The sequence below is a fragment of the Zeugodacus cucurbitae genome, chromosome 5 (assembly GCF_028554725.1).
Source record: "Zeugodacus cucurbitae isolate PBARC_wt_2022May chromosome 5, idZeuCucr1.2, whole genome shotgun sequence".
In the NCBI taxonomy this organism is placed as follows: Eukaryota; Metazoa; Arthropoda; class Insecta; order Diptera; family Tephritidae; genus Zeugodacus; species Zeugodacus cucurbitae.
Window position 1 is genome coordinate 72,089,163 of NC_071670.1, and position 288,358 is coordinate 72,377,520.

The following is a 288,358-nucleotide window of genomic DNA, read 5'->3' on the forward strand; positions in this document are numbered from 1 at the left end:
CGTTTTAAAGCTAAATAGATAGGTTTACTATAGGCATAGACTACAACTAATACTCATACTCATGTACTGATTTCCAAGCCGTTCGCTTGGTTTGCTGTGATGAATCTGTCAACAAAAAAAAAAGACAGAGCATTTGGAGAGGCAACAACTTGACAAGATACTGCACTGAGGCAAGACAAGACCAGACAAGAGGCAACTCTTTGAAGTACAAACGTAAGCGGCTTAAGAAGTTCACTAACCCTATACAATGGCAATATAATATATTATAAATTTATATATATGTACTGAAGGTATGTGTGCGTGGAAGGAAAATTTGTGAGTTTGTGGCACCAACGCAATAATAACAACTTTCTTAAAGAAAAGTATGCATAACTTATTTTTAAGTGTTTTTCTTGTTGAATTGTTGCCGGCGTCTTGACAAATGCGGACATGCCGTAACGCATGCAAAGCAGATTGTCGCACATATGACATTATAACTTTTATGAATAGGACCACAAATTCCACCCGCTAAGAACTTGATTGCTATTTGCTGCAACTCTAAATTTTAACTATGTGAAAGAGATCTTTAACCATGTCATGAAATCATTATAACAGCTCACGGTCTAATTTTCTTATTATGAGTCCTTTTCTTATTTAGTATTGTGCACGAACTCTGACAAGGCACCGTATCAACTTTTTCTCAAGGCAATCGTACGGTGTTGCCACACTTGAGTTTATGTTTGCTTAACCATATTAGTGTTCATAATTTAGCAACTTTTATTATCCGCATTAAAACCATGAGCATACGTGGGACCGCAGAAGGCGAACATACTTATGTATATACATTGTGGAGAGCAAACACAACTATAATCCTATTGTTAGACATATTTGGAGGTAGGAAAGTGAGACACTTCTACATATTCATGTACATATACGGGTATACATACTGGTTGGTTGCAAATATATGTTTGCCTACCACTGCTCTCCTCTTTTTCTCTTTTGTGCACTGACAATGAAATGGTCCATCCAAGCCCCAACAGCACCAAGCTAACAGCGGTGAGAGTGATGATCGCAGCTTGGTTTCCTCAAACTCTTTCTGCTCACAATCAAATTAATTTTACTGTTAAATTCAATTTGCACAATCACAATGTGAATGGGAATGGTTTACAAAATTTGCAGAACTTTAGCTTAATTGATGTTACTTATATCCGGTATACGTAAGTAGTTTCAAAATGTCTTCAAATTGCCTCAAACTAAGATGGCACGGCAGTTGGCTTTCACTATTTCAATTATTTGTTGTTAATTTTTCTATCTATATTGGACTAAAACGGTCTGTTTTTTTCAATTGCTCGCCTTTCGCAGGCAGTTCTTCACACTCTATTCCTGTCTTTTTACTACTTTTTCTAGTGTTTTGACTCCTCACCACTTTGGTTCCGCACTCTTAATTTGGCATTTACCTCGCTTAACGGTGTTTGTGGTTTTCCTGCATTTTAACATTTTAATTTAATTTCTATTTACATGTTTTCTTGTTCATTATAACTAGCCAGCATAAAAGTCAATTGACAAATTTAAATTGGATCATAAAAGAAAATCATTAGCTTCTTAAACTCTGGAATTATTTTTTAATTTAAATGCTAAATTCGTGTAGGCATTTTATCAAAATGCAAGCTTATATTGTGGTGAGCTTTTTACATCATGAGGTGAATTAAAAGATGTTTCTAATTTTCAGCTAGTAGAAATTGCAAGCTGAACTAGACAGATGGCACGAGTATCCCTTCTAATACAAGAAAATAGTAAAGCACTGGTTTATATTTTATTAAATTAATATATTGAAACTGTTATTGGCACGCAAGGGAAAAGGTTAAAGAAAAAAGTGTAAACAGTTGAGCTCTTAACTACCTTATATGCTGGCGTGAAAGTTGAAAAAGGTATTGGTTTCCGGCGTTAAAGGTGAAGCACTGCTCTCCTCTGGATTTGCTATTGTTTCAATACTCTCATTAGTGACGGCTTCATTCTCCGGTTATGCTACCGTTGCGGCTGGGACACCGATGGCGCTCCATTGTAACTATAAAAACAAAAAAGAGGAAATAATTCACCGAAATTGCAGGATTATTTTCAAATACAACACAAATAACAGCGAAGTGCACCAATTATTGCGGCAGAGACAATGCGAATTGTGGCACTAAGATCCCAAGTGCGACAATAGGTAACAACAAAAGCTCCAGTAAACGTGTCGCGTATAAAGCGAACAATGCAAATGCCACGCGAGTGAATGAATGAATGCAATGCCACAAAAAGGTGGCAAACTGCGAACTGTAAACAGTTACGCGTGCCACAAAAGCATTAGCATAAAAGTGAGAAAAAAGAAAAATACAATAACTGTATTGTCAACGGTTGCAAGAATGCTACATTAGCTGAGCAGCGTTAACCCCGAGTGCACACTGACTTATCTGCTTTCGTGTTGAACACAGTCTTCCTGTTGCAATTTCCGCGTTATTTCTGTTGTTATTGCTGGATAATCTTAAGAAAATTAACTTTTCGTGTGGCACACCTTTTTCGGATGAAATCTTAATATATAGATAACAAATCAAGTACTGATTCAATGGACTTCGTATCCAAGCCAAAAAAAAAAACCTTCAGAAAAATAAATGTGAATTACTTACAAATAGGCACAAAGGCACTTACAATATAAATATTTAATGTACATAAATATGAACATTTTCCTATTACTATTACTCGATTCAGATTCTTATAGGAATACACATACAAATTAATGAACAAACATACACAAACATCGAACTTCACATGTGTCACAGCTCCCATTTGAAAATGTCAAGGACGTAAGGAAATGTTTGTTGTATTCAATAAATAATATCAGAACAAATACTGAGCAGTGGAGGGAGGTCGAACAAGCATTCTCCAAAGTGGATGGGGTGTGGCGATGCTCAACGCAGCAGGAGCTGACATCGAATTCGAGATTGGATGGGAGTCTGGGTGCCTTGGGCATCGCTTCGATGCGTCCTTATGCGTTTGGATGAACTTTTGCTGTTGTTATTGTTCAGAGGTACGCATTTTCTGCCACTTCAGTTATTTTCTTCTTCTTTATTTTTTTGCAGTGAGAACATGAACATGAGCGAAATTGTAGTTCAAAAATGTGAGAGTAAAATTCTTCCACAGAATAAAGACTTTTCATTTCAAATACTGGTTCAGGTTGTTCAAATACGTAGGCCTAGTCATCCGAAGTCATTCAGATGATTATTATGCAATATTTTAGATTGTGTCCGTACTTCATTAATTATGGTCTAATTGAACTTGAATATGCAACAAAAGATGCTCCAAGAACATTAATAATATATTTAAATGCTGACTGTGGCTCATACAGTTGTCTACATCCAAATGTTTTGTAAGACAAAGCTATCAATCATTGGTTTACCCCTATCACCTTTATTTTCCAAAAATAATATTTCTTAGAAGAGTTAAATTTGTAAAAAAAAATGAAGTAAAATTATGGCAATTATACTCGTGACAATTTTCATGTGAACATAAAGCGTTCATATGTTGGCTTTTGAATAAACGCATAAGTGTCGCGCCTTAATTACCCACTCTTTGGGGGAACCACAAAAAAACACACAAACAATAATCATATTATAATAGCTTATGCAAACACAAATTATTCACATGTCCTAAAATACAGCAAAAACCGAAGAATATATAATTATCGTGCCAAGAAAAAGGTCAGATTTAAATTTGTCGTTACATTAAGTGTTCCAAAGAAGGAAAAGTGTCGCAAATGAAAAAGGTTCGTCAAGCATGTCTGAATGTAGTGAGGGTTTTATCCTAAATAAATATTTTAATAAATGAATAGAATTTGTTTTCAGCAAATGAGTAAGAAGTTGATTCGAAAGTAAGGTATAAAAAGTGACAATGGAAAAACCATTATGGCAAATGTGTCATTAAACCACTTCATATTTGGATTTTAACAATTATAAAAATATTTACACATTTTTTTAAATTTATATAAATATTCTCACTTCAGCTGTGATATTTAACAAATTCCGGCCCAACCCACTATACTCTAAACACTCCAGGTCTTGTTTTAATTGCGTGTCCCTACTTCTCCTACAGACACACCTAAATGGCAGTTGCCGCCATGTGTGCCTTTAATTATTGCTTCTTCGCACTTTTGCACTTTCCGGAATGTTTTTCCGCCCTCCTAGCCACGAGAAATTTATGAGCGTGTGGGAAATAAGGAGTGAGACACGGGGAAATAATTTAAAAACTTTACAAGGGCGTTTAATGAGTATGTGTATGTATGGCAATGGTGTAGTCAGTGAGGAGTTGTGAATATTGTTGCTGTTCTTATTCATGATTTTATTCCATTATATACACACCTGAATATACATACATATAAAGAGAATAATTTATTTTTATTGTTTGCACTTAACTCTGTTGAAAAGCTTTATATTAAATTTTGTGCAGAGTAACTGGATTAATTAAAATAACTTACCCTTTTTAATAATAAAAAATATATTTTCAAATTTATTTGAGGCTTTTGGTTGTTTGTTATTTAAAAGAGATTTGCTTGAGTCCCTTTACACATATACGAGTATGTAGAGTTTGTTATTCACTATGCTCGATGGGTGACCAGTCTCCCAATAGTTGGTAATTATCAACATATTATAGGCTCAATTGAGCATGCCACATTGAATGCAAATGAAATGGAATTAAATCTTTTATGAAAACATAATTCTACTCAAACAGACACCCCCACAAATGGAAATAGTTTATTGACTGCTAAATAACTGTTAATACCACATGAGGCAAGTAATTGCCATTATTATTGTTTCATTCCATTCCATTAACATTTACTATAATATTCTGATTTGTTTGCTTGTTTGGGAGCACAATGGCCCCGAAGTTATAATATCTTTCATATATCGAGCTGTGATTTCGCTTTCTTTATTTTCATAAGAAGATATCCTGAGCTTTTCTCTAACATGAATTATGCCGATGTCAAATTAGAAATTCTCAGAACGTTTTGTGGCCATTCCCTTGTTAAGCATTTGGGAATTTGTATTCGGTCAAGTGGAATAAAACAACAACAAAAGTACATTAGCATACAAATATGGCCAAACAAATATCCATAATGAGTCACATCAAATATTAACGTAATTTGATCGGTCAGTGGTTTACGATATCCCTGAGTTTTTATGCAAAATAAATAGTTTCAGTCAAATGAGATGAGTAACTTCGTGTTCCAGAGCAAATTAGCCTTACACTAAGTATTAAGACGGGGCAATTTAAAATTGAAATGACAATTAAAGTGCGTCTTGAAGGAAGCTATTGACAAAATAATGGTACGCCCATGGAAGGTGAGACAATAAGTGCGTTCAGTCAAAAGCCAGTCGGATTGTGGTTGAGCACACAAATGGAAATGAAAACCCAAGAAGACGAAGAATCAGAAGCGGAATAGAAAACATTCAAAAGGTACATTGCTCCGCTTTCACGGCCAAAAGCCGATTGTTATAAGAAGCCACAGGCGAGAGAATGAACAGGAAAATAATTTCACTGAAGTGAATCTTTGCGCTCGCACGTGCCAAGAAAACGCGCACAAATAAGGCGAGAAACAGATTTAAATACGCAATGTAACTTTCGGGCTTCACCGAAATGCAATCGCAGCCAATGTAAATATTTGAAATGAGCAAAAGCGCAAAAACTAAAAGTAAACACTATCTCAGAGAGGACCAAAAATAATAATCATTAAGCAGGAATATTAAAGTGTCGGGATGTTTCTCGCTCTCAGGAATATGAAATATGAAATCTAAGCACATTTACATTTTTAATAAGCGTTAAATCATTTAGAACTAATGGCTGTTGGAGCGTACTTTTTCCCATGATGCACATTCCGGATCTTTTTTCTATCTATCACAGCGGATATTGCTGATTATGACGCTGATTAGATGACGGAAACCGTGAGCAGAAGCGTCTGAGCGTTTAATTAATATTTATGTGCCCCCGCGGTTTTGATTTTTTTCTCTAGAACACGTCAGATTACTAACGGAACTGACACACATGGACATGCACGTTGGATACACTGAACACTGAGCGGTAAGCTAGAGCCCTGAATACGAATCTCACTTATGCTACATTGACATTATTTCGCCTTGTCGCTTATATGCACTTAGCCACTACTAACTATTCGCTATTTTTCTAGTATTTTATTAACATCGCCCTTCTCGTATGTCCCCATTTTTGCTCGTTGCCGCCGACTCGTAGCGAACCGTAATGGTCCGGCCCACGTTATAAACTGAACTGAATCGCCGCTGCGACTGAGGTAGAAAGCCAAGTGGAAGCGGGGTAGAGAGGCGTGACGGAAGGCGCAGATGCGGAGGCTGTGTGTGGAAGCGGCGCTGCCGGTACGAGCTAGTGTGCGTGTTGGTGCTGCCATTACTGCATCCTTGAGCACAACACTGATTGTCCACGTGGTCCCTCTGGCCGCTAGCAGCGACGCCGCTGACTTAACATTTACCGGGGCTGCTGATTTAGGTGTTCTCTTTTTGCTGTTAAATTCGTTACTGTTAAGACTTAGCAGAGGCTTTTACAGAGAATCCACCGCGTTGGACACATTGTTGCTTAAAAACACGATACATTTTGTGAGCGGCTTCGTAAAAGTACAGAATTAAAATGGAATAATACATTGCGGGAGAGAGAATAATGTGAATTATTAGGTTCTTCTGTGGTAACGCTACTAGATAAGTGTACTAAAATATGGTGTTCATACTCTAATATCTCCTTTTCTCTTCCTGAATAATTTTAGCTCAGACACGTGGGTAATCGATGGCGCCGGTTACGGGCTTTCTCGCGAACTCATCAAGTGTAAACAATCAAACAGAAAACTGGCTGGTTCAGTACACAATTACGTGGTTTTAGCAAAGCAGAGAGCAGTGAGCGAGTTTGCTTTGAGTTCGTACAATACAATACGATACATATTGGGGTAGCTGAAATCATCTACTTCTTTTCGAAATATATGTAGTACAGGAGAGTAACCAGGTAACAGTGAATCTATCTTCTATCTATCTATCTTATATATACATTTTAGAGGAAAATTTCAAATGTTCGAAAACATATGTATTTATAAAATACGTTGCATATTTTGTTTGAAAAAATATCGCTGGGTAAAAAACACCGAGAGGAAAGGGCGATGCCTAAAGTGGATCACAAAATAGAGAATTGCTCGTAATGATAATAAATAATTTCTCGTTCTCCATAAACGATATATTGGTATAGGCCTCAATTGTACTATTTTCCTCATACTCGAAATATTATTTTATTAAATATTCAAATTATACCTGTCAACTACAGAACAGAAAACATCGCTATTTTCACATAAATATGAGTACTTAAATAAATATCTAAAGCTCATCTCATTGTTTAACAAAAACTTGTCACAAAAGAGAAATAAATGAAATAAACAAATGAAAATTCTAGAAATGTCCTCTTGGAATAATAAATATAATACAACAATCCACAAGGGAAAATGTGCTAGGAATTTCACTTCCATGTTTGCAGAGAATGCTCAAAACTCAAAACAACATCCTCCTGCAAATGTAAACTTACAAATGAATGAATGTATGTGCTTTGTAAAATTTTCAAGACACATTTTCAAATTTCCTTCCTCTCTTGCGTGCCTTGATTCAGTGAATTTCAGTTACGATTGTTTTTATTTCAAATAAAGCGAAATGCAAGGCTTAGTTACCGCATAAATATAAAGTTCATATGTATGTACTCAGTGACCTTGGCTGAAGGAAAAAATTGTGTTGGCACAATGTTTCACTCCGTTGCTTTTATTTTAATTAACTTTGCTCGCAGAAGTTTTAATTAGTAGACTCTGCACTGTAAAATTTTGTAACGTTGCTTAATTGAATAAGAGAGGTTTCAGTGTTTCATATTCCTTATAAATTACATTTCAATTTCTTGATAACGACAATTAAATATTACATATTTCTCTACGATTTTCATTCCACTCCCAATTCGCTTCACTTTTTCTTCCACCCCACAAAATTTTATTAAATAATTTCACAAAAGCCAAGAGTAGTTAAGAAGCGATGATAATTTATCTTCCATTAATTTTAAAATCATCATATTTGATTGGCATAATTAAATACACGTTGGCACTTATGAAGAATAGGAAGTCGAGGATTCTCAAAAGTTTACAAAAGCAAACACCTCAACTGGGAGGAACAAGGGAACAAGGTCGAGAGGAAGAGTATGAGAGAAAATGTCAAGTGAAAATGTTAGTCTTCAAATGCTAAAATATTAAAAGCGCTGAACTTTGGCGGAAAATTTCCGCGAATCTAATGAAGTGCGACGTCTATTTAAGCCATTCTCTGGCCTTCGAAAGGCTTGTTAATTCAGAATGAACTAATCACTTGCAACATGAAATGTGTCTTAATGTGTCAGGGACTAACTTTTGAGTAACTTAGTGGTGAACAGTTTTGACAGATTTTAATGCAATTACTCACCTGGAATCTTTTATACAAAATACTAGCAGACCGCTGCGGCTTCGCACAGGTTTAAACAAACATTTCAAAAATTATAAGTTTGTATAATACATACTTATATACATATGTATGTACTTTCCCGTTTCTTGCGTGGGTTCATTTTAAACAAGTAAGGAAGGGCTAAGTTCGGGTGTAACCGAACATTTTATACTCTCGCAATTTATTTATTTATTATTTATTTATATTATATAATACACAATTTGACCCACATATTCGTCATATATATGGTATAAAGTCCATTGAAAGTTGGAAACCATAATATTAGGTTAGAAGCACCGAGGTCCTCGTGTTCGATATATGGGGCGTTAAAAACCTATGGTCCGATTTCGGCGATTTTTAGAATGGGGCTGCCACACTATTAACATAGTATTTATGCAAAGTTCTGCACCGATATCTTCACTAGGCTTACTTTATATATTGTAAAGTAAACGATTCAGATTGTTTTCAAAGTTCTGGTATATAGGAAGTAGGCGTGGTTGTAAAGTGATTTGGCCAATTTTCACAACATATCATTGGAATGTAAGGAAACTATTACAAACAAAGTTTCATTGAAATCGGTCGAGTAGTTCCTGAGATATGGTTTTTGACCCATAAGTAGGCGACGCCACACCCATTTTCCATTTTGTAAAAAAATCTGAGTGCTGCTTTCATCTACCATTTCTTATGTGAAATTTAGTGTTTCTGGCGTTTTTCGCTAGTGAGTTAACCCACTTTTAGTAATTTTCAACCTAACTTTTGTATGGGAGGTGGGCGTGGTTATGATCCGATTTCTTTCATTTTTGGAATGTATTAGGAAGTGGCTAAAAAAAAGACTGCAGAAAGTTTGGTTTATATAGCTCTATAGGTTTGCGAGATATGTACAAAAAACTTAGTAGGGGGCGGGGCCATGCCCACTTCCCCAAAAAAATTACATCCATTCATAGTGCGATCCTTCATACCAAATTTTATTTCCATAGATTTATTTATGGCTTAGTTATGGCACTTTATGTGTTTTCGGTTTTCGCCATTTTGTGGGCGTGGCAGTGGTCCGATTTTGCTCATTTTCGAAAGCAACCTTCCAATGGTGCCAAGAAATAAGTGTGCCAAGTTTAATTAAGATATCTTAATTTTAACTCAAGTTACAGCTTGCACAGACGGACGGACGGACGGACGGACAGACAGACATTCGGATTTGAAATCCACTCTTCACCCTGATCACTTTGGTATATAACGGGTGATTTTTTTGAGGTTAGGATTTTCATGCATTAGTATTTGACAGATCACGTGGGATTTCAGACATGGTGTCAAAGAGAAAGATGCTCAGTATGCTTTGACATTTCATCATGAATAGACTTACTAACGAGCAACGCTTGCAAATCATTGAATTTTATTACCAAAATCAGTGTTCGGTTCGAAATGTGTTTCGCGCTTTACGTCCGATTTATGGTCTACATAATCGACCAAGTGAGCAAACAATTAATGCGATTGTGACCAAGTTTCGCACTCAGTTTACTTTACATGCCACACAGCTCGCGATTCTATGGCCATTTTGAGGGAAAACTTCGGAGAACAATTCATCTCAAGAAATGGACCCGTAAGTTGGCCACCAAGATCATGCGATTTAACGCCTTTAGACTATTTTTTGTGGGGCTACGTCAAGTCTAAAGTCTACAGAAATAAGCCAGCAACTATTCCAGCTTTGGAAGACAACATTTCCGAAGAAATTCGGGCTATTCCGGCCGAAATGCTCGAAAAAGTTGCCCAAAATTGGACTTTCCGAATGGACCACCTAAGACGCAGCCGCGGTCAACATTTAAATGAAATTATCTTCAAAAAGTAAATGTCATGAACCAATCTAACGTTTCAAATAAAGAACCGATGAGATTTTGCAAATTTTATGCGTTTTTTTTTTAAAAAAAGTTATCAAGCTCTTAAAAAATCACCCTTTATAACCCTATATCTAACTCGTTTAGTTTTGGGTGTTACAAACAACCGTTGTGTGAACAAAAATATAATATTCTCTTTAGCAACATTTATTGCGAGAGTATAAAAAGGAAATGAGGAAAATTCGAATATGAAATTATATTTTATTTGTAATGAAACTTGATTACGACCTCCAGTCTTTGGTGTCCGATGTCTTTCTCTCTGATTATGAAGGCGTGGGGAACGCTCAGAGTTCGACGCCCTAGTGCGAGCTTGTCTATGTCTAATATTTTATTCTTCAAGACGCTGCACAAATATAGGGAATACGAAGCTGCTAAAATGCGAAAGTTCGCTAGGGGTTTTAATTGCAATGGAAAACCTTCAAATATATGGAAATAATGTAGTAACATCATACATGTTAAAACCCACATATAATCAAACCAATTTACTCGATGTGTTCTCGATGTGTTCTCAATGTCATCGAAACTTATCTTACCTCCTTCGACAGGCCTGTTTATTCAAATGGGAAATTAATGTGAAGTCAACGATGTCGAACCAAATTTGCCAAAATGAGCATTTGCCACTAAGAAGATGATTAAATTTGCAAATATTTACCAACACATTCGAACTTTAGGGAGCTCGGTGGGTCATTATAAACCACAGAAATCCATTAAGGTTATATCACTTGCCACCGATAGACATGAGGACCACAGAGTCCCTCGCAGTATGCAAATTATTATCTATTCATGAATGTCTATTCATGAAACTCTCGTACTCCTTGGCTCGCTGACCAAAGCAGATGAACGGAAATTGTTGGAAATTCAAATTTCCCGTATTATGATTATTGTTGACTTTACGGTTTTCCATTTTTTATTTGTCGTCTGGATGATTCCTAATGAAATTAAGTTCTTTACTGTTGGAGAGTTTAGAGCCAGATGTAAGGCTTTTAAAGTTGAGAATTGTTTAGTCCCGTTTACTCAATTGTGAGCAGTGGTTTAAAGATAATATCGAGCAAAAAACAAATTATATTTCTTTACCTTCTTTAATTTCGTTTTTTTACGATAAGATATGTAATATATCTTCTGTCACATGAGCACTTAGAGCACCGTGTGGCAACTCATTGGTGGGAGCTATTAACCATCTTTCCTTATCTCACAACCTAATGTTATTGTTGTGGTTTTCTTCAATTTAATTTTAGATATTCATCGTAATTGCTCGGCATTTACTGACCGTCAGAGCAAGTGATGGCTGTCTTCATGTACTAATCAGCTGTTTTACGATGCGAAGGTGAAGCAAAAACAAGTCAACCCAATTTGAACATTTTTATGGTGAAACTGTGAAAGTGTTTATGGTGCACGGTGAGGTGTTGGCTAATGCGAGAAAATGCAATTAATTTTTTAATGAATTTAAATCGAGTGGAATTAAGTGTATTTTTGAATTAAGGTAGATAAATATCTTAACAAGAGCACAAATTAAAATAGAAGATAATTGGCAGACCAACGCAATGAAAATGAAGTAGATAATTAAAAAGCGGCGAGGAATAAATGAATTAAAAACTCCATAAGCAATCAAGTCGGAAGTAAATTTTTCTGAGTTTATTAAGTGACTGAAAATAACCAAAAACTGTTGTCCTAATACAAAAACAAAAGCGTTATTTATTCCATCTCTCCTTTTTGCGGTAGTAACATTTACACTTTTAATTAAACTCTGGCTAGCATGAACAAGTGTTTAATAGAAATTCAAGAGAGCAAGAACAACTTCAAATAAATGTAAATAACACCAACAACAGTAAACACCGTGTCAGGTTAATGTCTACAAACAGCAGCTCGCAGATGGCGACGTGAGGGGTTGTGTCGGCATGTAGAAACTGAATGAGATGGATAGTGAGCTTCTAATGGCGCGTTGTACAACTGAGTAACAGACAGGCAATCAGCCGACAAATTGTTAAATTTAATTTCATTTACCTGAAGAATGTGTGAATCGTTTTGTGCTTTAATACCTGGACCAGAGAAAATAGGAGCAGATCTACTTATTGAATATAAGACAAAACCATTTTGGAGAATTCAAGAAATGTGAATGAAGTGTGAGGTAAAATGTCTTTGCGTGGCAGAACTACAAACAACACCGCACAATATTTTCAAATAAGTGTGAATATTCCCCTATTAACCCAGTTTGTTACTTGGGTGCCGCAGTTTTCTTTAATTATTCATCTGTTCGTATCCTTCTTCTGTTGCCCTACGTTTTCACTTGAGCGTTTATTAGAAGTTTTGAGTTTGCCTTCATGTAAACTTTCGTTGCTTTTATTTTTGGCACATCATATTGCTTTCTCTGTTACCTTCCATGCTTGGTGAAGTCAGGAAGTATGAAGATGGGTTCAATAACACACATTACATGCAAAACTAAGCGCCCCAACTACATATATTGCTGCTAGAGTTATCAGTTTTACCACTTTCAACTATATTTTAGAAGCGTGGGTACCATCGGCTCATCCAGCGTATTTTGCAGCTGGCTAAACTAATAATACTTCAAAATTTCCATAGAAATTGGCGCGTCCTCTGATTCGCAACAACGCATATGGTGGCAAAAGCTACTCACACTGTTGTTGTAAATACATACCAACATAAAATGTGGCACTGCCTAATCGGAATTTCCAGCAGAGGTAACTTTAGCAAGCTTAGCGCTGCTGTTGATGTGGGTTAAGGCGAAACTGATGCATGCAGAAAATATATGTATAGGTGGCAACCTCCATCCGCTCAGAAATAATTAAACTTTCAGAAAATGTGCATTTGAGCCTCTCTATATATGTATGACTGAATGAATGCATTGTCGTCTCGGAGGGAAGTTGGTGGCACAGTGCGCACTAAAATGGAAATGTGTGAAGTGGAAATATTTGCATTTGTTTTAATTGAATGCACAGAAGTGTGTATGAATCAACACGAAACTTGCTGAAATTTGAACGTTCATATTGTATATTGTTTTGTCCTCTCCTATCGTTAAATTTAAGTTGATTAAAATAAATGTGAATTTTACTAAAGATTATCTCTCATTCGCTAAACGCTTTAAAATACGTGAAAATGAATTAAGTAAATGAATTAAGACTAAAAGATTTCTCTGAATTGGAAAAATCGTTTCTTTGCTATTGGAAAATTAGTTTGTTATGACTAAGAACTATTTTCTGACTATTTCTACCAAAAGCACCAGATATTTTTAAATAATACTGAACTTCCCAATATCGACTTCACCATAAACATCAGCAGCAGAATTGGAACCATCATCACCATCAACTTCAGTGCCTCACGTCTGCTGAGTGGCACTTTTGTGCGCCGTAAAATCAAAGTCTCGATTATTTTTCCATTTGATTGCCCCCAAATGTCTAACATATTGACTATCAAATTGAATCTTGAACGCCTCTTTATTCTAACTGGGTATGGGTATGGGTATGTTTGTATTTGGCCAAGGTGGTGTCTGAGCATCACGACAATGTTTTCTCAAGCCTTTGCCTTGTCATTTTAAAACTGAATATAGAAAAAATATGTAGGTGTTGAGAAAAATGTAAGAAAAAGAAAAAGGTGTAGACGATAGTATAGAATACACAGTAATAGATAGTAGGCGTTTGAAAGGAAGAAGCAAAATAAATGCTGAGAGGTTGACTGGAACAATTTCATAATTGTGCTACAAGTAGAGATGAGAGTCAATGGATGGGAAGATATCGTATATAAGAAAGTTAAATATAGATGACAGCAGAAAAATAAAAAAAATTCTTTACTAAAATAATAAATAGCCTTTTATTGGAAAATGTAAATTAGTAAAACAGAGTTTGGGAGTAAACAAAAGTGTAAAGTATGTAGCACTCAATTGATACTAACCACTTGTTGGAGGCTTATTGGAGTTTCTGCAGGCTTTCGTATTTATCTTTTTCATATTTGTTGTGAAATTTGCATAAATATTGCTTAGCCAGCTTTTAGGCACCAAGGACCCACAAAACATTCTGGCAGTAAATTAAAAAGGTTTTGCGACAAGATGATTTTATGAGAAGATTATGGTGAAGTGATTATTTGGCACATTCCTTGCTTGTTCCTTGTTAAATCATTGTTAACTGTTTTCCTGCTTCCGGCGGAACTCATGTGCACATAATATTCAAATAAAATAATATTAGAATCTTGAGAGATAACTATACGTGTATATTCCAAGCGCAACCCCAACTTATCAAATATACAAATATTTTAATGAAAGAGCTAACATCCATATAAGACTTTTAACCTAACTGTTACATTTTACAAATTAAATATTTCTGTTTGATCCAATGTAGAAATCGTGTGGGTTATGGCCATTAAGGAACGATGGCTGACGCAGTTTGCCTTTGAATTCTTGTAGACAAATTGTCTTAATAATATTTTTGTTATCCTTTTTGGTGCATTCAACAGAATTATATGAATGTGTATGAGAAAGAAATGACGCACATGTGTGGGAGACCTGTGTATGCAAATAGCGGTAGGCACTCCATTCGCAACTTAAGTGAATAATGGCAAAACAAGTGTACTTGAGAGAAATCCACTTACGGCACTGCAGCTGTCGTTGGAGTTTATGTAGATCACGTGGCGTATACACAACATAAATAGCAAAAACTCTCCACTACGTGCGCGCATGCTTAACTTGCGTGCGCCGAAGAACACCAACCAATAAGCAACAAGATAAGCACGAAAATGCCAAATTCAAAAATACGTGTTGTGACAAAAATTTCAAACAATATTGTAAGAATTATATGAGCCAGCTATTTGTATGCACTATTCCATAGCAAAAAAAAACAGTATACTCTAAATGGCTAGCATGCCAATGAATTAACCTGTCACAGCATGTATAGGTCTCCCTTTATAATTTAGGTATTAACTGGATCCCATGCCGAGCATAGCAACTGTAAAGTCAATAAACTAGATTAATTACTTATTTGATAAGCTGCAACGCACAAGTTCGCATACATAGTTTCGATTACGTTTAATTGGCGGGCGCGAATTGAAATATTTTGCCACGGACATTTGAGAATTTAGGCGGATGGTGTATTTACCCGGGCAGCATTTGTGTGCATACGATAAAAATTATCAGAGTTAATTAAGCAAATTGCATTGCTCACTCCCTCATAAATTGCTTTTCTGTTGAGCTAATATATATTTCCCTCGTATGTGTCTATGCTTCATGCCCCATTGTGGCAAGTTAATTCGAAAGGAAATTTCTGAATTGAATTAGCTTTCATCATTATAAAACATGGTTACTACTTATGTGATTCGCGGACATTTTTGAACAAAATTTCACTCATATATTGCTCATACGCCCGTCCACTTAATAAATAATATTATAAGCAAATTTTAATATCTAGAAATGTTTGCGTTCATGTTTACGCAATATTTTTTTATAAATATGTAATATTACATAAATGTAGGAAATCGTTACATAAGGAAAATATTTATGGTTTGGGGAATGTTTATTTATAACTAGACAGCGCCTGTAATTGATATGTTTTTTCTGGGTTAAGGCGAATGCGGTGAATTAATTATATTTGTCTTTGGTCATGCATGCATAGCAACTGTGTATGAGGATTTGAATATAAGGAAAAAATAATTCAACAGAAAGCATGCCAATTTATTAGGTCACAGCAAAATGGGAGCTTTTGCTAAAGTCAATATTTAATTAATTTCTTTGAATATTTATGGAAAACTAACTAATAACTTAAACAGTGTTATTGCGCCTTTTGGACATGATAGTGATGAGACAAAAACTAAATCCCGTCATGATTTTTCACAAAGGAATGCATTACTTCTTCATCAAAAAAAATCGAAGTCACGTACTCACGACAAGAAATATTCCACATTCTCCAAAATTGTTGGGAACTACTTTCATAAACCATCACCAGTTCAGCGCAGCGTTTCTTTGATTGTCACCGAATCACAAACAAACACAAATTCCATTAAAAGTGACACTTTCGCTTTTCAATTTTTTCGTTGACTTGCCGCAATGCAACTGACAGTCTGACATGTTGCTTGCACATAGACCCGTATATAATGGATTTTTGCTTTCAGCAGTGTTAACAGTGTGTAAAGGACATTCCAAGGTCTCCCTAAGTTTCAAAGTTCAAAAGGATTGAAATTCCAACTCTTGCTGGCTGCGCATTTACGAGTATTAGTGTGTAATTACTATCTCGAAATTGCGAAAATATAAATGGAAGTTAGGAAAGACCGTCGCGTAAAATATCAGCAGTGAGACAACAAAGTTTGTCGCGAAGTATTTGGCATTGCGAAATTTTGCTCAGAGGTTATCTGAAATACTTTACTGAACTTCTGTATGCTTTACATTCTGTATAAGCGGTAAAGGAAGTGGAAGTTTACACAATTATAGTATAGTATAGTTAGTATTTGCTCTTAAATTTTGTAAAAAATTATATTTTTTTTGTTTTTGGAAACAACTTTTATCGTGTATCGTGACTCACCCCTGTGTTCAAGGTCAGAGCCTCTTTGCAAAATAATTACTGTTACTTTCAACGCTCTAGATGTGTTATTCCCCGCTTTCCACAACACTTATTGCGGATTTTTTTGCATTACAATTACAGAATTTATTGAATTTTTAAAGAAAATATTTGTGTTATATTCAAAAATTGCAAAAGGCTATATGTAGAACATATTTTCTTATAAAAAGGGTTGAATGCACCCCATGAGGTAAGAATCAAAGGATGAGTCATTTTTGCAGTTGCAACTTCGCTACATCGAATAGCATAAAATATCTAACATGGAGTTTAGACAAATGCAATATCATAAATACATTGAGTTAAACTATCATCTGTTATTGCATGTTCGGCTTATGCTTGTTTCTGGTACAGTCCAGAGATTTCCAGGAAAACAACTTAGAATAAGCACACCTTGCCTAGTTGATGTTTACACTTCCATAACACTCAAAGCACAGTCCTTGGCCCACTATCCACATCAAGAAGAGAGTAAATTCAACGATGGCGCTCAGATATTTTCTCGCTTTCAAAGTTGTATTGCCAATTTTGTTCTTTGAAATATTTGAAAAGTTGTTCTTCTCTCTTAAATTTGCGGGAAATACCTTAGCAGCAATGAACATAACTTGAAACTTTAACAATTTCTCCATATTTAAGCACCTCGTGTGTAGTTAAACAGGGCGTATGAGTAACATTTTTTTCTTGTAACAAAGACTCCTGGTGATCGGAGGCCGATACACTGAGTCAAACTTATACTTACATATAGATCAGTAAAGGCTTTTAATCTTCAAAGCTGTTGCAGGTTACACGCCACTGGTTTATGTTTGAAGTGAAGTTGTGGAAAATACTTCATAATTTTCATAAACTTACTTGTTGCTCATCGTATTTCGCCAGTCCACTGTGTCAGTCTATGCATATGCATGTCTATGCTTCCTCTACACTCCTGGCTTCTGCTAGAATGCAATTTTATTGAAAATATAATTTGATTTATGCAGCCATAAAGCTGTTTTATCCCCATGCAAACAAGTGACAAATTGAAAAAAATGAGTTTGCACCTTAAACTCAAGTGGAAATTTGAAATGGTTTGCAAACACAATATGTTGCGTATACGCAGTGACATACCATTTCGCCATTTGCAAGTGGTGGCTGGCTAGGAAACTAATTTTAAGGCACAATAACAGCTATGAGTGATTGCCAATGACTGGATAATGAACTTTCGACCGATTATCATTGGTTTAGCCACTCCATCAATGCAACAAGCAATTGAGCAACACGCAAGTTCACCATACAACAATTCAGAACAATGCCTACCAAGCGCCAACGGTAAATTGTGACAGGAGGTTGTCATTGATCGAGAAGCTTCTCAAAATCAATTGTATTTAGATACAATGCATATGTCAAGAGCAGACTTTAGTGAAGTAAGATTGGTGTTTGCTACGAAATGTAAAGCTCCTTTCACTGTTAGGCGTAGGTAGGGGCAAGGTTTGATTTAAACATAAATCTTTTGACTTTATTTCATTAATGAGAACAGAATAATTTCGATAAAAAATTGTAAAATTATTAAAAACATTGCAGTTTATACTCAAACAATGCTATACATTTGCGAAATTATAACATAAATAGCGCCCAGACAAAAATGTCTTCCATTTTATGACGTGAAAATTAGGCAAATTACGGAAAAACAAAAAAGCATCACCCCTAATTATGCCTCATAAACGCCTTAAAAGCTCTTTGAATTAAAACAGAAAAGTAAATCAAAAATTATATTTGCTGCACCCACAAAGTGTCTTTTTTATTCAGTGGATGCTGCAATGCCGTCGGTATCGTTGCACATGTTTGTTTGTGTAAACATAAACAGTTTCTCATTGCACATATGCTTCTTGCCAACGGCGGGGCCGAAATTATTCAGATATGATGCAACACAAATAGCTCTCGGCTCCTAACGGTGCTTACAGTGCTGATTATACTAAAAACGATATACACCACCTTTAGACGCCCAAAAGAGGATAGATAAAGCCGGCAGAGCTCAGCTGATTCATGTATTCTAAAAGCTTTCTATGACATTGCATGCGACAGAAGGACGAGCTGTGGAAAAAATGCCACAGCATAAATTATGTAAAAGACTCGACTACATTCACCAGCTCCTTTCATATCAACAGATTCATATTTCAACCATGCAATATGTGTGCAGTGTGTTTCGGCTGAAACTGACCGTGGCTAGACACACATGTTGCTATCAACATATGATAAGAGATTCTTACATACATTACCATGACCACAAGGATAAAAAGGTTATAAAGAACGATGTCAACCCCCTCCAGCATATTGGCAGTTTTAAAATGCATTTTTTTCTTTCAAAATCCTTTGCAACGTCATAAAGTCTAAAACACAAGTCAGACTTTTCATTTTAATTCCATCGCGTGTCTGCTTGTGAATATTTGTGAAAGCATATTACTGAGCTGGTTGAAAAAGTTAGTTACATCGATACTATTCGCTTACTGATCTTATCGACCAAACCCATTTTTGGGGATGTCAGTATTTACAGCTCAGAGTGCACCGAATTAAAGTTAAAACTCAAACTTCTGCGAAATGTACTGGCAATTTTGAAATTATTTAGCAAATTTTGTTTAGGTAAGCAAATGAAATTTAAATTTCTATGGAATTTACTTATTGGCTCAAAGCAAACCACACTTTGCAAATGAAGTACAAAAAATATAAATGCATAAATTTAAATATCAATAAAAACCATTTAATACTTACCACAGACAAATATAAAGTAATAAATTATTTGAAAAGTCACATTTAATGCCGAGTGTAAGAGTCTTCAATTGTCTGATTTTCATTTCATTTACTTCTTAATTTATTTATGTATTCAGTTCAATTGGTTTCTGCGTAGGCTGAAAGACCAGATTACTTTCCACGGTTTCTCTTTGACATTTATTAATTTTCTTATTCTCTTGTCCTTATCTTCTTCCCTTCACTCCCTCTTTGTGTGCTCAATAGGTGGTAAAGAAACCGTCACTCAGTCAGTCAGTTACTCTTAATCCGGTCTGAGTACGCTTATCAAAGCTTTTGCATAAATAGGTATTTGCTGAAGACTCCCGATTGGTGGATCTGTCAGTATTTCGCGAATTGTTCGCAATTCGTCCCGTGAATTATTTGCTTTGTGGAGTCTGATGCATTGTTACACTTCATCAGAGCCTCTGCATTGAGCACCTAAGACTTTGCTTGAAATTAAAAAGAAAATACCTTCACTTTATATTCGGTAGCTTACTTGGAGTAACGAGTCGAAAACCGTCTCTGTGAAACACCAATAATGTTAAGTGTTCTTGAAAATCTGAAAAATAATGGTTTTAAGAGTTATATAAATATTAATAGTTCTGTTGATTTTATATATCAGAGTTCATGGACTCGTATTAAAAAAACACTGTTCATTCTGTTATTATGACTAAGTTCTGACCAACACATAAATATATTTGTGTTTATAACTGTATATTCAAATATTAAAAAAAAAAACTATTTTACATCGCAGAATTTTCCAGAGTTCAACTAGCCTGCTGACTTATTCACAACATTCTGAGTGTACACTCTGGCGTTATGAATCCAGCTACAGCTGAGCTCAAGCACTCTCCTATATATCAGCATGTGACCTGACAGAGGAATACACACAGTAATCTATAAAGTCCCCACATATTCACAAAAACTCTGAACGTTCAGCTTGCCACATCCAAAAAAACACAAATCAAAGTCAGAAGTAGCAAATGAATCGAGAACGTCAAAATGGTGAAAACACAGCATATAAATTTGTTTTAGTTAGGGTTTGCATGTTTTTTTTCTTTTTCGCCGCAAAAACAAATATTCACATAGCAAATATATGTATGAGACATGGGCAATAAGTCTAAACTGTAAGCTTGTGCTATAAGTTGACAGAGGAGATTTCACAGAAACGTTTACTTAAGTTCGAATTTTACTTCATGTTAAAGAAATTTAAAATTTATTATTATTATTGTAATAATTTAAACAAGTGGAACAAACGAAAATTGAGATCAGAAATATCATTCCAAAATTTTAAATTCCCCAGTCTCCATTTCGAATATTCGTAATGTTGTTGCAATAAAATGTAATGGAACTCCCCACCAGAGGAATATATTTCATTTACCTCCACGAAACTAACGAAAAATTAAGGGCAGCCATCATTATATACATATATTATCCATTATTAAACCCAAGTATAAACCCAAGGGAAAGAGCGTGCATCAGCTGGAATTTGCTACGTTATGGGAGAATGATGTTTATAGTTTGCCCAGCGATTTGTGAGGAATTATGTTTGGGCTGCTTTATGCGGATTCAACGGCTTAGCGGTTTGTGCCCCACACATGTCTTCTCGGCTGAAAACCACAAATCCATCAACGCTGGTCGTGTTTCGGTGGCATGCATCAAATCTGATGTGGCAAACGTGAAATCACAGGCGAATTGTTGCAAGCAGAGAAGCGGGGCATCATTATCAGACATCAATGTTAGATTTCATTGCAATTATGATGGCTTTTATAGTTGTTGGAATCAATGATACTGTTCAAAACAGCAGCAATATGAATTCGTAAATATATTTGTATTTGAGTTTTGTATGTGCCAAATAATTACGATGATGCATCCGCATTCCGTAGCTAAAGCAAAATTTATGATTTGCAAAATAATAACGTAAAACATTACCATAGAAGTGTTGGTCACATTTACCAAAAGTACTTAAGGGCATTCCATTATTTCAATCAATGAATATTTAGATTTTTTGATTATTACCTTTGACCCCAAATGAGTTCCATTTGATTTTGACATTTGCATTCATGGTCCAACGAATTTAATGGAATTTGAGCTCCTGCTGGTAGCTTTAGAAAATTTTGATGACCCGCGTGTATTTAAGCGGTGAGCATCGTACGTGTATGTGTGTGTCCCAGTTAAATACAAAGCTTCGCTTATGTGTCATATTTATGTTGCGGAAGCCACCACATTTTGAGGCTTATTTTTCAACTTTACCAATATTTTTAACAATTTTCGCTTGCTTTTGATACGCAGAGATCAAAAGGAAAATTTCATTTGCCAAATTGCTTTTATACTTTCATAATCCATCGGAAATTTTGTTGTTGTCATATTTACACAATAAGTCGATTTGCCGTGAACATGTTATAAAAATAATACCAAACTTAAAAAAATACATAAGTATACAATACAAAATAAATTTTAATACCTTTTAGCAATTCTCTTGAAATTCGACACTATAATTATTAGTTGAACGATTTATGCCATTGAACGCCTCATCAACAACTTTGTACTAAAACTTGCTCGGCAAATCACCAACCATTAAAACATTTTCAAATTACTATCAATCACTTAACGGTAAGTTTTGGTAAATACCGGGTCTCTTCCATCTCTCTTCCTATCATTCTATCTATCTCTATCACACTTTTATATCATGTTCTCATCTTACAAGCATCCACAGCTTACGAACCTTGACATCCAGAAGTTATTTTCCTGCAAAAATCATTCTCAACCAGAATGAATCGAAAGTCGAAAGTACTTAACCTTCGGTTAGTGATCACAAAAAAACAAAGTTTAGAGTAGGTCAAGTTCAGTACAAAGTCAACTGTCGGTGCGACAAACGCAAAATTCCATTTCAAATGTGTGAGCGTATATTCCATATGCGTTTGTGTGCTTTTGTTAGGACAGCAAACAGGTAATTTGGTACGTGTTTATTGCTTGAATATTTGTAGACTCTGAGACTAACTTTGAAATTAATAGGCAAAGTTTCAAAGGGCTCATTGATGATTGTGTACATATGTACATGATTGTAGTTACTTCCGAGAAAAACGTTCCCAGGAGAAGCGAATAAAATCCTAATATAGTGTATAGCCCACAGAACGCGTGTGTCTCGTGTAGTGATCATATGTGGTGCAAATCCCTTTTATTTGTTAATAAAACTAAAATTTGTTCTGAATTTTAGAGCTTATTACTTTTGGCACTATTTTGTTTTCTTTCTTCTCTGTAACAAAGTGCGAAGTGCCTTAGCGAATTGACGCTGCCACATGCGCAACATGTTGCCAAAGTCGCGGTGATGCTCGTTTACATGGTACCTGCTGCGATTGTTATCTCTTAACATCGCTTGCGTGAGGTTGGTGCCACCATAAATTTCCGTTGTAAATTTTTCATCTGTCATATTTTGTATTTTGGAGAAAAAGTTGGCGAAAATGAAAACTGAAACATTTTAAGACTTCACATTTTGCACTCAGTTTCTGTGTTGACTTGCTTGACACTTTTTACAAGTTTATTCTCTCCATATATGTATATATATATATATATATATATATATATAGTACATACTTATGTATGAGTGTATAGCTCCAATGATTTGTATTTTACAAGTTTTCCAATCTGGTCTTGTTTCTATTTGTTTGAGTTTTTCTACTTAGTCTTCAGTAGACGATGCACTGCCTTTTTGGAGACGAAACCAAAGAAACTTTTCTCATTATTATTTGACAAAGTGGTGAGGATCTAAGCAGACGAGCTTTAGGAAATTTTACTTCACAATTGGAAATCCACATACATATATACATTACGTGCAACGTAAAATTTTACGTAATTAAAAACAATTAGTTATGTGTGTTCAATAATCAACTTACTGTTAGTCAAAAAGGTAAGTACCTAGAAGCAGTGCTTTTAAAGAAGTATAAATTCAATCGTAGGAACAGAGATTATTATATTCCGTGATTTAAACCTAAATCTTACAAAAGTTATCCCCGACTTAGTCATAATGTTACAAATCACTACGAGATCAGTGATAGAAAATCAGAGAGCAGTGAATGGGGTTTTTTCCGGATTCTTTTGCTATGTGACTCATTAAAATCACTTTCTTTCGGTGGCTCATGGTGATAAGCGTTGTTGTTGCTCTGCTATCGTTGACTTTGATAAGAGTGATGGCATTTTATGGCGTTCCCATTTGCTAACGTTGATTTGAGCTCACGGCAATGGTCCTTTCCTTTTCATAGTTTCTTTGCCAACACCTTCATTCTTCATTTTCCACTATTTGATTCACCTTGCGCTAAGCTTTCTTATTTGTATTTCACTTCAGACCTTTAAATTGAATTTAGAGTTACTAATTTTATGACAACTACGTTTGCTAGTACTCTCTCGTCTTCACGCAAGGTAACAAATTTAGGTAAAATGAGTTGTCACTTCACGCCTTGACAATAAATAATGCCTCAGGCAAGCTGAGCGCCACCTTATAAACGGGAAACACAAAGGTGTGAATGGATGGAATTTTTCTTACAAAAGATGAAGCAATTGCTGTTGTTCTGATACAAGATGCACTAAGGTTAAGAAGAGTACAAAGTATGTAGCTCAGGAATGTATAAACTAATTCCAAGGTTGCAATCTGTGCAGTTTCTTTCTTTCACTTACAGGGCCTATGTCGCCACATGAGACCCGCGGTGTTGCTCCAGTAGTTGATTGCGAAAGCCTCTCTGCGCATCTCCGTGCGTGCATGAGAGTGAAAAACTTTGCCTCGCATGCATATTATTATTTACAAGTGCCATCTTAGTACCCATGAGTACAAAAGGATCAACAATACACGCGCGAGTTGTGGTGCTTCAGTGTGGTTGGGAAATTTGCAGGCAATATTTAATCTCGAGTAGGTGTAAAAGCGCTTGAATATGCAATTTATTTCGCGCTACACAAGTGATGCTGCCGTTAACCTCCCACTTATTCACTCCTGAGTCCTCTGTGTGCCAACACATTATTCACTTGTGTAGGTGCAGCCCACTTTCGATGTGTGTTGTTTGGATGTGTGCTCCATCCCCGTTGCACAAAACCTGTTTCCAGTAGCTTAAACGCGTAATTGCATTGTGTAAATTGTTAGATATCCTGAACATTTTTCGGTCATTATCTCCCCTGTAAACATCTATAAAGGAATTTCGAAAACAATTCTTATATGGAGTTCTACGAATTGATTTGTAGGCCCTCTCACTACATAATTCCGTGGTGTTCTAGTCCTCAAAACTTTATTTATATGCACATGAAAGGACTTATTTTCTGCCTTATATAAAACATTTCTGTATGAGTAACTAATCAATTACACGCTATGTGACATTGTCATCATTTAATGCTGTCCGTTTGCCAAATATGACTCACAGAAAACATAATGTCTATTCCAAACTTTGCCAAACCGCATTTCTAATTTCCTTAGCAAATGCACAAGGTCACAGCGATGGTTTTTCCTAAATGCTAAAGAATATCCTTCGAAGCAAATTATTTCATTTGGACTAAAAAGTACACGTTTTGAATCTCATAGATCAGCAGGCGGAAACCAAATCGCTTGGTCACACTCGCAGCAGGGGCGTGCGCTCGAGCCAAATATTACACTTGCGTGCCCGACAAATGCAATTCCCACACACAGAAACAAATTGATTCAATTCTCCATACAGAAGGCACTTCATGTTAAAACAAGAACAAGAGTTACGTACATATTGAGGTTTTGTACGCACGCACACAACGGCTACGCGGTGAAATTGTGCCGCCCACAGTTTAATTTCCTTTTTTTGGCTCCGAAAGTTCCCACGCTTCAATCGCTTTTATTTTGGGCGAGCAACGAACATCCAAAATTAAATGTTTATGCCAAATTGTAGCACTTTGACGTTGGCGGCAACACACCTTCTAGTTCAATCCACACATTCTACGCGTTGGCTGAAATGAGCCAAACCTGTATTAACCTTTCGAGAAGCAATTGACAACCAATACAGAAAAGGGAGGAAATAACTGGGGTTACAGCGACAAAAGAGCAGAAGTGTTGAGTTTGTAAATACATCGCTGTGGTGGGTATATTAAAAAGTTATTCAAATTAATTAAGCTCAATTACATTGACTAAAGTGCTCGAAGCGCGTAAGCCGAGTCTGCTGATCCATTATTGTGGTGGTTGTTATTCTGATTTCCAATACAAGCGATGTAATTAATCTGGTGTTAATTAAGTGAATTGATTATTGAAAGTTTATTATGCTCTTAATAGCTGCACAATCGAATAGTTATATAAAAAACTAGCCGACGGCTCCGGCTTCGCACGGGTTTAAACAAGCATTTCAAATGTTATAAATTTTTACACACGCTCCCATACATTTAAAAAAGTAAAATGAAGAAAAATCGAGAATGAAATTATATTTTATTTGTAATGAGCTAAATCTTGATTGCTATGTTCGGTGTCCGATGAAGATAGCGGAATAAAACTTTACACCAATATCAACAATGGTTACAGGAAACGGAAGTCTCATAACGAGAAACGGCGGATATGATACAATCCCAAGTCTTCCAAGAACAGGAAACATTTATGTTAAGCCCTGAAGCTGATGCTGGTTCCGTCACTAAGCACTTTCTGGAGAAGGGACGTTTACTGTACATTTTCCACTTCCGTCACCCGTTTCCGGTAAAATATTTCCGGTTACTTCCTTTTCGGGTCCGACACATTATTCCCGTATCTGGTTCCAGTTGGCTCATTCCTTTTCCGGATGCCCCACTTCCAGTTCCAGTGACCAATATTCAGCCACCCCATTTCCGGTTCCGGCAATATCGTTATCCATATTATCTTCCGGATGCCCCATTTCAGGTTCCGAAAACCCATGTGCGGTTACCCAATTTCCGGTTCCGTCGTTCATATCCCGTTTCCCCATATCCGGTTCCGGTAACATCATCTCCGGTTGCCCCTTGAGTTCAAACACCCCACCTCGATCACGTGATGACATTTCAAGAACACGTGATATTTTTGTTTACAGGTCAATGACCCCGCCAGATCACGTGATGTCAGATAAAGGTCACGTGATATTTTTATTTACAGGTCAATGTCCCTCCCAGATCACGTGATGTCAATTCAAGGTCACGTGATATTTTTGTTTACATTTTTGTGTGAGGTCAGTGACCAGACCCTGATCACGTGATGTCATTCCAAGCCCAAGCATTCCAAGGTCACGTGATATTTTTGTTTACAGGTCAATGACCCCACCCAGATCAAGTGATGTCAATTCAAGATCACGTGGTATTTTTGTTAACATTTGCAGCAAGCAGCATTTGATCATGTGGGGTCAATTCAAGGTCACGTGATATATTTGTTTAGAGGTCAATGACTTTAGCATGATCACGTGATGCCATATCAAGGTCATGTGATATTATTGTTTACAGGTCAAATACCCCACCCAGATCACGTGATGTCAATTCAAGATCACGTGATATTTATGTTAACATTTTTGAGTGAGCTCAATGACCACACCCTGATCACGTGATGTCAATTCAAGGTCACGTGATATTTTTGTTTACATTTTTGTGTGAGGTCAATGACCCCGCCAGATCACGTCAATTCAAGGTCACATGATATTTTTGGTTACATTTTTGTGTGAGGTCAATGACCACACCCTAATCACGTGATGTCAATTCAAGGTCACGTGATATTTTTGTTAACATTTTTGAGTGAGGTCAATGACCAGACCCTGATCACGTGATGTCATTTCAAGGTCACGTGATATTTTTGTTTACACGATAATGCTATCACGTGATGTCATTTCAAGGTCACGTGATATTTTTGTTTACACGATAATGCTATCACGTGATGTCATTTCAAGGTCACGTAATATTTTTGTTTACACGATAATGCTATCACGTGATGTCATTTCAAGGTCACGTGATATTTTTGTGTACAGGTCAATGACCCTAGCCTGATCACGTGATGTCATTTCAATGTCCCGTGATATTTTTGTTTATAGGTCATTGACACTAGAGTGATCACGTGATGCCATTTCAAAGTCACGTGATATTATTGTTTACAGGTCAATGACCCTAGCGTGATCACGATGATCCCACCCAGATCACATGATATCAATTCAAGGTCACGTGATATTTTTGTTTACATTTTTGTGTGAGGTCAATGATCCCACCCTGATCACGTGATGTCATATCAAGATCAGGTGATATTTTTGTTTATATTTTTGAGTGAGTTCAATGGTCCCACCCTGATCACGTGAGGTCATTTCAAGGTCACGTGATATGACATAGTTTACAGGCTATTGACCCCGCCCAGATCACTTGTTGTCAATTCATTTGCCCCACATTTAATGAGAGCATTAACACAACTCCACCATGTCGCTACAAAACATTGTACACAAGTACCAGAGTCACATTTTATATTGTATTTTAAAGCCTGTGATTGCTTTATATGGAAGAGGCGGGAAGTGTTTACAACTGAATGGAAAAGACAAAACAATAAGCGCAATTAATGCCTATGTTGGTTTAAAGCTGTCAACGAAGTATTAAAAAAATTGCATTCCACTCACACGCACTGCAATATTGTACAGATTTTACATTCATGAAACTGCAATGTGCTTACGTGCGTAAACTCAGCCGTCTGACACGCTTATTGTGAATATGTTATTTGTTGGTATTTATTTAAATGCCAGTAATAAATTAAAAAAAAAAAATAATTCAAATCAAATAAATTCTTCCAAAATGGACCAATTCTGACACTCATAGTTCTATTTGTTGCTGATCAATAATTTTAGGATTTTTTTTATAAAATTCGACATTTTTTCAATTTACATATTTCCTTTGAAATTTTTCCAGTTTTATTTTTAATGCAAATTTCCTTGTTCGTAATAAGCGCTTTTCGTTAAAACGAATATTCGTTATTTCGGAAAACTACTGTAGTTATAATACATATCCAAAAATTATATTCTCGCCTGTTTAACATATTCTCCACGAAATGGTGGGTTTTATAAAGAGCTGTAATTTGTTGTTTGCGAGTGTATGTATGTTTATTGTCGTTCAAGCTAATTTCATTTCGATTATTTCCCTTCTCCTATAGAAAGGAAATAATACCAAACTTGATGATGAGCAAGTCAACTAAACCAAAGAAAATGTGTGTTTGCACAGAAGGGCATAAAGTGAGTGCAGTGGGCAATGAAATAAAATAAAAAGTTGAAAAGAGAATAATAAAAAGTGAAAATTGTAGAAACCGACTTTAATCGCTATGACCCTTGGAAGCGCTTCAAGCGTTAAATAAAATAAGCTTTTGATTGGAATAATTGTCCCTCCCAGAGGGTGTGTTGCTAAAGCGCTGGAGGGAGCTCTGTTTGCACCACAAACAACTTATATTATCTGCGGTCAGATAGAGAAATAATGCAAAATGATTTTGTGTGTTTGTGTTTATTTTTTTACATTTGTTGTTAAAAACAATTTTGTGCAACAGCAACCCAACACTTTTCCCTAAAGTGCCGACGGTATAACTTCGATAAACAGTTATAAATAGTGCGGTGTGGCCTTCTTTGTTGCGCTAAAATGCAATTTCCTCAGCACGTATGTTGCCAGAAGTAACCAAAGAACATTTGGCGCAGCCGCCAAATTATAAACAGAATGCAAAATGGAAAAATTGCTTGAGCGTACATATTGAAAAATAGTACAAGTGCAGAAATGGAGAAGAAGGCGCTTACGGACCAGTCAGTTTTGTTACTTCTATGCACTAATTTTGATTTCAAGGAATGAATACTATTTTTGGACGAGAAATAAGGGTCCTTATTCTCCGGTTACCTTTGTCTTTTAAATTGCAAGTGACTAAGGACTAAGTGAGTGAGTGAGCTCTTAATAAGAGTTAAATATGAAAAACAAATATTATATTACACTACTTTTACAAACACATACTCTTTTCTACGCGAATGGGCAATCTATGAAAAACCTATATGCTCCTAATAATAGGAACGGCGAAATGAGGTTTCCAATTTGCGCAAAAATCAATTTTGGCAAAGCAAACAAAACATGGTTAAACAAATATCAAGCGCCCAAGAACAATAGTCGAAAAGACAAATTACAGGAAGGCCATACTGCCAGATGAGTGATGGAAGGCATTTCATCATGAGTTGTGGCAAAGGACTGCCAACGATGGTGGGCTGTAAGGCATAGGAAATTTTAAAATTTCACAAAGGAGTGACCCAGTGTGCCCAATTGATACTTTCCCAACACAAAACGAACATTATGACTTCGAAAATCCTCAATATACTAATGTTCTAGCATTTGGTGGACTTTGCTCAAACACATTTGTATGACTTTGAACAAGTTGGTGCTGTTTTATTGACACATGTTCCCAATTTCGTTTTGCTTATAATGGGGGAAATCTGATAAGAAATGGAATATTAAAATTGATGTGTTGTTTTAAAAATACTGATGTAAATGTCATGTGGGTAAAAATAATAATGTCACTCATACGCTCCGTCATACTGACGTCCCTAAACCACACTGACGAACGTATGTAAGCAATTTTGCTGAATTTATATTTTGGAATTAAGTCAGGATAGTCGTTTCACGCTAAGTGCTTTCTTGAGAGCGAGGTTGCCTGAAATCCAAAAAATCCGATTATCCTCAATGTTCGCTCAAAGCCGCTTAGGCGTCAACAGCTTAGCAAACAAAGCAATAAAAATTGTTTTAAAGGTTCTTTTTTGCTTTTTCGAAAAGTTGTTCAATATTTGCTTGTGTGTTCATTCGAGCTCTAAACCGGCGAAACTTCCCAACAGAGTTGGGAGCCTTTCAGTCAACTATAATCAGACAGTTTGTCTTAAATACACATCCATTACACTAAGTGCACATTCGTAATCCGATGAAACCATTTATGACAATCCTCCACCAAATTGACGCTTTTATTGTGATGAGTTGTTCAGGTGCCACCTCGTGTTGCAAATTAATTAAGCTTAATGTTTATGGGAATCGCTACATCTCCTCATAGATTAACATCCATACTATATGTGGAATAACATATACCTATATGAATACATTTAGTGTTATGGGCCTTTCACCTCTCGCAATGAGCAAATTGATATGAACAGGCGATTAACGCAAATAGAAGCGTTTTACTTAATTAATTAATTAATGCGAAGTGAATGATGAAAGTCCGCAATTTTTGTATAAAATGGTTTGCGAGTTTGGTTAGGGTTTCCAAACACTTCTAGACACTTATATTTGGCTTTTTACAGATATTTCCTATAGTTATCGAGTTGCTTTAAAATTTGGCCTAACACAGAGTTATTCATAGTACTATTTAGATTAATATACTTGATATTTTTACTATATAAAAACCGGGTTATGAGCATACTTTAATGAGTAATTAACTAAAAAGGGCTTCAATTAATGATTTTCAAAATTACATTACAATTATTTGCTAAACACGCAATTATCTTTTTCTGATAAGCTGCACTAATTTTAATTATTTCACCACAATTCAATTAAATCACATGCCGCTCTAAAATTTGTGTAACATTTTCAATTGGCTTTTTGCCAGAGAATTCCTCGCACTTTCCCTTAGATTTTAAATTAATTGTTTTTCTTCTTTCGAGCTATATTTTTTGTGTGCTTGCATTTATTTGAAATCAAATCAAATTTTCAACCGAACAACAAAAAATATGAGAGGAAAGTAAACAATTGTAAAGAAATATTTCAATTGAAGTGGCTGAAGAGCCATTGTAAATATTTGTGGGAGCGGTTTGACCAGCGAGTTTTTATTGTAAAACTGTTAAAATAAATACTCTCGCGTACTGAAATGAATGGCAAAAAGCAAAAAAAAGTTTTAACTTCATTAAATAGTTGAAATAAGTTTGACCGCAAAACGGCATTAAATTGAGAACATGTGTATTACCTTTTTTAAAAAATTAAATTGTGAAGGACACAAGCCAGTCACATTCTACACACTATGTCAATATACAGGTTTGAGTATATACAAATATTTGCTGGAAGCTGCAACAAACTCAACTACTTTTCTGTGAGCATTGATTCAGTGGCTTATGCTTCGGGGAGCTCCAGCTGTTATTTAAGCCATTCTATGGAACTAAATTTTAAATATGTTTCTTGTAACTTTTTTATATATTTAACACTTGCTGAGTTTTTTATTTAATTATTATATAAAGTTGTTTGAACTGTAGAGCTTATTTGTTTGTTATGGAGCATAGAAGTCTAGTGGAAGTTTGTTGGCAGACATTTAAAATTATTTAATTTTTACTGAATTGGTTAATTGGCCAATAATCTCTTATAATATGAGCAATATACAAGCACTAATTAGCTTCTAACTGAGTTCCTTACATATTAATGTGACGAACAAGCTTCGCGAATACCCGTATATCGTTGAAATGAATCAGAATTAAATCAGCAAAATACAAAAATAACTAATATAGAACAAATATAAGAAAATATCGGATTAAAAGTAAATGAAACGTGTAATGGGAATTTTTAAGAAGCATCTCCATTCCACTCCCTTCTCGGCAGAACAGAGAGTTCACAGTTATGCGGAAAATCATAAATGCCTTGGATGCATAAGTGCAGCATTTTTTGGAGTATGTAAACTGGATGTTGTTATTGTCTTAACTTGCCGAATAACTGAATAAACTGAAGAAAAATGGGCTGTCCAAAGAGTCACTGCAGTTGATGTTATGTGGGCAATGCAGAAGGATATGAGCATAATTCACAATTTTCAAGCGCGATACAAGTGTGTGTGTGCGATAGCCAGGTCTGTGAGAAAATTGAAATGCAAATATGCCAACAATGGAGATGTGTGCAGGGGGATGGAGGCCTCATGCAAACGCACAAGTGGCTGGGTAACAATTTAGATTGCCTTTCACAAAACACTTGAGCTGCCTTGACGAATATCTGTCGCATTTGCAATTCAATTTACCAAAAGAATGAGCTGAGAGCAAACTGTGAAGCAAAACTAAGTAGTTTAAGAGGGAAAAATAAAATAGTGCGATAAACACAAAATTAATTTACAGCAGCTAGTAGATATCATTTCGAACGAGAACTCAAGGTTTCAAGAAAGTTTTAAAACTATAAACTCACACGTCTGAAAGTGTGTATTTAAAATACGCGAAAAGTTGCGAAAGAAATCCTAAAATAAAATGAAATAAATTAGAAATGACCAAGGATGATAACAATAGATGTAATATTTCCAAATGACTGACAAGACACTTTTGAAGAAATTTACATAAATTGTTTAATCAAAAGAAAACAGGAGATGGGACAACTCGTCCTTTTGTATATGAATATGGAAATAAACTAAAAAGGGATAACATATTTTTTTACATGTTAGTTCTTTTATGCTGTCCTGGCAGAATTTGTCAAAATGCTTTTATTTTATAGACGCTATAAGTGTACACGCAAATGGGCACACACCAGTCAGAGGTTTGACCAATGAAGACAATGCTGTCTAAAGTTGAATACCAAATCCAAAACTATTGCTCCCTTTCACTGAAAGTACTCAGAGCTTTGAACAAAGCAGCGAAAAGGACTAATATCACGCAGACAAAAAGTTTTGGCATTTCAATATGTGTCTTTATGTATAATATGTATACTCAAATGAATGAATGAAGAACTCTTCATTCATAAAATATTTTTCCACCAACAGATGAGTGCACAAACACCAGCCAGTTCTGCCCTTTACGCAATTCGGAAAATGAGTGCTCAAGTAATCACAGACGAACGTTTAGTTGAGCATTCGTGCGTGTGAATATGTGTTGGTAGCATTTTGTTTACGTAAGCATGTTGCATGCAATACAATTTGTTGCAGATGACAGTTGTTGACATATTATGTGTCAAAATCAAAACAATTATGCCACATAAAGCATTGCAGTTATTACAGTTATCATGTTGCATGATTGTTATGCCTGATTTATTTGCCCATTTTTTGTAACTAAAGCCACACTTATAGATGGATATTTGCATATTAATGAAGGTCTATTCAATGCTGATATGGTAAATTTCTCTGCGACAATTATACATTATTGTTGTGTGAGTATTTGGAAGAGATTTTGATGGCTGATTTGCAGATATTGCTTCTTAATTGTTTGCATAAGCAAATAATTTCCATAATGCTGATATAATAATTGCTCTTGATATTTGTATAATGTGTGAGCAGCATTTTATCCAATCAATACTTTATTGGTCAGAGAGAAGAGTGGGAAAGTCCGTGGTCTGAACCAATATCGGCTTTCGCTAATTCTCATGCCACCACTAACCAACTTTAGCCCTACTGCATATTTATGTAAAGTCTCAAGCGAATGTCTTGCTGTACACAAGTATATCAGTATTTATATAACATCATGATGTATTAACTAGGCGTGAATATTGATTTATTCATGCATCCAAGCGTGTCACGTGCCGCTCCCCAACTGGACAGTGAACTGTAAAAATTCCAAGGAGATTCCATCATATTTTAATTCAATTCATTTCCAAGAATCTTCATCAATTCCCCTACTATTGGTTATATATTTATTTCTTTTTTGCTTAAATATAACGCATAAGCGACTTATACCGATATTTTCTTCCTTCCTTTAACCGCTTTGGCCACTGACGCTTTATCAGCCTGCCAATTATTTTCGCCATGTTTACACTGCAGTAAACTGGATTTTTGCGTAACAAACTGGCATATTTGCGCAATTCAAATTGTCAAGTGATTCTTTATGTGCGTTTGAAGATAAATCTGTGTGCGTGACAGTTGCAGTTGTCTCGTTCTGAGATCAACACAGATGCTCCGTTTATATGAACAAGCAATGGCATTTTAATGTTCGCATGCAGACACGAATGATGTTGGAAATAATCATCTGTTTTATGTGTTTGCAACTTGTATTATGAATGTATTAAGTGTGCACTTACTGTACTTCGCACTCTATCTTTTCAGCAGAAGAGAGAATATAACAGCACAATGAGCGGTAATGAGAGCCGAAACATCGATAATCTATTCGACACATATTGAAATGAATCGGGTTTTTGGTATTAAAACCGAAAGAATGGAATAACTGCAGCAAATATCTATGTCGCAAATATTATGGGTACATAACGATAGTGATCAAAACAAAGACACTTACACATACGAAAAACAAATTTATTTTTAGTTTCTTGTTTGTGCAAGCAGCTAAAAATCCGAGCGAGGAAACAGATTACAGTAACTGGTATTAATTCATGGATATCCCTGCATATGTGTAGTATGTGAGCGTTCATCAACACATTTGAAGATCCCACATAATTTTTCAACACTCTTTACAATTCTTATTTGCAGGAATATTAATTTTGTAATATAAAATGAAAATGTGCTGACGGCAAAAGTGCATCGAAGTGGCAATCAACGGAAGTACCTCATTAAACGCAACCATGTGTGAAGCATTCCACTCTAAAATTGTCACTTATTACATGATATGAAAAGAATTTTTCAAACGGAAAACATATGAGTTTCTTCCGTTTCCTTTTACCACCAGCGCTTTCCATAATTAACTAACACGAAAAGTAAGTGTAATTTTCCTCGTGAAATGTTGCATTTTATATAATTTATACACGTTTTGTATAATGAACGACACATTTACACCCCCGGCAACGCAAAATGTTACTCATACGCCATGTCGAACCCCACGTTCATACTTGCCCATATTTGGAGTACATAAAAACATTCTCGTCATGCTGTGTTCGAAAATAAAATATAAATGCTATAACGATTTTTAATTTCTGAATGACGATGGAAATTTCTTTGAGGACTTGTAGTAAACCAATAATACATAGCCCCTTCTATTATGTCTCTCGCATCATGGTAAAACCTGTGAATATTCTATTACTTCATTTTATTAATACATAGACCTTTCCTGAGTTATCGACACCCACCTAAGCCGCCATTCGAACACACTTAATAAAGTCACAGCCACTGGATTAACGAAAGCAAACTATGACACAGAGTTCATTAAATTTACCGCCGATAAATTTACAGCTTTAAGCGATGAATTTAACAAAGAAAGGAATGTCTGTGTGACAATGCAAAGCAAATATTTTTCTGTTTGAAATAATAGACGCCGAGGTGAAATGCGAAGTCAAAATGGACAGAATAAAAGGCGATGCAAAGTGAAACGACAAATTAATTGTTCTCTGCTATTGTACAGCAGCAACACAAGATAATTGGAAAAATGGGAGTAGTGGCAGTTAAGATTGGCGCGCTTTGGTGATTACCGAGAGAAAATAAGTTTTGATGTGTAAGCTGAACCAAGAAGTTTGAACGACGCCGAATTCATTGGAAAGAGAAAACCGATAAAAGAGCTATATACTTTAACGCAACTGCCGTGGAAGCACAGTGAAAAGTATACTGGCGTAAAGATCTATGTAATTAGCTCAGATACCTTCTATAGATTTACTTTAGTTCCTAAATTAGCTAAGGAAATACATAGATATATGGTGAATGGCCCTACTATAAGTAATAAGAGTTCAAGAAAAGGCAAGAGGGAAATAAGTAATATCAGAGAATCAGAGAACAATGGCAGTAATGGCAAGGTCTATCTAAGTATGTATATATTGAACAGATATCGTGCTTTTCTTGAATAAAATGATAAATATTGTAAGAGTTTGTATGTGTAAAATGATCTCGGCTAGCACTTAAGCAACAGCTTGTACTATCGTTATCAGTTGGTTCGCCTGTCGGCAGGGTGCGTGTTAGTTAGCGGCTTTCTGCTAAGCAAACCGGGTGCGAGGGAAATTGTATCCATACCATTGCCGGTTGTTGTGATGAATTGGCTGCACTTGGTTGGTTCGTTGAAGCCTCAAAGTGTCGTTGCCTTCTAATTATGCTCGCACCAACGCCACGTCAGCTACTCAACTCAAGTGGTAATTACATGATTTGCATCAGGGTAGGTAGGTGGGTAGGTATGTATTTGAGTCCATGTGTAGACTACTATTCACTGAGGAGCAATGAAAACGCGTGAATGAATGAAAATACTCAGAGGAAGATAAACGATCCAATTGAAGTACAATAATAGGTGCAGCAGTATAGTTTGGCTAGTGAAAGCATATTCGTTCATCATCCGAAGTCGCTTTTATTAGTATTCTTGCAACTATCTTTAAAAATACGCTAATAAGAATTATTCAGTACTAGTAAACAGTACAACGGTATTCAGTAATTTTATTTCTCTGCTCTTTATCATGCACATCGGAGTCAAACATAAGAGCTTCAAGCTTTATAGAAGTGTTTGCACATTCTTCCGTGCTGGCATAGCAATGATTTAGCGTCGGTAAAGTGGGTGATGGCAGCGACGTCGCATTAAAATTTGCCTTGCACTTGAACTTGTCACCTCCACGCATAGAGATGAAAACTCGCAGACAGACTCACAGAATCACATTTCACTGAGCGAATCGGCAGCTGACTCACCCAGATATAAACGAATGCACTTGCCGCTGGAAGCTTCTCACTGTTTGTTTGTGTGGGTGGAAAATGCATTTTAACCACTTGAAATAGCAGTAAATTGCAGGCATAAATCGCGTGTTAAGTGACACTTTCCTTTCACGCTTTTCGCTTCACATTGCGATGCCACTGCAGCTTATTGCGGCGACACGTCAGTCCGTCTGCTTACTTACCTATCTCTGTCTGGGTGTGTGTTTGTTTGTATGCTATGGCAGTGCCAATTTACTGCAGTGCTGCGTGCTTAAATGGCGTCTGTGCGAATCACCAACTCGGGCTCGAGTAGAAGTCATCATTACCGGCAGAAGTTAACAGCTCATTCTCAAACCAGAACATTTTCGCTGTAGGTACTTCAGAGGTCTCAGCAGCCACAAACAGATCTTTAGACGAAGAATGAGACCACTCGCGCTCACAAGCACAGGTAAATAAAAGTTCACAAAAAGCGAAGACATATTTTTCATAAATTAAATTTTCACGCTTTTATCTCTCCGACTTTTGTGCCATTCGTTTTTGAATGTGAAGTACTTAGAAAATGTTGAAAAGAACTAAGATTATTCCTCTAGCTTTGGACGTGTTAAGTATTTGATTTGAGTGCTTCGCGCATTTATTATTTCTGGTCTGTCTTTCCTAACCGCTATAAATCAGTTACGCTACTTCCACCTTAGCATACCCACCGTGGCAAAAAAGTGACTGCGAAACTATAAAACGGAAAGTCACCAATAAATGTGGAAACAGAGGAAACACTAAGAAAACAGTGATGAATGAAAAATAACGGCGGCATTTAAAAAGTGAAGCGCAATCTGTGCGACTGTGTACACTTGCCGACTTCTTTAAATGTTTCACTGAGGTAAGACGCAGTTTGAGCAATAGCGCCAGGCAATGTGTTGAATTAATTTCGCAAGTTTTATGCGAGCTTATCTTTTCGTCTCAGTCACTGCGGTTTTGTTACGGAATTCCGCCAGAAATTGTATTTCTTACAGCACTTTAGCAAAAGGCTACGCGAGTTATCCTGGCGAAAAGTACCAAGTTTATGCTGTTGCTGTTACTGTAATATTATTATAGCGATATTTTGCTTTCATGTTAATAGATTATTTATTGCTTTTGTTCTATATTTATCTATTTTATATTCCTTTTCTGCTCTTTCTCACATTCTCTAACCACTTCAACTTCAGCTGAAAAAGTACTTTTGAATGTGCTTATGTATACTCTTGCTATATGCCGTTCTTTCAAAATCGAAATTTTTCGCCCCAAACACGATGCTATTGGCTAGCTTTGTTAATAAGGTAAGCCCGATAACGGTACCAGTGAAATGGAAAATCACCAACAACAAATTATTTAAAACAAATATTTTATTGTTCGCCTGTTCGCTACTTTTGAGTACTCAAAGAAATACAGTTAAACTTCCTTAGCTCGAATCACACTATTCTCAAATATACAAAAAATTTGATTTAGATAGACTTCGAGCTAAAAAAGTCTTCGTTAAAACATACATTTTTTTAAAAAGCTGTAAAATCTATACTTATACACAGTTTTATTTATTTACTTCGCATAGAGGTTTATGTACATTAGAAATTTTACTTCTATTGCCAATTCAAGAGTTCGGGTTATGGAGAATTTCGAGTTTGAGTTATGGAAATTCAACTGTAGTATATATCGCTTGTACGGAGGTTAACTGGAATATGGTATCACTTTGGCAAAGAGGAAGGATTCGTGTGAAAAAGAAAAAGAACAAGTAAGGAAGGGCAAAGTTCGGGTGTAACCGAACATTTTGAATGAAGGCCTATTTTCACAATATATCATTGGAATGTAAGGAAACTATTACAAACCAAGTTTCATTAAAATCGGTCAAGTAGTTCCTTAGATATGGTTTTTGACCCATAAGTGGGCGACGCCACGCGCATTTTCCATTTTGTAAAAAAATCTGAGTGCATCTGCCATTTCTTATGTAAAATTTAGTGTTTCTGACGTTTTTCGTTAGTGCGTTAACGCACTCACAGTATTTTCAACTTAACCTTTGTATGGGAGGTGGGCGTGGTTATTATCCGATTTTTTTCATTTTTGGACTGTATTGGGAAGTGGCAAAAAACGACTGCAGAAAGTTTGGTTTATATAGCTCTATTGGCTTGCGAGATATGTACAAAAAACTTAGTAGGGGGCGGGGCCACGCCCACTTCCCCAAAAAAGTTACATCCAAATATGCCCCTTCATAGTGAGATCCTTTATACCAAATTTTATTTCCATAGCTTTATTTATGGCTTAGTTATGGCACTTTTTGTGTTTTCGGTTTTCGCCATTTTGTGGGCGTGGCAGTGGTCCGATTTTGCATTTTTTTCATTTTCGAAAGCAACCTTCCTATGGTGCCAAGAAATAAGTGTGCCAAGTTTCATCAAGATATCTTAATTTTTACTCAAGTTACAGCTTGCACAGACGGACATTCGGATTTGAACTCCACTCTTCACCCTGATCACTTTGGTATATATAACCCTATATCTAACTCGTTTAGTTTTGGGTGTTACAAATAACCGTTATGTGAACAAAACTATTATACTCTCTTTAGCAACATTTGTTGCGAGAGTATAAAAAAAGTTGAACTTCCCTAACACGAATCACCCTAATCTCAAATACACAAAAAAATCGATTTTGATAGACCTCGAGATAAATAAGTTTTCATTAAAACATATACTGTAAAATATATACTTACACAGATTGGTTTTTTTTTTTTACTCTTTTAAAATTCTGCTTCAATGCTAAAATTTTAAATTTTGTTTTATGAGCCGGTCGAAAAGTACGATTTATGGAAGGAAATTTATATGAAATTTGACTTCTATTGCCAATTCGAAGGTTCGAATTATGGAGGCTTCGAGTAATAGAAGTTGGAGTTATGGAAATTCAACTGTAGTATATATCGCTTGTACGAAGGTTAACTGGAATATGGTATCATTTTGGCATAGAGGAAGGAGTTTTGTGAAAGAGGAGAAGAGAAATATAAACAAACTACTGTCATAGGTCGTAAACTTTGACCGATTGATATTCACAATTCCATCTACAAAACGAGTCGTTACTAAACTTAATTTAAAGATTTGCAGTTTGTATATAATGTTGGGTGGAATTTAGCCCTTCTTTACTTGTTATACTAGAAAATTGGATTTTGATCGCTTTGCTAAAAAATCGTCAGCACATTATTTTTGGCGAAGTAGTTAAAAATTCCACTGACGAGACGAGAGAAGAGGGGTGCTAATTTCGAAGAAAAAATGTGTCATTAAACTTTAACGTTAAATAAAATTATAATGAAAAGAGTTTTAAGAGATTAGCAAGAACTCTTCAAGTTTAAATTGTAAAGATAAAAGGATTTAAAGTAATTATCTTATGTCTTACACGGAAATTGCTGGAGGGAATTACTTACCATTACAATTGTTCATTTGTTTCAAGTGCAACAGTATGTGAAGTAGGAGGAGTAGTTGTGGGATTTTCCTACCGACTCATTTTTATTTTCCTTTTCGTCCGTAAACAATAGCGGTAAAACTTCATATTGTCGAGCTCAGCAGTTTGTCCTGCATTGTTTGCTCATTAACTTTTTTGTGGTGCATTCTGCATAGTTCGGTGAACTTTTGTTTTACGCTCCCATTGTAAGTTGATGTTGTTGTTTTTGTGGTAAACTTAAACCTGGCTTACATTAATTTTTCACACAGACTTCACTAATTCATGCGCCTGTTACTGTATATGCCTATCGGAACATATTTAAATGTGTGTATATGCTCATTTACTCCTAGAGTAACAACTTTTAATATTTGTCAGCGGCTTTCAAGTGCAATATTTCATTGTTAAGCTGAATCAAGCATGAAGCGGAATGCCACAGGCGGCAAGTGTCGAAAGGCGCTAGGTACAAGGGAACACTTTTGTGCACTTTTAAGTGCATCTTGAATACTTCTTAGGCTATACAGGGGATCTGTGTTCAAGTAGCGAAATTGCTGTAATTTTCAATTTCAAGAGCTACTTCACATATACTCTTGGCAATTGAGCTCTTCGAATACAATGAAATATTAAAAAATTAAATAAAAATGTTAAAGAGGAATACACACCTGCTGGCATGCAGACGCCAGCATAAATATTGTTTTCAAAAAATTTAATGGTATATTACCCCAACCATCATCAGTGTGAGTAACTCATGGTTTCTGTGAAGCAGAAGTGGGTTTCCTTGTTATTCGAGCACATTTAATGACGTACCTTATTTCTGGGACATCTTCTGTACCAACTAACAAAACAGACGGAAAAAGCTTATTCTCTGTATGTTGGTGAACCTGCATGTTTGGGCCTTTAAATGCATTTCCCTCGAGATTGGTCTGCATAATCCTTCCACGTTCCTTCCTGTTCCACTTCGTTTATTTGTAAATTTCCTGCTTCGTCGTTGAGTTTGTGACTTTGTTTGTGGTGCCTAAGAAGCTCTTGTTCTACTCATTTGTTTGTTATTACTGTTGTGTCATCTTTTATTATTTTTACCGCAGTACTCCAGTTGTTGTTACGCGTTGTTTCTTTTATTTTAGAGCATTTGTTTTAATATTCTCGTTTCAGAACAATATTTTTATATAAATTCTGATATTTGCTTTGCTTTCGGTTTTAATTTTTTTTGGTTTATTTTTGTGATTTATTGTTTGAAGTGATAGTGATGCCATTCGCATGGGAGATCCTTCAGAAGAAGGATTAATGAACAGAAAGAAGAAAAATTCAATTAATACTTTTTAATTGGAATATAATTTTGTGTGTACAAATAATTTAATGATTACTTCTTAAATTTATCTGTTCACCCGAGTTTACCGAGGAATTAAACATGATATGCATAACACAGCCGGTTTCCGAACTCGAACACAAAATACCCGCAAGTATCCAGTCTTCCTGTTTAATCGTTTACCTTTGTACGTAACTGCAGCTTGCCACTGCAAACTGTTCTCATCTGCAATTCAAATATGTAAAACAGAATAAGGCAGGCAAGCCCGTAAAATTACGAAATCACTCGACCTACACCCACACTGCCTTCAGGGTTTGTGGTGTTTTGGATATCACTAGAAGAGCCTTTGATTGTTCATTCAAATTGGCGAAAGAGGATACAATTCCATATCCCATGTGTGAGATATTTTGGTTCGAACTAAACATGCCACCTTGCCAAATGCCACGTGCAATATGCAGCAAAGTGATTGCGCAATGGAGCTATTGAGTTTTGAGGTAGACCCTTCGGCTGGGTCTACATACACATTTTATGCACATCTGAGTATTAGCAGAGTATGTGAGTGCAGAATGAATGCGTGATTGATGAGTGGGCTCGCTTTTAGAATGTTTTTGCAGATGCAAATCGTTGTGGGCTTTGATACGCACTGTATTTGATAGGCATAAGTGATGAATGAACAGATGACGAGAAAATAGAAACTTGGCAAGCCTGTGACGGTTAACAATTTGCTTACAAATATAAGAACGTTGTCAAATTGGAGGAAGAAAATCATAGATAGTTGAACCGAGTCTTAATAAATCAAGAATAACAAGTTGTTAGAAATACCAGATTTATATGCATCCATCCGATACAGAATTGGTTTTCCAGTCACACACATCATCGCATACATATATCGGTAAGTACAAATATGCTTCCTTTTCTAAATTTGAAACTTATCTTCGGTAATATTTTAAAGCCACTAGTTAATTGGCGGTGGATAGAAGGGTTGTTTTCTCTTTGCTGCAGTGTGGTCTGCTCTCCTTATGTAAGAAAAGTAAGTAAGTGGTTGAGTGATAAAATTGCCAACTAGTCAGCTGTCACTGGTCGTGTTTGCTTTTATTAACAACAAAAACGAGGCGTGTGCAATTGCAACGACCAAAGAAAACAAAAAGGGTGGTAAAAGACGGAAAAAAAACCTCACTCTTTAAGGGCATCGAACTACCAGCAGTGCAGTCTGCAGCGGCGGGGAAAATTGTTAGCCAACAGTAACAGCTTCTTCAAACGCGACATCGGCAGCTGGCGGCTGGCAGTTGGCAGCCCATAGGTCGAGTGGCGTAAAAAGTCAGACGCGGTGACTGTGACGCTGAGGGTAGTGTGGGCGAAGTGATGGGATTAAAATGTAGCAGTTGGCCAACAGATGTGGCTGGAACTTTTTTATCTGTTGGAATGCGGTGTGGAGTTCCTCATGAATATCTAGTGTCTTTATTTGTAGTTTATGTCTGTGCTCCTCTGTTTGGCTGGCGTGCCAAAAGAGGTCAACGACATGAGCCTGCAGCCTGTCTGCCTCCTTTGGACAAGTAACGGCCGACGACTGCAGGCAGCACTGCACGGTTTTCAACTGAAACTACAGACTGCATTGCTACTTCATTCCACATGTCTTCGAGGTTTTAGTTTGGTTTCACTTGTAAGCTTTCCATGTTTTGTCTAGGCAAAACTGACACATTCATATCAATATTTTGGAATTTTTTCATTGAAAATGTAATTTAATAAATTGCAGTCGGTTTTCTGTCATCAAACAAATATTATGCACCGCAGCTTTGAAATATTACGAAATCCATTGCGAGCTATACAATGTGATGCCATCTTCTTCTAGGTTTCTGATGAAAATAAACAGCACTTAAGCAACAAATAGTTTCAAAAAGTTATATACAAGCCCCCAGAGTAAATGGTTACATAAAACACTCTCTTTAATGCAAATATAGTTTCTTCGCTAGTTTCAGTTCACAAGCAAATTCCTTCAATATTAACTCAACCAAAGTTTCGTGTGCTGGTCGAAGTATGTTACTCATACGCCGTGGGCACCGCAATATGCAGCAAGGCAAATAGGTGTTTCCAAGTGTGCACATACGCTTGAGGTGCTGACTTTTGGATGAACTTAGCATGCATTACACTCATCTGCGGTTGGGTTTGGTAACATTTACATATGGCAAGCAGATTACTGTGACCGCAAAGGCAATAAGAGCGTTATTGAAAATTCTTGCTGGCTACAGTGCAGTGTGCAGTGGCATACTTCTGCACATTAAAAGTTGTGTAATACATTACAATTATATTGGATTAGTTTTTTAATTTACGATAGTGAATATTTTCGTATAAAAAACGTTTAAGCGGCATCATCATTATAAAGAGAGGACGAGAAACTCAACATAATTTATCTCTTCTAAGAGGAAATCTGATATAACTTTATAATTCCGCCAATAAGACTTTTATCACAGTTTTAACTTAAAGAGATCTGCTGGGTTTTGATTTATTTAAAATCTTTCTTTTTGCTTTGGCTTATTAAAGCTGCTTCAAGCAGGTCACAACACAGATAGAAAAACCTTGTCATCAACCCTAACAAGGAAGCAAAACAGTTGTACTGCACCAGACAGAACAAAAGGCTTGTCGTGAAAGCACAAGTGGTCAAGTGTCTTAAGAAGTTCATTACCCCTAGTCAATGTACATACATATATAATGTAAATATATTTATGTGAGCGAAGCAATGGGAAACACACAGGATTCTCATTTGTGGTGATGGGGATGCTGCAACATTGTTTAGTATACAACAGTAAGATCAAAATCTCCACATAAAAGTCTACTTAACTCGTTCCTTTTTTGCTTGTCTGACGTGTTGACTAAAGCGGCAACCATTTTTCACTAAATTGAAATGCGAATTAGTTGAAGACCCCAGCGCCTGCATTTGGTAGTTTCATATCTTAAATTCCACATGTGCTTTCTAAAAGTGTACGAAATAGAAGCCCCAAATGCCTAAATCAAGAACCCCTATATTATATAAGACACATACATTTATGGGAACTTTTTTTAAAGCACGATCTGACTGCATTTATGTGCCCATGTCAACGCTTCCATGTAAATGCCACTTTTATTTCTGCTTGCGGTTAAGCTTTTTTATCACTCGCCTGCGTTGCACCTTCTGCATTTTAACTGAAACTTACGTGAGCGTGCGCCCTTGTGCGCTTTCGTATATTATGTGGCGCCCAAATGGTTCCGTTACTTGTTGACAGGAGTTGGCGTCACCTCAGTTTTGCTTCGAGGTGATCGTACGACGTTGGCGCACTTGAGTTTAACTGTTTGTCTGCTTAACAATATAAGGGTCTATAACTTAACAAATTTTACTATCCGTTACACGCCGTAAAATCAAGAGCATATGTGGGACAACAGCTACAGCGACACTTTTGGTAATTTAAACAAAAGACAAACATACATATATTTATATTAGTATAGGTATGGGCTAAGAAAGCGTTTCAACCCATTTGTGTATGTATAAGTATGAAGAAGCGCTTAAATGCTTACGTTTGGAAAATAATGGGAGTTGTGAATCGTGTGTGTCGTAAATTGAATTAAAATTTTCTTTGCATTATGTATTACATTTAAAGCCTTCAATTTGCTTTCAGACTAAACAAATACAGAGATATTCTGTTTCAGAAAGAATAATCTATATAAAAATACATAAAAAAATATTTAAAATCCGTGCAATTCACTCTTAATCATGTGGATGCTGCAGCTGTTCAGTTTTCTCATTCAATACAATACCGTTAAGTACATATGAGTAGGCATATAACCCACGTGGCAAAATTTGCAGTGATGATTTGTATATAGAAGAGAGTGCTTGAGCCATGCAGCTAATAAAATCGGTATTCACTGACGCTCATTCTGTAAATTTTGCAATCAATATTAAATGAACAGCAAATAAAATCACAGACTGCAATATTAGATGTAAATATGAATATTAAATATGGAATATGTGTGATAAATTATTGCGGTAAAATACAAAATTTTTCATAAACATAAGCCTTCGGAGTCGTAAATTATTATTTGCTCTAAAAGTGATTGCTATGCTATACTTTAGTAGATGTTGATGTATCTTTAAAGTAGATGATCCTCAACCAAAGTAGTGGTGCAGACTACCATTCACAAATTGTTCTACATAATCGCATTAATAATATCTGGCAACGCTGTCGCCTCACTTATGGTTTCCCACCGACTTTTGTGTTTTTCTCTGTTTTTCGCTTTGTCGCGTTTATTATCCGCCGTCATTTTGGGCCTTGGGCTATTGGTCGTGGAGCAGAGTATTAAGGCTGTACTGCAGACAAATTTGGTCGCTTGCAAATTTAATGAAGAGAAGTTGCCTTGCCGCAGTTCCGGCACGCAGTAATTTGTGCGTCGGTGCCTTTGAAAGGGCGCCCTGCGGACGCAGTGCGATGCTTTAAAAGTGCACAAACAGTGTGCCCAGCGCCGCCATGCACAGTTAGCAGTTGCGGAGCTATTATGAAATTTAAGGGATTAAGCGAGTTTTGAGATTTGAGTCGCGCAGTTTGAAACAATGAAGTGCTGGGGTGGCTTAAATGCAGCTAAAATACGACAGCGCAATTAAAAGCTCATTTTTCATGGTCGAAGCTGAATAAGGCGTGTCTGAATAGTTGAACAGTATCTGTGGTGAATTAATGTTCAGCATATAATTTGTCTGTGAAATAATTAAGTTCACATTCGAAAACTAATTTCCTTCTCTTTGGCATTCCACACGGGAATTGTCAACTTTCGCCAGTTTTCAACGAAGTCAGATTTAATTGCTTCCTTTGCTTTACAATTCGTTCCAATTTATTATGTGACATTCCACGTCGCCGTTGCTTTGATTTGGCGTTGATGCAAAACTCATTCAAAGAGCATGGTCATTCGCATGCTCCGTATCAATATTTGCATAAACTTGAGAATATATGAGTAGCGAAAAATAACAAAGCTCCCGGCACTCACTTGGCTTGGCGCCAATGCACAAATGATATAAAGCGTCTGGCTGTTGCTGCATCCGTCACCGCCGCCATGAGAGCTGACTCCGCGGTAGCTCGCAAATACATTCTTGGTGCCTTGTTATTTCACTTTTCCGGCGTTTGCTTTCAACTTCAAAACTTCAATATTTACAATTCGCTATCAAAAGCGAAGCCACCCCCGGGGTGAAGAGTATTCGGAATAAAATTGAAAATTCAATGGCTTCTCCAATAGCTCCGTATACAATGCTGGCGAGCCATAGATAATTGGTAATTGGAATCGGCAAATACTGTCGCCTGCACCATCACGTTCTCTATCATCAAGGTGGACACTAACATTCTAAGCGGGATTTACACCAAGGCTATAGAGCTTACAAACCTTACACACTTCCATATAAAACATGCATACATCATCGTACATCGTACATACCCAGCATCCAGCAACATTCAAGGGGACTGTATTGAAATAATTATCGAAATTTAACACCAAATATCTAAGTACATTTCTGTCGTAAAATAGATTTTTATAAAGTACAATCAACCTTATGAATATTTTTTTAAATTCTAAAATTTGTGAAAGCCGCTTGATTTAGACCGTGTCTTACCATTTGTTAGCAGTTCTCCTCGCGGAATTAACTATTTACGCAATTTTTTTTAGTTTATTTTTAATACTCTTTACTTAACGCATTTCCCTCTGATGCTAATCTCATAATTCCTTTCCGAATAATAAATGTTATGAAATACTATAAATCTGTCCTCACTTAATTTTATTTTCTTTTAACACTGTAATAAAGCCAATCGCCATCTTACATTTGAATCATATTTTCCTTCTCATTTGATTTATTTGTTTAATAGCCTTGCATATTTCCAAACACTTGTGCTTATCCACTTTAGTGACTCTCAAGTTATTTGAATAACTGGTTGGTTTTCTTTCTCACTTATCGCAAAGCTCTTATGTCTCTCTGAAAAATAAAACAAAAAAATCGAAAAGAAAATAATAGAAACTATATATTCTATTATGGTAACTAACTGTACATGGCAAGCCAATTGATTAGTAGACCAAGCCGCTTCCTTCAACCGGAAATGATTTATCATCTTTAGTTTGACACTTGAGTATGCGAATATGCGATAAAATTTTCAGTCGTTATTTAAACCCCTGTCGAGCGAGGGAGACGAGAAGGTGTGGCGGTAAACAACCCGACCTATTAAAGTAAATTTTGTTTACATTTGGTAGAATAAATGACTAAGCATAAAGGAGTTGTTTGACAAAAAAATATGTAAACAAGAGATGCTTCTGTTTAGAATGAGATAAGAAATAATGACACTTGAGTGGTTGCAGTTACTTTAAACATTTTTGAATTAACAGTTGTGACAAAAAGTTGACTTCGTAAGTGTAAAAAGTATTCCAGAAATATGAAGACAGCAATGAAACGGAAAGAGTAAGGAATAGTCAATCTACTTGTTTCACAAAAATCCATTTTTCGCGAGATGTCCATTCAGAGCAAAAAAATGAAATTGTTAAAATATGTGTCCGTTATAAGTCCTCAATTTTACGCAATTGAGCCTTTTGGCCTCATGTAATCTGGGAGTGCATCGCATGCTATTAAGAACGTATTTGTCATTTGTGGAAATTTTTTGCATTTTGAATGAGCAACACTGACAGCAAAAAGCATCAAAGTGCACATTTTGTGCAATGCAAATGAGAGTAAAAACCAAAGAGCATCAAGCAAAAACGGTAAACAGCAGAATTGCGAAAGTCAGAAGCAGTGCGGCGAATGTTGCAAGTATGAGTAATGCATGTCAAATGTGATTGCGGTGATTTATGCGTGCATGAAGCCACATTAAGGATTGCCGCTGTCTAAACTACAGCATTCCCCCTTCTGCTCAGTCAAATCCAGCTAGTCTCACTCACACACAGTGGGGTTCACTTTCAGGAAAGGGGTGACTGACAGTAATACGGATATTTGTTGCAATGTTGAAGTTGTTGCATGTTCCAGCGTTAGTTGCCAATTTTTACTGTTGATGTTTATGCTAAGTTCAAGTCCCAACGAATGTGTATAAGCCATGTGATTTATTGTCACTGCGTCTGAATTGATAGTTGTTGCTTCGCTTTTGCTGCAGCATATGAGTCATAGTAATCCTAAACTACAGTTATGCATAGAATCATAAGTGAACTTTGACCTGTATTCTGTTTAGAAAAAGTTTAAATGACTTGAAAGTGAATGAGGTTTTTACTTTCTATAAGCAAATGAGAATCTGGATGTCATTACTAAGTTATAAACGCCATTACTCAGAAATAAATAATAATAATAAATCTCTATTAAATTCCAAACGAGCAGCTTTAAAATTGCCTGCATTACTGAGACAGAAATCAATAAATCCATTAAAATGTGGCAACAACACAAGTACAACAACGAAAGCAACTTATCTAGTTTCAACAACAACAAACACTTGATGCCCCATTGATCTCAGGAACAACACAATTACACAGGTATAAATAAACAAGCCCTCGCCTCCGCTCAGTACCTCGCACGATGCCCTCTTGGCTCATCTTTACCTCATCGTTTGCTGTATTGTATTTATATTTAGTTGGCTTTGAGGCAACAAGTCAACACACAACCGTTTGCTGGCGATGGATGTGATAAAAACTAAAGCAATAACAGCAACAATAACAACATTAATTGCAAAAGTCCATGTAAAGGGCGAAAGGCAAAGGGAAGTTGCATAGAAAAAGTCAATCCCTTGGCTTTCAAAGTGCTGGTTTAGCAATAGCAACAACAACAACAAATTCAAAGGTATATACATACATATATAGATATATCAGTATATCTTTTGTTGCTGGAAGCAATTGTTCTGCTGCAACGCCGTGTGCACGTTGCACACATGTGAGAGTGTTTGCATAGGTGGCATGTGGCAGGCGCGAGTGTCAGCAAAGCTGGCTCGTTTGTTGCAACTATTTATGTGTGTACATGTGTGGGTGTATTTGCAATAACAATAGAGCATGCAGATGGATGTGCCGTTGTGTGGATGCTGAGACACGTTGTGTGGCACGTGTGCTTATCGCTGGTCTCTGCACTTTTTCCATTCAATGTATATGTATGTGTGTGTGTGAAAAAATCAATTCAGACTTTGTTTTTGTATTCTCCTGTATTTGCCACTAGAAAAGTCGTTTGCTTTTCACAAAAAATTTTAATTGAATTAAAACGTTGTTGCTGCACCTTTCATTTTCACTTTCGCCGGCTGCAAGCAAAAACTTTTCAATTTAATGTTTGACAAAAAGTTACCAGAAAAAGCATTGGTGTACATGCCGAGATTAGCAGATTAAAAGGCGATTATTTCAACTAACGAAGCTCTTTCGCAACATTCAAACAAAGGACTGGTGGGATCCGTATTCCTTTAACAAGTTTTTAGCTTTGGAGAGCTTGAGGTGATTAAACTATGTGTTGTCATTTAATTGGATATGGGGTGATGTTAGTTAATTTTGTAACTTAATGGAATTTGAGTTTCACTTCTGAATTCAATAGTTTGATATAGGTATTTTTGGGTATTTGTGCGGCAAAAAGGTTCAAATTTTATGCTGAATATCTTTTTTTATAGAAGTTATCTACGAATAATATATCTAATAGTACATGCTTCAAATAGAATTCGGGCGAACCACTTGAAAAGAAAATTGGGACATGAACTTAAGGCATTGTACATTTGCAGCAAATACCATTGTTTATATATTTGCGTTATTGTTTGCTCCGCCGTCTGTTGCACTGCCGTTATGACAGTGACACAAATTCAGTTCCCTCTTAATATTGAAGATAACAAGAAAATGGCGCCGAAATAGGAGAATTATTTTTGGATTTTGTTGAAACAGCGGCGACAGCTGCACCGGCAGTGACAATCAATATGCAACACAAAGGGCAGTGAAGTGCACCAATTGTTGCAACACAAACAATGCGAAGTAGATGGCACCAGCGATGTAAATGCGACAATAACCAGCAACAGTAAAACAATAAAATCATCTGCAAGAGTGCCAAGAACAACGCGAACAATGCAAATGTCTCCGAAGCGAGTACACGAAAATGCATGTATCAACATAAAGGAGAGGATAGTGGAGAGCCGTATGTTTTAAGCGGCTTGTGTTGTTTAAGCTGACTCTCTACGTTTGATTATTTCTTGTGGTTGCTGGATATTTCCTTAAACTGCTGTTGGCAACTGTTGTGCAATGACCTAAAATTATATAAAAATTTTGCTTTGGATTTATCAAGCACATTGACACATCAGAGAGTGATTTACAACTATTATGGAATGTGGACACAAATCATTATTTACGAATTTCCTAATATTTCACTCTGAAATGTTTCCATACAACTGAAATCATTTCTTTAAGTGCTAAGTGTCACATTCAGATACGGTAAGCCTGAGCTATCCATCACAGTGTTACTCTTGTCAAATTTGCTTTCCAGAAATAGTATTTCCCCAAAATGTCTTACTGCTAAAGAAAAAGGTACCATTGAGGTGATTTCAGTTGACAACTTACATCCGTTAAAGAGAATTAAATATATTTGTAGCGATTGATATATACACCTGTTTGCATTGTACACATCTCATCAAGCCTTAATTGCTTACACGTTGAGTGAAATTCAAAAAAATTTTCTGTTATTTAAAAAACTCCGTTACATTAAAACTGGGATGAAACAAAGGAGTCAAAGTAGCCGGAAATAATTCACACACCTAAAAAAAACACAAAAATCAAAAGTTATAAATAGAACTGAAGCGGAGTATTTGTTGTCTCCAAAGATTTGATGTTGTTGTGTGGGCTTAGCAGAATGTCGCACATGAAAAAGGTCGACTAGGCAAAAATGTCAATGCTTCAGATTGTTTTATCCTAAATAAATATTTTAACAGACGTTGGTATAACATTCTGACCTCTTTCAAGGATATAACGCAGTGCGTAGATGGATCGAAGGTAGGTTGAATGCCCTGAGGATAACAATATTTCTACAAATATTAGCATTAAGTATGCGTCGTGCTAAACTAGTTTTTAAAAGGTAATTTAAATATAACATACAGAAATAGATATATAGTACAGGGAGAGAGATTATTATTATTATTATTTATTCGTTACTGAAATCTAAGTGACGAGTCATTTTACCAATTTATGAATACAATTTAAAATACAGTTATATTTTTTTTTAATTTTTACGAATAACTGTTTACTTAATTTGTTCCATATTCCGATGCTGCTCTTTGTTGTACTTTTATGTGTAAATATGTTCTCAGCTGCTCTGGTGAGCTTGACTGTCACTTGCTGATAATTATCAGCATATTACAGGCTCAATTAAGCATGCCACATTAAATGAAAATATAATGGAATAAAATCACAACAGAGCACAGATGCACACATATAAATATGAATAAATATGAACAGTTTAATGATTCGCATTATTTTAATTATGAATACACCACATTGCGGTAAATAACAGTTGTTCCGCTTCATATGGAGCTTCGGGCACAAGCAATGTGCAAATAACTGAGACAAATAAATCGTTGATATTCCGATGTTTCACTTGTTATTAAAGGGGAAGGGATAAATTAAAAGCAGTGCGGTATTCACCGAATCATAATAATTTTCCAATTTGTTCATGTTTCTCTAGGATATCTTTTGCTGTAAAAGAAATAAATTCAAAGCTTCGATTAAATTAAATTGCCTGCAAAAATCAACAAACCATCGCGCTCAAATCTCAACTGAATTGACGCTGTGGCCGAGGTAAAATCTTGTGGTAGCCGAAGAGAAAGCTGAGTCCGCAGAGGCAGCTGCGTGTACTGCAGAGGAGGCTGTGTGTGAAAGCAGCGCTGCTGTTCGCGTTTGCATTGGTATTGGTGTCTTCGTCCACGTGGTCCCTCTCACTGACAGTGACGCTGCTGCCACAAAGTTAGCCGGCGCTGTTGACTTCGGCGCTCTCTGTTTACGCTTTGTGATGCTGTTAAATTCGCTGCAATAGCTAACAGAAACGTTTACAGAGAGTCTGCGATGTTACTTAGTAGAACCTGTCGTTGCCTGCTATTGCGCGGGCAAGCCTTCGCCAGGGAAGTAGTTTCCGCTTCGTGAACTTGAATGGGCGTGCATATGACAAGACTATGTTTATATGATAAACAATGAGAGTGGGAAGCAAGCGTATTCTCTTTTAAGAAAGCGGTGCTAACCTTACATGGAAGTTTTACTAAAATTGAATTTGCTATTTTTAGCTCAGTCACGCAGAGTTCCTCAAGCACCACTTACTCGCCTTTTTGCCAACTCGTCAACTGTAAATAAACAAACCGAGAACCGGCAGTTAAATGTGAAATCACGTGTTCTTAGAAAAGCAGAGAGTACGCAATGGTTGTGAGAGAGTTCTATTTCTCTTTGAGCGTATATAGCATATTGAAGGCCTTCATAGCATATTGAAGGCCTGTTCACCTCAATCGCTTTCACAGGCATTATTTTTGGTACGAGTATTTGCCAATGTTTTCAAATTTCTTTTAATATCAATAGCTCTTTGGCTTACTTGTGTCCAAATGGAAGCTGGAGAAGCCATATAACTGAAGTAGAACACTTAACTTGTTAACATTTCATATGTGATGGCAATGAATTTCATTTCCAACGATGGTGTTGAGTTGTAAACATGCAAATAAAGCATCATAAAGAACTGTAAGAAAATATACAAACGACAGCACAAATTGTTTGCAAATGTGATAAACTGAATGAATTGCATTGTTATTGTATTGGTGTTGAAGAAATTCACTTTATCTCAGTTGTGTGTTATCCAAATAAAAACTTTAAGAATTGAAAAAGAAAACAAAATGTTTGAAATAGTACAATTATAAAGAGAAAAATAGAAGAGACACAAAACGCACAAAACTCATGAAGAAAGGTAACTGAACCAGCATAAGTGAGATGAGTCTGCGTGTCCAATGAATAATGAATGAAAATGTCGGCGAATTCACAGATTTTCATTTTGCGCCTCAGCTGCTACTGCTCATTCCAAGTAGCTCAACGCTGGAACGTGACTCGCCTACAAATGTCGTGAATAGACTCATTCAGAATAGACCAATTCATTTCTATACAAAATGTGCTACTTCGTTGTGTTTGCGACACGTTTTGCATGTCCATATAAATCATCAACCGTGATCCGTTGCAAATTTAATTTATAGGTGCAACATGTGGTGGAGCATACAGGTACTCGTAAAAGAATGCACCATCTCATAGACCTTCACGTAAGATTGTATCCCTCTCTTTGCTGGAAGTCGTTCACGGGTGTTTTTTTATGCTTGCAATGGCGGCATGTTTTTCTTGCTTCCCATAAATGTATCGGAAATTCACCGTTATAGCGACAATAAATAGTAATTTGCATTACAAGCAGGCTAAACGAGGACTTTGCGGATTTGCTCAGAGTTTTTCATAAGCGGAAATGAGGAGCTTAAAGTAGTAGCAAATGGAAGGTAAAAAAACTTTGTCTGCATTTGGTACCTCATTTAACATTCGAGTTTGAATTTGTGTGTCTTATAATCCGTGCTATTCCCTTTCTTATGTGAATCTACAAAAACACCGAATTGAGTTCATTTTAAACAAGTTCATTGCATACTCAAATTAATACCGCTATACTTTCGTATTATTTTAGGTTGAATGGTTGTGTGCCTTTACAATATACCACAAATTGAATTGAAGTTCCAGAGAGTTAAATCATCAAATCTTTAAAATTAATTGCTTTAATTATGAATATCTGATCCCAAGCGTATCCGAGACAAAAAACCCCAAACAAACATTTGCTACAACAGCTCTGCATGATGGTGCTATTATTCATTACAATTATCCACATCATTTACACACATACAAATGTAAGTGGGTATTACCTATGAGTGTATGCCAAATCGATTAAATGTCACAGCAAATGTGAACCTCCATCAAAACCAGACCTCAACACACAGCCAGCATCTGCTTGCGGATGATACGCACATCATTCAAATGACAAATTAGTGTGACCAAAGTCAACGAAGACAGGCGTACTGAGCAACAACGGACACTTGACCTCCAAGGAGGTGATCAATTTGCAAATATTTACCAACACTTTCACACTCTGAGGCGCTCGTTCAACCATAATAAACAACAGAAATCAATTATGTTAATAGACAGACAGATAGAAGAAGAGTCACTGGGAAGTTCAGCAGACATGCTTTGAATTTGGAACGAAATTGGGAACGAAATTTTGAGTAATGAATACCATTATAGAGAAGGCACTAATGGTAAAATAATTTACACAAAAGGTGGAAACAAAAGAAATGAATGAGGCTAAGGGTCCGTTCAAAGAGCTAAGCAAATATAAAAAAGTCTATGTCACAATCGCTCTGAGGTACGAATAACAGCTTGTTGTGCAATTTAAGTTCACTTAGCTTTCTCATAGCATGTTGTTTTTGACTTTAGATACTCCAACTAATCGGTATCATCTACGGTAAATGAAAGCGTACGAGCAAGTGCAATTTAATTTTCTAATGAATGCAAATTGAGTTGCTTTATTTTTCTTCAAGTTAATTAATTTAATCGTGTTTCTGAACAACTGCTCTAACACAAAATAAAATAATAGCGATAGAATAATTAAGCATACGGTTAAGAAGCAAGTAACTGCAATTTTATTTTGGAATGAAACTTAATTTAAATGTACTTTAAGCTAGCAGCGCTGGAGAAGTATCTTAGTTAAATATAAGTATTCTATTGTTTTTCACTTTGTAAAAATCGTTTGTGATATTGACTAATCACCATTGATTAAAGGCTATAAAAACTTCCGAGACCGTAAAATTAGTGTGAATTAGTGCAGAAGTCTCAAATGTGCCTCAATTTAAATACATTTCTTCCCACTTTACTAGCGGATTTTACAATTTTAATTAAACTTTGGCTGACGTGAACAAGTAATAGGAATTAGCGAGGCGATGAGAAAATGCTGAAAATGTTAAATAAATGTAAATGACTGCAACAACAATATACAGTAAGTTTGTTTTAACTTGTAGACTAGCAGTCGACAGCTGACAGGCTGAGTCGTGAGGACTCGATGGGCGGAACGCGAAAGAATTGATGAGACGGGCGGTGAGCTGCAAATAGCGCATCAACGAAACAAATGCCAGACGGGTAGATATTCTGCGAATAATTAAACGTGCGAGTTGCCTGAACAAAAAGTTTTCTTGCATTTTCATGAGCCTGTTGCTGGATTTTGAAGTTATTAGAAGAAATTCTATTAAACTAAATAATGATGAACGTTCGCTTTAACGGCTTAGGTAAAGAGTAGGGAGCATAGCTTAAATAGAGAATTAAAAATAGAACTGCCTTAAAGGTAGAGAAGAATTAACCATCTCAGAATTTCCTCTTTCTGCCTTAAAATGCCGGCGTTCGTGTGTAGCAGTAGTCATTGCCTCCATTTACAGTCATCAGTTGACGGAACGTTCACGGCGGAAAAGAACTGGGATCAACAGTACAAAGAGCAGATATACACAGTTCCCCTACGATTCCGAGTGCACTTTCCTTCAATAACACCTTCTTGCTATCTTATGTACAACCACACACCTGCCACTTCTGCTAACCCGCCTTCAGCATCCTTTCGTCGCCGGTTCAAGACTTGCCTTCAGCTTTTACTTGAAGTGACGGGTGTTGAAATCTTGCTTTCAAGAGAATTTTTGTTTAATTTGGTGCTGGCACTTCAAATTGTCTATTTTCTGGCTGATATCGTGCTTGTTTGCTTCTCATGATGGTGGTAGTTGAAAAGTCAGCAGGCAACAACAAAACACATTATATGTGCAACTTACATAAAATAAAATTAAATGCGAAAATTACGATATTTTTTTCTTTCGGTCTTACGGTCAGCGGTGAAACTCTAAGAAAGTCTCAAACTATTAATCAAAAGAAAAAATTTTATTTGAAAATTTAATTACCATCGAAAAAATAATTATTTTTAGAAAAGCGTGGAAATTTACTATAAATATCGAACATTAGGTGTTCACAGTCTACTCCAATAGACGCACAAAATCAAAGTAAACTAAAACCAATTTATCGGGATCTTTCGCCTTTATGGTACTGTCGTGCATGGAATACACCTGGGTTATCATCACACCATCTGCTATGGCATACACACATATATTTCAAAGAAGGTTTTTACCTTTCGGTGGCAGTACATCCAGGCTCCTTCTCAGCTTCGTTAGAAGGGAGTGCAGATTACAAATCGCTCAATGAATAATATCTCAATATTTCCATAACAACGGGGTGTACTCTGATTGCCAACAAGAAAGGAAAGGCAAAGGTTTGCGCGGTTGGCGCTGTTGTTGTAGAACCAATGAGTGTGTGCTAAGTGCCAAGAATATTAGTTGCATCAGCACTTGTAGAGGCAGGACTGGCAAGATAGCTTGAGCAACTGCGGAAACCTTCAGCCTCTCAGACACAATTAAACGCCTAAGCAAGTAGTAAAGTGGCTGCAAGAACTTTAAGTTTAGATGTGCATAAACTTTGCGTCCACAGAGCCAGGTATGAGGTGCAGTCCGCCCTTAAATGGAAACATGGAAGGACAAATATTTGCAATCGCTTTAATTGAAAGCACTGAAGTGTGGATAAGTCAATATGAAACTTGCTGATATCTCAGGTTTATTCATATGTGTTCGTCCTTCTGCAGATATACTCGAACCTATAAATGTGTTTGTGAAGTCGTGATGTAGAACGGGATTGATTTTGCCGATACTGTTATAACCGTTGCCATCCATACGTGTAATCCCAGTATGTATGTATATATCGCAAGGTATGAGTATATACTTATATAGATAGCCTAGAAATCCATAACAACTCCACAAACTAGTTGTAAATTTTCTCTCCAAATGGTAGAGTTCTTGGTAATGATTTTAATATTTTTATAAGATTGGGAGATATCTAATCTGAAATATAGTCTTCAACTATGTATTATCATATTTTAGTATTCTTCTGCATCAGCATCAACATCAACAGCGCCATCAGCAGCACAATAGCATCCCTCACCCTCATCATTTTCAGTGCCTCATGTCTGCTGAATGGCGCTAATGGCGTAAAATCAAAGTTTCGATTATTTTTCCATTCGATTGCCCCCAAATGTCTAACAAATTCGCTTTTAAATTGAATTTTATTGCGCCGCATTCTATGCTGACTATGTGAAGCTATACTATAGGTGGATATATTGTGTATAAGGCCAATGATACCTGTTTACATGGGACTTTGCTTTCTTCATCACAATCCGGAGTTCAATATCTTAATGAAAGTGAAAGTGTAGCAAAGGAGACGGGAAAAATACATGCATTGGGTTCTCTGAATGTTTCTTGCCAGAACTATTTTTCGTTTTTGAGTATGTTGGCCCGGAAGGTCATTTCTTTTTTATAACATAAGAATATTTTAAAATTGTATACTCTTAATATTTTAGCAGAAATTGTCACTTTAGTTAGTTTAAAAAATAAAACTAAGTCCATGCCTTCATATTTCCAAAGTAAATTTCATAGCACGTGGGCATCATCATGATATTCTATTGCAATCCTCTAAACAACCAGTAAAATTTTACTGTAATTCTCTCTGCTCTCCTTCCCCTCACACTCTGCGCTCGAGCTCCGTTCCACTTCACAGTTGTCAAACTTAAATTATGCAGAGTTATTGTAGAAAAGACACTTGTGAGATACTAATGGTGTTTACACTGCTCATTATAATGCCATGAATGACTTCGATAATATGTTTAAGGACACTCGACTTCACCAGAAGACAGCGAATATGCCAATAACAAATAGCAACTGACACATGTGTCACTTCGCACTTCGCTTCACACCCTATCAATGCCACAGTTGCAGCAGCAGCAGCTGTTGCTTTGGTCAAGTGCAATGAAAGGAAGAAAGCCAGATGGAAGACCGCGGAACGTCTCTCTGAAGGAATGACTGCTGTCGCAAAGAGTAAACTGCAGCAAAATGAATAACGAATATCACATTTATACTCATATACTCGCATCAGTGAATAAAGAAGGAAGGAAAAAATAAATAGCAAAACATTCGCTAGATAACTCGATCGCCTATGAAGAGAATAATGTCGGCAAAGACAGTCAGAAACTCATTATTATTAACCCAAACGATTACCCTCCTCCCGCCCAACCGACGCGTGGGGCGCAGTCCGCATACGAGCGGAATTTGCCGAGTCTAGAAAGGCAAGAGATTTTTAAGCGTCCGGTTCTCAAACTGCTCAGCTACAGAAAGAAACATTTCAACAGCTGAGATTTAAAAATATATAAAAACAAAAAGTAAAAAATTTCTGAATATTATTTATTAAGAGAAGACAAAATAGTTTTTTTGATGCTAAATATTGAGTCAGATGGATCAAATGTGCTGGAATGCGAATTAAAATCATGACATATTCGGCAGAATGGTTCATTTAACTCAAAATTTGTTCTAGAAGATTTTAGAAATAATGGTCTAAACTGCCTGGATGAACGCAATGGGACATTAAACTTAATATCAGACAAAAGGAATGAACTACAAACTAAGCCATTCAATAGTTTTACTAGGAAAATTATACCTAGCATTTCTCTGCGACTAGTGAGTGTGGGAAGACTTATAAGTTTTAAACGACTAGTATACGGGGGAAGATTCAATCTTGAATCCCAATGTAAGTGGCCTAAAGCAAAAAGTAAAAATTGTTTTTGAACGGACTCAAGCTTATCAGAATGGGATTGATAGCTAGGATTCCATACCACAGAACCATACTCCAATATAGGCCTTACCAATGTTATAAAAAGAATTTTAGTAATATACGGATCACTAAATTCTTTAGACCAACGTTTAACAAAGCTAAGAGCACCTTTAGCTTTTAAGACAATTGAATTTACATGAGAATTAAAATTTAGTTTAGGGTCCATATTAACTCCTAAATCAACAAAGCTGAAAACTTGCTCTAAACTGAAGTTATTTATTACATAGGGGGAAAGATCAACAGTTCTACGGGAAAAGCACATCGTTTTACATTTTTTAAGATTCAGTGGCATATCATTTTTGTGACACCAAGTAACTAAATTATTTAAATCCGATTGCAACTCAGTCCTTTCTTTATGAGAAGTATATGATTTAAAAAGTTTTACATCATCCGCATATAATAAAATTTCTGAAAACTTAATTACTGAAGGTATATCATTGATGAACAACAAGAACAGAATCGGGCCGAGATGACTACCCTGTGGAACCCCTGAAGTGACACTAATTGAATCGGATAACGTATTATTAAATAAAACTTGTTGTTTTCTGTTAGTAAGATATGAGGATACCCATTCAAGAAGTCTTGGTTGAAAACCAAGAAGATTCAGTTTTTGCAAAAGAATTGAGTGGTTTACTCTATCGAATGCTTTACTAAAGTCTGTATATATAACATCAGTATTCTTATTATCCCTAAAACCCATTGACACATGGTTTACAAATTCAAGCAAGTTAGTTACTGTAGATTTCCCTTTACAAAATCCATGCTGAGAGAATGAAATTAAAGGAGAGATTAAGAAAGTTATTTGGTCAGTGACAATAGCTTCAAAAAGTTTGGGTATAGCTGACATTTTAGCTATCCCCCTATAGTTCTCAACAGATGATCTAACTCCACTTTTATGCAAAGGTAATATAAAAGAGTTTTTCCACATTGACGGAAAAATACCTTGTTTAAGAGATAGGTTAAAAAGCTTAGTTAAGGGCAGATAGATATATTTTGCGCAATTTTTAAGAAAGCTTGAGGGAATCATATCAGGGCCATATTTAAACGAATTTTTTAACGTAACTAAATAATTTAAGACATCTGTTTCAGAAATAATTGGTGTATTAATTACAGTACTCGGACATAACACTTGATGATATGGCACATTCATAGGGTAGTTTGAACAAAAAATGGATTTGAAGAATTCTGCAAACATATTAGAAATAATATAATTGTCACATGACATTGTTGATTTATATTTCATCGCGGACGGAAAATTTGAAATCCTGCGTTTGGAGTTAACGAAACCATAAAACAATTTCGGATTACGAATAATATTATTTTTTACTTTGATTATGTAGTTTTTATAACATTTTTTGTTAAGTACCTCAAACTGACGACGCAATATAGAATATTTTAAATAGTCAACAAGAGCTCCAGTTCTTTTATAAAGTTTAAAAGCACGAGCTTTTTTATTTTTTAATTTACATAGCTCATTCGAATACCACAAATTTGAACTTTTTCTTTTGATAATAAAACATTTCGGAACAAATCTTTCAAAAATATTATAAATTGTTTCATTAAAATGTGATACATTTAATTCAATATTGCCACTATAATCAGGCCAAGTCAAATTAGAAAGTTCACAATTAATCTTTTTGAAGTTAGCTTTCGCAAAGTTGAACCGAGAACAAAGGTCCTGTTTGTTGCATACAAGTAATTCGTCTAAGTATTTGAGTACTTTACATTACAGTTTTCATGCTTCACTCTCATTAAGTCAAATATTTGCTGGGAAGGGGCGATATGAGTTCTAAAGTAGTTCTATGCGCCTCAACTGCAATAAAAAAGTAAATCGAATAATCAGTCAGTGCTTTCACTAGTACTTTTTACTTCATTATTCCTTCTTCTGAAAAAAGAGAAAAGGTAGGGAATTGGATTCTTGCGTATTTCTCTATCTCCACACCCTTTCTAACGAACTAAAATTCGGGAGGTTTTTTAAGTTGGTAAGTAGGCTGAAAATTCTGTAGAATCATCATTGGGTTATTGTGCAAGGTAACAAGTTGTTATGCCTCTTTAAAAAATATGCAAATTGCTTTGCACACCTGCCTAAGCAAAGGGATAAACTTATTCACACTCATATGTATATATGTATGCATACATAGATGAAAACATATCTACATGCAATGTAGCCAACGACATGGAGTAATCCTCAATTGATACCATCTAGTTGTCGAAAGCTTTTTGAAACTTTCACATTTTAAACCCTTTATTGTCAAATTTGCATGAATATTGCTTAAAGCTTGCGATAACACTTTAGGTGTGTCTTGGTTGAAGATTGCTTTCGAAGAGGATTTTATAAGTGGATTAAGGTTAAGTGGGTATTGGACACTTTCATTTCATTTTATTGCTTGTTGATTGCTTTTCCATCTTGAGGCTTCTTTGCACAATACTATACAATATTAACATATAATAGAGGGGGGAGGCGAGTTCACACTAGAGCTTGAAAAGCAATTGCAGGGATGGAAAAATAGGCATTTTGTTATGTATCATATTAAAAAGCGTTCGGTAAACTATTATAATCAATGCAAAATGAAAAGTTTCATTGTTCCAATGGAATGAATTATTTCAATTTACAATTAGAAACTTTATTAATAAATTTTCATTATGGTTCACTTCGCTGTTGCTTTCATTTGATTTATGTTAATATGAAAACCGTTTGTAAACTTTCGCATAACGGTTTGATTAGCGCACAGATTAGCATGCTCTCGTATATAATTATCAAGAATAGAGGCACATACTTGCCTCGCAAATGCATCAGATGATACTGAGAGAATGAAGTTTCAGTTTTGCATTCTAGAATTTCATTCGAATAAATTTATCTTACGCCGCTCACTGCTCTTCGAAGTTACTGCAGATATTGTTGAAAGCAATTGCGCATTGCCAACAACTTCAAGGTCAGTCATGCAAATTAAATGATACAAAATAAACAGCAATGCCAGCGTAGTAAAACAAGGAAAAGGTGGTAAAATCTGACCATTTGAAGCAGAAGTATGTTTCCAGGTTAAGCGCAGGAGGGGTCAGCGAATAATTAATTGTAGAGAGCAATGAAAACCGAAGAAACTTGTATAACGTCAGCGAAATAAGAAAACAATTTCCGTTTCCGTTCGCAATCGAAGGCCATTTCCTTTGGAGGAAACCATTTGAAATATGAAATGTTGGCGGAAATACTGAACTCGGGTGTCTATCGCCATAAATTTCGTTAAATCGCTTTCAATATTTGTGGATATGCGATAAATATACGCTTAGTCAACAAATATCTGCAGTCAGTCATTGTGAGCTTGCAAGAAGAATTATTTCTTTTTTGTTGTTTTGTTTATTTTTCTTCCCCATTCCTTTCCATATTAAGATATTAATAAGTAGTAGTCATACTTAAGAGAGTATGTCGAGGTCTTCTCAAATTCCAATGAGAATTTTTGCTTTAAAATACGACATTTCCTTGGACCATTCCTCTTTTACATTTTAAGCACACTTTTTCTTCAACTAGTACCTACCAAAAAACCAATAAACTTGACAAATTGCAACATCCTCTTAGTCATTTACATTACTTCAATTGAATTTCATTTTATTGGACCCTCAAGACAACCCGCAGGCATCCGAATATGTATATTTGAATCTGCTGCTGACATTGACGCCCAGTAAAACATTTTATGGCATTCGCATCCTCTCGCCTCTGCCGGCATCTTTGTCACTTTCACTGCTGCAATTCACTTTATACTTTCCACTCTGTTTCTCCTGCAGTCGGCACTTAAACGCAACATTTCGGATACCCACTCACTCACAGAAGAGACTCCGAAATTGAATTTAATGCTACATTCATCATATTTTCATGACAACTGAGCTTCTGGTGGCAACAGTACATTTTCCCCAAATCATCGCTGGAGTGTCGCTTTGGGATCTCGGTGAGAGTGTCTTCATCTGAATTTGTATGTGAGTGGCGCAGCTTTGCACCAGCAGGGCTCTTATGACTACAGGCAAAGTGCACGCGCACTTTTCATGAAGAATGTGATGTGACACTGGAGTAAATTTTTCTGGCGTCACGTTGTCGTAATGAAGCTTTTTGCTAAACTTGTTCTTGTTCGAGTAAATCGGAAAGCGACTGAGTTACAGAAGTGGCACTTAATCATTACTTCATAAGCAGTATTTGCGACAATTAAATACTAAATAAATGCTAATCAAAACATATTATCGAATTAACAAAGTCGTTTTTTATAACTTTGCCTCCAATTACACATATTCCTTTGGTTAGAACTAATCACATTATGATACTTACCTATATTTATGACTTAAGTAAGAAGTATTATGTGGAACTGGAATACCAAATAAGTATTGTTGGTGGAGTTGTTGCTCAAATTCAGTATCTTACAGTTAGACGGCCGAAAAAAAGTGAATTTTCCAGAATTTTTTCTGAGAAAACTTTTTAATTTATTGATCCAAAAATTTATACACATATTATGGTATCTTTTAACTGTATTTTAAGACTTAGTACTAGTAAAAATATTTATTTGAAAAAGAGCTACAGCTGATCTCCAGGAGCTCCTCTCAAAAAAGACGTTTTGCGGTGACCATTATATCTCGGAACTGGATCATCCGAAATTGAAAAACCAAACAGATTTCGTTAAAATAATGTTAAATCTAGTAATTAATCGAAGGAATAAGCAAAATAAAATTTTTTGACAAAATGGCGGTTTCTCAAAAAAAAAATCGATTCTTCACCGAAATTTCGGCCTTAAATTGTTTATAAAAAAAAAAATATGTATCGGAGAAAAAAAATCTTCGGTTAATTACTAAAAAATCAAGTAATGTTGGTCACCGACTTTGAAAATTCCATTTTGAGAAAAACGCGTTTAAAGTTTGGACCTTGTACTTCCAAGCACTCCGAAACGGCTTTTAAAATTTTTCATTTGCTTGTAACTTTGAAAATATTCACCGGAACGATATGAAATTTTCTGTGTGTATTCTTAAATATATGTACATTAAGAAAATGAAATAAAAAAAAAAACGATTTTTTGAAAATTCTAACTGTATATAACCCCTTAAGCAAAGAAGCCGTTTGTAAGCCAAATAAAACCATAAACTCATAAGCCATATTGCTTATACAATTAGATTTTGCGTGTGGATTTGAGTGAAAAAAGTATTCGATATTTGGAGCTGTAAGCCAAAGCTTTTCATGCGCTAAGGAGCTTTATGAGGCTTTTTTGGGCTTTGAGATATAAATGATCAATCCATGAGAAAATTTCATCAATGTGGAGAGATATTATATATTTTTATATATATATGTATATTGCTTGACAAAATAACGGCAGTCTCAGACTACTTGAGTGTTATAATATTCTCCTTAAACTCAGCCGCTTGCTGAAATTACATTAGGATGTATTTTAATAAATATATTCTCCCTTACATGCCACTTCAATTATAAAACCGTGTATATATGCACATGCATGTATGCAAGTCCCCAGACATTCTACTTACAAATTAAGTGACTAATGGCAAAATGTATGCCCTTCAGAAAAAGTCAATTATGTATGCCGCTGCAGCTGTTGTTGAAGTATATTAGGTTGCCGTGGCATATGTGCAACACACATTGCATAAGCCAACAGCAGACGTACCTTGTATGTCCCAAAAGCCGCCAACTCAAATGCTAGTCACACTCATGTGAGAAGGTGGAACATCTACATAAATTCGAAAATTGAAAATACAAAAGCAAATTGGAATTTGCATGCAACAATCGACGTGAAATAATTCTTGCAACAATGCGCCCAAACTTAAAATTTTTTCACGTTTCCAATTCCACACAATTTACTGTTTCGTTATGTTAGATGCGGAAGAGGCTTACGCAATCTTACATGTTATGTCATAGAGGTTATGTAGAATGTAGACCACAACTTGTTGAAACGATTTGTGACTCATTATTGCCTTAAAAATAGTATTAAATTCGAATTTCCAAAAATAGCTGAATTTAAAGCGAAGAAATAGTGATATTAAAATCATTTCAAACTCCATTTTTTTTATTATTTGACAACCATCGGACACATTTCGAGCTTAGTTCCTACACTCATGTCAAAATTATCCCTATAATTATTCAGTAATTGCAAATTTTTAATTCATCCAGATCTTAATTTCACATTTCTTAACCATTTCCTCAAATTGGAATCTCAGCACTTCACCACTCACAACATGACACTTTGGGTTTCCTCCTCCACTGCTTTAACCAGAGCACTCAGCGCTTTCCAAACGCTTTGCGACATTAATTGCCAATCACAGCCGCAACGAGACTCCAACAAATCACTGCTGGGGGAAAGGGAAGTATGCTGTTGACAGAGACTGTTAGTTGCACCACATCGAATGCACTTGACACTTGTTGCACTAATGTTATAGCTGACATCGTAAAATCTTGAAATGCTGCTTCAACACAAGCTCGCTAATGGCGAGAGATAACTTTTACTTTGACACTTTGGCTTTTCACAATTCACTGCTGCCGCAATGCACCTGACAGCCTCGCATTATGCCTCCACACACACCGCTCTGCACTAACCGCATTTCACTTACAGAAGTGTCAAAAGTGTTGAGCAGATATTCCAAGGTCTCTCGAATTATCAAAGTCGCTCGGTGTGTTTGTAAGAGTTAAATGACTAACTGAGAGTTGGAAAAATATAATAAAAACGAGTGTGAACGAAAGGTCGTCGCATAAAATGTCCGCAGTGAGACAGCAAACTTTGTCATCGAAGTACTTGGCATTGCGAAGTTTCGCTGAGATAACCTTTGGCATCATTTGCTGAACTTCTGTGTAATCTCTGCATTGTGGCAAAGTGCTTCCTCATTTATTATAGGCAGCAAGCAGCATTTAATGGTACAGCAAGGGCTTTTGCTACATTTGAAAGTAATTCAGATTTATCTTAAAGGTGATAGCTCCAAATAAGACAATATTAAATACACTTAGACTTAGATGTTTTAGATTTGTCACGCGTTTTAGTGTTTTTGCAAGCGAATTGTTTCCTAGTTCTTCAATTCATATAGAACATATAAGCTTCTGAGTGTCGCAAATATGTGCAGACATGCACGCTAAAAAGGGCATTAATGATGATGTCCTCCATAAAACCCAGCCATTAATGCGCTCATTATAAGCGATCATTAGCGATATAAATCCAATGTAAAGAAAACGACTGCTTCGGTTGGTGTTTATGATGGTGATTATGGTGGACCAACAGTTAAGGGCAAAGCCACCGCACCGCAATTAAAATTCGTATCACCAGCTTTGGAATGGAGCAAATAATGAATGAGCATTCTAACACGGAGTTCGAAGCTCATTAAGCTCGCAACTTGCGACCGTTGGCTGAGCAATCCACTGGAGATGGTGCATCTTTAATTTATTTGTCATCGCAAATCAAGAGATTATTTTTATTGCAATATGTACATTAAGTGTCTTTAAAGATCACGCGGAAGGTGTTATCATGGTGAGGTTCAATATCCTTTTGCTGTACAATTATAAGCGAGAATTTTTAAAATAGTGAAAGAAAGAAAAATTAAAAAAAAAATAAATTTAGTAGATTTTTTTCTCAACACACAGTATCTACTTGATGCCATCGAAATAAACCATCCACATTTCAACTCATATTTTTCCTGCTTTAGATTGTGCGCTTATTTCTCTCCTTGGATGGCGTAAACTACAAGTGTCGTAATTAAATGCTCTTTGCATTTCCCAACTGCAGCCTAACGAAGTGTACAACAACCACTCCACCGCTGCACTCGCCGCTATAAATACTCGAATTTAAACATCACTTAAGGGAACAAAAACCTCACACTAACTTGTTTTTGTTGTAGTAGTTTTTAGCGCCGCGAAATTCCAGACAATTGTCGGCAATAATACGGTCGCTTATTTACACAGTTTACCAGCGAAAAAAGGAAGAGCTGAAAATCCAACGAAAAGCGTTCATTTTGAAAAGTTTGCAGCAACTTATTGTGAAAGCAAACTGAAATCGGAGTAGTGTGAGGAGATAAAGTGCGCGGTAATGCAGTTTTTATAGAGTATTTGAACAGCAACTCGCCACAGTTACAAACACACCAGTACTTTCGTTCGTATTAAAGGCAGCCGGGAAAGGATATCCACCAGCATCCACACTTATCCACAGTCTTCCCAAATCGGGCGACCCCTGCAGACTCTGTTCTATATTTTTCACTTGCGCTCTATTATTGTGCTTCGTTCGGTCCGTTAGCCACGCTGACTTGATATACATTTACATTTTCCACAAAACATTCATCTTTTGGAAAAGAAAAATATTTTCATCCGTTTTATTTTCCTTTCACGGCAATTCTAGTCACTTCAATACAAGCACAGATTCCCCGTTTGTCACCTGAAAATTTTTTTTTGGTCTACTACGTTGACTACTGTTCCTCGATGATAAAAATGTTCTTTTTCCAACTTTCATTGTTAGATTTTATATGTTTTCCATTTTCATTTCTCCGCTTCAGTGACGGCATTCATGTAATTGCTAAAGTTTCTACTTGAATTTGTTTCAGCGCTGCTCTTTTTCTGGTTTGGTGCTAATGTCCTCTCAAAATTGCTACGGTCAGCTACGGAATGTTAATATTTTCATTAAAATGGACTTTAGAACTGTTGATTATTTATTATTTCCAACTCTCCCTAAAGCAAAAGGGGAAAATGTGAAGAAGATTCAGATTCGAAGGAGGCAGGACCTCATACAGGACAGAATTTATAATAGTAATCACAATTTCATAGGTCTCATTTTTGGTTTTGAGAAAATTGCACAAAATTTCACCATTTCCTTCAGGATTCAATGGAGTTAATGTGCGGCACAACTGGGCGTATGAGTAACATTTTCGTTTATTAGAAATCGACTGAAAATTCGTTTCGCAAACGACTAACTCTGGTCAGAGTATCGTTTAGAGCATTTTCTGCATACTAAATTGGAAACTTTGCCAACCAATATTGTCACCGTTTTAATACTACCGTTTACTCCAATGAAAAGTGTGCGTTTCAACTGCGATTCTCAAATGCATTCATTCATCTGTGCAGCACCGGCGCCCACAAGTGCACTGATAGACAGAAGTGTAATCACAGCTCGATTTCTGTTTGTTCATCATTCTCGCCATATTGTTCGTGTAATGGTGCAATCAACCGAATTCACTTTGATACCTTGCGGATCACTCCAACTACCTCACCGAGACTGCACCGTTCCACAGTCGACATGACCGCTGTCCTCAGTCATACTTCATTGACTCTTCGGCATCGGCGGCCATTCAATTGAATCGAGTTTGAAATTGTTGCAATCTGCGATTCCATAGCAAGGTATTTCATAAGTCATTCGTCCATCAGCGGCGCAAGCGAAGGCAAAGGCAAATAAAACGAAATGAAATTTTCAACAATGTGCAATTTAACAGCGAAGCAGGAAGAATTCCAGTCAACTGTTTGGACAGGCTGACTTATGCAAAATGTGAAATGAAAACTATAATCGAGAATGCAGAATGATTGCATGAATTGGCCGAAATGTCCGGCTCATGTGCCAAGCGTAGACGCTATTAGTGGAGAGAGGAGCGAGTGTGGAAGTTGTGGAATGGTTCAGTGTACTCATGAATGGTAGAATTTCAGTTATAACTTATTTGAAACCGTTGATGCTCTCATGGATGATGTAAAAAGCCATTCTGCAATATCTTTAAGTTAAAGTAAGGAAGGTAACTACCATGGAAAGAGGCAATCTTGACATCGATAGCTTTTAAGAGGTACTCAAAAAAAAAAATGTGCCTGGATAATATTTGAGCGAGTATTTAGAAGCAAACTAAGACTAAGTGTGTACTGGCTATTAAATATTAGTTAGGTCATTGCACACAATAATGGCAAATATATGCAAATCATAACACTCGCCAGGGCAATTCGCGACACAAAACAGCAATTACTGACTTCGGGCACGTTGTGGTCCAGCAGTTTTTTTGTCCCCTGTTTGCATCCCATCTGTCAAGAGGTGTCTCTTTTCTTGCTTAATACCAGCAGCGCATTCGGTCTATATGCATGGCATTATTTCGCCTGCTGGTCTGTGGAGTGCGTCGATGTAAAAATGCTGAGGAATAAATTTTTAATAATTTTAATGATTTTTCTGTGGATAATATATGCGTTCTGAAATTACTCTTACTGCAGTTGATGTTTTGTTGTTTGTATCAGCAACTATCTCTCTGCATTCGCTTGAAGAGCAAAGTATTTCAATAAAAAGTCAGTTGTGATTTATGGAGTCATAAAGAAAAAGACTCCATTTCCATGCAAATAAGTGGCAAACCTGAAAATAAACGAGTTTGTGCTTTAAACTCAAATGTAAAATACCAATATATGCAGTGGCACACGAAATTCCAGAGCACATCAAGAGGAATACATTTAAAGCTTAAAAGGTCAATGCTACGAATGTCGGTGTCGCTGCAACTTTAAAGCTTATCTCGTATAGCCATGACCTAACATAGAATAATCCAACTTTAAATTAATGATCTTTAACTTCAATCTGCGCAAATTGGGCAAATTAGAAGCAACAAAGCACCTTTTATGCCGGGAGAGTGTTTTAAAGGCTTTATGAGTTTAAGTAAAGGCTTAAAAACAAAGGAGTTGCCACCTGCTTTAATTCATCCTAATGTATATGCAGCCCCTATTGAATAGAGAAGAGCACACATAGGAGTAACGTTGCACACCTGCGTGTAAAGACGGAGGTAAGCCTCGCACATAAGCAGTCTAACAAATTGTGCTGCCGAAACTATTCAGACAGGCTGCACCAAGCACAAAACAGCCGTCAGTTCATAATGGTGTTTACATTGCTGATTATAATGCGATGAGTGGCGGCGATAACACGTTTAGACACACAAAAGAGGCAAAGGCAGCGCTGGCATGTGGCAGCTTCACAAAGAAGTTAACGCCAGCACGCTCTATGAAAGCAAACACGAAAAAGCAGAGAGCGCGCGAGTTCCACAGAAACGAGAAAAACGCCAAAGCATAAATTATGCAAAGGACTCGAGCTTTTTCACAGACTTTTTTCCCCACCCACACTTACCTAAAAAAATCGACCACTGTGGAGCACTCAGTTTCAGTCTGATTCAACACATACGTTGCAGAGGCAGAGATTATGAGAGTCAACCTGCACACCGAAAAGGAACTAAAAGTATCGTGCCCATTTGCATATAAGTACATATATTAATTACAAATTGCACTTATGATTAGTTAGTGGCAAAGCGTTTACCATCTGCAGCGGATTGGCGGTATTAAGAGTCAGGGTTCTAAAAAACGAATGCTTAATTTTATTTTACGGACCATCAGAAAACTGATTTGAATCCATATGTCTAAGTTGTTGTTGATATTCAAGAAATAGGGGTGTGGAGAAATGAAATATCTGGAAAATATGTTCAAAGCGTTTCATGAAAATTTTCGCGTTCTAATACTTGAAACTACTTAAATAAATTAATATTTCAAACAGGGAATCAGTTTTCGGTCATATCAGTCTTGAGATTTCGAGCGTGTAGTTAGATTACTAAATGATAATTATCGGTAAAATCTATTCAGGATACACCAAATAGTCAGCTGTCCGGTGCCACACCAAAATTTACATACCTGTCGGTAATTGAATCAAAAAAGTGTTGATCGAATTTAAAAATTTGCATAAATTATTATATAATTGTTCAAAGTACTAAAATTTATGACTAAATACCAGGTAATTCACTACTAATCCAATAATCATCTGCTCGAACTCAAAATAAAGTTTGTAGTAGGTAAGCTCAAACTATTGAGAAGTGTAGCAATAATTTATGCAATAAATTCTACAACAATTTCTTTTAATTATACACAAGTTACTTCAGCAAAGTGCCCACAGGTAAATGCACTGCCAGTACCTACAGAAGAGTATGTCTAGTATATTTAGCCTTTATTCATCCACTTCAAGTGTTGCTGCATCATATACGCTCGTAAATAATCGGTGTGCACTCAACTTTCTAAGTAAAATTTGCATTTGTTCAAATTGGAATAACGATGAATTATTGGCTCGGGAATAGTTGTCGAACAAATGTAAATGTGAGTTCAGCAAATTGCCGCAAGCGCGCACATAATAACAATTGGTTGTAGTAGAGCGTATAGTCATAGTTTAGACTACTCAAACTAAGTAGAAATGGCAACAAGAAATTTATTAGGCAGATGGAATGGGTTTGCCCAGCAGTTACATCTCCAGGTTTATCAGGTTGCTCATACGCCATGGTACACCATTTCAAATGCACGAGCAACCCATAACGAATGTGATACACTTATTTAGCTAAGAACAAAATGTAATTGTAACAACAATTGATTCATACTCATACTCTACAATCATTACATAACATTTTATACATTTTACTTAGATAATATCTAACCAACTTTAATGTCAAACCATTGTACATATGACTTTACCATTCAAGCCAGAAAAGACAATTCATGTACTTCACAGTTGTTAACCACATAGAGCTTCAACGGGGGGAGCAATTTCAACTTGAAAAACACTTTGGCCTCCTCACTTTGTTCACATAATAGCACTTAGAGCCATTTGCACGCCGGCTCATGCTCTCAACATGTGTGTCTAACCGCGTAAGCAGCCATAATTTTGCTAATTTTACTACGACAACAACAACAATATACACACGAGTACGACACTGCCAGCGGCTGTAGTGTCAACATTCAAACACGCTTACAAGTGCTTTAGTCTGTATACGAGTATAAGTAGCAAAAGCCACAACCACAAAGATGGTTTCTATAGGGTAAGGGGAAGGGGAGAAAAATGTAAGACAAAGTAAAAGCCTCGCAGAAGCAGTAGTATAACACACAGCAGTATATTCGCCATTGTGAACACGCTTGTGTCTCACAGTTGGTTAGTTATACGAGTATAAGTAATAACTGTAATTGCATTTAGTGCTGCCAGCCCATCCCAGCATTGAATGTGAAAGGTTTGCTGTTCCCTGAAAAAAAATTATCTTACACGAGTATTCATTCCAATTTCAGCTACATGTGTTCGTGGTTCATGAAAAGACTTATAAATGTAGAGGTTTCAATCAAACTCGTTTGAATTATTCGCAGCTTCAAAAATGGGAATTCTTTTTTATAACACTGCAACTAAAGCCATTCGCCTATGTTTAACTACGTAACCGCAGGCAGGTGTTGATATATAGTCGCCTCACAGCTACCCTCAACATTCATGCGTTCATCCATCAACTTACAACGCGAACCACTTGCAGCTTGCCACATCTAAACAAGACACAAATCAAAGTCAAATGTTGCAAATGAAGCGACAACGTGGAATGTTGAAAAACCTCGTAGCTGCCTTTGTGTTTGCTTACTGTTTTGATTTGTGTAGAGCACACACGTTTCACGGCCATACTTTGTAGTCCATCATTCTCACAACTTCACCGCAGAGCAAATACGCAGACGCACATTCCACACTGGCTACTTGAACAATAATTGAGATATCATGATGAAACTCTAAGGAGATTAGAGGTATATAGTATATGGTGGACTATGCAACTAACCAAAAAGACTGCCAGCTGCTCTGCATTCAAATATTCATTTGAGAAATACAATCAAAAGGATTAGAAGGCGAGGGGCGACATGCCGCAGCGCAGCTGCAAATGATGTGACATTTGATGCGGAAATGATATTTATAGCTTTCGTAACGATTTGCATGTCAAATTTGATTTGTTGTGGTTTATGCAGGTTCGCCGCTTAGCGGTTTGTCCCCCTCGCTCACGTTCTATGCCGAAAATAACGAATCCATCAATGCTGGTTTTCATTTTGCCGACATTCATCAAATCTGTCGCGGTCAAAGTGATCTCACAGGCGGATTACGGCAGGGAGGACATCATTACATGCTATCAACGGTGGCATTCGCTTCATTTATGCTGGCCTTCAGTTGTTTATTGTGGCATATGTAGTTGTTGTAATCAATAAAGCGTTACACAATTGGTTCAAAATCAAATTAAAATGTTAAGTTATGTAAGTTTGTGTAGCTCATATATGGGCAGTTTTTAAGGCTGATTGCTTTCAAGGATGCAACGAAGTATTCTTTCGAACACGTGAAATGCATGATTTTGCAAAACAACCCAAAAACACTCATCACTCTATTATTCACAATGCCTAAAAGCACACTAAGGCTTGTCTTTTTTTCCAATAAATAGTTTGAATTTTTTGTTGTTTCGGCTTTTCCAGTATGCGAGCTCGCCTTGTACTCTCGATGAAATTTGCATGCATGGGACTATTTAATGGAATTTGTGCATTTGCTGACCAGTGCATTTAGCAGTAAGCGGTGGCTGCGATGATGGTATAAACCTTCAGCGAATTGGAGCGTCAGCATTTGCAGAAAAATTGTGATATTTTGTATTTTGATTGCGTTTTTATTCTGATGTTTTGCCCTCATACTTTTCTGCAATTTCTAAGGCGAATCATTTTTGAGCCATCTATAAAATTATAGAGCCTATGAATAAGAATGTATTATTATTTTGGTAAATAAACTGAAGCAGGAGAATAAAATGAAGAATGTATTTGAAAATCATTTCAAAATCTATCAAGATTTCAATTAAGGTCAAAGCATTGGGGCTAATTTAAGAGCGAAGACCGTTGTAGAACTGTAATAAAAACAAAATTAGAAAATTGAACTCGCTCGAAAATAATATATAATATAATAAATATATATTGTGCCGACTATTTACACTCATTGTGTCAATTTATTTAAGGGGGGTGTTATGGACCCTATAAAAGCTCACACAAAATGGTGAGAATATTTAAGTCGAATCACTAAAACTGTATTGTGGCTGTTCAGATTTCTGAACATACGCTATACGCATAGAGATATCATATTACGAATATTTATGCGCATTATCGCTAAACATAGAAATGAATTTATCAATTGCCCATTTCTATCAACACTAGAAATGCATGTTCGGGTATATTGAATAGAGATTGTAGTACAATACAAATAACTACAATACTACAATAAACAAACAAACTACTACAATAAACATATTACACTGGATCACAAATGATCCTAAACTAACGAACAGATAGGAGATTTGTTATGTTATGCTGTCACCGTTGGGAACACTTAAGATTAAGTTATGTGTACATAATGCAGTTATGTACAGTAGATTAGGAATAAGATATGTACATGTATAACACAACTATGTGTGTATATTAGGGTTAGGGACTAGACCAAGGTAAAGTTGTAGTTAAAGTAAGACTAGGGGTAGACCAATATGGCTACTAACGCATGTTTAGATTAATATATGAGGGCTGGGGTAATTTCTGAATCGTTTTAAACCATTTTCGCACTAAGGTCCGATGGCACATTTGTAATATCAACCTCCACAGGGTGCCAAGCAACATATATACCAAGTTTCATTAAGATAAATTAGACACAGGTCTTAGTTAGTTACTTCCTTTAAATTTCAAACATTAAATTGACATAATTTAGTGAATAAGTAAAAATCAATCAGTATTGTTACCCAACTACGAATGCACCGTCAAAAGATGATAAAACCAGACGTACTAATACATATCAGCAACTTTCATATTGACTTATACACGCTTCAGTGCATTCAATTAAAACAAATGCAAATATTTCCACTTCACACATTTCCATTTTAGTGCGTATTTCACATAGCCCTCATCTACCACTAAGTCCACACCCGCTTCCCCACATAAACATATGCAGTGATTCTCGCAGCCTGATTTCCACTTGCCTAGCAGTTTGATTGAGTTGAGGCCGTTAGCAGTTGCTGCAGCAGCTTAAACCACTCGCTATGATTTTCCCTGCCTGACAACAATAACACATCTGTGAGTGAGAAATTTAGTGTTGCTATTCGCGCCAGTAGAAATGCTGATTAGGCAGAGCCACTAATACCCTTCTTCACATTTCACAACAACAAGAGCATCAGCCAAAGTATACACCGACAGTTATGGAAATACTGTGGTCCTCCTAAGTTAGTCGGCTCCAAAATACAGTGGCTTCAAATGAACATGAGAGACGGTGCACCGCTGTGGAGCTGTAGGTGTCAATTCTTTAGTCATATAGGTGTATCGTATACCTGGGGCTTATTCTTGATAGGAAGCTCTCATGGAAGCCGAACATTGAGGAGAGGGTAAGAAAGGCTTCGGTAGCTCTTTACTGCTGTAGAGGGGCTATTGGAAAAAGGTGGGGCCTCTCACCGAAGGTGGTTTTATGGTTGTATGAGACCATTATTAAACCTATAATGCTCTATGGCGTTGTCGTCTGGTGGAGGGCACTCGAGAAAGTCAAACTAGCTAAGCTGCTGGAGCGTGTCCAAAGAGCGGCTCTCATTGGAATCAGCGGAGCGCTAAGAACAACACCAACTATGGCTTTGAATGCTATCTTACACGTCGCACCTGTGGATATCGCCGGTAGATGCACTGCGGCAAAGGCTGTCAGACTCAGAGACGCGGGGTACATGACCGGTCCCAAGCAGGGCATTCTGAAATTCTCCGTCGGTTCGATTACATCCCTGACTACTTGGACCACTGCACCGCGAAACCGTCCCCGAGTGGTTTCTTCTCTGCACATGTACCTACGAGGGATATGTGGGAAGGAAGAAGTCAATGGAGGAGAAGTGCAGTCAGCTTTTTCACGGATGGATCGAGGCTAAGGGGAAAGGTGGGTGGGGGAGTTTTCTGCAGAAAGTTCTCTACCAATACCAGCTTTAGGCTACCTGACCACTGTAGTGTCTTCCAAGCATAGGTCGCTGCGATTAAAGTGGCAGTGGACGCACTGCTCCGTATGGTAACCTCTTTTAGAGAGGTATGTATTCACTCCGACAGTAGGGCGGTAATACTGGCATTGGATTCGATGACAGTACGCTCTGTGCTAGTTAAGGAGTGTCTTAAATCCTTATCAATAGCTTCTAGCTATTTTGTGATCCGACTAGTGTGGGTACCGGGACACCGCGGGATCGTTGGTAACTGTATAGCGGACAAGCTTGCAAGGGAGGGTACCCTAGCTACATTGACGTCGGAATGGGAGCGTATTGGTAGTCTATGGTCCACCAAACATGGAAAGCAGATAACATTCAAAAATCTCGGAAAGTGCAAACAGTTACATGACAGCAGAACAAAGTACACAATACGATATGATAACAACAAAGTTTCGATTGAAAGCAAGAATTCAACACCCATCACTTCAAGTAATAGCTGAAATCCTGTTGAAAATAAAGAGCGGAAGGATGTTAGGAACCGAAAAGGTGGGGATGTATGATTTACAATCTGGGTTAGTAGAAAGATGTGTGCGTTGAAATTTAAAGAGGGTAATCTTAGCCTCTAGTACATATATTTTTGCTGCATGCTTGATGAATACAAGTGAAGGTATCACCATGGAAACCAACAATTTCCAAAATTTCCGAAAATCTTTATGTCACTTGTCGCTGGCCACACCAATTGCTCTGATGAGCAGCCGCTTCATATGCTTATGTACTCCTATCGACCAGGTGTGATTCGAGCATAGCTTAGTGGCCGACTATGTACAGTCTTGAAATAAAATTATTTTTATGGGAAATACTCATGAATATGTGTGTCTTGTGCCATGTTGAGCATATAAATTAAGTATGCAATGGTACGCGTCGCTATTGGTATTTTCAGAATGATTATGTTCACAACATTTATATTCGAGTCACATGCTGATGGTGTAATGCGTAGAATGTCTTGTGCTAAAAAGAACATTGTGACCGGAGCGGTAACAGCTGGGACGCCAAATGGAGAGCTGCGTTATTCATTAGTCATTACGGATATAAGTTATGCTAGTTCAACTACCTTACCGTTTTGAATTTGTGTAGTTTTCCTCTATTTTGTGTTGCTTACGTACATATCTTCATAATACATTGCAATTTCTTGAATGCTTTGCTTTGATGCACTTTCTACATTTACACACTAACTGAATTCACATTTGGTCCTTTGTGTTATATCTTAGATTTCATCCGTTCAGATTACCGAAAAACGATATCAAAAATATTGATTTTAAAATTTTTGTAGAATTGTTGGTGTAATCTAGACGATTAAATATAATACCCAACTCCTTTGCCCGTTCTCTTTCAATAAAGTAACAAACTTTTAGAAAAACGGAGATATTTACTTCCTCTTTCCTAATTTAAATTCTTTTGAGTCTTGCATTGCATCTAAAATCCTTAAGAATTCGTTTTCGTTGCTTTCTATTTTTCCTTTCTACATCATTATTCACATTAAAAACATTCTTATAACTTTTTTGTGTATGTCACTTACTTCTGTTCCCTGTCGCCAGTCAAATCGTCTAAACTTTTTACCAATGCACACTTACTTGTTGCAAGACTGCACTTTGTGTGTAAGTAACTAAATGCACATGTGTTCCATGGAGACTTAAGTACTTCTGTTTCTGTCTTCTTGCTTTTACTTGGTGATATGTTTCACGCTTCTTTGGACATTAGGTCGGGCGAGGTTTGCGAATCTAATTTTTCTCTTTTAATTTTTCTCTTTTAAGTATGATATACCAGCACTGTCACACTCCGTATTTTTCAATTTTAAAATTCTCTGGTTTTTTATGTATTGGCATCATTTATAAAACGGTACTTTCTTTTTCGCTGTGGTAAAGTTAGTGAATGCACGTGCTTGCAATTACCGAAAAGATAAAAATAAGAAAATTTTCAGTGTTTTAATAAAATATTTAGTGGAAAAGTTCAGGTACGTTCACTATTATGTTTAATTTCTATAAGATAATTCGAAAAATGTTCACTAATACAATATATAGTGAAGTTTAGGTTTGTACCATTTCTGTAACATTGAGTAATAAGGTAATAAGCAAGCGATGGCACGTTCGTCTATTTTATCACTTTTTAGACCTTGCAGTGTCTAATGCTTGGCTCTTATACAAAAGAGCTCATAAAGAAAAAAAATTAGAGGGCAGTCAGTTGTCATCTGCTGATTTTCGTTTAGAAGTTGCCACGGTGTTGTGCAAATTGGGTACAAAGTCCCCTATGAAACGAAATTCAATTCCTCTTCGTTTCAAGATACAATCTAAAAAGCATAAGGGCCTAGCCCAACATGTTCCAACTATGGCAGTTTGGCAAGATCAAGTTGGACACTGGCCGGTATGGGCAGAAAAACGAATTCGTTGCAAGCATCCAGGATGTGTTGGAGTATCACAAACGGTATGTGAAAAATGTGTTGTGACTTTATGCTACAACAAGCAAAACAACTGCTTCAAAGAATTTCACACTTCTTAAAAACATGTAAATATTCACAAAATACAAATATTATTATTGAGCTTAGAGACGTTGTTACATAACGTGACATATCTGTCACATACCCTTTTTTGTTGTTTTTCACCCAAACAAAAAAAAATTGTTTAAACTATAAAACACGTATTTCATTTCTATCCGAAATCTATTAGAAACGATACAGTTTTTCCGTTTTTACTTAGTTGAGTTATAAAGGGTTAATCACTAACATACAAATATTTGTTTCCATATTCATTGGAATCCATGAAAAAACTCTTAAACATGCCTTTTCGAACACAGCTCACTGTATTGTAGTTACTAAGGACCCTAGTTGTCAACAACAGCTTCAGCACCACCATTAGAGAATGCCCCATCTTCGTGTTTTCTTGACCATTCGCTGCGATAAGCAAAACAGATGTGCAATGTTAACAGCAAAGTACCACCAGCACAAGCACTATGCATACAGAACTAAAGCATTATGTGTTTCGTGTATGCCTACCCACGGTGCCGGAACATGCTAGAGCGTATCTCACTTCCAAAACTGTCGTTCTCTATTGTTGACCAGAAGTGGCCAAGTGCCACTTATCAACACTTGATGGCCTTTTCCATGTTCACTCTCAGCCACAACTCAATGCCGCCTTGCTGCTGTAAAAGTGTTGCCTTCCATCAACTCATCCTCCAGCGGCTTTCACTTTTTAATACAATTTTGCTTTAAAAAGCAATTAATAAAATATTGAGCGATATTACGAAAATTAAGAGAAAGCGAAATTAATGAAAATGTTGCCACTCTAGATATCATACCAGAAAATCTTCATCTAAAACGTATTTCAAAACATTGTTTCAGAAACCTTTCTCTAATACCAGTATTTGACGATAATATAGCCCCAATAAAATCAATTTACTTAATTGTTTTTGTAATTTCCCTAATTCGCCCAAACATTCACGAAAATTGAGGTTCAATAACAACTTTGTTTACTGAGCCGTTAATTTTATCACTCAGAAGCGAAATTTAACTACATTAACGGCACTTGCACACACTCACACGCCGAAATGTTAACTAAGGCTGCCTGTATTGAAGGGCATATCCTTCGCGGCATAGTGGGGCACAACGTAATTCCAAGCGACGCAAATCCGAATAAAATTTAGCTAATGCAATTTTTCTGTATTTTCTAGCTTAGCCGCTGTGCAGATGAATGGCACTGGCATAAGAGGAATGATTAAAGTTCGCGATAATTAAATAAGTTTGATGCATTAATGGCAGAGTTGGTTAACTTTACGCCAGCTAGCTTAAGCTATATATCAATTGAGGCATTAATTTGCCTCTGAATATTTTCCAAATAGTTTAAAGTTCTCAATTTATGTCAGTACACTTTTTACTTTTTATCAATATATTTCATATTTGATTACTCGGAGATGAGTTAATGGTTGTACAAACATAAGCATAACTGCAGCCAAGGACAAACTATTTGCCAAGTCAAAAATATCGGTTAAATGAAGTAACGGTATTATATTGACTTTGTGTGAGTCAATATTTAATTTATTGTGCGTTATTCGTTTGCTTTTCCGAACACTTTTATGGATATTTGTTTTAAAAATGTTCGCTCCCATTTTATTGCACCAATAAAATCACTTGTAAACCAGATGAAGCGCGCACAATGTTGCAATATCACCTCTGGTACGCGTCAACTTATGTTGCATGTCTATATGTGTACTACTTGGGTCATGTACACATGGAAGTACTTGCTTACGAGTGTGCACAAGTGGTAGCAAATATTAATATGTGTGGCAATAAAGAAATCGAATATATTTACATAAAAACAAGAGAAAACGTTAACTTCGGCTGTACCGAAGCTGGTATACCCTTCACAGGTGCATTTGTTTTAGTAACTATGTGTTTAAGCAAATCTAAAGACGAAAGAAAAAATAAGTAAAAAAAGAAAACATTTTACTAATTCTTTTTAGCCGGGTTGTTTGCTAGAAACATTAAGGTTATATAGTTAACCGATCTGAATAATTCGGAGATTATATTATTACCTTAAGCAGTAATCCATGTCAAATTTCGTGAAGATACCACATCAAATGCGAAAATTTTCAATACAAGCCATTGATTATGATCGTTCGGCTTGTATGGCAGCTATATGCTATAGTGAACCGATCTGAACAATTTTTTCGGAGATTAAATTATTTCTATGAACAATAACTCACACCAACTTTCGTGAAGATATGTAGTAAAATGCGGAAGTTTTCCATACAAGCCCTTGATTCCGATCGTTCAGTTTGTATGGCAGCTATATGATATAGTGGTCCGATATCGGCAGTTCCGACAAAGCTTCTTGAAGCTTCTTGAAGAGAAAATAACATCTGCAAAATTTCAAAACGATATCTTAAAAACTGAAGGACTAGTTCGTATATATACAGACGGACAGACAGACAGATGGACATGGCTAAATCGACTCAACTCAACATACTGATCATTTATATATATACTTTATAGTTTCTCCGACGCTTCCTTCTGGGTGTTACAAACATCGTGATAAACTTAATATACCCTGTCTGTTCAGGGTATAAAAATACTGAATTTATGACGAATCATTTGTTGACGACTCTGACTAATTTCACTTACATATATGCGTAATTCATTTATACAGGATCACGTGAATTTTTGAAGCGACATATGGTTTCACAAAATTTATTCAATTTGGATAATAAATTTTATCAAGGCATATGACTTTGGTCTCAGTATTTACCAACAGTTCCCCTCGTCCTACTTTCCAGAATAATTTTTCGTAAACATTTTCTTTAGTCATTCGAGCTGAATTGGCAATGGATCTGAAACACTCCAGCTCTGAAAGTGCAGTACCCGCTGGATGAAGCCGGGGAAGAGGACTACCTCCACTCTGATGGAAGGATCAAATGGAAAGTGACCTGGCTTCACTTGGTGTTTCAAGTGGCGCCAAAAAGCAAAAAGGAGAAACGAGTGGCGCGCTCTGGTGGATTCGGCTATAATCGCTTAAAGGGGTTCCTACGCCAAATATATATATATGGAATTTATAAATAGAACGAAAAGTTCTGTAGCATTCTTGTTCTCCCAACTAGAGTGAGTCTCTTCTAGAGTGGTTTCGTAACCGAAAGAAAATATAGCATACGTCACTAAATTACGCTTGAAGAGTAGACAGGAGCTTATTCATGGACAACGAATGAAGTTTAAACAATTACCTCAGCAATACACACGGAAGGTCGGTAATCATATGGGCTTTCCACTAACTATGGCTTTACTAATTTATATTAATCGAAAAATTTCAAAGTTAGTATTAATAAATAAGCAAAACTAGCGTTTATTTATGGAAAGACTATTGACTTATTTTAGCCTTCACAAGCATTCCAAAGTGACTCAACAAACTCAATAAAAGCGAGCACACAAGGCAAAAGCAAATACAAATAAGAGCAACCGCAGTAGCCCTTATTCAAGTGCCTTATTCAGACCTCTTTAAAGCCGTCGATGTGCGTGAACTTCCATTTTATTTTGGTTTGCTTTTGTTTGTTTATTGGCATTTTCCTTCAACAAGTAGCTGAATAGTGAGCCGAGTGGTGAACTCAATGAATGCGCTCAATGAATGAGTTGTTTTACTCTCTTCGCACATATACTCAGAAAATTTCTAAAATAAAATAATATTGCTGGGTGTATGTTCTCATTAAAAAAAATCATTTAAAGCACTTAAATCTAAGTTCTCTTATATTAACTCGTTGTGACCTTCAGTACATTACTTTAATCGCATCAGTGACTTAAAATATGGTCAGATGAAAATTCAATTCTTTCCGCTTGTTAACTTTGGACTAAAAATTAATTCAAGTCACATCACATGTTGCAGGTGATTATCACATTCTAACTTGACAAATTGTAGCAGTATTAGAGCGTAAAATTATGGCTTGACATATACATGAGAGCCTCAGAAAGCTTGCTTTAGCAAAAAGTCTCCATTCATAACCGTCACTAGCAACTTTCTCCAAAGTGCGGCGATTTTAATATTGTTTTATGCTTTTCCTGACTTGACACTCCACGCACACACTATCATTAGAAATTGCAAATTTTTTGTTGTTACCAGTTGTCGTATGGGCTTTTATAAGCTTCTGAACTTCTGAGAATCCTCCGAGGCAAAATTCTCACATAGGAGTTATGGTTCTGAACGTTCATTGAATTTTGTCTTGTTGTATCACTTAAAGATGATTCTTGGTAAATTTATTGGAAATTAATTAGTCACTACTACAACACGGTGATGATAAGTACCGGATAATAAGAATAATGATTTAAAAATAAATAATTAGTATTACATAAACCCATACTATCGGAGGCGGGCAAATCACCTCATATATATTATATTTTATTTATTCCCATTATTATGTGAGTTTTTGTATTTTTCTACTAGCCTAACTTGTTCTTGGCAATCCATTTATGCACTGACCTTGATTAATCGCCACGAGTTGTAGTCGAAGTAAAAGTTACGCAAATGAAACCAATGGAAAGTCATCAACAGTGGCGATTAATCTGAAAGCGACGTTGCCAAGAGTTTTGAATTAATCGCTTTGGTTTTTGTTGCTCTTGACAATGAACTACTTGCGATACCGCTCATAGTGCTACCCTCGCACATATATTGCAAGTCCACACTACCTCCTCAACACCACTCGATTGCCCTCCACCGCGTCTCCTCTTTTGTCGCTGATTTCATTCCGTCGCATTTGATATTGTTTCATACTATTAGATTGTTTTGAAGTAGTTGCCAATAAATTAAAATTAAATGCATTCAGCTGAAAATGAGAATATTGAAATCCCATTTAGCAACGCGCAACACAACAAACAGTGAAAAACATGTGCAAGCAAGCAACACTAACTGTAGTCTGTAGAAATTTCACTATTCCAGTATTTCACAAACAAATTTCACTAATCCAATTAAAATAGCTTGAATAGCATTGAATAGAATGCAAATGGAAGTATTTTAGCTCAGTTTTATCTGCAGCAAAGCATATTTTGTTTCTATTGTCAATTGAACTAACGATAGGCTGCTGATCACTGAACAACTTTACCCGTTATTCAATATGACAAATTCAAAGACAACTATTTGCGTTGGTATGCAAATTGGCTTTAGATACACAGGAACTGAGACAAATGCAGCAAATGTTTTATAATTAATAAAGCTTTGCCTACATAGCACCATCACTTTCATTTGCTTATTGCGAATTGACGACCTTCAAATGTTTCTAATGCCATATTTTATTATATTAGTATCAGATTCATTTTAATTAAATAAATCCATGCAAATAAAGTAATTCATACCTGTGTTAGCCACACATATGATTATGGTTGAGACATTCATCTGCTTATGTTTGTTTAGGGCCATCGCTAATCACACAAACATACGTTTGTTCTTTAATGTGCTGTTCCTCGTGGCTTTTAACTTATTTTCCTATTTGTAACAACTTTATTTCTCTGTGGGGACTTGTTGAGGAAAATACAGCACTTTCAAGCAACGAGATGCCGACAGTAACTGTCAGCCAAGAGCCCTCAGTGTCAGTCAGTTTTAAAAACGCAGTAACCTCAAGTAATGGCATCAAAATCCTTTGGGGAAAATCAAAAGAAAGCGAAATGCTGCAGCATACGACAAGTGAATGAAAGAGCCGACAAATAATAAATATGTAAATACATGATGAAAACCTGCAGTCAAATCAGCTGGGTATAAACTATTTTAGGTCGAGTATACAACACAAGCCAACTGACTGTCATTTTCTTTACTGGCTTCTGGTATTTCTTACATGTTCATATTCATTCAGAAACCCAGTAAATTTAAAAAAGTTCCAAAAATTATTTAATTTTATATTATAAAGCAGATTCTGTATAAATGTTACAAACTGGTATATTTCCTTACTGGGTTGTTGCTCAACAGCTGGCTACATGTGCATACATCGTATATATGTACAAATACATATACAAGTATGTATTAGTAGTACGTATTTTTCTCTGACCATTTCTGAAAGCAAATCTTCTGGGTAGCCCTCATATAATTGCGGGTAAACACTGGCACACAGAATTGAAAATGAGCAGCTGAAAAGCAAACTAAACGGGGTAAAAAGAAATATGAGCTCTGACCTTAATTCACTTTTTTACTGGAGACTTTTTAGGTCATAGAATCCAGATCTCTTAATATCTTTCAGCAAAGTCATAACAAAGTCAATTGTTAACTTCGGCTGTACCGAAGCTAATATACCCTTCACAGGTGCGTTTCTAAAGACGTAAGAAAAAGTAAGTAAAAACAAATAAAACATTTTACTAATTTTTGTTGTTTGCTAGAAACATTAGGGTTATATAGTTACCCGATCTAAACAATTTCTTCGGAGATTATATTATTACCTTAAGCAGATACCACGTCAAATGCGAAAATTTGTCATACAAGCCATTTATTATGATCGTTCGGTTTGTATGGCAGCTATATGCTATAGTGAACCGATCAGAACAATTTTTTCGAAAACTAAATTATTTCTATAAACAATAACTCAGAAAATAACATCTGCAAAATTTCAAAACGATATCTTAAAAGCTGAAGGACTAGTTTGTATATATATAGACAGACGGACATGGCTAAATCGACTCAGTTCAACATACTGGTCATTTATATATATATTTTATAGGGTCTCCGACGCTTCCTTCTGGGTGTTACAAACTTCGTGACAAACTTAATATACCCTGTTCAGGGTATAAAAATTAAATTTTTTAGATACAAATATCACACACTATTTGCCATTAGTACTTCACATATAAAATAATTAATAATTAAGCAGACATCATCAAGTTAATTTTTTGTTCGGAATTATGCTAAACTAAATCTTTTGAACTAAATTAGAATTTCTCTGACAAAATTTAATTTGTATTATTAGCAACAACAAACAATGAAAAGAATATGTGTATTAGCTAACTGTAAAGAATGATACATAAAAAAGATATGCACAGCAGCTAATTAAATCTCTTGAAAGTAAAGTTAATTAAGATAAAAACAGCAGAATGAGAGGTCATACTAACAATATATGTAAACTTAAGCGCTTGTAGTTGTTTGCCCTAGCCCTAGCATGTGTGTTTGTGTCAACTAATCTCGGCATTCACATTAGTTTTACTTGAATTAAAAACAGTCGCAACTCAAATTCACTGAAACAAGGGGCACAAGAGAGGTTGGCAAGTACAAAATGTTGCCAAGAATAATTTGACTAAACACACATACATATACACATCAGCAAGCATAAAGTTCACCCATATGTAGGTTATGTTAATTCGCATTTGTTGGGTGCTGTTGCTTTGAGTGGCACATTCATTTCCTATCTCTCTGAACAGATCTTTGCTTTCTCTGCAAACATGAAAAAATGAAATGAAAGTGAAATTCCTAGCACATTTGCCCATGTGAATCTAGATTTATTGTATTTTATTTACTCGCAACATTGACATTTCCAAAATATTAATTTGCTTATTTCATTTATTCCTCGTTTGTGACTTTTGCTGCAAGCTCTTGCTGAACAATGAAAAAGCTTTGACGATTTAATTAAATTGTGATCTTCAAATGTGAAAACGAAAATGTAATTAGCGAAGTTTTCTATTGTGTAGTTGACAAATATTAATTTAAATACTTAATGAAAGGATATTTCGCGTATGAGGAGAAAAGACTCCAACAAGCCAAAGGAAGGCGGCAAAATGCTCATGGCTATATATCACTAATGGACAACTGGAACTACCGATGGACATTTCATCGAAAGCTTCCTTTTGATTATGGTCTTTTTTTTAAAGATCTACGTTTGTTCTGGAATCTTTTGTTCCTATTTAAAAGAGCTAACTTATTTTTTTATGAACTGTATTATATCATCTCCAGCTGGAAATTTCAAACTAGTTATATACAGTCTAACCGCTGATCTGATCCATCTACCCTATATTTAATTATATAAAAGAAGATCCGATATATTGTGTAACGGCAGATGTTGTCTAAAATGTTAAACCTAAAAATGTATGTATTTAACTTTACTGCCTCCATACAACCTATACTTCGAAAAGAAGAAGTTGATTTCAGCTACCTCAACATGAATCGTATTGTATTATAAGAATTTAGAGACAAGTCACTCTCTCACCACCACTACTTACTCACTATTTTGCTAGGAACTCGTGATTGTCGGTTCTATGTTTGTTTGTTTACACTTGACGTTTGCGAAAAAGCGTCCACGTGGTGTACGTGTTTGTGCTAAAAATAATAAATATAGCAAATGAGAGAAGAGAGTAAGAACATAATATTTTAGCACTTATTTTAGGCAAACACGAACTTTGGACTCTCTGTAAAAACCACTCTGTAATTAACAGCAGCGAGCTTAACAGTATTCGCCACAGAAGACGTCGAAATCAACAGACCCGGCAAATGTTAGGCCAACAGTGTCGCTGGCAGCGAGAGGGGCCACGTGGACAATCAGTGCGGTGCTCAAGGATGAAGCAAAAGCAGCGCCAGCACCAACACAAGCGCAACCACCAGCAGAACCAGCAACGTCGCTTCCACACACAGCCTCCGCATCGGCGATTCTCGCATCTGCGCCTTCCGCCTCAGCTCAATACTCGGCTGGCACTAGGGTTTTCAGCTCAGTCGCAGCGGCCATTCAGTTCAGTTTAGAACGTGGGCTTGAATGAGACGGTTCGCTACTTGTCGGCAGCAACGAGCAATGTGGACATAGAAGCAGATATTAAAGCATTAAAGCAGAGTCAAGTGAAGGCAGAGAAAATCTCACCAAATACAAATTTGTGCTGTCAAGTGTTGCGCGGTTGAGAGGCGTTGCAGTGGCCCGTGCCCAAGTGTGAAGTGTGTTCAAACTTAAATTCCCGTTCTTTCGATATTGAAATTCTATGTGAATCGAGTGAGATGTGATTTGGAGGCTTCTTTGCCAGACTTGTTCAATTGTGCTGCTGGGCGATTTCAGAAAGTTATTGCTTCAGCGTTCCTCGGGCTTTGACTAAAAAATGTATTTAAGTGTTTGATATCTCGCAGCAATTCAAAGTAAGGTGAGGTATGTGAAATATAATAATAAATGCGAAATAAAGTGCGCTTCATCAGGACAATAAACGTGAATTGGCCGTGGTGTCAGCGCTGCCGTTGAATATTCTCAATAGCCACAACTCTCGGACGCCAATGGAAATGCAATAAAATATAAGTAAGACACCGAGAGTTAGTGATTGGCAAGTGGTGGCTAAGTGGAAATAAGCGATAAGTGGTCGAGTTAAAGGGGCAAGGCGAAATAGTACCAGTGCAAGGATAAGTGAAAATCGTATTCAAGGCTCCAGCTCACCGCTCAGTGTTCAGTGTAAGCGATGTGCGTGTGTCTGTGTTAGTTCCGTTATTAATCTAGTGTCGTCTAGGAAAAAAATTCCAAACCGCGGAGGCGCATAAATTTTAATTAAACACCCAAGCGCGTCCCTTAACAGCCATTCGAGATTTCCGCGCCTCAGCTCACGGTTTCCGTCATCCAATCAGCGTCAGCATCAGCAATATCCGTTGTGATAGTGAAAAACAGAACGAAGATCCAGAACGTGCAACTGGGGAAACAGTGAAATCAGCGTCACCATAAATTTCGAAAAGTAGGCACCAAAAGCCATTATCTCCAAATTATTTAGCGATTATTAAAAATGTAAATGTGCTTAGATCTTATTTTCCTTGCCGAGGACGAGAAACATCCCGACACTTTAATATTCCTGCTTAATGATTATTATTTTTGGTCCTCTGTGAGATTGTGTTTACTTTTAATTTTTGCGCTTTTGCTCATTTCTAATATTTACTTTGGCTGCGATTGCATTTCGGGCATTACCGTTACATTGCGTCCAACCAAGAATACATTTTTGTGCCTGTTATCTTTCTTTATTTCTATTTCTCGTTTTCTGGGCACGTGCGAGCGCAAAGCTTCACTTCAGTGAAATTCTTTTCTTCTGCATTCTCTCGCTTGTGGCTGCTCATAACAATCGGACTTGTGACCGTGAAAGCGGAACAATGTGCAATGTAGCTTTTGAATGTTTTTCTTTCCGCTTCTGATTCACCGCCTCCGACTTGTTGGGTTTTCATTTCCATTTGTGTGCTAAGCCGCAATCCGACTGGCTTTTGACGAAGCGCTCTCATCTCCCCACTTTTGATGGACTGGTCTTTGTAGTGCCAATGGTTTTGTTCACAACACACTTTAACTGGCATTTAAATTTTAAATATTAAATTGGCACAATTTTTCCTAATTGCTTAGTGTAAGTCTTTCTCTGGCCTACTTTATGGGGTTACTCATCCACCATGGGGAGTTTTAGTGATAATTTCTTAGGCCAAAATAATGGCTCTTAATATTGATTCAAATTAAATATGGATTTCTGATGTATTGCAAACGAGTAAATATAATTTGCAATTATTTGTGGTTTCATCAATACCATCAATATTAAAGTACTAAATTTAGTAAACATTTCGATTATTTATAAGCAACGGTTGAGTAATTTAAAAACAGCGAAATAACGTTATAGTAGTAAATTTTATGCTATCAGTTTCGATATTGATAAAGGGTTAATAAATATATGTGATAAAAACTTCAATTTACATTCATGTGGTTAGAAAACTCTCAGTTGAGTTTCATTAGTCATAGAAGAAAAGTTTTGTATGTGTTTGACCGAAACTATTTATTTTACATAATAACTCAGGGATATCATCAACCGCTGACCGACCAGCTGATTATTAAAATTATGTAAATATTTGATGCAATCAAATCAAACCAAAGTGTTTTGCCCAAAGCGACTCATTATGGATATTTGTTTGGCCATATTTGTATGCTAATGGACTATTGTTGTTGTTTTATTCCACTTGACCGAACACAAATTGCCAAATACTTAACAAGTGAGCGGTCACGAAACGTTTTGTGAATTTCTAATTTGATAACGGTATGATTTATGTGAGAAAATAACATATTTGTCTACAAATATAGAACGAGAAAGCTCAGCTCGATATTGGAAGAATAATATACCTTCCGGGGCTTTTGCCTTCCCCAAACAAGCAAACAAATCAGAATATTAATGTAATTACTTGCCTCATGTGGTATTAACAGTTATTTGCAGATCAATGGTGCCCGCAGCTCCATGAGAAGCTGCTCAACTGCCACTTGCATTCATAATTGAAACAATGCAAGTGGCGGTTGACGGTGCAGTCATTAAACTATTTCCATTTGTGGGGTTGGCTGTTTCAGTAGAATTATGTTTTCATAAAAGATTTAATTCCATTTCATTTGCATTCAATGTGGCATACTCAATTGAGCCTATAATATGTTGATAATTGCCGACGAATGGGTGTCAGCCCATCACCTCTGCATGACAGTGCAATGCAAAGAGACTCAAGCAAAGTCCCCTAAAGCCTCGAATGAAGTTTAAAATATGACTAATAATAAATATAATTGATTTTACTAAATTTTTAATTTCCCGTGAAGGTGATATAAACTGAATCACCAAGATTGAGTGAATTTAAAGTCTTTCAACAGAATTATGCGCAATTAATAATATAAAATATATATTATAAATATATAATATATATCTAGATGTGTGCATAGTGAAATAAAATCAAGAATGAGAACAACAACAATGCAAATGGCACTCCACTCGAGCAGAAATTACGACAATGTTCACAACGCCTCACTGACTACACCATTGCTATACACACACACACTCGCGTTAATGCCGCTGTAAAGTTTTTAAATTATTTCCGCACCTCCCACCACCCACGACTTAGACTGACTATATTTTCCACACGCTCATAAATTTCTCGTGGCTGGAAGGGTGGAAAAACATTCCGGCAAGTGCAAAAGTGCGAAGTAGCAATAATTAAAGGCGCACATGCCAGCAAATCCCCTTGAGGTGTCTCGGAATGAGACGATATGAGGAGCCGCAATTAAAACAGCGCCAGGTGTGCTTAGAGTATAGCGGGATGGGACAGAAATTTTTAATTGTCACAGCTGGAGTGTGAAAAATATAATAATTTATCCAAAACGAGTAAAATATTTTCATAATCGTTAAAATCGAATTTGAATGTCTGCAGAAGTGGTTTAAAGTAATAAAGTTCTGCATATTTTACATTTGAAAAATATTAGAAATTATTCAATGTTTTCAATTATTACATTATGGTGTTTATATGTTCCACTTACCTTCAAATCAACTTACATTACTCATTTTTTTAAAACAAGTAAGCTCATTCGCCTATTAAAATATTTATTTAGGATAAAACCCACGGAACATTTACAAATTAGAGCACTGACATTTTTGCTTGACGAGCCTTTTTCGTCACCTTTCCCTCCTTCGAACACTTAATGTAAGGGCAAATTTAAATTCTGCCTCTCTCTTCGTATATTGAATAGAACTTTTACGGTTTTAAGACATGTGAAGAAGGGTTTTTGTTTACATTTGCAATTATAATATGATCATTTTGTAATGGAATGTGTTGCCGTAGTTGACACTTCGCATGTAGAAAGTGTATGAAATTTTAAAATTTGTATCCGTTTTTATAGCTAGTCGACATACTCACTGTGAAACCTATAAATATTTGAAAAATCGCGCAAAAGGACACACTCAAAATAGCGTATGGAAATAATCTCATTAAAAAATTTGCACTTAGGTTTAGGCACACCGCACACGTTGCCATTCCCATCCAAAAACAGGGGACGTGAAAAATTCGCCGGTTAATTAACCGTAGAGTTTTTGTGGTTCGCCCAACGAGTGGGTAATTAAAGCGCGACACATTCGTGTTTATTCAAAAGCAAACATATGCACGATCCATGTTCACACACAAATGTGTCCTTTTTTTCCAACGCATATTTTTATTTATTTTTTTTTTTGTATTTTAACTCTTCTAAGAAATATTATTCTGAGGATATGAAGGTGACTGGGTTAGGCCAATGATTGATAGCTTAATCACTCAATACACATCTGGAAGCATGCATACAACTTTATAAGCGATAGTTAGCATTCAAGTAAATTATTAATATTCTAGGACTGTCTTTTGCTGTTTATTTAAGTTAAATTTGGCTATAATTAACGAACTTCGGGCACAACCCTAAATATTGCACAGCAATTATCTGAGTAACTTCTGATGGGCAGGTCTACATATTTGGGCAACCTGAAGCTGAGTATTTGGGAAAAACATCTTTATTCTATCAAAGGATTGAACTCCTCTATCCTGTTCATGTCCTCCTTCAATCATCTAAGGCTTGCTGTCCATTGGAACAGCCCCTGATTGATAAATGATTTGATTGATGCTATTCGTCTCGCCGATGAAGCCAACGCCGATGGAGGTAAATTAGATGGCATTAAACCTCTGAATTTTTGCATAAAGGACAACTTTTTTATTATATGTCCACTTTGCTGATAGACATGCATAAGTACAAGATTTCATCTATTTGAAACATAGCTGAGCTCATAGATGATCAAATGGCATGAAATTTAAAAAATTCAAATTAAATTAGAGAACTGCCGTGTGGCCACAGAAAAGACTAGGATATTGAAAACCGCAAATGAAATTTAGTTTTCGCCAAAGATTTCATTTTGGCTGTCAGAAACGTCAAATTGATTTCAAATGCAAACTAAAGACACTTCAGTTCGGATGAAGATCAACAAACCAGGACAATTACTATTAATGTAACATAAACAAAACACCAACAACAACATTTGTAATATTTGCAGCAACGAAAGCGACTTTCACTCGCAGCAGTAAGCGAATAAATCATTCACAAATCGCAACAATAATTTTGAGGCAGGTTAAATAAAACCAACGAAAACGAAGCAAAGCTTCAGCAAACATGAATATGTCACTGCAAATGAAAGAGAAGTGAAAACAACGAACTACAAGCGACACAGCCTCTGCATTGAGGCCATAAGCGACTAGTGAGCAATGGCACGCAACAGCAATAATAACAACAACAACGACAGTGATTGCAATTAGAACAGCGAAAAAATAAATCAACGCCATGAACATAAAAGCCCCATTGGCGGTACTTTGAAAATAAAAATCCACTTTTCCTCACACACACGCATACAAATGGCCATAAGCATACAAACAGGCGTACCGAATGAAGCAACATTCACATACTGACCCTTTTTGGCAAACCCAAAAATGTGTGTCCCCAATGTCACGACACACACTCGCACACATTCACGAAAATTCATGTTTGACATCCGATTACATGAGTGTTGGGTTTGTTGTTGTGTGGCTATGCGGCAGTGGCTGAGAAACCAATGCAAAAATGGAAACAAAAATGGGGAACAAAAAATAGAAAAGAAAAAGAAAACAAGTCGAGCAAACGGAAATGCGTACCACTGAACAACAACAACTGCGAAAGCTCATTCAAACACATGGAGACGCATGGAAGCGTTACATCAACGCAACGCGCACTTCGCACGAGATGCCCAACGGCAAACGGAGTCTCAAGGCATCCGCCTTCCATCCATTCTCGAATTTCTGTGTCAGCGACAGCTGCTCTTGCTGCGTTACGCCACACTACACCACACCCCACCCACTTGGGAGAAGGAGCCTAAGTGTGTGGTTTGGGTCTAGTTAGACACCCTCCTCTGCTCAGCAGTCGCTCCGGTATTATTGCCTACAACAAATATTTCCCAACGTCCTTGACATTTTCCAATACATTTGGGAGCCGCAACATATATAATGCAGTGGGTTTGTGTGTGTTTGTTCATTCCTTTGGGTGTGGATTCATATGAGAGTGAGTAATCGAGTAATATTAATGCGGAAATGTTCATATTTAAGAAAGAGTGAGTTGGTTTCCATGGACTCAATATTTATGTAGCCAGAGTCCTACCGTTTATGAAGAGGTACATTAAATATTTACTTTACGAGAGACTTAGTGCTCGCATGCAAGAAATCCTCACATGGTTTTCGGAAGGTTTGATTGGGTTTATTTACAACTCTCTTGGATGCAGAAGCATTTAAAGCAACACTTAAAGTTCGCTCAGCCGAAGATAAATAAGGCAAAACAATTTCAGTTTTGCTTGAAAAGTGTGTGTTAATAGTGGTTCAATTCAGCTATTAGGTAATTGCAGGTATGCTATTTCGAATCTTAAATATTAATGATATCTGTCCGCCGTATCAAATACCATATTTTGAAAATAATTATAACTAGACAAATTCGAATTTAGGATCCAGATTCGGTCACCCAAGGTAATAATTAGAGACAATATTTAATAAAATAACTGACTTAAATCGGTTTTTATAGATTCATATATAAACAGATGATATGCCAACCCATAAATTACCCTTCGCAATCAATATGCTGCTAACTCATTTTTTCCAAACACTACTTAATATTTTAACCAATTTATATGTATTTACCTTTGTTGCTGTTGTTATGAGCTATTTTTGTAAAAAACGTGTCGGCAGTTCATGCGTCAGCAACAATCTAAGGAGCATATGCTATTACAACCACAACAAAGTGATCACAGGGCAATAGTGACAGGTTCATCAGAGGCAGCTTTACAAGTCAGCTCCACTGACACCCTTAGAGTTAGGCGTTCAACCTAGCAAATTTGCTTACTCTACGCACGCGACTGGAAAAAGGTCATTGTCCAACAACAACAATTTCCAAAGCCACTACAAAAATCTAAAGGCCAAGCAAGTCCAAAAAAAGTCGCTGCATAAAACGACCAAAGCGGCATACATACTCGTTCACTTGTGGTAATTTTGAACAGCTGCAACAGGGTGATATTATATTATAATTCTGTTAGAGTTTAAACTTTTAATCATAAACTCTCACGACAACTCTCAAAAATCTAATTTCATACGAACCGTAAAAAAGTATGCCACGAGAATCTCCTTAGATTATCCACGGAAGAGGTGCAACAACATGGAAATTGCAACAAGAAGGAAGTGTAGAAATCGGGAGCAGAGAAGTCAGTGTGCACTGGCGGTTAATGCTGCACTGCTAATGTGACATTGTTGCAACCATCAACAATACCGTTATTGTATTTTTCTTTTTTTCTCATTTTCATGCTAATGCCTTTGCGGCACGCGGAACTGTTGACAGTTCGCAGTTTGCCACCTTTTGTGGCACAGCACTTTCACTCACTCTCTTCACTGGTATTTGCATTGTTCGCTTTATTTGTGACACTTTTGCTGGTGCTTTTGTTGTTGTTCTTGTTATTGTCACACTTGCCATCCTAGAGGATTGTCTCTACCGCAATAATTGGTGCATTTCGCTGTTATTTGTATTGCATTTTGGAATAATTCTGCAATTTCGGTGAATTATTGCCCTCTTTATCTTTACCGTTACACTGAAGTGGCAACGGTGTCTCAGCCGCAATGATAGCATAACCGGAGAATGGAACAAGTATTAATGCAACAGTTGAAACAATAACAAATTCAGTGGAAAGTTTGTGCTCCAGTTCTCAGAGTCGGGAATCAACACAATTTTCCAAATTAATCACCAGTAGCAAAGTAGCATTCACGAATTACTTTTATATACATAATTCGAGCATTTATTTCTCACCCTAAACACACATGTTGAACGTATCTCCAAAATTTCGAAAATCAGAAAGAAAATTCGCACGTTCGTTTGCTTTATTTACACAATCCTCACCATGATCTCTTCTGCATGGCATCCACATTACTCTTGATATCTTGAATGCTCTTTAAATCGTTCCGGTATATGAACTGAATAAACTAATTAGATATTCATTAATGCCATTAATGTTTAGTTGAAAGGTTCATATGCCATATGTCATCGGCAATGGAGAGAGTTTTCTTTAAAAAAATAAAGAAGACGCAAATATATATATTTCTCATAGTATGCTATATACTTTGGCATATCTTGCGAATAATTATTTCTAATAAAAAGGAAAATCGAATTCTAATAAAATTAAATATTTCGTAACATCCTATTAACCATTAATACATAGATGCATCGCTTGCAGAGCTTCAAAGCCAAAATCTGGATTACTCAATACAGATTCCTCTAGTCCTTTGTTCGAATGAAACAAAGGAATCTCTTTAGTGGAAATAATCGTTATTTAATCTGCTAATCCTAACCAGTACTCCAAAGCCTTCTTTATGTAACCTTTTTCCAAACATTGAATTGCGATTTTTTACTTCAGGCAGTGTAAGTGCAGCAACAATGTTTAAATTCAATTAAATTTTTTTTATGCAAAGCAAATGACTTTTCTAGTGGTAATAAAAACAAAATGGCATTGATTTTTCTGACATACACACCTGCATCACCTCTTCCATTGATCTGAAAAAGTGCAGACACCAACATTATACCCACGTGCCACACAACCACCTGAGCATCCACACAACCCACATGTGCCCTTTGTAGCTTTTGCCTCAGCACCAACACCCTCAAGGGCAGGAATAGTTACAGCTGGTAGAAACAAGTGCTCTTGTACATTCTGCATGCCACCCGCTTCTGCAGCCAAGCAACCACAGATGGCAACTAAGGTGCACTCACATATACTCTAGTATTTGTTGTTGATGTTGCTATTGCTAATCCAGCTATTTGATAGCCAAGGGATCGATTTTTTTAGTCCAACATTGTTTTCCCTTTCCTTGCACTTTTTGAATAATATTGTTGCTATTGTTGTATTTTTATCATATAGAAAGTGCTTTCTGTTGCTTGTTGCCTTAAAGCCAGCCATTAATAACAGCACAAACTATAAATATCGCCTCGGAAGCGATGAAAGTTCAGTTTCACAAGTCAAAGTAAAGGAAATCCACCGTTGAAGGGGAGCAAACAGGAAGCCAAGTTTATTTATACATTTGTAATTCTGTTGTCTCTGAGAACTCTATAAATGTCAACGGTTCATTGAGTACCGGTCAGTAAAGGGGAGAATGACGATAATTTTAGTTGGATTTGTGCCCATGATTATTTGGATCAATTTAATTAGAATAATAATAGTAATTCATGTTTTCCTAAAGCTAACAGTTTTGAATTGAATTAAGTTAATGAATGATTGCTTTTATCATCGAATTTCTTTTATTTAAGTTCTAAACTAAAGGCTTGAATCAAAGTAAAGAGTTGTGAGTGTTGTGGAATTATCGGTTCACCAAAGATTTAAACCAAACGTTAAATTGAAATACAGAATGGAACAAATCTCAACATAAATATATAATTTCGAATTCAATTAGTTTAAACAAATCACAGCCAAGTCGCTAATTTGCAATGCAGAAGAAAACAGAAACTACAACAAACCCATCATTCTCATGCCAACAAATCACACGAATTTTGGTTTCACATTAAAAATTTCACCTTTGCTGTGCCTCTGACCCCAAAAATAATGCAAAAACACACAACAAGTCCAACAACTCCAACAAATACTGGTATTACTGTCACATAATGCTTTTGTGTCCTTCAATCATGGTTTATGCTTTGACTTATAACTTTTGGTTAGAAGTAGACACTACGCTTAGGTATACCTCTCTCCCATGCAATAAACCCTTGTCGGGTATGAGTAATAGTTGGAATAGAAGGAGAAGGAGCAGCGCTGCAGTTTGGCAGACGATGGGAATCCATATTGCAACTTGAACCGAGCATAAATCACCGCAAATCGCATTTTGCATACATTTTGAATACTTGCAACATTTGCTGCATTGTTTTCTCAATTTTTGTTGTTTTCATTTTGTTTTGCTTTTTAGTTTTTACTCTCATATGCTTAGCACAAAATGTGCACTTTGACCCTTGTTTCCTCCAATAAAATTCCAAAAAGCTTGACAAAACTTGTGACAAATGTTTTGATTGTTTCCAATTCTGTTGCACTTGTGTGATGTCTCTTGGTATTAAAAATAAAAAAATCCTCCGATTGCAAATAAAATATATATTGCCTCTGGCTAAGCACAACTCCCTCCCTATTTTTACCAGTAAAGTATAAAAAATTTCGACAAATTGCTATCACTTCATTTCCGCTTGAGTGGGTAGGTGGATTTCAGATATCTTAAGGTTTCCATAAATTTTATATCGTATAGTAGTATTAAAACTAAAACTTCACTATCTACTTCCCCAGCCTTATTAATTCAATACCTTCTAAATAAACGATGACCATTCAAGTGGCATAATTTCTTATCTCGCTCGTAACAGAAGCACCACTTGTTCAAAGGTGGCTGTGTCTGCACATTTTCTTGACAGCCAACCCTCGTCGGTTAATCATTAATTCTGCCGAAAGTAACCGAAATTTCTACTTTAGTCTGTTAGGTCGAGTTATTTATGGTTTAGAGTAGAACAAACAAAATTAGCCGCCTTCAAGTCGCCTACACTGTAATGCCTCGTCTATCTCCTTCACTAACTTGTCAGAGGCGTACATAATCGCATTAGATATTTGTTACATTCGAATGCTCAAGTGTAAACGAAAATATACGCTACCATCTGAAGGAAATCGCTTGTTTTACTATTGATAAAACATTAATTCGCCGAGAGAAGGTTGGGCGATGAACAAAACGTTTTACTCTTTCGTTTCCATCTAAATAAATAGTGACTCCCAGACAACAGAAACGCTTATCTCCCGCTATAGAAAAACAAATGTTGGAGGCTAGTCACACATATTGTGCCATCTTCAAGTAGACAAGAATTCTTCTAACACGTGTAAAACTTATTAATAAATCATAGAAATCTTAATGAAAACAAAATTAGCTAAATTTCATATTTTCACTTTAGTTTAGTTGACATAGTAGTATGATGATTAACCCAAAGAGTATAGAGCTTACCAAAGTATAAGAAATACAATATTGAAATATACCAGGTAGTTCCCGTTACAAAATAAAAGTATATAAGTTCACACTAGTTGAGAAGTAGTTTATAGTTAAAGGATTTCACTGGAGGGTAGAGGATAACCACTGAAAACGGTAATGAACAAACATCTTTTAATTCACCTCGTGTGGTGAAAAGCTCATACAGCAAAAGTTTGTGAGAATTCGTCTATATATGTGTTGAGTATGGTATGTGTGTACTAAGGTAAATACATAGTATATAATTCGGAAAAAATAAAATGTCATGAAAATTGTCAAGAATTTAATTATTTTCTCTTATCAGCTAATTATATCTTTGCTAATTTGCCATTTAAGTCAGTGAATTAATATTACTAAGAAACGCCAATTAAAACACAATAATTTCTTTTTCATTACAGATTTCCTATGAATTCTATCTGCGTTGTGTGTTTCCAGTGAATTCTATGGTATGAGTAAAACCGCATAATAATTCATTAGTGCTTTAAATAAGAAAAGCTCACGTTTAAGTGTGTGTGTATCTCGCATGTGTAAATTCAAGAATTTCGAGTATAATTACAAAAATAAAATCCAAATAGTTTAATTAAAGCAACGAATGCCGCTTGCAATTGGAACATTTTTAAGCTAGACAAAATGTGCAATTGCCACGGCGAGTCTCCACGAGTTCAGCACCAAAGTGCCGAGCGGCCTTTTGCATCCAGCGAAGCGTGTTGCTGTCGGTCGCGCAGCTGCGCTCGTGAATAACGTACGTCGGGATCCCTCGCTCACACACAATCACTACACCGCCACAAATACAACAAAAACAACAACAGAGGACAAGAAATGTGCTCTTTGCTCTCAGGAAGTAAGTGAGTTGCAAGCGTTTAAAAACGGATGAGGAAGTGAGAGGTGCTTGTCGGCGGAGCAACAGTTAAACCACAACACAACGCGCCTAAAAGCCGGCAACACTACAAAGTTTATTGGCACGAAAAATCAAAACGGCAGAAAACCACAAACACCGTTAAGCGAGGTAAATGCCAAGGAAAAGTGAGCTTAAGAGTGCGGAACCAAAGTGGTGAGCAGTCAAAACACTAGAAAAAATAGTAAAAAGACAGGAGAAGAGTGTAAAGGACCGTATGCGAAAGGCGAGCACTCGAGCCGGTGTTTAAGTGCAATAACGACAGAAAGAGCAACAACAAACAAATACACGGCAACAAAACTGCAATAGAGCAATTGCAACATCAATAACACAATCAACAAAAACAACAATAAAGCGTTGAAACTCTAACTTACAGACATTCTTCTGCTTCTACTCACACTTTCAAACGCCAACGAACGGTATCACAACAGAAAGATTGATACGAGTGCTGAAATAAGATATGTTTTGCTGTCTGAGGACTTCAAGTGCAGTAGAAGAGCCATAACACCAGAATAATTGCAACGAATATAGAAATTGCAGAAAAAATATCTCAGTCAGAAATAACAATCTCAATTAAGCAGGTGTGTGCCTCGTCGTATACTTAACTTGAATCACTCAAAAGTGACAATTTAAGAATCTTACAATTTAACATACACTACACTATAAATAACTGTACATACAGTCAATACAAGAAACAATTCAAAATTCAGTTAAACTGTAGAAATGAATTTGATTGTGGCCACAATGAGTTTCCTGAAAGCAAGCAGTCATCAAAAGGCGACCATCACTCTCACCGCTCTCAGCTGGTTGCTGCTGGGTCTTGGATTGATCATTTCATTGCCTGGTGAGCTTATCTTATCTCTTGATATCCATTTATTTTATGAAACATTTTATAATATGCATGTGTGTATAATACTCTACCGAAGAACGGTCACACAAGTGTGTACCTTCAATGGAACTCAGCACTCAAAATCATGTTCGGCTCATAAGTTCTAAATCAGGCAAATGCTGAATAATTTTCCATAAATATATTTAAATACACAATAAGTTGTTCTTGCAGTGGTGATATATTCAGCAACAACCAGGCATTTTATGGTATTTTTGCTTTGGGGCGAATCCTAGTGAAAGGCAGAAGATATGGTTATTTTCAGCAACTCATTTCATTCAAACTCTGTACAAATATTGATTTTGAGCGTGTGACCGGCAAGGAGTTGCTCTTTGGATGTGGCTTGGCGTCACCAATGCACGCAAAATATTCTTGGACCGGCAGTGGTGAATTTCACTCCATAAAAAGGGAAGAATTAGAAAGCAAAGGAAACAATTAAATGTGAGATTGCTGATGGTAATCGAACGTTGACAACTTCGATTTGGAATGCCACCGAATCGGAAATTGGTTTGTTATGGTGAATCTAATTATCTCACAGCGAGAATGTCCTTTTGTATACTACTTTATGATTAAGTCAAATTTGTGATTAAGTATTTTAAGTAATCCGCACTGACATCTTATGGCCTCAATATTCGACTCAAAACTAGACAAAACTCTTTAATCACTTAAATTTCTTTCTTTCCATCAAAATTAATTTTATAATTATTTATTTAATTTAAGTAAGGGTATTAGAAACATGTTTTGATTATAATTTAAAGCATATAAGAAGCTATATTGAAACCCAATCTCATTTAACCACAACGCAACACAAATTTCTTCTGCATGTGAGTCATACAATAGGACTCATAACTTCCTAACCAATTTCAATAAATGTTCAATGAACCCAATCCAATCACTTTAGCATCGCCTCGGCATCCATAAAACACACACGTATGTACATATGTGTACTGGTTGTAAACATTGTAAGCGATCATAAATCTCTTTACTGGTATCGCAGTTGCCTCAATAATTCTTAAAAATGTATGCGAGGAAGAGAAATTCTGACACTTTTAGGCACACACCCACCCAGAGCATAAAATACTTTTCAGTTTGTCCATAAATAATGAATTTGAACTCTTGCAACCCTCAACGTCGTGTTGTAGTTGGAGGATATGATATACAATTCATATAATTTCAGCAATAATCCAAACTCAGATACGAACTAACCAAAAAATATCAAACTAACAAAAATTAGTAGTGACGTTGGAAAATAAAGTTTGATAAATGATTTAAAAATCACATAGTCATAAGCAAACACATCTTCTAAATATAATTCTCCTCAACTGAAGCTTCGATCTCATTAAATATTTATATTAATAAAATTAAAAAATAAATTACTGATTACTTAAATTGGATATCTCCAGAAGAATGCATAATGGAATGCACTACCGATTATATTAAGGAGCCTAAAAATGCCAATTCTGAACAAACTGTAATGAGAACATTTCTGAATTAAAGTCGACGATGTTTAGAACTATCGCCACCAACACATCCGCTAAACTGATTTGTCCTGGCAAATTGATGTCTGCTATCAACATAGCTGCTGAGTGGCCTTGATAACAGTCACAGCTTATTTTTATGGGATGCACAGTGGTTACATATACATATTTGCAAACAGTTGTGGAATTTAAGGTTCTCACCAATTTTAGTTCACTCATAATTGTCTAATTAAAAATAAATAATAATGTGACTGAAGCGAGAAAATCAAGTAGCTGTGTAGCATTCAATTGTCGTTTTAGTTACACAAATACGTGACATAGGTTACCATATATAGTATTCGATGTTTATTAGACAATATATGCGTATAATTGTCTCGCCAGACTAAAGAGCGTTTAAACGCATCCCCAAACACACGCATTTATATTAGTATACGTACATATACAGGAGGAGTCAGAACATTTCTGCAATAGCGAAATGAGAATATTAAGTTTGTGTTTTCCTTCTTGCACACAACTCCAACACCAGTTTACACTTACACTGAGTTTATAGTTTTCTTAACACACATCTTTCGTACAACTTTTGCAGAGTTGAATGTGTTTCTCAAATTACCAAAAGCATCCCTGCTGTTGTTGTCCCTCATATGCTCTTCGTTTTATTGCGGATAGTAAAATTTGCTAAGTTATGGACACTTGTGCGGTTAAGTAGACTGACAGTTAAGCTCAAGTGTGAATACCTCGGATGATCGCCCCGAAGCAAAGGTGATGTGGCGCCTCTTCATGTTAGCAAATAAGTGTGCGCTACACAAAATGAGATAAGAACACATACTTGAGGGTAATTAAACCGCTAGCCGTAATAAAATGTTCCCCGGTTTAGTGAAAGTTCTTTCTTACAAAATGTAAATAACTCTCTACTCTCTCTAGCAAAATTTTAACAACTAAAATGTCAAAATATCAATGCAAAAACTGAGAGGCTGTAAATTCACAAGGGAAGTCAAATTACTATTTTCTCTTCTTCTCTTTAGTCTAGTTTTTCATTAAGTCTCATAAATTGAAATTCAGAATAAATCTATACTACTATTATAAAGAAGAAAGATTTGTATGTATGTTTGTAATGAACAAACTCAAAAACTACTGTGCCGATTTCAAAAATTCTTTCACCATTCGAAAGCTACATTCGCCTCGAGTAAGTGGCTATATATATTGCTAGAATCTAATCTTTCTGGAAATAGTTCCCAGGTGAGAGTATCATAAAGACTCCGTGATGGAGAATCTTAATCTGAAACTGAAATCGTAAAAATAGTAGAAGTATACAAGCTCACTTCATAATCCGAGAGAAAGACATCGGACACCAAAGACTACACTCATAAATGTAAACAAAAATATCACGTGATCTTGTAATGGCATCACGTGGTCAGTGTGGGGTCATTGACCTCACTCAAAAATGTAAACATAAATATCACGTGACCTTGATGTGACATCACGTGAACTGGGCGGGGTCATTGACCTGTAAACAAAAATATCACGTGATCTTGAATTGTCATCACGTGATCAGGGTGGGGTCATTGACTTCATGGGATAACCGGATATGATGTTGCCGGAACCGGAAATGGGGTGGTTGAATATTCGTCACTGGAATTGAGAGTGGGGCATCTGGAAACGGAACGAGAAACAAGGTATGGGATGACCGATGGAACCGGATATGGGAATGATGCGCCGGAACTGGAAATGAAGCAACCGGAAATATTTTACAGGAAACGGATGTTCGATATAGAGCGGACGTCACAATGAAGAGGAAATTGGACAGGAAACATCCCTTCTCCAGAAAGTGCTTAGTGACGAAAGCAGCGTCAGCTCCAGGGCTTAACATAAATGTTTCCTTTTCATAGAAGACTTCTGCTTGCATCATATCCGCTTCCGTTTTGAGACTTCCGATTCCTTAATCGTTATCGATATAAGTGTGAAGTTTTATTCCGCTATCTTCATCGGACACCAAAGACTAGAGATAGTAATCAAGATTTAACTCATTACAAATAAAATATAATTTCATGCTCGAATTTTCTTCCTTTTACTTTTTTAAATGAACCCACGCAAGAAATGGGAAGTACGTACATATGTATGGGAACGTGTGTAAAAACTTACAACTTTTGAAATGTTTGTTTAAAGCCGTGCGAAGCCGGAGCGGTCGGCTAGTGTATATATAAGGAGAAAATACTCATACTTCGTACGACAGTAATTATTTCTTGCGGGGAGTGCCAGTGCATTCTGTTCATAAAAGTTATATATATTATGTGCGATATTCTGTCATTACATGCGTTACTGTACTTCCGCATTCGTCAACACGCCAAAGACAACACGAACAACACGTTAAGTAGACTTCTATGTACGAGAGTTGTTATTATTGCGCTTGAGTACTCAACAATGTTGGTACCACAAGCTCACAAATTTTCTTCCTCACCTTATTTCCATTCTCTACGTTCAGTTACACTCAGAATATATGCATTTCCATTGTCTGGGGGTAGTGAACTTCTTAAGTCACTTAACCACTTGTGATTTCAAGCGGTTGCCTCTTGTCTTGTCTCATTCTTGCTTTTCTCCTTGAGTTGTTGTCTTTCAGAAGTCTTTGTGGTTTTGTTGTGGCTTGCAAATGAGACAATGTGTATAGGTAAAAGACCACGCATATCATATTTAAAGATTAAAAACACCTATATGATCGATATAATCGGCCTATATAACCAGTCAACCCTTTTACTTAAACTTCGCTTTGTCTTTGGTGTGATTTTTATGCTCAGTTTAAGCTCTAATTAGTTTCCAGTATGGATTTAATGTAAAGTAGCATATTTAGTTTCATTGCCTTAACCACAAAGCCGACACTAATCGTATTGCCTTATGCAAATGTCATAAAACTAACCGGAGGCATTTGTGTGTAATGCGTGGTAAGCTCAACTGCAAGCATATGTACGCACTATACCTGCGCACAAAAAAATTTAAATTCTTCAGAATTGCATTTAAATCTACTTAATAAATAAATGTTTCGCAACACGGAAATAAATATTTTCAATAATAGAAAGTGGTTTTTGTAGTTAAGGGAGCCGTTACATTTCACGTCAGTGTGCTTTTATCTGATCCTACTTATGATTGTAGTTGTTTGGACTGACGGATGCCGGGTCGTGAAAAACACGAGTCGTTGACCCCTTTTGGCACAGCAGCCAAAAACGGTGGCTGAAACACAGACGAATAGCACGAAAATTCTTCACATCGGAGGAGATAACAAAGTTTCAGCCGCAACTGTTGGCCAACTCCCTCGCAGAGTCTTCGCTACCTCATGTCTGGCGTTTTGTGCCACTCGACCTTTTAGGCGACCAGCATTGGCCGACGCGCGTGAACTCTGTCGCAGGTGACTGACACTAATGCCACACGTTTCTCAGCCAACTCAGACACTGCCGCAGCCACTGATGCAGGCTTCAAAAGTGTTGAAGCAAGTGTTACTCTTTTATTCATATTGCCTGTGTTGGCTCTGATTTTCGTGTGTGTTCATAGACACCAACATAAACAGTTGTTAATAGCCAATCTCGTCGAGAGATTTATATTGCAGACACAAAAGTAATAGCAACAGTGATGACAACAACACCGCGGTGAACTCTTCACCACATTTCCCACAGAAAAAAAAGCCTTATAATGACTAAGCCATGACTAAAAGTCTCTAGGAATGATATCCTTTAAACGTATGCCTTATATAGCAACTTTAAGCCGCATACATATAATTTCTGTACTCAATCCAAAAAAATGTAAATCAGTAAAGGGTTTAAACTAAAATTAAATTAGAATTTAAATTTCCTCTGCATTTTTTACTAATCCATCTGGTTAATTTAATATATCTTCCACTTTACTTAATCCATAGTTCGGTCAATAAGCGTAAGTGTGCTGGTTGTGGTAACAAAAGCCGCCATTTGGAACAAAGTCATATTGAAATAGTTCAGAGACGGAAAAAAGTCCTATCCATTCCTACGTAACGCTTTATATTTATTGTAAAACACACACAAAATGAGGACACATTATCTCCGTTCCGATACAATAGTAAGCCCGTTACCTATTGTTGGCTAGTATAGCATACATTTAGGGACATATTTAAATCACTTAATGCAACATACTACCTCTGCTATAAGACAATTTCAGTGTAGTTACGAGTGTAACTCTAATTAATTTATGTTGGCTGTATGAGTAAATCTGTGTAGCCCGCAGGCTTCTCCACCATCTCGATTATACTGATTGAAATACACACACAAATTTACGAATTAATGAGCTCGATTACTCTGCTTTCATGCAAAACAAAAATAGTATAGAATTTAATGAAAATACAACTTTTTTAAGGTTAAACATTTTCGATTTCGTTTAAGTCAATATTACACAGATGTAGTAAAAATTTTGTAATTACACGTAAAATAATATATCCCATTGTTGCCCGCATTCTCATCTGCATTGGTATACATCAATACATGTGGGTTTGTGGATTTGTTTATTTAAAACGTAAAGGTTTATTACCACATTTCTTTTAAAAGTTAAGAATAGTTCATTACAACGTTTATTTTAAAAGTTAAGAATAGTTTATTACAACGTTTATTTTAAAAATAGTTCATTACAACGTTTATTTTAAAAGTTAAGAATATTTGTTTAACAAGTTAAAAAGGTTACCAGTGCCGTGTGTTCGCGTCCGCGTCTATTCCAACTCTGAGATCGTTCGTTTTATCCTACCCGCTTGTTCTCGCTACTCTTCTCTACTCGTTATCTTTCAGAGTTGCATGTTATTGTACTACTCTACTCGCTATCTTTCAGGGCTGTATGTTGTTGTATGTGCGTCCACTTCTAGTAATGGGTCGCACTACCGTTCCCACACTCGGCCGTCCTGACATTCGTTCGTCCTCGAACGACACGCACCATTTTTTCATGAATTCGGCTACTGTTGTCGTTCGATTCGGTCCTTCATGTTCACCTACCTTCTCGACATCATACCGACCGTGGTTCAGCTTTTTAATAATTTTATACGGACCTAAGAACTTTTTCTTAATCTTTAATGTGGGACCGTATTGTGTACGCTTTATAGCTACTAATTCATTTTCTTCATACGTTTGTTCGGCTTTTCTAGTCGCATTATAGTTTTTCCGATTTTCTTCCTGTATTGCTTTAATATTTCTCTTAGCAGTCTCTCTAATCTGTTCACGTTCGGTTTCTAGCTCTTTTATTACTTCGTTTTCAATGTATTCGCTCAAGTCTACCTGATTTTCTAAACGCATGTTAAGTCCAGTTAATAGTTTAAATGGGGACACCTTTGTGCTACGATTTGGATAATTGTTTAAACATTTTTGTACATTGTCGACGTTTTTATACCATTGATCTGGATTGTTCAAAGACAGTTTCGTCAATATTGGGATTACCGTTCGGTGGATGCGCTCCACCTGTCCGTTTCCCCTCGGCACACCCGTCGCAATACATAGATGTTGTATTCCTTGCTCACTACAATAGTTTTTAAAAACTTGGGAGGTAAAGGCTGCACCTCTGTCCGTTATTATTCTTCTTGGGTTTCCAAAAATGGCTGCTTGTTTACCTAACCTATCAATCACTGCTAATGCACCAGTATCTTTTGTTGGGTACAACCAGACAAATTTAGAGAACGCATCTACAACTGATAAAATGTGGTTATAACGTTTTGCAGTAGCCGTCAAAGGTCCTAAGTGGTCTAAGTGGTATGTGCCTAACGGTTGATCATCTTTAGGAATCGGGGTAAGGAACCCTTCTTTCTTACCCATTTTTGCATTTGCTACAATGCACTCTATACAACTGGCTACTATTCGAACAATCTTCTGTCCTAGCTGTGGAATATAATAAGATTTCTCTACTAACTCTTGTGTTTTGCGTGCAGCAAAGTGATTCTGTCTATGCACTGTCCTTATTATGTCCTCTTCCATTGAACAAGGTACAACTACTAGTTCTTTAGAAGGATCTTTGCATAAAATTCCATGAGAGATATAGAAATCTTCAAAGTGACCCTTTTCCAATATTGTCCTAACAGCTTTTGTCCAATCATCATTCAACTGAGCTTGTAACAATCGATGTCTTAAAGTCTCTTCCATCTGTAGGCAATACATTCTGCTTAAAGCATCTACATGCCTCATCTGAGATCCGGACCTATGTACAATTTGGTAGTCAAATTCTTGTAAAAATAGAGCCCATCTTGCGACTCTGGGGGGTACGTCTTCTTTACGCATCGTAAGCGCGAAAGCGTTACAATCTGTAATTATTGTGAACTTTACTCCTTTTAGATAGATTCGCCATTTTTTTAACGCTGTAATGACTGCTAAGACTTCTAACTCATATGAGCTATAGTTTTCTTCTGTCTGACTTGTTTTTCTGCTTAAAAACTGTACTGGATGAAAATTCTGATCTTCACTACACTTTTGCATAAAAATTGCCCCATATCCAAATTTTGATGCATCTGTGTGGATCTCGGTTTCACCATGAGGGTTGTACAACCGAAGAACCGGTGATGTGGTTAAGGCATTCTTTAAAGTTTGAAAAGATGCTACCTGTTCTTTTCCTATTTTAAAAGTGCTGTCCTTCTTAAGTAAATCTGTTAAAGGCTTTGCTAGTGATGCGTACCCACTCACAAATCGTCTAAAGTAAGAAGTTAACCCGATAAATCGTTCAACAGTCTTTCTGTTACTTGGTATTGGGTAATTTTGAATAGCCTGAATCTTTTCTTTAGAAGGTTTAATTGTTCCCGCCTCAATAATGTATCCGAGGAAGTTAACCTTTCTCTCCAAAAATTGACACTTTTTCCATTTGATACGCACACCGTATCGTGATCCTATTTCTAAAACTCGTTTCAGTTTCATTATCCCTTCATCGTCGTCTTTGGAAGGAATAATGATGTCGTCCATATATATAGAAATCGTTCCGTCTTTTATGAGGTCTCTAAAAACATAGTTTATGAACCTACAAAATACAGCTGGCGAGTTACATATACCGAATGGAACGTATTTAAATTCGTAATGCCCATCTGGGGTCACGAATGCTGTATATTTTATCGAATCTTCGGCTACAGGTACATGGAAGAATCCATCTTCCAAGTCCAACGTTGTGAAAATTTTTGCTTGCTGCAACCTATCTAAAACATCGTCGATCTGTGCCATCGGAAAATTATCTCGAATGATTTTCTTATTTAACAACCTGTAGTCACAACACAACCTTTTTGACCCATCTTTTTTGTTTACTATAACAATCGGAGATGCGTAATTTGAAAAACTTGGCTGTATGATGTCAGCTTCTAACCAATTTTCTACTTGCTGGTTTACGAAATTTTTGTCTTCTAAAGATAGTCTTCGTGGACGTTGAAATACAGGTACTTCGTCGCTTAAAACGATTTTCATTTTAGTTAGACATTTTTCAATACATTGGGGCTTATAACTATTTACCAATTCCCGAATAACTACGTTATCGCTATATTCTTCTACATTCAAACATAACTCCTCAAACTCATGTAGTAATTCCATTCTGTTTTCTTTACTTTTTCCTTCTACCTCTGGTTTAATATTGTTTCTCTTTACAAATTTCGCTCCTTCTGGCTTTATATTAATGTTGACTTTATCTAATACTGATGTGCCTATGAATACCGAATATGGAATAGCAGTTTCGCTGGTGATGTGAAACTGCTGTAAGAATTTTAAATCATCAACTTCCAATTCTGTAACGAAACTACCATACGTTGAAAATTCTTTTGCGCAGGCGCCATACAAAGTTCTTTTGTCATCGGTCACTTCACCATCAAAATTAATTTTATCGAAAACATCACGCCGAATTAAACACAAACAACATCCGGTATCAACCAGTGCATCAATTTTTAGCCCACCTACTTTCACTATTTTTACAGGTAAACTTATTTTTCCGGTAACATTTACAACATTAATTTTATCTGATTCCTTCTTTACTTTTATACTTTCAGCACTTTTGCACTCGAAAGACTTGTGTCCTATGCCATTACATTTGAAACATTTTGTTTGCTGACTGCTGCAGTCACGAATGAGATGTGTAGAGCTTCCACACTTAAAACACGATTTTGTATGTTTTTGATTGTAAGGAATATTGCCGGTATTCTGTAGTGACCTAACTGGTTTACAATGAATTTTTTCGTAAATTTTAATTTTTTCTTTTAATTCTTCAATTGTTTTTGCTTCGTACAAAACCGCTTTGTTTAGTTTCGTGTCTGTTATACCTTCAATGAAATATGCTATTAAGCTCTCCGTATCAATGCTTAATGGTTTGCTAATTTCAGTAAGAACATACAAATACTCGCGAAACGTTTCGTTTACCCTCTTCTTACGACTTCTTAACTGATTATGTACTTCTGACGACGATAATTTTTTCCCAAACTCACTGATCAGTTCTTGCTTAAGGAGTTCCCAGCTCACTAAGCCTCGTTGGCTTCTAATGAATAATTTGGCGGCTCCCTTTAACAGTTGTTTGCTATAAATGAATTTTTGCACATTATTCCACCCTACTACTACTGCGCTTTCCTCAAATTCGCTTATCCATTGTCGGATATCAATATTATCATCTCCACTAAATTGTGTTAAACTTTCTTTTATATCGTTGAACGTAAAGGTGGATCTATTAATCGGTGTCACCGCGGTCGTAAAATTTGTGTCTTGTACATCTTCATAGGAACTAACTGATTCGTCATTTCTGTCGTCCGTAATTGTCTCATGTCCGTAGTGCAACAATAGTCTTTTTTGCAACTCCGCTTTACGTCCAGTAACGGAAATGTCTAGTTCACGGAGTGCTTGTTGCAGTTCCCTGACGTTAAACGTCAGTATCGTTTGTCTGTCCATATTTTGGGCACCACACAGTAATATTACGGTATCTGAATATTTCTGAACAAACTACTTTTGAATGGAATGTTTCTAAACAAATTACTCTTATAACGATATTTCTAAACAAATTACTCTTATTACAATGTTTCTAAACAAACTACTTCTGAATGAAATGTTTCTCGCTGCTGCAAATACCTTTGCTTTTCCTTAAATCGCCGTTCTGCTCATTCATCACACATAAGCTTTGTACTTGTATTTTCGCCGAAACGCCTTCACGTTGTACACTCGCTCCGCTTTTGTTTCAGCTTGTGCTTTCTAGTTGATTTCGCCTTTCTGCTTACTCACCGCCGCTCACCAGCTGGCCTTCCTCAACGCACGTTCTGCTTATTCACTGACACCGACCAATATGTTCTTACTAGCTCACTCTCACCCGCAGCTTGAGTGATCTGCTAGCCTTCTTCAACGCACGCTCTGCTTATTCATTGACACCAACCAATATGTTCTTACTAGCTCACTCTCACCCGCAGCTTGAGTGATCTGCTAGTCTTCCAACGCACGTTCTGCTTATTCACTGACACCAACCAATATGTTCTTACTAGCTCACTCTCACCCGCAGCTTGAGTGACCTGCTAGTCTTCTTCAACGCACGTTCTGCTTATTCACGGACACCAACCAATATGTTCTTACTAGCTCACTCTCACCCGCAGCTTGAGTGACCTGCTAGTCTTCTTCAACGCACGTTCTGCTTATTCACTGACACCAACCAATATGTTCTTACTAGCTCACTCTCACCCGCAGCTTGAGTGATCTGCTAGTCTTCTCCAACGCACGTTCTGCTTATTCACTGACACCAACCAATATGTTCTTACTAGCTCACTCTCGCCCGCAGCTTGAGTGATCTGCTAGTCTTCTTCAATGAAAGTTAACGGAAAAAAAATGTTGGGATATCGACGCTTACGGACGCTTTTACCGCTTCATGTACAGTCACCGATAAGTAAAACACGCATTAAAATTTTATCCACAATTTATCCCGGTTGAGCCCCCAATTTGTGGGTTTGTGGATTTGTTTATTTAAAACGTAAAGGTTTATTACCACATTTCTTTTAAAAGTTAAGAATAGTTCATTACAACGTTTATTTTAAAAGTTAAGAATAGTTTATTACAACGTTTATTTTAAAAATAGTTCATTACAACGTTTATTTTAAAAGTTAAGAATATTTGTTTAACAAGTTAAAAAGGTTACCAGTGCCGTGTGTTCGCGTCCGCGTCTATTCCAACTCTGAGATCGTTCGTTTTATCCTACCCGCTTGTTCTCGCTACTCTTCTCTACTCGTTATCTTTCAGAGTTGCATGTTATTGTACTACTCTACTCGCTATCTTTCAGGGCTGTATGTTGTTGTATGTGCGTCCACTTCTAGTAATGGGTCGCACTACCGTTCCCACATACATATTCTTTATTGTTCATCTGTCTGCTTGCTTATTCCCTGTGGCCAGTGGTCGACTGTTGGCTGTCATTTTGACTTGGACTTTTAGCACTTTTTGCCAACAACGGTAAATTTAATCATTTATTTTTGACCGAGCACCCCTGCACCTCTTAAATCCCACTGCATTTAGTCCGCCATCCCGAAACTGCTTGTCTCTGCAGTTAAGTTGGGAATTGGTTGGAAATTTCATTTAATTCCATTTCGTAATAATTGTTGCAGCCGCCTATTGTGTAGTGAGAATTCAATTTGCTTGAACTGCCGTCAATTCCGAGGCAGATTGATGACGATGAAGTTGCAACGCCGGCGATATGACAGAGAGTGAAAATCTCCCGCCATTTTTTTTCGATGGGATTGAGGTTCGAGGGAAGAGATGAATTCGAACAGCCAAAAAAGATTTGACGATGAAGGGGCGAGAGATAACAAAAAAGTGATAACTGAATGTACATAAATATACATATTGTCTGCCTCGTTGTGATGTACACCACACCTGCCTCAGAATTTCTCCTCGGCCGAATTTTCGCATGTATAAATGTGTGAAATGGTGCTGTTGATTTTGTAAAGTAGTCGAGTGAACCCATAGTAAAAAACTATTTTTTATAGACGAGCACTTGTAATAACCTATATGCAAGTTACCAATTGGATATTATTTTATAGCAATACATTTATTGGGTTGATTGGTGTGAAACCATCAAAATTACCGTATACTCATTGGTCTTCAAGCTCTTATCGGAATTTTCTTATACAACAATAACTGAATAATAACAATAACACAATTCGCAAACGAAACTCCGGATTTAAAGCTAAAATAGATTAGAACTAGAAATTGAACTCACAAGCGAAGCGAATGACATCAAAATCTCTTGAAGCAAGAAATTTTTAAAAGGAACAAAAGCAAAACGAAAACAGAAACAGAAACAGAAACGATACTGAATACAAAAGGGCAAACATTATGTGAAGGAAGAAAAACATAATAAATGTCCTAAAACAATACGAACACGAGGCAACAACAAGATTATAGTACTGCAGTACAGATGGCATAACAAACATAAAAGTAACGGTGAAACAGGAAGCTGGCACAAATACGAAGAGGAGCAGTTCGACAAGAAGAATGTGAAAGCACTAAACGGCTTAAAACCGGCGGTGCACCACCAGAAAAAAAGTAAGCCTTTCTTCCTCTTCCTTTAGTTGACAAAGGAGATGTCGCAAAAGTAAGGTGTATCCCTTGTATCGTCGAATAACAAGGAAACCCACTTCAGCTACACAAAAAACACGAATTACCCCCGCTGATGACGGTTGGCGACAGTGCGGCTGCGGAGATTTGGGTCAACGCAATATATCGCATAAATTTTGGCTTGCGAGTTGATGTGTGTTTTATAGACGGGATTGGCACGCATTTAAGCGATTGGTCGTGGACAAGAACAACCAGGGCAACAAGAGGAATTTCACTTAGTAATTGTACTTAAGTGGAAAATGGTGAATAATAGGAAACAAGTAGTTGCTCAGTAAAACAAACAATTTTTCGGTTTTTTTAAATAATAAATACCATAGTTGCCCCATCTTATGCTTCAGGGAAACTGGAGCTACATACACATTTCAGTTGAAAAATTTTGAATGCCCTTCCTAAACTTCGCCTGTGAATACAAGAAATTATCGTTCTTAGGATTTCACTCAGGACATTCTATATTTGCCCTCAGCGTATTTCCAGGTAAAGCACAACAGCAAATTTTAATTATTTTTGTCTTTGCCAAATTTTCTTCTTTTTGCTTAGTCTCGCAGAGCTTTGCTAATCTCATAATTCGCTTATTAATTTAATCCATTTTCTATTTCACTGCACAGGTATAAAAAAGAATTTATTTCTAATTTGAAAGCAGGAATTTCTTAATTTAAAACAAAGGCCAGATATTTTCTTTCTTGAGATGCTCCTAAATCAAGTAAAACTGTTTTTCTTTTTAATTTAAGTTCTCTGAAGTTATTATAACTAAGAAATTTAGTTACAGTTTGTATACACTTTCATAAATACATAAAATATAAGAGCATAACTGTACAGCTGCTTAACAAGTGATTTAATGCAGCCGTGAAGGATCTATTTTACTAAAACTTTCACTTAAGTCAGATGTTATACTTGTTCTGCCTTATCTCTTGCTTTTTGTTAAGCGGCGATTTTTCGTTCCTGCAATTTTCCGCTTCTTTAATCCCGATGACTTGATATGCTGTGCTGTGTCGTGCTAAGCTGTGCGCTACACAGCAACGTTAAGAATTTCGGTGGCATCACTCAAGTTTCAAATAAATTAAATTATTTCAGTCGTCTCTTCTGCGACGGCCGGCAAATGCCAAGGTGCCGAGTAGTCCAAGGCAGCATTCTTGCCAACCGAAACATTCTTCAATGAGTCCGTCTGCATGCTTGGCGCAACTTGCGTCCATAATTTGCAACTTTGTTGCATAGTTGTCAATTTGGCCTTGGTCCTTCCAGCGTCCACATTCTTCTAACTTTTCGTGTGATTGCGGTGTTTCTCTTTAGCTGGTGCAGCAATTTAGCAATTTTCTTGCTCGACGACCACGTCTTCATCTTGTTGCAATTCTTTTCACAACACTTAACGGTTTTCAGTTGTTAATTTTGCTTATTTCATTAGTAAGTAAGATGTTAGGATTTCATATTATTGAACATTCACGACAGAAAGCATGATATTTGATCAAATTTGTGTGTTTGCGCAAACATTTTACTATAATAATTGAGACAAAACCCCAGCTCCTTTGAATAGGTATGCTTATAGCTTACCGTGCGAGCTATTGAGATCAAAATCCGAGCGAGAAAATACAGATTTCTGCAATGATTGTCTCTTGGCAGTCCGTAGAAAAATTCCTTAAAGTCATTAGAACTAATGTGCTTTGAAACAAGAAATGCTATATACAATGAAACTGACAGCTTGTCGTATCCACGTATATGTGGTAAATATTTCATTTAAATCGTCACCGGCAATTCTTATTAGTTATTATTCACATCGTCAATACAAAGAAGATTCTCAGAATATAATTTGTTTCTCCACTACCATTCCTCTCACAAAAGCGACTAAACAAATTACTTCAAAACACCGCGGCGTCAAACAGCTACACGGCATTTAATTTCTCGATTTGCATTCATTAAAAATATTACACTACAAGTCGAACGAAGCACAGGGACTCATCTAAGTCAGTCACTTTGTTCATTGCTTAGTCATTTGTCTCCCAAATAACCTGCCTCCTCACCTTTGGCGCTTTGTGTGACCCTGTTGGTTGTAAATCGCCCCAGCACCAAGCAATTAAGATGAATATCTAAAATTAAAGTCACTAAGAGGCAAGACCCAGAGACTAATGGCAGCATGAGGATGGCGTTCAAGACACAAGAGTCAACAGAGTAATACAAAATATAGTTGGGCGAGTGTGTACGTCAGCGAACACGAAGTTGAGCTTCAGCGAAGCAAATTTATTTGTCACATTTATTTCCACTAAAGTGAGCTTAACATTGGAGCGCATTAACTTTCCAAGGTCCAGAGGGTGTGTAAGGCCATATGGCCACACTGGAAATACCACATTCTTCCAAATATCGACTCCTTTATCCCGTCTTTCCTTTGATTTCATTTGTGTCGCTTTCTTTTTTGAATTGTTCCAAATTGTTCTCCTTCGGTATAAATCGCTTGTGCGACTATGTGATTTATTGTAATTTATGTATGTCACGCTTGAGTTTTACTTTTGGGTTGATCACAAAATCGAAATGCAATCTGCTTAGTTAAGCAAAGCTCCAGCACACCAACACACCAATTAGCTGCTTTAATTGTTTCCTTTTTTTCTTTTATTTAATAATGTGCCTAGGAGAAGTCGATGACTAACATTTAAGGTAAACATTTGAGAAAACTTAAGTAGCCGCCTTTCTGCACAAAAAAACCCTTATTGATACTAGAAATTTGCATCTATTTATTGTTGCAATAAAATCATAAATAATATTGAATTAGCATTAAGTTCTACCCGCAAAATTAAAATGAAAATACTTTAAACGTGAGCATTTGATTACATTGGAATAAGATGTTTGACAATCTTCTAATAATATTCAGAATTACCAATTTTCAACCTTCTTGAATTCAGCTTTAATTCATAATTATTTCTTCTTAAGTAGTGATCGCCTACCCTTAATTAACTAGTTAACAATAGACTTAGTTCAACGAGTGGAACATTTAATTTTATTAAATTTTAACACCAACCGAGTAGCAAAACTTAATTATTACTAATTGAACAGATCTGGCAAACTTGACATTTGTGCTGCCAATTAAACTCTAATGTTCATCCACCACTGCCACTCTTAAATGCTCGAATATTCTTGCCAAGTTGTGTTTTCTACATTTTCTACTCTAACATCTGCCACGCGAGTTGTCAGCGCTTTGCCGGAGGTATTTCATCAAGCTGATTGCCTTTATTATCATAATTCGCAGCATGTTTTATCTCGTTTAACAAATTTCTTTTGCAAATGGCAGACGTTTTGCCCGCCGACATTAACAACTGTAATGCTGAAATTAATTACGCGATTAATAGTTTGCTCCTTTTCGCATAGTGAGTGGATAGAACCCGTTTAAAGGTATCTACAACGTGTAAACTTCAGCCAACCGACAATACTATTGTCATTAACGTCTCTTAGTAACTCAGGACGACATTTTCAAATGAATTTAAAAATTTCCAGAACTCACTTTGTACTGTGAAGAAATTAAGTAGAAGAAATGTCACTTTCGGTAAATTATTAACATCCTCCGCTTGTTATTTATAACTACAAATAGTATTCGTTCAAACATTAGGTGTTTAAGAATATTCTTTTCGTCTAACAATATTATTTTTTTATAAAACAGCCTTTGTATCTCCGTTGCAAAATAATAACAAGAACTTCTATTAAGATACTCTGTCTGTCTATGCCTTGAGCATTGGTGGGAAATTGATAAAAATTTGTAATCTTCTTCTTCATCTCACTTCAAATATCGTAATTTTACAAACAGTTTAGCAGTAATTTAATAGTTTATGATACGCTGATATTTACTATCACAAACAAACTTTCAACAAAAGCACCTTCGGCACAAGAATCTGCTTCTCAACTTTTAGTGGCAATAAAGGAAACAACTAAATTTAAGGCCCCTAATCGCTCATATCAGCTGGTGGCATACACATTTGAGACACAAAAACAGCAGCAAAAGCTTTTATGAACTCATCAAATTTCCTAATATTTTTCCTGCCACCACAGCAGAGCCCTTTGTTGTACACCAAAGTGGCAAACAGGTGAGAAACTCTGCTGCAAATAATGTGATGTTAGAGATTTTCCGTTTCACTAGCACCCTTATCGAGGTAACCTTATTGTCAAAATAAAGCCAATCGCAACGTTTTTAGGGCGAACAAATTCAATTTTGAAACACAATAACTGCGGATAACGGTGCATGTGACACACTGAGGAGCGTACTGAAGTACCTAGACATTCTTAAAGCGAGGCGCGAGACGAGGCTAGCGAGGAGGGAAAGTGGTTTGAGTAAGCAACTGGCAACAACAACGAGATAAACGTGATAAAAGCAATAATAAAAGTAATCTACCAACAATGAGAACAACCATAAAGTACCGTAATACTAAAGCAACGCAAACCTGCTACATTCACTGCACGGTAATTTGTGGTGTGATGTCGCAAAACTCCACAAAAAACGCGCCAAATGAGCAACAAATCGCTCATGGAAGACATCCGCAACTAAAGTGCAGAGAATGAGGCGAGTAAGACACCACAACCACAAAAACAAAATCACAACAAATGTGCGTAAAATTAAGACAACATGTGATAGCTTCATTCATGATGCTTCTTAGCCCTTTCGACCCCGACGTTGCCTGTGAGCAATTTCACCAGTTTGATGACGTAAAGCAAAAGCTGTGTTCAATGTTTTAACTTGATTTAAGTGGCTACCTATAGATTAATATATTAGAAATGAAAATCAAAACAGTTAACAACATTCTTTACCTTTATTCTTATAGTTTTTTTAACATAGTGCATTAAAGTCGTTGATAATTTGTGAACGAAAATTTGCATACGTTTGTTAGAATCGATCCAATTATTATAATAATTTAATTCAATGAAAAAATGAGTATGCATTTTTGCTGGAAATGTATTATAGCATTTTCATGAATTCAAAATCTTCGCTTTATGATTTTTGTATACCATCATGCCCCAATGTTACTCAAAAGCAACCTTCTGTAGCGCCCATAATAAGAGGCGTGGCTAGGTAAAATTTTGTTTGTAATCTCTTTTTGGTATTCTTTTATTGTCCCAATGGAGAAAACCGCAGGAAAAAAGTCGGGGTCGAAAGGGTTAGAGAGGAGCCCCGAGGGAACATGCCCATCGCATTGTGAGCTGCTGATCACATTTTGATGTTTCCACCTTTCATGCTGCTGTCATTCGTTCCTTCCTTCCTCAATCTTCCGCTTGCCTCAACCACTTTTGTTGATGATTTTCCGCTTTCAATTTTCAAAATCACGTATACGCCATGCGGCGGTGGGCGGGTATTGAAGTGAGACTTCCGGTTTGTTTCCCTTTGGCAAATGATAAATGCGTGCGGCACTCAAATCAAACACTTAACACAACCAAAACCGAGCAAACGCTTGTTCAAATCAGTGTCTGTGCGTGGAGTGTAACTTTTTAACCGTTATATTGAAGGCACTTTACTTTTTCTTCTTTTCCAGCGTTTATTTTAGAATTTAATTTTGGTTTTCACTCACTCTTCACTCTTTCTTGTTTTACAGTTTGCACAGCTGGCCCGCATGAGAAACGCAGCTTAGCTTCGGGCTGACGCTAATGCAAATCATCGATGTGGTGAGTTTTGTTTGTCTTTCGCTTTTTTTCGTTTTTTTTTCGTGAATAAGTAGGTGTTACCCCTATCAGATGTTCGCACACATTAATCGTTGGATGTGCAAATTACATTTTTATACGCCCTGAGGTATGCTACACTGAAAGCATTAAATTAGCAAATAAAGCCAATTACGCGGGCGTGGCGCACAAAGAAGATTGTTTAACCTTTAATTAGCCTAAAATATACACACAAGTACTCTGTGTAAGAGCGACCCACATATCTCTTCGCGGTATGTAAACGCTTTATGAGACGAATCTAATTAGTAGGTGCTATAATAAAGTCCTGAACAATACTACTACTACTACGAATATTTAATTTATTTACCAATAATATAGAAAGGTTAAAGATATTTCTAAGTTTGCCAGAAATGCAAACCAGTGCATCAACCATAACTTATGTGTCTATTGGAGCAGTTTAAGTAAGTTCGAGATGTTTGTGAGCTTTTTTAATTTCGATCACAAACAGTAGCGTGGCCTTGACTTTCCAACCCACTATCAATGACCTTTATTCATCAAACAGTCGCTTCTACAACGCTCATTCAGCACACAATTCCTTCGCACAGCACTACCAACTCTGCTCCCTAATAAAAATGCTAATTAAAAACACACAAAAGCAAAGTTTTCAGAATGAAATTGTTATAAAAAGGAAATTAAATAAAGTAGAAAAACACGCTCTAGATGAACAAAACACAGCAAAATGAAGCCAATGTGAGGCATTTGGAAATATATAGACTTTTATGAGCTCTGTAGATGAAAAACGAAACGGAAACGTGCCCTTGGCTAACTTTCCCACGCAGATGCAAAACAAAGTTCGCGGAATAATCTGCGAACTACAAAGCAAAGCTAAACAAACATTCGCCAAGGTAGCGAGCAGTCACAGCAGTGAATCTGAATGCTTTCATTAGGCAAAGTAGCTACAGCGCCCATTGTTAAGCTACGTTTGACGCGTTTATCTTCCGCTCTGGCTTCTCATTCATTTGCGCGCTTTTCTTGCTTTGGGGCTTTGTGACCCATTGTAGCCGCCCTTACACATATGTACATACGCTCATATCCAAATGCGAATATATTTCTTCACTGAGATTTGTTATTTAATTACCACTCGGGTTTGAGTGGCTGGCGCGAAATTACTGCGAGCATAATTAAAAGGCAATGCCCCTTCGATGACTCGATAAGTACACCAAACGCAGCCAACTTAACATTCTAAGAGGCATTAGTGCCGCTGTAATTTCCCCTCACTTTGCTCACTAATAAATGAGTAGACTGTTGCTAGATAATAGACAGCATCTCGAGGCTCAAAGGGCTTATACTGCAATATTTATGATTTCATTCAAGAAAGGCACACTCTATGTTCCCAAGGTGTAAGCATATGAGACACATACAAATCCAGATGTGCTTTTCTTGTAGCTTTTCCTCCACACTCCTTTCTTACGCGTGCCGTTGTCATTAACTATTTACAACTGTCGCCACAATCCGCATGCCCTTGTCGTCTGAAACACCTACAATAAGCGCACACCTACGTTTCTCTAGCTAATTTCGAAATAAAAGTAATTTCCAACACTTTAGCCATTTTGTAATGTAGTTTATCGTCGTCTGGGTGCACATAACGGTAAACTACCTTTTCTATTGTTATATGCTTTTCACACTGTTTCTTCTGCATTTATTTTCATTTTATGGCGTTCGTTTTTATCTCTTTTTATTTTCCATTGAATTGTGTAAAACCGCTATTGTTTAGATAAGAAACCAAAATTTGTCTTCTCTCGCTAATCACCAGAGCGGCTATATTTTAAGATTATCCGTGTTTCCGTTCTTTATTTTCCAATTATCTTTAATAGTTGTTGTAGAAAATCTTTTTTTTGCATCGCCTTCTATTCTATCCAATTTTACATTACATTTCACCCCAACATTTATTGTCTCAGCTCTCAAAATATGTACCTGATATTGCCATGGATACTTTTCCATTGTTAAGTTCATCATTCTGACCCGCACACAGCTGAAAATTTAATAAACTCAGTCATCATAGTTTGTCTACGGCAATCCAGTAGCGGTGACTTTATTAATTTATATAAAATTTCGCTTTCATGAATATTTATGAGATCATCGGAAGTTATATTACTCTTCTTGGTGTCGATGTTAACGAAATATCATAGTCAAATTTTCACAGGGATCAGCGCTATCAAAGCTGTACAACAGAGCTTCTTTGGACTTCATTATTTTCTCATATAATTATGCATTACGATAGAGAACTATTTATGTGTTGGACAGACAGGTTGGATGCTGCTTCTTCAGTCAGAAAACCAAAGTTAAATTCCAAATATTTAAATTCATTTCTCCATTATTGTCTCAGGGGTACATAGAGACAGTCAAATTTTAACTGGTAAATACATAAATACTGAAACATTGTTCGTTTTTCAAACTCCACCAGCCAATAAATAATCAAACTTCCAGAACTGTCGGGGACTACGTGCGAATTAAGCAATACATTTCAAGTTAGCACTAAATTTGCAGTAAGATTAGAGGCAGAAAATTGTAATATGCAATCTGAAAGCAAATACTACAAATTGTAAAGAAGACTTTGTGATGAAGGAAAACAATGAAATTTGTTTCATTATTTCTAATTCACACAGAGAAGGCATCACGATTTTCCACATTCTACAGAGCCTTATTTCAACACAGCATGGCGATGATGTATCAATTTTCTACGTGCTCCATTCAAGAACAAATGTGTTCACGGGTGCCCAACATGACGTATGAGTAACATTTTGTAACGACTTATTGGAGTCTATCGCTGACAAGCTTAGTAATACTATACAGACGTTCGGTGATGTTATTAGTAATTGAAGTGGCCAAATGTTAGTGATTTTTCTTTCATATTGCAGAAAATTACGTGATACTTTTCGATATAACCAAGAGCCTACACTTCGACATAGTTGTACATATGTGTATGTGTGTGACCAAATAACAATTTCTATTTCTTTCTCCAGTGGGCCATTTATGGCATCGCTGACGTCGCGTATGTGTCATATGTTATAGAGAGGCTTTCTGAGTCAGTGGCAGTGTATAAAGTGGTTTCATATATACACTACCTTTCATAATTATTCGGACTCATGATATTCCGATGCATATACTTTGTGGGAAAGCATTTATTAATTTATAAAAGCTCATTTATAAAACTACAAAAGGATAATTAAACAGATTGCATTTATTTCTAAAAAAATGTGGTTAACTAATTACCAATGTCTTTTCTCCGTAAATTAACTACACCACATACTTATATGAAATGAGACAATAACAGAGAGGAATATTTCGCATTTGTCTGCGTTTAGCGATATGTTTTCGTTTATTGTCACTTCAAAATATTCCACCGTCGACAAATATTTATTTTACGAGCACTTATTATGTATTATGTTTGTAAGAATATGGACAAATCTAAATAGCCTTCAAAGGAAGAGGAAGCTTAAAATAATAAAATATATACGTACAATATAGTCTGGTTACATTTCTTTTTTGCTCCGCTCTTCTCTGCCCATATTCCTCTCGGTAATGCCGACAAACTAAAAATTTGTATATCATATGCATATATGCTATTGTATGTGTTTGTATATTCGTTGTCAAGCGACATCGTCACGTGCGCAAACAATTCGCGTAATGAATATTTACTGCAGATATTTCCCAGCACTCGGATTTCATCTAATTTTTATTACCAGAAACCAGATTTGTTTCGAAATGCTTAGCGTAAATTATTGAAGTTTCTGTGTTTATTCTCGCACATGGAAATAAGTGCGTGGCACATAAAACCCACACTTAATCTATTAAAAATAAAATGAATTGGAAACATGTGTTGCGAATGAGTCGCTTCGACTTCACTTTCTCCATTTGATGACTATCCGAGTCTACACAGGAAGATTAAAATTTATTGCTTTCGTTTGGATTATGTGCATTTCCAAGGCTAATGTAGGACTGAGTTGGGGCTCAAAAATTGAAAAGGCTGTCACGCATAACGATTTTTCTCATTTGTAATCGTGGTTAGGCCTTTTTCGAGCTCATCAAAAATTCACTTGACAATTTAAATTGTACAAATATGTCAACTTGTTACATGAGAATCCACTTAACTATATCGTAAACCGAAAGTAGGGAAAGGATGTATCCCAGAAAGCGAACAGTTGCTAGCAAGAGCATTCGTTTTCACCATCTTATTTAAAATTGTAGTTTACAATGAATGAAATGGTCAATGAGTACACACTCATATATCTAAGTGTGGATATAAAAGTATTTTGGGAATATGCGTGCAACACAATGAGGCAAAGCTGGATTGCTGCATACTAATTTGTTGCGGCAATATGCGACGGCGATTAGGAACTTGCTGCCAGCTTTTGGAAGTTGTGGGTTATGCCAAAGAAGGTCACATAAGCTGCTAAGTTCTGGCATTCATACGCAATATTAATAGAACAAGGATCTGGAGCCAAATGGAACGATGAAAAATGAATATATGATAGGTAGCATGATGATGTCAAAAATGGTGATGATCACGATATTCATACGTTCGTTGTGATTCTGTTCAATATTTAAGTGTGTATAACACTCATTGGGTGATATATAAGAATATAGTCGGCCATGTTGCCAATAGATCAATGAAAACTTCAAGAACATCAGATTTGCACTGGGTTCTAACGTCCTCATGTATAAATGTTGGTTTACAAAATCGAGACAAAAGACCGGCAACACAACATAATAACTGTAAGGAAACGATATGACATAACCGTTTTGATTTTGACACATAATATGTCAACAGCTGTCAACGGAACAAATTCGTTTGCTTGTTACTTTCTTAAGTAAACACAATAACACCAGCACACACACACACACATGCTAGGTCATACCTAATCGTTTTCCTGTATTTACGGATCTGTGTATTGGTATGGATGTTTGTTTGCTCATTTGATGGTTTACCAAATTATTACAAATGAAACGAGCTCATATGCTTTTATGCCTTACCCACAAACACACATATGGATGTAGATTTGCACATTTCGTCTTTTTTCTATTTCATTAGAAGCCATCTGAGCATTTCATTACCCTTAGTGGTCAAGGTATGTATAGCTGATGAAAGAACAAAATTTGCACATTTGCACATGAATATGAAACTCTGCGTGTTCTCCTGTGTTCTCTCATTAAAACTTTTATGTAAGTTTTCCAAAAATATGTCGGCATTCAATTTTTGAAGTAATAATAGTGGGTTTGTCTCCTGGTCTTTGTTTATTCAATTTGGTTTATTTTTGACTTTCTTTTCTCCTGTTTGAGTTTTAAATATTTTCAGGCTCAAGAGCATGATCAGCAGTAGAAATACCTTTTTTCTATCCAAATGCTTTCGTTTCATTGTTCTACCTGCCAACTGACCAGACAAGTGGGAATAATGCTACACACTGCCTCTCTTCTCACCTCACAAGCTCTGCATCAGCAAAGCCATTTATCAAAGGGGTCCACACACAAGGGTTTCCTTTTTGCATAGTTTTATATTTGTGTGCTTTAAAAGCTCCTTTTCTGTTTGTCATTGTATTAGTGAGTACAATGCCCGAGCCAAATTCACACTTTAGATTTTTCTAGCTGCCATTTTGGGTATTTACATAAAAGAATTCCACATACAGATCAGTATTTGAGTGTGTCCATTTTTATTTATGGGAACTCACGAGTTTATTCATGCTTGAATGCAGGCTTAATATGTTAGCTGTGTAAAGAAAAACACACGAATTGGTGTTCAACAAAGGAAAAAAGGTTGTGGCTATATTTGCTTCTTTAGAGGTGTCAAAGCTGAAAATTTCAAACTGGAGAGCAGTGAAAATTTCTTTTTTTTAGAAAAGAAAAACAAACGGGAGTAGTTTCATTTGATTAAAAAGCACACCTATATAATCCATTAAATTAAGGTTACGAAACTAAAAATTTAATTTAAAAAAATTTCAGGTGGTCTTTAAAAGGGCATGGGAGAATAGCTTCGCCCAATGCACCGCTTTAAATGTAGATTGCTATCAATGAAAGCAATCTCATCCAACCAATGCAACTATAAAGAAAATATGGACTCCATTTTGAACGAGTTTCAACGAGTGGCTGCGACCAATTCAGCGGCTCAGTCTCATTGCAACCGCTTTGTTGCTTTTGATGGCGTTAGCTCTGTATTGCCAAAGATAACAGGTTCCAAAGTGACGCCAACGCCAACGCCAATGGCAATACAAACAGCAATGAATACTGTAAAATCACAACAAAGTAACTGTAAACCATAACCACAGCCGAGCGGCACACGGCTCTGCAGCTCCGGAGGTGCTCCATCAACCCGCACTTCCGCTACCACAACGGCAAGTGTAACGGAACTGACCCAACACGCATAGTGGCAAAGCCAATCTATTATACATGAGAGTGGACGCGAACGCGCAAATGCAATCAAAGAGTCATGCGTGTGCTAACCTGCCTGTGGAAAGCTGAAAGCGAATGATCATATATTTGTGTGTGGGATATCTCTATGAAAACATATGTACCGTTTTACTCACTCGCACCTTTCCAACGGCATTCACGCTAGTTGCCATTTTCCCAACTCAACGAATCGCTTTAAAAAGTGGGAATAAAGAAATAAACAAACAAACCTACAGCCGTGGGATATGCGATAGAGTTATCAGTTTACTGGCGAAGCACACGGATTTCTGAGGTTACGCATACGCCCCGTTGGACCAACCGGTATTTCTATCTAAGCGATCGTTTGTTCTGTTGTTGACGATGGTGGTTAAGTTGCGGTTGTTCGTTGTGTTTTCGCTAGCGCCCAAGCAAAGTAAGCCATTTTAATGGAATAGGGCTGCAACAACGAAGTGTGACCGCGAGTAGGTTTGCCTCGTGACCAAGAAACAAAGATGGGGGAAATGAAGCGGGATAAAAAAATGAACGCGTATCTAAATTATATGTGTATGTATGCGTGTGTATTTTTTGCCGTTTTCATTCCATTTTGGCAAATAAATTTTACGAAAGTTGGCTCGGAGATCTCGCACTTGGCAGTCGACGCGCTGAGTTTTGTCTGCAGTAATTTCTTTGCTAAATAAAAATCTTATTTGAATTGTGGTGACTGGCGCTCGAAAGCTACTTTTTACATTTTTCTCCCTTTTTCTGGCATTTTATACGCGCTGCTTTGTTGTCGTTTCTCGGTATCTTGCTTTATGCAGCGAAGCGTCCCTAATGAGTTGAGTTGCATAACAAATATAATGAGCAAGTCGACGGTGAAATTCAAATGAAAAAGTGTTGAAAAACTTGTCATGCAACTTCCGGCCAGTTTTGCCCTACAACAAGAATAATAATAACGTGAGTTAAAAGAAAAATGGGTACAGGAAGTTTTAAAGCAAGGTAGAACAAGGCAAGCCAAAAGCTCATAATTGCGTTATGCAAAGAAAAATAAAGAAGAAACAAGGGCAGTGAAACTTAAAATGCAAGAAAAGTATCCAAAAAACATGTTTAAACCCTTTCGGCTAATTGCTATTGAGAAACAAAAACAGGAAAAAGCCAAACAGAGTGAGCATCCTTTAGCTCAGTAATTTCAGGACTTACATCGGCTGAGTAAATTATTATTTTTGGTCACAACAAACCATGTTAAATTTAAACAACAACGGTAAAGAAACCCAATCCTAAACAAACTCAAGTTGCAAGAAGCGCAAAAACAGAGTCAGTCACATAACCACGAATTATTCTTAATATACTGACAAAGGAATTTCCCTACATTTCACTTATTTCTTTGTTTCAGTACTCAGAGGTTGAAGACAGCTCGAGCATGTTGTAAAGTAATTTAATTTTTTGTTCAAAATGCTGTGGACATACACAAAAGAAAAATATGCATGAGACTTCCATTCCTTATAATTTTTAATAATAGAATGTACGAATTGCTTCTTTCAATAAGTGGGCTAAAGCGTTTTTACATGACTTAACTTTTTTCTCAGGATGTTATCTGAAAATTTTGGCTGAACCATTTTCATGATTAGCAAATGCAAAGACCCCGATCCGATACCCGTACATATGTTCAAAGCCACAATTAATTAATCATATACATTTTATAATGTCATATTTGAATTTGATTTAATCAATTAAATAATTAAATTAGCATTTAACCATTTTTTTGATCAGCAACAACAACAATGAACCAGAATTTCACGCCAACATTGGTCAGCGAAAGCAAGTGTAAACTCCAACAAAAAGCTAGTTGACTAATTCAAAACAATTCAACAATTGTGAATGTCAAATTTGTGAACTTGTGAATTTGTGTAAGCGAACTCCCATAGCATTTGTAACCTCAGAGCCATGCTAAAACACTGTCAACACGAAAGCAAACGAGCAAGTTGTTGTTATTGGTATTTATTTATTTAACAGCGCGTGAACAAGCGGCAATTTTCGAAATTGCAGCAGCGTGTTTCGTCGGCGCAAACGATTTTTGCAACCACAGTTATTCAGCGAACTTTGACGTGTGCAGTGCAATGTTGCAAGGCTTGCACAATAACAACAACAGCGAATGACTCTGTGGACATCAAATCAAAAAGCGCCAACAATTTTGGACGCAAATTTTCCGTTTATTTGCGAAAATCATTGTGGCAACCCTAATCTGAGAGCTGCCATATTGAGTGTACCAATTCGAATACCCAGAATGCAGTCGCAGCAAGCTTTATGGACCTTTTGTGTTTGAAATTAAAGCGTGCTGGTCATCAAAACGCTGACTAATTGTGCAGCCGTTTTGTGGTAACTATTTGCCACTAATTAAAAAATTGTGTTTTACCGTTAATTTTCATATGCACGAGGTTTGAATTTGACAGTTGTCAAAGGAAAATTCGCTCGTCAAATCGCCGCCACAAATATTTGCAATTGTTTATTTTCCTTTGATTGTTTTCATTGTTCGGTGTAAAATTTAATTTGTTTTCAAATAAATGCCAACACAACAAAAACAACACATGTACATACATTCGTTTTTAGAAGGCGAAAAACTGGAAATCAGAAAGGGGATTAATTTTAAGAGTAAATATATATGTGAAAATGTTATAATATTCAGATTGTATGTAGGTGAACGTGATTTGTTATATTGAAATAGGTTTATGCACTAATAACATTAACAATATTTAGGTTAAGCTGCCCATACTGAATTATAATTAAATGATTTCATTACACACGCAATAATTAATTAATTATGCAAAACGCCTCCATTTGCTTTTAATGCCAGCTCACATCAATTTATGCGCCAAAACAGGTGTTTGTATGACTAGAAGTGGACATGGCCACCCCTCTGGGTATTAAGCGCATTTAATGCATAGCGTATGGTAACACTTGAACAACTCATTACCAAGCTCCAATTATGAGGGAGATTACCATAAATGGTTTTCTCGGATTACGAATGCGCACTCAGAGCAATAGATGTGAGGACAAGACATGCGGTTATTTATAGAATATATGTATACTTTATTTAAACCCTCTACGGAGGAGAATATAAGTAGATGAAATTGCAAATGCCGAATATTCAAAAACTCATTTCTAACATGCTTAAGGAATCACTTAAGATTACCACTTCAAGCTGATACGTTAATTCGCCTCCGAATGGTCGATATTGTTCAAAATATGACAATAAAGTGAGATTTCATATTACACTATTTATCCACTCAATGGTCAAGTGTTGTAACTTTAATTACTAATATTTCTAATATGTTAAGCCAAAGCTGGCAAACTATATAAATCTTACTATTTATATTTCCAAAAACCATCGATAACTGCTGATATACTAACTGGTATTTTATTTGCGTATTTTCTCTTTGCAGGACGAGAAGAATCAATTGCTAATAACAAATATTTGGCTCAAATTGGTAAGTTGGGAATCAAAAGAGAAGCAAACGCAATAAAATATTGTCAAACACTACAACAATAAACATCTACCATGAAACATGCATAATATATATATATATATATTTGGCGTAGGAACCGCTTTAAGCGATTATAGCCGAAACATGCATAAACAAACACATAAATCCGAATCTAAGCCGAATGAAATGCAAATAAATGAAAGCCCAAGAAGTCAAATAAATAACGAAACATTGCGCAAATAAAACACAAGAAAATCAAATAAGCAAATTCTGCTGAAGCGAAGGGTGAAGAGAGTATCGATTAGTCGTGCGATTGCTGGTTGGAATACAAATTTTATTCAAATCTAGAACATGCCAGAGCATCAGACAGCTCGATTAGAGACGCATTAATCTTCAGCGTCGGCAAATCGTCTGCCCAGGGAATAATGTCAACAGCTTTTATTGCCAAACTTCTGGACAGACAGCAAATAAACAATAATTATGCTCGAGGGGCGATAGAAATCAGAATGCGACAATCGTGTCTTTGAATATTTGTATTTGCTAGAAGCAATGTTGGATATCAAATATGATTAACTTTTTGGTCATTGCTTTCTCATTAAGCTAGAGATTGCCGACCATATTCAATTTTTTTAATCAAATAAAATTAATAAATACAAGCTCTTTTGTGCTTCCAGCCTTTGCTTTGGGCAATAAATCCCACTGTTGTAAGCTTGAATAATTCCACTCATGCGACAAGGCAAAACTCATAAATCCATTTGGCTTTCGTCCGATGAAAAATATGTTTTCAAAGCGTGACTGCAATGGCACTGTGATATTTGTTCCGATAAAACTTGTTAAAGCCTTTACCACAGAGTTCATTCACAGCAATATAAAGAAATGATGTATAAAGTAGCACTAGGCTAAGAGGAAAGTATTGAAATGGTGCAAAGCCGAGTTGAGAAAGACGTTTGATGCTTGTTTCCAGATGTTGGCAGTAACAGAGAATGACAACTCAAATCCAAAGCAATGAAATGAAAGTGTTAAACCAAAAGGTGGCTCAGAAAGGAAATCTGCATTTCACTCTAACGGGTAAACGGCTTTTAGCGTAATTTGATGATAAGCGTCTATTTATGTCACCCACACACTCACAAAGGAAAGAGAAAAACGAATCTCTGTCATCCTTCGTCAGTCAGTCCTCCTTCAACAATCAACAGCGACACATCCCCATCGCATAATAAGGCCCTCTTTATGCAATTTTCTAATGGAAATGCAATTACTTTGTTGTAACTCAATACTTGTCACACGCTTTCATATGCAGTGAGTGGCAGAGTAGTATGACGGTGCGTATGAGTGACAATAATTGCGTGTCTAATGGTGAGTGATTAATGTAAGTGTCTCGAGCAGCTTACAAAACGCTTCGCATTTATATATTTTCACGAAAACAACAACAACTCTACTAATTCTCATCATTATCATATTCCGTTTCTTTTCATATTTTCACAATTACCGATCACTCATTCAGGAATTATGACGAGTAAATTGCACAAAAGTAAAACGAAATGTGGCACATGTGGCTATAAGCTATGAGTAGGTGTATATGCAGTCCATTCCTCAAATCACAGATTTCGTTTTGTTTTCGGAAAACACCAATTGAGCACAATGGGTAATACCACCGTTCCTTTGTGATATTTTAGAAATATCCTTTGCCTTCCTGACCATCTCCAATGTGTCGGTTCCATTTGTTATTATTTCTAAATCACGCTCCACTCTCGCCACTGCTATTCGCCACTCCCTTGCCACAAGTCATGATGAAGCGCTTTCCATCACTCTGCTTGCAGCACTGCCTTCTTGTAATTTGTCCCTTTGGTATATTGTTCTTAGACGCTGGCTATTTGTTCACTATGCTTGCAAGTCTCTATTTTCGTTTATTTTGCCAAAATGCTTTTTGCGGAAATTGGAACCTATTTAATCACGAAACATATTTATTGCGAAAGAAAGCTTAAAATTACAAGCTCTACAAACTATGACCACTTATTTGTCGACCAAGCTCTCTTTTGCTTGAAGCCTTTCTCTCTTAGCGCTGGATCATTCATCATCCATTAGTGCCTTCGTCACACCTACAGCGAAGCAAATAATATGTTTTACTGAAATCGAAATTAATGTCTAAGAGTAACTGGAACTAGCAGCCCCTCTAACCAACTCTTCTCTCTTTCACCATTTGCCTCAACACGTAACGGTTTTCTATATATTCGCTGAAGCAATTTGCCGTTTTGCATTCCGTTTATAATTTGGCGGTTGCGCCAAATGCATTTTGATTACTTCTGGCAACTCATGTACTTAGGAAATTGTATTTCAGCGCGGCAAACAATGCAACATCGCGCCATTAATAAAAATTTGTCGAAATTAGGTCGTCGTAATGGGTCTTAAAAGAAAAGTGTTCGGTTACTGCTGCAATTTCATATGGATGTGCTATGGAATTCATAGAAAGAGGCAAAGTTGATTTTACTTGAACACCACCGTTGCACCACCATTTCCTATAACAGCTTAAGTGTAATCTTGCTGAATTTAATTTAATTTCAACTCTTTAATTTCAATTTTATCTTCTTTTTCACAGGCACGATGAGGGTTTCGACGGCACCTGCGCCACCAATATTGTGGTTTGGAATAACGGCTCGTGTCTGTTGTGTCGCCTGGAATTTTTAAGTCCACCTGCAAAATCGACATCACGTGGTTTCCATTCGACGATCAGCGTTGTGAAATGAAATTCGGCTCATGGACATACGATAGCTTACAGGTGAGCTTTTACACAATTTAGTGAACAATATACTTAAATTAACTAATGAACTCAATTAACACCAAATTAAGTTAATCACTTCTAAATTCAAAGTGGAAAAAACAATAAAATCCAAATAAAAATCCATCGGTGGCAAGCATGACAAAAGTAAGCAGAGCCCGAACAGTAACCACTAATGGACCCACAAACGAGTTTAACACGCCGCGAACAATCTCATCGATGTAATTTGGTGGAATTATTTTAATGGCTTTTTAATTCGTTCTTTACAGAGTCATCAGTTTACTCATTTGTCGGTTTTCTCCCTCTCTCTTTCTGTTATCCAAACTGTTTGCTCCTTTTCCACGAGCATTGATTGTCATTGTTATTACTGTGTCATCATTATGAGCAGCTATTAAAGTTTTTGTTGCAATTTTTGGATTCTATACTGATTTGGTATCAAATTGGCAAGAAGAGTGTAAGGTGGAAATTGTGCAAGAGAATTGATAAAAATTGTATTTAATGGTCTAAATGTGCCCCATTGAATATAACCTTAAGAAGGAAAATCTCCGCACCAAAGCCAAAAATCTTAACTTCACTCAAAAGTAATAACGGGAGCAGCTGGCAAACATGATTCAAATATCCAATCGCCTTTAACAATATTATTTGTTTGTATGGCCAAAGAAATCTATTATGGCTTCAGCAAAAGCAAAAGAAGCGAAGTTGGGAAACTGAAACCACGGAATATCGATTTGAATCTTAAGAACACTTCCTGATTGATTCATGTGAGCCCTACAACTCAACCAAAGGCACTGTCTGCACTGAAGTTGGCGTTGCGGTGGTGCTCTGAAAGCTTTTGGTGTCTTTGCGGCTTCTAAGTGTTGCTTTAAGTAAAACCTCACTTCACTAACTCTAGATTTACGACGCCACTAACAGCGTTCACAGTGGCACGCAGCGGCGCTGTGTCAGATTTAGTAGGAAGATTTACAATTTTGGTTTTGGTGGCATATTGAAAAAGCGAATTATGGCGAATATGTGCCGCGCCAATTGCATCTAAGCGACTCAAATCGGTGGAAAGTAGTGATGATAGTATTTGCTGTAGTTGCTAGTTGTTAGTTGCAAGTTCGTTAATTTGCGAGTGCATCTTTGGTAGGCTCTCTTAGCTGAGTAGGAAATACGTACACAAGTCGTCAAGGATCTGCTACGTTTTCTTTACACTTTTCCCGTCTGTACGAGTTGGCATTGAAAGGCAGAGTTCCGTCATTGCATAGACTTGGCATAAACATTTGATTTCGGCTGCTCGCTGCTGCTCCAAAACAAATGTGGTTGAACCCGAAGTTACTCAAGTTGAAATTGCGACATGTTGCGGTCGCCTCTCGCACAGCTTCTTGCCAGATTTGTTAATTTATTTTTTGGCATCAGCATTTCTTCCAGCGCAAATGCTTCCATTGTTATATTTCACGATCGAACTTTTTGCGGCGAATAACGAAATGCAAACTGTGGGCGGTCCAATCTCACTAGGGCGTCCTTGAATGGTCTTCAGCACAGTGAATTAAATCATGTTGGTTGTCAGTGAGGTTGTCTTGCGTGGAAATTGCATTTGTCGGGCACGCCAGTGGAATATATTAGCCTAGCCGCAAGCTCCTGCTGCGAATGTGACCAAGCAATTTGGCTTTCGCCTTTTCACTGATTTGCGTGATGTGCGCTATTTATTGTAAAAGGCTTCCAATTTCCTAAACGTTTACTTTTGAATCCAAATGAGACCATTTAAAGTGTTTTTCCATTTGTTATTTGGCATTCACCAAAAACCCACTCATGTGGCCTTGTACATTTGCTAAGGAAATTGAAAATGCGGTTTGGCAGACTTCGGTTGGAGGCGCTTTATTCGGATTTTGGCTTCGACTTTCGCAGAAGGCATTCATTAACTTCGCACCTTTTTCCAATTAAAAATAAAAAATAATTATATAACAAATAAATATAACATTGAAAAATACTGCATCCGTCTATGACGAGTAAATTGCACAAAAGTAAAACGAAATGTGGCACATGTGGCTATAAGCTATGAGTAGGTGTATATGCAGTCCATTCCTCAAATCACAGATTTCGTTTTGTTTTCGGAAAACACCAATTGAGCACAATGGGTAATACCACCGTTCCTTTGTGATATTTTAGAAATATCCTTTGCCTTCCTGACCATCTCCAATGTGTCGGTTCCATTTGTTATTATTTCTAAATCACGCTCCACTCTCGCCACTGCTATTCGCCACTCCCTTGCCACAAGTCATGATGAAGCGCTTTCCATCACTCTGCTTGCAGCACTGCCTTCTTGTAATTTGTCCCTTTGGTATATTGTTCTTAGACGCTGGCTATTTGTTCACTATGCTTGCAAGTCTCTATTTTCGTTTATTTTGCCAAAATGCTTTTTGCGGAAATTGGAACCTATTTAATCACGAAACATATTTATTGCGAAAGAAAGCTTAAAATTACAAGCTCTACAAACTATGACCACTTATTTGTCGACCAAGCTCTCTTTTGCTTGAAGCCTTTCTCTCTTAGCGCTGGATCATTCATCATCCATTAGTGCCTTCGTCACACCTACAGCGAAGCAAATAATATGTTTTACTGAAATCGAAATTAATGTCTAAGAGTAACTGGAACTAGCAGCCCCTCTAACCAACTCTTCTCTCTTTCACCATTTGCCTCAACACGTAACGGTTTTCTATATATTCGCTGAAGCAATTTGCCGTTTTGCATTCCGTTTATAATTTGGCGGTTGCGCCAAATGCATTTTGATTACTTCTGGCAACTCATGTACTTAGGAAATTGTATTTCAGCGCGGCAAACAATGCAACATCGCGCCATTAATAAAAATTTGTCGAAATTAGGTCGTCGTAATGGGTCTTAAAAGAAAAGTGTTCGGTTACTGCTGCAATTTCATATGGATGTGCTATGGAATTCATAGAAAGAGGCAAAGTTGATTTTACTTGAACACCACCGTTGCACCACCATTTCCTATAACAGCTTAAGTGTAATCTTGCTGAATTTAATTTAATTTCAACTCTTTAATTTCAATTTTATCTTCTTTTTCACAGGCACGATGAGGGTTTCGACGGCACCTGCGCCACCAATATTGTGGTTTGGAATAACGGCTCGTGTCTGTTGTGTCGCCTGGAATTTTTAAGTCCACCTGCAAAATCGACATCACGTGGTTTCCATTCGACGATCAGCGTTGTGAAATGAAATTCGGCTCATGGACATACGATAGCTTACAGGTGAGCTTTTACACAATTTAGTGAACAATATACTTAAATTAACTAATGAACTCAATTAACACCAAATTAAGTTAATCACTTCTAAATTCAAAGTGGAAAAAACAATAAAATCCAAATAAAAATCCATCGGTGGCAAGCATGACAAAAGTAAGCAGAGCCCGAACAGTAACCACTAATGGACCCACAAACGAGTTTAACACGCCGCGAACAATCTCATCGATGTAATTTGGTGGAATTATTTTAATGGCTTTTTAATTCGTTCTTTACAGAGTCATCAGTTTACTCATTTGTCGGTTTTCTCCCTCTCTCTTTCTGTTATCCAAACTGTTTGCTCCTTTTCCACGAGCATTGATTGTCATTGTTATTACTGTGTCATCATTATGAGCAGCTATTAAAGTTTTTGTTGCAATTTTTGGATTCTATACTGATTTGGTATCAAATTGGCAAGAAGAGTGTAAGGTGGAAATTGTGCAAGAGAATTGATAAAAATTGTATTTAATGGTCTAAATGTGCCCCATTGAATATAACCTTAAGAAGGAAAATCTCCGCACCAAAGCCAAAAATCTTAACTTCACTCAAAAGTAATAACGGGAGCAGCTGGCAAACATGATTCAAATATCCAATCGCCTTTAACAATATTATTTGTTTGTATGGCCAAAGAAATCTATTATGGCTTCAGCAAAAGCAAAAGAAGCGAAGTTGGGAAACTGAAACCACGGAATATCGATTTGAATCTTAAGAACACTTCCTGATTGATTCATGTGAGCCCTACAACTCAACCAAAGGCACTGTCTGCACTGAAGTTGGCGTTGCGGTGGTGCTCTGAAAGCTTTTGGTGTCTTTGCGGCTTCTAAGTGTTGCTTTAAGTAAAACCTCACTTCACTAACTCTAGATTTACGACGCCACTAACAGCGTTCACAGTGGCACGCAGCGGCGCTGTGTCAGATTTAGTAGGAAGATTTACAATTTTGGTTTTGGTGGCATATTGAAAAAGCGAATTATGGCGAATATGTGCCGCGCCAATTGCATCTAAGCGACTCAAATCGGTGGAAAGTAGTGATGATAGTATTTGCTGTAGTTGCTAGTTGTTAGTTGCAAGTTCGTTAATTTGCGAGTGCATCTTTGGTAGGCTCTCTTAGCTGAGTAGGAAATACGTACACAAGTCGTCAAGGATCTGCTACGTTTTCTTTACACTTTTCCCGTCTGTACGAGTTGGCATTGAAAGGCAGAGTTCCGTCATTGCATAGACTTGGCATAAACATTTGATTTCGGCTGCTCGCTGCTGCTCCAAAACAAATGTGGTTGAACCCGAAGTTACTCAAGTTGAAATTGCGACATGTTGCGGTCGCCTCTCGCACAGCTTCTTGCCAGATTTGTTAATTTATTTTTTGGCATCAGCATTTCTTCCAGCGCAAATGCTTCCATTGTTATATTTCACGATCGAACTTTTTGCGGCGAATAACGAAATGCAAACTGTGGGCGGTCCAATCTCACTAGGGCGTCCTTGAATGGTCTTCAGCACAGTGAATTAAATCATGTTGGTTGTCAGTGAGGTTGTCTTGCGTGGAAATTGCATTTGTCGGGCACGCCAGTGGAATATATTAGCCTAGCCGCAAGCTCCTGCTGCGAATGTGACCAAGCAATTTGGCTTTCGCCTTTTCACTGATTTGCGTGATGTGCGCTATTTATTGTAAAAGGCTTCCAATTTCCTAAACGTTTACTTTTGAATCCAAATGAGACCATTTAAAGTGTTTTTCCATTTGTTATTTGGCATTCACCAAAAACCCACTCATGTGGCCTTGTACATTTGCTAAGGAAATTGAAAATGCGGTTTGGCAGACTTCGGTTGGAGGCGCTTTATTCGGATTTTGGCTTCGACTTTCGCAGAAGGCATTCATTAACTTCGCACCTTTTTCCAATTAAAAATAAAAAATAATTATATAACAAATAAATATAACATTGAAAAATACTGCATCCGTCTCCTCCTATCAAGAAATCAAGGCGCGTAACAACTTTTCAAAACCAATGCAAAACTCACAGAGCGCTTACAACTTTTCATCTCGATGGCAGCACTTTTCGCTACATTGTTCGAAATTCGATTTAGAATTTCTTGGTTTCATCAGACGGTAGCAAAGCACATTTCCTTGACTTTAATGGAAACGGCTTCAAGATGCAATCAGGCGTTATCAGTTCAGCGAAAAGCATTTACTTAAGTTTAAAAAGTAAAACGTCCTAGAGGCTTGCACACAAATGGACGCTCACACATACTTATACAGAGTTGGATGCAGAATTTCGTTGAAATGAATTCTAAATCTGCAGTGATTGCAATCGAAGCCAATTTAATTTCGCTGACTCAGACAGCAACAGACAAAGAATTACATTGGAAATGCGAAATTCCACCGCGACCACAAGCGATTCATGCACAGAAAGCGAAGCTTAGAGCTGTGAACTCAGCAATTCTAAATATGTATATTGCATTGGCAGATTAGCTGATGAGCCTCCGTTGGCTGAGTAATCATACTAGTTTTTCAATGCGCCTCGCATTAAATTAAATTTGGTGCCTGCATTTTTCTGTTATTTCTTGTTGTTGCCCCAACCGCTGGTCATGTTTAATTTCGAATTTCGTTGGCATAATATAAAGCAAATGCAATGCAGTGCAAATATCCGTTTAGCTGCATTTGATTGAGGCCCAATTTCCCCAGATCATCCGCATTACGAAATACAACAACAAGGTACTCGTCAAGGCCATTCGCTTTCGATGAAAATGAAACCAATTTCCATAAGGTTTCGTCACGAATTGACAATATTTAAGTACAGTGGGCTCTCCACAAATCGCAAGTAATAATACATCCAATATTAACTGAGAATGAAATTAATTCTGGAACTTACGATCAATAATAACTAAGATCTCTCGTGTTAATATATTAGATCGCTCTTTTTAATTATCAAGTAAGCAGTTTAGTAATTTTGTTCTTATGTTTTATTACGAATGAATTTATTATACTAATTTGCTTCAGCCTTGCTAATAGGGGTCTCGAGCATTTTGATAATTGTTCGATTGAGATCCCATAGTGATTGTGATTTGTGTCTTGTTGTGAACCCAGAATAGAAAAATTGAATGAGTTAAGGTTTGATGAAAATCATTTTTTCGAAGTTAGAAATTTTATTTTCTCCTGTTACCGCTCAATCCCTAAATGTCTTATATCAATATATTTGTTGCCAGAGCCCCTTAGACTACACACTAAATATTTAAAAATGCGTCTTTCTATTTGCATTTAATTAAAGGAGAATTGCGAAAGTTTTATTTTATTTGCAATTCGAAGAAGTCTCCACTGGTCACAGACCAATGTCAAACTGTAATTGTATACAGCCTTGCGAAATTTCCACTGCAAACAGCGCACAACAGTAATAATGAAAATAACGGTAATGACAAAACAACAGTACCAGCAGCATAAAATAAATACAAATAGAAACTCTAAGCCTTGGTGTAACGGTGAAATATTGCAAGCGAACAGGTAATTGTTGTTGCTGTGCAGATGTGAAACTTTCACTTTGACACACAACAACGCAGCAAAATTCCACCTCACCCCGCATTCTTCTCTCTCCCTCTCTTCAGCAAGTTTCATCAGTCCACACTTTGACCGTTTATCCTGCGGCCAACGGCGACCTTGCCAGCAAACTAACTTCGCTACTCACAAAGCAAGACGAGCAAACAACGCAACGATGACAGCTAAATGTCAGCCAAGAGGCAAGAAACGTCAGTCGTCAGATCTCCAGAGTAGATGAAAAATGCTTGTTTGTGTGTATGTGAGCAGGAAAGTGAGGTTGGAATTTCTCAGGTTTATCAATTTAAACAAAGTGTAAAGTGTTGGAAAATGATTGGTAAATTCTTTATGAGAGCGTTCACATCTCGATGTTTCATGTAAACTGTGGTCGAGGAAATTTACGCAAAGCGTACTAAAACTATCTATACGGAATCATAACTCTCTTTTATTTCGTTTTCAAAAGTCATCGGCTACACAAAGTGAAATTTGAAGTAAAAATAGAACAGCATTTGGCCAGTTTTTTCATACTTTTCTATCCAGCTGCTGGCGGTAATGACAAAGCAATTCGTAAAACTTGTTGGTATTAAATGTACGAATAACTGTTGCCATGAAAATAGTATTAAAGAGCATCTAAGATATTTTCATTTTGATATGAGATTCAATTTGCCACCCAAATAACAGATTCGTTTCTTCTAAGTGAAACTGCCACAACTTAAGCAATATGGAAGATACCACAGCCGTTGTAGCTGGAAAGTATAAACATTATTATTTACGCGATATTAAACTCTGGTGTAGCGCTTGCTTGACAAGGACATCCTACGAAAGAGGAAGAGGACGGTAGGACGACAAGCGAAGTTGTCACAAAATTGTGATTAATGTAACATTAAAAGCAATTTAAGATCGTCAAGCAAATGGGTTAGTATGAAGACTATAGCGAGTAGTGCAGAAAGAATCACGAAGGCTTTGAAAAGAAGTGAAGGCCTGCTGCCAACTCACATCAACATCAGCAAATGGGAACGCCGTAAAATGCCATCACTTGTGATCAATGTCAACCGCGCTTGTGGTATAGCTAAGCGTTAAAAATGTTTCGAAATTTAGGTGCCAGTAGCAGCGCTTTGAAATAGACTCAGCGGTGTATATGTTAGCTTACCAACATAAACTCACGCTGCGTGGACGCAGTAACCTTGACCCAAAGCAAGCAGCATGTTCGAAATGGGAGCAAGAGCGATAGAGGAAATGCAGGCACATACTTTTACTGGTGAAGCCTCAATAGAGTTGATGAATACAGCAACATGTCGGCTGCAACAGAATCACCTATTACAATGTGCTCTTCGCATGAAAGTGATTTTAATGAGTGGAACGGTACTGCAAAACAACAAATATATAAATATATTTCCTCTTTCTCAGCACATCAAAAATTCAGTGAAATAGTTAAACGACCCCAAGCATCAAATAAACTAAAAAAAAGAAAACTTCTTATTCCTCTTATTCGAGGAAAATATCCGAAATGGACTATTTGATTTCTTTAGATTCTTAAACTTTTTCCACTCTCTATGAAATGCGTTCTCATATTTTAGCCTGCAGTCGCAAATGACAAACTCACTGATCGACCAACACAGGATATGCAAAGAATAATTGAAAAGTTGCCAAGCACACACTCATTCCAGCAGGCAAATGTTACTTATACGACCCGACGGTAAAGAGGGAACAACCCTACGAATTGTAATCAAGAAATTTATCCAACGAATTATCTGAAAGGAAACAGTGGAGCATCTCTTGTGCGTTTGTCCTGCGTTAGCGAGGTAGCGTTTTAGGTACTTAGGGGCCCCACAGTACGATAAGTTAGAGGAGATATCGTCAGTGAAGCCTCATAAACTATTGAAATTCACGACAGGCACAGGCATCCTGAACGAAGACTACTACTCAGGGAACACGTAAAGGTACTCCATTCTGGTATCGCAAAGGACCATAACTGGTCTATGCGTGGCCTGCAGGCCTACCAGACCAACCTTACCTAACCTAATAATCTGAAAATATGTAAATATGGATTACTGTAAAGAAAAGCTATTTTGCTTTCGTAACTAATATATTTTCGTTTTTTTTTTTACAGCCAGACAACCGAGCTGAACAATCTCTATTGGAGGCCAACTACTTCTCTGATCAGCTATTATTCACCTAATAAGCAATAAAGAGACTCTGAATTAATTGCAGAAAACAGTTTAAATTCACATCTGTTTGGGTCAGACTACCATAGAGATATGGCGACCAAGCACTAAGGCAGAGATTCACACAACGAGGTGTGCCCCATGGGAAGACAAGTAAGTTCAGGTGTGATTCTTCAATTAAGATTGTTCACTAATTGTTTCATTTGTTCATTTCAGAATTCAGGAATTTGCAGTTACCGACAGGTCTTTAATAAAGGATTAGGTCGCACTGGTAATTGGGTGTTTGCGGATAAGATTTAGCATTTTGCTCTGAGAATCTTAATACCTCCCGAAGAGGAAAAGCAGACATCAATGAAAATTGAATTGAAAATGTTATTTATTGTATTAATTATATATCAAGCATATATATGTGTTAAGTCAAGTGAAATACAATAATAAAAGAGCGATTCGTAAATGTTTACTTTATATCATGAGATTTGAAAATATAATTCCAGGTGAGATCTCATTTAGTATAAGGCTGAATGTTAAAATATGTCAACTGTAAACTCTACCACCAACATCATTGCTCGTACAATGAAAGTCCGGTCATGACCAGTTAAACTATTAAGAGAGCTTTCACCCATTACACTATAAAGTGGCAACAGTATCAAAGTTTCTCGGGCATTAACTGCATAAAAATGTGAAGAGCACTGTATAAACAAAAATCAATGAAATTAGTCATTGAAGCTCTAGGATTGCACCAAGCATGAGATCTACTGCAATGCGGGCTTTTGATTTGAATGAGTGTTGATGTCTTTTTATTTCTTTGCAATCACCCAATTTGTATGAGTTTAGAAAATTTAAATTGAAAAGAATTTTGGTCTATGTTTAATATAATACAAAGTTAAATAATATTAATGCTCATTCTCAACCCTTTTCCGTAACAAATACAATGTGAATGCCACGCAATATATTGCGTTTGCAAGCAGTTATACATTCCAATTTGGGTCTAAGGTGCAAACTCATTTATTTTCAATTTGTCATCTGTTTGTATGACGATAATCCAGCTTTATGGCTACATAAATCAAATATTATTTTTAATTAAATTGCTTTGCACGGCAAAACGCGTTCGAAAGCAGTAAATTACTTTATACCCACATACATTTTAAGAAAATTATTAAACATTTCCCAGCACGCTTATAGGAGTTTACACATTCCAACAACAATCCCTAAGGTGTGCCAATATAAATCAATAAAGGTAGGTAATCTTAATCAACGAGACAAGTTAAAAGCTAGTTCGGTGCGATAAAATTACCGAATAATATAAAAAAAGTAGTAGTGAATACGGCATTCTACTTTAAGGTATTGTGTGGTAGTAAGTAAGAAGGTAATTATAAAAGAATTAACCTAACTGTAATAAAAATAACCTCTTGATTTGCGATGATAAAAATGAGTAAACTAAATGTGTACAAAGTCCAGTGAATTGCTTTGCCAACGGTTGTTGATTGCTCTTTATTAGTTGTTAGCTTAATGGTCTCCTAATTACATGTGCCAATGCTCAATTATTTGCTTTAATGCCAAGATGAAGATAAGCGGTGCGGTAACTTTGGCCGCGACTGTTGGTCAATCGTGAGAGTATCTGCCACCCTAATTACCATCATAAACACCAACCGCAGCTGTCGTTTTCCTTTCATTGGATTTATATCGCTAATGATCGCTAATAATGAGCGCTTTAATGGCTGCGTTTTATGGAGTCACAGTTAATGGTTTAACGTCATCATTAAAGGGATGTATATGAATGTATATATTGATCTTTTAAAAAATATCATAAATTAAATTAGGAGCATGGAGATGTTACTGGCACCACTACCAATAAAAACTTCTAAAAAGTTCATAGTTTGAATTTCGTAAAAATTAATGACTTGCCCGTCTAAGTCTATTACGATTTAAAGTTTTTAAATTTTGTACAATTACAACATCTAGAATATAGTTTTCAGTTACTTCCAAATATAGCAAAAGTCCTTCGCTGCATCATTAAATGCCGCGGCTTTTATAATAAATGAGAAACTGACACTTTGGCACAATGTATGGAATACACAGAAATATAGCAAAAGATTTTAAAGGTTATCTCAGCGAAACTCTGCAATGCCAAGAACTTCGACGATTAACTTTGCTCTCGCAGTGTTCAGGCAGGCTGTCAGGTGCATTGCGGCAAACGCGAAGTGTGAAAAACCAAAATGTCACTTATAACGGAATTTATGTGTTTAAGCATACTCTCTGGTGCGAATGTTTCTGGTTTGTTAACTCACAAGTAAAAGTTATCTTTCGCCATTAGCGAGTTTGTGTTGATGCAGCATTTCAACATTTTTCGATGTCAGCCATCACATTAGTGCAACAAGTGGCAAGTGCATTCGATGTGGTGCAATTGTCTCTGGGAACAGCGTGTTTTCCTATGTCCTGCCGGTGATTTGTTAGGGTATCGTTGCGGCTGTGATTGGAAATTAATGTCGCAAAGCGTTTGAAAAGCGCTGAGCTTGCGGGTTGAAGCAATGAAAGAAGATAACCAAATATCACGTAGAGTGTAGTGAAGTACCGAAATTTCATTTTGAGGAAACTGAAATGAAATATGAAGTTAAGATCTAGCACAGATCTTGAAAAATAAACAATATATAAACAACAATTTTTAATAGTAATAAATTAGAACACACTGAAATAACAACGAGCATCAAAGCTCTGCTACAACTCTTACTCAAGATTCTACATATCCTCTGTGCCACGTAAGACTGTGTAAGCGTCTTTCGCATCCAATATTCGAAACAATAAGGTGTGTGCAATTAGAAGAGTGAAAATATTTTCAGTTTGAGTGCATTGTTGCAAGAATTATTTCACATCGATTGTGGCATGCAAATTGCGTTGCCTTCATGTATTTCACAATTTCGCGCTTTTGTGGATGCCCCCATTGGCACATTCGTGTGCAAACGCGTTAGAGTTGGAGGCTTGTGAGGCATGTGAGCGCGTCTGCTGATGGCTTATGCAATTTGTGTTACGCACATGCCACGACATCCGAATTTACTTCAACTGCTGCTGCAGTGGCATGCATAACTATGTTTCTTTGAAGTACATGCATTACGCCATTAGTCACTTAATTTGTAAGTAGAATAAGAATAAGGACTTGCATACATTTACTCAGTGTCTTTGGGTGAACAACTGACGGCTGCAGATTGTTTGATATTCAAAATGAAAGACCTTTATCGAAGACTTCAATTATATGTAGTAGAGTAAATATATTTGAGTAGATGTGTACTAAAAGGTGTATGCATGTGCGATACGTAAGGTTTCATACGTAAACATTTTATTATTTGCTGTACTCCCAAATACGAAATATTTTTATACGTTTCAGCTGACTAAACTACAAAGAGTTTCGTTAATCTGCTAGCGCCTAAAAAGCTTCGTAGGTCTAAGCCATCCAAATATCATAGACTTTATTCATTCAAAGCCATGCGCATATTCCAATTTATTAAATCCGGTGTAATAAACGTTATTATGGTAAATTGAGTTTATGGTTTTATTTGGCTAACAAAAGGCTACTTTGCCTAATCCCGGAAGTCGAAATGCCGTTCACTTGGCAACTTAATAAGAAAATGAATTTGCACAACAATTCCCTTAACAATAGAAGCTTAGCAGAAGAGTCATTTCTATATTTGGAATTTAATTCTTCGTAGCTCATAAAATCATATAAATATCGGTATGATTCGTAAATACGAAAAGCTTTCTTGTCATTGAAGCACAAATATAAAAAAGGAGTTTGAAGATATTTATGATAAAATTATAATTCTTCAATATATAATATAAAATCAAGTTGTTTATTATTTAAATGTCGCAAATAGTCGTTAGGAAGCAATGATTAAGTGCTGCTACTGCAACTCAATCGTTTTCTGATTTATTTGAATAAGGACAAATTTAGCAAAGAAGATTCGTTACGAGAACGTGACGACAGTAAAATTTCCTCCAGTGTCACATTCTTCATGAAAAGTACGCCTCCAGTTTGCTTGTGAGATGCAAGAGACCTACTGATGCACAGCTGCAGCACTCACTTACAGACTGACACGCATACACACTCTCTGAAATCACAAAGCGGAACTCCTACGATGATTTGGGGAAAATGTACTGTTGCCACCAGAAGCTCAGTTGCCATAAAAATATGATGAATGTAGCATTAATTTCAATTTTGGAATCTCTTCTGTGAGTGAGTGGGTATCCGAAATGTTGCGTTTAAGTGCTGGCTGCAGGATAATCAGAGTGGAAAGTATAAAGTGAATTGCAGCAGTGAAAGTGACAAAGATGCTCACAGAGACGAGAGGATGCGAGTGCCATAAAATGTTTTACTGAGCATCAATGGCAGTAGCAGAATATACATACACGAGTAGATAAGTGCCTGTGGGTGGTCTTGAGGGTCTAATAAAATGAAATTCAATTGAAGTAATGCAAATGACTAAGAGGATGGTGCAATTTGTCAAGTTGATTGATTTTTCGGTGGAATAAAAGTTTAACAGAACTTTAGAGGAGGAATGTTCCAAGGAGCTGAGCCATTTTTATTGAAAAAATCACATTCCAATTTAAGAAGACCTCTGCAAGATTTTGTAAGTATGTCTAAATAACGCTCGTATTAGCCTAATAAAGAATAAATTCCCTGCAAGTCGGCACTATAGAAATAAAATTAGTCATAAATGGAAAAAAGATAAAAAAATAATAATGATTGGTGCTAGTGCTACAACAAAGCAGATACTTGCTGACTAAGCCTATATTTAGCGTATATCCCAAAAAATATTGAAAGCGATTTAGCGAAATTTATGGCGATAGATAGTCAAGTTCAAAACTTCCGCCAACATATCATATTTCAAATGGTATCCACTTTATGGTTTAGCCTTACTGCCTCCTCCATAAAACATTTTTCTATTCTTCTGTCAGCTTCAACTGGTTGTCCACTTAAGCTCTGGCATTGATGAATCGACTTCGAGGTGTAATAGCAGCGAAAGCTACGCAATTGAAATCTGCGAAAAGCGAAAACCAGCGAATTTCACACAAAGGAATAAGCCTGCCAACCTGGCTGGCTGTAATCGCTTCAAGCATTCCCAAACAGAAATGCCAACCACTCTACAACAATGGACGAGCGGAAGATCCGCCACTTAGGCTCCACCGGAAATGACGTCGATTGCGAACGGAAACGGAAATTGCTTTCTTATTTCGCTGCTGTTACAGGCATTTCTTCGGTTTTCATTGCTCTCGACCATGTGTTATTCGCTGACCCCTCCATCGCTTAACCTCCATCCAGCATCGAAGCACACTACTGCTTCAAATGGTCAGTTTTCAACACTTTTGTCTTGTTTTCCAGGCCTTGCTGCTAATTTTGCTTCATTGCATTGCATGGTATCAATAGAGGATTACTCTATGTCAACGGCTAATTTGCATGTAGATATGTTTTCATCTATGTATGTATGGATATATGCATATGAGTGTGAATAAGCTTAGGCAGGTGTGCATTTTGCATATTTTTAAAAGAGGTATCAGAACTTGTTACCTTGCACAATAGCCCGATGATTATTCTACAGAATTTTCAGCCTACTTATCGACTCGAAACCCTTCCCTTCCCGCTACCCTTCTTCCGAATTTTGGTTGGTTATAAAGGGTATGAAGATAGGGAAATATGCTAGACTTCAATTATTACCGGTTTTCTTTTTTTGAAAGAAAGCATTAAAAAATAAGCCCATCGAAAGCACTGACTTATTATTCGTTTTACGCTTTTAATGAAGTTGAAGCGCATAGAACTACTTAAGAACTCATATCGCTCCTTTCTAGCAAATGTTTGCCTTAATGAGAGTGAATCATAAAGACTATAATATTAAGTACACAAATGCTTAGAAAAAATTTAAACGAGTTTCTGTGGAGCTGACTGCCTTTGTCGACATCCTTCTCTTCACAAGAGGACGAGATGTCTTGCAAATATTTTGCTGTTTATTGCTTACTTTCCTTCTTCATTCACTGATGTGACTATATGAGTCTAAGTAAGCTATGCATTATTCATTTTGCAGCAGTTTACTCTTTGCAACAGCAGTCATTCCTTCAGAGAGACGTTCCGCAGTCTTCCGTCCTTTCGTCCGACTTCGCTCGAATCATTGCACTTGACCAAAACAACAGCTGCTGCTGCTGCTACTGTGGCATTGAGAGGGTGTGAAGCGAAGTGCGAAGTGTCACATGTGTCAGTTGTTATTTGTTGTTGGCATATTCGCTCTCTTCTGGTGTACTCGAGTGTCCTTAAACATATTATGGACGTCATTCATGGCATTATAATGAGCAGTGTAAACACCATTAGTATCTCACAAGAGTCTTTTGTACAATAACTCTGAATAATTTAAGGCCGACAGTTGAGAAGTTGAACGAAGCACGAGTGCAGAGTGGAAGGGAATGAGGAATAAGTAGATTTGTGCTTACACATAGGGAGCAGCAAAGTAAACTTTAAACCACTTGTTGAGATGATGATGTTATAGAAGCTCTTAATGGTGCTCACTTGCAAAGAAATGTACTTTGAGAACAGGCTTGATGAACTAAACCAAGCGTGCATTTTAGTTAGATTTCTGGACCCCAACTTGGCCTCACTGTTAGCTAAGTACTTAAATAAGTTTAAATGTTCTAACTTAGAAATATTCCGAGACCACAATGCTTGCTACTGTTTCCTACTTATTTGTTCGATGTTCACTTTCAATTACATATTGAATGCAGTTTTGCGATACAGAAAGCAAATTCTTAAATAAGCAGATATCATTGGATACATAGTTCAGTATGGTATAGTATGATAGTCAGTTGGTAAGCCGGGCATTGAAAATTCAATTCAATAGCGAATTCATTGAACATTTGGGGCAATCGAATGGGAAATAATCGATACTTTGATTTTATGGCGCGTAAAAGTGCCATTCAGAAGACGTGAGGCACTAAAGTTGCTGGTGATATTGATGTTATTGATTTCGACGATTCGCTATTTCAAAGCTCACCGTCGCCTCATCAATTCTTTCACATTCCACCCTCCGTGTCCTCACGACTCAGCCTGTCCGCTGTTGATAAACTTTACTCTGTGTTTGTTGTTGTTGTAGTTATTTACATTTATTTATTTTCACCATTTATTCATCGTCTTGGTAATTCCTATGACTTCTTCACGTCAGCCAAACTTTAATTAAAATTGTATAATGGTAGCTCCATTGGTCTCTTTTCATATGCTCTGGTATAGTTCTATTCAGTTTTGACAGTTCTCGCAGCAAAGCAAGTAAAGCCAGCCAGCATTGGGTCTGGACCTTTAGCTCTTTGTAGATAAAATTATTCTCTTTCAGGGTTTTTTATATTCTTCTATCTTTCACACAATGGAAATAATGGTCAAACGCAACTGTTTGGCAGTTACCTTTCGGGTCCCAACCTTTTCGTAGCTGCATTAGAACTTTATTTTTTCGATTGCCTCCACCGTTCGCTTCAACTGTTTAGACAATAGTTCTTTCCTTTTAAATGTACTACTCAAGACTTCGTTTCACATTTTCAAAGTTTGTCTGCTGAATTTCCCAGTGACTCTTTTCTCTGCCTATTGTTTGTGCTATTAACATAATTGATTTCTGTTGTTTATTATGGTTGAACGAGCGCTTCAGAGTGTGAAAGTGTTTGTAAATATTTGCAAATTTGTTAACCTCCTTGGAGGCCAACTGCCCATTTTTGCTCATTTCCCTTGCCTTCGTTGACTTTGGTCACACTAATTTGTCATTTGAATGATGTGTATATCATCCGCAAGCAGATGCTGCCTGTGTGTTGAGGTCTGGTTTTGATCGAGGACATTTAATCGATTTGGCATACACTTATGGGTAATACCCACGTACATATGCACATATATTAATAAAATGGTGTGAATACACCTCCCTCATTTATTGTAATGAGTTTTAGCATCATTATGTAGAGCTGATGCAGATGTTTGTTTATTTGAGCTTTTCTTCTCTGAAATGTATATAGTTTGTAATGGGAATTCATAACTAAAGCATTTCATTTCAAATATTTGATGCTTTAACTCCTGGAACTGCAATTCAATTTGTGGCGAGTGGTAAAAGCACAAAACATGATGAACTTGGTTAAAAGAAATTAACATAAGAATAGAGAATAAAATGGAATATAAGTCGCAGAAATGCAAATGGGATATTAGAAAAATGCAAATGGGATGCAGAAAAAGTCTTACTACCTCTACTTACTTTCGTGTTTATCTTCTGGTATCCGCTTATTAAGGACTCTAAACAAATCCACAAAGTCCTCGTTTATCCTGCTTTTAATGCAAATTGTTTGTTGTCTCTGTAACGGTAAGTTTCCGATCCATGAAAAACATGCCGCCGTTACAAGGCTTATCGCAATACGAATGCGACGAATGGGAATGCTTAAAGATACACATTCCCATAAAAAAACGTGTTAACGACCTCTCGCATTGAGAGGAATAAAATCTTTCGTATAAATGGCGAATTGGCGTTCATGAAGTGAAGCACGGCTTATAGGAAATAGAAAACACTGTTTATGGCAAATACCTACACCTATAAGTTCCACCACATGTTGCACCTATAAATTAAATTAGCAATGGATCACTGTGAATGATTTATATCGTATGGACATGCAAAACGTGTCGCAAACACAACTAAGTAGCTCATTTTCTACAGAAATGAATTGGTGTCTTCTGAATGAGTCTATTTACAACATTTGTATGAGAGTCACGCGCCAACACTGAGCAACTTGAAATGAGCAGTAGCAGCTGAGGCGCGAAATGAAAATCTGTGAATTCGCCGACATTTTCATTCATTATTCATAGGAGACGCATACTCATCTCACTTATGTTGGCTGAATTAACATTCTTTTTAGTTTTATTACTTCTTCTGCTTTTGTTATTATACTATTTTTGCTTTCTGTATTCAATCCTTAAAGCTGAGTAGTTTGAGATAAAGTAATTCGTATACAAAACACAATTGGTAAAGTTTAAAAGCAATAAAATAGCAATGCAATTCATTCAGTTTATCAGATTTGCAAACAATTTGTGCTGTCGGTTGAATTTTTTTTCAAACGCCAGCAATGGAAAACTGAATATTTTTTTTTTTATATTCACAGCTCAACACCTTTTTTGGAAATGCAAGTTAAAGCTATCAAATATGAAAAGTTAAATGGCTTCTGCTGCTTACTCTTAAACGCCAATAATTAAAAAATATTCACATTGAAACTGATTAACAGCTTTGGTAAATGTAACCATAAAACAAAGTAATATGAATGTTCAATATGAGCCTCCTACAACCATTGGGTGCTCCCTGCTATGCAATTGCGTATTTAACATATTTAACTGCCTGTTCTCAGTTTGATTGTTTACAACATGGGTACAGAGTATTCAACATGTCTTCCAGCCAAATCATTGCATTGCCCACTATCCTTGAACAAGGTCAAAATGCTGAACTAGTGTCTGTTAAAATATTTATTTAGGATAAAACTACTTGGAGTATAGACATTTTTCGTGAATCGACCTTTTTCGTGCCCTACACTTTGCTAAGCCCATACAACAACAACAATTCTTTGGAGACTTTCAATACTTTGTTTCCGTTCTATTTGTATATTTTATTTTTATTGTATCTACATGTTGTATCTACATATAAAACATAAAATATTTTTAAATTCCTTGTCGCTTTGTTTTGTGACTGAATTTAATGAAACGGAACTAGTTTACAGTTGACTGGCTTAGTCTTACTACAGAAATATGTGAGTATAAATATATAAATATAAATTTATAAAAATGTGACCCTTAGCACCGAAATAAATTAGTTGTGTAGTTGTGTTAAAGTGTCTACTGTTTGAGATTCGAACATTTAGAATAATGGTGGTAAACAGGTAAATAATGATTTTTGTTCACAGTCGTAAATCACTTACCTTAGTTCTGTCCGATGGGTCAACATATTTGAAAATGCCGACCAAGTTAATATATATTTTTAATTTCCTAACGAAAATACTTCACTTCAGAACACCTCATTTGTATGTAAATAGTAAGTATCGTCCCTTTCTTCTAAAGTTGCACTGGAATTTTATTTGCGCTGAAGACACGATGAAGAGAGAATAAATTATTCACAAATGATTACAATAAATTTGAAAAAAAAAAAAATGATTCCATTGAAAATTAACGAGTAGTAAGAACACCATATTGTATAGAGGTTAGAAGAGGTAGAGAGTTGTTAATACCAAATGAAGAATCATTCACATATTGACCTTATTTGCTATACTAAAAAATGTGTGTCTTCAATGCAGCTACGCGAAAAACATAAACACCCATATACTCTCATGGGCGTAAGTGTGGCTTAAATGAACGTAGAGTTTACTGTTGCGTGGCAGTTGCAAGTAAGGAAAGAAAAATTCGGTCACAGAAACTCTAATCTTGCCACATACAAAGTTAGCTAAACAAGAACCAATCGGTAATAGGTAGAAGCAGATAATTCTTGTTCCACGCATTAAGGGCACACCTAGTGTATTGGTCTAAAAAAAAGTGATTTTTGGGATTTTTTATTATTTTTTAAGTTATAGTCGATCTCCAACGGCGCGAAAAAGAGGTCCTTCACTGCTGCAGTGATTCCGGCCTTCTCCGTGGATGAAATCTAAAAAAAAAAATCTCCTTAAACTAGATAATATTGTCTGTACAATGACCTACGATAAAAAAATCAAAAATTGACAATATGGCGGCGTTTTAAAGTGCAGATCAAAAATCGATAGGTCATTGTACGGAGAACTGCATATAGAACATGTAAAAAAAATTCGATAGTGATCGGATCATTTGTTTTTGAGTAATCACTGCAGCAAATTCGGAAAATGCTGTTTCGAGAAAAACGTGTTTAAAGATAAAATGATCGTTTTCACTGTTACCGAGCGGCTGCTCTTTAAATTGCTATAACTCAAAAACTCGAAACAAAAAACAAAACAAAAAAAAAAATGATTTTTTTGAAATTTCACACTAGATGTGCCCCTTAAACAGGTGAAAGACCATTGCACAAAATTTTCCAACATCAGTTTTAGGAAACACCAAACAACCACAAAAAAATAAGCAAAAGCAGAAGACCAAAGTGGATTTAAAAAGTTGCAGCTTAATCAAAACAAACTGATAAACGCATCCAAAGATAGGCCAAAGTACTTGAAATACAATTCTTTTTCAATTAGGTATAATTTCGAATGAACAAGAAACAAGTGTCGCAGAGGAAAATCAAATTTTCCATTAAATCTCACTTTCTTAAACTCGTTTTTGCGAATTTTTCATTGACTTTTATTGTTGTACTGTTGCTGGTTATTGTCGCATTTACATCGCTGGTGCCAGAATTCGCCTTGTCTGTGTTGCAACAATTGTTTCATTGATTGTTTCTGTTGGTGTAGCTGTCGCCAACGTCTCAACATCTTTCCAACATAATTCTGCAATTTCTGCAACATTTCTTTTCTATCTTGAATGTCAAGTTGTATCTGCATTGGTGTCACTGTCATAACGGCAGCTCAACAGAACATACAAGAATGCAAATAAAGAAACAAAAGCAGTTGATGACTCCGTACAATGCCCTAAGTTCATATCCCAATTATAATCTCGGAAAATCAGTAGACTAATCTCACTATTCCTATGTTTGAATGTTGGGAAAGAGTTTTGTTAGTTGAAATAATTGCCATTTAATCTGCTAATCCGGGCATGTACTCCAAAGCCTTTATTTGGGAACTTTTTGTCGAACATTAAATTGAAAAGTTTTTCCCAGCAGTCGGTGAAAGTGAAAGTGTAGCAACAACATTTTAATTAAATTAATTTTTTTTTGTTTAAAACAAACGACTTTCCTAGTGGCAGCAGCAAGATACACATCAACACATGGACACATGAGTTGAACAGAAAATGTGCAGACACCAGCGATAAGCACATGTGTCACATACCGATTCTCAGCATCCACATACCACACAATGCTCCATTACACCCACACATTCAAATAAAAAAATACAACAAACGAAACAGCATTACTGACAATACCTTCAACTACACCAACGCTTATGCGAACATCTTTGACATGTATGGAATGTGCACACAGCGTTGCAGCGTACAGCAGACCAATTGGTTGTAACAGAGGTGCACTGACTTGTTGTTTGTTGTCGGTATTGTTATTGCTAAGTCTTTGAATCCAAGGGACTTTTTCTGTGCGATTTCCCTTTGCGTTTCGCCCTTTACTTGCACTTTTGCAATTAATTTTTTTATTGTTGCTGTTATTACTGTAGTTTTTATCACATCCCTCGTCAGCAAGCAGTTGTGTGTTGTTTGTTGCTTCAAAGCCAACTAAATATAAATACAATGCAGCAAACCATGAAAGCTTTCTGTTTAACAAATGTTAAGAGGTCACCGTGCCAAGAGGGCATCAAACGAGGTGTCTAGGAGGCGAGGTGTAACAGGTGGGCGTGTTTATTTATACTTCTGTAATTGTGTTGATGCTGATATTAATGGTGCATCAAGTGTTTGTTGTTGTTGAGTCTAAATCGGTAAAGTTTTTTTCTCTCTTAGCAATGCCATTAGTTCTAAAAGCTGATAGTTGTGTGATTCAGTGATTGCATCCAGATTGTTACTTACTTATAGAAAGTAAACACCCTCATAGTTATGGATAGATAATATTTCTCCTACATTCGCTTTCTCCTCTTATATAATCGCTTACTACCAAGAAATTAGGTCAAAATATCAACATTAATATATATGTACATGAGTAACATTATTCATATGGATATGAAATAGAAAATGCTTTATTGCTTCTCTTGTGCTGGAAAAAAACCAGGGCAACAACAATCATTCATCTGCAGTGGCAACAAATCACATAGCTTATGCATTCACAGCAACATTACACGTTTGTTGGGACTTTGACTTGGCACTTAAATTAACTGTAAAAAATTGGCAACTAACAACTAGAACATGCAACAACTCCAACACAGCAACAAATGTAGTATTACTGCCATCCACCCTGTGCCATGGAGTGAACCCCAATGGGTGTGGGTAATAGTTAGATTTGAGTGAGAAGAAGAGGGAATACTGCATTTTAGACAGCGGTAATCCATAATGTCCTCGGCTATAACCGCGTAAGCGGTTTCTACGCCAGTTAAGAATCCATAATGTCCCTCCTCCATGCATGCATAAATCACCGCAATCACATTTGGCACGCATTACTCATACTTGCAACATTCGCTGCACTGCTTGTGACTTTCGCATTTTGTGCTGTTTACCGTTTTTGCTTGTTGCCCTTAAGCTTCAACTCTCATTTGCAATTGCAGAAAATGTGCATTTTGATGCTTGTTGCTGTCACTTTTGCTCATTTAAATGCAAAAAAATTCTACAAATGACAAATACGTCAAGTATTCAATAGCATGCGGTGCACTTTCAGATTACAAGTGCTTAGCGGCTGAAGTGCAGACCTTCTTAGTGGATTTGAAGATTTACCCTTGACACGCATTTTAACAATTCCATCTTTTTTTCTCTGAAACCAGTTTTTTTTTTTATTCTAGAATAAGTACAGTAAGTAATATTCCTTAGAATTTCAGTTTAACTGTTTTTACAATCACGAAACCAACTTTTCCCCATCACTATTACTTCAAAAGAGTTTAAACAAAACGCAGCCACTCAAGTGTCATTATTTCTTATCTCACTCTAGACAGAGGCATCTCTTGTTCTAAGACGCTAAGTCTACATATTTTCTTGTCAAACAACTCCGCTTTGGTTAGTCATTTATTCTACAAAAAGTAAACAAAATTTACTTTAATAGGGTTGTCGGGTTGTTTATAATCGTCCTTTCCTTCTTCTCGTCCCCCTCGCTTCATTAGACCGACATGGGTTTAAATAATATTTGCAACAAGACAATTTTATCGCATATTCGTACACTAAAGTGACAACCTAAAGATCATAAATCACTTCCGGTTGAAGGGAGTGGCTTGTTTACTAATGCTTTGGTTTGCCATGTACAGTTGGTTACAGCAATAGACGTTTAACGTTTTATAAGATAATAAGTTTAAAGTTTTGCGATGAGTGGGAATGCAAACTATACATTTATTTTTTTATATCAAATAATGTGGGAGTCACTTAAGTGGATAAGCACAAGTGTTCGGTAATATGTAATGCTAATAACCAAACAAATCAAATCTGAAGAAAAATATTTTTTTTTTTTGCTTATTTACATTTTTGTTTCTGTTATTTAAAGAACATAGTATATGAGGGTTGCGAAAGTAGTAGATGGAGGGGAATGTTTAAAGTAAAAAAATTGGTGAATTAGCTCACCAAAAATTTTAGTACATATAAGTGTTTATAGGACATATTCGACTCTACAGTCTCTTCGTGAATACGAAATTGTGAAAATATTAAATTCCCTGTGGTGCCGGTCGATGAAAGTTAAAGCAAACGCGCCTTAAAACGCCAAAACTCCAAAGTTTTTTGGAGTAAAAACATGAACACCGTTAAGCAAGGTAAATGCCATGAAAAAGGAAACTTCTAAGTGCCGAAATGGACAATATAAACAATTTAACACAGGTACCTGAGGATGTGAGGATGCAGCAATAAAGCGAAATGCAAGCATTGGGGAAAAATACAACGAAACACTTAAAGAGACGTTTAAGTACAATAACGACAACAACAACAATACCAGTAGCACTTGAACGACCACGCGGAGCGATTGTAGCAAATCAACTCCGGCATTAACAACACAATGACTAGAAGTAGTAGATCGAAAATCCAGAGAGAACAGCAAAAACTATCGAATAAAACCATTTTGTAAAATTCAACTTTTTTTAACAGAGAAAACATAAACACTGTAATTCGGAATAAATAATAAAATATGCAGAGTAAAAAAAGTTCTGCTCAAGTATCTCACGGCCGTCTACCAAACATTACTGTTGTAATGGTCATAAAATAGACAACTTTATACAAATCTCAAAGATAAATTACAAAATTACAGGAGTAGAGTTGCTTCTCGACTAATCACACTTGAGCACCTACAAGCTTTTTCACGTCTATACCAAGTTACTATTAAAACTAACTAACAACTAAATGAAGTCGATAATAAGGATAAGAGTTCGACATGTCGTATACGCAACCTAAATTAAGTTAGCGCTACACATTTTTAAATTTGATTTCACTTGTGAAGGATGAATATTTTTTCAAAAAGATATTTTTACATTCGGATATTCTTGTACAGAAATGCACTGAGATATTTTATGTTACCTTTCTATAACTTTTCCTTATTCATATTCTCTCCTCTATTGTGGTAAGAGTATCGAACAGAAGTTGGTTTTACTATTTTATTGCGGTGACTGTTGGATATGTACGCAGCATATGTACCAAGCACTCGTAAATACTCTCAACCGCTTCAGTGCATTTTGTTGCACTATAGCCTGGGTGTATTTGGACAGAAGTACTAGTAATACTGTGTAGTATTAGAGTGCATATCGGGTAGAGTTCAAAGCAACTTCCATTAGCAACAGATAAATTCTAAAATTCTTTGAGGTACATATAGGGACGCAACATTAATGCTGTATAACCAGTGTATAATGTGCTGTATTTTAAGGCCTTGGTGTGAATCTCGTTGATGGAGAACTTGCTATTTTCAGTCACCCACTATCGATGGCTCACCAGCACTGAACACGAAACTATTGCAGAAGCCATTGAATTTTCAATTTTATTACCCTACCGTCTCGCCTCAGTGGTGGCTCCGCAAATATTGAAGCTGCAAGCAAAAGTCGGAAAAGCGGAATAACAAGCCACCAATAGTATATTTTCAGGCTTCAGCAGAGTTAGCTCTCATGGCGGCGATGACAGATGCAGCAACAACCACACATTTTATGGCATTTGTGCATTAGCGTCAAGCCCAGTGAGTGCCGGGAGCTTTGTTATTTTCAGCAACTCATATCTTCCATGGCAGTTCACTTTGAAAGAGTTTGCGTCAACGCCAAACCCGAGCACTAAGAATGGAAAAGCGGATGGCATTGTAAAGCAGAGGAAGCAATTAAATCTGGTTTCGCTTAAAGCTTGAAACTTGGCGAATGTTGACACTTTCCGTGTGGAATGCCAAAGAGAAGGAAATTAGTTTTCCAATGTTAACTTAATTATTTCACAGACAAATTATCTGCTTAATATTAATTCACCACATATACTGTTCAACTTTGCAGCCACGCCTTATTCAGCTCCGACCATGAAAACTGGGCTTTTAATTGCACTGTAGTATTTTAGCTGCATTTAAGCCACCCAAGCACTTCATTGTTTCAAACTGCTCGACTAAAATCTCAAAACTCGCTTAATCCCTTAAATTTCATAATTGCTCAGCAATGGCTAACTGTGCATGGCGTCAAATAAAACGCCGCACTGCGTCCGCAGGGCGTCCTTTCAAAGGCACCGACGCACAAATTACTGCGTGCCGGAACTGCGGCAAGGCAACTTCTCTTCATTAAATTTGCAAGCGACCAAATTTTTCTGCAGTACACCCTTCTCTTTTAATACTCTGCTCCGCGGCCAACAGTCCAAGGCCCAAAGCGACGGTGGATAATAAACGCGACGAAGTGAAACAGAAAGAGAGAGACAAAAAAGTCTACAGAAAACCGTAAATGAGACGGCATCGTTGGCAGTTATTAATAATGCGATTATGCAGAGCCAACAATTTGTGAATGGTAGGATACACGCGGATCTGGGAAATCCATGCGGGCGCATAAGCATCATTTATATATATATATATTATATATGTTTGATATAGAGTACATATATCATATGATTACATGCACAGGCTAAATTTCAGGTTATAACAAGATTATTTATCATTCACATTTCATATTTAATATTCATATTTACATCTAATATTTCAGTTTTGATTTTATTTGTCGCTCATTTATTATTGATTGCAAAATTTACAGAATGAGAGTCAGTGAATACTGATTTTATTGGCTGAATGGCTCAAGCACTATTTTCTATATGCACGTACATATGTAAATGTTGCACATCATCACCACAAATGTTGCCACGTCATTACTGAGTGGGTTATATGCCTACTCATATTTACTTAACGGAATTGTGCTGAATGACGCCACTTGATAAAGCGGAACAGCTGTGGCATCCCATAGTGAAACAGCTGGCGTGATTTTAAATATTTTAGCATATTCTTTTGCATTTTACCCTATTTGTTGAGCTTATAAGCAAATTTAATGTTGTAAAATGGAATGCATAATATATAAAGATCATTTTGAAATTAAATTTATGTCATACAAAATTCACAATTCATATTATATTCTAAATATTATACACGAGCTTTCATACATTCTATAAGTTCATTCTTTTTTCGCCCGTACTTACACAGGTATATACAGTGGAACTTTCATAACTCGAACTTCTATAACACGAAGATCTCCATAACTCAAATTCTTGGATTGACGAAATAAGTCAAATTTCATACAAATTTCCTTCCATAAATCGAACTTTTCGGCCATGATATAATACAAAATTTAAAATTGTACTATTTTAAAATAGCCCCTCTATATCATATGATGGCGAACAAAAAATATGATATTACACTTATGGATTGCATAAATCATGTAAAGAAGGCATAGGATAGAGACGTCAAGAGCCAAACAATAGCAAACTACAAACATATTTTAACTTTTAGCGAAGTAAATAAATAAAATCTATATTTTACAAATTTTAGAAAAATTGTATGTAGAATTTTCACTACGACTCGAAGTCTCTCTAACTCGAAGTTTTTTGTGGGTTTATGGTGATTCGAGTTAGAGAAGTTCCACTGTATGTATGTTTGACACATTGTTCGTTTTTAGTTAAAATTACCAAAAGCATCCCTGCTGCTGTTGTTCCACCTATGTTCATGATTTTATTGCGAATAGTAAAAATTGCTAAGTTATGGACACTTATGCGGTTAAGCAGAACGACAGTTAAGTTCGAATGTGGCAGCACCGTACGATGGCCTTGAGGGAAATATGATGTAACGCCAACTCGTGTCAACGGGACCATTTGTCAACGGGACGGGACCATTTGTGCGACAAATAAAATACGGAAAAGACACATACTTAAGAGTCGCTGCTGGGGTAAACTTTGGTTAAAATGCGAATAGGTGTAACACAAGGGTGTAATAAAAACATATAAAGGACAAAAAAAGGGCATATATTACTCCTTAAAAACACAGTTAACATGAAATATATCTTATAATATTAAAGTGCTTGCGTTAACAACACTTTTTGGTATCTGAAGCTTCTATTACTCGCAATGTCGCTGTCGCTATGTGCCAATCAATGGTAATGCCCCAGAATCTATAAGCGGCGGGGAGAAATCTTTGAACATTTAGATTTTACTACTAAATAATTTATTCTTAAGATAGGTAACCTCACTTAAGCTTTCCTAATAGCAGACTTTAAAGAAAGATATTCAATGAATATTATTGTTTAGTTTTTAATCCATGTGCTACATTAGCATTAGTGTGCATTTGTTAACACGCCGAGCATACAAAGTACGAACGAGTTAAGAAGGCTTTTCTGCGAAGATTTGACTTTATTGTGCTTGCGTAGTAAACAATGTTGCAGCAGCATCAATACAAATTTCTGCTCGCACTTAACGAGTGTAATTTCACTGCCTCGCACACATAAACATATTTTATTATCTACATTGCCTTTGAGTAGTGAACTACTTAAGGCACTTAACCACTTGTGCTTCCACGACAAGCTTCTTTTTTTGTCTCGTGCAACTGTTTTTCTTTATTTTTGTGGCGACAGCGAGAGGCTTCCTAGTTTTGTTGTGACTTGTAGTCTTAAAACGCCATAACCGAGGAACAGTTTGTATATTTTTAAATGTATTAAAGTCCGGCATATCACTCGCACATAGAAAGAGTACATACAATTACATTTATTATAAGCCGACATAGTTTTAATGTATTACACAACATTTTATGTGCAATGCCGTATATCACCGCTTGAATTTGTTGCCGGCAAGAATTTCCAATATTTCTCTTATTGCTTTTGCGGCAAAGGCCACAGTAATCTTCTTGTCATATGCAAATGTAATAAACCGAACCGCAGTTAAGTGTAACGCAAACTAAGTTCAACCAAAAGTCAGCACCTCAAGCGTATGTGCACACTTGGAGGAACATATGGGTATTGGTGCATATTGCATTGCCCACGGCGTATGAGTAACATACTTCGATCAGCAAACGAAACTTTGGATTAGTTAATATTGAAAGTACTTGTGTATACTGATTCTTGTGCAGAAACTATATTCGTATTAAAGACAGTCTTATGTGTAACTATTGGGGTTTACTGCTGTGGGCTATACATAACGGTTTGAAAATGTTTGTGGTTTTATTAGAAAAATAAGTGCATCACTTTGTACGGCTTGTAATGGATTTCGCAATATTTCAAATAGCTGTGGCGCATAATATTTGTTCGAAGACAGAAAACCGACAGCAATCTATTAAATTATATTTTCAATGTAACATTTTCCAAATATTCATATGGATGTGTCAGTTTTGCCAAGAAAAAAACATGAATAGCAAATAACTGAAACCGAAATAAAACCACGAATATATGTGAAATAAAGCGGTAATGCAGTCTGTGGATTCAGTTGATAACAAGCGTCGGCCGCAGCCTGGCAGCAAGTACGTGTCAATGACCTCTTCTCGGAAGCCAGCCAAACAGACTGGCACAGGCATAAATTACGAGTAAAGACACAAGGACACTGGATACTCACAGGAAACTCCACACCGTATTCCAACAGATAACAAAGTTCCAGTCACAACTGTTGGCCAATTGCTACATTTTAATCAACTCTCTTCCCCGCATTGCCTTCAGCGACACAGCTGTCGCGACTGACTTTTTGCGCCACTCGACTTATAGGCTGCCAGCTGCCGCCGTCGCGCTCGAAGACGCTGTCACACTTTTTCCTGCCGCGGCATACTCTAGTGCAGCCAGTTCGTTGTCCTTTAATAGTGGGAATGTGAATATTTTTTATTTCTTTTATTTTACACGGAAGTTTTTTTCGACTTTTTCCTATTACTCTTTGTTTTTTTAGTCGATGCACATTTTTCGTTTTTGTTGTTAGTAGAAGCCAACACTCGCAGTGACAGCTGACTAATTGGCAATTATGTCATTCAACCACTTACTTTACTTACATAAGGAGAGCAGACCACACTGCAGCAGAGAGAAGGCAACACTTCTGTTGACCGCATATCAACCAGTGGCTGTAAAACTCAAGCGAACAAAAGTTTTTAAAAAGCACTGTATTTGGCAAATACCACCATAGACAATATGACTTGGCGGGTAACTGGAGTAAAAAGCCGGGGAGTGGATTCAGCAGTATATAAAACGGTGATTTCTATACACATTTTTACTTTCAACGATTTATTAATAATTTTTTTTACCTTAAATAATAATAATTTTTATCATTTCAAGGACAAGAGAAATGTATTATTGATGATGATTTTCTTCCACCAACTCAACTATGTAAACAAACTCCCAGCCGTCACAGACTCGTCAAGTATCTTTTTGAATGTGCAGATATTCATTGCTTATGCCACACGCATTCATATAAGTCGGTATCAAAGTCTATGCCGATTTGCATGTGAAAAACTTAACAAAGGTGGGCTCTTTAGAGACCACCAATCAATCACGCATCCGTTTTGCACAGGAAATACTTACTAAGAGTATAGATACCGCTGAAAAATTGCAAACGCTCCTGTGGAATAGCTTTGCTACATGTTGCACATTTCATATTCACACGAATGTGATGCAGAAATGTAGTCTCTTTGGCCAATTTGAATAAAGAATCAAAAGCTCTTTTGCCGATAGCCACAAACCCTGGGAATTGGTGGCATGATTGCGGAAGTTTGCAAATTTGTCGGCCGCATTCTGTTTTACAAATTTGAATTGCAGATGAGAACAGTTATGCAGTGGCAGGCTGCAGTTACACACAGATGTAAGCCATTAAACAGGCCGAGTTATTTGGCCCGATTGCGGTTTGAATGCCAAGTTTTTATGAGTGAGGCAGATAACTGCTTTTCGGACACCCACACACACACACTAACGGTTACCACTTTGTGCGCTGTCGGAGTGTACTTTAATGATCGGAATTAGAATGGTTTGTTATATAAAAAAACTGCTGTTGTGATACGGAATTGATGTTGTAAGTTAGTATAAATATAATATAGAAGCGCATGATACTTAAGGCAGGATCTGAAGGTTCTCCGATGCGAATGACATCAAAGCCTCTTCAAGCGAAAAATCACAAAAAGTAAAACAAAGTAAAACGGAAAAAGCAACCAAAGCAAATATTAATTTGCATATAAAAATATTATTCGAAAGGAGGAATAATAAAGCAAATGCTCTGAAACAAAATATGTGTCAACAACAAGTATATTTTTGCGGCACCACAATAAAAAGTGTAAACAAGAGGTCCTTATGCTTCACAAACAAGGACACAAATGCAACGGGTAAACAGGAAAAGAACAAAAATACTGAGTAGAAGAGTTCAAGAGGAAGAATAATATACACCAACCTCGCGAGAAAAGTATTAAATGGCTCAAAAGCGCTGGTTCACTGACATCCAGAGAATAAGCATTTTTTGGTTTTTTGTTAGTTATCAAGGAAGCTGCCACAGGAATAAGGTAAGTTCACTATATGTGCTCGAACAACAAGGAAAACCACAGCTTCAGCTTCACAAAAGACATGAATATCTCCTACTCATTGCAGTTGGTGATAGAGTGGCAGACGAGATTTGGGTCAAAGTCTGACATGTTGCAGCAGATAAGTATTCTGATTTGTAATTTTGTGTTTCATTTGAAATAATAAGGAGTTTTTTTACTATTTCTTTGTATTCGAAAAGCTCAATTTCCAAGGATGTAAAAAAATGAAAATTACCGCAATTTCGCTACTTGAACACAGATCTCCCTGGATAGCCTAAGAAGTGTTGCAGATGCACTTGAAAGTAAAAGGAAGCTTTCAAGCTTTATCTTGCGCCAAGCGCCTGCCGACACTTGCCTCGAGTTGCTTTCAATACGTCTGCTGCTTGCTTGCTGGAGAGTAAAAAAGAAATATTGCACTTGAAAGCCGCTGACAGATATTAAAAGTGTTAGCGGTAGAGCGGATGTGTACATACATACACACTTAAATATGTTCCGTCAGGTATATACAGACAGAGTACGTGAAGGCAGGCGTATGAATAAGTGAAGTCTGTGTGATAAATGGGTCTAAGCTACGTTTAAGTTTACCACAAAAAGTTACTGTTGTTACTCACAAGAGGAGCTTGAAACAAAAGAAAATGCAAAATGCAACACAAAAAGTTAATGAGCAAACAATGCAGCTCGTGTAGCTGAGCTCGACAATATGAAGGTTTCCGGCTATTGTTTGCCGGCGAGAAGGAAGTGAAAAATGAGGCAAATGCTTCAAAATTTTCAATGTTGCATAAAAAATAAATATATTTGTGCATATGTATATACATGTAATTAAAATAGCAATTCAATCCAATTTTAAATTTCGTATTCTTAACATTATTCGTAGGAGCAAGTTTTGCCGAAAAATTTTTTGTAATACTGCTAAACTTCGCCAGTGGGTTTGTTGTAAAATCGAAAAAAAAGTTTTCAAAGAATTGTCATGGTAAGTAATTGGCCTTCAGGGATTTCCGTATAAAATATAAGAGAATTACTCTAAACGCTTTTGTCTTTACAATTTAAACTTGCAGCGTTCTTGCTAATCTCGTAAATCTCTTTTCATTCCCATTTTCTTTAACACAAAGTTATTATTGTTAATGGCTGCTTGGCAGCGACAAAACTCAAACTTTCAGCTACAAAACTGTAAAACAAAGAAGAAAAAGAAAAAGAAAGAAGAAGACTTTAGCATGCCTCTTCTCTCGTCAGTGGAATTTTCAATGAAATGCAAATGCAAATGCTTCGTCAGAAAGAATGTGCTGAAGTAGTTTTTTAGCGAAGCGCTCACAATCATAGTTTCAGGTATTACAAGTAAAAAAGCGCTAAGTTTGGATGCCCCCGAATAGTACAAACTGCAAACCTTTAAATTAATTTTTGTATATCATGTGATGAAATCTCAGATCCTTCACTGATGTCCAACTCACATAACGACATAACATCAACTACTTTTATGAACTTGTCAAACTTCAAAATCAATATTTCTATGCTCCCACACGGCGATATAAAGTTCTTTGTTGTACCAAAAAGTAGCGAACAGAAGAGTAAATCAAAATGTTGTTGCAAATAATAACAGCTTTTCCGTTACAATAGCACCTTAATCGGGCTAACTTTATTGTCCGAGAAAAGCCAATCGCAGCGTATTTGTTGCGTAAAATCTAGTTTAGATAAAATAACGGTATATTGTAAAAGTATACATATTCAAATACACATTTTCTTTTACGGTTGAGTAAGCGAGGAGGACAAACACAAAATATCGCTGTAATATAAAAGCAATAACAAAAGCAACTTAAAATTAATAGCTTCGCTTTTTGATAACTTGCGGTGCGTTGTGTCAAAGTGCAAACAAAGCCACTGTGACTGAGACAAAAAGATATCACAGGCAGTAAACTTATGAAATTAATTCAATGCATTTGCATTGGTTTCCCTCAAGTTGCACCCTAGCTCCGTGAAACACTTAAATTTCTTTTCACTTTTTGCCGCCTTTCATGCTATCGTTGATGTTTTTCTTCTTTCCACTTCTTTCTCTGCCTTTCCACTGTTTCCGTATTTCTCAGCCACTTTTTTTGGTGATTTTTCGGTTTAATATTTCACCGTCACGTATACGCCACGGCGGCGATGCTAAGGTGTAAGTGGCGTAACTGATTTATAGCGGTTAATAAATGAAATTGTTTATTATTGTTGGAGTATGCAGCTCGCCCATTACTTGCCAAGACAGACTACAAATGATAAATGCTGGAAGCACTCAAATCAAACACTTAACACATTAAAACAAATTGTGTGAAGTGGTACTTTTAACCGTTGCGTTTTAGGCATTTCAAATCTTTTGTTTTTGTAACATTTGTATTTCTTTACTTTTTCCCTATAAATAGTTAAACGTACAAAATATGGTTCAAAATAATTATCAACAGACATACGAACGTATAGGCTTATTTAAGTGCAAAACTATGGCGAATGTCACAACCATTCTGAAGTTAAATAATAGCCCTTGAAGTTTGATCTTAAGCTACTTTTCGGTTCCTGCGAAGCCTCACGGTCTCTTTTATATTCGCATAAAAGTATAATCACTTGAAATACAAAAGAAAAGGAAGTAATAAAGGCGAAATGCTTCCTTTTAGATATGTTTCCCAACGACAATAGGGTCATAAAGAAATAAGTGGGAAATGTGGACGTGAAGTCTGTGAAGGCAAAGTAGCAACCATAAATTAGCGAAGCGAATATTTATTTTTGTGGTTGACAAGATCTTTGTCATACATATTTCTAAGTATGTCATTAAAGTATATTTTTCGTATTATTTTTCTAAATTTTGCATCTGGGAAAATAATATAATTAATATATTAAAAAGTTAGTTAAATATTAAAGTTAACAAAGGACCTAACTCCTATAGAACACATTCCTCTTTGGATGGCATAAGCCATCAAATTATTAATGAACACTTTTAGATTGATTGGAGTTTTTATGATATTACAGAAAACAGAGTTTCATCTTTTCGATATAGTAAAATAAATATAGACGCCCTCAGTATTCTTCTACCTACAGCAAATTGACTGTTGAACGACTACAATAGTCTAAAACTTGCCTACTTACAAGCCATGTTGAAAAACTTACAGATAAATTCGCGGAACTTCTGCGAAAGATGGTTGAAGTTATCTCGGCAGTGTCAAGAGCGTAGTAACTTTGGTTTCTTTCCACATTTCTTAAGAATTTATGAAAAATAGTTTTGAACTCTTTGTGAACTCAGTATCCTCCGTGGCTTTTATTTACCTGTGCGCATTGAGAATGTGTGTAGTCTCATTCTTCGGCTGCCAGCGGAACAGATCTGCTTGTGGCTGCTGAGATTTTTGAAGTGGCTGCCGTAATAATTTTCTAGTATGAGAGTGGAAATTGTCAATGCTGCGGAGGAGGCGCCAAACTCACACCGACAAAATTATAAAAAGAACTGCTAACCTCTGCTACTACAGCAGGTAATGATGTCTTCTACTCAAGTCCGAATTGGAGAATCGCACAGATGCCATTAATTCTGCTGAGAATTGCCATTGCCACAGCACACAAACAATCAGGCAAAAACACACACTCAGACAGGGATAGGTTTACAGCCAGACGGTCTGAGGTGCCACCGCAATGTTAAGTGAAAAAGCGTGAAAGTAAAATGCCACTTATCCTGCGATTTATGCTTGCAATTTACTGATATTTCAAGTGGTTAAAATGCATTTTCCACCCACACAAACATGCATAGGATAGCTGCCAGCCGTAAGTACACGCTTTTATAACTGGGTATTCTCGCACTCTCAGTTGCCGATTCGTTTACTGGAATGGGATTGTGTGTGTGCGTGTGCACGTGGAGGTGACAAGTTCAAGTGCGAGATACATTTTATCTATCTACTCTACTGACGCTAATTTAATGTCTCAAATTTACTTGTTCAGAAATTGATGTCCCTATCAAAAAATATATTACATAAAAAATCGGCAATCAAAATCAAGCCTGGGTATAATTTAAGGAAGGCCGAAATCGCAGTGATAAACAAAAATGCTTTCACCAGCCAATTAATGCTGTTGCATCTACTGCTAGGCTTCGTTTGGCGAAACTATCTTCCTCTGAGTATTTTCATTCATTTACGCGTTTTGGTTGCTCCTCAGAATATTGGTCGTGCTTACATGTGGACACAAATATATAAACACCTATATACCCATCTGATGTAAATCATATAATTGCCACTAGTGTTGAGTACCTTGCGGGGCGTTGCTGCGAGGCAACGGCAATGCGACTTTAAGGCTTCAACGAACCAACCAAGTGCAGCCAATTCATCACAACAACCGGCAATGGTATGGCTACAATTTACCTCGCACCCGGGTTGCTTAGCAGAAAGCCGCTAACTAACACGCACCCTGCCGACAGGCGAACCAACTGATAACGATAGTACAAGCTGTTGCTTAAGTGCTAGCCGAGATCATTTTACACATACAAACTCTTACACTATTTATCATTTCATTCAGGATTAGCACGGCATCTATACAATATGTACACACTCAGCGAGCCTTTGCTTATGGCCTTTCCATTGCTTTCTCATTTCTTTGCTATTACTTATTTCCCTCTTGCCTTTTCTTGAACTCTCAATTACTTATAGTAGGGCCATTCACCATTTAATAATATATCTATTTCCTTAGCTAATTTAGGAACTAAAGTAATTTCCAAAGCCATTTCTTACTTCGTGTTGTACTTTACTGCCGCTTGCCTAGGTATAAGGTCACTGGAAATCTAAAGAAGGTATCTGAGCTTATTACATAGATCTTCCTTTACGCCAGTATACTTTTCACCGTGCTTCTACGGCAGTTGCGTTAAAGTTTATAGCTCTTTTATCAGTTTTCACTTTCCAATGAATTCCGCGATGTTCAAACTTATCTCACACTTCTCGGTTCAGCTTACAAATCAAAAGTTATTTTCTCTCGGTAATCACCAAAGCGCTCCAATTTTAGCTGTCACTACTCCCATTTTTCCAATTATCTTGTGTTGCTGCTGTACAATAGCAGAGAAGAATTAATTTGTCGTTTCACTTTGAGTCGCCATCCCATCCATTTTGACTGCGAAGTCACCTCGGCGCCTATTGTTTCAACCAGAAAAATATTTGCTTTTGCATTGTCACACAGACATTCCTTTCTTTGGTAAATTTACCGCTTAAAGCTGTAAATTTATCGGCGGTATATTTAATGAACTCTGCGTCATAGTTTGTTTTCGGTAATCCAGTGTCGGTGGCTTTATTAAGTGTGTTCAAATGGCGGCTTAGTAAATATTTATTAGTTCATTAAGAGTGATGTGTTGGGTGTCGATAACTCAGGAAAGGTCTATTTAATAGAATTAAGTAAGAAAAATTTCACAGGTGTCACAATGATGGGGAGACATAATATATAAGGCTATGTATTATTGATTTACTACAAGTCTTCAATGTCTATTCGAAAATTACAAATCGTTACTTTATTTTATATTTTATATTCGGGCAGAGTATGGTGAGAATGTATTTATGTGCACCAAATATGTATATGCGAGTGTAAACGTGGTGGCTCGACATGGCGTATGAGTAACATACATGTTTAGCACTGACAGGGGAGTAAATGTGTCGTTCATTATAGAAAACTAATTTAAATTAGTTGAAAAGCAACATTTCACGAGGACGATTGCTATTACTTTTCGTGTTAGTCGACGTTGGAATGCTCTGGTGATAAACGGAAACGGAAGGAACTCATATTCCGCATATGTCTTCCGTTTGAAAAAATCTTTTAATATTATTTAATAAGTGACAATTTCAAAGTAGAATATTCCACACATGGTTGCGTTTAATGGGGTACTTCGTATAATATTATTAGTACGCAAGAATGTCGGTAATATTTCTCTAAATAAAATAAGATAGTAGCTAGTATTGTTATGGGTTGTTATGTGTTAGTGATTGCACTAAATTGCAGAAAAATACACACATGCAAGGATACCCAATGAGTTAATACCAGGTACTACAACCTGTTTTCTCGCTCGTACTTTTTAGCAGATGGTACAAACAACAAGCTTAAAGCAAATATGTTTTTCGTATGTGTAAGTGTCTTTGTTTTGATCACCATCGTCACGTAACCAAAATATTTGCGAAATAGATATTTGCTGCTGTTATTCCATTCTTTCAGTTTTACTACTAAAATCCAGATTAATTTTCATATGTGTCGTTCAGATTATCGATGTTGCGGCTCTACTTACTGCCCATCGCGCATTTGTAATCTCTGTTATGCTGAAAACAGTGAGTGCGCAAACACATAAAACAGATGATTATTTCCAACTCCGTTACAAACATTATCCGTGTTTGCATGCGAACATTAAAATTTCATTGCTTGTCCTCTTTCAAATAAACGGAGTAAATGTGAGACCGAGATACAGAAGGCATAAGCAAAGTATGTGTGAAAACAGATTTATCTCCAAACGCTCATAAAGAATCACTTGACAATTCGAACTGTGCAAATATGTCAGTTTAATACATAAAAATCCACTTTACTGCAGTGTAAACATGGCGGAGATAATTGGCAGGCTGACAAAGCGTCGGTGGCTACAAAGCGGTTAAAGAAAGGAGGCAAATCACAGTATAAGTTGATTATGCGGCAACACATAAATTTAAGTATGATAAAATTATATCAAGCAGAATAAAGATCATAAAGTAATAGAAAAAATATCATAAGAAGAGAATTGATGAAAATTCTAGGAAATTAATTAAATTATGTATAATGTGGTGGAATCTCCTTCGAATTTTTATAGCTCACTGTCCAGTTGGGGAGCGGCACGTGACACGCTTACAAATGCTGCTAATTGCATGTAGGCGGCGAATGAATGCATGAATAAACCAATATTCATGCCTAGTCAATAAATAATGACGGTATTAATTTTGTCAACAGCAAGGCATTGGCTTGAGACTTTCCATAAATAAGCACTGAAAGTATGGCTATGCAGTAATGTTGGTTAGTGGTGGCAGGAGAAAATGCGAATGCTTATGGTTCAGACCACATACTTTCCAACTCTTAAATAAATCTGACATAACAATTATGCAACATGATAACTGTAATAACTGTATTGCTTTAATGTGGCATAATTATTTTGATTTTGACACATAATATGTCAACAACTGTCATCTGCAACAAATTGTATTGCATGCTACATGCTTATGTAAACAAAATGCTTCCAACACATATTCATACGCACGAATGCTTAAAAAACGTTCGTCTGTGATTACTTGAGCGGTCATTTACAGATGTGAGTAAAAAGCAGGAATTTGTCAGTGTTTCTGCACTCAACTGTTTGTTCAGAGATATATTATGACTGACGCATTCTCTTCCATTTTAATATGTTATATATACACACAATTGAGTTTACATAAACGTTTTTATACTCTCGCAACAAATGTTCTAAGAGAGTATTATAGTTTTGTTCACATAACGGTTGTTTGTAACACCCAAAACTAAACGAGTTAGATATAGGGTTATATATACCAAAGTGATCAGGGTGAAGAGTGGAGTTCAAATCCGAATGTCTGTCTGTCCGTCCGTCCGTCCGTCCGTCTGTGCAAGCTGTAACTTGAGTAAAAATTAAGATATCTTGATGAAACTTTCGAAAATGAGCAAAATCGGACCACTGCCACGCCCACAAAATGGCGAAAACCGAAAACACATAAAGTGCCATAACTAAGCCATAAATAAAGCTATGGAAATAAAATTTGGTACAAAGGATCTCACTATGAAGGGGCATATGTGGATGTAATTTTTTTGGGGAAATGGGCGTGGCCCCGCCCCCTACTAAATTTTTTGTACTTATCTCGCGAACCAATAGAGCTATATAAACCAAACTTTCTGCAGTCGTTTTTTTTAGCCGTTTCCTTATACAGTCCAAAAATGAAAGAAATCGGATCATAACCACGCCCACCTCCCATACAAAAGTTAGGTTGAAAATTACTAAAAGTGGGTTAACTCATTAACGAAAAACGTCAGAAACACTAAATTTCACATAAGAAATGGCAGATGAAAGCTGCACTCAGAACTTTTTACAAAATGAAAAATGGGCTTGGCGTCGCCTACTTATGGGTCAAAAACCATATCTCAGGAACTACTCGACCGATTTCAATGAAACTTGGTTTGTAATAGTTTCCTTACATCCCACAACCACGCCTACTTCCTATATACCAAAACTTTGAAGATGATCTGAATCGTTTACTTTACAATATATAAAGTAAGCACTAGTGGATATATCGGTGCAGAACTTTGCACAAATACTACGTTTATAGTGTGGCAGCCCCATTCCAAAAATCGCCGAAATCGGACCATAGGTTTTTAAGACCCCATATATCGAACACCAGGACCTCGGTGCTTCTAATATTAGGGATTCCAACTTTCAATGGACTTTATACAATATATATGACGAATATGTGGGTCAAATTGTGTATTATATAATATAAATAAAGTTAAATATATAAATTGCGAGAGTATAAAATGTTCGGTTACACCCGAACTTAGCCCTTCCTTACTTGTTTTGTCTGCGCTTTTATTTCTCCATATCCTACCAGTTTAATCTTTTGTTATGTGATATTAGCCATTTTCGCTTCTTTGTTCAAAGCTCTGAGAAGTTGTAGTGAAAGAGAAACAGAAACAGAAAGAGAAACTATCTGTAACAGAAGATAGGGTTGTCCTCATTGGTCAAGTCTCTGTTTGGTGTATTTGCTTATGCACCTACATATATTGGCTCTAAAGTGCAAAAATAAAATTTGAAAAATATATTTACCTTAATGGTTAGAAGGACAACAGCCTAATGCCTGAGTTCTCGTCCGAAATCTACTAGCTGCAGTAAATTCATTTTATTTTACCACAACAACAATTTTCTGCTTAATAAATGGAAACACCAGTCCTCTACATATCCTACACAAGAGAATCTCTTACATCTACCTTACTATATTATTTTTCCCTCTCATACTATTCAATTTACTTCGCAGTTTGCTTTCAGCTCATTCTTTTGGTAAATTGAATTGCAAATGCGACAGATATTCGTCAAGGCAGCTCAAGTGTTTTGTGAAAGGCAATCTAAATTTTTACCCAGCCACTTGTGCGTTTGCATGAGGCCTCCATCCCCCTGCACACATCTCCATTGTTGGCATATTTGCATTTCAATTTTCTCACAGACCTGGCTATCGCACACACACACTTGTATCGCGCTTGAAAATTGTGAATTATGCTCATATCCTTCTGCATTGCTCACATAACATCAACTGCAGTGACTCTTTGGACAGCCCATTTTTCTTCAGTTTATTCAGTTATTCGGCAAGTTAAGACAATAACAACATCCAGTTTACATACTCTAAAAAATGCTGCACTTATGCATCCAAGGCATTTAAGATTTTCCGCATAACTGTGAACTCCCTGTTCTGCCGAGAAGGGAGTAGAATGGAGATGCTTCTTAAAAATTCCCATTACACATTTCATTTACTTTTAATCCGATATTTTCTTATATTTGTTCTATATTAGTTATTTTTGTATTTTGCTGATTTAATTCTGATTCATTTCAACGATATACGGGTATTCGCGAAGCTTGTTCGTCACATTAATATGTATGGAACTCAGTTAGAAGCTAATTAGTGCTTGTATATTGCTCATATTATAAGAGATTATTGGCCAATTAACCAATTCAGTAAAAATTAAATAATTTTAAATGTCTGCCAACAAACTTCCACTAGACTTATATACTCCATAACAAACAAACAAACTCTTCAGTAAAAACAACTTTAGATAATAATTAAATAAAAAAGTCAGCAAGTGTTAAATATATAAAAAAGTTACCAGAAACATATTTCAAATTTAGTTCCATTGAATGACTTAAACTCCCTGATGAATGAGACACTGAAACAATGCTCACAGGGAAGTAGTTGAGTTTGTTGCAGCTTCCAGCAAATATTTGTATATATTCGAACCTATATATTGACATAGTGTGTAGAGTGTGACTGGCTTGTGTCCTTCAATTTTTTTTTTGTAAAAAAGGTAATACACATGTTCTCAATTTAATGCCGTTTTGCGGTCAAACTTGTTTCAACTATTTAATGCAGTTAAATAATTTTTTGCTGTTTCCCATTCATTTCAGTACGCAAGAGTATTTATTTTAACAGCTTTACAATAAAAACTCGCTCGTCAAATATTTACAATGGCTCTTCAGCCACTTCAATTGAAATATTTCTTTACAATTGTTTATTCTCCTCTCAAATTGTTTGTTATTCGGCGTCGTAAAATTTAATTTGATTTCAAATAAATGCCAGCAAACAGAAATATAGCTCGAAAAAAGAAAAACAATTAATTTAAAATCTAAGGGAAAATGCGAGGAATTCTCTGGCAAAAAGCCAATTGAAAATGTTACACGAATTCTAGAGCGGCATTTGATTTAATTGAATTGTGGTGAAATAATTAAAATTAGTGCAGCTTATCTGAGAATGGTTAGTGCGTGTTTAGCAGATATAATTATACAATAATTGTCATGTAATTTTGAAAGTAATTAATTGAAGCCCTTTTTGGTTAATTACTCATTAAAGTATGCTCTTAACCCGGTTAAATAAATAGTACTATGAATAACTTAGGCAACATTATAAAACATCTCGATAACTATTGGAAATATCCTGAAAAAGCCAAACATAAGTGTCTTGCGTTAATCGCCTGCCCATATCAATTTGCTCAAGAGAGGTGAAAGGCCCACAACACTAAATGTATTCATATAGGTATATATATGTCTGTTGTAGCATTTATTGTATGGATATTAATCTACAAGGAGATGTGGCGATTCCCATAAACATTAAGCTTAATTAATTTGCAATAAGCGGTGGCACCTGAACAACTCATTACAATAAAATCGTCAATATGGTGGAGGATTACCATAAATGGTTTCATCGGATTACGGATGCGCACTTAGTGTAATTGATGTGTGTTAAAGACAAACTGTCTAATTATGGCTGAGCGAGCACATCACGTGAATATATGTATGAGTGTTTTGGGAGTTTCGCCGGTTGAAGACTCGAAGGAAAACAGACAGCAAACAAAAAAAAAAGAATTCAAGCAACCGAGGGATATACATTTAAAACCAATTTTATTGCTTTGTTTGCTAAGCGGCTTTTAGCAAGATTTGATAATGGTCTTGGATTTCTTACCCTTAAGAAGGCGCTTAAAGTGAAATGGGATTTATTTTCTGCTAAATCACTCTCATCCACCCATTTAGTCCTCCTTCATCCGTACTTAATTTTTAAAGATAAATGCAGGAAAATTGCTTACACCCGCTCTTGTGTTGGGGGCGTTGGTATGAGAGTGCGTATGAGTGACATTAATTGCTTGCCACTTACACATGCTTGTAGTTGTAACTGCTCGTCATTGCTTGATACATGTGACCTTGTGTAGCTGACAAAGAGATGGTTACATGCTGGTTAAATTATATAATTATAACGATATATAACGATTGACGAAATGGATATAACGATAAATTAAAATAAATATAATTGTATTGGTGGAGAACGCATAGCAACCACAGCTAACATATGTATAAAAGTCCACATATGTGTTTACGATTAAAGCCCACGATTTCTGGCATTTAAACAACCACCAACAGATGGGATATATACAATAAGCAGCTCAGACTTTATTGCATATTTACCAAATCTGTATACAATTTCAAGAGTGTGTGTGTGTGAGTGGAATAGCGAATGCAACGTAATTAATACTTCATTGAAGGGTTTAAACCAACATGGGCATTAATTGCGTTTATTGTTTCGCCCTTTGCCAATGCGAATGAACAAACACGTCACTCCTCTTCCATACACAACGGACACAGTATCAAATGTGATGCTTGTGTATGTGTTTGGTGGCGACATGGCTGAGTTTTTTTAATCCTTGCATTGAAAGCGAGGCAAAAAATAGGAAAACGTGTTAAATCGTTGGCGCTCTGGAATAATTAGTGACTTTCCTATTTTATTGTACTCCTTCTTCATTATTAGGCATAAGTCCATGCTCATGTTGTCAATACAGCATTTCCGATTTTTGTCTTTTTTCATGTTTGAGTTTCTCTGGGGTTTTTATTAATGTTGAAACTGTTGAATTTGTTTGTGATGATTAAATTGTGTTTTATGGGAGAAATGACTGATAATAATTATAAAATTAAATATACGAATGTGGATCTGAATACAACCGCATGCATAAAACACAACACAAAGCATACAACATAACTTTTCATAATCAACTCACTTAATTAACAGCGATGCATTTACAAACACAACTATTCCCTTCTTTCGTAGTTGTATCTCATCTCAGCCATCGCGCAGAATGTCTGCAGCCACCAACGTCGGAGTGCGTAAACTCGGCTGAAATATTTGATTTGGCTGTTCGCTGTTGCCTCAAAACAAATTTGGTTGAAGCCGAGGTTGCACAAGTTGAAATTGCGATATGTTGCGGTTGTTGCTATATGCCATACGCTCGCACAGCTTCTTGCCACATTTCTTAATTTACATTTTGGCATTGGCATTTTCCCCAGTACAAATTTCACGTGGAAACTTTTGAAGCCAAAAGCGGAAATATAACTGTGGGCGGAGTCCACATGTGCGTGTTTTTGTTTTAACATGAATTGCGTTTTGCATGGAGAATGAAATCTGAATGTACTATATTGGCTCGAACGATTGCTTTGCTGCGTATATGACCAAGCGATTTGGCCTCCAATGTTTGCTTTAAGATATCAAACGTTTACTTTTTGATTTGAATAATTTAGATGTTCTTTGCCATATGTTAGTGCCAAAGGATATTCCCGGGCATTTAGGAAAAATCCACCGATGTGACCTTGTGCATTTACTGAGGTAATTAGAAATGTGTTTTGGCAATGTTTGAGGTTGTTATTATGTTCACTGCAATTCGTTTATGGCAAACAGCCAGCAAGAAATGATGCCATTGTCGTACAGCGGTTAATTCATTAGATATTCACATACAAAAAATGTTTATTTTTTGTAAAACTGAAGACTTTTAATTTAACAAAGCCAATTTTAAAATGATCATGGTACCGCGGAAACTATGAAATTATAAAATGAAAAGTCCAAAATATCAATTAAGTCGAACTCCGCTCCCAAACAGATTCATACTCGTACATGGCGTGTGCTGCTTCTTAGCAGGTGGATAATATGCAAACAAGTTCGGTAGCGAGAAATATATTGCATATTGAAGAGCTTTTACACCTACTCGGTGTTAAATATTGCTTCGAAATCCCCCACCCACACGGAAGCAAGTGCATTTGTGTGTGGATTTTAGATCCCTTTGTACTAATGAAAACGAAGTTGGCGCTAAGTTTTTCACACACACTCATATGCTCTGTTGCTATACCTTGAGACCCTTTGCAATCAACTACAACGCAACTACTATAGCGACAACGCGGGTATCATGTGGCAGCTTAATTGTCGCGGTAAGTAAGAGGAAGAAGGCGCAGATTGCAGCCTTGGAGTTAGCTTATACGTTCCTGAGCTGCTTTGTAGCCTTCTCCACCTTAATGTATCTTATGCAAGCACAACAACAAAGTGCTTTGTCATCAGTAAGAGAAAGTCCTCGAATTTACACCTTTGTATGTCCCGTTGCGAAGGTGGCGTTCAGCTTGCTTGCGGCATTACTTATTGCCGGGGCGTGACGAGACTTGACACTCAACTCGTTTTACATAAATTTGTTACCTTGGCAGGGGCGCACATTACAGTTTCATTTTGCATGTTTACTGCCTCAACTCCCTATTTTGTGTAAGCTTTTTGCAGCTACCCGCCTTGTTCTCCGTTTCAACAGCGTCAACTCCGCGGTAGTAATGGTAGCAACGATGCGTTTGGTTTTCTTGTACATCCACTCTTGCAGAACATATTTTGCAACTAATTTTGTGATATGAAAATGGATTATTCGCTTTTCAGTAAGGAGGAAGACGAAATTGGTTAAGATATACATACTTGCACAAGCTTTGTGAGCTGCTCTCTCAGAATAAATTAATTTATCACTCAGCACCTTTACTTCTTTAGACTTATTTCTAAATTAGTAAAGTATGAAGTCACACGTTTTTACCTCCCAGAAAATAACTAAATTGGCCAGTAACATGCCAAAGTTAAATTTTATTCTTTCAACAAATTTTACGTTGGTGGCTGTGTCCTAAGAATTAATATTCACGCATTTTCACCAGAGTGGTAGTAAGCGTGATTTATAATTAAATTCAATTTAAGGCCCTCAAGCAGTGTACGAGTAAAAAGGCTTTAGCAAAAGTCCGAACAAATAGTGCAAAAATAAGAAATGAAGGAATTGGTAAATAGAGTGAAAAGTAGCAAAGCTGTGTAGGGCGGAGGGCGCGTCAACATCATGAAATGGGAACGCCATAAAATGCAATCACTTCAGATCAATGTCAACGACAGCACAGCTTCACCAACAAAGAATATATGGAGCATAACAAATACTGGTGGTATTGCCAAACTCACACATCTACAGTGCGTGACGCAGTAACCTTGACCCAAAGCAACAACGCAAAGAACAAAAATGATTCACTGCAAATATTTAAATGCCACTCACCCAAGCATGCAGCGAGCGCAATTCTTTATGCTAGAAATGGGAGCGAGAGCGAATGAGGAAATGAAGGCACATAGCTCTGCTGTTGAAGCCTCGAGGGAGTTGATGGATACGGCCGTATGGCGAAAACATACAAAAGCGATCACCATGTGGCACGGAAGAAAAGTGATTTTAATGAGGGAGTCACACCATCATGACCAAAATAATTTAAACTTATTAAATAAAAAGGTGAAAGGCATTTGTAGGCAGGAGCTGTATACTTTTTATTTCACAGCCCAATATTTGTTTGTAAAGAATAACGAGAAAAGTTTCTTTTAAATATATCAAATAAGTAGAAACAAAACCAGATTGGAAAACTTTTGAAACTCAAATCATTGTATTTATATAAGGACTTGCAGATATATGAGAGAAGAGACTAGAAAAAATCACAAAACGAGTAAAAACATAAGTTAAATTCAAAAATGATGTTTCAAAAATGTTTACTCTCAAACTTTTGCTCCAAAACACAGCAATATCACATATAAAAAATTTACTACCGAAATTTATGTTGGCATTCTACCTCACGCAAGCGATATTAAGAGATAACAGTCGCAGCAGGTACCAAGTAAACGACCATCACCGCGACTTTGGCAACATGTTGCGCACGTGGCAGTTTGAATTCGCTAAGGCACTTCGCACTTTGTTACAGAGAAGAAAGAAAACAAAATAGAGCCAAAAGTAATAAGCTCTAAAATTCAAAACAAATTTTAGTTTTATTAACAAATAAAAGGGATTTGCACCACATCTGATCACCACACGAGACACACGTGTTATTATGGTTACACATTATATTATTCTCATGGGGATGTTTCTCTTGGAAGTAACTACAATCAGGTATGAACACAATCATCAATGAGCCCTTTGAGACTTTACCTATTAATTTCAAAGTTAGTCTCAGAGTCTACAAATATTCCAGCAATAAACACGTACCAAATTACCTGTTTGCTATCATAGCAAGCACACACACGCATATGTAATACAGGCGCAGTGTTGCGTTTGTCGCACCGACAGTTGACTTTGTACTGAACTTGACATACCCTTAACTTTGTTTTTTTGTGATCACTAACAAAAAGTTAATGATTTTCGACTTTCGGTTGACCCTGTCGGTGAAAATGCTTTCTGTGGGAAAACAACTTCTGGATGTCAAGTTTGGTAAGCTGTGGTCGCTTGTAAACAAAGAATATTATACAAAAGTGTGTAAGAGCTACATAGAATAATAAGATAGATGAAAGAGAAAGCGAAGGTTTCATTTTATCAAAATTGTCTGTTAAGTGATTGATAGTAATTTGAAAATGTTTTAAATTGTTGGTGATTTGCCGGACAACTTTTAGTATAAAGTTGTTGATGAGTCGTTCAAAGACATAAAACGTTCAACTAATAATTATACTGTCTTCTTTCAAGAGTTGCAATTCTCTTGCAATTTATTGTGATTTGATTTAATTGTTTTAAAGTATAGTATTATTTTCATAATCTTTTTGTTTGAAATGTCCACATCAAATCGACTTATTGTGTAACTATGACAACAACAAAATTACTGATGAGTTATGAAAGTATTAAAACTGTGATGAAGTTGCAATGCTTTTACACAGCAAATGATTCGAGCGGCGCATTTTGAGCTACTCGCGAAATACTGACAAACCCTCAAATCGGGAGTCTTCAACAAACATTCATTTATACAAAAGCTTTGATAAGCGCACTCAGACCGGATTATGAATGACTGACTTAGTGACGGCTTCCTTACCACCTATTGTGCAATGAGCACACAAAAAGGGAGTGGAGGGAAGAAGATAAGGACAAGTGCATAATAAAATGAATAAACGTCAAAGAGAAACCGTGGAAAAGCAATCTTGTCTGAGAGCACACGTAGAAAGCAATTGAATTGAATACATAAATTAAATCAAATGAAGAGCAGACAATTGAAGACTCTTATACTCGGAATTAAGTGGGACTTTTCAATGAAATTATATTTTTTATATTTCTTTGTGGTAAGTATTTAATGGTTTTTTTCACCCTGTAAAATTGAAATTTATGCATTAATATTTTCAATTCACTACTGGCGCCGCTTTTGACAAGAAGTGTTATTTGTTTGGGCCAATAAGTCGTTTCCTTAGAAATTTAAGACATTCCAAATTTTCAATTGTGTGGTCGATGTGACTACTTATTTTATACCTGTTGAGTAACTGATTATAGGACACTTGCTTCATTATATAAAAAATATTTATTCAATGTTTTTCGGATATGTGGCTTGTACCATATATGCTACTTTAGCTTCTTCCTTTCCACTATTTGTATCATATGATGATATTTAAATGACAAATCTGAGTTGGTTTTTAGACTTTATGATGTTGCAAAGGATTTTGGAAAAAAATGTTTTTTAATATTGCCAATATGTTGGAGATAGTTGAAGAACGATGACAGCCTTTTCAGTCATGTGCATATCGTCATATGTATACATCTCTTGATAGCATGTGTGTATGGCTAGTTTAGACCGAATCTCACTGCCCACATATTACGTAGTAGAAATTTAGTAGAAATGTAGTCTAGTCTTTTACATAATTTATGCTGTGGCATTTTTTTATCTGCAGCTCGCCTTTCACCACATCGTTTTTCCCTGTTTCTTTTGCTTGCTATTGCGCTACAGAAACCAGCTGAGGTCTGCCAGCTCTATCCAGCCTCTTGTGGGCTTCTAAAAGTGTTGTGTGTCGCCGTCATTCATGACACTATAATCAGCAGTGTAAACACCGTTAGGAGCGAAGGCTGTTTGGTGTTGCATCACATCTGAATAATTTAGGCTCCGTAGATGGCAAGTTTCATATGTGTACCATATAATTTAAAACTGCTTACGACCATGCTTGTATGTGGAACGCCACCGCCATTAATGTTCCTTTTTATTCGGTGGATGTTGCATATTTGTCCGTGCAACTTACCGTTGCTTTCTGATTTACTTTTCTCTGTTAATTCTAAAAGCTTTTAAGGCACTTATGGGGCATAATCAGTGCTGTTTGTTTTTTGTTTTCCTCTAATTTGCCTAATTTTCAGTAGACCAAATGGAAGGAATTTTTGCCTGCACATTTTCTTTAGATACATATTTTGCGACCAAAAGACTGTAGGGCCAAAGAGGTCAATTCAGGACAAACACCAATTTTTCCTTGACTTATGTACTTTATCTAAACATAATAGCATCATATTGTAATTACTTTATTACTGTTTATTGTAATTACTTACTGCATTGATGGCGAGTCCAAAACAATGATAGACCGTCGAAAGTTTTACTCCCTTATTGGCAATCACTCATAACTGTAATTGTGCGTTGAAATTAGCTTCGCCGGGAGCTGCCAAATTGCAACATAGCAGATTATGATGAACAAAGTTTACCATTCTCCATACTCAACGAACAGTATGCAGTACTCCACTGCGTATACGCAACATCCTGGGTTTGCAAGCAATTTTACATCTCTTCTTGAGTTTCAGGTGTAAACTCGTTTATTTTCAATTTGTCACTTGTTTGCATGGGGATAATACAGCTTTATGGCAGCATAAATCAAAGATTACTTTTAATTAAATTGCATTCTGGCAGAAGCCAGACGTGTACAGGGAGCAGAGGCTCTGCACCGGCGAACTACAAATAAGAACAACCATAACAGCAACAGCAAACCACGTACCAAAGCAATAAATTCCTTTATTATCCACAGTAATTTTATAAAAATGATGAAACATTGTTCCCAACGCTTGTAAATTTACGCATTCCACGAACGAGCAGGCGAAACTGGAGTGCTATGAATAGCATATGCACCGTTAACGTAAAGCAATCTCTTGGAACCTGCTCCGGAAGTGAAGATTAAATGCCAGTGCCTTAAATTTACTGAGCAATGTGAAACAAGAAGTATGGCAAGTGGCGTTTTGCTTTACAGCATTGTGGGGTAATTATTAGGAAGAAAATGATGGGAGATTGTGGTTTCGTACTTCGACTTTCCTGGTAGACCGTGGTGAGCGCGTTAATTAATGATAAAAATATTTGACTACAGTGACCAGTAGTTGCCCACGGATTCCGATTCCATTGCAACTTTTACAAGTTTCTGACATTAAAAGTATAACGAACGAACTTTTTCTTTTCTTAGTTAAGAGAGACAATGCCAGAGGCTTCTACCAAATCAGCCACAGTTTTCACCATTAAAAGGCGCATTGTTGAAAATTTCATCTCATTTTATTTCGCTTTTATTTTACCAACTCTGAGTGGAGCCTGGTGAGATGCGATGCAATGAAACAGTATGCTACAATAATTTTCAATTCAACTCAGTTGTTCGGGCTCCACTTGCAAGGTACACCATTTCTCTCAAATGTCAAGCCAAAATGTTACTCATACGCCCCGTTCAATCACATACGAACTTTTTAAACATTGGTGTAATTGCTAAAGTTTTATGTTATTTTCATTACTGATAAGGTATTTTTCGCAAATTCAGGAGAGAAGAACAACTGTTCAACAGTTTCAAAGACCAAAATTGGCAATACAACTTTGGTAGCGAAATATTTTCTGAGCGCCTTCATTGCATATACTCTGTCTCTGATGCAGCCGGAAAGTGCGCTTGACATGGTATTTTGACTGACATGAAAGCAAACATCAATGCCGGGAGTACTTATTCGAAGTTGTTAACATTACACTTGGCAAAAGTTTTCCCGCGCAAATAACGAAGTGACAACAGCTTGTTGGGGCGACGAGGACGTGACTCCTAATGTCTGCTTAATAATGACTGAAATATAAATTCAATACACGAAAGCGCAATTGATTGAAAGTATTTAGACTGTAACGGAGCACGTGTTAGTCGAATGTGGAACTAAGAATAATACGGATACATCCAGTTCGATGCGATGATCTGGAACCATAGCTATATTGTAACAACATTTTAATTTATTTTCAGACATTTTAAAGGCGAGCTATATAAATGATCTATGTTAACCCTGGTCAAGTAATTTTGTTATTTTCTTTAAAGATCCTGTAATTCACAACAACAGGAGTCAGGTAAAGTCAACTATTTTTAATAGGGAACATTTTCTACTCGTAGTCGTTATATTCAAATATAAAGCAAGAGCTCAGAACCATTCATTAACTATAAAAACGCAAACAGAGTGACATAAATATTCTGCAAAGTAATAATAAAAGCAACATTTTTGCAATAAATATAGTGGAAAGCGATGAAGAGAAAAACGGAAGCGATGAATTTATTACAACTGCAATATTTACTGTTATTATTTTGTGGAGAGGCTCCGGCCTCATATAAGCGAAGTTCCCCTCTGCGTTTAATGCTATCGAATCGTTTTGGGTGGATTGCTGGATGGGATCATGTTAAATTTTACAGGATATTTTGTTTTATTTAAACTGCTGTCGGTGAGAGAAACAACAGCAATACAAGTAATAATGAATACTGTTTCTCCCCCAAGTGGAAACTATTTTAATGACGATATTTACATATATACATTTGTGTGTAAACGTTCATGGGTTATATGAGGCATTTCGCACTTTAAGGATTAAGTGTGTAGAACTCCTACAGAGTAAAAATAGGAACAGTTAAATAAAAAAGGCAATATTGCACAGAAATAAAAAAAAAACTTATCAGTTCAGAAAATGTATCAACCAGAGAGAAAACTAATAACCAAACGATCGCAGCGGTGGGGCCAACAAATAATAAAATCCTCGTATTTGTGTACTATGAGATAACAAGTAGTTGATGAAGAGCGCAAAATGGAAATGAAATATTTGCAACAGAGTCTGAAAATAATTATTAGAGACTGAGGTGAATTTTCTGACTCGGTTGTTGGTCGATTGTATGGGCTGGCTGGCGAACTTTTATCACAACTCCTTTTGTTCTTCGTGCTTATAACGGGTTAATGGCAACGTTATTCCGCTAACAAACTGAGTAAATAAGAGACCGTATTATTGCCGACATTTGTCTAGAATTTCGAACCAAGTTGGTCTGAGTCTCTATTTCCTCGGCAAGTTGAGCGAAGTGGTAACACGCAACATTAATAATTGTGTAAACGTCCACGAACACTACGTATTGGATAGAATGTACGGAACACAGAAGTTCTGCCAAGTAGTTCAAAGGTTATCTCAGCAAAAACTTCGGCGGCAAACTTTGCTGCTAGAACAGCGCGTAGTTTATGAGATGGTCCTTCCTAACTCAAATTTATATTTTTCCAACCTTGAGATAGTAATTTAGCACAGACACACCCACACCAAAACATGCACAGCCAGCAAGAGTCGTGATTTTAATTCCTTTGAACTTTGAAACTTTGAGGGACCTTGGAATATCCTTTTCACACTGTTAACACCGCTGCAAGCAAAAAGCAAGTTTATGTGATAGCAACATGTCAGACTGTCAGTTGCATTGCGGCAAGTCAACTAAAAAGTGTGAAAAGTGAAAGTGTCACTTTTAATGGAATTTGAGTTTGTGATTCAGCGACAATCGAAGAAGCGCTGCGCTGAACTCTTGATGGTTTATCAAAGTAGTTGATGGTTTAGTAGTAGTGGTAGGGAACATGGAATTTTCGGTTTGTATGAGAGTGTGTCTTTGATTTATTTATTCAGCACGAAGATTATGTTGAGGTGGTAAAGATGAAGAGTCACTTCATTTACAAAATCCTTATTATCATTAGAAATGATATGCTTTCGCAACCACTTTTTTTATACAAAAAATATTTATGAACTTTTAGAGCCACGCCCAGGTAAGTAAGATTTCTTCCTTAATATTCACAGAAATTAATTAAATTTTGTCTTAGCAAAATCTCAAATTTATTATTGTTGCGACCTAATAAAGTGGTCGAGCGATTAAATTAATTTTTGTCTTGTATGCCACAATTCTTACAAAGCTAGCTCACCAATACCTACCCATGTCTATATAAGACATACCCAACTAATAAAAAATATCCATTACATGGTGTCTAGGCATAAATAAACATTGGCCATGTCATAAATATTCGGCTTATGTAACTGCTTCATATATTAGAATATGCACATAAACAACATTCCAGTATATTAAAATTTGCTGTTAATATTATTTATTGATTGGATGGGGCGTATAAGTAATATCATGAGCTCATTTCATATTGATAAATGTGAAAATATATTTTTTGTTCAAAAATTTTAGCAAATCATTAATAGCAACCAGATTTTATAATGATGAAACTAATTCGATTCAGTAATCGAAGGGAGACATGATTTAGATTTATTGCAGGTAGTCAATATGTGTTCCGGGTCAAAAAATTTGATATTTAATCTAGTTTATTAACATCACAGTTGGGTTGGGTTAATACATACCATAAACATATATTATTTAATTACATAAACACGCTGGCAATTTTTGGCATGATTTTGATCCAAATAAAATTTACAAATTACAATTATATTAATTACATAGTAATATTAGGTACTAATAGGTGTTACACTTGTGGATGTCACATTTAACTCTATTAATATGCGAACGTAGTAGATAATTTATGCTATTTATGTTGCGTATACGCCACGTGATCTACAGTTATTCCAACGACAGTTGCAGTGCTGTAAGTGGATTCATCTCAAGTGCACATGTTTTGCCATTATTCACTTAAGTTCCAAATGGAGTGCCTACCGCTATTTACATGCGCACACACACGTCCCTCACACATGTGCATGATTACTTTCACACATATACATTTAAATATGTATGTCGATTGCAAATGCTGTTTTTCGAAGGTTAAATCAAATAAAAAAAATATTACAAGACAAACTGGTTAAACGGAAAGGATAGAATGCACTATAAGACTACTGCAGAACAAGCTGCTTATAAGTGGAAATGCGACAACCATTGATAGCTCAGATTTCAGAACATTGTGAAGAAGAATATAATTATTTTGAAAGCTGGTTCTAATACATTTGTATTTTCTTTTTGAATTTGGAAAATAAATTACAGTGACCAAAGGAAAATATTAAGAATTCATTCAATATGATTAGTTATCACTTCATCTCATCTCTTAATTATTTATTGTTGCATTTGCTCAGCATTATTTAATTTATTTATTTGTTTTTGGCAAACCTCCATTCAGTTTCCTTGTAGCACTGTTATATGAATACTGTTTATATTCACCACATGCATATTACCGTTGATAACAGTTTCGAAAAAAATTTTACTGGTCCGAAAAATAAAATCGACTTCTGTGCCTTACGTCTTGCGTGATTTATGTATTTATGGCAGTCTTAATATTCGGCTTATTGGTCAGATGTGCTTTTCTCTAATTTTTTTTTTATTTTTCTGACAAGTGCAGATAAATATTATTATGGACCTATTCACTCTCTCCCACCTATCCGCCACATAATTCCCTGTCCGTTCACTCTTTGAAAGGAGAATAAAAATTTACGGTCACTAAAACCAAAGGAAAAGTCTTAAGAGAACAAAGTCGTAGTGCACAGAAGCCACAAGCCACCTAAGGCATTGACCACATACAACAGAATGAGCCAATCGTTAAAGATTCAATTTTAAAGTGAATTTGTGAGACATTTGGGGCCAATCGAATGGAAAAATAATCGAGACTTTTACGGCGCACAAAAGTGCCACTCAGCAGATGTGAGGCACTGAGGTTGATGATGATGATGATGCTAATGTTGCTGCTGGTGCTGTTGATGCTGATGGTAATTTTAGTATTTTTTGTAAATTGTGTGTGTGCTTATGGGCGAATTTTAGTGATATAAAATCAATTTTTCAGTATCTCTCATTGATAATTTGTACTTAAATCATTGTTGGATGGAATTCAGGACATACAATTTTAATGTATTTTAAAGCTTTTGGCGAATGTGATACTTAGTAAAACTCGTCGTATTATTACTAATCTGATATGAAAGTAGAACACATGAACAAATTTGCATGCTCAGCAAATTTCATGTTGACTCCTATACACTTCAGTGCATTCAATTAAAACAAATGCAAATATTTCCACTTCACACATTTCTCATTTCACCTCCCTGCATGCCGCTAATGTATATAACCACATACATCTAGTCACTTATAGAAAAGCCCGCAACCACATTGAGCGGATGAAGGTTCCCGCGATAGTATTTCATACCTGCGTCAGTTTTGCAACAACAACACCAAATTTGTGGAAGTCACCGCTTCTGGAACCAGTACGTACTTACCACACATTATTGCCTTCCTCGTTTTAGCTACCAACATAGTTGAATGTGTTGTTGCGAGTCGGAGTCTACACCAATTGTTATGGAAATTTCGAGCTGTTATATTAGCGGAGAATAGGTGATAATATCTAGAACAGAAGCAGTTTTATGGCTACAACAATATGGCTAAACAACATGATGTGCCAAAAACAAAAGTAAGAGAGTTTACTTGAAGGCAAACCTTCAGCAACCAGCACTTTTACTAAATGCTCGAGTGAATTCGTAAGCGACGAATGATTATAGTAAACTGGGACATCTAACTTATTTGAAAATAATGTGTGGTGTTCTTTCCACCTCTGCCTCGCGAAGACAATATTTTGTAGGATATACGTTTCATTTACCTCAAAGTTTATTCACATGTCCGGAATTCACCAAATTGGTTTAACCATTAAGTTGCTGTGTTCCTCATGTCTCTAGTCCAAGCATTAAAGCGCAATTCCATCCACACATTCTTCAGGTAGACGCAATTAAATTTAAATATCTTGTCTGCTATTTGCCTGTCTGGCATTCGGTTGTACAGTGCTCCATTGGAAACTCACTATCCGTTTCATTAAATTTCGTCATTCCGACACAACCCCTCACGTCTCTGTCAGCAGGTTGTCCCTTGTAGACTTTAACCTGTTACGGTGTTTATTGTTGTTGAAGTCATTTGCATTCATTTAGATTTGTTCTTGGTCTTTTAAATGTCTATTACTCTCACACGCCAGTTGAAGTTTAATTAAATTTGTAAATGTTATTAGGGAAAGAAGAAGAAAGTAAAAGGAGAAGGATGAAAATGAAATATTCTTTTGTATTAATTCTTTATAGTATTAATTTTTAATTTTAACTCACTAGTGACGAACTTGAAAAGCCAAACAAATGTGAAAATTTAGAAGAGAAGATATTAGTATAATAATTTAAAATAGGAAACTCATTATGAAACAGCCAAAGGTTAATTTAACTTAGAATCTAAAGTTAAAAATTACTTAAAAAACCCCAGAACAGCGAATTCAATTAAGATTCTCAATTAATTCTACGTCACTTTTCAGTTATCTATTTAATTATCCCATCGACTCACACCATTCTTTGCTGTTCTTGCGTTCTATCAATTACCCCGCCATTTTTCATTGTTCTTATTTTCTTGGTTTTTCTTATCTACGTAAATTAAAAAATACACGTAAGCCTCTCGATTTACATTCATTAAAAAATTAATTGGATTTTCTCGAATTATCCAACACCTTGGCGTGCTCAGTAAACACGTCCACAGTTTCATCATAAAATATTCAAATTGTGTTGAGTTGTTTATGCTTCCGCACCGCATCGTAAAACAGCAGCTTGCTCTGACGGACAGTAAATGTCGAGCAATTTAGATTCAACAGAAGTAACATAGTAAAGACAACAACAATAACAAAAACAGTAGTTAGATAGGGTTTGGAAGAGGCGGCTAATAGCTTCTTAAGAACCTGATATCTTCTTGTTTACTTTTTTTCCACGCAATTTTATTGAATGTTTAATTCTTACCTCTGGTCCTCAACAACTTATATTGCATGTTTGTATGTGCTCTACTTGCTCACGTGTGTTTACATATGGATATATGTATACACAAACAACAACAAATATGGATCGCAGAGTAAGGAAATTATTGACGTTTATACTGGCCAAGGCTTAATTCAATAAAAGTCCTCGTTTACATTCTCTGCCTAACAAACTTTTCTTATTCGACGGCTTTAAATACAAACTTTACGTTTAATACACCGCATTCATACCAAGTGGATCGCAAGTACTCAAAACTACCTGCAAAGTTGTCTTTATAAACTTGAACTATGATGCAGTTCAAAAGGAGCACAAGCATAATGTGAAGTGCCGGAACACGAAACGGAATGAACACCAGGTCGGCATTTGTTCTCCCACCTCCTCCCGATGTGAATACAGTAAAGCAGCAAGTAGAGCTTTTAGTCCATTTGAGAGTTTATTCCAGGGCAACGCATAAAGTTTAAGCATTAAACTTAGCCATCAACAGAGGTGGTCAGTATGTACAGGAGTTCATGAAATAGTATAACTAACATTTGATCATCTATAAATACACTTAAACACAATAAATAGTGACCTACTCAACCGTTTTCACCCATTGCAGAGTAGCTCGGCGAACTCAGTAAAAGCAACCCTGCACAACAAAAGCAAAAACTAAGAGACTATAGCAAACTCAATAGCCGCATCTCAAGTGACTATACATATATAGACGACGATGAGCGTGTATTTACTTTGGTTTGTTTATTGGCTTTTTTCTTGGTGAACTCAGCTGAGCTCAAAAGTATGAATTGTTTTGTTGTTTTCGAGTTTTCAGTGTCCGCTTAAACTTATTGTTAGCAAATACGGCGTTAAGAGTGGTACTATTTTAAAAGGTGTCGGGGCGTATAAGTAACAAAATATTAGATTTTACTTAATCGCTAGGTCGAGTATGAAATGATTTTATTTCTTTATACTTTTAATAACTTATTAATTTTTAGTATTTATCTGAACACAATTATAAAATTTAATCCCCAAATACGTGTTTTTATTTGGCTGACACAAACCCAAATCTTTCTGAGCTTTAGAGCTTCATTATCTATATACGTATGTTTACAGCTATGGTACAAAATATAAACAATGAGGAATTGAAGTTGAGTAATTGTATTAAAATCTATCAAAACTGCTTACCACTCATTTATCTAAATCGGTGTCACATTAAGTCAATCATATGTTGCAAGTGATTAGTTCATTCTTACTTAATATTTTGTAGTATGGTGAAGGCTTGCCATTCACTCGGGACCAGAAAATTGCTTAAGTAAAAAGTCGCGTCCAATTAGATTCGATATAAATTCAAAGTTCGGCAGTTTAAATATTTTAGCGCTGGCAGGCAATTTCTCACTTGAAAATGGGACACATCCTCTCATACCCTTTCACTTGACCTTACACCTTGCTGTTGCTACCACTACAGCTGTTGGCTTTTATAAGCTCGAGGGAGAAATTCTCAAACTTTATTAGTGCAAAGTATATTTAATTGTTTTAAGCTGCTTTCCACCACAGTGTTCTTCCAAATTTATTACATGGCTTTTGATGATGAAGCCAAAGGCACTTCCCATCGGCTGCCCACTATGCGCAGTCGAAGCCAGTTCATTGAAAGAAAAACAATCTACAATAATTGTGAAGAAAGTCGCCTGCAAAATTGCACTATTCGCTTCGAACTAACCAAAAAAGAAATATTTGCAACTCAGCAAAAGCGGAAGAGCGGACAATCCGCGACTTTGACTCTCCAGTAAATCGGTTGCTTAATTGCGTGCTGTTAACGAAAATTGTTTTCTGCTTTTGCTCTTCTTGGTAACTTATTCCTTTAGTTTTAATCTAGACGATAAATTATTTGCGAACCCGCCCACTGGTCTTCACGTCGCCTAGAACAAAATAGGATGAGATTACACTACACTAGTATGTACACAGAATCTTTATCTTTCTTCATTGCTATAGACCACCTAGCCAATCTCGCATACCAGCTTTGTGGCATTGGAAGCAACGAAACGGCGAAAGGCAACTGTCAGCCAAGAGTCGTCAGTGTCAGTCAGTTTCAAAAGCACAGTAACCTTAAACAACTGGAAGAAAGCGAAATGCTGCAGAACACAACTAGAATATGCATGGGAGCCGGGTAAATCGATAAACAGCATCAAACACAAGTGAATCCTCTGGGTCAAAGTAGTCCTCAAGTAATTGCGGTTAAACACTGAAATTTAGAATTCGAATTGAATAACTGAAAACGAAGTGTGGTAGAAAAAAAAACCAATACTACTATTTTCATTACATGAAGGTCACTGGATCAGGAGCAATATTAAGTAAGAATTCATAAAATCAACACTAGTTTAGCAAAATTTTTTCGTTTAGAATCTTGCTTATATTTTTCTTTGTTCAACGATATCTATATACATATATCTATACATATCTATATTCAATGTAACCCATTTACATTCCCGTATTATTTCGAAAAGAAATAGATGATTTCAGCTATCCCAATATGAATCGTATTGTATTGTACGAACTCAAAGCAAATTCACTCTCTCACAGCCAGTACACGCTCTCTGTGTTATTAAAAACACGTGATTGTGTACTGAACTGCCGGTTTTCTGTTTGTTTGTTTACACTTGATGAGTTTACGGAAAAAGCTAGTAACCGGCGCTGACGGTACACCACGTGTCTGAGCTAAATTTATCCTAAAAGAGAAAAGGAAATATGAGAGTATGAACACCATAGTTTAGTACACCAGTCTAGTAATGTTATTAAAGCAGTTTCTCATGAGCATATTCTTCACTCTTTGGTCGTTTTAATACTGTAATTTACGAACCCACTCAAAAATCAAAAATGAAACGTAATTCTAGTGGCATTTGCAACTTCTCGGTAGACTCTCTGTAAAAGCTTCTGCTAAGTCTTAACACTAACGAATTTAACAGCAAACAGAGAGTACCACAATCAACAGCCCTGGTAAATGTTAGAGCAGTGAGAGAGACCACGTGGACAATCAGTGCTGTGTTCAAGGATGCAGCAAAAGCGGCGGCAGCATCAACACTTTCCCATTTCGGCAGCGCTTCTTCCAAACACAGCCTTTGCATCCAAAACTTTCACATCTGCACCTTCCCGCCTTTCTACTCCGCTGGCACTTGGCTCTCTACCACAGCCCCAGTGGCAAATCAGCCCAGTTTCGAACGTTGGCTCGAACGAGACGGTTCGTTACTTGTCGGAAGCAACGAACAAATATGCGGTAAGGCAAAAAGAGCTGAGTGAATAAAGTATAAGAAAACTAGCGAAAGTTAGCGATTGGCAAGTGGTGGCTAAGAGAAACAAGCAATAAGTGGTCGAGACTAAAATGCAAGTTGAAATAGCGACAGTTCAAGTATAAATTGAAATCGTGTTAGCAGCTCAAGCTTACCGTTCAGTGCATGTGTCTGTGTTAGTTCCGTTATTAATCTGGTGTCGTCTAGAAAAAAATTCAATACCGCGGAGGCGCATAAATTTTAATTAAACACCCAAGCGCGTCCCTCAACAGCCATTCGAGATTTCCGCGCCTCAGCTCACGGTTTTCGTCATCCAATCAGCGTCAGCATCAGCAATATCCGTTGTGATAGTGAAAAACAGAACGAAGATCCGGAACGTGCAACTGGGGAAACAGTGAAATCAGCGTCACCATAAATTTCGAAAAGTACGCACCAAAAGCCATTATCTCCAAATTATTTAACGCTTATTAGAAATGTAAATGTGCTTAGATCTTATTTTGCTTGCTGAGGACGAGAAACATCCCGACACTTTAATATTCCTGCTTAATGATTATTATTTTTGTTCCTCTGTGAGATTGTGTTTACTTTTAATTTTTGCGCTTTTGCTCATTTCTAATATTTACTTTGGCTGCGATTGCATTTCGGGCATTACCGTTATATTGCGTCCAACCAAGAATACATTTTTGTGACTTTATCTTTTATTTATTTCTTTTTCTCGTTTTCTTGGCACATGTGAGCGCAAAGCTTCACTGCAGTGATATTCATTTCTTCCTCCTTCTCTCGCTTGTGGCTGCTCATAACAATCGGACTTGTGACCGTGAAAGCGGAACAATGTGCAATGCAGCTTTTGAATGTTTTCCTTTCCGCTTCTGATTCACCGCCTCCGACTTGTTGGGTTTTCATTTCCATTTCTGTGCTAAGACGCAATCCGACTGGCTTTTGACGAAGCGCTCTCATCTCCCCACTTTTGATGGACTTGTCTTTGTTGTGTCAATGGTTTTGTTCACAACACACTTTAACTGGCATTTAAATTTTAAATATTAAATTGCACCGAATTAAGTGCGTCTTGCATCACACGGTTTATACATACGTACAGTGGGGAGCAAAAGTTATTCGATGATCAACATTTTCATGTTTGAGCGCGCATAAAAAATAAACGAATGAAGCAAATGACAAAAACTTTTTTTTTCTTGAATATCTAGTTTATTTGTAACAAATTTGTGTATATACAGAAGTAAAAGTTCCACTATTTTTGACTTAAACTTGGACTTGTCAGCCCACTAAATAATAAGGTTTCGGTGGTCATATAACAAATGTTTAGTAGAAGAGCCACAATTTGTGTTTGTCCGTAAATATTTATTGCATAATAACACAACCTCTGACCGACCAACTGATTATTCAAATTACGTAAATATTTGATGCAATCAAATCAAATCAAAGTGCTTGGCCCAAAGCGACTCATTATGGATATTTGTTTGGCCATATTTGTATGCTAATGGACTTTTGTTGTTGTTTTATTCCACTTGACCGAACACAAATTGCCAAATGCTTAACAAGTGAGCGGTCACGAAACGTTTTGTGAATTTCTAATTCGATAACGATATGATTTATGTGGGTGAAGAGCATAACATATCTGTCTACAAATGTAGAACGAAAACGCTCAGCTCGATATTGGAAGAATAATATAGCTTCCGTCGCTTTTGCCTTCCCCAAACAAGCAAACAAATCAGAATATTAATGTAAATGTTAATGGAATGGAATGAAACAATAATAATGGCAATTACTTGCCTCATGTGGTATTAACAGTTATTTGCAGATCAATGGTGCCCGCAGCTCCATGAGAAGCTGTTCAACTGCCACTTATATTCATAATTGAAACAGTGCGAGTGGCGGTTAACGGTGCAGTAATTAAACTATTTCCATTTTTCGTGAAGTGATTTAAGCTGGAGCAACAAGCTTGAGTAAATTTAAAGCCTTTCAATAAAACTTAGCACAAACAATGACAATAAATATATGCTATATGTAGATGTGTATGTAATGAAAAATGAGAACAACAGTTATACAAATGGCACTCCACTCGAGCAGAAATTACGACAATGTTCACAACGCCCCAGTGGGTTCCCCATTGCCATACACACACCCCGACACTCACTTTAATGCCATTGAAAATTTTTTATCATTTACGGACCCCGCACCACCCACGGCTTGTACTCACTTTATTTTCCACACGCTCATAAATTTCTCGTGGCTACGAAGGCGGAAAAATATTCCGGAAAGTGCAAAAGTGCGAAGTAGCAATAATTAAAGGCGTACATGGCGGCAACTCCGCTTGTTGTATGTCGGTATGAGAGGTAAGGATCCGCAATTAAAACAGCAGCAGGTGTGCTCAGAGTATAGTGGAGTGGGTCGAAATTTTTTAAATGTCCTCCTTAATTTTTCTGAAACGTGTAAAATATTTTCATAATCGTTAAAATCCAAGTTCCTAACAATATGAAGTCGTTTAAAGTAATAAAGTTCTGCATATATGTTAAATTTTAAAAATATTAGAGTTTGTTCAATGTTATTTCATAGGTGCATTTTTCCACTTACCTTCAAATCAACTTCCATTACTCATTTTCATGAAACAAGTAATTGCATTCGCCTCCACAAATATTTATTTAGGATAAAACCCACGGAACGTTCTGAAATAAGGAGCACTGACATTTTTGCTTGCCGAACCTTTTTCATATGCGTCACCTTTCCCTCCTTCGACACTTAATGTAACAACAAATTCGGCCTCTCTCTTCGTATATTAAATAAAACTTTTACGGTTTCTGTTGTGTTTTAAGACATGTGAAGGGTTTTTGCTTACATTTGCTATTATAATATGATAATTTTGTAAGGAAATGTTTTGCCGTTGTTCACACTTCGGCGCAGGTCGAGGCATTCACTTTGCAACATATAAATATATGAAATAACGCGCTCAATCACACGCGTGACACTCTCAAAGTGGCGAAGTGAAATAATCTCATTAAAATATTCGCACTTTAGTTTAGGCACACCACACACGCTGACATTCCCACAAAAAGGAAGGAACGTGGAAAATTCCCCAGTTAATTAACCGTAGAGTTTTTGTGGTTCAGCCAACGATCCACTCTGCAAAGCAACTTATGAACGATCCATGTACACACAATAATTTTCTCTATTTTTGCTTTTTGTAAATTCAACTCTTCCATGACATATTATATTAAAAAAATAACGGTGATAAGTGGTCTAATGATTGATAGCTTAATGACACAATGCACATGTAGAAGCAAGTAGACAACTTTATACGCGACACGTAGCATTTAAATAAATTATTAATGTTCTATTAGAGTAGTATTTTTTGTTGCATATTCAAGATAAATTAACTTTCTTCTTAAAAAAAAGGGTTCTAGCACTGCCGCAATGCTGGAAAATTCATTCATGTTAACGTTTACTTTCAATAATTTAAGAATTGCTCTCCATGGGTACAAACCTTGATTGATTAATGATTTGATTGATGCTATTAGTCTCTCTAAGAAAGTTTCAGACTTTCATTCAAGAATTTAATGTCATTGGCCTTCGGAAATCCTGCATAAAAGTCAATGGTTTTTATTATCCAGAAGTAAAAGATTTCATAAACTAAATACAGGCTTTAATGGCTTAAAATTCTAAATCTTGTTTTTAGAGAACTGTCATACGACCACAGAATATTGAAAACCGCAAATGAAATTTAGTTTTCGTCAAAGATTTCATTTTGGCTGTCAGAAATGTCAAATTGACGTTTCGGATGAAGCACAACAAACCAGTACAATTACTATTAATATAACACAAACAACACACCAACGACAACATTTGTAATACTTTCAACAACGAAAGCGACTTTCACTCGAAAGTGAATCAACCAAAATATCTCGAAGAAACTGATGCCGTAGCAAGCGAATAAATCATTCACAAACCGCAACAATAATTTTGAGGCAGGTTAAATAAAACAAATGAAAACGAAGCAAAGCTTCAGCAACACGAATATGTCATTGCAAATGAAAGAGAAGTGAAAACAACGAACTACAAACGACACAGCCTCTGCATTGAGGCCACAAGCGACCAGTGAGCAATGGCACACAACAGCAATAATAACAACAACGACCACAGTGATTGCAATTAGAACAGCGAAAAAATAAATCAACGCCATGAACATAAAAGCCCCATTGGCGGTACTTTGAAAATAAAAATCCACTTTTCCGCATACACACACATACAAATGGCCATAAGCATACAAACAGGCGTACCGAATGAAGCAACATTCACATACTGACCCTTTTGGGCAAACCCAAAAATGTGTGTCCCCAATGTCACGACACACACTCGCACACATTCACGAGAATTCATGTTTGATGTACGATTACAGGAGTGTTGTGTTTGTTGTAGTGTGGCTATGCGGCAGTGGCTGAGAAACCAATGCAAAAATAGAAACAAAAATCCGAAAAAGAAATAAGAAAGAAAAGGAAAACAAGTCAAGCGAACGGAAATTCGTACCACTGAACAACAACAACTGCGAAAATTCATTCAAACACATAGAGACGCATGGAAGAGTTACATCAACGGAACGCGCACTTCGCACGAGATGCCCAACGGCACAGAGCCTCAGCCATTCCAACTCGAATTTCTGTGTCAGCGACAGCAGCTCAAGCTGCGTTGCGCGTCGCCACACCCCACCCACTCGGGAGAAGGAGCCTAAGTGTGTGGTATGGGTCTCGTTAGACACCCTCCTCTGCTCAGCAGTCGCTCTGGTATTATTTCCTACAACAAATATTTCCTAACGTCCTTGACATTTTCCAATACATTTGGGAGCCTTGTTTATTCATTTGTATGTGAGAGAGTGTAATCGTGTAATATTGTTCATATTTAAGAAAGAGTGAGTTGGTTTCCATGGACTCATTATTTATGTAGCCAGAGTTTTACGGTTTATGAAGAGGTACATTAAATATTTACTTTATGAGAGACTTGTGCTCGCATGCAAGCAATCCTCACATGGTTTTCGGAAGGTTTGATTGGGTTTATTTATAACTAACTTGAATGCAGAAGCATTTAAAGCAACGCTTAAAGTTCGCTCAGCAATCAGCCGAAGATAAACGATTTCAGTTTTGCTTGAAAAGTGTATGTTTTAATAGTTGTTCAATTCAGCTTTCGGGTAATTGCAAGTATGCTATTTCTTAAACTTCGGATAGTGAATATTGATGATATCTGTCATCTATATCGAATACTAGATTTTGAAAATATTTAAAACTAGACAAATTCGAATTCGCACAGATTTCGATCATCTAGCTAAGGTGGTCTTTATAGATTCATATAAGGATGAAGGATGATATGCCAACCCATAAAATATACTCCGTTAAAATTTTCCTCAAATACTACTTAATATTTTAACCAATTTGTATGTGTCTACCTTTGTTGCTGTTGTTATGAGCTATTTTTGTGAAATAAGTGTTGGCGGTTCATGCGTCAGCAACAATCTAAGGAGCATAGGCTATTATAACCACAACAAAGTGATCACAGGGCAAGAGGGGCAGGCTCATCAGAGGCAGCCTTACAAATCAGGATAGCATCGTTGGAGTTAGGCGTTCAACCTGGCACGATTTGCTTACTCTACGCACTCGACTGGAAAAAGGTCAATGCACAAAATTGTCCAACAACAACAACAATTTCCATAGGCACCAAAGGCAAAGGCCAAACAAGTCCGAAAAAACTTGCTGCATAAACATTTCAAATCGACACATACACAATGTTACTGAAGGCACATTTTAACAGGGACAGCTGGGTGTAAAACATAAACTGGGTGCACGATAAAACTTTCAATCAAAAAACAAAACTCTCAAAAAGGGGGTTGCCGCAAAAGCATTAAATTTTCCTAAATTTATACAGCGATGAGGTGCAGCAAGAAAAACGTGTAAAAATCGAGAGTGGAGAAGACGGTGGTTAACGGTGCACTGCTATTGTGTCACGGTTGCAATCGTCGACAATACAGTTATTATATTTTTCGTTTTTTCTCACTTTCATGCTAATGCTTTTGTGGCACGCGTAACTGTTGACAGTTCCCAGTTTGCCACCTTTTGTGGCACTGCACTTTCATTCACTCGCTTCTGTGGTATTTGCAGTGTTCGCTTTATACGTGTTACTCGCTATTGTCATACTTAGCGTCCTAGTGCCACAATTCCCATTGTCTCTGCCACAATAATTGGTGCATTTCGCTGTTATTTGTGTTGCATTTGGAAACAATTTCCGTGAATTATTTAACCCTTTAACTTTACCGTTACACTGATGTGGCAATTGGTGTCACAGCCGCAGCGATCACCCGGAGCATGGAGCATGCAGACATTGGAAGAATAGCAAATTCAACGGATAGCTCATGCCCCACTATTAATGCCGAAAACCAAGACATTGTTCTATCTTCTTCACCAGCTAAAGTAGCGGCATCGAGACGAAACTTTTATCCATGTGTTCATATAATAGATGGACATAAGATTTCTAGCTTAGGTAAAAGGGTGTGCTGTGTATAAGAAGATTTAAACTATATTTAACCATAATAAATACGAGCTATCCAGTGCCGCCATCATTCTGATTGATGCTTCATATTTTTATTTTTACAGCATTACCATTAATTCAAGAGGCATACATTATTATCACGCTCTCAACAGAGACACCACTTGTGCCAAGCGGCTGTGTCTACATATTTTTATGACAGTCAACCCCTCGGCGGTTAGTCATTCATTCTGCCAAAAGTAACTGAAATTTCTGGACTTCTTTGATAGGCCGGGTTGTTTATGGTTTTGAACAAACAAAATAGCCGCCTTTAAATCGCCTACTCGATGTCCCGCTTATCCCCTTCACTAATTTGTCAGAGGCGTACATATTAGATATTTGTTACATTCGAATGCTCAAGTGTAAAGGAAATGATGATAAATAACTTCCGTCTGCAGGAAATCGTTTGCTTTACTATTGATTAATACAGTTGATCTCCTTTTTACACGGTTTATTTTTGCACGGTTTTTTTTGCACGGTTTTTTTTGCACGGTGTTTTTGAACACTTCGCAGTTACCATTTTTACACGGCTTTACTTTTTTTACACGGATTTTTTATTTTAATTGTATACTTTTTTGCAATAAAATCAAAATTCCTTACGGGGGGTCTCATTAGTTGGAAAGTAGTTTGAAATTAGTTGATTTCATCACAGCGTATGCACAGACAACGGTAACAACTAAAAAGCTCTTATAATTCACCTCGCGAGGTGAAAAGCTCACCACAACAATATATTATACCAATGAGCCTGTATATGGGCTGAATATATAATAGTATGTGTGTAAATATGTTCATTCCGATATGTAAATTTATAATTCGAAAAAGAATATCCTGTCAAATGAAGTTGAGGAAACGCCTCGTCATTTAACCTTACCTTACCACCCTTACCTCGCCAATAGGAATAGCGCCGCAGTGTTTGTCAACAATTTAATGATTTTTCCTTATCAGCTAATTTGATCGTATAATTTGCCATTTATGCTGGCTAATATTACTTAGAATCGCCAATTAAGCAGCAATTTATTAAATTGCTCTGTTTATTTTATTCATTACAGATTTCATGTGCGTCAGTGTGTGTTGCAACGATAAAGAAAATCGTATGAGTATAAACATGTCAAAAATTCAAGAGCTGGTAAGTGTTTTTACAAGTATGTCTCGTATATGTAAATTCAAGAATTTCGAGTAAAATTTAAAAACAAAATCCAAATAGTTTAATTAAAGCAACGAGTGCCACTTGAAGTTGGAATATTTTAAAGCTAGACAAAATGTGCAATTGCCACGGCGGGTCTCCACGAGTTCAGCGCCAAAGTGCCGAGCGGCCTTTTGCATCCAGCAAAGCATGTTGCTGTTGGTCGCGCAGCTGTGCTCGTGAATAACGTACGACAGGATCCCTCATACACAAATACAGTTACTACACCGCCACAGGAATATTTACACTTCGTGCCCACAAATACAAATAAAACAACAACAGAGAACAAGAAATGTGTTCTTTGCTCCTAGGAAGTAAGTGAATTGCAAACGTTTAAAAACGGATGAGGAAGTGAAAGGTGCTTGTCGACGTAGCAACAGTTCAACCACAACACAACGCGCCTAAAAGCCGGCAACACTACAAAGTGTATTGGCACGAAAAATCAAAACGGCAGAAAACCCACAAACACCGTTAAGCGAGGTATGCCAAGGAAAAGTGAGCTTAAGAGTGCGGAACCAAAGTGGTGAGCAGTAAAAACACTAGAAAAAGTAGAGAAAAGACAGGGGAAGAGTGTAAAGCACCGCATGCGAAAGGCGAGCTATTGAGGAAAAACAGACGAAAACACTCTAACCGGCGTTTAAGTGCAATAACGACAGAAAGAGCAACAACAAACAAATACACGGCAACAAAACTGCAAAAGACCAATTGAAACATCAATAACGCCATCAACAACAACAACAACGGAGCGTTGAAACTCTAACTTACAGACATTCTTCTGCTTTCACCCACACTTATAAACGCTAACAAACGGAGCAACAACAGAAAGATCAAGAAGAGTGCTGAAAAAAGATATGTTTTTGTTGTCGGAGGACTTCAAGTGCAGAAGAAGAGCCATAACACCAGAATAATTGCAAGGAATATAGAAATTTCAGGAAAAATATCTCAGTCAGGTTTAGAAATAACGCAAAATAATCGTGGTGCAGTGGTGATTGCACACCATAAAAAGGGAAAAAACAACAAAGCAAAGGAAATAATTAGATGTGAGATTGCTGATGGTAATCGAACGTAAACGATTTCGATTTGAAATGGCAGCGAAGCGGAAATTTACTTTTCATTGTGAACTTAATTATCACACAGCGATATTCATTGCTAACACATACGGACTTCTTCCAAATATGGAAATTCATATTTATTTTGTTTCTACAAAACAATAAATTTATTCCGCATGTGAGCCATACAATACGACTCAAAACTTCCTAAACAATTTCAATAAATGTTCAATAAACCCAATCCAATTACTTTGGCATCGCCTCGGCATCACACGTATGTACATATGTGTACTGGTTGTAAACATTGTAAGCGATCATAAATCTCTTTACTGGTATCGCAGTTGCCTCAATAATTTCTAAAAATGTATGCGAGGGGGAGAAATTCAGACACTTTTAGGCACACACCCATCCAGAGCATAAAATACTAAATTGGCGTTTTTGCACTCACCTATACTCTGGACGAGTTCACTATATCCATAAATAATGAATTTGAACCCTCGACATCGTGTTCTTAATTCAAAATTTTGTTGCTTTAAACAAACATATATTTTAAACGTTATTCTCCAATTGAAGCTTCAATCTCAAAATCTAGAAGTCAATCGATCTAGAAATCAATAGAAATATTTTTTTCCAACTATGATCTCTCTTTCATAAAGAAAGGAAGAAGGTCAAGCGGCTGTGGAGCATTCAATTGCCGTTTTAATTGCACAGATATGTAGTAAGTGTCATAAAATGTCATATATGAGACAATTCCTTAGACAAGACATGTGTGTAATTGTCTCGCCAGACTATAAAGCGTTTAAACGCTTCCCCAAACACACGTATTTATATTAGTATACGTACATATACAGGAGGAGTCAGAACATTTCTGCAATAGCGAAATGAGAATATTAAGTTTGTGTTTTCCTTCTTGCACACAACTCCAACACCAGTTTACACTTACACTGAGTTTATAGTTTTCTTAACACACATCTTTCGTACAACTTTTGCAGAGTTGAATGTGTTTCTCAAATTACCAAAAGCATCCTTGCTGCTGTTGTCCCTCGTATGCTCTTCGTTTTACTGCGGATAGTAAAAATTGCTAAGTTATGGACACTTATGCGGTTAAGTAGACAGACAGTTAAACTCAAGTGTGACAACGCCGTACGATCGCCTCGAATCAAAGGTGATGAGGCGCTTTATCATGCCAACAAGTCACGGATTGGTCTGTGTGCCACACACGGTAAGAAAAGGGAACATACTTGAAGAAAATTAAACCGTATGCAGTAATTACATTGCAAGTTCTCGTTTCCAAAATAAAAAGAAATGTCAATATATCAAATATCAAAGCGAACTCTGAGAGACAGTAAAACTATTGATAATTTATAATTGTGAATATTTAATTCACAAGTCCCCACGATAAGTCAAGTTATTATTTGCTCTGCTAACTCTTTAGTCTAGAGCCTCATTAATACCTTCTCATGAATTCAGTGTGAGAACATACATAAGTACATATTTACCTATACAAAAATCTTACATCGCATTATGAGTATTTCTTGTGGGAGGTGCAAGTGCGTTCTGTTCATAAAAGTTACTGTGTCATATGTGCGATATTTTGTCATTACATGCGTTACTGCACTTCCGCATATGTCAACACGCCAAAGACAACACGAACAAGACGTTAAGTAGACTTCTCTGTACGAGAGTTGTTATTATTGCGCTTGAGTACTCAACAATGTTGGTACCACAAACTCACAAATTTTCCCACATGCCTTATTCTCCCTATCCGCGCACACATACACACAGAATAAATGCATTTCCATTGTCTGGGGGTAGTGAACTTCTTAAATCACTTAACCACTTGTGCTTTCAAGCGGTTGCCTCTTGTCTTGTCTTGTCTCATTCTTGCTTTTCTCCTTGAGTTGTTGTCTTTCAAAAGTCTTTGTGGTTTTGTTATGGCTTGCAAATGAGAATATATGTATAAGTAAAAGTCCACGCATATCATATTTAAAGATTAAAAACTCCTCTATGATCGATATAATCGGCCAATATATCCAGTCAACCCTTTTACTTAAATTTCGATTTGTCTTTGGTGTGATTTTTAAGCTCATTTTAGCTCTAATTAGTTGTTAGTGTAGATTCAATTTAAAAGAAGCATATTTAGTTTCATTGCCTTCACCACAAAGCCGACACTAATCGTATTGTCATATGCAAATGTTACAAAACTAACCGGAGCCATTTGTGCGTGGTAAGCTCAACCACAAGCGTATGTACACACTATGTTAGTTTGGCTGATATAATTCTGAAAGCGAATGTGTAGTAATATTGGTGAATAAGCTAAATTTACATTGAACTGAATAACTTAGTTTGAAAGTATAAATTTAAGATAGAGCAATAATTCTACTAAAGAAATATATATACAATATAAATTGGTCTTACCTTATAGATCCCCAACAGGGAAATACATATTTTAAATAACAGAAAGTGATTATTGTTGTGAGTGAGTGAGTGAGGGAAGTGAAATCGAATGCCAGTGCGGCTTAATCTGATCCTACTGATGACTGCAACACGTTGCCACCACTGTGCAATAAGAGGTTTTTTGGCTTTGCAGATGTCGTCTAGAGAAGTGCACAGGTCGTTGAACCCTTTTGGCACACCAGCCAAATAAACTGACTGATACACAGACGAATAAAACTAAAAATTCTCTTTTCCGCATCGCATAAGATAACAAAGTTTCAGCCACAACTGTTGGCCAACTGCAACTACTCTTTTCCACACCCTCGCAGAGCCACCTTCTGTCAGGCTGTTCGAGCCACTCGACCTCTTTGGCGGCTAGCTGTCGACGTCGCGCGTGAACTCTGTCACAGGTGACTGACACTAATGCCACACGTTTCTCAGCCACCGTAGACACTGCCGCAGTCAATGATGCTGGCATCAGGGCTTCATTGCCCTTTACAAGGGTTGAAGCAAGTGCAATTTTTTCAATCATATTGTCTGCATCGGTTTTGATTTTCGTGTGTGCTCATAGTTTTTAGTTTTTCCGGTCCTTACTCTTTCACATTATTTGCTGTTGTTGGTAAAATCGGACGTCTGCGCCGACAGCTGACTAATTGCCAATTTCCTCACTCAACCATTCCTGTCACTTTCTCAACGAGGCACGTTTATATTGCCAACACAAAAGTAACAGCAACGTTGGCAATAATAACACCACTGTCCAACACGAATCAACCAGTGGCAATAAGTAATTATTATACTTCCGAAGAGAGACATTGGTTAAACCTGTCTATGTATTTCTGAATATGAGATGGAAAGATCAATTAACCACGTCAAAGAAAACATCAACAATTCAGAAGACTTCCCGCAACAACAATAAACAAAATGCCTTTAGATTTCTCTGACCGTGTGTCTGACATAGTAACTCTAAGCCGCATACATATAATAAAATGTTTAAACAAAAATTAAATTAGAATTTAAATTGAATGCCTCTGTCTTCGTTACAAATCTACCTGATTAATTTAATTTATTTTCGACCAAGTTCAGGCAAATAAGTGTAAGTGTGCTGGTTGTGATAACAAAAGTCCACATCAAATATTAAGGTAAATAATACATCCCTTAGGAACAAAGTCATACTGAAATAGTTCAGAGAAGGAAAAAACTCCCCTATCCTTCCAAGTAACTCCTCTGTAAAACACATACAAAATGAGGACACATTATCTCCGTTCCGATACAAAACTAAGCTTCACGTTGCCAATTGTTTGCCAAAATAGCATTCATTTAGGCGCACATTTAAATCACTTAATGCAACACGCTGCCTCTGCTATAAGACAATTTCAGTGTAGTTACAAGTGTAACTCTCCTTTATTTATGTTGGCTTTATAAGTAAACCTATGTAGCCCACATGCTTCTCTCCTCACCTCTGCGCTTTTCTATCTCCATTAGCACAGTTTTAAGAAGGCCTCCTGTTTAAATATACAAGCTGAGTAACAACAACAATAACATTAATTACAGAACAAACAACAAGAACAAGCAGATATAGCGGCAGTGAGCGTTGATTTGCCGAAATCGCTTACGGCAGTCAAGAACTCCACCTGTATGAGGATAACGAGAGTTGTTTCTGCACTGTTGACTCTGCGGTCGTCTGCAATGTTGGTTACAGGCTTTGTGTCATCCCATTTCTTCTGGCGTTAGCTCATTCCAGCTCTTCTCTACTTGTTTTTGGGGTTATTCGGTTATACTAATTGAAATACACACACAAATTTACGAAGTAATAGAATAGAATAGTATAGAATTTAAGGAAAATACTACTTTTTATACTCTCGCAACAAAAGTTGTTAAGAGAGTATTATAGTTTTGTTCACATAACGGTTGTTTGTAAGTCATAAAACTAAACGAGTTCGATATAGGGTTATATACATCAAAATGATCAGGGTGACGAGACGAGTTAACCCGTGAGAGGGTTGCTTTCGAAAATGGGCAAAATCGGACTATTGTCACGCCCATAAAGTGGCGAAAACCGAAAACACATAAAGTGTCATAACTAAGCCATAAATAAAATTATAAAAGTAAAATTTGGAACAAAGGATCGAACCAGGAAGGGACATATTTGGATGTAATTTTTTTGGGGAAGTGGGCGTGGCCCCGCCCCCAAATCGGTTATTTGTATATATCTCGCAAACCAAAGTTTCTGCAATCGGTTCTCTTACGTACCCCACCACACACCATGAAAATAGTTGGAATCGGATGATTACCACGCCCACCTCCCATACAAAGGTAAGGTTGAAACTTACTAAAAGTGAGTTAACTCAGTAACGAAAAACGCCAGAAACACTAATTTTCACATAAGAAATGGCAGATAGAAGCTGCACTCAGATTTTTTTACGAAATGGAAAATGGGCGTAGCGTCGCCCACTTATGGGTTAAAAACCATATCTCAAGAACTACTCGACCGATTTCAATGAAACTTGGTTTGTAATAGTTTCCTTACATCCCAATGATATTTTATGACAATAGGTCATATCGCTTCACAACCACGCCTACTTCCTATATAACAGAACTTTGAAGACAATCTGAATCCGTGTTAGTGTCCGTATCGGCGTCTCGTCAAGTTCGGTCAGTCTGTCAGGGTTGTAATAGTTAGTATCAGTATTTCTGTCCGCTTCTATGTTCCCTGCCTACATATATAAAGTAAGCAATTTTAAAGATATCGGTGCAGAACTTTGCCCAAATACCACGTTTATAGTGTGGCAGCCGCATTCTAAAAATCGCCGAAATCTGACCATAGGTTTTCAAGGCCGCATATATCGAACAGCTTCTAACCTAATATTAGGGTTTCCAACTTTCAATGGACTTTATACAATATATATGACGAATATGTGGGTCAAATTGTGTATTATATAATATAAATAAAGTTAAATAAATAAATTGCGAGAGTATAAAATGTTCGGTTACGCCCGAACTTAGCCCTTCCTTACTTGTTTAAATATACAAATTTTCGATTTCGTTAAGTCAATATTACAAGTTGTAGTCAACATTCAATTTCTGAGATCGCCACTTCTGAAGTTCAACGAACTTTGGTCATTGTCCAAGAAAGCTATTATTATTCAACACCTTTGCTCCTCGCATTCTCATCTGCATTCGTATATATCAATACATATTCTTTATTGTTCATCTGTCTGCCTGCTTATTCCCTGTGGCCATTGGTCGACTGTTGGCTGTCATTTTGACTTGGACTTTTATCAATTTTGCACTTTTTGTTGCCAATAATGGTCAATTTTATCATTTATTTGTCACCGAGCACCCCTGCACCTCTTAAATCCCATTGCATTTAGTCTGCTATCCCGAAACTGCCTGTCTCTGCAGTTAAGTTGAGAATTGGTTGGAAATTTCATTTAATTCCATTTCGTAATAATTGTTGTAGCCGCCTGTTTTACAGTGAAAATTCGATTTGGTTGAACTGCCGTCAATTCAGAGGCAGATTGATTGCGATGCAGTTGCAACACCGGCGATATGACAGAGAGTGAAAATGGCGGGAGGTTTTCCGATGGGATTGAGGTTCGAAGGAAGAGATGAATTCGAACAGCCAAAAAAGATTTGACGATGAAGGGGTGAGAGACAACAAAAAAGTGATAACTGAATGTACATAAATATGTTGTCTGCCTCGTTGTGATGTATACCACACCTGAATCAGAATTTCTCTTTCGGGCGAATTTTCGCATGTTTAATGTGTGAAATGGTCCTGTTGATTTTGTAACGTAGTCGGGTGAACCCACAGTAAAAACCTATTTTTTATAGACGAGCACTTGTAATAACCTATATGCAAGTTACCAATTGGATATTATTTTATAGCAATACATTTATTGGGTTGATTGGTGTGAGTTTAAAAGAAACAAAAGCAAAACGAAAACAGAAACAGAAACAGAAACGACACTGAATACAAAAGGGCATATAAAAATATTATGTGAAGGAAGAAAAACATAATAAATGTCCTAAAACAATACTATACGAGGCAACAACAAGATGATAGTGCTGCAGTACAGATGGCATAACAAACATAAAAGTAACGGTGAAACAGGAAGCTGGCACAAATACGAAGTGGAGCATTTCGACAGAATGAATAAAAGAGCACTAAACGGCTTAAAAGCGGCTGTGCACCACCAGAAAGAAGGTAAGCTGTTCATCCTCTTCCTTTAGTTGGCAAAGGAGATGTTGCAAAAGTAAGGAGCATTCTTTGTTTCGTCCCGAATTACAAGGAAACCCACTTCAGTTACACAAAAAACACGAATTACCCCCGCTGATGATGGTTGGCGACAGTGCGGCTGCGGAGATTTGGGTCAACGCAATATATCGCATAAATTTTGGCTTGCGAGTTGATGTGTGTTTTGTAGACGGGATTGGCACGCATTTAAGCGATTGGTCGTGGACAAGAACAACCAGGGCAACAAGAAGAATTTCACTTAGTAATTGTACTTAAGTGGAAAATGGTGAATAATAGGAAACAAGTAGTTGCTCAGTAAAACAAACAATTTTTCGGTTTTTTTAAATAATAAATACCATAGTTGCCCCATCTTATGCTTCAGGGAAACTGGAGCTACATACACATTTCAGTTGAAAAATTTTGAACGCCCTTCCTAAACTTCTCTTGTGAATAGAAAAAGTAGCGTTCTTGGAATTTCAATCAGGACATTCTATATTTGCCATCAGCGAATTTCCCTTTAAAACAGAAAAGCAAAATTTAATTATTTTTGTCTTTGCCAAATTTTATTATTTTCTTTGCTTAATTCGTTACATCTTAGACGCACAAAGCCTTACTAATCTCTTAAATCGCATATTAATTTAATCCATTTTCCACTTCACTGCAAAAGTGGAACAAAGAATTTATTTTTAATTTCGAAGCAAGAATTTCTTAATTTGAAATACGTACCCCTCCACAATCGCCAGAGGTGCACACACTTTTCGTAAAATTTTTCTTTTTGGTAATCAAAGATTGTTTCTCTACAAAACACTTTGAGGCATCTAATGTGGCCATATTCACATCAATAATAAATAAAATAATTTAGTAACGTAATATCTTTAGATCCTTCTAAATTTAGTCAAACTGTTTGTGTAATAATTGTAGTTGAATAAAGAAAGTTGTTGTTACGAAGAAATTGAGTAGAAAACTATACACTACCATAAATACATATGTACATTGATAGAATATATATAATATAAATGTTCTGCGCTTAAAGTCGGGGAGGATCTATTTTACTCACTGGAACTTTCATTTCAGTCAATTATTTGAGTTATTCTGCCTTATCTCTAGCTTTTTGTTAAGCGACGTGATTTTTATTCTTCTGAAATTTTGAGCTCCTTTAATCCCAAAGACTTGTTATGCCGTGCTCTGCTGTGTTACGCTGTGTTGTGTCGTGTGCTACATAGCAACGTCAAGAACTTCGCTGGCATCGCTCAAGTTTCAAATAAATTAAATTATTTCATTCGTCTCTTCCGCAATGCCGGCAAGAAGCAAGGTGCCGAGTAATCCAAGGCAGCCTTCTTGCCAACCGAAACATTCCTCAATGAGTCCGTCTGCATTCTTGACAGAACTTGCGTCCATAATTTGCAACTTTGTTGCATAGTTGTCAATTTGGCCTTGGTCCTTCCAGAGTTCATGTTCTTGTAACTGTTCGTGTCATCGCCGTGTTTCTCTTTAGCTGGTGCAGCAAGTTTCTTGCTCGACGGCCAAGTCTTCATCATGTTGCAATTCCTTTCACAACACTTTCCAGTTTTCAGTTGTTAGTTTTGCTTATTTCATTAGCAAATAAGATGTTACGATTTCATATTATTGAATAGGCGCGGTAAAAATTATGATATTTTATTGGATTTGTATATTTATGCAAACATTTTATTGTAATAATCAAACACACAGCATGTCGTATTCACCTACAGAAATACCGGGAAGATTTCATTTAATTCGTCACTTGCAAATTCTTATTAGCCATTGCCATATTCACATCGTCAATACAAAGAAAATTCTCAGAACATAATTTGTTTCTCCTCTAGGATCCCTCTCACAAAAGCGACTAAACAAATTACTTCAAAACACCGCGGCGTCAAACAGCTACACGGCATTTAATTTCTCGATTTGCATTCATTAAAAATATTACACTACAAGTCACACGAAGCACAGGAACTCATCTAAGTGTGGCACTTTGTTCTTCGCTTCAGTCGTTTGTCTTCCAAATAGCCCGCCTCCTAACCTTTGGCGCTTTGAGTGACCAGGTTGGTTGTAAATCGCTCCAGCGCTAAGCAATTAAGATGAATATCTAAAATTAAAGTCACTAGGAGCCAAGACCCAGAGACTAATGGCAGCATGAGGATGGCGTTCAAGACACAAGAGTCAACAGAGTAATACAAAATATAGTTGGGCGAGTGTGTACGTCAGCGAACACGAAGTTGAGCTTCAGCGAAGCAAATTTATTTGTCACACATTTATTTCAACTAAAATGAGCTTAACATTGGAGCGCATTAACTTTCCAAGGTCCAGAGGGTGTGTAAGGCCATATGGCCACACTGGAAATACCACATTCTTCCAAACATCGACTCTTTATCCCGTCTTTCTTTCGATTTCATTTGTGTCGCTTTCTTCTTTAAAGTGTTCCATAGTCTCCTTCGGTCTAAATCGTTTGTGCGGCTTTGTGATTTGTTGTAATTTATATAAGTCACGCTTGAGATTTACTTTTGGGTTGATCACAAAACCGAAATGCAATCTGCTGAGTTAAGCAAATGTCCCAACACACCAATTAGCTGCTTTAATTTTTTCATTTTTCCTATTATTTGATAATGTGTCTAGGAGAAGTCGATGACTGAAATTTAAGGTAACCATTTGAGAAAGTGGCCGCCTTTCGAACAAATAAACCCTCATTGTTCCTAGAAAATTTATTATTTATTGTTGCAATGAAATCATAAATAATATTGAAATGACATTATGTTCTACCCGCAAACTGAAAATGAGAATACTTTAAACGTGTGCATTTGATTACATTAGAATAAACTGTTCTAAAATATTCTGATAATATTGAATTCAAGTTTGAATCATCTTGAATTGAGCTTTAATTCTTAATTATTTCTTCTTAAGTAGTGATCTCCTTCCATTAATTAACCAGTTAAAAATAGACTTGATTCAACGAGTGGAACATTTAATTATATTAAATGTTAACACCAACCGAGTAGCAAAACTTAATTATTACTAATAGGACAGATCTGGCAAACTTGGCATTTGTGCTGCCAATTACACTCTAAGGTCCATTCACCACTGCCATCCATCTTAAATGCTTGAATATTCTTTTGAAGTAGTGTTGCAACATTTTCTACTCTAACATCTGCCACGCGAGTTGTCAGCGCATTGCCGGAGGCATTTCATCAAGCTAATTGCCTTTATTATGATAATTCACAGCATGTCTTATTTAACTAATTTCTTCTACAAATGGCAGTTTTGCCCACCAACATTAACAAATTAATTAGGCGATTTATAGTTTGCTCCTTTTCGCATAGTGAGTGGATAGAACCCGTTTAAAGATATCTACAACGTGTAAACTTCAGCCAACCCACATTATAGCCTCTTGTTAACTCAGAATTTGAAAATTTCCAGAACTCACTACGTACTGTGAAGAAATTAAGAAGAAAAATAAGAAAAATAAGAATAAGAAATAAAGAAAACTACTAAATTTAAAGCCCCTAATCGCTCATATCAGCTGGTGGCATACACAATCAGACACAAAAACAGCAGCAACAACTTTTATGAACTCATCAAATTTCCAAATATTCTTCCTGCCACCACAGCAGAGCCCTTTGTTGTACACCAAAGTGGCAAACAGGTGAGCCAACAGAAACTCTGCTGCGAATAATGTGTTGTTAGAGATTTTCCGTTTCACTGGCACCGTTATCGGGATAACCTTATTGTCAAAGTAAAGCCAATCGTAGCGAATTGGTGGCGAACAAATTCAATTTTGAAACACAATAACTGCGGATAACGGTGCATGTGACACACCGAGGAGCGTACTGAAGTACCTAGACATACTTAAAGCGAGGCTAGCGAGGAGGGAAAAGTTGTTGGAGTAAGGTGATAGCAACTGGCAACAACAACGACATAAACGTGATAAAAGCAATAATAAAAGTAATCTACCAACAATGAGAACAACCATAAAGTACCGTAATACTAAAGGAATAACACACACAACATAACCATCGCACCACGGCAATTTGCGATGAGCTGACATAAAACCCCGAAAAAAACGCGCCAAATGAGCAACAAATCACTTATAGAAGAATACCGCAGCAAAAGCACAGAGAATGAGGCAAATAAGACACCACAACCGCAAAAACTAAATCACAACCAATGTGCGTAAAGTCAATACAACCTGTGATAGCTTCATTCATGATGCTCCTTAGCTCAGTGAGCCTCAAGGGTACACGCCCATCGCATTGTGAGTTGCTGATCACATTTTGATGTTTCCACCTTTCATGCTGTTGTCATTCGTTCCTTCCTTCCTCAATCTTCCGCTTGCCTCAACCACTTTTGTTGATGATTTTCCGCTTTAATTTTCAAAATCACGTATACGCCATGGCGGTGGTGGGGCGGGTTTTTGAAGTGAGGCTTCCGGTTTGTTTCCTTTCGGCAACTGATAAATGCGGGCGGCACTCAAATCAAACACTTAACACAACCAACACTGAGCAAATGCTTGTTCAAATCAGTGTCTGTGGGTTGGAGTGTAACGTTACATTGAAGGCACTTTTTTCTTCTTTTCCAGGGTTTATTTTAGAATTTGATTCTGGTTTTCACTCGCTCTTCATTCTTTCTTGTTTTGCAGTTTGCACAGCTGGCCCGCATGAGAAACGCCTTCTACACGCCCTGCTCGACAACTACAACAGTCTGGAGCGATCCGTCGTAAACGAATCCGATCCACTGCAGCTGAGCTTCGGGCTGACGCTAATGCAAATCATCGATGTGGTGAGTTTTGTTTGTCTTTCGCTCTTTTTCGTTTTCTTTTCGTGAATAAGTAGGTGTTACCCCAATCAGATGCCACACACATTAATCGCTGGATGTGCAAATTACATTTTAATGCGCCCTGAGGTATGCTACACTGAAGGCATTAAATTAGCAAATAAAGCCAATTATGAGGGCGTAGCGCACAAATGAGATTGTTTAACCTTCAATTAGCCTAATGTGTCTATATTACACAAGTATTCTGTGTTAGTGCGACCCACATATTTCTTAGCGGTATGTTAACGCTTTATGAGATGAATCTAATTAGTGGGTGTTATAATAAAGTGAAAAAATAAAATCCTGAACAATACTAATACTACTACTAAGAAACGAATATTTAATTTGTTTACCAATAATATAAAATTTAAAGATATTTCTAAGTTTGCCAGAAATGCAAACCAGTGCATCAACCATAACTTATGTGTCTATTGGAGCAGTTTAAGTAAATTCGAGATGTTCGTGAACTTTTTTGATTTCGATCACAAACAGTAGCGTGGCCTTGACTTTCCAACACACTATCAATGACCTTTCTTCATCAAGCAGTCGCTTCTACAACGATGCTCATTCAGCAAACAATTTCTTCGCACAGCACTACCAACTCTGCTCCCTAATAAAAATGCTAATTAAAAACACACAAAAGCAAAGTTTTCAGAATGAAATTGTTATAAAAAGGAAATTAAATAAAGTAGAAAACCCCGCTCTAGATAAATAAAACACAACAAAATGAAGCCAATGTGAGGCATTCGGAAATATAAACTTTTATGATCACTGTAGAGGAAATGCGAAACGGAAACGTGCCCTTGGCTAATTTTCCCACGCAGATGCAAAACAAAGTTCGCGGAATAATCTGCGAACTAAAAAGCAAAGCTAAGAAAACATTCGCCATGGTAGCAAGAAGTCACAGCAGTGAATCTGAATGCTTTCATTAGGCAAAGTAAGCTACAGCGCCTATTGTTATGCTACGTTTGACGCGTTTATCTTCCGCTCTGGCTTCTCATTCATTTGCGCGCTTTTGTCGATTTGTGGTTTTTGTGGTTGCACCGTTTACACTGGGATATGTCATTTAATTATCACTTGCGACGTCAGAAGAGCAGAGAAATCAGTGAAATCACAAGCCTGTACTAACACTTGCCGAGGCTCACAGAGTTTACGCTGATTACACTTCGTCATATCATTCAAGAAACGCATACTATCTGTTCGCAATGGGTAAGCTTTGCTTGTGGCTTTTCCTACATGCGATCCCTTGTCATTAACTGTTTTACACTGTCGACGCAAACCGAACAGCTTTCAATCTTTAATCATCCACAATTAGCCTACAAATGCCAAAACGCACAAATTTCGGTAGACATTTGTCTTTCTAACCATTTACAAACTTATTTCGGCTTCCCACGCTAATTGCGAAATTAAAGTTATTTCCAACACATTAGCCGTTCCGTGAGGTCTGTGGAACGATACAAAGAACGATAAACTTTAGTTTCTATTGTTATATTTAGCTTTGCTTTCACACTGTTTCTTCTGAACCTTCATTCATTTGATAGCGTTTGTTTTTATCTCTTTTCATTTCCCATTGAATTGAAACCGCTTTCCTCAAACTCCGCTCATCGTTCTATCGCTATTGTTTACCTAACAAACCGAAAACTGTCTTCTTTTACTAATCGCCAAAGCCAAGCGGCTAATTCCATGCCTCTCCCCGGTTCCACTCTTTGTGTTCCAATTATCTTTTATAGTTGTTGTTAAAAAAGTAGAAAGAGATTAGCTTCTTACTCCATTTTGCATCGTCTTTTATTCTATCCATTTTGATATTACATTAAACATCGCCATAGATAGTACTTTTCCTTCCTAGATACTTTTACTTTGTTAAAATCATCATTCTATCCGTTTCAACGGCTGAAAATTTAATGAACTCTATCATCATAGCTTGTCCACGGTAATCCAGTTGCGCTCACTCTATTAATTTCATAAAAATTTGCTTTCATGAATATTCATGAGATCATCGGAGGTTTTATTACTTCTTGGTGTCAATGTGAACCAAATTCCAAAATCATATTTTCACAGGGCGATTAAAATTTCACAATTTACGAACATCATTGCTTCTAATTTCTTCATTTCATTATCAATTCATAGCACGAAACGAAGGTTCGAAGCTAAAGTTGTTTCTCGTACACATTGTTATACTTATATTAATGCGACTCCATACCTCAAACTCAAATCTAGTCCTCGATAGATATAAAAAGAGTACATATGTAGAGACAAATTCGAACTGGAAAATAAATACTGCAACTGTGTTAATTTTTCATACAGCTCTAGACAATAAATAATCAAACTTGCAAAAATACCGTTGGGCTAAGTGCGAATTGAACAATAAATTACAAATTAACAACAGAAAGCATAGATTTGCACTAATTAAAGTTAGAGGGAGAAAATTGTTTTCAAGAAATCAGAAAGCAAAAATTGCAAATTGTATCAGAAAAAGAGCAAATATTCAGCTTTTGACTTTGTGATGAAGGAAAACAATACATTTGTTTCATTATTTCAATATCAGACAGAGGAGGCATCACGATTTTCCACATTCTACAGAGCATTATGTCTTCGCGTGAGTTTTTATTTTCATTTCAGCACAGCATGGCGATAATATATCAATTTTCTACGTGCTCCGTTCAAGAACAAATGTGTTCACGGTCGTCCAACATGACGTATGAGTAACATTTTGTAAGAACTTATTGGTGTCTATCGTAAACAAGCTTAGCAATGCTATCTATAATTGAACTGACCAAATGTTCGTGATTTTTGTTTTATGTTACAGAAAATTACGTATGTTTTGATATAACCAAGAGTCTACACGCTTGATTCATTTTTTATGTTTGTGGGTAATCAAATGCCATTTTTTTGTTTTTCTGCCGTGGGCGATTTAAGGCATCGCTGTGGCATATGTCTAATATGTTATTATTGGAGCTTTCTGATTTAATAATAGTGTTTAAAGTTGTTCTATACATATATTACTTTCTATAAATATTTGGACTCTTGGCATTTCGATTCCAGCCCTTAAATGTATTAATTTGTAAAAGTTCTTTTTTTAAATTGCAAACGACTAATTATATTGAAATGATATGTATTCCGCCTCCATATTATGAAACACGATAACAGTTATGTACTATATTTGCAAAATGGGGAAACAACTAAATATCCTTCAAAGGTATGTCCTTTAAAATAATATGAACGTGTGATGCTGAACAAATGAATGTGCTGATTAACGCATACACATAAACCTACAATACCCAAGGATATCCATTGAAATATACACCAGTTTTAACAGTCCGCTTACTTTTCTCCTTCGCTTCGATGCTATCTGTACTAACAACAAACTTAAAATGGGTATACCAAACATATATGTATAAGTATAAATATAGCTTATCAAGCAAGAACGTGCGAAGCGAAAACAATTCGGGTAATGGGTATTTACTGCAGATATTTCTCAGCACTCTGATTTCATCTCATTTTTATTACCTAAAACCAGATTTGTTTCGTGTTTGTTTGAGCACATGGAAATGAGTGTGTGGAACATAAACCCCCACATTTAATCTATTAAAAATTAAAAAAGAATTTGAAACATATGGAGGGAATGGGTCTTTTTAACTTCACTTTCTCCATTTGATGACTATCCGAGTCTACACTCGAATATTGCAATTTATTGCTTTCTTTTGGATTATGTGATCCAAGAATTGAAAAAGCTGTCACGTATAACGATTTGTCTTCATACATAATCTTGGTTAGGCCTTTTTCGAGCTCATAAAAAAATCACTTGACAATTTAAATTGTACAAATATGTCAACTTGATACATGAGAATCCACTTAACTGTATCGTAAGCTTAAAGCAGGGAAAGGGTCTAGAAAGCGAACTGTGGGTAAAAAGAGAGGCAAATAATGGTATCAACAGTTCTTACGCCAAATATTCCTCGAATATTTGTATTTATTTTTGAGGATATAAGAATGGCAGTTATTCAAGCAAAGAATAATAATTGAAGGAAGGAATGACCTGTACCAAATTCATACGAGACTTTTAAATTTAAAATTTATAGTCAAATACTATGTCTTGACCCTTGGCTCAATATGGAAACCTCTTCAAATTTGCAACCAAGAGGCAACTCTTGATTGAGATTAAGAGAAAAATCAAAATGTCCTGCAGTAAACAATATATTTCCAAGGAGGGAAAAGAAAACTTGTAAATTTACACTAACGCATAAAATCCTAATCATTATGTTTATTAAAAACATTGTATTCACATTCTACATTTTCTCGTAGGCGTCCAATTTTCATACGTAACATTTCATATACGTTTGATAAATGCAAATGGGGAATATAATGAATATAATCGTGAAAATATAAGTAACACACTAATAAAGATGCGTCTGAGTCATCCAGCAGGCGTCTGAGACACGTGAACTGCACGCAAAGAATATCAGATTGAATGAAAAGCTTAAGTAAATGCTAAAAGCATGTGAAAAGAGAGTTGATGAAAATGCCTATGAACGAAATTAATGAAATTATTACAATGATTTTCTCTTGCTTTTTACACAATGTTCGTCTCTTCTGAGATGCGGCACGTGACACGAATACAAATACCGCTAAGTGCGTTCAGACGACGCATTCACTCAATGAATGAAAGAGTCAATGACTACACACACATATATATATATAAGTGTGGATATACAAGTATTTTGGGAATATGCGCGCAAAACAATGAGGCAAATCTGGGCTGCTGAAAGCTAATTTGTTGCGGCAACATGCGACGGCGATTAGGAACTTCCTGCCGGCTTTCGGAAGTTGTGGGTTATGCTATATGAGGTCACATGAGCTGCTGAGTTCGGGCATTCATACGCAATAATATTAGTACAAAGGTGTGCTGGAGCCAAATGGAACAATGGAAAATGAGTCTATGATCGATAGCATGATTATGTCTGTGGTTCTTTTCTATATTTAAGTTTGTGTGCCTCATCACGTATGTTGAATATAACATTCATTAAGTGATATATAAGTATATAGGTGGATAGATAGATCAATGCGAAATTCAAGAACATCAGATTTGCTCTGGTTTCTAACGACCTCATGTATAAATGTGGTCTTACAAAATCGAGACAAAAGACCGACAGCGCAACATAATAACTGTAAGGCCACGATATGACATAACCGTTTTGATTTCGACACGTAATATGTCAACAGCTGTCAACGGTAACGAATTCGTTTGCTTGTTACGGCTTACGTAAACACAATAACACCAGCATAGACTCACACATGCTTGGTCATACCTAATCGTTTTGCTGTATTTACGGATCTGTGTGTGGGTATGGGCGTTTGTGCGCTCATTTGATGGTTCACCAAATTATTATAAATGAAACGAGCTCATATGCTTTTATGCCTTACCCACAAATACACAAATGGATGTAGAAAAAAGTGTCCAACTGAGCATTGCATTAGCCTTCTACAAGGTCAAAGTATGAATATTTCCAGAAAACACAAAATTTGCACATGAAAACGAACTGAAACAGCAACACATACACACTCATGCATACATAAGATTGGCTGTTTTGCAGCATTTTTTCATTAAAACTCTTATGTAAATTTTCGCAAAAATTAGTTGGCTGCTATTTTAGAATAGTAATAGCTACGCCTCCTTTCCTCATTTTTCGTGTTTTAAATATTTTCATAGCACATTTTCAGGCGCCAGATAAGCAACAGAAAAATCTTTTTCCATACAAATGCTTTCGTTTCATTGTTCTATCTGCCAACTGACCAGACAAGTGGGAATAATGCTACAGTGCAACACCCCTCTCTTCTCACCTCAAAAGCTCTGCATCAGCAAAGCCATTTATCAAAGGGGTCCACACACAAGGGTTTCCTTTTTGCATAGTTTTATATTTTTGTGCTTTAAAAGCTCCTTTTCTGTTTGTCATTGTATTAGTGAGTACAATGCCCGAGCCAAATTCACACTTTAGATTTTTCTAGCTGCCATTTTGGGTATTTACATAAAAGAATTCCACATACAGATCTGTTTTGAGTGTGTCCGTTTTTATTTATGGGAACTCACGAGTTTATTCATGCTTGAATGCAGGCTTAATATGTTAGCTGTGTAAAGAAAAACACACGAATTGGTGTTCAACAAAGGAAAAAAAGGTTGTGGCTATATTTGCTTCTTTAGAGGTGCCAAAGCTTAAATTTCAAACTGGAGAGCAGTGAAAATTTCCTTTTTTGCTAGCTTCCCAAATTTGTACAAAAAAAAACAAAGGGGAGTAGTTTTATTTGAATAAAAAACTCACCTATTTAATCCATTGAATCAACATTACGAACTTAAATATAGCATTTAATAAAATCGCAGGTGGTTTTTAAAAGGGCGTGGGAAAATAGTTTCGCACACTGCACTACTTTAAATGTAAATTGTTATCAACGATAATCCAATCAATGCAACTTTAAAGAAAATTATGGGCTCCAATTTGAACGAGTTTCAACGAGAGGCCGCGAACAATTTAGCGGCTCAGTCGCATTGCAACCGCTTTGTTGCTTTTGATGGCGTTAGCTCTGCAGTGCTAACGATAACAGGTTCCAAAGTGACGCCAACGCCAATGGCAATGGCAATACAAACAGCAATGAATACCGTAAAATCACAACCAAGTAACTGTAAACCATAACCACAGCGACGTGTCTGCACCCCTGGCTCCACACAACTAAGTGTAACGGAAATGACCCAACACGCAAAATTGCAAAGCCAATTTATTAGATATGAGACTGGACGCGAACGCACAAACACAATCAGGGAGCCATGCGAGTGCCAGCTAGAAATCTGAAAGCGTATATACTATATGTTTGTGCGTATGATAGCTCTTCTGAAAACATATGCACACTTTTCTTCGCCTGCACTTTTTCACCGCCATTCACGTGAGTTTACATTTTGCCAACTCAGTGTATCATTTAAAAAAGTGAGAATAAAGAAATAAATAAACAAGCGTACAGCCGTGGGATATGCGATAGAGTTATCAGTTTACTGGCGAAGCACACTGCTTTCTGAGGTTACGTATACGTCCCGTTAAACCAATCCTTACTTCTATATATGGAATTATTACTGCTGTTGTTGGTGATGATGATTTTGTTGAGGCTTTTCGCTGTATTTTCACCAGTGATCAAGCAAAGTAAGCCATTTTAATGTCACAAGCGGGGAAGCGTGTATTTTTCTATTAAACTAAGACTAATAAATTCAGAGAATCTTGGCGCGGTGTTCCCGCACTTGGCGTCCAACGCGGTGAGTTTTGCCTGCAATAATTTCCTTGTTAAAAGAATATCATTTGAATTGTGGTGGCTGGCGCTTCAAAATCAAATTAAAAGCTTCTTCTACATTTTTCTCCTTTTGGGCATTTTCTCACACAAAATTTGTTGTCGTTTCTCGGTTTCTTGCTTTATGCAGTGAAGCGTCCCTAATGAGTTGAGTTGTATAACAAATATAATAAGCAAGTCGACAGTGAAATTCAAATGTAAAAGTGTTGAAAGAGTTTTCATGCAACTTCCTGCCAGTATTATGCCACAACAACAAAAATAGTGATAATGTGAGTAAAAAATTGGGTATTGGAAGCTCTAAAGCAAGCCTTAAGCTCATGATTGCGTTAGGCGACGAAAGTAGAAACAGAAAAGTTTCCAAAAACACTTTTAAACCCCTTTCGTCTAATTGCTATTTGATAAGTTTCCACGAAGAAAATAAAGAAAAGGAAAACGGAATGACGCGATGTAATTTCCTGTAGTTGTTGTGCGAAAGGGTACTCACTAGCAGAGTAAATTTAAATTTTATTTGTGCACAACAAACCAATTTTAATTGAAAACAACAACGGTAAAGAAACTCGATCCTAAACAAACTCAAGTTGAAAGAAGCGCAAAAACAGAGTCACATAACCACAAATTATTTTTAATGTTCTGAAGAATCGCATTTTGACCGCATTGAATCGTAAAAGCGACAAGTGTTTACCAGTGGCTGAAGACATCTCGTGCATTTTGTGTAAAGCAATTTCAACTTTTGCACCAAATTCTACAAAAAATACAAGAAATATCTGCAAGAATTCTTCGCTTGCATGAGACTTCTACACCTTATATTTTTTGGCATATTTGCCCTTGTTCATCCCGTTTATGAAGACAACAAAAATTCTGACATGACAAGCACTCAGCAACTAATGTGAGAATGTGTGAATTGTTTCTTTCAATATGTGGTCTAAGGCGTTTTTACATGACTTAACTATTTTACCGGGATGTTGCCTGAAAATTATTGATTACCAAATGCAGCGACACTAATTAAGCAAAAACTGAATTTGATTTAATCAATTAAATAATTGAATTTGCATTTAACCGCTTTCTTGATCACAATGAACAAGAATTTCACGCCAACAATGCTAGGGAAAGCAAGTGTAAACTAGAACAAAAACACAGGTTGACTAAAATGAATGATTGAATTCAACAACTGTGAATGTCAAATTACTGAAACCAAAAACCAAAACAAAAAAAAAAAAAAAAAAATGTAAATTTAGTTTTGTTAAATGGTATGAACTGCAGCTGAAAATTGGCGAATTCCCCAAAGCCTGCGCAGCTTTTGTGTTTTGCAAAAACATTGTCAACACGAAAGCAAACGAGCATGTTGTTCTTATTGATATTTATTTATTTAACAGCGCGCCAACAAGCGTCGAAATTGCAGCAGCGTGTTTCGTCGGCGCTAACAATATTTGCAACCGCAGTTATTCGGGGAACTTTGACATGTGCATCAGTATTTGGCGTGTATTCATATCTACAACTGATGTAACGACAACAGCGAATGACTCTGTGGACATCAAATCAAAAAGCGCTAACAATTTTGGACGCAAATTTTCCGGTTATTTGCGAAAATCATTGTGGCAACCTAAATTAGCCAGAACGTTCGAGGGATGCCATATTGAATGTACGAATTCGAATATCTCTTGTTTACCTTTTGTGTTTGTTAGAGATTCTAGCAAATGTTTGTACAAATCTGTATATACGATGTCCTTCAGCACACTTCTGTACGCTGCTGAAAAATAAATGTCTTTGTCATATATGTATGTGTTCATGTATGTGTTGAAGTTTGAGTGCGCTGCTCATCTAAGCTGGAACCTTTTTCATTTTCTGACCAATTGTGCAACCATTTTGTGGTGAAACTTGTTTAAGGCATTTGCGTTGTTAATTGAATTCTCATGCTTTAGTAAAGGGTGATTTTTTAAGAGCTTGATAACTTTGCATAACGCATAAAATTTGCAAAATCTCATCGGTTCTTTATTTGAAACGTTAGATTGGTTCATGACATTTACTTTTTGAAGATAATTTCATTTAAATGTTGACCGCGGCTGCGTCTTAGGTGGTCCATTCGGAAAGTCCAATTTTGGGCAACTTTTTCGAGCATTTCGGCCGGAATAGCCCGAATTTCTTCGGAAATGTTGTCTTCCAAAGCTGGAATAGTTGCTGGCTTATTTCTGTAGACTTTAGACTTGACGTAGCCCCACAAAAAATAGTCTAAAGGCGTTAAATCGCATGATCTTGGTGGCCAACTTACGGGTCCATTTCTTGAGATGAATTGTTCTCCGAAGTTTTCCCTCAAAATGGCCATAGAATCGCGAGCTGTGTGGCATGTAGCGCCATCTTGTTGAAACCACATGTCAACCAAGTTCAGTTCTTCCATTTTTGGCAACAAAAAGTTTGTTAGCATCGAACGATAGCGATCGCCATTCACCGTAACGTTGCGTCCAACAGCATCTTTGAAAAAATACGGTCCAATGATTCCACCAGCGTACAAACCACACCAAACAGTGCATTTTTCGGGATGCATGGGCAGTTCTTGAACGGCTTCTGGTTGCTCTTCACCCCAAATGCGGCAATTTTGCTTATTTACGTAGCCATTCAACCAGAAATGAGCCTCATCGCTGAACAAAATTTGTCGATAAAAAAGCGGATTTCACATTTCGAACCGAACACTGATTTTGGTAATAAAATTCAATGATTTGCAAGCGTTGCTCGTTAGTAAGTCTATTCATGATGAAATGTCAAAGCATACTGAGCATCTTTCTCTTTGACACCATGTCTGAAATCCCACGCGATCTGTCAAATACTAATGCATGAAAATCCTAACCTCAAAAAAATCACCCTTTATTTTCTCACTCAGTGGATATCAATTTTAATTTGAATAACTAGTATTTTCAGTATGTAGTAGGACAAAGCTGACAATCGACATTTTGTTTGTTTCTCTGCAGGACGTAAAGAATCAATTGCTAATAACAAATATTTGGCTCCCCAAAAGCAACAAAATATTGTCACACACTACAACAACAGACATCTAATATGAAACACAAATACGAAACTAGCCAAATTGAACAAAAGCTTAAGAAGTCAAATAAATAACGAAACATTATATAAATAAAATATAAGAAAATCAAATAAACATATTCTGCTGAAGTGAAGAGTGTCGTTCGATTGGGGAGAGCATCTGCTGGTTGGAATACAAATTTTATCCAAATCTAGAATATACCAGAGCATCAGATATTTCGATTAGAGACGCATTAATCTTCAGCATCGGCCAAATCGTCTGTCCACCTACAGCGAAGCATATAATATATTTTACTGAAATCGACATTAGTGTCTAAGAGTAACTGGAACTGGCAGCCTCTCTAACCACTTCTTCTCTCTTTCACCACATGCCTCAACACATAACGGTTTTCTATATGCTCGCTGAAGCAATTTGCCGTTTTGCATTCCGTTTATAATTTGGCGGTTGCGCCAAATGCACTTTGATTACTTCTGGCAACTCATATACTTAGGAAATTGTATTTCAGCGCAGCAAACAATGCAACACTGCGCCATTAATAAAAATTTCACGAAATGAGGTCGTCGTAATGGGTCTTAAAAGAAAAGTGTTCGGTCGCTGCTGCAATTTACAATGGATTTGCTGTAAATGACATAGCAAGAGGCACCAAGAGCTGTCGTAGAAACCAAAGAGTTAATGTGATATTAAAATGTTCACTTTAATTAAAAATGATTTGACTCTTCAAATAATAATTTCTTAAAACTTAAGAATAATTTTTAAATACATGAGAGAAAATCGCAAAAAATATATTTTTTACTTAATGAATCCATCATAATTTTGATTACATTTCGATCTGAATAAACTGTTAGGCTCTGAAATAACTGTTATTCATGACTTAATTGAATTTTATATTATCAATACAGAAATCGGATTATTATTAATTTTCACTATAGTTACAGTTATGATGGATGATAAACCTTTAAAATATTCTAATTTAATATTTAATTTATCGTTTAGGAATGGAATGACATGAACATGCGCTGGAACTCAAGCGAGTATGGCGGCATACGGGATCTCCGCATTCCTACACACAGACTTTGGAATCCGGATGTGCTCAATCGAAAAAAATTACGCATAAGTCACTATGAAATAAATATCTAAAAAAGATAAGAATCTTGCAAAATAGTATATAATAATACATATCTACAAACACAAGAGCACTCTAGCGAATTCTCATTATATTCTCATTTTGAGCGCAGAAGGTAAAAATGTCTGCTTATCGTTTTTTGTTACACTTACTCACACTATCTGTGGCCTTAGCACAGCTCTCCAGCGCTTTAGCTACTGAGCCCCCTGGGTGCAACGATTATTCCATACAAAAGCATTTTTTATTTAACGCTTGAGGCACGTTTAAGCCCCCCTCGTTTAATACAGGCCATTACTTTACTATTTAATACATATCTGAGTATAAATTTATACGAAGAGTCTTTAGCATATGTGGAACTCTGCTAAAGAGATTGTATATTTCCTCATTGCCACCGGTCTAATTTAGTTTTAGTTTTAACTCGTGGTCACAATGAAATTATCGCACTAAAACCCAATATGAGAAGGAGTTTGAACACGGTACAATGAAGCAAAACAGGCGGCTCAATTTTCATACACAAACAGATAAAACATTATGTGCTAACAAAAGAAGTACAGTATTGCAACAGTGTGTGTGTGTTTGAGTGGAATAGAGAACGCATCGCTATTAATATTTCATTGAAGAGTTTAAGCCAACATCGGCATTAATTGCGTTTATTGTTTCGCCTTTTGCATTCACTTGTAAACACTTCAAACTCATTCAGTCCCCTCACAGCCTTTAAAAGATGGAGTCTGCTTTCCCAGTCAGACATAAATACTTGTGTATGTGATTTGTGGCGAAACAGAGTAGTGTCACGCTAATCCACATATTCAGAGTGAAATAAAAAAATCAGAGACTGTGTTAAATCATTGACGCGTTCACAGGCACAATAATTGCTTTAATCCGTTACACATACACCAACACACCCGCCCGTACGTCTAGAGTAACATTCACCATACCCATTTGAATGTCCCTTTAGTGCTTTTATTTTTTATCATTAAAAGTTCCTCGACCTCAATGGCAAATAGATATATATAGATATATTTTATGAAATGGATGCCAGATAATGCTGTGTTATAGGAAAATTATAACGCAATGTATATAGGTATGAGACATATGAATATGCCTCGCTTGGTATTCGATTATCTCCGAGACTCGGAGGCATGAATGCAGGGCATTGACATTGCCGATATAAGGAATAAATCATCATTCCATTTCCATAGTCAAACCAATATCGGCATGCCCTTCGGAAAATATCATAAATTTCGTGGGGCAAATAATTGCAAGCATTTTGATATCATATATTACCCAGTTTACGTTTATTAAAATCGAAATAATATTTGTATAGACTAAGAAATGACGTGTGTAAATGATTTATAAAGCAACAATAATCCAAATATTTGTTTTCCCTTCATTTACACCAAACGCAAACTTTATAAAAAATATACGAAGGGGCACTCTCGCGCATGAATAATTGATGGCTATCAGAGCCTCGGCAAACGGCAATTTGTACGCAGCATCATCTCCTTCTCTCTTTCACCCAAGCAGTTCACCATCATCACCTTTTGACTGAATTTTCATTTCTACAACAATTTACGAGTTTTCTGCCTTCTGGTCATTTTTCAGTTTTCATTAAACCTTGACTTTCTTGTACAAATAGCCCTCACATGACTATTTGCTATTCGCGGACATATATGAACATACACACATTAATTGTTCTTGCTTTTCACTTATTCGTTTTTCTGCATATCACTCACGTGTTGAATTTCGTTGGTCGCCTTAAATGAACTTCCCGTTTTTATTACCTTTTTCACGTACCCTTGCATAGTCACATACATATACATCGTATGATGTGGATGTGGTGATTATTATTTTCGTTGTTTTTTATATGCTGAATTATCTACTGGGGATATATACTTTTTTTGGAATAATCTTTTCATACTCTCGCTGAAATCCCAGTTTGGTACAATATAATTTTTACAATTTAAAAATGGATGTAATCAGACTACACAATTTTAAATTTCATTTAATTATCTCACTTTAAAATATATAAATAGAGTACCATTGAAGATATCGGAATAAAACATTGAACAAATAGTGACACTAATATATACCAACTCTTTTTCAAAATAACCCTCCTTTAACTTTCAGATAAAAACAATGTTGCGAAATATCAGACAACCCCTATATATGTTAATTAAATTAAATCCGAATAACATTATTATTATTAAAATTGATTCAATACGTCCCTAGACCCGACTTGCTTTAAGGAAATATCGGTAATGTGTTGGATATTTTAAAAACCTAAAGGAAGTCATAATCTTATAAATACTCTAATAATCATCATGTCATAGCTGAACTTTTCGATTTATCTAATTGTTTTCCTTTTTTATTTCATTTTTCAAATATTTTACTGAAGCACACAGTACAATAATCTACTTATACATATTCTTTCCCACAGCGCCGATGAAGGTTACGACGGCACCTACACCACCAATATTGTGGTCCGAAATAACGGCTCGTGTTTCTACGTGCCGCTTGGAATTTTTAAGTCCACCTTCCAAATCGCCATCGCGTGGTTTTCGTTCGACGAAATGAAATTCGACACACGATAACTTTCAGGTGAGCTATCTAACAATTTAGTGAACAATATACTCAAATTAACTAATTGATACAATTAACACCAAATTAAGTTCACCGCTTGTAATTACGAAGTGTAAACACAATAAAATCACAAATGAAAAACAATCGACAAAACATCGGTGGCAAGCAAATAAGCTCAAACTGTAACCACTAATGGACCAACAAGCGAGTTTAACATGCCGCGAACAATTTCATCGATGTAATTTGGTGGAATTATTTTAATGGCTTTTTAATTCACTCGCGACAGAGTCATTAATTTACTCATTTGCCGCTTTTATACGCTACTTTCATTTCTGTTATCCGAGCTGTTTACTACGATATTGCATGAGTATTGATTGTCATTATTATTACTGTGTCATCTTTATGAGCAGCTATTCAAGTTTTTGTTGCTATTTTTGTATTCTATACTGATTTGGTATCAAATTGGCGAGAAAAGTGTAACGTGGCAATTGTGCAAGAGAATTTATAAAAATTGTATTTAATGGTCTATATGTGCCCAATTGAATATAACAGTAAGAAGGAAAACCTCTCCACCACAGCCAAAAATCTTAACTTCACTCAAAAGTAATAACAGAAACAGCTGGCAAACTCAAATATCCAACCGCCTTTAACGATATTATTTTTTTGTATGGCCAAACAAATCTATTATGGCTTCAGCATAAGCAAAAGAATCGAAGTTGAGAAACTGAAACCACGAAATATCGATTTTAATCCTAATAACACTTCCTGGTTGATTCACGTGAGTCCTATAACTCAACCAAAGGCACTGTTTGCACTGAAGTTGGCGTTGTGGTGACGCTCTGAAAGCTTTTGGTTGCTTTCCGGCTTCTAAGTGTTGCCTTAAGTACAACTTCACTTCACTAACTCGAGATTTACGACGCCACTAAAAGCGTTCACAGTAGCACGCAGAGACGCTGTGTCAGATTTAGTAGGAAGATTTACAATTTTGGTTTTGGTGGCAAATCGAAAAAGCGAATTATGGCGAATATGAGCCGCACCAATTGCATCTATGCGGCTCAAATCGGTGAAAAGTAGTGATGATAGAATTTGTTGTAGTTGTAAGTTGTTTGCTGCAAGTTCGTTAATTTGCGAGTGCATCTTTGGTAAGCTCTCTTAGCTGAGTAGGAAATACGCACACAAGTCGTCAAGGATCTGCTACGTTTTCTTTACACTTTTCCCGACGTCTGTACTAGTTGGTATTGAAATGCAGTGTTCCGTCATTGCATAGACTTGGCATAAACATTTGATTTCGGCAGTTCGCTGCTGCTCCAAAACAAATGCGGTTGAACCCGAAGTTATTCAAATTGAAATTGCGGTCGCCACTCGCACAGCTTCTTGCCAGATTTGTTAATTTATTTTTTGGCATCAGCATTTCTTCCAGCGTAAATGCTTCCATTGTTATATTTCACGATGGAACTTTTTGCGGCGAATAACGGAAAGCAAACTGTGGGCGGCCCAATTTTACTAGGGCGCCCGTGCAGAATATCATATTTGTTGTAAGTAGGTTGTCTAGCGTGGAAATTGCATTTGTCGGGCACGCCAGTGTAATACATTAACCTAGCCGCAAGCTCCTGCTGCGAATGTGACCAAGCGATTTGGCTTTCGCCTTTCCACTGATATGTGTGGTGTGCGCTATTTATTGTAAAAGGCTTCCAATTTCCTACAATAACATACAATAACAATCTTCACTTATGCGAATAACAAATCCGAAAGTTTCGTATTTCCATTCAAAATTTGGACCTTTAAAAGGCGGTCCGAAAAATTGTGAATAATCGTCCAACCCACTCTGGCTTATATTGCTGCAGCATCGTGTATTTTCCACTATTTACGAGCTATTTTTTACTCAGAATATGCGATATTTGCATGCTTCTCTTTATGTACGAGTATGAGTACATATTTGAGTGCGTTGAATATTTCATTTGCATTGCGCTGACTTTTTAATCGGGCTTTTTAAGCGCCCGAGGTCAAATAACTCTGTTGGGAGGATAACCTTGTCGCAATGCTGAATGGAAAACAACAATAAAATCATGCGCTGCCTTGACACCTTTTAGCGAGTATTTCCCTCTTGGCTGAATCCATGATTTCAGCCGCTTTTTCCAACTCAAATAAATACAACTAATTTATACACACTCACTTTTTTGAGTCCTCATGCTGAATAAGTAAAGGCTTACGGCCATTTGGAGTTATTATTTGAGTCAGTCAGCCGGATATCCGCCATTTCGCAATTTACGCGCTCTCTCGGGAGTGCTGAAAGGTAAATTGCTCCTTTTATGCAGATAAAGCGTATGCGATAAGCATCAAAACGTTCCCACATGAAAGAATTTTAAATAAAACTTTCATAATAATCATTTGCTGGCAATTGAGTTTCGCTCATTAACTATCTAACACATGTTTGAAAAGTACTGCCTCCGCCTCCTCTTAGCAAGAACTCAAGGCGAACAACGAACAAATAAAGCTAAACTTTTCAATACCAATGCAAATCCTACAGAGCGCTTGCAATTTTTCATCTCGATGGCAGCACTTTTCGTTGCATTGTTCGGAATTCGATTTAAGACTGCTTGACTCTTTCAAACCTTCAATGGAAACTTCAAGATGCAGTCAGGCGTTATCAGTTCAGCGAAAAGCATTTACTTTAGTTTAGGAAGTAAAACATTCTAGAGGCTTACAAGTGCATGGACTCAAACACAGACACACAATTTCGTGCAGAGGTTCGTCGAAATAAATTCTAAAGCTGCAGTGATTGCAATCGAAGCCAATTTAATTTCGCTGACTCAGACAGCGACAGACAAAGAATTACATTGGAAATGCGGAATTCCACCGCGGCCAGAAGCGAAGGTTAGAGCTGTGCACTCAGCGATTCGAAATATGTATATTACATTGGCAGATTAGCTGATGAGCCTCCGTTGTGTGAGACCTGTGCATTTTTTGATCCTCGCGTTACATTGAATTTTTCTGTTATTTCTTGTTGTTGCGCCAACCGCTGGCCATGGTTTAATTCAAATTTAGTTGGCAGAATATAAAGCAAACGGAATGTAGTGCAAATATCGGCATAACTGCATTTGATTAAAGACCAATTTCCTCAGCTTATCCATTTTACTTTTATGAAATTGCAAAATACAACTTCAATGCACTGGTCTAGGCAATGAAATTCGCTTTCGTTGCCAATGAAACCAATTTCATTACATTTACGTAGTGCAATGACAAAAACTAAGTGCAGTGGCCGCTATATAATTTTTCATATTTTTTAACGATATTAACCTCACCTAACCTTAATTCCATACAGTGTCTAGTATAGTATATATTTCTAGTTTCTAGTTTGCTTCGGACTAAATAAAAATAATGGCTGCTGACCTTGACTTAAGCAGAAGCACACCTTTTATGAGGCTCGAGCATTTCACTAGTTGTACGGTTAAGCTCCCCATCGTGATTGTGGTGTGTGTTGTGCTGTTAACTCAAAAGAGAAGAGCTTAGAAGATCTTATGCAAATAACTTTTTAAACTAGATATTTTGATTTATCTTTAGATGTTACTACTCATTATCTTATGAATATATATTGTTGTCAAAAGCTTAGACGCCTGCGTTCTTCTCTGTACGACTTTCTATTTTCATTTAATTGAAGGAGAATTGCGAAAGTTTTATTTTATTTGCAATTCGAAGACTCCCAACTGGTCACAGACCAACGTCAAACTGTAATTGTATACAGCTTTGCGAAATTTAAACTGCAAACAGCACAGAACAGTAATAATGCAAACCAGCGGTAATAGAGGAAATAACAGTGCCAACACCATAAATTAGTACAAGTAAAAATTCGAAACCACAGTGAAACGGTAAAATATTGCAGGCGAGCAGGTAGTTGTCATTGTTGGTGTTGTGCAGATGTGAAATTCTCTCTCACCCCTTCACTCTCTATTGAGTAAATTTTCATCAGTCCACACTTTTCCGTTTCCTCCGCGGCCGACGGCGACCTTGCAAGCAAACTAACTTCGCTACTCACAAAGCGACGAGCACACAACTCAACAATGACAGCTAAATGTCAGCCAAAAGCCAGGCGGCCTCAATCATCAGAGTAAAAGAGCAAAGACAAAATAATTGTTTGCTACTATGTGAGCAGCAAAATTAACTAAGAATGCCTCAGGTTTGAAGACAACTGAAAGCAAAGCATATTAGTGGGAAAGAATTGATAAATGCTTGTAGAAATCGTTCGTGTTTGATCAAAGTCGACATTACTACAGTTGCCAACCTGAGCCTACTCTAATTGTCGCCCTCAGTCCAAGTCCAAATATTCTTCCCATTGGCCACATATTCTAAAAAATATAAATTCATATATTCGAACCTAGCTCCTGGCTTTCAAAGTACCATCCTGACCATTTTAGCTAACATTAAGAGAAAAAGACGGGGAACCGATGGAATTTTGAAGATTTTTTTAAAGCAAACTAAAATAATGCCAAGCAATAAATCTCTTTTGGGAGTTGGGTGAAAAAGAAAAGAAAAATATTTGAAAATTTACGTTTTCTCATAGAAAATCAATTTGTAATTCTTGCTGGTGTTAAATACACCTCATTTCCGCTATTAACAGCGCATTAAAGGACATCCTTGCAGAGAATATTGGATATTTTCATTTTGATATGATATTCACGATGTCGCCAAAAAATTCTCAAAATAATAAGGACAGCCTTAGAGGTCCACGTACATATGCTCGAGGGCGGCAGACACGTTCCTTCTAAGTGAAACTGCCAACTTTTGAATCAATTTCGCATTTGCTCGTAAGCAGCAAATAAACTATCGAAGAGGTCAGTGGCCGTCGCAGCGGGAAAGAAAATTCCACGGGGATGGACAGGTGGAAGGGCGAAAAGCGGAATTGTCACAAAATTATGATAAATGTAACTCGAAATGAAGAGAAAATAAGTGCCACAAGCGAATGTACGAGTACGAAGACTGCAGAGAAATACGATGCGAATAATGCGGAAAGAAGAATGAAAGCTTTTTGAAAAGCAGCGAAGCCTTGCTGCCAGCTCACATCAACATCAGCAAAGGGGAACGCCATAAAATGCCATCACTTCTGGTCAAGGTCAACGACTGCGGAGCTTACAACAATAAAGTAAATGGAACACAATAAACGCTAGTGATATTGCCATGTCTGAAAATGTTTCGAAAGTTTGTTGCCTTAGACGTGCTTTAGAATACTCTCCAGCGTATACGTAAACTCACCAAACCCACACACTTACACTGCGTGGACGCAGTAACCTTGACCTAAAGCAAGCAGATGCAACATAAAAGAAATTCTTCATTGCAAATATTTAAAAAAAAAAACCTCTCCCCATATTTGCATCTAGCGCGACTCTTTATGCTCGAAAGGAAGCTATAGTGAATGAGGAACTGAAAGCACTGCAGTGCACTGGTGAAGCCTCGAGGGAGTTGATGAATATTGCAGCATGGCAAAAGCAAAAAAAAAACACATGCCACCATGTGCCATCGAATGAGAACGATTTTAATGAGTGTAGCTACATTGGAAAAGCAACAAATACATCGATATATTTTCACTCTGTTAGCACCCGAACCATAAAATAATGTAGTTATACAAAGGTTCAAAGAGAAACCGCAATGGATTATTTGCTTTCTTTAGATTCTTAAACTTTTTCCACAATCCAATATTTATTTAAAAATAATAACGAGAAAAGTTTCTTCCCTGTCGTCATCAAATACGCATCCAAACGTCTACAGAGTAGCATCTACCAAAAAAAAAAAGAAAAAAAAAAATGAAAACATGCACTCATATGTACATACGTATGTACATAATATATATATTTCATGAAAAATATAATCGAAAAGACGCACTAAACAAGTGAGCGAAGAAGCTCTTTGCAAAAACAAGGTGTTAAGAAATATTTCTTCCATTTTTCATCAGAATACAACATGTGAGACATGCAAAAAATTCTACAAAATTCATGGGTGGCAACGACGACACTAAGTGATAAGAAACGCAGCAACAGGTGCCAAGCAAACGGGCTTTACCACGATGTTGGCAACATGTTGCGCCTGTCGCAGCGTGAATTTGTTAAGATACTTCGCACTGTGTAATCGTAAAAAGAGAAATATGTGAAAAAATAAAATTCTTTAAAATTCAGCATAAATTTAAGATTTTTTGTTCAAAATTACGTGTAACGTGTGTTTTACCCATAACCAAGTATATTTTAACCAAAGATCTTTCAATTACTGAATCATATGACTTCCTCCGGTAGTGGAGATTAAACCGAAGGGAAATTCGTTTTTTAATGTATTCATAAGCCATAAATCTCGCAAACGATGATTGATAAGATTTGAAAGATGTAAATAACATTAATGCTAACATAAACATAACAACAACAACACCAAACAAACTTATGAAAAGAACGAACTATTGTGTGAAGACGTACTCGTACATCACATGCACTCACAGTCACTCATCCACTTGTACTGACTGCTGACTGATGACTAATGACAAATATTGATGATAGGGTTACAGTGAGAAGCATCTCATGGATTACGACAGTAGTTTCTATTTTACATCAAAGATAAAAACTTCCCCCCCTAAGTAAATATAACAAATTTGTGCGTAGCTCTTCCAGAAACAGACAAACAGTATAGTTAAGGAGAAAGCACTTTATTGCTACTATACCCAGTCACGTCGACCATCACATGCCTCTCAAATCCGTTCAGAGCACAGGCATAAAAATTATAAGCCTTGATTCTCACCTGTCTTGACTTGCTGTGGATAGCCATATCTATAAATGCAGTGCAATGATTGTATCACGAAAACTGTAGAAACTGGTGACCGTGCTCAAATATTTATTTTCAGGTTAACACAGAAATACAAATTAAAACAACAAATAAAACGGGAATAAACAAATTATTTAAAAAGTATAAGTAAATACTGTTTTGTAAGGCAATCAAGATTTGAACTAGATGACTTGAAGGGGAATGTTACTCATACGCACCCACGACCCATTCGGATCAGTCCAAGAAAAAGCCATATTGAAAAATTTATCATAATAAACTATCTGAGATTAGAAAATAATGGTTTAATATACAATAAAGTCAAAATAAATCTTTATATAAATAATATACACATTATTAATATATTTTATAATTTTTTACAGCCTATGAAATGAGATGAAAGATGATCTATTGGTGGCAACGAATTGCTTTGAACAGCTATCACTCACCTCATAAGTCTCGGAGCAAGGCAGACATTCAATCTTAATGACAGAAAAGTTGAAATGACATCCTGAAAAAATGTCAGTTCAAGATGAGGCGAGGCCACATGGAAAGACGAGTAAGTTCAGACGGGTTTTTTCTTAAATAATATTTCCTCAATTTAAAATTTCAGGAATTTTATTGAAGGCTTAGACCACGCTGGACATCGGGCGTGTGCAAATAAGGATTAACACTCAGAGATTGTTTTCGATTATAGATAATGAAATAAAGCAGTCAGAATTAATGTATTAACTATAATTTAAGTATATACACATGTATCTTAATTCAAGTCAATAAAAGTGCAATTCGTAAAAGCTTAATTCATTTCATTAGAATTGAAAAATATATTTCCAGAGGTGTAAAATCTATACTTTTCAATTTTGGTGGTAAAAGTTGCCTTAAGATAGAGTTTTGAATGGGGTTAAATTGAATTGTCTGTTTGATGCCGCCAATGATTTCACTTTCGCCCGCAGGTTTGGTAAATGTCACCAAAGCACAACCAATATTGAAAGCATTTTGATTTACGGCGTATACAGCGCATGACCATAAACCGGCTAAACCTGCATAAATCACCGCAAATCAAAGATAAGATAACTGTATCATCTAGAATCCCTGTTTATGCATAATGCGACAAATCGCTTGCCGTTACATTCCGACCCATTCACTTTGGATCCAAACATTTTGAGTTTTAATGTTCGCGACGCATTGTGAACAATTCGCGAAATACTGACAAATTCTCCAGTCACAGAGCTTCAGCAATTACCCATTTATGCAAAAGCTTTGATAAGCGTACTCAGACCGGATTATGAATGACTGAGTGAGTGACGGCTTCCTTACCACCTATTGTGCAATGAGCACACAAATAGGGAGTGAAGGGAAAGAGAGAAGGACAAGTGCATAAGAAAATGAATAAATGTCAAAGAGAGACCATGGAAAAGCAATCTTGTCTAAGAACCCACGCAGAAAGCAATTGAACTGAATACATAAATTAAATCAAATAAAGAGTAGACAATTGAAGACTCTTATACTCGGTACTAAATATGACTTTTTTGCGAAACGATTATTTTTTATTTCACTGTAGCAAGTACTACATAGTTTTTACCATTTTTTTTAATTTATTGAGACAAAAATTTTTAACTTGAGCTTATTCTATTTTTAAGTTTCAGCACTATCTCCAAAGATCCCTTAATACAATTATCAATCTTCTGAGAAAGGAAACCTCCACGCTTCATATAGTATTGCACGGCATATGCTTTAGTACGCCGCGAAACATTTTGGTAACACTAAAACAGAATATTTTGTTTTTCCTTGCAAATACATAGAATCTGAAAAAAAGTAAAAAAGAGGTTGCCAATGTGGCCGAGTAGTTTACATAATTTATGCTGTGGATTTTTTCTATCACCAGCTTACCATTTGTAGGCGTCGAATGCCTCTAAGATTCAGCAACCAGCTGAGATGCCAACTGCTACCTCTGCTCTTCCCCCTTGTGGCTGTTTAAAGGAGTGGTGTGTTGCTGTCATTCATGGCATCATAATCAGCATTGGAAACACCGTTACGAGCCCAAGGCTGTTTGGTGTTGCATCAGCCTGAATAATTCTGGGCCCGCAGTTGGCAAGAAGCATATGTGCAATGAGAAAGAGCTGACGACCATGAATGTATGTGCAATGATACGGTTGTCGTTGCTTTTTCCTCTTTCTGAGACACTCCTTTGTGCTAAGCAAGCAATGCGGGTTTTTGATTTCCTCTTCTGCATTAATTCAGACAGCTTTTAAGCCGCTTTTGTGGCATAATGAATGTTGATGTCTCTTGTTTCTCCGAAATTTGCCCAATTTGTGTGAGTTGAATTGAAAAGAATTTTTGTCTGCGCATTTTCTTTGCGAAATTTTGGAGATGCATTTTTTACATTTGTACAGCTATAATAGTATTAACCCTGGAAAGTCATGCCTCGTCGTTTCGACGACGCGAGTGTTTATTTTGTACAAAAGCAGAATGAATCAGGGCTGTGAAAATTGTATTTATTTAATAAAAGATTTAAAAAAAACTGTTTGATATTGTTTTATTTAGAAGATATATGGTAATGTGAATATATTGATTTTAGTAGGTTTTGATAGGTAGGATAATATATTAAGGATTTTGAGTAACGCCGTCGTCGAAGAGGGATGACCTCTACTTTTTAAATATATAGGGTTAAATATGACATTTGCTAACACGTATGTTAGTCTGAAAGGTTATTTGTACGGCCTACTGAATAATGTACTCTTGGCATGATATTGAATCATTTCACAACCAATGAAAATATCATATCGCTAGTTAATCTTAAATGCTGCACGCCTGATAGCGATAAACCCAATAGCCTTAAATCCTGTAATAATTGCTTTCTGTATTGATGCCTTGATGTCGAGATCGAAACTATGCCAATCATTTGAAAGTTCACTATTTGAATAAGGGTAATAATTATGAGTTTTGTTAATACCTATCCTTTGCAACTGATTACACTATTGCCAAAGTGTAACTGATCAAATTCAAATACACTGATGACGATGCGTATACGCAACTTAATGCGTTAACATGTAGTTGGACATTTTCATTTTCATTTTCATTTTCATTTAAGGTGTAAACTCATTTATTTTCAATTTGTCACGTGTTTGCATGGGGATAATCCAGCTTTATGGTTGCATAAATCAAAGATTACTTTTAATTAAATTGCATTCTGGCAGACGCCAGAAGTGTACAGAGAATAGGGAGATATGCACAAACAGGACACTGCACTGGCGTGTATTTCGCAACAACAATATCAGCAACAGCAAACCACGCTCGAAAGCAGTAAAGTAATTTTATGGAAATTATGAAGCACTTACCACACGCTTGTAAATTTACGCATTCCACGGACGAGCAGTGCAAGGCATTCCATATGCATATTTCCAAAAGGGAACAAGAAGCAAGCCGAAGAACATAAGTGAGGTGAACCTGAACCAGCTTGAAGGGTATAAGCTCACATGTTGCCACATACAAAATTACCGAGCAATATGATACTTACAATTAGTAATATTTGTGGTATTCAGCTTAACAACATTGTGTGGTAATAAATAAGAGGAAAATTATGGGAAATTGTGGTTTTGTACTTCGGTATTTTCATAACAAAGTTAGTATATAAGGAAAGGTTAATTTTTTTTAAGGGTCCAGGCTATCAGGCCACTGGTCGTTAATGTTTCGAAGTTATTGCCAGAAGTGGAAATTCCCCATTTAATGGCGTCATCTCATTTTCGGGATGCAATACGTTGTTTTAGGTGCTTTTTTAGGCAATTAGATGTGAGCCACCTGACTTGCTGATTTATTGAGCTCATTATGGCCAGTAAGTCTTCTGGTTTAATTATGTCTTCAAGACGCGTTTAAGGTTTAATGATTCTGTAAGTTTATTGCTTTTATACGCTAATTTGAGGTGCAAAGCTCCTCGTTTTATCTTGGTCTTTGAACAGATACGTTGAAGTTTTAATGTTTATTGTCCGTTAGACAAGTGTACGAAAAGAAATATCTTTAATTTTATCACTGAACTGACATTTACATTAAATAAACTTTGACTAAAAATTCAGTCGCACAAACTTTGATGCATTGCACAACTCCTTTTCAAATTGCCTTTTCACTGATGTACCAGCAGCTGTCCATGAAAGAGGAGATCGAATTGTATGGATAAAAATAACTGAAAACTTCGTTGTAACTTTCTACTATCAAAGGATCGTCGAACTTTTCACGTTTACTATTTTCATATCACCCTGTATTTAGAAAGGCGATGTCTCTTACAATAGTTTACCGTTCCGGCCAATTGAGGCTTTCATTGCTTGCACCATTTGATGTTTTTATTTTATTTTCAATATTTGAGTGAGAATTTTCACAACTCCGCTTTGAATTAAACATGGCTTTTTATTTGCAATACTTGAAAGATTGTATTTACGAAATGCAATCGCCAATTTTCGTTTTGGAATGAATAATAGTATTGAAGTGGAGTTATTTTCGTCTTTTCCCAATTACGGTGGTGGAGAAGTGACCTTTAATGTCAGCTCAACAATAATTAAAATCCGAGCTCAATACACGAAAGTTCAGTTAGTGCAATTGTCCAGGCTGTAACAAATTCTATCGAAGTTTGGTGGTCGGAAGGCCGTGCAAAACCTACCTAATAATCTAGCCTTAACTGGGAGTAGAGTATGTCAGAAATATTCTGTGATAATTGAGTCTTATAGCAAATAAGAAGTGAACTTATAGAAAACGTCATCCTAAATATACTATATATGTACAAAGAGGATCTAATACAGGCAAGTACTGGACTTTTCTCTACAGAAATATATCGATCAATATTTCAGGTTTAAACCTCGTTACTCTAGTATAATAGACCTAAGGTAGGCATGCACAAACTCAAATACTATTACACCATTCAAATAGATTTTGTAAACAAATTATTTTATATTATGTATACAAGTGGAATCACGAAAGATGTTGGTTTGGAGAAACGCAGTCAATGACCAGTAGATTGAAAAATTTAAATGATAACAAATGTTGTTGTAACCTCATAAGCGACACCGGTGTCCTATAAAGCATTGTGGCATCGTGCGGGAGTCTGTGTTGGCTGCTCATGTTTCATCTGACCTGGATGTCGTTCACCGGTTGGCACGGAGTTCCGTTGTTTATCACAGCATCTCTGGCGTTGCGGCAAAGAAGTCAACCAACTCATTTATAAAATAAATGTACTTATACAATCATGACATAAACGGAAATAAATGTTGCTCCACAATCTCGTTGCATTTCCATTTGGAACACAAAATAAATAACCACATCGCAATAGAACCGTAGCACTAAGTCTGTAACCGTTAACATAATAATGACTTCATTATAGTTGTGAGATTTTAGTAGTTGTAAAAGCTTTCATTTGCATTGAGCTAATTTTATTTTTAGAACCTCGAACGACGAATTCTTCTCTATCATTTTCATCCTTTATTATCTCGTAAGACTTGGTTTCCTTAAGGCAAATTTGTTTCACTGGCCAGTGTATCGCGCATTTTCATCGCATTTATTTGTATTTGAGAGTGTGTAAAGAATTGCTAACTGACTATCAGATCAGTAAACGTTGTTTATTTCGCGCTTTTGTTTCCAGGTGGGTGTATGTGTGGAGCAGATTACCGTGAATTATTCATGTTGCTGCATTTTTCTATTTGCGCTGCAGTCACTCTTCTCGACAAATGCCCTTCAATCTTTCGTCCATTCCAACCAGGTCTTTGTTCTGGACCAAACAAAAGGTTGTTGCTGTTGCGGGTGTAAAGAATCACGTGTGCCAGTTGCTTCTAATAGGTGCATTTCGCATTCGCCATCTTCTTTTATACCATTACTCGGAATAATTAATTCTGGCAGTGGATCAGAGCGGATGTTCCAGTTGCTGATACAGCGGTTGCAGAGGCTACTAATAATGCTTGCACGTAATGATGTTTGCTCTGTAAAGTAGAGGGCGTGCGTCCACATACTTGTGTAATGAATTACATACAAAGCTTTGAAAGTCTTCCGCACTCGTTTTATCTTGTTTGTACATCACTTTTTATTCAATGCACTTAGAAATCTCGCTCACACATAGAGTTACTTGTATCTGGAACGAAAAGACATTGGCTGTGTTAGTTTGAACTGCTTGTTCATTAATGTAAATATTGCTGCACTTTCAATGCTTCAAAGCTCTACTGCATATGAATATATACACACTTGTCTCCTCATTTCACTTTCAATCCACAGTTTGTTTATGAAGCCTTAGAGACGCTGATTTCTCGTAACTTACATTGCAATTGCTTATAAATATTATTTTCCGACTACTTCCTCTACTCGCCAGATCTCCCAGCAATATTTGTGAGAATACTGCCCCAATAACTTACATAAAGTAAAATAAATTGAATATGTGTTTTAGGTGCAAACATACCCCAATTCACTAGCCACATAGTCATATTTTGGGAAGCGCCAGCCATATGATGGGAAAAGTCCTCATCCACCTTTCCTCATGTACTCGGCGTTTCTGAGTGATAGAATTAACGGTTTAGTAGCCAAAGTGTATTATTGAATTTGGATAGGTTTGGTTGGTGAATGTTTAGTCAAATTGGGAAAATTACAAAAACAATTAAATGAAATCATTTTATTTGGTTAAATATAATTTATTTTTATGAACTCTTCATCCATGTATCCAACATAATGTAATTGAATTTTACGTCGAATAAATTATATCAAAAAATGAAAGCCGTTAAAGGAGAAGAGTAGAGTAAAGCAACAATGGTTAGATAAGAGCAGCAAAGCCGTGAAGTGAAAGTGAACATGGAAAAGGCCTTCAAGTGCTGATAAGTGGCACTTGGCCACTACTGGGCCACAGTAGAGAACGACAGCTTTTACATGTTATGACACCGTGCTGAGGGGTTCATCTAATACACGAAACACAATGATTTTGTTCCCTATACAGAGTGTTTGTGTTGATGCTGCTTTGCTTTCAACGTTTCACATCTGTTTTGGTTGTCAGAGCAAATGGTCAACAATGGCACATGAAGGTACGGCATTCTCTGCTGGTGGTGTTAAATCTGTTGTTGACATCTATAGTCAACGACAGTACACTAAACATTAGCCCAAGCAGCAAACGCTATACATATGTTAGCTTTTGCAACGCTCCTGCACCGCCCAAAAATACAATGTACAAAATTGGATTTTGATGAAAAAAGGGGGAAAAGGCGAATGCATATATAAAAACTTTATAAAAACAACGAATACATGAATAAGAATTTTCAGGATTCCTCTAACAACAATACAAAGTGCACACTTACAATAGCGACATTAGGGTGGTTCTAGGACAAAGTCGAGATTCGCTTTAGTGCTCGCACACCTATTTACAAACGACCCACACACGATTTACAAAGTCTTCTGATTTAACCAACAATGAGATATGAAGGAACTAATGCTCCAAAAACACACCCGACCTAATGTCAAAAGAAGCGTGAAACTTATCACCAAATAAAAACCAGAAGACAGAAACATAAGTACTTAAGTCCCTATGGAACACATGTGCATTTATTTACTTGTACAAAAAGTGCAGTGTTGCAGCAAGTAACTGTACATTGGTAAAAAGTTCAAATAATTCTACTGACGACAGGGAGCAGACGTAAGTGACATGCACAAAAAAGTTGTAAGAAAGTTTCTAATGCGAGAAGTGATGATGAAAGAAATGAGTAAAGGGCTAAGAAAACGAAAAGGAATTGGAATTAGAAATGAAAAAAACAATAGAAAAAAAAATTCTGTTATCCAAAAAGAGTATTATTTTATTAAAAAAGAAGTATTTATATATTACAGCAGAAAGGAAAATTACTTAAATTCCAAGCGGCAAAGTAATTGAACGAGCATAACTTATATGCATAATGATTAATGAATGGCCCATATGTTCCTTTGCCAGCTGTTTTTATGTTCACAATGTTCTGTTTAGCCTAAGACATTCCATGCATCGCACTACTGGCACGTGACTCGAATATAAATGCTGTGAGTATGCTCATTCTGAAGATTATAATTCCTTTTTGAAGAAACTTATTTTAACCCTCTCATGCCCAAATTAAAATGGGCGGAGCTAACAGCTTTTTTAGGACAGATATATATTAGTCTTAACTCAAATATGAAGTGATAAAAATTTCAAAGTCCTATGTTACCTGGTTCACTAGCTATGTGATGTTGCTTATAGGCACAAATTAAATTATTATAAATAAACTAAACACTTTTTTCATGAAATTTTTTAGTAAATAACTCTCTTATCCTTACTTATTTATATAGTTCACTTTGTTTTAAAATAAAACAATTATTTTTATGTTTTTGAACCATTTTTGTATAACAACTTTTGTATAACTTTTTTCGCGAAACGATTTTTGCCAGTTTCTCTCTGCTAAGAACTCTTACTGAGTGAACACGTGCGCAGCTCAAATCAGAAAAAGTAACTGTAAGCTTGCATAACACATAAGTCTACATAATTGAAAAAACCGCTGGTTAAAAAAATTTAAATAACGAGAATTAGGAGCCGATAAGTACAATGTTGCATATACGCAACATTGGGCATGAAAGGGTTAATATGCATAACTAATAGGGGCGTCGAGTAAAGCATTGCATACTCAATTTGTAGGAGAGAACACATTTATTGGTATTTCCCATTGAAAGTATTTTATTGCCGGACCAAAGTAAGCCACGAAGCTATGCTTGAATCACTTCTTCTTCTTGACTGGCGCAGACACCGCTTACGCGGTTATAGCCGAGTCCAAAACAGCGCGCCACGTATCCCTCCTTCTGGCAGTTTGGCGCCAATTGGTTATGCCAAGCGAAGCCAGGTCCCTCTCCACCTGATCCTTCCATCGGAGTGGAGGTCTCCCTCTTCCTCGACTTCCACCAGCGGGTACTGCATCGAATACTTTCAGAGCTGGAGCACCTTCATCCATTCGAACAACCATTCGAACAACATGACCTAGCCAGCGTAGCTGTTTAAGGGATCATAAATCTTCCGCAAAACCTTTCTCTCGAAAACTCCTAGTGCCGTCTCATCGGATGTTGACATCGTCCACGCTTCTGCACCGTAAAGTAGGACGGGAATGATGAGAGACTTGTAGAGTTTAGAATGCTTGAATCGCACCTAAGCTATTTTTCAGTGTCTTGCGTATATACGCCTTAAAACGCCCACGATAAACAATTTGTATTACGATCAGGATAAACTTAGACGAGTTTATTTGGAGTTCTTAATCAGCAAAGAAGAAGAGAAATGAAATCTTCTTCTACATAATCCTTTACTGGGAAGTAAGTAAGTTTGCCTATGTGTACATGCGGTGACAACAATTGAGTTGGCAATAACCACAGGATATTAGGAAGGTGTCTGATTCCATATGCTGTTGTTTTTGTTAATTTATTACATGTAATCGCCCGGTATTTTGCTACCCAAAAAGGTTTGTTTCTTTTGAAATTGTCGAAAAAACTGAAGTCTATTCAAAGAAACAAAGAATATATAATTATAATGAAATAAAGCCAGTCTGAAAAAATAATTATTTGTACGTGCGTGTTCAGTTTGAACGTACAACTTTTCTCCCAGATTGTAAATTATTCACTCTGGCTTGTGCTGTTGTTGTTGTGAAATGCGAAGAAGTGTATTAGTGGATTTGCCTAATCACCATTTCTACCGCCACGAATGGCAGTGCTAATTTACATCCCCACAGATGTATTGTTGTTTTCGATTTCGATTGATAGGAATTTATAGTGCTCTGCGCGAGTAGCTTAAGCTGTAGCAGCAACTGCTAACGGCTGAAACTCAATTAAACTGCAAGGCAAGTGAAATCAGTCTGCGACTCTCTGCATATGTTTATGTGGGTAAGCGGTTGACGACTTAGTGGCAGGCGAGGGCGATATGCAATGCGCACTAAAATGGAAATGTGTGAAGTGGAAATATTTGCATTTGTTTTAATTGAATGCACTGAACTGAGTATAAGTCAATTTCAAACTTGCTGAGGCTTTAGCTTCGTTCTTATGTATTAGAACATCTGGTTCTATCAGTGTATAGGTATACTTCCTCGTACTTACATATGTTCATATAACATATACATTTGGAGGTTCTACTAAAATATAGAGCCAATAAAAACTGAATATCTGCTCAGCTTTTTCAGCTCAAAATAGTAATCCTACCATGCAATGTGCCATTTTTCTGACTATCGCCACCAGCGGCACCGCATATTTGTAAATTATCCTAAACTTCCCAATATTACAAATATAAGTTTCAACAGCGCCATCAGCAGCATCATGAGCAGCACCACCGTCGTTAACTTCAGTGCCTCACACTTGTTGAGAGTGTGTCCCGATAAAAACTTTTGTGCGCCATAAAACCAAAATCTCGATTATTTTTCCATTCGATTGCCCCAAATGTGTAATGAATTCAGTAATGGATGGAATCTTAAATGCCCGGTCGCCCACTATGCTGAATATGTATGCACATATGTACGTATGAACATTGTTTTCTCAATTTTTTGCCTTAAATGACCTCAATTTGCCGTCTTCTTTGTTAAATTGGAGGCAGGACAGAAAGAGTACAAATACGAAAAATTTAACACGGTTTTGGCTTAATGAATGATTTCGGCTAATACATATGACACAATAACGAAACTAAGTGTTTTTACATTATGCTAAATGTGGTGAAAATACATTTGAAATAATCACAATACTCTAATTATTTATATTTCAAAATTAGGAAAACTTATAATATTCTGGAGATAACCAATACTAGCGATACAACAGATATTATTAGTCACAAATAAAGGATCACCCTACGGATTTTAAATTCATATTGTGTGTAAGCTGCACCTTCCCAAGGCAATTTCAATATTAATTTTGAGTGCCGAGTATATGAGGAAAGGTGGATGAAGACCTTTCCCATTGTATGGATGGCGTTCCCAAAACTGGGTGCGGCTGTGTGACTATTGAATTTGGGTGTGCCTGCTTACCTAACACACATATTCAATTTATTTTACTTTATGTAAGTTATTGGGGCAGTATTCTCACAAATATTGCTGGGACATCAGGCGAGTAGAGGAAGTAGTCGGAAAATAATATTTATAAGCAATTGCAATGTAAGTTACGAGAAATCAGCGTCTCTAAGGCTTCATAAACAAACTGTGGATTGAAAGTGAAATGAGGAGACAAGTGAGTATATATTCATATGCAGTAGAGCTTTGAAGCATTGAAAGTGCGGCAATATTTACATTAATGACCAAGCAGTTCAAACTAACACAGCCAATGTCTTTTCGTTCCAGATACAAGTAACTCTATGTGTGAGCGAGATTTCTAAGTGCATTGAATAAAAAGTGATGTACAAACAAGATAAAACGAGTGCGGAAGACTTTCAAAGCTTTGTATGTAATTCATTACACAAGTATGTGGATGCACGCCCTCTACTTTACAGAGCAAACATCATTACATGCAAGCATTATTAGTAGCCCCTGCAACCGCTGTATCAGCAACTGGAACATCCGCTCTGATTCACTGCCAGATTTAATTATTCCGAGTAATGGTATAAAAGAAGATGAGAAATGCACCTATTAGAAGCAACTGGCACACGTGATTCTTTACACCCGCAACAGCAACAACCTTTTATTTGGTCCAGAACAAAGACCTGGTTGGAATGGACGAAAGATTGAAGGGCATTTGTCGAGAAAAGTGACTGCAGCGCAAATAGAAAAATGCAGCAACTTGAATAATTCACAGTAATCTGCTCCACACATACTCATACTGATCTGATATTCGGTTAGCAATTCTTTTACATGTGTCCCTAACGTTAGAGCCTTGATGCTCGCATTACACGCTCTCAAATGCAAGTGAATGAGATGAAAATGCGCGATACACTGTCCAGTGGGACGAATCACCCAAATTTGTCTTTAGGTAAACCAAGTCTTACGATACAATAAAAGATGAAAATGAAAGAGAAGAATTCGCCGTTCGTGGTTCCAAAAATAAAATTAACTCAATGCAAATTACAGAAAGCATTTACTACTAAAATCTGACAAGTGTAATCAAGTCATTATTATGTTAAATGAAAATGAAATGCGATTGTGGAGCAACATTTATTTCCGTTTATGTGATGATTGTATAAGAACATTTATTTTATAAATGAGTTCGCTGACTTCTCTGAAGCAACGACAGCGATGCTGTGATAAACAACGGAATTCCGTGCCAACCGGTGAACGACATCCAAGTCAAATAAAACTCGAGTAGCCAACACCGGCAGTCTCACAAAGTCTCTATGGTTTATGGGACACCGATGTCGCTTATGAATGTGTCGCAGGTTACAACAGTATTTGTTATCATTTAAATTTTACAATCTTCCGGTTGAGGTCATTGACAACGTTTCTAGGAACCAACCACCTTCATGATACAAAAATAAATCGTATACAAAAGCTATTTGAGTGGTGCAATGTTTTGATTTTGTGTATGCCTACAACGATGAGAGTAAAAAGACTGAACCTGCAGTATTCATCGACAAATTTTTGTATAAGATCGTGTTTGTACCTATATAGTATTTGTGAGATGACGCTCTTCTATAAGTTCCTATCTTATTTGTTATAAGCTTCCATGTACCATTATTACTGCCTGGGCACTTGCACTAATTGAACTTTCGTCTATTGAACTCAGTTTTTAAATATTGTCAGCAGACATTAAAGGTCACGTCTCCGACGAGGCCATTATACTGGAAGGATGGCGAAAGCTCCGACATGCCTTTGTAACTTCGTTATTTGCACCGGCGAACTTTTGCCAAGTTTAATGTTTACAACTTTGAGTATTACACCATTATCTAAGCCTGTTTTTTGACATTTGCTCTTCCATGTCATTCAAAGTGCAAGAGCGTTGTGTGTAATAAGAGCAGCCGTAGCAGCATTGATGAATATGGGAAATTGCCACTCCATCAAAGTTTCGCTTTGGATAGTTGCCGCCCCGCCTATGCTCTCCTGAGTTTGCAATAATTGACTTATCAGTAATTAAAATACCACAAAACTTTGGCAATTCATCGAAAGTTTAATGAAGTTCGTGTTCAACTAAACACGACATATGAGTAACATTTGGATGCAACTTGTATGATAACTAAATTGGGAAAGGACGAAATTGACTTTACTTCAATACTAATATTTCGTAAATGCAATCATTCAAGTATTGAAAGCAAAAAAAAAAAAAAAAATTCGTTTTCAGGAATGTTTTATTCAAAGCAAAGCTGTGAAAACTCTCACTCAACTATTTAAATCGAAATAAAAACCTCAAATGGTCAAAATATTGTAGGAGACATCGCCTTCCCACACGTAGGATGAGTGAAAACTAGTACACGTGTCAAAGGTCAACGAACTTTTAATGGCAGAAAGTTACAACGAAGTTTTCAGTTATTTCTAAGTTCATTCAATTCGATTTCTTCCACAGTGTACAATGCATCAAGGTTTGTGCGATTGAATTTGTAGTCAAAGTTTATTTAATGTAAATGTCAGCTCACTGATAAAATTAAAGATTTTTCTTTTCGTACACTTGACAAACGGATAATGAACATTAAAACTTCAACGTATTTCCTCACAGGCCAAGATAAATCGATGAGCTTTGTACTTCAAATTACTGCATAAATAAATAAATAAAGCAAAAAACTTACTTACTTTAAAATCCATAGAACGAAGATAATATTTGTTCTGAGTGGATAAAGTTGGCTGATAATTACCACTTTCATAGCCGAAGGGGTAACTCTCCCGTACAGTGGCAGATCAGCGTGCACATTTAGATTCTTGAATTATGTGTTACCAGAAAAACCGAAGTGCAAAACCACTATTTCCCATAATTTTCCTCATATTTATTACCATACCATACAGTAAAGTAGAATGCCGCATACATTACTGATTGTCTCATTTTACCCAGCAATTTTGTAGCAACGTCTAAGGTGATTCAGGTAGCTCCCCTCTGTTCTCTGGCTTGTTTCTTCTTCTCGCTAGGAAAAACGCATATGCAATGCCTTGCACTGCCGGTTCGCCTGCTCGTCCGTGGAATGTGTAAATTTACAAGCGTTGTGGAAAGTGCTTCATAATTTCCATAAAATTACTGTAGATAATAAAGTAATTTACTGCTTTCGAACGTGGTTTTGCTGTTGCTGTTATTGTTGTTTCGCAGTGCCAGTGCAGTGTCCTGTTAATGCATATGTCCCTACTCTCTGTACACTTCTGCCTTCTGCCAGAATGCAATTTAATTAAAAGTAATCTTTGATTTATGCAACCATAAAGCTGTATTAACCCCTTGCAAACAAGTGACAAATTGAAAATAAATGAGTTTACACCTTAAATGAAAATGAAAATGTAAAATTGTTTGCAAACGCATTAAGTTGCGTATACGCAGTGGTATTGGCATTGGTTGTGAAGTGCCTCTACATCATATCAACTGTGCTAAATCCGGATTAAAGCAAAGAAATGTCTATAGTGCATTATGTGTTGGCCATAAAACAATTCTCTCACCCTCCTGTACTCTTAAAGTGGTATAAATAAATCTAAAAATTTATCTCCAAAATTTCACAGAGAAAATGCGCAGACAAAAATTCTTTTCAATTTAACTCACTCAAATTGGGCAAATTTCAGAGAAACAAAAGGCATCAACACTCATTATGCCACATAAGCGGCTTAAAAGCTGTCTGAATTAATGCAGAAGAGGAAATCAAAAACCCGCATTGCTGTCTTAGCACAAAACAGTTTCATGTGCACAGAGGAAAAAGCAACAACAACCGTATCACTGCACATGCATTCATGGTCGTCCGCTGTTTTACATTGCACATATGCTTCTTGCCAACTGCGGGTCCAGAATTATTCAAAGACGATGCAACACCAAACAGCCTTGGGCTCCTAACGGTGTTTACTCTGCTGATTATGATGCCATGAATGACAGCAACACACCACTCCTTTAAACAGTCACAAGGGGGAAGAGCAGAGGTGGCAGATCTCAGCTTGTTGCTGAATCACAGAGACATCCTATGAGAGTCGAGCGATTGCGGGCGACCAAAGGAAAAGGAAAACGGTGAAGCAACGCCTACAGATGCTTAGCTGGTGATAGAAAAATCCACAGCATAAATTATGTAAAGTACTCGGCCACGTTGGCAACCTCTTTTCATATCAACTCAATATATCTTATTTCAATGTGTGGGCAGTCAGTGCAGATAGTAAAAGTTCGGTCGTTCCACTGCCGCATTCTTACATTGGTACATAAGCTGTTAGCTGTGCTGTTTACCACTTCCACCATTTTATCACTTTTTTACTTTTTTTCAGAATTCTATGACTTTGCATCGAAAAAAAAAGGTTTTGTTTTAGTGTCATGCCGTGTAATAATGTGAGCAGAGAGGAAGTTTCTTTTCTCAGAAGATTGATAACTGTTTAAGGGATCTTTGGAATTTGAGAAGATGGTGCCGAAACTTAAAATAAAATGAGCTCAAATTTAAAATTTTTATCTCAATAAATTTAAAAAGAATGATAAAACTATGTAGTACTTGCTGCAGAGAAATATAAAATAATCGTTTCACAAAAAAGTCATATTTAATACCGAGTATAAGAGACTTAATTTATGTATTCATGTCAATTGCTTTCTGCGTGGGCTCTTAGACGAGATTACTTTCCATGGTCTCACTTTGACATTTATTCATTTTCTTATGCACTTGTCCTTATCTCCTTCCCTTCACTTCCACTTTGTTAGGTCATTGCACAATAGACAGTAAGGGTTTCTCCTTTTATTCCATCACTCAGTCAGTTATTCATAATGCGGTCTGAGTGCGATATCAAAGCTTTTGCGTAAATGGATATTTGCTGAAGCTCTTTGACTGGAGGATTTGTCAGTGTTTCGCGAATTGTTCGCAATGCGTCGCGAGCATTATTTGCTTTGTAGAGTCTGATGCATTGTTACACTTCATCAGAGCCTCCGCATTGCGCGTTTGTTTGTTGGATGATGTATATGGTATTACGGGCTAAAAATCGTGAGCCGGTGTGATGGAAGAAAAACGAAGACTCAATAAATCACATTAATGAGTTGTTTGGAAACTCATTTGTGACTGGAACTGACTTAGAAAGCAAATCCAAGTGCTATCGGTTAATTGCAATTGTATGTGTTGATACATCCCTTATTGGAGAATTAAGTGCTGATCCATAAATATTGGAGAAAGTTAAGATTTATTTTTATCCTTTGACTTAGGAAAAGTAAAATTATTACAGACAGTTTAAATAAAATCTGCTATTTTCGGGGTGATATGAACATTAAGATATACTTGTATTATAGATTGCAGAAAACCCCCATGGATACTTGGATAGATAGCCCTAGGTCTGCAGTGACATGCCAACTTCTGCGTTACAATTTTCAGTGCCAAGCAAGCAGTCTAGAAGAGCTCAAGAGCAAATGAAAGCGAATATATTACAAAGCAAAAGTCATTCCACAAGCGGATCAAGGTTACGCAGAGAGTCACATATTTTATAAAATACAAAATAAAGAATTTATCTTAGACGTATACGAGTGTACATACATATGTGCTTGTGGATACTACTAAAGCACAATTAAAAACGAAAGCTTTGACTGCAGAAACAGAATGTTGAGGTCCAAGTGAAATTGCAGCGTTGCTAGAAATATATTCAGCTCGGGTGTTGCATGGCTGAGCAATGACCAGGACATGTCACCATTGCGCTCAGTCAGCGGAGCGAGGAGAAATGCGAGGCGAGCGCATTCCATTTTGTGTATAATTTCAATTATTTGTCAGTTTGTTGTATTCAAATGTAACGGAATTCGCCATCAAAAGAATAAATTGCATGCGGGACAAAGCAAAAGAAGAAAGATATTCTCTCCCCGAGTATTTGTATAAGTATGCAAAACTCAAAATGTATGGATCCAAAGTGAATGGGTCGGAATGCAATGTATATGAGTTTCGGTGATTAATGCAGGTTCAGCCAGTTAGCAGTTACTTCTCCTCACACTGTGTAGTTGCCGTAAATCAAAAGTCGTTGAATGTTGGCTGGGACTATCTTTTCCCACCCAACTTTAACGCAATGAGATCTCACCTCAGGTTCTGCTTTAAAATCTTATGAAATGAAATAAATTTTTACGCATCGCTCTTTTGTATTTGCCTTTTTTTAAATTACATACACAGATATGTACATATTATAATTAATACATTAAACTGCATTTTTTTCAGTGCCATCTTAAGTCTTATAGCCAACAACCAGTGACCAGTGTGTCCTAAGCCTTTATGAAAGTGCAATCGGTAACTGTAAATTCCTGAAATATAAAAGTGAAATATTAGTAGAAATAGAAACTCTTCAAACACACCCGCCTGAACTTACTTGTCTTTCCAGGGGCACACCTCATAGTCCCTGCCTCAGCTGTTGCTCGCCTTATCTCAGGTTCATTGGTCTTGTGACTTATTAAGTGAGTAATAGCTGGTCACATAATTTCCTAGCCTCAAAGGGACCATCCTTCATGGCTCTAGAAAGCGATAAGATATATTAGTCACGTGTTTATTACTTACGAAAACATTTAGTGGTACAGTATTAAAAACTATTCTTTATAGTTTAGTTGACGCTATTTTTCTAGTCCAGTAAAATCTTGATTGCTATACAGACTTATATTTAAAATTGCGTTTGTCAGTTGATTCGGTCTCCTTTGGATTCAAAAGTTAAAAGTAAATAGAAAATCTCTTACAATAAACACACATCACAGAGAACAGTAGACGAAAGCCAACGAAAGCTTGGTCTCTTTCTCAGCAGGGGCTTGCGGTTGGACCAAAATATTACACTCAATTCACTCAATTGTTTATGTCAAATTTATACCAGAGTCCAGAGTGCAGAATTGGTGGCTGCACACAAGTACTGACTTTACTCTCAACGCCGGATTGTGTGCATATTTTCTACTGAAGTAGAGCTTGCTAAAATTTCGCTCGCAAATTAACGAACTCGCAGCTAACAACTAACAATCACAACAAATTCTATCATCACTCCTTTCCACCGCTGTAAGCCGTGTAGATGCAATTGGCTCAACACATATTCGCCATAGTTCGCGAAAAACCAAAATTCGTAAATCTTCCAACCGCCACAGCGCCGCCGCGTGCCGCTGTGAACGTTTTTAGTGGCGTCGTAAATCTCGAGTTAGTAAAGTGAAGTTGTACTTAAGGCATGACTTAGAAACCGCAACGCAACCGACAGCTTTCAAAGCGCCACAGCAACACCAACTTCAAAGCAGACAGTGCCATCCAAACAGTTGCAGAACTCATATGAATCAGTCAGGAAATTATGTTAAGATTAAATCGATATTCCGTGGTGTTGGCTTCGCAACTTCTCTTCTTTTGCTTTTGCATAGTAGTCGGGAATTTAAATAAATTATTTTGTCCAATTTCCATGTTACACTTTTCTCCTGAATTTGACACCAAAATAGTATACAACCAAAAATGACAAAAACGGATTAGCTGCTCATCACTGCGCCTGGAAAAAGACGCACGAGAAAGGGAGATGGAGAAAAAAAGGCAAATGAGTAAATTGATGACTCTCTAGCGAGAGAATTAAAAATCCATTAAAATAATTCCACCAAATTACATCGATGAAATTGTTCGCTTGTCAAACTCATTTGTTGGTCCATTAGTGGTTACTGTTCGGGTTTTGCTTACTTTTGACACACTTGCTCGGTATGCTGTCTATTGTTTTTTCATTGGTAATTTTATACTCTTTGAAATTACAAACGATTACAATAAAAAAAATAAATTGTGGCATTTTTTATTACATAGTTACTTGAAAGTAGAAATTCAAATCGTCTGTGAGAACTATTACATGTTATCTAAGAGGGGATTTCACAAAGTTACTGGTTTCAACTATTTTCGGATGAGCGGTGCTACCCTTTAGTATATCATTTGTAAAGTGAATGAATTTATGTAGTGTAAAATTGAAAAGTAGTCGTCGATTTCGCCCATTTTGAAAATGTATTGTAAACGTGTTAAGGTAATATTGGTACCACGCTCATTATCTAGTTTTTATACCGATTCAATTTAGCGCTTTGTGCGACCGTGAGGGAAATAGCGAAAAGGTGGAAACGGTGCTTTCAGGAACACAGGAACAGGATTATGTACTTCTAGCCTTATTCTTATAGCCTTCTTTGTCGGTCGGTATGACGAAGACACTAATGGAATATGAATGACGCCGAGTGAAGAGGAAAGGCTTTAAGCGAGTAACAAATAAGAACTTATTTCCTACCAATACATTTGCTAATGAAATTCTCGGTCCTTAGAGTGGAATGGATAGCAAATCTGTACTGATGTTAAACTTAAATATAAGCAAGACAACTATTTTAAAACTTCAACACATACGTACAAAGATTTCCACATAAATGGGCAAATTATGACAAATATTATCGAGAACAGCAAAAAGAGGTTTCCAATTTCCGCAAAAAGCAATTTGGCAAAACGAGTGAATAGTGTGGCAAACATGGTTGAACAAATATTAAGCGGCTGGGAACAATAGACCAAAGAGATAAATTACAAGAAGGCAGTGTTAATGGAAAGCACTCCATCCTATGTTGTGGCAAAGGTGGGTCGTGATTCAGAAACTATAACAAATAGAACCGACATACCGGAGATGGGCTGCAAGGAGAGTATATTTCTAAAATGTCACAAAGGAGTGAAGATATTACCCATTGACCAATTTGTATTTTTCTGAAGACAAAGGAAGGAAGGATCCGACTTCAAGAATGAATTACTTCGGTACAGTTTACTTCTCATTATTCCATAATGAGCGATCGGTTATTGTGTAAATGTGAAAAGAAAAGGCATATGTGAATAATAGTCATTATGGTTGTTGTTGTGGTGGATATAATATGATAATATATTAAATAACATGTAACTGCAAAGCGTTTATTAATTGCATAAACACCCGTACATCAATCATTCACAATTACACTCGAATGCAATTGACAAGCAATTAAAGTCACTCATACGCAGTGTCATGAGTGTTTTCTTGAGTTTCCCTTTTAAAATAAATAAATGGAATGATGTTGGTTGTCGGAAGGAGGACAGTGATTTAGAAGGAAATAAATTTCGTTGCTGAGCGCCTTTCCAACTGCATTAAATCCACTTTCATCATCGAATTTCGCTAAAAGGCTCTTAGTGAATTGCAAATTCCTAGATTTAATTTTTCTCTTTTTGTTTTCTCGGAGTGCGCTATGCTTTTAGGCACTTCGAGGCTAACACTTCCACTTCATTGCATTGGATTTGACTTGTCATTCGTGTTGAGAGCTGATGAGCTGAACACAAACATGCAAAATCTTCGTCTTCTTCTCCTCTCTTTCTTTTAAATTCCCTGTGGCTGTCGGACCACCTCATCCTCCCACGCTTTAATATTTCCTTACATTCCTCTTCAAATACAACTTATTTGGAAGTGACTATCACATTGCAACTATTTTGTATGAATTTTCTTAATCTTGCGCTTCCTTTGCTAGTACCAGTTCCAAGATGAAATTTTACTGCAGCCGTGGGTATTAATTTTCCCTTTTCAAAGTTTTTCCTTATAGAGAAGCAAATATTTATTACTTCAAGCTAACACTGGGAAAGGAAAGGACCATAACTGGTCTATGCGTGGCCTGTAGGCCTAGCAGACCAACCTAACATTGGGAATGTGTTTGCAATTTTATATCATATATTCATTAATAACTCTTTACTACCGAAATAAGGTCACAAAAGTCAGATTCAGAATTGCTAGCATAAATGTAATGTAATTAGTGCATGTATATATTGCAATATAGTAAATCGGCGGAACATTCTGCTTCATACAATTTGAAATTTAGAAAATATTCAATTGGCTTTTTGTCAGAGAATCATTCACATCTTCTTTTACATAAATTTAAAATTAATCGCATTTCTGTTTTTCAGTTTTTCCCTTCTATGAATTTGTGCTTGAAACCCAATTAAATTATTCACCGAACAATTAAAAAATCAGAGGAATATAAGCAATTTAGGATGTAAAAATTTAATTTTAAAAACTCGTGCTCATGAAAAACGGTAAATACTGAAAAATATTTTTTTTTTCTAGTAGTGGCAAATACCCTAAACAAGTTTGACCGCAAAACGGCAACGCAATTAGTCAGCCAATTGAAAACGTTTTTTATACGCATTATCAAACACAAGAGGTCAACAATGTTTGATGCGGCTGTATATTTGGTAGTCGTATTCGCACACTCAATATGGCAGCTCTCGGACATAGGTTGGCTAATTAGGGTTGCCACAATGATTTTCGCAAATAACCGGAAAATTTGCGTCCAAAATTGTTAGCGCTTTTTGATTGGGTGTCCACTGAGCCAACCGCTGTTGTTGTTACATCACTTGTTAAGCATGAATACACACCAAATACTGATGCAAGCGTTAAAGTTCCCAGAACAACTGCGGTCACAAAAATTGTTAGCCCCGACGAAACACGCTGCTGCAATTTCTAAAATGGACGTTTGCTGCTGTGCTCTTAAATAAATAAATGCCAATAACAACAACACGCTCGCTTGCTTTCGTGTTGACAGTGTTTTAGCAAAACAAAAAAGCTGCGCAGGCTTTGGGGAATTCGCCTGGTTTCAGCTACGATCTGAGCCATTTATCAAAACTATAATTTCACTAATTTGACATTTGTTGTTGGGATTTTACACTTGCTTCCGCTGTTTGTTCTATTGTTTAAAATTATGTATATTGAGTTTTGTTCTATTCAAATAAGTAATTAAACGAGAATTCAATTATTCCTATTATATAATTCATACTAGCCGACCGCTTCGGCTTCGCACGGGTTTAAACAAACATTTCAAAAGTTATAAGTTTTTACACACGCTCCCATACATATGTATGCACTTCCCGTTTCTTGCGTGGGTTCATTTAAAAAAATAAAATGAAGAAAATTCGAACATGAAATTATATTTTTTATTTTTGATGCGTTAAATTTTGATTACGACCTCTAGCCTTTGGTGTCCGACTTTACACCAATATCGATAACGATTACAGGAATCGGAAGTCTCATAGCGGAAGCGGATATGATACAAACCGAAGTCTTCCAAAAACAGGAAAAATTTATGTTATGCCCAGAAGCTGACGTTGCTTCCGTCACTAAGCACTTTCTGAAGAAAGGACGTTTCCTGTCCAATTTCGCTTTATATCGAACATCCGTTTCCGGTTCCGGCAATATCTTTATCCATATCCGTTTCCGGATGCCTCATTTCCGGTTCCGGTAACATCATATCCGGTTACCCCATTAGGTCAATGACTCCAACCTGATCACGTGAGGTCGTTTCCAGGTCAAGTGATATTTTTGTTTGCAGGTCATTGACCCCGCCTAGATCACGTGATATAGTTACAAGATCACATGATATATTTGGTTATAGGTCATTTACTGGTCACGTGATATCATTTCAAGATCACATGATATTTTTGTTTACATTTTTCAGTGAGGTCAATGGCTCCAACCTGATCACGTGATGTAGTTAGAAGATCACGTTATATTTTTGTTTACAGGTCATTGACCCCGCCATGATCACGTGATGTTAATTCAAGGTCACGTGATATTTTTGAGTGAAGTCAATGACCCCACCCTGATCACGTGATGTCAGTTCGAGGTCACATGACCCCGCCCAGATCACGTGATGTCAATTCAAGGTCACGTGATATTTTTCTTTATATTTTTGAGTGAGGTCAATGACCCCACACTGACCACGTGATGTCAATTTGAGGTCACGTGACACTGCCCAGATCACGTGATGTCATTACAATATCACGTTATATTTTTGTTTACCTTTTTGAGTGAGATCAATGACCCCACCCTGATCACGTGATGTCATTACAATATCACGTGATATTTTTGTTTACCTTTTTGAGTGAGGTCAATGACCTCAACCTTTTTTTTGTTTACATTTATGAGTGTAGCCTTTGGTGTCCGATGTCTTTCTCTCGGATTATGAAGTGAGCTGTAGACTTCTACTATTTTGACGATTTCAGTTTCAGATTAAGATTCTCCATTACGGAGTCTTTTTGATACCCTTACCTGGGAACTATTTCCAGAAAGCTTAGATCTAGCAATAAATATAGCATATGTTACTCGAGGTGAATGTAGCTTTCGAATGGTGAAAGAATTTTTAAAATCGTCGCAGTAGTTTTTGAGCTTATTCAATACAAACATACATACAAATCTTTCCTCTTTATAATATTAGTATAGATATCGAAAATTTCTATAAAGAAATTCCTAAAGGTGTTTTATATATATTTTTTTATTTTATATGCTACGTAGCTAGTCCGCCCACATATAAAACACAAAAATACAATTACATGTGTTTGTGTTGTGGAGATACATTCTCACATTAGTTCCTGAGTGCTTGTCATGCCAGCATATTTGTAGCCTTCATAAACGAGATGAACAAGATTCAAATATGCCAATAATCATAGAGAGTGGAACTCTCATGCAAGCGAAGAATTCTTGCAGGTATTTCTTGTGGGTATGTCCACAGAACAGGCAAAAGTTGAAATTGCTTTACACAAAATGCTCGTGTCCCTTCTCAGGACATTAAATATAATTTGTGGTTATGTGACTCGGTTTTTACGCTTCTTGCAACTTGAGTTTGTTTAGGATCGAGTTTCTTTATCGTTGTTGTTTTCAATTTAAATTGGTTTGTTGTGGACAAATAAAATTAATTTACTCTGCTAGTGAGTATCCTTTCACACAACAACTATAGGAAATTACATCGCGTCATTCCGTTTTCCTTTTCTTTATTTTCTTCGTGGAAACTTATCAAATAGCAATTAGCCGAAAGGGTTTTAAAAATGTTTTTGGAAACTTTTCTGTTTCTAAGTTTCTTGTCTTTGTTTCGCCTTTATTTTCTTCGCATAACGCAATCATGAGCTTAAGGCTTGCTTTGTTCCCTCTTGCTTTAGAGCTTTCAGTACCCAATTTTTTTACTCACGTTATCACTGTTTTTGTTGTTGTGGCATAATACTGGTAGAAAGTTGCTTGAAAACTCTTTCAACACTTTTTCATTTGAATTTCACTGTCGACTTGCTTATTATATTTGTTATGCAACTCAATTCATTAAGGGCGCTTCGCTGCATAAAGCAAGAAACCGAGAAACGACAACATATTTTGTGTGAGAAAATGCCCAAAAGGAGAAAAATGTTGAAATAAGCTTTTAATTTGATTTCAAGCAGCAGTCACCATAATTCAAATAAGATTTTTCAGCAAATTACTGCAGGCAAAACTTAGAGCGTCGACTGCCAAGTGCAAGACTGCCGCGCCCCCTCTCCTTCCATTTATTAGTCAGAGTGGAGTAAAAACTGCAAAAAATAGCCAAGCATGCACAAACGCATTTAGATGCTTTTCTCCCATTCCCATGGCAATTCGCTTGATGTCGCTTCATCTCCTCCATTCTTGTTTCATTGTTTCTTGACCACTAAGCAAACCTACTTGCGGCCACATTGCCTTTGATGAAGTTATTTTCTCGCTTGAGACTTTAAAATGGCTTACTTTGCTTGGTTTCATCTGAAAACACAGCAAAAAGCCGCCATACTACCGCGATCAACAACAACACAAATGATCGCTTAGATAGCTTTTACCGTCGGTGCAATGGGGCGTATGAGTAACCTCGGAAACCATTGCGTTTTTCCTTTAATTGATAACTCTTTCGCAATCCCCACAGCTGTTCACTTGTTTGTTTTTGTCTTTATTCCCTCTTTTTAAAGCGTTACGTTGAGTTGAAAAAGCTTAACATGCATGCATGAAACTCGCATCAATGACGATGAAGTGGTGCAAGCGATGAAAAGTATGCAAATATTTTCACAACGGTTAACAGACACGCACGCAAATACGTTACCAGATTTCTATAGGAGAGCTAGCACTAGCATGGCTCTTTGATTGTGTTTGTGCGTTTGTATCCAGTCTCCTATATATAATAGATTGGCTTTGCCACTACACGTGTTGGGTCATTTCCGTTACACTTGCCGTTGTGGTAGCGGAAGTGCGGGTAGGTGGAACACCGCCGGGGCTGCAGAGCCGTGTGCTGCTTCGCTGTGGTTATGGTTTACAGTTACTTTGTTGTGATTTTACGGTATTCATTGCTGTTTGCATTGCCATTGCCATTGGCGTTGGCGTCACTTTGGAACTTGTTAACTTATCGTTAGCACTGCAGAGCTAACGCCATCAAAAGCAACAAAGCGGTTGCAATGCGACTGAGCCGCTAATTGTTCGCGGCCACTCGTTGAAACTCGCTCAAAATGGAGTCCATATTATCTTTATAGTTGCATTGGTTGGATGAAGTTGCTTTCATTTATCACATTTAACATTTAAAGCGGTGCAGTGTGCGTAACTGAAATGTTGCTCAATGACGTATGGAAATTTCAATGAACTAAATAGATATGTCTTTTATATAAATTAAAATTAGTACTCTATAAAATATCAAATGATAACTGAAGACAAATACTAATTTAATTAAAACTAATAATGAATGAATGAATGAATTAATGAATAAAAACGGACATACAGTTTTAATGTGGAAGTTTCCAAAATGGCAGCTAGAAAAATCCAAAGTGTGAATTTGGATTGTGCTTACTAAACAATGCCAAGCAAAAGGGGAGCTTTTAAAGCACAAAAATGTAAAACTATGCAAAAATGAAACCCTTTTGTGTAGACCCTTTGATAAATGGCTTGCTGATGCAGAACTTGTGAGGTGAGAAAAGAGGGACGACTTGGTCGACGACTATTATTCCCACTTGACTGGTCAGTTTGCAGATAGTACAATGAAACGAAAGCATTTGGAGAGGAAAAATGCGTTTTTTTATCCTTTAAGCTTTTGCGCCTGAAAATGTGCTATAAATGTATTTAAAATTCGCAAAATAACCAGGAGAAAAAAGCACTAATATAATTTCCAAAATTAATACCGACACATTTTTAGGAAAATTTACATAAAGTTTTAATGGCAAAATACAGAAGAAAACGCAGAGTTATATATGAATAAATGTGTATGTGTGTGGGTATTGTTGCGTATGCGTATTCATGTGCAATTTTGTGCATTTTGAAGCTATTCAAACCATGACCACTAAGAGTAATGCAATGCGCAGTTGGAACATTTTTTCTCTTCTAATGAAACAGAAAATGTGCCTATTTCCTTCCATATATGTAGATAGGCCATACAACTTAATTTATAATAATTCAGTGAACCATCAAATCAGCACACATAAACAAATCCACAAAGAAAATAAATTCACAAGTAAATACAGGAAAACGATTTCTTAGTCATACTACGGTGTGTGTGTATCTGCTGTGGTTTATTAGTGTTATGTGTGTTTATGTAAGCACGTAACAACCAAACGAATTTGTTACCGTTGACAGCTGTTGACACATTATGTGTCAAAATCACAACGTTTATGTCACATTGTTGCCTTACAGTTATTATGTTGCTTTTCTGGTTCTATTGTCTCCATTTTGTAAGACCACATTTATACTTGAAGGTCATTATAGGTAATATTCCGATATGATATGAACCATTAAGAAATCCACTTTGGATGTATTATTTGTGGAACTGTCCCTTAGAACATCACCCGAGAAATAGTTTATAAATATTCTTATGTATATATAGATATATAGGATCATATATCATACTGACATCGTAGATATTGCCAATCATATTGCCATGTTTTCTCTTCCCACTTGTCCTCACCCCTCCCTAGACGTGTTTTATTTTGTATATATTCCGAAACCTTGCAGCACATATGACCTTCGTTGGCATAACCCGCAACAAATTAGTCTTCAGCAAATCAGCAGTCCAGCTTTGCTTCATTGTGTTGCACGCATAAGCTTTTCATTCTTCTCTCTCTTTCATTCATTGAGTGAACTCGTCGCTTTGGTTGCCACTAAGTGCGTGTAGCGTCATTTATATTCATGTCACGTGCTGCTTCTCAGAAGAGAAGAACACTGTATGAAAGGAAAATTAGTGACTTTGTAATATTTTCATTCATTTCGTTTTTAGAAATTTTCTTAAATTCTCTTTCTACATGCTTTCAGCTTTTACTTAAACTTTTCATTCAATCTGATATTCACGTGCTTCAGCCGCCTGTCTCAGACGCATCTTTACGCGTGTATTACTTATATTTTCACGATTATATTTATTATCATCCTCATTTGCATATTTCAGGTGTCTATTAAATATATGAAAATTAGCCTCTTACGAGAAAATGCTTTTAATAAACATAACGAACTGCTTTTAATGCGTGCTGTCATATGCAGTTACAGTGAAGGGGACTGCCTAAAGATCCAAACCACATGCACATTTTAAATCGTCAGTTATTTTTTATGAGTTAGAAAAAGGCCTTGCCACGATTATAAATGAGACAAATAGATATGCGTGACAACCTTTTCAATTCTTGGATATCTTCTCAGTCCTGCACATTAGCCTTGGAAATACACATAATCCAAAGAAAGCAATAAATTTTAATGTTCGAGTGTTCGAGTGAATGTCGAAACTTCAATAATTTACGCAAAGCATATCAAAACAAATCTGCGTTTTGGTAATAAAAACGAGTTGAAATCCGAGTACTTGAGAATATCTGCAGTAAATATTCATTACGGGAATTGTTTGCGCACGTGACGTTCTCGCTTGACAAGATATACTTATACACATATGTTTGATATAACCATTTTAAGTTTGTTGTCAGTACAGATAGGAGTGCAGCGAAGGAGAAAAGTAAGCGTACTATTACAACTGGAGTGTATTTAAAGGGACATCAATGTGTATTATATTTTTATGTGTATGCGTTAATCAACAATTTTGTTTATGCATCACACGTTCATATTATTTTGCGTTACAACTATAAAGCACAGTTATTAATAATAAAATATGAAGGTTGTATATGCGAAAATACATATGATTTGAATTTAATTAGCCGCTTGCAACTTTAGATATTAGCTTTACAAATTATTACATTTAGAGGCTTTCTCACTAAGGGTCGGAATCGGAATTCACATAAATAAATGAATAAAGCGTTTTGGCTCTTGGTTATATCATAATATACTGCAAGGGACACGAATACTTCGGTATGTTACTCATACGTCATGTTGGACGCCCGTGAAGATATTTGCTCTTGAGCGGAACACGTAGAAAATTAATACATTGATTTGAGTTAGAGGTATGGAAAGTTACAGAGGAGGTCTCCATTTAAAAACAATGTGTACGAGTAATTATTTTAACGTTGAAATTTCGTTGACAACGACAGCAAGATGTTATAAAGCATCCGATAATCTCATAAATATTCATGGAAGTGAAATTTATAGAGTGAGCACAACTGGATTACCATGGACAACCTATGATGACTGAGTTCATTAAAATTTCAACCGTTGAAATGGATCAGAGTAATGAATTTAACAAAGGAAAAGTCTTCATGGTAATGCAGGATAATCATTTTGAGGGCAGAGACAATAGATGCCGTAGTGAAATGTAATATCAAAATTGACAGAATAAAAGTCGATGCAAAATGGGGTAAGAAACTAATCTTTTTTTTTACTTTTTTTTGACAACAACTCTAAAAGATAATTGGAAAACAAAGAACGGAACCACGGAGAGTCTTAAAATTTGTTTGTTAGCTAAACAATAGTCACATACCGAAGAGCGGAATTTGATAAAGCGGCTCAAATTCAATGGAAAATAAAAAGAGATAAGAAGAGTTTACACAAAACTGCGTTACGTAATGATTATTGCGTTGGAAATTACTTTAATTTTGAAATTAGCTAAGGAAACAAATAAGTGGTTGGAAAGACACATGTCTAGCGATGTGACTAGGTTTAGGCGTAGGCTTATTGTTTCTGCTTAAGAATGTAAGAGCATGCAGTTTGCGGCGACATTGTGAAATAATTAATAACAAGGCAACGCATATGAGGGGAGTGTGGAGGAAAAGCCACAATCAAAGCCTACTCATCGGGAACAGAGCTTATGACGAAGTGTAATCAGTGTAAATTCTATGAGCCTCGGCAAGTGTGAGTACAGGCTTGCGATTTCACTGATTTATCTGCTCTTCTGACGTCGGGCCAGCCATTCAAACGCAAGTGATAATTAAATGACAAACCAGTGTAAACGGTACAACTACAAAAGCCACAAATCGATAAAAGCGTGCAAATAAATGAGAAGACAGAACGGAAGATAAATCCAGCCAACGTGGCTTAACAATAGTCGCATCCGCTTAGTTTGCCTAATAAAAGCATACAGATTCAGCTGCGACTGCTTGCTACCTTGACGAATGTTTGCTTAGCTTTGTTTTTTTAGTTTGTGATTATTCCGCGACCTTTAGTTGGCATTGGACCGCTAAGGCAAATTAGCCAAAGGCGCATTTCATTTTAGATTTTCCTCTATAGTGCTCATAAAAGTTTATATTTACAAACGCCTCGCATTGGTTTAATATTGTTATGTTTTATTTATCTAGAGTGTGTTTTTCTACTTTATTTAATTTCCTTTTTTAACAATTTCATTCTGAAAAATTTGCTTTTGTGTGCTTTTAATTAGCATTTTTGTTAGTGAGCAAAGCTAGTAGTACTGTGTGAAGGAATTGTGTGCTGAATGAATGATAGTGTGTTGGAAAGTCAAGGCCATGCTACTGTTTTTTGCTGAAATTAATGAAATAAACACGAGTTGCTGTATACTGATCCAATAGACACACCATGAACATGGCTAACTCCCTCGTTGCGTCGTGTTGTCCATATCGGTTTTCCTCTACTATTCCTCTTGCTTAAATTTCCAAAGGCTTCACATTACTTAGCTTTGTGTTATTTAGCGATTGAGGAATAAAACACGTTCACTGCGCTTAAACTTGCTAAACAGATATTTACACCCACGGAATGGCGGGTACACCCGGATATTATTGGTCTCACTCAGCACACGCTCCACTTTACTGAGAAGCTCTGTGTGTACGAGAGATTTGCTGTCAACTACAGAGACGACAGTAAATTACAGAGATAAATCACGTCATAAGTAACACGTCTGCTTTCATGCTTTTCACATCGCATTGAATTAAGACGCCGGTCGGTCTGCTTGCCCGTCTGACGATCGGCCTGTGTGTACATTGCTAGGGAATTACCAAAGTCATTCGGCTCCACCTTACATTTACGCCTTGTTACGTCAATGTGTGTGTGAATACGTTAGTGTGATCATTTTCGGTTAAGTGTAGCGTAAAGTATGATAAGAATATGCGTAAGGAAAGTTATTCATGACACTCACATTTGTGAATTTAAAAATTGAAAAGTTTCGCACCTGAATTAAGTCAAATGAGAGAATTGAATTAGAAGTGCATAGATTGCGGTATATATAATCAAAATTGTTGTTAATAGTTGGATATAATTGTTTAAGTTTAGCATATAAGTTTTGATACTAAAACTCGTAGAAACAGGGAGAATATACACCTTAACTGCAAATAATGTATGGTTATAGTAGTGGGAAGTATTTCTTTACGGTATTCTTTTTTTTCAGTACAAACCATTAGTTAGTATCACAAAGGAATCACCATATAGCCTACGGCAGCTGTTCGATGTATACCTTTCCTCCCGGTTTTGAGACTTAAATACAACAAAATTCGTTATATCTGCGCAGCTTAGATACTGACATTTTTTTTCGACTAGTTGAAGGCTAAATAATCCCTTTTTGCGCCAAACTCGCGTGATTGCCTTTGTTTGCTATTTTAATATCCTCAGTGTTGCATACCTCAGGGTCCAGCTGTGCAAACTGCAAAACAAGAAAGAGTGAAGAGTGAGTGAAAACCAAAATTAAATTCTAAAATAAACCCTGGAAAAGAAGAAAAAAGTAAAATGTCTTTAAAGTAACGGTTAAAAAGTTACACTCCATGCACAGACACTGATTCGAACAAGCGTTTGCTCGGTTTTGGTTGTGTTAAGTGTTTGATTTGAGTGCCGCCCGCATTTATCATTTGCCAAAGGGAAACAAACCGGCAGCCTCACTTCAATACCCGCCGCACAACCGCCATGGAGTATACGTGATTTTTAAAATTGAAAGCTGAAAATCATCAACAAAAGTGGTTGAGGCAAGCTGAAGATTGAGGAAGGAAGGAACGAATGACAGCAGCATGAAAGGTGGAATCATCAAAATGTGATCAGCAGCTCACAATGCGATGGGCGTGTACCCTTGGGGCTCCTCTGAGCTATGGAGCATCATAAATGAAGCTATCACGGGCTGTCTTGACTTTACGCACATTTGTTGCGATTTATGTTTTTGTAGTTGTGATGTCGTACTGGTCTCATTCTCTGTACTTTCGTTGCGGTATTCTTTCTCCAGTGATTTGTTGCTCATTTGTAGAGTTTTTTTGCAGTTTTGCGACAACGCACCGCAAATTACCGTGGAGTAAATGTAGCAAGTTTGCTTTGTTGTGTTTCCCAGTTGCCTCAAACGTTTGCCCTCCTCCCTTGCCTCTCTTTAAGTATGTCTGTTTACTTGTGCGCGCTCATGGGTGTGTCACAAGCGCCGTTATCCGTAGTTATTATATAGTTATTGAATTTGTTCGCCCCAAATACGTTGCGATTGGCTTTACTTTGACAATAAGGTTAGCCCGATAATCAGATAAAACATGGTGTGAATTATCATAATAGAGGCCATCAGCTTGATGAATTGAGGCAAGTAATGCGCTGACAGCTCGAGTGGCAGATGTAAGTGTGGGAAATTCTCAGACATTTAACAAAATGGTGGATGAACATTGGAGTTTAATGGGCAACACAAATTGCGAGTTTGCTAGATCTGCCCAATAAGTTTACTCAATTAAAAAATTTAACATTACTTATTTTAACCAATTAGTTAATGAATGGAGATGACTAATGAATAAAAAATAATTAAGAACTAAAACACAATTAATGTTGGTTGAAAATCAGTAATGATTATCTCCAATTTTAGTGTTCGACCGCTCTGAGACACATTATAAAAGAAAGGAGAAAAATAAAAGAATTTAGTCAGTCACTTTGAACTTTGCTTAACTCAGCAGCTTGCATGCCGATTTTGTAATCACACCAAAAGTAAATCTCCTGCGTAACATAATTTACAACTTCTCTCATTACAACTTTCTCAGGAAATGCGAAGAATGCTAAGAAGTAATTCAAAGGAGAAAAGCGACACAAGTAAAATGAAACGTCTTAAAAAAGGCGGTATGTGAGAGTGGATGAGCGGGAGGTGGTAGCTCATCAATTGAGGCCAAACGGCCTTACGCACGCTTTGGACCTTGGACAGCTAATGTGCTCTAACATTAAGTTCACTTTAGTGGAAATAAATGTATGAAAACTAAATTTGCTTCGCACACAACCAGTCACACAACAGGGATACTATCAATGTTGGATCTCAACTTTGTTGGCATAACCTATACACACATACTGTACAATGTGTTACTTTGTTGACTTTTGTGTCTTGGACGCCTTTCTACTGAGGCTCATTACTCTCTGTGTCTTGGCACTTAGTGACTTTAATTTTAGATATTCATCTTAATTGCTTGGCGCTGGGGCGACGAGGTTCAAGGTGAAGAGGCCGGTTATTTGACAAATGTTTGAAGCGAAGAACTAAGTGGCCGCCTTAGATGAGTCCCCGTGCTTCGTGCGACTTGTAGAGTAGTATTTTAAGTGATGCAAACCGAGAAATTAAATACTACGTACCTGTTTGACCCGAGGAGTTTTGAAGTAATTTGTTTAGTCGCTTTTGCGAAATGGATGGTAGTGAACAGTGAGAATTCGCCGGTGTCGAATTAGATAGTATATACCCGGCCTTTCTCCGCCTTTTTCGTGTATATTTAATAATATGAAATCAGAGTTTCTTATTTACGAAGAAATAATGTAATAAACAAAACTAACAACTAGTGCTGATGGGCACTGGAACTACCCAGAGCAAAATATGTTTGATATAGTTTTTGAAATGAATTAAAGCAATAAAAAAAATTTAAAATTCCTGTGGAATTAAAACAAATTGGTAGCATGTTCATATAAATGCGCGTTTACTGCTCTACTTTACAGAATCAAGAGTATTATAAAAACGACAACAAAGTTGATGTCTACCGATACAAACATATGAAAATTCGTACGGAAGATAAATTGTGTTTGAGTAGTGGTATTTCCTTCCAACGAGATGGTCTACTTTTAAATCCAGTTATCACATGTTGCCCCCAACCACCTCATCGACACTTCTATTTTGGATTTTCGAATTTATCCCTTCCCTTGGACATCAATTCCCATCGCTGTTGCTGGAAACTATTTTACATTTACGAAAACGTTTTTTTTTTTTCATTTTTCTGCCTGTTCTTCGGCACTTCGCCGGTATTACAACTGCACCGCCATCAAACTGCAGTGTTCCATTGACCTTTTAATTGACGACTGTTCAAGCAAATCGCATTTTCACTGCGCAACAGACAGCAACAGCAATTATTTCGAGTTGAAATTTAATGAAATTTCCAACAAATGTCCAGCTTAACTGCAGAGACAGACAATTTCGGGAAAGCAGACTAAATGCAGCTGGAGGGGAATAAGCTCGGTAGGGTAAGACAAATAAATGAGTAGATTGATCGTTACTGACCAAAAGAGTGCAATATTGATAAAAGTCCAAGTCAAAATGACAGCCAGCAGTCGAACAATGGCCACTGGGAATAAGCAGACAGACAGACGTGCCAAATAAATACGAGTATGTATATGTATATATATTTGAATGTAAAAAGGCTGATTCGTACGCCAAGCAATGGTGCTGAATAATAAAACTTTGCTGGGGCAAAGGGTCAATTGACATTCGGTAGTAACGGTGTAGCGAATTTAAAGTTGTAATGCTAGTAACTCTTGAAACTAAAACAATAAAGGCAGACGATGCTCCCAAGAACCCGCAAAGCCACGAAGAACAGAGCTGGAATGAGACTAACGCCTGAAGAAATTGGATTGCTCGGTGTCTGTATCCAACAGTGCAGATAACCGCAGAGTGAACTGTACAGAAGCAGCTCTGGTTATCCTCACGCAGGTGGCCTTCTTGTCCGCCGTAAGCAAGGAACGCTTACTGCGGTTGTTTCGGCTTCTTCTTGTTATTTGGGCTGTAATTAATGCTATTGGTGTTGTTACTGAGCTTGTTATTCAGGTCAGCTGGTGACTATATACCGGCATATTTAGACGGTAGAATTATGTTAAACTGTATTAATGGAGAAGCAGGTGTTGGAGAGATAAGCACAGTATACTGTGTGCCACTTAGGTTTACCCATAAAGCCGCCATAATTTAAGGAGAGTTACACTTGCACTTACATCACTACTATTTTATGGCACTTAAGTGATTTAAAGATATACCTAAATGTATTCTATACGATACAACAAGAGACAATATTGGGTCAAAAGTTGTCGGAGTGGAGATATTTTGTATGTAACTACTAGAATTGCGGAGAAGCAGCACATTATTTCTTATTTTCTCGGTTACGTTCATACACATGAGTCTCTGAGTTGTTTGAATATGAGCTTATTCCAAAATGAGCTACCGATTCATGTTAAAAATTGAATTTCGAATTAAGTTCAGACTGTGGAATAGGAATATCACCAAGTATCGTGAAAAATAAATCAAAATAAAAAGAAAAATTTTTAAAAAGCGGACCCGAAGTTTTTTGGACAATTCAATGGACACTGAAATGAAAATGAAATACTCGTTTCATCTTTTTAACTTTTTTTAGTTTCATATAAAATTAAAAGAAAAGTATTTAAGTTACATCGGTTATGGGGTTAAGGTTGCGTGAAATCCATAAGAGTTAAGCACTTTGCTGCTAGAAAATGCTGTGTGGATGTTTGCTTTCAAAATGAAAGTTAATTCTGAAAGTTCGTCATATTTTTAAGCCATTAAGATACATGTATACTGAAAATTTAGTATTTAAATATTTAAACTTTCAGCAGTCAATCTTATTGAATGGGCCTCAGGAATGTAAACACAAGTGAGAACTCCTGCAGAAGCAATTACTTCGGATAACGTTACTTGAATGATCCATTTTGTTATAGAATTTAAGCCGCGCTATTAGCAAGAGAACCCTTTTTATATGCAATCATTCTATCCAGTCATCCACATTTGTGCGTGATTGCAGTTTGCCACTGCATAACTGTTCTCATCTGCAATTCAAATGTGCAACAAATTGTGAGCATGCTCAATTTCACTACAACCGCACCATTTCTCCACCACGAATGTTTGTGTTTGTAGCAACAGCAGCGCCACCATCCGCTGCCCCACCGCATCAGCGGCAAATCAACATCAATTGACGAGTGTTGAATTGTATTTGTGGTTGACTCTGCTGCCTTTGATTGCTCATTCAAATTGGCGAAATCAGGCTATATTTCCACATGTGTGATGTTATGGATCGAGCAGCACATGCCACCTTGCCACTTGCAACGTGCAACAAAGTAGCCATAAGCTATCAAGTAAATCACGCAAATCAAATCGACAGCGATTGTAATTGTGTGGGAGCCATAAACACGCTAGGGAAATATATTGGGTAGTGTGGAGTACACACGTGTGCGTATGATATCTACACTTGGGTGTTAAGCGAAAGCACTTGGAACCGTAAGCTATATCAAGCAGTGGTTTGCGTTAGTGATGAGAGGTCATGAGGGATCGCAATCTAGTAACAAATGGAAATGCATTTTGGTTTCAATTCTCACTCGTGCCCGTTTTGGTTGGAAAGACTTTGGAAACCCTTAAATTTTATACATCTGTCGGTTGAGATATTGACTGGAATATTTTTTGGATGGTAATCTTATTTTCCTATTTGTTGGAACCTTTCATCAACTCTTTTCAATTATCATCTATATAAGAAGTCTCAATGTTTGGTTCACTTAATTATGTTCACAGGGCCCTCCACTTTTCGCTATCATTATTGTTCTTATTGCTTCAGAAGCGTCAGAGCATGTGCCGACGAGGAAGCAGCACGAATGGTTGACTGACAAAATGGGCAATTAGTAACCTATCACAGGAGGTGTCAGATTTTCCCAACAACAGTAACAGCAACATCCGGAACCACACACGAAAACCGAAAACGATGCAGTCAATATGAATAAAAAATAACACTTTCCTTCTTCTATTCTTTAAGGCGACGAAGCTCTAACACCACCAAATGTGGCAGTGACAAAGTCAACGGTGGCTGAGAATCTTGTGGCATTAGTGTCAGCCACTCGTGACAGAGTTCACACGCGACGAGGACAGTTGGCAGCCTCGCCTAGGTCGGGTGGTGCAAAAGCCAGACCTTGCGGAGAAATGGCAGAAATAGAGTAGTTTGCCAACAATTGCTGAAACTTTGTTATCTTTTTCATTCAAGTGAACAGTGTTTTTATGATGCTTGCTTGTTTGGGAGGTGTGCAAAGAAAATTCAACGACATGCACTTGCAGCGAGGCTTCTTCTCTATATAAGCAGTCTCAATGAGCTGAATCAGTAGACAGTCATAAGTAGAGTTCACCGACAGGAAGGCATTATCGGTACAACTATTTTTATATTTCCCTGATAGAAATAAATATTGTTGCCTAGCTTCTTCGGTATATTTAAATGAAATTAAGCAAAATTACATTATTTTCTTTCTTTCACATTTCGATTTCTTCAATGCTAATAAAGCTTCTTCACTAGTATTAGCAGACATACGTACTTTCAATAATATCTCAGGCAAAGTATTTTCGTTATATGTTACTCATACGCCATGTGCTACTACTGAATACGCTGGCGGTGCTGACTTTTGGTTGAGCCTATCAAGCATTACACTTCAACTTCTGTGGTTCACTTTGAAATTTGCATATGATAAGTAAAAGTCTAACATATGTGAGTAAAAGCAAAGAGGGAGGTGTTGAAAATTCCTGGTCGCTTTCAATTCAATTCGGAGTTCTATACATATATTTACTGCAAGAACGAAAGCTTTGAACCAGCAAATAAAAGCTAAACGTAATTTGTTTCTATCAAGTGTGAAATTTCTTACTGTACTGTGGACGAGATTTAGAATTATCGATAGAGTACCACATTCAGATATGTTTTAGAGCTATATAGTTGAGGCTTTATTTAAGTAAGTGGGTTAACTGCATTTTGAGGTCGATTTTACCTATCTTAATGGCGTTTTAAATCAGAAAGTAGATAGGTTCATTGTATCCAAGGCATAGACTTCAACTAATACTCATACTCATGTACTGATTTCCAAGCCGCTCGCCAACTTTGCTGTGATAAATCTGGCAAAAAAAAAAAACACAGAGCATTTGGAGAGTCAACAACTGTATTGAGACAAGACAAGACCAGACAAGAGGCAACTCTTTGAAGTACAAACGTAAGCGGCTTAAGAAGTTCACTACCCCTATACAATGGCAATATAATATATTATATATTTATATATATGTACTGCAGGTTTGTGTGCGTGGAAGGAAACTTTGTGAGTTTGTTGCATCAACATTGTTGAGTACCCAAGCGCAATAATAAAAACTTTCTTAAAGAAAAGTATGCATAACTTATTTTTAAATGCGGACATGTTGTAACGCATGCAAAGGCAGATTGTCGCACATATGACATTATAACTTTTATGAATAGGACCACAAATTCCACCCGCCAAGAAATTGATTGATACTTGCTGCAACTCTAAATTTTAACTATGTGAAAAAGAACTTTCACCATTCCATGAAATCATTATAACAGCTCATGATTCAATTTTCATAGTATGAGTCCTTTTCTTTTCTTATTTAGTATTGCGCATAAAGTGTTTCGTTAGTGTTGACACGACAAGGCGCCGTATCCACTTTACCTCGAGGCGATGTTGTTATTTTCTCTATCTCTATTGGACTAAAATGGTCTGTTTTTACTCAATTGCTCGCCTTTCGCATGCGGTTCTTCACATTCTTCGTCTATCCTTTTGATCCTTTTTTTACTGTTTTGACTGCTCATCACTTTGGTTCCGCACTCTTAAGCTCACTTTTCCTTGACATTTACCTCGCTTAACGGTGTTTATGGTTTTTCTGCCGTTTTGATTTTTTGTGCCAATAAACTTTGTAGTGTTGCCGGCTTTTAAGCGCGTTGTGTTGTGGTTTAACTGTTGCCCCATCAACAAGCACCTCTCACTTCACTATCCGCTTTTAAATGCTTGCAAATCTCGTTAGATGCATTTTACATTTTAACTTAACTGCTACTTACATCTTTTCTTGCTCATTACAACTAGCCGGCATAAAAGTAAATAGACAAATTTGAATTGGATCATAAAAGAAAAGCATTAGCTTCTTAAACACTGAAATTATTTTTTAATTCGTGTAGGCAGTTTCTCAAAATACAATACTCAACACATGTACACCTATATTTGTAAGATCTTATATTGTGGTGAGCTTTTTAGATCATGAAGTGAATTAAAAGCGCTTTCCGCTTGTACACCATCTGTTCTCTAGTGAAATCAACTAATTTTCAGCTAGTAGAAATCGCAAGCTGAACTAGACAGATGCCACCAATATCCCTTCTAATACAAGAAAATAGTAAAACACTGGTTAATATTTTATTAAATTAATATATTGAATCTGTTATTGGCACGTAAAGGTTTAGGAAAAGTTAAAGAAAAAAGTGTAAATAATTGAGCTCTTAACTACCTTTTAAGCTGGAGAGGAAGTTGGAAGGAGGTATTGGTTTCCGGCGTTAAAGGTGAAGCACTATTCTCCTCAGGATTTGCAATTGTTTCAATACTCTCATTAGTGACGGCTTCATTCTCCGGTTATGCTACCGTTGCGGCTGTGACACCGATGGCGTTCCATTGTAACCATAAAAACCAAAAAAGAGGAAATAATTCACCGAAATTGCAGAATTATTTTCAAATGCAACACAAATAACAGCGAAGTTTACCAATTATTGCGGCAGAGACAACGCGAATTGTGGCACTAGGATCCCAAGTGCGACAATAGCTAGCAACAAGAACAACAACAAAAGCAGCAGCAGAAGTGTCGCGTATAAAGTGCAATGCCACAAAAGGTGGCAAACTGCGAACTGTCAACAGTTTCGTGTGCCTCACAGACATTAGCATGAAAATGAAAAAAAGCGAAAAATACAATAACTGTGTTGTCAACGGTTGCAAGAATGCCATATTAGCTGAGCAGCGTTAAGTGTACAGTGACTTATCTGCTTTCGTGTTGAACATTTTCTTCCTGTTGCAATTTCCGCGTTGTTGCTGTTGATATTGCTTGATAATCTTAGAAAAATTAACTTTTCGTGCGGCACACCTTTTTCGGATGACATTTGCCTTAATGAGAGATAACAAAACAAATGCTGATTCAAAGGACTTCGTATTCAAGCAAAAGAAAAACCTTCAGAAAAATAAATGTGAATTACATATACATGTGCACAAAGTCACTTACAATATAAATATTTAATGTACCATTATGGCAAATGGACTTAAATACTTCATATTTGGATTTTAACGATTATAAAAATATTTTAAACATTTGTGAAAAAAATATAATAATGTTCTCACTCCAGCTGTGATATTTAAAAATTTCCAACCCAACCCACTATCCTCTAAGCACACCAGGCGCTGTTTTAATTGCGGTCCCTGCTTCTCATGCCGACATACCTAAAGGGGAGTTGCCACCATGTGCGCATTTAATTATTGCTACTTCGCACTTTTGCACTTTCCGGAATATTTTTCCGCCCTCCTAGCCACAAAAAAATTATGAGCGTGTGGGAAATAAGGAGGGAGACACGGGGAAATAATTTAAAAACTTCACAAGGACATTCAATGAGTAGGTGCATGTGTATGGCAATGGAGCAGTCAGTGACGAGCTGTGAACATATACAGAAAATATATTTATTATTATTGCTGCACTTAGCTCTGTTGGAAAAGGTAGGGTTTTACACAATAAGAATTTAACAAAATATCTACAGTGAAACTTCCATAACTCGAATTTCTATAACTCGAACTCTTGAAGAGGCAATAGAAGGCAACTTTCATACAAATATCCTTCCATTAATCGAACTTTTTGGTCAGGACATAATACAAAAATTAAAATTTTACTATCGAGGCAGAATTTTAAAAGAGTCCGTCTACATTGTACGGAGGCAAAAAAAAAATATAATAATACACATATGGATGAGGCATAAACGCGGGCGCAATTGATCTGCAAATAACTGTTCATTCCATTCTATTAACATTAATTTTCTTATTTGTTTGTTTGGGATGACAATGGCCCCGAAGTTATAATATCTTTCACATATCGAGCTGTGATTTCTATTTCTATACTTTTATGAAAATATCCTGAGATTTTCTCCTACATGAATAATGCCGATATCAAATTAGAAGTTCAAAAAACGTGTTGCGGTCATTCACTTGTTAAGTATTTGGCAATTTGTGTTCGGTCAAGTGGAATAAAATAACAACAAAAGTCCATTAGCATACAAATATAGCCAATCAAATATCCATAATAGCCGCTTTGGGCTAAGCACTTAGATTTGATTTGATTGCTTCAATTATTAACGTAATTTGATCAGTCAGTGGTTTACGATATCCCTGAGCTATTATGAAAAAAAAAATAGTTTCAGTCAAATAATATGAGTAACTTCGTGTTCCAGAGCAAAGTATCCATACACTAAGTGTTAAGTCGGAACAATTTAGTATTTAAAATTTAAATGACAATTAAAAGTGCGTTTTGAAGGAAGTTATTGACACAATAATAGTACGTCCATGGGAGGTAGGGCAATAAGTGCGTTCAGTCAAAAGCCAGTCGGATTGTGGTTTAGCATACAAATGGAAATGAAAACCCAACACAACGAAGAGATGAATCAGAAGCGGAATGGAATACATTCAAATGCTACATTTCACGGTCACAAGTCCGATTGTTAGGAACAGCCGCAGGTGAGAGAATTCAGAAGAAATTAATTTCACTAAAGTGAAGCTTTGCGCTCGCACGTGCTAAGAAAACGCGCAAATAAGGCGAGAAAGAGATATAAATAAAAGGTAACAGTCACAAAAACTTTTTCTTAGTTGGACGAAATTTAACTTTCGGGCTTCTCCGAAATGCAATCGCAGCCAAAGTAAATATTAGAAGTGAGCAAAAGCGCAAAAATTAAAAGTAAACACAATCTCACAGAGGACCAAAAATAATAATCATTAAGCAGGAATATTGAAGTCGGGATGTTTTTCGTCCTCAGCAAGGAAAATAAAAACTATGCACATTTACATTTTTAATAATCACTAAATAATTTAGAACTAATGGCTTTTGGTGCGTAGTTTTTCCCAAGATGAGCATTCCGGATCTTTTTTCTATCTATCACAGCGGATATTGCTGATGCTGACGCTGATTGGCGAAAAGCACGAACGGATGTAAGGGACTCGTCTGAGCGTTTAATTAAAATTTATTCGCCCCCGCGGTTTTGATTTTTTCCTGTAGAACACGTCAGATTATTAATGGAACCGACACGCATGCACGTTGGATACACTGAACACTGAGCGGTAAGCTAGAGCCCTGAATACGATTCTCACTTATGCTACATTGCCGTTATTTCATCTTGTCGCTTATTTGCACATAGCCACTACTAACTCTCGCTATTTTTCTAGTATTTTATTTACTTCGCTCTTCTCGTATTTCCCCATATTTGGTCGTTGCCGCCGACTCGTTGCGAACCGCATAGTTCCGGCTCACGTTCTAAACTGAACTGAATCGCCGCTGCGACTGAGGTAGAAAGCCAAGTGGAAGCGGGGTAGAGAGGAGAGACTGAAGGCACAGATGCGGAGGCTGTGTGTGGAAAAAGCGCTGCCGGTACGAGCTAGTGTATGTGTTGGTGCTGCCATTATGGCATCCTTGAGCACAACACTGATTGTCCACGTGGTTCCTCTCGCCGCTAGCAGCGACGCCGCTGATTTAACATTTTCCGGGGCTGTTGATTGTGGTACCCTCTGTTTGCTGTTAAATGCGTTACTGTTGAGACTTAGCAGAGCGGTTTCGCAAATGTACAGAATTAAAATGGAATAATACATTGCGGGGGAGAGAATAATGTGAATTCATATTAGGTTCTTCTGTGGTAACGCTACTAGATAAGTGTACTAAAATATGATGTTCATACTCTCATATCTCCTTTTCTCTTCCTGTATAATTTTAGCTCAGCAAGTGGGTAATCGATGGCGCCGGTTACGGACTTTCTCGCGAACTCATCAAGTGTAAACAAACAAACAGAGAGCCTACAGTTCAGTACACAATCACGTGGTTTTAGCAAAGCAGAGAGCGTGTAATGGCAGAGAGAGAGCGAGTTTGAGTTCGTACAATACAATACGATACATATTGGGGTAGCTGAAATCATCTACTTCTTTTCGAAATATATGTAGTACAGGAGAGTAACCAGGTAACAGTGAAGATAGATATATATACATTTTAGAGGAAAATTTCAAATGTTCGAAAACATATGTATTTATAAACAAGTAAGGAAGGGCTAAGTTCGGGTGTAACCGAACATTTTATACTCTCGCAATTTATTGATGTAATTTTATAAAGACAACACAATTCGACCCATATATTCGGCATAAAGTTCAATAGAATAACGAAAACCATTTTAAATAGTATATGGGGACTGAGGTAATTCCTAAACCGATTTCACTCGTTTTCACCACCAAGATACAATGTATCGAAGACTATACGATCACTTAATTTAATATTACTTATAATTAGGTATATAGGATCTGGGGGAAATTATGACCCGATTTTTACCATTTCAGGTACAGAGAGAAACTGTTATAAGAAAAAAATTCAGAGGGAATGAATTACATTAAAATATCTGAGGGATTTACCTATATTTTCGGTGAAAAATTAACCTTAGGCACTGAGTTCTTCATGCTTGATATCAGGGGCCTTGAAAAGTCATGGTCCGATTTTGACAATTTTTCCACAAGTGATGTCACAGCTCAAATACAGTATTTGTGTAAAGTTTTATTCCGCTAGCTTCATTGGTTCCTTATGAATACATTATAAAGTGAACGAATCAGATGGAATTCAAAATTGGGTTATATGGGAAGTAGACGTAGTTGTGAACCGATTTCGCCCATATTCCACCCGTGTCATCAGGGTGTCAAGAAAGTGTTATATACCGAATTTCATTTAAATCGGTCGAATAGTTCTTGAGATATGGGTTTTGACCCATAAGTGGGCGACGCCACGCCCATTTTCCATTTTGTAAAAAAATCTCAGTGCAGCTTTCTTCTGCCATTTCTTTTGTAAAATTTGGTGTTTCTGACGTTTTTCGTTAGGGAGTTAACCCACTTTTAGTAATTTTCAACCTAACCTTTGTATGGGAGGTGGGCGTGGTTATTATCCGATTTCTTTCATTTTTGGACTGTATAAGGAAATGGCTAAAAAAACGACTGCAGAAAGTTTGGCTTATATAGCTTTATTGGTTTGCGAGTTATATACAAAAAACTTATTTGAGGGCGGGGTCACGCCCACTTTTCCAAAAAAATTACATCCAAATGTGCCCCTCCCTAATGGGATCCTATGTTCCAAATTTCATTTTCATAACTTTATTTATGACTTAGTTATGACACTGTATAGGTTTTCGGTTTCCTCCATTTTGTGGGCGTGGCAGTGGACCGATTTTGCCCATTTTCGAAAGCAACCTCCTCAGGATGCCAAGGAACATGTGTTCCAACTTTCATTAAGATATCTTAATTTTTACTCAAGTTAACGCTTGCACGGACAGACGGACAGACGGACAGACGGACGGACAGACATCCGGATTTCAAATCTACTCGTCATCCTGATCATTTATGTATATATAACCCCATATCTAACTCTTATATTTCTTGGTGACACAAACAACCGTTATGTGAACAAAACTATGATACTCTGTGCAACAGGTTGCGAGAGTATAAATACGTTGCATATTTTGTTTGAAAAAATATCGCTGGGTAAAAAACACAGAGAGGAAAGGGCGATGGTTAAAGTAGATCACAAGATCTCGCGACAAAAATCAAAAGCAATTGGAGAATTGCTCGTAATGACAATAAATGATTTCTAGTTCTCCATAAACGATATATTGACATAGCCTTCGATTGGTGAAAAAATGTTCCACATACTCGAAATATTATTTTATTAAATACTCAAATTATACTTGTTAAATATACAACAGAAAACATCGCTATCATAGCTATTTTCACATAAATATGAGTACTTAAATAAATATTTAAAGCCCATCTCATTGTTTAACAAAAACTTGTCACAAAAGAGAAATACATGAAATAAGCAAATGAAAATTTTATAAATGTCCATGTTGCAAGTAAATACAATACAAACACCCACAAGGGAAAATGTGCTAGGAATTTCACTTTCATTTCATTTTTCTATGTTTGCAGATAATGCAAAGATCTGTTGATGGAGATAAGAAATGAAGTGCAAATATAAACTTACAAATCAATGAATGTATGTGATTTATAAAATTTTCAAGATACAATTTCTAATTTCCTTTCTCTCTTGTTTCCCTTGATTCAGTGAATTTCAGTTACGATTATTTTTATTTCAAATAAAGCGAAATGCAAGGCTTAGTTACCGCATAAATATAAAGTTCATATGTATGTACTCACTGACCTTGGCTAAAGGAAAAAATTGTGTTGGCACAATGTTTCAATTCGTTGATTTTATTTTAATTTACTTTGTTTGCAGAAGTTTTAATTAGTTGTGAGCTTTCTTGATAACGACAATTAAATATTACATATTTCTCATTTTCATTGTGGAAGCTCCACTCCCAATTCGCTTCACTTTTTCTTCCATCCCACAAAATTTTATTAAACAATTTCACAAAAGCCAAGAGTAGTTAAGAAGCAATGTTAATTTATCTTCCATTAATTCAAATATCAATCATCATATTTGAGTGACATAATTAAATAAACGTTAGCACTTACAAAGAATAGGAAGTCGAGAATTCTCAAAAGTTTACAAAAGCAAACACCTCAACTGGGAGCAAGAACAATGTCGAGTGAAAGAGTATGAGAGAATATGTTAAGTGAAAATGTTAGTCTGCAAATGCTAAAATATTAAAAGCGCTGAACTTTGACGGAATCTAATGACGTGCGACGTCTATTTAAGCAATTCTCTGGCCTTCGAAAGACTTGTTAATTAAGAATGAACTAATCACTTGCGACATGTGATTGACTTAATGTGGCAGGGACTAACTTTTGAGTAGCTTAGTGGTAAACAGTTTTGACAGATTTTAATGCAATTACTCACCTGGAATCTTTTATAAAAACTACTAGCAGACCGCTCCGGCTTCGCACAGGTTTAAACAAACATTTCAAAAATTATAAGTTTTTACATACATTTATATACATATGTACGCACTTTCCCGTTTCTTGCGTGGGTTCATTTAAAAAAAGTAAATGAGGAAAATTCGAATATGAAATTATATTTTATTTGTAATGAAATTTGATTCAACCTCTAGTCTTTGGTGTCCGATGTCTTTCTCTCTGATTATGAAGGCGTTGGGAACGCTCAGAGTTCGACCCAGTAGTGCGAGCTTATCTATGTCTAATATGTTATTCTGCAAGACGCTGCACACACTCTGGGGAGGTTTTGTTTTGTTTGAAGCAGCTGTTTCAGATTAAGATTCTCTATCACTAATTATATTTGATACCCTCACCTGGGAAGTATTTCCAGAAAGTTGAGATTCTTGCACAAAATATAGCCTATGTTCCTGGGGGTGAAAGTAGCTTTCCAATCGTAAAAGAATTCTTGAATTCTAAAGGAAAACGGAAAGACACTGAATTTATGAATGAGAGAAAACATAGAAAAGGTCTTTGTCGTGTTGATAACTGACACTTGGTCCACAACATATTACTTATAGGTCTACTATAACGACTACTAAATAAGCAAAGTATCTATGTACCTATAGGACAATAATCACAGAAAAATGTGAAACAGCTACAGCAGCAATTACTCCTCTTATATTTAAAAAGAAATATAAACCAAATGCAACTTAAGAGCAATACATTTGTCTTTCACATTAATTGCTGCGCCGCCCATTGTGCTGAAAAATAGAATGTGCAAAACTAAGTTCTGGAATACTCGTATTATTTGGTCGCTGTCAGACACTCCTCCAAACATTAGATGCTACAAAAGACAAACAAAAAATATAAGAAAAATGAATAAACTGCAAAAAGAAGTAATAAATAAGATTATTTTTGTAAAAGTGTACATAAGGGTCGTACAATATTAGCAGGAAATGAGACGATTCATGCTTACATGGTGCTGACTGTGAAATAAGAAATTATATATGGGTTTCTTAAAATTCGGAAAAATTCTATATTTTATATTAAAAGATAAACTTCAACATTCAAGAAATTTAATAAATAAAACAACCATCAGATAATGAACCAAAAGCAGGGAAAAGAATGACAGACCTAATGTTCAAACAGGCGTGAAACACATGATGAAGTAGAAACAAGAAGGCATGTGTGCACAATGAACAATGTTGGAGTAAGCAAACTGTGTGTTGCGGCAAGTAAAGGGAAAAAAGTTTAAATAATTCGACTTTGGACAGGAAACAGACGTGAGTGAAAAGTACAAAACATTAGGGAGAAAGTTTCTAATGTGAATAATGAGAATTTCTAGAGAGAAAATAGGAAATACGAAACTGCTAAAATGCGAAAATTCGCTAGGGGTTTTAATTGCAATGGAAGACCTTCAAATATATGGAAATAATTTAATGTAGTAACATCATACATAGTTAAAACCCACATATAATCAAACCAACTTACTCCAACCAACTTAAATGAGCTTTTGCCACTAAGAAGATGATTAAATTTGCGAATATTTACCAACACAATCGAACTTTAGGGAGCTCAGTCAGTCATTATAAACCACAGAAATCAATTAAGGTAATATCACATGTCACCGATAGACATGAGGGCCACTGAGTCCCTCGCAGTATGCAGATTACTATCTATTCATGAATGTCTGCGTGATGAGAGTTTATGAGAATGCATTTTCGAAAGGATCACATCTTCTTCTCTATATTCGTATACATAATTGAGTTTTAATATGAAACTCTCGTACTCCTTGACTCGCTGACCAAAGCAGATGAACGGAAATTGTTGGAAATTCAAATTTCCCGTATTATGATTATTGTTGCCTTTACGGTTTGCCACTTTTTATTTGTCGTCCTTTTCCAAAATAGCCACCTGTATGATTCCTAAGGAAATTAAGTTCATTACTGTTGGAGAGTTTAGAGTCAGATGTAAGGCTTAAAAAGTTGAGAATTGTTTAGTCCTGTTTACTCAATTGTGAGCAGTAGTTTAAAGATAGCATCGCACAAAACACAAATTATATTTCTTTACCTTCTCTAATTTCGTTTTTTACGATAAGACATGTAATATATCTTCTGTCAGATTAGCAGCACCGTGTGGCAACTCATTGATGGGAGCTATTAACCATCTTTCCTTATCTCACAACCTAATGTTATTGTTGTTGTTTTCTTCAATTAAATTTTAGATATTCATCGTATTTGCTCGGCATTTAGTGACCGTCAGAGCTAGTGATGGCTGTTTGGTGGCTATTTTTATGGTGAAACTGTAAATTTGTTTACTGTGCTGGGTGAGATGTTGGCTAATGCGAGAAAATGCAATTAATTTTTTAATGAATGCAAATCGAGGAAGTTTTTAATTTATGCAAATAAGGTTATTTTAAAGTACTCTAAAAAAAATAAGAACAACAAAGAAGTGCATTATAATTGAAAATAAAAATTGAATAGATAATTAAAAAGCGACGAGACATAAATTAATTAAAAATTCCATAAGCAATTAAGTCGAAAGTAAATTTTCCTATATATGTGTGCATCTGAGTTTATTAAGTAATTTGTCCTAATACAAAAACAAAACCGCTATTTATTCCATCTCTCCTTTTTGCGGTAGTAACATTTACACTTTTAATTAAACTCTGGCTGGCATGAACAAGTGTTTAATAGAAATTCAAGAGACCAAGAACAACTTCAAATAAATGTAAATGACTCCAACAACAATAAGCACCGTGGCAGGTTAATGTCTACAAACAGCAGCTCACAGACGGCGACTTGAGGGGTTGCGTCGGCATGTAGAAATTTAATGAGATGGATATTAAGGTTCTAATGGCGCGTTGTAACTGAGTAACAGACAGGCAAATAGCCGACAAATTGTTAAATTTAATTTCATTTACCTGAATAATGTGTGAATCGTTTTGTGCTTTAATGCTGGGACTAGAGAAAATAGGAGCAGATCTACTTAATGAATATAACACAAAACCGCTACAGAACTACAAACAACACCGCACAATATTTTCAAATATGTGTTTATATTCCCCTTGTTTTGTTTGTTACTTGGGTACGGCAGTTCTCTTTAATTATTCGTATGTTCGTATCCTTCCGTCGTCGCCCTACGTTTTCACTCGAGCTTTTATTAAAAGTTTTGAGTTTTCCTTCATGTGAATTTTCGTTGCTCTTATTTTTGGCACATCATATTGCTTTCGCTGTTACCTTCCTTGCTTGGAGAAGTCATTACATGCAAAACAAATCACCCTAGCTACATATATTGCTGCTAGAGTTATCAGTTTTACCACTTTCACCTATATTTCCTATATTTCAGAAGCGTGGGTACCATCGGCTCATCCAGAGAATTTTGCAGCTGGCTAAAATAATAATACTTCAAAATTTCCATAACAATTGGCGCGTCCCCTGATTCGTAACAACACCAAATATGGTGTTGTAAATACATACCAACATAAAATGTGGCACTGCCTAATCAGCATTTCCAGCAGCAGTAACTTTCGCAAGCTTAGCACAGCTGTTGATGTGGGTTAAGGCGAAACTGATGCATGCAGAAAATGCAGAGGTGAGAACCTACATCCGCTCAGAAATAATTAAACTTTCAGAAAATGTGCATTTGAGCCTCTCTATATATGTATGACTGAACAAATGCTTTGTCCTCTCGGAGGGAAGTTGGTGGCACAGTGCGCACTAAAATGGAAACGTGTGAAGTGGAAATATTTGCATTTGTTTTAATTGAATGCACTGAAGTGTGTATGAGTCAACACGAAACTTGCTGAGATTTAAACGTTCTTATATGTATATTGTTTTGTCCTCTCCTATCGTTAAATTTAAGTTGGTTAAAAAAATGTGAATTTTACTAAAGATTATCTCTCATTCGCTAAATGCTTTAAAACACACGAAAATTTAATATTCTGAATTGCATGCAGCATTGAATTAAGACTAAAAGATTTCTCTGCATTGGAAAAATTGTTTCTTTGCTGTGGGAAAATTAGTTTGTTATGACTAAAAACTATTTTCTGACTATTCTACCAAAAGCGCCCCATATTTTTCAATAATACTGAACTACCCAATATCGAATTCACCATAAACATCAGCAGCAGCATTGGAACCATCATCACCATCAACTTCAGTGCCTCACGTCTGCTGAGTGGCACTTTTGTGCGTCGTAAAATCAAAGTTTCGATTATTTTTCCATTTGATTGCCCCCAAATGTCTAACAAATTCACTTTTAAATTGAATCTTGAACGCCTCTTTATTCTAACTGGGTATGGGTATGGGTATGTTTGTATTTGGCCAAGGTGGTGTCTGAGCATCACGACGATGTTTTCTCAAGCCTTTGCCTTGTCATTTTAAAACTGAATATAGAAAAAATATGTAGGTGTTGAGAAAAATGTAAGAAAAAGAAAAAGGTGTAGACGATAGTATAGAATACACAGTAATAGATAGTAGGCGTTTGAAAGGAAGAAGCAAAATAAATGCTGAGAGGTTGACTGGAACAATTTCATAATTGTGCTACAAGTAGAGATGAAAGTTAATGGATGGGAAGATATCGTATATAAGAAAGTTAAATATAGATGATAGCAGAAAAATAAAAAAATTTCTTTACTAAAATAATAAACAGCCTATTATCGGAAAATGTAAATTAGTAAAACAGAGTTTGGGAGTAAACAAAAGTGTAAAGAATGTAGTACTCAATTGATGCTAACCACTTGTCGGAGGCTTATTGAAGTTTCTGCAGGCTTTCGTATTTATCTTTTTCATATTTGTTGTGAAATTTGCATAAATATTGCTTAGCCAGCTTTTAGGTACCAAGGACCCACAAAAAAACTCCGGTTGTGAGTTAAAAGCATTTGCGACTAGATGATTTTATGAATAGATTATGGTGAAGTGGCTATTTGGCACATTCCTTGCTTGTTCCTTGTTAAATCATTGTTAACTGTTTTCCTGCTTCCGGCGGAACTCATGTGCACATAATATTCAAATAAAATAATATTAGAATCTTGAGAGATAACTATACGTGTATATTCCAAGCGCAACCCCAACTTATCAAATATACAAATATTTTAATGAAAGAGCTAACATCCATATAAGACTTTTAACCTAACTGTTACATTTTACAAAGTAAATATTTCTGTTTGATCCAATGTAGAAATCGTGTGGGTTATGGCCATTAAGGAACGATGGCTGACGCAGTTTGCCTTTGAATTCTTGTAGACAAATTGTCTTAATAATATTTTTGTTATCCTTTTTGGTGCATTCAACAGAATTATATGAATGTGTATGAGAAAGAAATGACGCGCATGTGTGGGAGACCTGTGTATGCAAATAGCGGTAGGCGCTCCATTCGCAACTTAAGTGAATAATGGCAAAACAAGTGCACTTGAGAGAAATCCACTTACGGCACTGCAGCTGTCGTTGGAGTTTATGTAGATCACGTGGCGTATACACAACATAAATAGCAAAAACTCTCCACTACGTGCGTGCATGCTTAACTTGCGTGCGCCGAAGAACACCAACCAATAAGCAACAAGATAAGCACGAAAATGCCAAATTCAAAAGGCAAATGCAATTTACATACACAAAATACGTGTTGTGACAAAAATTTCAAACAATATTGTAAGAATTATATGAGCCAGCTATTTGTATGCACTATTCCATAGCAAAAAAAAACAGTATACTCTAAATGGCTAGCATGCCAATGAATTAACCTGTCACAGCATGTATAGGTCTCCCTTTATAATTTAGGTATTAACTGGATCCCATACCGAGCATAGCAACTGTAAAGTCAATAAACTAGATTAATTACTAATTTGATAAGCTGCAACGCATAATGACTATCTGCTCTAAATCAGTTAAGCTCCACAAGTTCGCATACATAGTTTCGATTACGTTTAATTGGCGGGCGCGAATTGAAATATTTTGCCACGGACATTTGAGAATTTAGGCGGATGGTGTATTTACCCGGGCAGCATTTGTGTGCACACGATCAAAATTATCAGAGTTAATTAAGCAAATTGCATAGCCTCACTCCCTCATAAATTGCTTTTCTGTTGAGCTAATATATATTTCCCTCATATATATCTATGCTTCATACCCCATTGCGACAAGTTAATTCGAATGGAAATTACTGAATCGAATTAGCTTTCATCATTATAAAACATGGTTACTACTTATGTGATTCGCGGACATTTTTGAACAAAATTTCACTCATATATTGCTCATACGCCCGTCCACTTAATAAATAATATTATAAGCAAATTTTAATATCTAGAAATGTTTGCGTTCATATTTACGCAATATTTTTTTATAAATATGTAATATTACATAAATGTAGGAAATCGTTACATAAGGAAAATATTTATGGTTTGGGGAATGTTTATTTATAACTAGACAGCGCCTGTAATTGATAGGTTTTTTCTGGGTTAAGGAGAGTGCGGTGAATTAATTATATTTGTCTTTGGTCATGCATGCATAGCAACTGTGTATGAGGATTTGAATATAAGGAAAAAATAATTCAACAGAAAGCATGCCAATTTATTAGGTCTCAACAATAATAAATGGGAGCTTTTGCTAAAGTCAATATTTAATTAATTTCTTTGAATATTTATGGAAAACTAACTAATAACTTAAACAGTGTTATTGCGCCTTTTGGACATGATAGTGATGAGACAAAAACTAAATCCCGTCATGATTTTTCACAAAGGAATGCATTACTTCTTCATCAAAAAAAATCGAAGTCACGTACTCACGACAAGAAATATTCCACATTCTCCAAAATTGTTGGGAACTACTTTCATAAACCATCACCAGTTCAGCGCAGCGTTTCTTTGATTGTCACCGAATCACAAACAAACACAAATTCCATTAAAAGTGACACTTTCGCTTTTCAATTTTTTCGTTGACTTGCCGCAATGCAACTGACAGTCTGACATGTTGCTTGCACATAGACCCGTATATAATGGATTTTTGCTTTCAGCAGTGTTAACAGTGTGAAAGGGACATTCCAAGGTCTCCCTAGGTTTCAAAGTTCAAAAGGATTGAAGTTCCAACTCTTGCTGGCTGCGCATTTACCTAATACTCGTGTAATTACTATCTCGAAATTGAGAAAATATAAATGGAAGTTAGGAAAGACCGTCGCGTAAAATATCAGCAGTGAGACAACAAAGTTTGTCGCGAAGTATTTGGCATTGCGAAATTTTGCTCAGAGGTTATCTGAAATACTTTACTGAACTTCTGTATGCTTTACATTCTGTATAAGCGGTAAAAGAAGTGGAAGTTTACACAATTATTAATATTTGCTCTTAAATTTTGTAGAAAATTCCATTTTTTGCTTTTGGAAATAACTTGTATTCTCACTGTAGACTGGCAATATTACTTGGTTATCCGTTTTCTTATATTTTAGTCTGTTTTCGTAGTTCATAATATTTACCCTCTGTAACGGTACTTGAGGAATTGAAAAAATGTGTATCCACATATTAACCAGGGCAGTTCATTTATTACATCGATATGAACGTCCCCTTTAAACCACTATATTTTCATCTCAACTGCCTCAAATAAGCCATGAATCTCCATACCTCTAAATACATATGTACTCATATAAGTATGGTCATTAAAATTCTTTCTACTGGGGATTATTTATTTTTTTCTTTTTTCGATTTTTGCACCGATAGTAGTGTAAATAAAACAAAATAACATGAAAAATGTAACAGTGTTCCTTCCACCATTTCCATATAAACTCTTCGAGTGTTCACCTATTCGAGGGCAGAGCCTCTTGCAAAATAATAACTGTAGTTATTGCAGTTGTAACAATTTCAACGCTCTACTTGCTACTTCAAATAACATAAAATATATCACGTGGAGTTCAGGCAAATGCAAATATTATAAATACATTGAGTTAAGCTATCATCGCTGTCACAGATCATCGCTGTTTTAACCGAATTTTACTGTTATTGCATGTTCGACTTATGCTTGTTTCTGTTACAGTTCAGAGATTTCCAACTAGTCGCGCTTTCGTGTATTTAATTCAATCTTTAGACATTTATAAGCAGACATGTCTGACAAGTCACGTCTTCGTCGCCGCAATTGCACTGAAAGCTCACCATTATCTCCGACATACTTTTCTCACTTCGTTATTTGTGCAGGAAAACTGTCGTCAAGTTTAGTGTTAACAACTTAGAATATGTACATCTTGCCTAGTTGATGTTTACACTTTCATGTCACTCAAACCACAGTCCTTGGCCCACTAGCCACTTCAAGAAGAGAGTAAATTCAACGATGGCGCTCAGATATTTTCTCGCTTTCAAAGTTGTATTGCCAATTTTGTTCTTTGAAATATTTGAAAAGTTGTTCTTCTCTCTTAAATTTGCGGGAAATACCTTAGCAGCAATGAACATAACTTGAAACTTTAACAATTTTTCCATATTTAAGCACCTTGTGTGTGGCTAAACAGGGCGTATGAGTAACAATGTTTTCTTGTAACATAGACTCATGGTGATCGGAGGCCGATACACTGAGTCGAACTTATACTTACACTCAGCTCAGTAAAGGCTTTTAATCTTCAAAGCTGTTGCAGGTTACACGCCACTGGTTTATGTTAGAGGTGAATATGTGGAAGCGTCAATTTACAAGTGTTGTGGAAAATACTTCATAATTTCCATAAAATTACGTTTATTGGTGTTGTTCGCCGTATTTCGCCAATGCAGTGTCCTAGTCCTAGTCATGACAAATTGAAAATAAATGAGTTTGCACCTTAAACTAAAGTGGAAATGTGAAATGGTTTGCAAACGCAATATGTTGTTTTCTTCCATTTTATGACGTGCAAATTAGGCAAATTACGGGGAAACAAAAAAACATCTTCACTGATTATGCCTCATAAGCGCCTTAAAAGCTTTTTGAATTAAAACAGAAAAGTAAATCTACAATTATATTTGCTGCACCCACTGAGTGTCTTTTATTCAGTGGATGCTGCAATGCCGTCGCTATCGTTGCACATGTTTGTTTGTACAAACATGAACAGTTTCACATTGCACATATGCTTCTTGCCAACTGCGGGGACTAAATTATTCAGATATGATGCAACACAAAAAGCCCTCGGCTCCTAACGGTGTTTACAGTGCTGATTATAGTACAAACGACATGCACCACCTTTAGACGCCCACAAGAGGATAGATAAAGCCGGCAGATCTCAGCTGCTTCATGTACTCTAAAAGCTTTCTATGACATTGCATGAGACAGGAGGACGAGCTGTGGAAAAAATGCCACAGCATAGATTATGTAAAAGACTCGACTACATTCGCAAGCTCCTTCCATATCAACACATTCATATTTCAACCATGCAATATGTGTGCAGTGAGATTCGGCTGAAACTGCCCGTGGCTAGACACACATGTTGCTATCGACATATGATAAGAGATGCATACATACATTACAGCCATGCGATTATGTGCACATGGCTAAACAGGTTATTAAGGACGATGCCAACCACTTTCAGCATATTGGCAGTTTTAAAATGCATTTTTTTCTTTCAAAATCCTTTGCAACGTCATAAAGTCTAAAACACAAGTCAGATTTTTCATTTAAATTCCATTGCGTGTCTGCTTGATTACTGAGCTGGTTAAAAAAATTAGTCACATCGATACTATTCGCTTACTGATCTCATCGACCACACCCATTTTTGGTGATGTCAGTATTTACAGCTCACAGTGCACCGAATTAAAGTGAAAACTCAAACTTCTGCGAAATGCAAAAATGCTCGCAATTTTGAAATTATTTAGGTAAGCAAATGATATTGTAGCTTTCATAAGGAAAACAATGTACGTACTTCAAGAGACTTTAGGACGTGTGGCAGACGCAGAAGCATCATATTACACATATTTATATATTGTTTATTTTATTATATTACTTATACTCAAAAAAACAAATCGAAAATTTTGAATGTCTTAAATTTCTATGGAAATTACTTATTAGCTCAAAACAAACCACACTTTCTCTCATAAGCGCCGCAAGTGAAGTACAAACAATATTAACGCATAAATTTCAATATCAATAAAAACCATTTAATACTTACCACAGACAAATATAAAGTAATAAATTATTTGAAAAGTCACATTTAATACCGAGTGTAAGAGTCTTCAATTGTCTGATTTTCATTTCATTTACTTCTTTATTTATTTATGTATTCAGTTCAATTGGTTTCTGCGTAGGCTCTTAGACAAGATTGCTTTTCCATGGTCTCTCTTTGACATTTATTCATTTTCTTATGCTCTTGTCCTTATCTTCTTCCCTTCACTCCGTCTTTGTGTGATTATTGCACAATAGGTGGAAAAGAAACAGTCACTCAGTCATTCATAATCCGGTCTGAGTACGCTTATCAAAGCTTTTGCATAAATGAAGGTTTGCTGAATACTCCCGATTAGTGGATTTGTCAGTATTTCGCGAATTGTTCGCAATTCGTCGCGCGAATTATTTGCTTTGTAGAGTCTGATGCATTGTTACACTTCATCGCAGCCTCTGCATTGAGCGCCTAAAACTTTGCTTGAAATTAAAAAGAAAATACCTTCACTTTGTGTTCGGTAGCTTATTTGGAGTAACGAGTCGAAACCCGTCTCTGTGAAACAGTAATAATGTTAAGTAAGATGATTGAAAAGTGCGGTGTTAAGTGTTCTTAAAAATCTGAAATAAATAATGGTTTTAAGAGCTATATGAATGTTAATAGTAAGTATGTACATAGTTCTGTTG

The 288,358-nt window shown here is 36.5% G+C and overlaps 1 protein-coding gene and 3 long non-coding RNA genes across 4 annotated transcripts in view; 3 read left to right on the forward strand and 1 right to left on the reverse strand.

Moving 5' to 3' along the window:
• The window catches only part of LOC128922105 (uncharacterized), a 19,708-nt gene extending 13,745 nt beyond the window's left edge, over positions 1-5,963 (reverse strand). Inside the window, exons 1-2 of the long non-coding RNA XR_008471371.1 lie at positions 5,865-5,963; positions 1,879-2,044 (exon numbers count right to left, since the gene is read on the reverse strand). This is a non-coding gene — a long non-coding RNA (uncharacterized LOC128922105). The remainder of the gene's footprint in view (positions 1-1,878; positions 2,045-5,864) is intronic.
• Positions 5,964-87,621: 81,658 nt separating this feature from the next.
• LOC128922166 (neuronal acetylcholine receptor subunit alpha-7-like) lies at positions 87,622-222,956 on the forward strand. The gene is made up of 4 exons (XM_054231819.1): positions 87,622-88,593; positions 99,133-100,473; positions 211,290-211,429; positions 222,813-222,956. Exons 2-4 carry the CDS (start codon positions 100,353-100,355, stop codon positions 222,954-222,956), a joined length of 405 nt encoding a protein of 134 aa, XP_054087794.1. The 5' UTR covers positions 87,622-88,593; positions 99,133-100,352.
• LOC128922010 (uncharacterized) lies at positions 119,152-132,727 on the forward strand. Its single transcript, XR_008471283.1, has 3 exons — positions 119,152-119,194; positions 129,046-129,090; positions 131,681-132,727. It is a non-coding gene; the product is annotated as an uncharacterized LOC128922010 (long non-coding RNA).
• On the forward strand, positions 134,921-141,255 carry LOC128922009 (uncharacterized). The gene is made up of 3 exons (XR_008471282.1): positions 134,921-135,108; positions 140,764-140,971; positions 141,035-141,255. It is a non-coding gene; the product is annotated as an uncharacterized LOC128922009 (long non-coding RNA).
• Positions 222,957-288,358: the final 65,402 nt, after the last annotated feature.

Coding starts and splice junctions, on each gene's coding strand:
- LOC128922166 (XM_054231819.1), top strand. CDS start 100,353: ATGAATTTGATTGTGGCCACAATGAGTTTCCTGAAAGCAAGCAGTCAT. Junction 100,474..211,289: donor ATTGATCATTTCATTGCCTG/GTGAGCTTATCT, acceptor CTTGTTTTGCAG/TTTGCACAGCTGGCCCGCAT. Junction 211,430..222,812: donor TAATGCAAATCATCGATGTG/GTGAGTTTTGTT, acceptor TTTATCGTTTAG/GAATGGAATGACATGAACAT.